Source organism: Pelobates fuscus, chromosome 11 (genome assembly GCF_036172605.1).
Source record: "Pelobates fuscus isolate aPelFus1 chromosome 11, aPelFus1.pri, whole genome shotgun sequence".
NCBI lineage: Eukaryota > Metazoa > Chordata > Amphibia > Anura > Pelobatidae > Pelobates > Pelobates fuscus.
The window spans coordinates 3,141,825-3,380,604 of NC_086327.1; the positions used below are offsets into that span (position 1 = coordinate 3,141,825).

Genomic DNA, 238,780 nt, shown 5'->3' on the forward strand with positions numbered 1-238,780 from the left:
CATTGTCTCCAGGATAGAGGACTCTTGTGAAACTGGTTTGGGCCGGAAAGCCATGCTGGCAGTGGGTTTTATTAATACTTTTGCTAACTTTTGAACCCCTCGTCTGATTCGTGCCATTTTTTAATATGTTGTTCCCCTGAATGGATTGATTGTGAATATGTAATTTTTATGTGAATATGTGATATATAGTTTTAAAGTTATAGTATATTTGTAAAAACTGTATTTCTCTGCATTTGATAATTAAATTTCCCATTGTGTAAGATAATTGTATCACAGGCAGAGGGAAGGACTTTACTGTGGGTTGTAACTGTTATTTTATTGGTTATTTTATACCTCCCTGTGGGCGGTCCTGTATGTGCAAGACCGTAATAAAAACCAGGCTGTGTGTGCCAGCACAGTCAGTTCTTCTTCACCCTCAATTTGAAGTGTTGTCTCTTATTGGGGGAATCTGCTACAAGGGATTGCTATGCTCTGCATATTCCCTTGCTGTAATCACTACTAAGCTCTTGTAAGAGCTTGTTCCTGCTTCACTATCTTGGAGGAGAGGTTTACCCCCTGGAGCATTGTCGTAGGTCCAGGGTGGGCAGGAGACGGCGAGACCAACCAAACTGCGGCGGTTTGTGGGGTCTGCGGTGCTTATGGTGTCTGGTGGAGTGCTGGTAGCCCTCGGGAAGCACTAGGAGCATCCATCAATGGAGGTACTCAGTCGGGGTGCCAGGTGATCCGTTACACCCAGCATGTCAGTGTGCCCAGTATGTCAGTGTGCCAGTCAGTCAGTGTGCCCCATCAGTCAGTCAGTGTGCCCAGTATGTCAGTCAATGTGTCCAGTCAGTCAATGTGCCCAGTCAGTAAGTGTGCCATTCAGTCAGTCAGTGTGCCCAGTCAGTCAGTGTGCCCAGTCAGTCAGTGTGGGGGCAGATAAAGGTTGGGTTAGCCGTGGGACGGGCAGGGCTAGTGTTTTGTGGGGGGGAAAAAGCGGGGTTACATTAGGAGGACAGAGGCTCTCTTGAATGACCAGGAGGAAGGTAGGAGCAGTGAGGGGCAGGCGGGCGTGACCGGCAGCTCTATCGCTGGTGGAAGCGGCAGAAGACACATATACTCCTGGGAAATGCAGAGGAGCATTACAGCTCGTGCGGGCACCCCCCTTTAAAGGGCGCCGTAGGCCACTGTCTTACTTGGCCTAATGGAAGCGCTGGCCCTGAGTGTTCACCGGATCCCTCTCTCATAACATCTGACAATGCATAGTCCATCAAAACAAGCTCCAATTCACTACTCAGCTTTATACAATCATGGGCTCCTGAATGGCCACTGTTTCTCCTTTCTCTGAAATGGGTGGACTGACCTGGTTTATAAGAATAGGACTGTGCTCGATGTTACATCAGATGACAATACAGCTGGAAAAGCGTTTTTTTGGTTTCGATGAACATTTTATTGAAAGGTTGCATATTACGATAGTACTATATAAATGTATTCAACTTAAATATAGAGAGATCAAGGAGACATGTAACTTGGCCAGGATTTTACTAAGTCATCGCATTATTTAACATAGTTGCCAACATTTAAAAAACTGGGAACTGTTTTTTCACGGACCAGAACCGAAAACATGTAAATGTGTAATAGTTGCTAACTATGGCCTCGATTTCATATTGTTGGATAATAACATTTTTGGAAATATTATAAAACTGATTTTTTTTTCAATTCATATTTTTTTATGTTTTGATATTTTATGTTGAAAACGTCATTTAAAAAGTTTATCCAAAAATATTAAATTGAGGTCTATGTGTTTGAGAAAAGGAGATTTTGTGTTCAACGAGGAAAGCAATGTGTTCAGATATAGAACTACCTAGAAATCTATGCAGTCAGGAAAACAGTATTTTCTAATAATCGCAGTACGCATCATAAGACCGAATATAGGAAAAATATTGATCGAAGGGAAATCCAGACTGATGTAAAGAGTTTTTTTTTTTTATTAAGCCATTTGAAACAAAACTGTAATATAATTCAATGTGTTTCATACATGTTCTAGAACAGCAGTGATGTGTGTTGATGAGGTTATAGTCATTAATATATGTTTTTGGTTTATTGTAATATGCTAATAATGTAATATTCTCTAATAGGATGCAAATATATAAAATAATAAGACAATCATGTTTTTATATTTTAATGAGTTATTTATTTGCTATCGGCTGCAATACTAGTACGTCTTATCACAAATTGTTCTAAAAATTATGTATTATTGTCTTTAATATTCAACTCTCATCAAATTAAAAAAAAAAATATTTAAGTCAGAATGATTATTCCTATTGGGAATAATGCAATTTACTTCAATCTGGAAAATATTTATTCTAGTATTTGTTACGTGATAAATTGTCATATTGGGCGAAATGTAGAGATTAATAAATTATTTCTTGTATAACATTAGGATCTCTCTCCAAAAGCAAGGAGCAAGCTATATGGAAGAATAAAATGAGACCGATTTAAATAAATGATCACTTCTATGCCATGGTCTTCTATGTTCTGGCGAACAGAACCTCGCCACGGGTTTTTGGAGGCGTCTGCTTGCCAACCTCCTGCCAAAAGACTATGGGCCAGGTCAGCGACTGTAAAGACCCCATATTTTATTTTCCCTGGTTTGTCACTTTCCATAGAACACTAGCTCACTGGCGGCCATTCGCATGGACCAAAACCGCGAAGTTTCAGGGGAACTTAGCCGCGAATGCCCTGGAACTATTTTCGGCATTAAAACTTTGCAGTTCCTTGTCGGTCCCTCAGAAGCACTTAGCCGCGATTCTATGGAACTGTTTTCGTCAGGAAGACTTTGCAGTTCCCGGTTGGTCCCCCAGCAGCACCTAGCCACGATTCTATGGAACTGTTGAGTCCGGTCAGCCAAAACTATGACTTCCAGGAAATTCCTGAACCCCTGAATCGATCTGGGTGATTTTTGGATATGCTGGTCACCTAGATCGGGCTATCAGGGGATTTCTTGTGTTTTGGTGGCATTTTGGAGTTTTGGAAAAATGTGTGTTTTTGTGTCTGGAGATAATTGAGTTAATACAGTACTGACTCAATTATCTCCCAGGCAGAGGGGAGGGTTTGTATTATTAAGTATGGGAGTGTCCTGTACTTCAATAAACCTTGTCATTGGTCTGTAACTTTGTACTGTCTGTACTTATCTTCCATCAGGTCCAAGTGGGAATACCCCTTGCATGGGGATTGTCATAAAAGGCCCCATTAAAATCAGTTCACTTCACCCTCAACACAGAGTCTCGTCTCATGATTGTAGGGATCAGCTATACGAGCTATGCCTGCTTCGGGTTACTATACCGGCTATAATCACTAGCTCTTGTAAGAGCTATACAGCTATACCTGCTGTGACGGACCGCCTGGCACCCCGACTGGGTACCTCCATCAATCGCTGCTTCCTAGTACTTGCAAGCACCATAAGCACTGTATTGGGACACCATAACCACCGTAAACCCCACGAACCGCTGCAGCTTGGTTGGGGTCTCGCGATCCTCCACCCACCCTGGACCCAAGACCAGGATCCAACTTCCAGTGGGTGAACCTCTTCTAGTCCAGAGAGCGTAGCAGGAACAGCTCTTAGCCAGTGATGTTACTCAGGTGAGTATTGTGATATAGCAATCCCCAGAGTGAATGTAGTTCTCCAATTCCCCAAACATGAGCCAAGATGGTAAACGAATCTCGAAGAAGGGGTAAACGAATCTCTCTTTAATGGAAGCCACATTGGCCTTTTATGCATGTCCCCAAGCATGGTGTACGCCCACATGGACCTTGTTGGGGATAGGGACACAAACTTACAAACTAATAATAACACATTTACAATGTAAGGCACTCCTACACATTGCATACAATTCCTCCCCTCTGCCTGGAAGATAATTGAGTCAGATACTGTATTAACCCAATTATCTCCACGCAGAAAAAACATATTTTACAAAAGCCCAAAAGTACCCCAAAAACACATAAAATCCCCACAATTATTACATTGCCTGATAACCCTGATCTGGGTTACCAACATATCCAAAAATAACCCAGATCAGAGCAGGGGTTCAGAAATTCGATGGAAGTCTTATTTTGACCGACCGCAGGCATGGTCCCATGCCCAAAAATAGTTCCACAGAATCAGGGCTTGAGATCGATCTAGTTTGGTAGTTTGAAAACGAACAAACTACCGAATGGAGTCAATAGTCTTAGCCTGGAGCTTGTTCCCTTTATCCAGACGAATGATCCCACCGAACAGTGCTCTTCTAACTTGTATAGAACCAAACACAGTCCACCGCTCTTCGGGAGTTTCTGTATCCGATTTTAGTTCCGGGAGATTTATGCCCAAACTGGAGATTCATGTTACATCAGATGACAATACACCTGGAAAAGCGTTTTTTTTTTGTTTCAATTAACATTTTATTGAAAGGTTGCATATAACGATAAAAAAATACAGCTCTCTGTCTCATTAGAGATATCTTTGCCAGAAGCTCAAGGAAGCAAGGTGAAGGGTCAGAGTAGAACCCGTCTAGGGGGGTCTGCCTTGACGTTGGCAGGAGGGCATTCCCTCCCGTGACCATTGGAGTAACTAAATGACCTCCATTTGTTTAAATATACATAGGGATTAAGGAGAGAGCACAGGTAACTTTTTCTTTGGTTTTTACTATATGTATTGGAGTTGATGTCTACTGTGGTCGTTGCTGCCGCCCAGGAGTGATGGGAGTGAGCGCAGGACTTATCTTTTAGTATTTGTATATGCTTTTACTCTTTATCCAGTCAGATAGTAACACCTGGTCTTAATGTGTAGAAAGGGTAGTTAAAGGTGAGGAGTTTGGACCTTCCTGCTGTTACAAGGCAGACAGCAGTAAGGGGAGGTAGGAGATAGGATAGAAGGTATGAAGTCCAAACTTGTAAACAACCAACACCCTCTATACTCTGAACAGAATTTAGCTTTTTATGACTATGTCTATGACTTATACACTAACATGTTTAAATCAGAGAGCATACAAATAACCATATCCCATCACTATATCAGCCACAACATTAAAAACACCTGCCATCAGGGAACATCATTGCCATGAAGGGGTGTACGTGGTCTGTAACAGACTCTAGGTAAGTGTCACGTGTAAAAGTAACATACACATGAATGTCAGGACCCAATGTTTCCTAGCAGAACCTTTCCCAGAGCATAACACTGCCTCCACCGCATCCTTCTCCCCATAGTGCGTCCTGCTGCCCTCTCTTACCCCAGGAACATAAAGCACATGCACCAAGTCATCCACGTGATCTAAAAGAAAACGTGATTCCTCGAACCAGGAAACCTTCTTCCATTGCTCAATGGTCCAGTTCTGACACTCATGTCCCCTTTGAAGGTGCTTTTAGTAGACAGGGGTCATCATGGGAACTCTGACTGATCTACGCAGCTAACTCAGCAAACTGTGATGCACTGTGAGTTCTGACACCTTTCTATCACAGCCAGCAAGTTTTTCATTAATTTGAGCTACAGTAACTCTTCGATGTGATCGGACCAGACAGGCTAGCCTTCGCTCCCCACGTATTTCAGTGAGACTTGGGCGCCCATGACCCTGGCTCTGTGTCACCGGTTGTCCTTCCCTGCACCACTTCTGGTAGGTCCTAACCACTGCATACTGGGAACACCCCACACGACTTGCTGTTTTGGAAATGATCTGTTCCAGTTCTCTAGCCATCACTATTTGGCCCTTTGTCAAAGTTGTCAAAAGGTCTTTTTAATTGCCCATTTTCCCTGCTTTCAACAGATGAAATTCAAGAACTGAAATTACTTGCTGCCTAAAATATCTCACCTATTGACAGGTACCATTGTAATGATACAATCAATGTCGTTCGCTTCACCAGTCAGTTGTGTATGTAACTTAATAAAACCATACCATAACCATAACAGATCCAAGTGATAGCCATTCTAAGCTAGGACTATTTAAAGTCAGCTGCACATCCTTACACCCATCACTCCATCCCTGAGTGGAGTAGCAGCTGCAGGCAGTAATAGAAAGTATTAATACGATCTATTCATCAAGTTACACCGATCTCTCTTACTCTCTTACTCAGCTCCTTCTGTAGTTCCACAAGTTGAGGTTGCAGTACCAACCACTAGACCACTAATTACTCTCCTAAAACCCATAACAAGGCACTACTCATTCACATGCCAATTAATAATCTCTTAGATTAGTTAATAAAATATAGGTTTCACAATTAGACACCACTACAGTTATCCTTTTGGACACCAATTTGTCTTTGCCATTCCTGGGAGGTTCTCTCTAATAAAATCTATGAATAGAGACATTAACACACAGGACCTCCACCCAGATTCCCAGGTACTATTGTTTATCCGGTTTGATACGCGAGTCAGAGTTAATTATGGAATTACCCACCCAGCCAACAATACCAGTTCAGATAGGTATTCCTAAACACTCAGCTCACCATTTAACACCTATCATCCTAAAGCAAGGAATAGAGCAGCCAATGTATTTAAAAGACGCCAGTAGGTTCATTTCAAACACAGGATTTATTTTGTACACAGGTTAGTGTGTGCACCACCAAAACTCTCACCCATGGACATCCCTTGCTAGTGGCTGCTGTGTCAGAGAACCCACTCATGGACATTACAGATAAGTGGGTGCAGTGTCAGACAACCCACTCATGGACATCACAGATAAGTGGGGGCAGCGTCAGAGAACCCACTCATGGACATCACAGATAAGTGGGGGCAGTGTCAGAGAACCCACTCATGGACATCACAGATAAGTGGGGGCAGTGTCAGAGAACCCACTCATGGACATTACAGATAAGTGGGTGCAGTGTCAGACAACCCACTCATGGACATCACAGATAAGTGGGTGCAGTGTCAGACAACCCACTCATGGACATCACAGATAAGTGGGGGCAGTGTCAGAGAACCCACTCATGGACATCACAGATAAGTGGGTGCAGTGTCAGAGAACCCACTCATGGACATCACAGAAAAGTGGGTGCAGTGTCAGACAACCCACTCATGGACATCACAGATAAGTGGGGGCAGTGTCAGAGAACCCTGCAATGGACATCACAGGCTGGTGGCTGCAGTGTCAGAGTACCCTCTCATGGACATCGCAGGTTAGTAGGTGCACCACCAAAAATCTCACTCATGGACATCCCTGGCTAGCTGGTGCAGTGTCAGAGTACCCACTCATGGACATCACAGGTTAGTAGGTACACAACCAAAAATCCCACTCACGGATATCCATTTCTAGCAGCTGCAGTGTCCGAGAATCCACTCATGAAAATCACAGATTAGTGGTTGCAGTGTCCGAGAACCCACTCATGAAAATTACTGGTTAGTGGCTGCAGTGTCCGAGAACCCACTCATGGATGGACTTTTTCACCTTTAATAGGAATATATTTAAACTTTCCCACGCTGTGTAAAATGACACAGAGCACTGTGATTGGATGGCTTGAAATCCATCCAATCACAGTGCTCTGTGTAATTTTACAAGCGTGGGAAAATTCCAAAGAACATTCCCACACTTGTAAAATGACAAAGAGCACTCTGATTGGCTTAAACCCACCAATCAGAGTGTTCTTAGCCTAATTGCAGGGCGGGGCAAGGCTTTATAAGCCTTGCCCGCCCTGCGGAGCTCAGTCTGCGCGGACCCTCCATGGGTGAAGATGGCTTATTTTTTTTGCGCTCCGGTTTTTTCTTTTTCGTCCGTTTTTTTTTTTTTGCGCTCAGGTTTTTTTCTTTTATTTTTAGTTCGACGGGTATGATGTTTTTTTATTTGGCGTTTTTTGGGGCTGAAAAATGAAGATTTTAGAAAAAAGAAGACGTCGAATGGTAAGTTTAATTTTACTTTACAGGTTAGCAATTTTATTCCCCCCTCACTATTTTTTAGGGTGAGGGGGGTAGGTAGGGGCATTTTTATTTGGGTGGGGGGTGGGTGACTAGGGGCTTGGGGACCCCTAGACACCTTGATGGGGGGGTGGGGGGGAATTGACTTGGTGCCCCCACCCACCGCGCAGGGGTGGGCGCGGGGGAGGACAGTAGGTCGCCCCCCCATTATCATTATGGCCCCCACCCGCCGCCCAGGGGTAGGGGCCGGGGGGGAAGGACAGTAGGTCCCCCCCCCTTATTACCATTATGGCCGCCATACGCCGCCCAGCGGTGGGGTCCGGGGGGGAAGACAGTAGGTTCCCCCCCCCTCATTACCATTATGGCTCCCACCCGCCGCCCAGGGGTGGGGTCCGGGGGGGTGGAGAGTAGGTCCCCCCCCTCATTACCATTATGGCCCCCACCCGCCGCCCAGGGGTGGGGGCCTGAGGGGGAGGACAGTAGGTCCCCCCCCCTCATTACCATTATGGCCCCCACCCGCCGCCCAGGAGTGGGGGCCGGGGGGGAGGACAGTAAGTCGTCCCCCCCTTATTACCATTATGGCCCCCACCCGCCGCCCAGTGGTGGGGGCCAGCGGGGGACAACAGTTGGTTTCCCCCCCCCCCTTTTTACCATTTTTTTTACAGTGAGCAGCCACAGTGGACATGCCCCTACTCGCGGTATAGCGAGTAGGGGCATTGGGGAGATTTTAATCTCCCTTATGCTATTATGGGGGTCATATTGACCCCCATAGAGTGAGGGGGGACCTGGGGGGCTTATAAAGTGGTGGGGAGCACTGCTCCCTGCCGTTTCTATCTTTACATATTACAAGGAGGGAGCTGCACGCCGGTAGCTCCCTCCTTGTAATAAACCGAACAAACAAACGAAGACTGATATTCGGTGTTTGTTTGTTCGTCTGATTTTTTCTATTCATTCATTTGTCTGTCTGATGAATGAATGAATAGGTGAAATTCCCGTTCGCATGTCCAGGTGTTTCAATGGGCATGTGCGGGAATCTCACAGTCTGTGTAGTGTGGGCAGATGACGTGTCCCACAGGGACTTCACCTACCCACACAAAGATGGTGGCGCCCTGAATATAGATCGGGGCAGAAGATAAAGAATTAAAAAGAGGTAATCTGGGGGGCTTAGGGGCATTTGGGGGTGACTAGGGGGTCAATTGGATGTAGTGGAGGCGGGAGGGGGGTTAAAAAAAAACGGGATTCGGCATGACAGTGGTAGGGGTATTAAGGGGTAGGGGCATTAATGACATGGGGTAGGGGTATTAAGGGGTAGGGGTATTAATGACATGGGGTAGGGGTATTAAGGGATGGGGCATTAATGACATGGGGTAGGGGTATTAAGGGGTAGGGGTATTAATGACATGGGGTAGGGGTATTAACACTGTGTGTAGGGGTATTAATGACATGGGGTAGGGGTATTTAGGGGTAGGGGTATTAATGACATGGGGTAGGGGTATTAAGGGGTAGGGGTATTAAGGATTAGGGGTAGGGGTATTAAGGGGTAGTGGTATTAATGACATGGGGTAGGGGTATTAACACTGTGTGTAGGGGTATTAATGACATGGGGTAGGGGTATTAAGGATTAGGGGTAGGGGTATTAAGGGGTAGGGGTATTAAGGGGTAGGGGTATTAATGACATGGGGTAGGGGTATTAAGGGGTAGGGGTATTAATGACATGGGGTAGGGGTATTAAGGGGTAGGGGTATTAATGACATGGGGTAGGGGTATTAAGGGGTAGGGGTATTAATGACATGGGGTAGGGGTATTAAGGGGTAGGGGTATTAATGACATGGGGTAGGGGTATTAAGGGGTAGGGGTATTAATGACATGGGGTAGGGGTATTAAGGGGCAGGGGCATTAATGACATGGTAAGGGGTATTAAGGGGTAGGGGTATTAATGACATGGGGTAGGGGTATTAAGGGGTAGGGGCATTAATGACATGGTAAGGGGTATTAAGGGGTAGGGGTATTAATGACATGGGGTAGGGGTATTAAGGGGTAGGGGCATTAATGACATGGGGTAGGGGTATTAAGGGGTAGGGGTATTAATGACATGGGGTAGGGGTATTAAGGGGTAGGGGTATTAATGACATGGGGTAGGGGTATTAAGGGGTAGGGGCATTAATGACATGGGGTAGGGGTATTAAGGGGTAGGGGTATTAATGACATGGGGTAGGGGTATTAAGGGGTAGGGGTATTAATGACATGGGGTAGGGGTATTAAGGGGTAGGGGCATTAATGACATGGGGTAGGGGTATTAAGGGGTAGGGGTATTAATGACATGGGGTAGGGGTATTAAGGGGTAGGGGTATTAATGACATGGGGTAGGGGTATTAAGGGGTAGGGGTATTAATGATATGGGGTAGGGGTATTAAGGGGTAGGGGTATTAATGACATGGGGTAGGGGTATTAAGGGGTAGGGGCATTAATGACATAGTAAGGGGTATTAAGGGGTAGGGGTATTAATGACATGGGGTAGGGGTATTAAGGGGTAGGGGCATTAATGACATGGTAAGGGGTATTAAGGGGTAGGGGTATTAATGACATGGGGTAGGGGTATTAAGGGGTAGGGGTATTAATGACATGGTAAGGGGTATTAAGGGGTAGGGGTATTAAGGGGTAGGGGTATTAATGACATGGGGTAGGGGTATTAAGGGGTAGGGGCATTAATGACATGGTAAGGGGTATTAAGGGGTAGGGGTATTAATGACATGGGGTAGGGGTATTAATGACATGGGGTAGGGGTATTAAGGGGTAGGGGCATTAATGACATGGTAAGGGGTATTAAGGGGTAGGGGTATTAATGACATGGGGTAGGGGTATTAATGACATGGGGTAGGGGTATTAAGGGCTATAAGTGCACCAAGTCCTTCACTTACCTTTACTGAGAGGGGCTTTCCAAGATTTCTTCAATAGCTTCAGTAGAGCGGCGACCGGTCCAAGATGGCCGCCGGATTTCTCGCCGCCCAGCACAGTGTATGCCAATAACAATGTAAGGACGTTTCTCATTGGATACTGTTCCTCCTGTACACGCCCACTCTCCTCCCATTGGTTGAATTGAGCACATACCAGCCAATCGGCGTCGAGCAGCCGGGACTGTCATGGCTGCTGGGCATTAAAACTGAATAGATGGCGAGTGTCTGGATGTGCGATGTAAGTGAGTCCTGAGTAAAGCATCCTGGGAAATGTAGTCAGACTGTGACAGCTGGAACTGCAGGGGGGAGGGGCTGCCTGGGAGTCCTGGGAGTCACACTGTGTCTGTCTGTCTGGGAGTCACACTGTGTCTGTCTGTCTGGGAGTCACACTGTGTCTGTCTGTCTGGGAGTCACACTGTGTCTGTCTGTCTGGGAGTCACACTGTGTCTGTCTGTCTGGGAGTCCTACTGTGTCTGTCTGTCTGTCTGGGAGTCCTACTGTGTCTGTCTGTCTGGGAGTCACACTGTCTGTCTGTCTGGGAGTCACACTGTCTGTCTGGGAGTCACACTGTGTCTGTCTGTCTGGGAGTCACACTGTGTCTGTCTGTCTGGGAGTCACACTGTGTCTGTCTGTCTGTCTGGGAGTCCTACTGTGTCTGTCTGTCTGTCTGGGAGTCCTACTGTGTCTGTCTGGGAGTCCTACTGTGTCTGTCTGTCTGTCTGGGAGTCACACTGTCTGTCTGTCTGGGAGTCACACTGTGTCTGTCTGTCTGGGAGTCACACTGTGTCTGTCTGTCTGGGAGTCTGTCTGGGAGTCACCCTGTGTCTGTCTGTCTGGGAGTCACCCTGTGTCTGTCTGTCTGGGAGTCACCCTGTGTCTGTCTGTCTGGGAGTCACACTGTGTCTGTCTGTCTGGGAGTCACACTGTGTCTGTCTGTCTGGGAGTCACACTGTGTCTGTCTGTCTGGGAGTCACACTGTGTCTGTCTGTTTGGGAGTCACACTGTGTCTGTCTGTCTGGGAGTCACACTGTGTCTGTCTGTCTGGGAGTCACACTGTGTCTGTCTGTCTGGGAGTCACACTGTGTCTGTCTGTCTGGGAGTCACACTGTGTCTGTCTGTCTGGGAGTCACACTGTGTCTGTCTGTCTGGGAGTCACACTGTGTCTGTCTGTCTGTCTGGGAGTCACACTGTGTCTGTCTGTCTGTCTGGGAGTCACACTGTGTCTGTCTGTCTGGGAGTCACACTGTGTCTGTCTGTCTGTCTGGGAGTCACACTGTGTCTGTCTGTCTGGGAGTCACACTGTGTCTGTCTGTCTGGGAGTCACACTGTCTGTCTGTCTGGGAGTCACACTGTCTGTCTGTCTGGGAGTCACACTGTCTGTCTGTCTGTCTGGGAGTCACACTGTCTGTCTGGGTGTCACACTGTGTCTGTCTGTCTGGGAGTCACACTGTCTGTCTGGGAGTCACACTGTGTCTGTCTGTCCGGGAGTCACACTGTCTGTCTGTCTGGGAGTCACACTGTGTCTGTCTGTCTGGGAGTCACACTGTGTCTGTCTGTCTGGGAGTCACACTGTGTCTGTCTGTCTGGGAGTCACACTGTGTCTGTCTGTCTGGGAGTCACCCTGTGTCTGTCTGTCTGGGAGTCACCCTGTGTCTGTCTGTCTGGGAGTCACCCTGTGTCTGTCTGGGAGTCACCCTGTGTCTGTCTGTCTGGGAGTCACCCTGTGTCTGTCTGTCTGGGAGTCACCCTGTGTCTGTCTGTCTGGGAGTCACCCTGTGTCTGTCTGTCTGGGAGTCACACTGTGTCTGTCTGTCTGGGAGTCACACTGTGTCTGTCTGTCTGGGAGTCACACTGTGTCTGTCTGTCTGGGAGTCACACTGTGTCTGTCTGTCTGGGAGTCACACTGTCTGTCTGTCTGTCTGGGAGTCACACTGTCTGTCTGTCTGGGAGTCACACTGTCTGTCTGGGTGTCACACTGTGTCTGTCTGTCTGGGTGTCACACTGTGTCTGTCTGTCTGGGTGTCACACTGTGTCTGTCTGTCTGGGAGTCACACTGTCTGTCTGTCTGTCTGTCTGGGAGTCACACTGTCTGTCTGTCTGGGAGTCACACTGTGTCTGTCTGTCTGGGAGTCACACTGTGTCTGTCTGTCTGGGAGTCACACTGTGTCTGTCTGTCTGGGAGTCACACTGTGTCTGTCTGTCTGGGAGTCACACTGTGTCTGTCTGTCTGGGAGTCACACTGTGTCTGTCTGTCTGGGAATCACACTGTGTCTGTCTGTCTGGGAGTCACACTGTGTCTGTCTGTCTGGGAGTCACACTGTGTCTGTCTGTCTGTCTGGGAGTCACCCTGTGTCTGTCTGTCTGGGAGTCACACTGTGTCTGTCTGTCTGTCTGGGAGTCACCCTGTGTCTGTCTGTCTGGGAGTCACACTGTGTCTGTCTGTCTGTCTGGGAGTCACACTGTGTCTGTCTGTCTGGGAGTCACACTGTGTCTGTCTGTCTGGGAGTCACACTGTGTCTGTCTGTCTGGGAGTCACACTGTGTCTGTCTGTCTGGGAGTCACACTGTGTCTGTCTGTCTGTCTGGGAGTCACCCTGTGTCTGTCTGTCTGGGAATCACACTGTGTCTGTCTGTCTGGGAGTCACACTGTGTCTGTCTGTCTGGGAGTCACACTGTGTCTGTCTGTCTGGGAGTCACACTGTGTCTGTCTGTCTGGGAGTCACACTGTGTCTGTCTGTCTGGGAGTCACACTGTGTCTGTCTGTCTGGGAGTCACACTGTATCTGTCTGTCTGGGAGTCACACTGTGTCTGTCTGTCTGGGAGTCACACTGTGTCTGTCTGTCTGGGAGTCACACTGTGTCTGTCTGTCTGTGAGTCACACTGTGTCTGTCTGTCTGGGAGTCACACTGTGTCTGTCTGTCTGGGAGTCACACTGTGTCTGTCTGTCTGGGAGTCACACTGTGTCTGTCTGTCTGGGAGTCACACTGTGTCTGTCTGTCTGTCTGGGAGTCACACTGTGTCTGTCTGTCTGGGAGTCACACTGTGTCTGTCTGTCTGGGAGTCACACTGTGTCTGTCTGTCTGTCTGGGAGTCACACTGTGTCTGTCTGTCTGTCTGGGAGTCACACTGTGTCTGTCTGTCTGTCTGGGAGTCACACTGTGTCTGTCTGTCTGTCTGGGAGTCACACTGTGTCTGTCTGTCTGTCTGGGAGTCACACTGTGTCTGTCTGTCTGGGAGTCACACTGTGTCTGTCTGTCTGTCTGGGAGTCACACTGTGTCTGTCTGTCTGGGAGTCACACTGTGTCTGTCTGTCTGGGAGTCACACTGTGTCTGTCTGTCTGGGAGTCACACTGTGTCTGTCTGTCTGTCTGGGAGTCACACTGTGTCTGTCTGTCTGGGAGTCACACTGTGTCTGTCTGTCTGTCTGGGAGTCACACTGTGTCTGTCTGTCTGGGAATCACACTGTGTCTGTCTGTCTGTCTGGGAATCACATCACACTGTGTCTGTCTGTCTGGGAGTCACACTGTGTCTGTCTGGGAGTCACATCACACTGTGTCTGTCTGTCTGGGAGTCACACTGTGTCTGTCTGTCTGTCTGGGAATCACACTGTGTCTGTCTGGGAGTCACACTGTGTCTGTCTGTCTTTCTGGGAGTCACACTGTGTCTGTCTGTCTGGGAGTCACACTGTGTCTGTCTGTCTGTCTGGGAGTCACACTGTGTCTGTCTGTCTGGGAGTCACACTGTGTCTGTCTGTCTGGGAGTCACACTGTGTCTGTCTGTCTGGGAGTCACACTGTCTGTCTGTCTGGGAGTCACACTGTCTGTCTGTCTGTCTGGGAGTCACACTGTCTGTCTGGGAGTCACACTGTGTCTGTCTGTCTGGGAGTCACACTGTGTCTGTCTGTCTGGGAGTCACACTGTCTGTCTGTCTGTCTGGGAGTCACACTGTCTGTCTGTCTGTCTGGGAGTCACACTGTCTGTCTGGGAGTCACACTGTCTGTCTGGGTGTCACACTGTGTCTGTCTGTCTGGGAGTCACACTGTGTCTGTCTGGGAGTCACACTGTCTGTCTGGGAGTCACACTGTGTCTGTCTGGGAGTCACACTGTCTGTCTGTCTGGGAGTCACACTGTCTGTCTGTCTGGGAGTCACACTGTCTGTCTGTCTGGGAGTCACCCTGTGTCTGTCTGTCTGGGAGTCACCCTGTGTCTGTCTGTCTGGGAGTCACCCTGTGTCTGTCTGTCTGGGAGTCACCCTGTGTCTGTCTGTCTGGGAGTCACACTGTGTCTGTCTGTCTGGGAGTCACACTGTGTCTGTCTGTCTGGGAGTCACACTGTGTCTGTCTGTCTGGGAGTCACACTGTGTCTGTCTGTCTGGGAGTCACACTGTGTCTGTCTGTCTGGGAGTCACACTGAGTCTGTCTGTCTGGGAGTCACACTGTGTCTGTCTGTTTGGGAGTCACACTGTGTCTGTCTGTCTGGGAGTCACACTGTGTCTGTCTGTCTGGGAGTCACACTGTGTCTGTCTGTCTGTCTGGGAGTCACACTGTGTCTGTCTGTCTGTCTGTCTGGGAGTCACACTGTGTCTGTCTGTCTGGGAGTCACACTGTGTCTGTCTGTCTGTCTGGGAGTCACACTGTGTCTGTCTGTCTGTCTGGGAGTCACACTGTGTCTGTCTGTCTGGGAGTCACACTGTGTCTGTCTGTCTGTCTGGGAGTCACACTGTCTGTCTGTCTGGGAGTCACACTGTCTGTCTGGGTGTCACACTGTGTCTGTCTGTCTGGGAGTCACACTGTCTGTCTGGGAGTCACACTGTGTCTGTCTGTCTGGGAGTCACACTGTCTGTCTGGGAGTCACACTGTGTCTGTCTGTCCGGGAGTCACACTGTCTGTCTGTCTGGGAGTCACACTGTGTCTGTCTGTCTGGGAGTCACACTGTGTCTGTCTGTCTGGGAGTCACACTGTGTCTGTCTGTCTGGGAGTCACACTGTGTCTGTCTGTCTGGGAGTCACCCTGTGTCTGTCTGTCTGGGAGTCACCCTGTGTCTGTCTGTCTGGGAGTCACCCTGTGTCTGTCTGTCTGGGAGTCACCCTGTGTCTGTCTGTCTGGGAGTCACCCTGTGTCTGTCTGTCTGGGAGTCACCCTGTGTCTGTCTGTCTGGGAGTCACCCTGTGTCTGTCTGTCTGGGAGTCACCCTGTGTCTGTCTGTCTGGGAGTCACACTGTGTCTGTCTGTCTGGGAGTCACACTGTGTCTGTCTGTCTGGGAGTCACACTGTGTCTGTCTGTCTGGGAGTCACACTGTCTGTCTGTCTGTCTGGGAGTCACACTGTCTGTCTGTCTGTCTGGGAGTCACACTGTCTGTCTGGGTGTCACACTGTGTCTGTCTGTCTGGGAGTCACACTGTGTCTGTCTGTCTGGGAGTCACACTGTGTCTGTCTGTCTGGGAGTCACACTGTGTCTGTCTGTCTGGGAGTCACACTGTGTCTGTCTGTCTGGGAGTCACCCTGTGTCTGTCTGTCTGGGAGTCACACTGTGTCTGTCTGTCTGGGAGTCACACTGTGTCTGTCTGTCTGGGAGTCACACTGTGTCTGTCTGTCTGGGAGTCACACTGTGTCTGTCTGTCTGGGAGTCACACTGTGTCTGTCTGTCTGGGAGTCACACTGTGTCTGTCTGTCTGGGAGTCACACTGTGTCTGTCTGTCTGGGAGTCACACTGTGTCTGTCTGGGAGTCACACTGTGTCTGTCTGTCTGGGAGTCACCCTGTGTCTGTCTATCTGGGAGTCACCCTGTGTCTGTCTGTCTGGGAGTCACACTGTGTCTGTCTGTCTGGGAGTCACACTGTGTCTGTCTGTCTGGGAGTCACACTGTCTGTCTGTCTGTCTGGGAGTCACACTGTCTGTCTGTCTGTCTGGGAGTCACCCTGTGTCTGTCTGTCTGGGAGTCACACTGTGTCTGTCTTTCTGGGAGTCACACTGTGTCTGTCTGTCTGGGAGTCACACTGTGTCTGTCTGTCTGGGAGTCACACTGTCTGTCTGGGAGTCACACTGTCTGTCTGGGAGTCACACTGTCTGTCTGGGAGTCACACTGTCTGTCTGTCTGTCTGGGAGTCACACTGTGTCTGTCTGGGAGTCACACTGTGTCTGTCTGTCTGGGAGTCACACTGTCTGTCTGTCTGTCTGGGAGTCACTCTGTCTGTCTGTCTGTCTGGGAGTCACACTGTGTCTGTCTGTCTGGGAGTCACACTGTGTCTGTCTGTTTGGGAGTCACACTGTGTCTGTCTGTCTGGGAGTCACACTGTGTCTGTCTGTCTGGGAGTCACACTGTGTCTGTCTGTCTGGGAGTCACACTGTGTCTGTCTGTCTGGGAGTCACACTGTGTCTGTCTGTCTGTCTGGGAGTCACACTGTCTGTCTGTCTGGGAGTCACTCTGTCTGTCTGGGAGTCACTCTGTCTGTCTGTCTGGGAGTCACACTGTCTGTCTGGGAGTCACACTGTCTGTCTGGGAGTCACACTGTGTCTGTCTGTCTGTCTGGGAGTTGTGTCTGTCTGTCTGGGAGTCACACTGTGTCTGGGAGTCACACTGTGTCTGTCTGTCTGGGAGTCACACTGTGTCTGTCTGTCTGGGAGTCACACTGTGTCTGTCTGTCTGGGAGTCACACTGTCTGTCTGTCTGGGAGTCACACTGTCTGTCTGTCTGGGAGTCACACTGTCTGTCTGTCTGGGAGTCACTCTGTCTGTCTGTCTGGGAGTCACTCTGTCTGTCTGTCTGGGAGTCACTCTGTCTGTCTGTCTGGGAGTCACACTGTCTGTCTGGGAGTCACACTGTGTCTGTCTGTCTGTCTGGGAGTTGTGTCTGTCTGTCTGGGAGTCACACTGTGTCTGTCGGTCTGTCTGTCTGGGAGTTGTGTCTGTCTGTCTGGGAGTTGTGTCTGTCTGTCTCGGAGTCACACTGTCTGTCTGTCTCGGAGTCACACTGTCTGTCTGTCTGGGAGTCACACTGTCTGTCTGTCTGTCTGGGAGTCACACTGTGTCTGTCTGTCTGGGAGTCACACTGTGTCTGTCTGTCTGGGAGTCCCACTGTGTCTGTCTGTCTGGGAGTCCCACTGTGTCTGTCTGTCTGTCTGGGAGTCCCACTGTGTCTGTCTGTCTGTCTGGGAGTCCCACTGTGTCTGTCTGTCTGTCTGTCTGTCTGGGAGTCCCACTGTGTCTGTCTGTCTGGGAGTCCCACTGTGTCTGTCTGTCTGGGAGTCACTCTGTCTGTCTGGGAGTCACTCTGTCTGTCTGGGAGTCACACTGTGTCTGTCTGTCTGGGAGTCACACTGTGTCTGTCTGTCTGGGAGTCACACTGTGTCTGTCTGTCTGTCTGGGAGTCACACTGTGTCTGTCTGTCTGTCTGGGAGTCACACTGTGTCTGTCTGTCTGTCTGGGAGTCACACTGTGTCTGTCTGTCTGTCTGGGAGTCCCACTGTGTCTGTCTGTCTGTCTGGGAGTCCCACTGTGTCTGTCTGGGAGTCCCACTGTGTCTGTCTGGGAGTCCCACTGTGTCTGTCTGGGAGTCCCACTGTGTCTGTCTGTCTGTCTGGGAGTCCCACTGTGTCTGTCTGTCTGTCTGGGAGTCCCACTGTGTCTGTCTGTCTGTCTGGGAGTCCCACTGTGTCTGTCTGTCTGTCTGGGAGTCCCACTGTGTCTGTCTGTCTGTCTGGGAGTCCCACTGTGTCTGTCTGTCTGTCTGGGAGTCCCACTGTGTCTGTCTGGGAGTCCCACTGTGTCTGTCTGGGAGTCCCACTGTGTCTGTCTGGGAGTCCCACTGTGTCTGTCTGGGAGTCCCACTGTGTCTGTCTGTCTGGGAGTCCCACTGTGTCTGTCTGTCTGGGAGTCCCACTGTGTCTGTCTGTCTGGGAGTCCCACTGTGTCTGTCTGTCTGGGAGTCCCACTATCTGTCTGTCTGGGAGTCCCACTATCTGTCTGTCTGTCTGGGAGTCACACTGTCTGTCTGTCTGGGAGTCACACTGTCTGTCTGTCTGGGAGTCACACTGTCTGTCTGTCTGTCTGGGAGTCACACTGTCTGTCTGTCTGTCTGGGAGTCCCACTGTGTCTGTCTGTCTGGGAGTCACACTGTCTGTCTGTCTGGGAGTCACACTGTCTGTCTGTCTGGGAGTCACACTGTCTGTCTGTCTGGGAGTCACACTGTCTGTCTGTCTGTCTGGGAGTCACACTGTCTGTCTGTCTGTCTGGGAGTCACACTGTCTGTCTGTCTGTCTGGGAGTCACACTGTCTGTCTGTCTGGGAGTCACGCTCTGTCTGTCTGTCAGTCACGCTCTGTCTGTCTGGGAGTCACGCTCTGTCTGTCAGTCACACTCTGTCTGGGGAGTCACACTGTGTCTGTCTGTCTGGGGAGTCACACTGTGTCTGTCTGTCTGGGGAGTCACATTGTGTCTGTCTGTCTGGGGAGTCACACTGTGTCTGTCTGTCTGGGGAGTCACGCTCGCTCTGTCTGTCTGGGGAGTCACGCTCGCTCTGTCTGTCTGGCAGTCACGTCACGCTCTGTCTGTCTGTCTGGCAGTCACGCTCTGTAGCGGAGAGCTGGTCTTTCACAGGTTATCTCCACTAATGATCCCAGTGAGGCTCAGGAACAAGTTATAAAATACTATATAACAATAGTCACAGCAAGTAAAGTAATCCACGAATATCCCAATACGGATCCCAATGACTGGACGACACACAGCATCAGGAGCAGAACTGACTTTTAATCCACACTTCCTCCTTATAAAGCATTCTCCCATGCAAGGGAGGGATTCACATTAATCCGTACAGTATCCAATACTGTAACAGTTACCTCCCACACATCTCCTCCCCTCAGTATGACACTTAATCCCATTATACATACTGCAGTTTTACCTGATTTCTAGATGTACCCCAAAACAGCCATATAGAATTATATAATGGGTACCCCCTGGTAGCCCTGATCTGGGTGACTAACGTATTCAAAATTCACCCAGATCGTACCAGGGGTTCGGGAGTTAGGTGGAAGAGGCAATTTGACCGACCACACGCGAGGTATCTCTGTTCGGGAGATAAAATACATAGAAATACTTGCCATCCAAAGTTAAATCTGTATTCATATTAATTCCCTTTTTCGGGATATTTATTTTACCGGACGAGGGGCTGGTTGGCCCCTCCGTTCGCGAGTTACGGAGCACTGGAGGTCTCAAGCACCGCTGAGATTTTCTTGCGTAAGATGGCCGCCACCCAGATATATACAAAATAACGATTGCTTGGTCAATTAGTTTGTGGTTACAGAGTGTGAAAGGTTAACCCCTTAAGGACCAAACTTCTGGAATAAAAGGGAATCATGACGTGTCACACACGTCATGTGTCCTTAAGGGGTTATAGGACCACTCTAGTGCCAGGAAAACATACTCGTTTTCCTGGCACTAAAGTGCCCTGAGGGTGCCCCCACCCTCAGGGACCCCCTCCCGCCCGGCTCTGGAAAGGGGAAAAGGGTTAAAACTTACCTTTTTCCAGCGCTGGGCGGGGAGCTCTCCGCCTCCTCTCCGCCCCGTCGGCTGAATGCGCACGCGCGGCAAGAGCTGCGCGCGCATTCAGCCGGTCGCATAGGAAAGCATTTACAATGCTTTCCTATGGACGCTTACGTGCTCTCACTGTGATTTTCACAGTGAGAATCACGCAAGCGCCTCTAGCGGCTGTCAATGAGACAGCCACTAGAGGATTAGGGGGAAGGCTTAACCCATTTATAAACATATCAGTTTCTCTGAAACTGCTATGTTTATAAAAAAAATGGGTTAACCCTAGCTGCACCTGACACCCAGACCACCTCATTAAGCTGAAGTGGTCTGTGTGCCTAGAGTGGTCCTTTAACGAGGTACACACTTCTCTCTGGGGTAGTCTGATGGTTCGGTAGTTTTTATTCGTATGTAACATGGAATGAAAACTACCGAACAATCAGACGAATGGTACATACAATACAGCTATACATGGGAATAGTTACTCAAAATGCATTTTTAAAACTAACTTTGAGGACAGCCCAATGCATCTGCTACACACTCTGTCTGTCTGTCTGAGAGTCACACCCTGTCTCTTTCTGTCTGGGAGTCACACATAGAAAAATAGAATGTGACGGTAGATAAGAACCATTCGGCCCATCTAGTCTGCCCAATTTTCTAAATACTTTCATTAGTCCCTAGCCTTATCTTATAGCTAGGATAGCCTTATGCCTATCCTACGCATGCTTAAACTCCTTTACTGTGTTAACCTCTACCACTCCAGCTGGAAGGTCATTCCATGCATCCACTACCCTCTCAGTAAAGTAATACTTCCGGATATTATTTTTAAACCTTTGCCCCTCTAATTTAAGACTATGTCCTCTTGTTGTGGTAGTTTTTCTTCTTTTAAATATAGTCTCCTCCTTTACTGTGTTGATTCCCTTTATCTATTTAAATGTTTCTATCATATACCCCCTGTCTCGTCTTTCCTCCAAGCTATACATGTTAAGATCCTTTAACCTTTCCTGGTAAGTTTTATCCTGCAATCCATGAACCAGTTTAGTAGCCCTTCTCTGAACTCTCTCTAAGGTATCAATATCCTTCTGAAGATAGGGTCTCCAGTACTGCGTACAATACTCCAAGTGAGGTCTCACCAGTGTTCTGTACAATGGCATGAGCACTTCCCTCTTTCTACTGCTAATACCTCTCCCTATACAACCAGGCATTCTGCTAGCATTTCCTGCTGCTCTATTACATTGTCTGCCTGCCTTTAAGTCATCAGAAATAATCACCCTAAACCCCTTTCCTCAGATGTCTGTCTGGGAGTCGCGCGCTGTCTGTCTGGGAGTCGCGCGCTGTCTGTCTGGGAGTCGCGCGCTGTCTGTCTGGGAGTCGCGCGCTGTCTGTCTGGGAGTCGCACGCTGTCTGTCTGTGTGACAGTTGCATAAGTTCTGGTGTTTGTGGAATAAAATGCCGTACCAATAACGTACCCCCTGTGAATGAATGTAATTCTATCGGTAATATCATTCTTATTGTAGGTTTTAATACGCTAGTAGTTTGAATCTATCTTTTCTGTTCTGATAAAATATTGTCTCTTTCTTTCTTATATGTTCTCTTTTTGCAATGTAGATTGAAGAATACATGGATGAAGACTTCATTAAAAAAGCCTTTGCTAAGGTTGGAGAAAATGTTCTCAGTGTCCAAATCATTCGCGATAGAGTAACCGGGTAAGAACACAAATAAAACTGGCCCTAGAGAAATATCAGAATGTGTGGTTATTTGTTGCAACGCTTTGAGTCACACCTGCTCATGATTCCCAGGAAACTCGCTGGCTATTGTTTTGTCGAATTTCCTGACAAAGATTCGGCAGAGAAATGTATACAGAGAATCCATGGGAAACCCATTCCAGGATCTGGATATGTGAGTATGGAGAGTCTGTAACAATGACGCTGAGTGCTCCCACTCTTTGTATTAACGCACGCTGTGATTGGCATTGAAAATATACAACTATTTGAATTTTAAAGCTTTATCTGCTGCTGGATAATTTCTAAACAAAGAATTATTAGTTCCTGAATTGCCACATGCTTTCTGTCTGTCCCAGATCGGATGGCAGTGACCGCTTGTGATTGCAAGAACTGTGTATAAAAAAAAATAAAAATCACAGCTAGTGTAGCATTTCTTCCAGTGAAAGTGGCTGTTCAAATGAATAATGCTGCAGACTTGCCCACGTCACATCCGTGCTACGGTCACGTGCATTTGCAAGCTGTCATCGGACAGGCGTACTTTCCATAGTTCTGTACACGTCTAGTTAAAGAGACACTATAGTCCCCTGAACAACTAAAGCTTATTGTATTTGTTCTAGTGAGAATACAATGTATCTGTCAGTTTGATGCTGATTGTCCAGGGCTGTTTGACTTGTGCTGGTTCTGCCCATGATCTGCCTCCTTGACAGTCTCAGCCAATCCTTTGGGATAGCATCGTGATTGGCTCAGACCACCACTTCTTATGATGTCAGCCAAACAGGCAGATCAGGTGCAGAGTCAGCACCTGCAGGCTTGAATACAAGTAAGGTGGGGGCTAGATGGTGGTTTTAACACTTTAGGGTCAGAAATGCATGTTTGTGTTCCTGACCCTATAGTGTTCCTTTATTTCCACCACTAAGGGCTGTATTCCAGACAGCAACTGGAGGGCCTGTTGATGCACTAACCAAGTAAAATTCATCAACGTGACGTGGGTGCTTATTGGAAAGCAATGAATAAAATATGGGGAAGCATCAGATCTCCAAGCACCATAACTAGCTTTTGTCACTTTCAAAGAAGAGCTATGTTCCTGTACATTGTGTACATACGTGAAGTACTAATTATTGTAAACCTGTGCCCGTATCCTTCAGCCTGTGAGAACATTTAATTCTCCTGACAATCTGCTCGTTCACCCCAAGTCCTAAGGTCACAAATATTAGCATGTTTTTTGTTTTTTGTTTTGTATGTATTTATTTTTGTCTTGCTTTTGTTTTTGTCTTCTATAGTCCAAGCGATTCAAACTGAAACCTGCACTCCGTGAAAAGCCTCCGATTCCCAGGTTAATAGTATGACATTGTTTCAATATGCCACTCCCCCATTGGGTCAGACTTCCTTTGACATCTATACAGGAAATGCATTTTAAAAATGAAATTTTTAGACTTCTGTTTTGAGCCATTAACCTCTAATTTCATCACTGACTTAACTAAATATCGGATTAAAGAGGCACTGTCATGCCGAACTAACCTTTCTTTAATTGATTGCTCTTCTCTCCCTCTGTCAGGATCTGTTCTTCATTTCTTCCTGTCTGCTCTAGTTTTCTTTAAAACATAAGACGAAGTAGGGACTACTTGTCTTATGGAGGTTTCCAAGCCTGACCATCTCTGAACAGCGGAGGAGCAAAGTGTGCTTCATTTCCGATGGTCAGAGAAATTTTCCCATAATTCTCACCTTTCCTACGTGTTCCCGTGAAGCCTTCTTTCACTTTTCTCGAACGTTCTATCATTTAGACAGAACGCTGGCAAAACTACCGAATTGCATCCTAACAGAATGAGAACAGTTTCTCCACTCGTGTTAGTACGCATTTCGGGACTTTGTTCGGATCTGAATTTCATTCGAATGAATGAAACTCCGATCCTATTTGGGCTTGCAGCCGCTTAGTAGATAACTCCCTAATTCCCACAGTATTAGAGTATTAGGCTGAAAGACCTAAATTGGTCTTTCAGCCAAATTTATTTTGTCTTTTTGGGGGCTGAAAAATGTTGTTTAGGGACCCCTAGTCACCTGGGGGGGGGGGGTATATTTTTATTTAGTGCCCCTACCCGCCGCTCAGGAGTGGGGGCCGGGGGGAGAGGACAATGGGTCCCCCCCCTCTTAGTGGTATTTAGGGGACCTATTGTCCTCTCCCACCGGTCAGCGGGAGCGGTATTTAGGGCCCCCACCCGCCGTTCAGGAGTGAGGGCTGGGGGGGGGGGAGGACTATAGGTGAAAATATTCTCTTTTGCATTTGGGACATTGTCATAATCTGGAAAGGTTCTTGTAGCGGAGCGCTAGTCCTAGCCGGGACTCTCCTCCGCTGGCTACTCCAACAGTTACTCGGGAACTAGCAGAATACTTCAGGAATACAGGCATAGGTATAAAATAATCCACGAATCTCCATCCCCCTTCCTAATCACTGGACGACACTCCGTATTAGGAGCAGAACTCAGACATCCCCTGATAGCCCCGATATGGGGGAGCAACATAGTGAAAAATCACCCAGATCGGTTCAGGGGTTCGGCAATTCCATGGGAAGTCTTAGTTTCATCAACCGCACACGAGGTGTATGCCTAAAATAGTTTCATGCAACTGGGCTGTGAAGTCGGTCTACTTTTGAGAGTCTGAATTACACAAAATTGCTTATAAAGATGGTGTGTGCCTTGGTTCGTTGAAATCATCTCGTTCGTGTGGTTCTTTTCACCGAATGCCGCTCTGTTCCCCTGAGTTTACACAAACTTACACGAGGATGGAAGTCTCAGCGGTGTTTGCGCCTTCGAGTGTCCGATTTGGGTTCCAGACACTTGACGACCAAACCCTTCTGCTGCAGTTCGTATTCCAAGATGGCCGCCGCCACATGTTCGCATTTACGAACGGCAGCCACCCAGGGGATCACCCAGTGGGTTTGTGGTTAAGAAAGTGAGAACAGGGTTAGGAAGGTCAATTGGTGCCACGCTCCTCTCATGGGTGGCCTGGTTGTGCGGTACTTAGTTCGTTTGTCGAACTATATCGGGATAATACTGAACAACCAGACGAAAAGACAAAATGTAATAATGTTTTACTTGTTTCCCCAAGTAACGAGCAGCAGTAACCCAGGAAAATACAGGCACACAAGGGGTATGGACAGCCCCTAATACAAAGAGGGGTACTGTGGCAAAGCCCATTCCGCTTCACTTACCGAACTAAACATTTATTTTTTTATTATTCTTTTGTAGTACACACATTGGATTACAAAACTCAGAGAAAGTGTAACCTGGATGTGAAAAATGCAAAAGATAAAAATGACACGAACTTTGTGATTAAAATAACCAGAATAGGTTCAATATACCCCATTTAAAATTGGCGGAGTTGGCCATTTTTTGAAAATGGTAATATGCTGTTATGGGGTAACTTTTCATTCATGGAGTGCTAAAACCTTCCCAAAATGTGACCTAGGCTAACACCAAAAAGTCATATATTAGTTTGAGACCCAGTCCAGTTCCATTATTTGGCCCTGTAAACCTGTACGTGGGGCATTGCTGTACTTCTTGGACAGGAGTCTGAACACAAATTGGGAGATTTTATTGAAAGTATTTCTGTGTGTTGCAATTACTCTCCGAGCTCGGATCTGTGTTTTGTGGTGAAGCAGCAAACCTGTGTACCTGGGTCTGAGTTCCAAGTAGAAAATACTTCACAACAGGCACCAAACCCAGTGCAACCCAGAGCGCTCTTACACCCTCCCAAAGTAGTGGAACCGTTTAGGAAAGATTTGACAACCTTCTGGCTTCCGTTGGCATTCCTGCACTTAGTTCTGCACTGCAGTGCCAGCTGAACACTCTCAGCCAATGAGTGCAGCCTTGTGCCGGCCTCCTTAGCGCTGTGGCAGGAACGTCCAGCAGACTTAAGGTATGTTCGCAAACCGTTTTCAAGAGGTTTGACTACATACACTAGGAGTGTGCTAGGGCGCTGCTTTCACTATGACCATGACGGGCTGATATTAAGATATGTAACAGGGTTGATGTTCCAGGAGGGATAAGCCAAATGGAAAATGATTTAGGTAAACTAGAAAAATGGAGTTGGGCAACTAACATTTAATGTGGATAAGGGCAAGATAATGCATCTTGGACTTAAACACCTAAGGGCAGAGTACAAAATATTTGATAGAGTCCTAACCTCAACATCTGAGGAAAGGGATTTAGGGTGATTATTTCTGATGACTTAAAGGTAGGCAGACAATGTAATAGAGCAGCAGGAAATGCTAGCAGAATGCTTGGTTGTATAGGGAGAGGTATTAGCGGTAGAAAGAGGGAAGTGCTCATGCCATTGTACAGAACACTGGTGAGACCTCACTTGGAGTATTGTACGCAGTATTGGAGACCGTATCTTCAGAAACATATTGATACCTTAGAGAGAGTTCAGAGAAGGGCTACTAAACTGGTTCATGCATTGCAGAATAAAACTTACAAGGAAAGGTTAAAGGACCACTCTAGGCACCCAGACCACTTCAGCTTAATGAGGTGGTCTGGGTGCCAGGTCCTTCTAGGGTTAACCCATTTTTTCATAAACATAGCAGTTTCAGAGAAACTGCTATGTTTATGAATGGGTTAAGCCTTCCCCCTATGTCCTCTAGTGGCTGTCTCATTGACAGCCGCTAGAGGCGCTTGCGTGCTTCTCACTGTGATTTTCACAGTGAGAGCACGCCAGCGTCCATAGGAAAGCATTATGAATGCTTTCCTATGTGACCGGCTGAATGCGCGCGCAGCTCTTGCCGCGCGTGCGCATTCAGCCGACGGGGAGGAGAAGAGGAGGATCGGAGGAGGAGAGCAGAAGGAGATCTCTCCGCCCAGCGCTGGAAAAAGGTAAGTTTTTACCCCTTTCCCCTTTCCAGAGCCGGGCGGGAGGGGGTCCCTGAGGGTGGGGGCACCCTCAGGGCACTCTAGTGCCAGGAAAACGAGTATGCTTTCCTGGCACTAGAGTGGTCCTTTAAAGGATCTTAACTCCTCAAGGATCGCGGATGTATTAGGTACGTCCGACAAAAACTGTCCTTAACCCCTTAAGGACACATGACATGTGTGACATGTCATGATTCCCTTTTATTCCAGAAGTTTGGTCCTTAAGGGGTTAAAGAGACACTATAGTCACCAGAACAACTACAGCTTAATGTAGTTGTTCTGGTGAGTATAATAGCTCATTTCAGGCATTTTCATTCAAACACTGCCTTTTCAGAGAAAAGGCAGTGTTTACATTGCCCCTAGGGACACCTCCAAGTGGCCACTCCTCAGATGACCACTGGAGGTGCTTCCTGGCTCACCGCTGCACAGTAGGCAGCAGTGCCGTTTAGCGTCTCCACGCTCTACATGGGGATGTTGAATTTTACTCATAGAGATGCATTGATTCAATGCATCAATTTGAGGAGGTGCTAACTGGCCAAAATAGCGTTTAGGCCCCTCCCCTTGCGGATTTTTAGCTAATTAGCATTGGATTGGCAAAAAAAAGCAATTTTGATGTCACCAAGGGGGCAGGGCCAGCGCAGGCTTAATTTGTAAGGGGGGGCAAGCCACCTAAATGGTGGGTTTTGCATTATAGGGTCAGGAATACATGTTTGTGTTACGGACCCCATAGTGTTCCTTTTAAGAACTGCGGCCGTACCTAGTAAGTCCGCAGTATTCCTTAGTACTTATCCGATCGCCACCATTTCCCTGCCAGCGATCAGTTTTGCTCCCGGTCTGGGGACCCCCCCCCCCCTTGGCAAATTTGACCGTGGGCCATGTGATTAATTTGAAAGAGCGCATGGCCACAGTAGGCGTCCATAGTGCTGCCTGCAGAGGGACTGCCCTGAACTGACAGGCCGTCTCCCTGCATCTGTAAAATAAAAAAAGTGTATATATATTGGTAAATATAAAAATGTGTGTTTGTGTGTGTGAAAAAGACCCAGCCATAAATATAGCAATATCTTACTGTATTAAACCCAGAAGCTGTAGATCCGCATGCTGTTTGACTCAGAAAAACATCATCAGAAGTGGTAGCCTGATCTAATCACAGTGTTTTCCCATAGGATTGGCTGAGACTGACAAAGAGGCAGATCAGGGGCAGAGCCAGCATGATTCAAACACAGCCCTGGTCAATCAGCATCTCCTCATAGAGATACATTGAATCAATGAATCTCTATGAGGAAAGTTCAGTGTCCGCATGCAGAGGGAGGAGATACTGAATGTTTGGATGCATTTTAGGCAGCCATGACCCAGGAAGGATCTCTAACAGCCATCGGAGGAGTGGCCAGTGAAGTTATCACTAGGCTGTAATGTAAACACTGCATTCTCTCTGAAAAGACAGTGTTTACAGCAAAAAGCCTGAAGGGAATGATTCTACTCACCAGAACAAATTCAATAAGCTGTAGGTGTTCTGGTGACTATAATGTCCCTTTAAACATGCAGTATGACCCCAACATACCGGTATTGAATTGACAGGTCTAATGAGTAACAGAATACTCCAACGTAATGACAACCAGAAGCGCTAACAACGGAATTTATGCAAATGATCCCTACGTCAACAAAAATGTTAAACGTGAACTAAGTACATCTACTAAAGCAGGAAAACCTACTTAACCCCTTAAGGACCAAACTTCTGGAATAAAAGGGAATCATGACATGTCAGACATGTCATGTGTCCTTAAGGGGTTAAAAACCAGGGATTAGATGTTCTCACTAGTGCTGTTTAGTAAGTTTCCTGAATTGTGGGGGGTGGGGGCTAGATGGTGTTTTTTACACTATAGGGTCAGGAATACATATTTTTGTCGTACACTTTGCACAAAACTCTCGCTGTACAGGTCACATGAGTATAGAAAATATGAATTCACGTGTTGGCACAAGAATAGAAAATGTTTACCGGTATTTCTTTGGTATAACTGTGCAGCCAGAGATGTCACTAATTTTGTACCAAAGTGGCTTCTGATACATGCTGGGTTTTAATGGGTTTGAAGCCAGCAATTTGAAAAATAAAAGTTGTTGTTTTTTTTGTGTGTGTCGTACGTAAGGTTCTGACCTAAATATAATGTATTTTCTTTGTAGCGGCGATGACATTACACAGAAATTAGTAAATGATTATATTCAAGCTGTTACATACTACAGCCAGCAGTATCACCAGAGGACGCCAAGCACAAAGAGCGTGGGAGAGAGCCCCCAGATATACGGGTACACACGGAGCGCACCGGAGGTACTCACACACCAGACAGGACAGATCTCATTTATTTATACATGTTATATACAGCTCTTGTTCAGCAGTCGGCAATGCATTGTGTGAGCTTTATTTTCTTGTCCTTTTCTTTTCAGGTTTATGATGAAACGGGAGAGAATCGAGTAGAAGGTATGGATCAAATGTTACTCCTTGATAGTAATAGCTGTGTGTTTCACAAAATAAATGGCTGAATCGATCACATACCAGAAGACCAATTCCTTATAAATATGTGCGTTGAGAGGCAGCGTTATACTGCATGTACGTGGCTACCAAGTGAATACATCTAATCCTGTGGTGCTGTGAATGCAGATTCCTGCATTGTGAGAAGTACCATAGCATCTGATTTGGACAATAGTTAGCTGTCAATGAATGCTTCAGCTTGTCCTTAAAGGCCATTCCAGCTCATTGCAGTGCCCCTCTCGTCTTAAGCCTGCAAGTAAAAACACTACTGTTTTAGAGAGTACATTCTTCACATTGCAGGATAAGACTGCCCCTACTGGCAGAGGGCAATAGAGTGTTCGCAATACAGCTTGGTGTAGTGTTTCTTTTTTAATTTACCCGTTTAAACTCTGAATAACTATATATGTGCCCACAGATCCTATGCTGACACTGGATGTGAACGAAGCCAACCAGCAATTCATGGCACAGAGCGAGGAAGTGTATGACGCGTTGATGGACTGTCACTGGCAACCTTTAGATACGTTAATGTCGAATATCCCATTGCAATAATGCACTGGCCCTGGGTCTGACCTTCATGATTTTAGGACTATCTAATGGGATGAACTGAAAGGGTCCGAGACCACCGTTTTCTTTAATATGGGAAGTTGGAGAATCACCTGCGTGGATGCCATTGGGGAAAAACACATTCACAGGACAAAAACTACAGAGACGAAATCATACACTGCTCTATCTTGTACCTCACTAAAAATCTATTGCTAGGTCGGGGAAAATGTCATCTGTGTGACCTCTAATTCCACATCGCTATCCCTGTTGTTAAAGATAGCTAACGTCCACTAAGCGGCCTACTATCAGTGATATCATGACGTTTAGCTGTTAAAGAGTTCTATTTGGGGTGTTATTATTGCAGTTATTTAAAGATTAACCTCGTCTGTGTGGAGCATTTTGTGCAAGGTACAATAGCTTAGACATTGAATCCTTGTCTGGCAAATCTCCATTAGATTGCATAAAATCCATAGTAAGACAGCAGTCAGGTGCGTCCTTGGCATGACAGATATGCAACGGAGAGTAATAATAAAAAAATCCACATCGACTGCTACATTTGCTTGTCGAATTGAGTCCTAGATGTTTTGGCTGTTGTATTGTAATTCAGGTGAAAAGAGCAAAACATTACATGCACAGTATTTGTAAAAGTATGTAAAAAAAATAATAAATTAGGGGCTTTGTCTTTAAAGTGGAACTGTCATTTCTCTGGAAGTGTCAGTCCCTCATTCCCCAAACACAATAAAGTGTGGGCGTGTGTGGGTGCGTGTGTGGGTGGGTGCGTGTGTGTGGGCGTGTGTGTGTGGGCGTGCGTGCGTGCGTGTAAAAATTAAATTGAACATTTCTTTGCAGCAGGTTAGTGTCACCACCCCATTGTAACGTGGACACTCTGCATTGGCAGAGAAATGCACGCACTGCTTCCATACTGTCAAAACAGGGGTTCACATATTTTACATGGAATGCCGTGGCTGTGCCAGGATGGCCTGCATACAGTTCAAAAGTTTTTTTTTTTTTTTTAGGATGTTGAGCAAATATCTCATATTAAAAATGTTTTACCAAAGATATTCCAGAAAGTGTGATGTCACAGAGAAGAAGCGCCTGGGCATGGTTGAATAAAAGACGCTCTGGTACTCCTTGCAAGCGCCTCTTATTTAATTTGTTGATCAGGTGCGAACAGTCAGCTGTGACCTTGCACTGGATATACAATATGTCAAATCACCCTCATTCCGTCTTTAAACGTTTATCAAACAAATCAACAAGCTTTTATTAGAAATGGCACTAAAAATTCCTACACTGCAATGCAGGATCAGCCCTATCCTTTAACACTCGGGGAGGAGGGGGTATCTGTCCTATATTATAGCACAACAAGCAGGGGGAGATCTGTCTATTCTTAACACGTAAATTGTCCATGCTTATACAGCACCTGACCACTAGGAGGGGACATAGGTAAGGTGAGCTATACAGGATCTGACCACTAAGGGAGATGGTAATGGGAGCTATACACGATCTGACCACTAGTGGGAGATGGTAATGTGAGCTATACAGGATCTGACCACTAGGGGAGATGGTAATGGGAGCTATACGGGATCTGACCGCTAGGGGAGATGGTAATGGGAGCTATACGGGATCTGACCACTAGGGGAGATGGGTAATGGGAGCTATACACGATCTGACCACTAGGGGAGATGCTAATGGGAGCTATACGGGATCTGACCGCTAGGGGAGATGGTAATGGGAGCTATACAGGATCTGACCACTAGGGGAGATGGGTAATGGGAGCTATACACGATCTGACCACTAGGGGGAGACGGTACGGTGAGCTATACATGATCTGACCACTAGGGGGAGATGGTAATGGGAGCTATACACGATCTGACCACTAGGGGGAGATGGTAATGGGAGCTATACGGGATCTGACCGCTAGGGGAGATGGGTAATGGGAGCTATACACGATCTGACCACTAGTGGGAGATGGTAATGGGAGCTATACGGGATCTGACCGCTAGGGGGAGATGGTAATGGGAGCTATACGGGATCTGACCACTAAGGGAGATGGTAATGGGAGCTATACAGGATCTGACCACTAGGGGAGATGGTAATGGGAGCTATACGGGATCTGACCGCTAGGGGAGATGGTAATGGGAGCTATACAGGATCTGACCACTAGGGGAGATGGGTAATGGGAGCTATACACGATCTGACCACTAGGGGGAGATGGTAATGTGAGCTATACATGATCTGACCACTAGGGGGAGATGGTAATGTGAGCTATACATGATCTGACCACTAGGGGGAGATGGGTAATGGGAGCTATACACGATCTGACCACTAGGGGGAGATAGTAATGTGAGCTATACATGATCTGACCACTAGGGGGAGATGGTAATGTGAGCTATACATGATCTGACCACTAGGGGGAGATGGTAATGTGAGCTATACATGATCTGACCACTAGGGGGAGATGGTAATGGGAGCTATACACGATCTGACCACTAGTGGGAGATGGTAATGTGAGCTATACATGATCTGACCACTAGGGGGAGATGGTAATGGGAGCTATACGGGATCTGACCGCTAGGGGGAGATGGGTAATGGGAGCTATACACGATCTGACCACTAGGGGGAGATAGTAATGTGAGCTATACATGATCTGACCACTAGGGGGAGATGGTAATGTGAGCTATACGGGATCTGACCACTAGGGGGAGATGGTAATGGGAGCTATACACGATCTGACCACTAGGGGGAGATGGTAATGGGAGCTATACGGGATCTGACCGCTAGGGGGAGATGGGTAATGGGAGCTATACACGATCTGACCACTAGGGGGAGATGGTAATGTGAGCTATACATGATCTGACCACTAGGGGGAGATGGTAATGGGAGCTATACGGGATCTGACCGCTAGGGGGAGATGGGTAATGGGAGCTATACATGATCTGACCACTAGGGGGAGATGGTAATGTGAGCTATACATGATCTGACCACTAGGGGGAGATGGTAATGTGAGCTATACATGATCTGACCACTACGGGGATATGGGTAATGGGAGCTATACACGATCTGACCACTAGGGGGAGATGGTAATGGGAGCTATACAGGATCTGACCACTAGGGGGAGATGGTAATGGGAGCTATACACGATCTGACCACTAGGGGGAGATGGTAATGTGAGCTATACACGATCTGACCACTACGGGGATATGGGTAATGGGAGCTATACATGATCTGACCACTAGGGGGAGATAGTAATGTGAGCTATACATGATCTGACCACTAGGGGGAGATGGTAATGTGAGCTATACACGATCTGACCACTAGGGGGAGATGGTAATGTGAGCTATACATGATCTGACCACTAGGGGGAGATGGGTAATGGGAGCTATACACGATCTGACCACTAGTGGGAGATGGTAATGTGAGCTATACATGATCTAACCACTAGGGGGAGATGGGTAATGGGAGCTATACATGATCTGACCACTAGGGGGAGATGGTAATGTGAGCTATACATGATCTGACCGCTAGGGGGAGATGGTAATGTGAGCTATACATGATCTGACCACTAGGGGGAGATGGTAATGGGAGCTATACGGGATCTGACCGCTAGGGGGAGATGGTAATGTGAGCTATACATGATCTGACCACTAGGGGGAGATGGTAATGTGAGCTATACATGATCTGACCACTAGGGGGAGATGGGTAATGGGAGCTATACACGATCTGACAACTAGGGGGAGATGGTAATGTGAGCTATACATGATCTGACCACTAGGGGGAGATGGGTAATGGGAGCTATACATGATCTGACCACTAGGGGGAGATGGTAATGTGAGCTATACACGATCTGACCACTAGGGGGAGATGGTAATGTGAGCTATACATGATCTGACCACTAGGGGGAGATGGGTAATGGGAGCTATACACGATCTGACCACTAGTGGGAGATGGTAATGTGAGCTATACATGATCTAACCACTAGGGGGAGATGGGTAATGGGAGCTATACATGATCTGACCACTAGGGGGAGATGGGTAATGGGAGCTATACACGATCTGACCACTAGGGGGAGATGGGTAATGGGAGCTATACACGATCTGACCACTAGGGGGAGATGGGTAATGTGAGCTATACACGATCTGACCACTAGTGGGAGATGGTAATGTGAGCTATACATGATCTGACCACTAGGGGGAGATGGGTAATGGGAGCTATACGGGATCTGACCGCTAGGGGGAGATGGTAATGTGAGCTATACATGATCTGACCACTAGGGGGAGATGGTAATGTGAGCTATACATGATCTGACCACTAGGGGGAGATGGTAATGTGAGCTATACATGATCTGACCACTAGGGGGAGATGGTAATGGGAGCTATACATGATCTGACCACTAGGGGGAGATGGTAATGTGAGCTATACAGGATCTGACCGCTAGGGGGAGATGGTAATGTGAGCTATACATGATCTGACCACTAGGGGGAGATGGTAATGGGAGCTATACGGGATCTGACCGCTAGGGGGAGATGGTAATGTGAGCTATACATGATCTGACCACTAGGGGGAGATGGTAATGTGAGCTATACATGATCTGACCACTAGGGGGAGATGGGTAATGGGAGCTATACACGATCTGACCACTAGGGGGAGATGGTAATGTGAGCTATACATGATCTGACCACTAGGGGGAGATGGGTAATGGGAGCTATACATGATCTGACCACTAGGGGGAGATGGTAATATGAGCTATACATGATCTGACCACTAGGGGGAGATGGGTAATGTGAGCTATACACGATCTGACCACTAGTGGGAGATGGTAATGTGAGCTATACATGATCTGACCACTAGGGGGAGATGGGTAATGGGAGCTATACGGGATCTGACCGCTAGGGGGAGATGGTAATGTGAGCTATACATGATCTGACCACTAGGGGGAGATGGTAATGTGAGCTATACATGATCTGACCACTAGGGGGAGATGGTAATGTGAGCTATACATGATCTGACCACTAGGGGGAGATGGTAATGGGAGCTATACATGATCTGACCACTAGGGGGAGATGGTAATGTGAGCTATACAGGATCTAAACAGTAGGTGTCAGTATTTCCATTAAAGGAACACTATAGTCACCTGAACAACTTTAGCTTAAAGGGACACTCCAGGCACCCAGATCACTTCTGCCCATTGGAGTGGTCTGGGTGCCAACTCCCACTACTCTTAACCCTGCAAGTGTAATTATTGCAGTTTTTCATAAACTGCAATAATTACCTTGCAGGGTTAACTCCACCTCTAGTGGCTGTCTGCTAATACAGCCACTAGAGGGAACTTCCTGCTCTATGGCACAGATTATCTGTGCTAGAGCGTCGCTGGATGTCCTCACGCTGTGTGAGGACCTCCAGCGTCGCTCAAATCCCCATAGGAAAGCATTGAAATTCGTTTTCAATGCTTTCCTATGGGGAGACCTAATGCGCATGCGCCACATTGCCGCGCATGCGCATTAGGTTTCCTCGGCCGGTGGGCGGGATCAGTCTCGCCAACTGGCCAACGGAGGCAGAAGGAGGAGCGGCGCGGAGGAGGAGACAGCGATGAGGGACATCGTCGCTGCCTCAGGTAAGTGACTGAAGGGGTTTTCACCCCTTCAGTAACCGGGGATTGGGGGGTGGGTACCTCCAGTGCCAGGAAAACGGATTGTTTTCCTGGCCCTGGAGTTTCCTTTTAATGAAGCAGTTTTGGTGTATAGAACATGCCCCTGCAGCCTCACTGCTCAATCCTCTGCCATTTAGGAGTTAAATCCCTTTGTTTATGAACCCTAGTCACACCTCCCTGCATGTGACTTACACAGCCTTCCATAAACACTTCCTGTAAAGAGAGCCCTATTTAGGCTTTCTTTATTGCAAGTTCTGTTTAATTAAGATTTTCTTATCCCCTGCTATGTTAATAGCTTGCTAGACCCTGCAAGAGCCTCCTGTATGTGATTAAAGTTTAATTTAGAGATTGAGATACAATTATTTAAGGTAAATTGCATCTGTTTGAAAGTGAAACCAGTTTTTTTTTTTCATGCAAGCTCTGTCAATCATAGCCAGGGGAGGTGTGGCTAGGGCTGCATAAACAGAAACAAAGTGATTTAACTCCTAAATGGCAGTGAATTGAGCAGTGAAATTGCGGGGGAATGATATATACACTAAAACTGCTTTATTTACTGCTCTAAAACTGCTCTAGTAATTTCCCGCATGGATTATTGTAACCCTTTTCTGATTGGTCTCCCCAATAGCCGTACTGCACCCTTACAGTCCGTAATGAATGCTGCTGCTAGATTGATTTTCCTCTCTAGTCGTTTCTCTCACACCTCACCCCTCTGCCAGTCCTTACATTGGCTTCCTGTATGCTATAGGAGTCAATTCAAGGTACTAACTCACACCTATAAAGCACTGAACAACTCTAGCCCCTCTTATATCTCCTCACAGATCCATAGGTATGTCCCTTCTCGGTCTCTCCGTTCTGCCCGTGACCACCTCCTGTCCGTTGTCCGCACTCGTACGGCCAACTCGCGCTTGCAGGACTTCTCACGGGCGGCTCCCTTCCTATGGAATAGCCTGCCTACCGCCATCAGACTCTCCCCTAGTCTTGCATCTTTTAAGAAGTGCCTTAAAACCCATCTCTTTAGGAAAGCATATGGCCTCCAAGACTAACCCTTACCTCACATACCTGTCTCTTGCCCTCTCCTAAAGGGCAGCCCACCTTATTTGATTGCAAATTCCTGTCCTAATGTGTTTTACACCCCACCTCCTATAGAATGTAAGCTCGTTTGAGCAGGGTCCTCTTCAACCTATTGTTCCTGTAAGTTTATTTTTAATTGTCCTATTTATAGTTAAATCCCCCTCTCATAATATTGTAAAGCGCTACGGAATCTGTTGGCGCTATATAAATGGCAATAATAAATAATAAATAAATAATTTAGCTAAAGTAATTTAGGGGACTATCGTGTTCCTTTAAGGCAATGTGAAGGTGACGTCACTAGGTGGTTGTTAGTGACACGCCCCTCTTATTTCATTGGTTTACTGTGCACGTGACTTCATGTTTCTCGCTTCCTATTGGTGTGTTATAACGCGGTCTCCCATTGGGCGGTAGAATCCGCGGCTCTGATTGGAGGTTATGGTTTTCAGTGTCTCAAGTCATTGGGTGGTTCGGACTGTCAATCACCGTGTGGCAGCCAATGAGCAGTGAGTGAGCCGGCGCAGGGCGGAGTCTGGAAGCGGAGAGTTGGCGGAATGGCGAGTCTGTGGATGGGAGACGTGAGTAACCGCGGGGGCCGCTGGGTAACCGGGAGACAGAGAGCGCGGGGGCCGCTGGGTAACCGGGAGACAGAGAGCGCGGGGGCCGCTGGGTAACCGGGAGACAGAGAGCGCGGGGGCCGCTGGGTAACCGGGAGACAGAGAGCGCGGGGGCCGCTGGGTAACCGGGAGACAGAGAGCGCGGGGGCCGCTGGGTAACGGGGAGGGGGGGGGTGTCAGTGTGTGTCTCTCCTCCCGCCTCCCTCACACACTGAGTGCCCCCCGGGGGGGCTGTGTATACCATCACCTCCCCACTGACCGGGGGCTGTATGGGCGGGGGGGCTCCGGGAACCGGCACTCTGACAATATCCAACCCTCCCTGCTTTATAATACACATTATTATTATTATTATTATTATTATTATTATTATTATTATTATTATTATTATTATTATTATTATTATTATTATTGTTGTTATTGTTATTATTATATTATTATTGTTATTATTATTATTATTGTTATTATATTATCGATATTATTATTATTGTTATTATTATTATATTATTTTTTTATTATTATTATGAAGCCGTTTGTTTTCCAGCCTCGCTATGTTCTTTTATAAATAACATTTTTCTATCATTTTGTTAATTAGTTGGAGGAATGCATGACGGAAAACTTCATCGCTCAAGCCTTCACTTCATTGGGAGAGAATGTTCTCAGCGTAAAAATTATCCGCAATCGGGCAACTGGGTAATAATACTCTTACACTCCTACTGAGGCTGTCAATGGGGCAACTGGGTAATAATACTCTTACACTCCTACTGAGGCTGTCAATGGGGCAACTGGGTAATAATACTCTTACACTCCTACTGAGGCTGTCAATGGGGCAACTGGGTAATAATACTCTTACACTCCTACTGAGGCTGTCAATGGGGCAACTGGGTAATAATACTCTTACACTCCTACTGAGGCTGTCAATTGACTTATTTACTAAATAAAGTGTTGGCAGCAGAATCTCAAAACATAAACCAACACAGCCACCGCAAACTATGAACATTGCAAAATTCAAACTATGCACATCATTGATATTGTTAATGCACACTTATGGCTACCTAGCTGGGACACAGCTTGGGAGACCCTTTGTTTCTTTGACTAAGACCATTGGAATATAGTCTGACATCGTACCTGTATCCTACTAACACTATAACCACTACAATTGCCTGTATTGGTATGGTGCTCAAACTGGTACTTTAACATGTGACTCATCTTGCTGCAAATCATTACAACTTAATGCGTAATAAATACTTATTTACAATAAAAACTAAGAAATAGCTAGAGAACTTTGTTTCCCATCGCAGAGGTTAAAAACAATATATTCCACTCACAGGACCGTCCGTGACCAAAATAACTGGTATGGCCTCTCTGCAGAGAGATTCCGCTTCTCATGAGAATCACGCTGATCTTACCAACAGGACAGTCCGTGACCAAAATGACTGCCATGGCCTCTCTGCAGAGAGTTTCAGATTATCATGAGAATCACGCTGATCTTACCAACAGGACAGTCCGTGACCAAAATGACTGGTATGGCCTCTCTGCAGAGAGATTCAGCTTCTCACGAGAATCACGCTGATCTTACCAACAGGACAGTCCGTGACCAAAATGACTGGTATGGCCTCTCTGCAGAGAGATTCAGCTTCTCACGAGAATCACGCTGATCTTACCAACAGGACAGTCCGTGACCAAAATGACTGGTATGGCCTCTCTGCAGAGAGATTCAGCTTCTCACGAGAATCACGCTGATCTTACCAACAGGACAGTCCGTGACCAAAATGACTGGTATGGCCTCTCTGCAGAGAGATTCAGCTTCTCACGAGAATCACGCTGATCTTACCAACAGGACAGTCCGTGACCAAAATGACTGGTATGGCTTCTCATGACAATCCTTCAATCTGTAATGGCAGAGGTGAAGTGATGACTTGTTTGATGTTCTCCTAAACCATCCCTGAATCCTGGGTTAATAATGTCAATGTGTTGCCCTATTGTACAGCACTACGGAATCTGATGGTGCTATATAAATAATAATGTAATACACTGTAAATGGGCAACACTGCTGTCTTTGTCTTACTCCCCAGGCAGTTAGCCGGCTATTGCTTTGTTGAATTTCCAGACCGAAACTCGGCAGAGAAATGCCTACAGAGACTCAATGGGAAGCACGTTCCGGGAACTGCATTTGTGAGTATGGAGAGTTTTTACAGGTCTATAGAGGACATCCCGAGGGAAACAGCCCTATCAGAAACCAGTCTCTAAACAGCACGTTGCAATGAATTAAATAGCCAAGCTGTGATTATTATGGAGTTGGAGAATTTGGCATATTGCATAAATAGTTCAATTTGGATTTCATTTCACCACATTCAGTATTTATTGAATAAACCCCAGTGTATTCCCACGGTTAGTTATCATTGCTCTAAACGGGTAACTTGCTTTAATCGCTAAGTATTTTTGGAATCTGCACATCGACACAACCGTTTCTTGTTTATATCCTAAAACACTTTGTATGTGGATTAAAAGCAATGATCAGTTATCAGATCTGCATTCGGAGTAGGCTATTTTATTACTGTGTGTGTTACTTGCTTTCGCTAATTCGTGTCATTTTTCTCATGTCGCTATAATGGGAAACGACACGTACACATTGTATGACATGTTGGGATCAGCGCTGACAAACCTGCCAAGAACGATAAATCTATCCGCTACCTCCATTTTATTTCTGCAGGAAAATGGGAGTCATTGTATGCTTTGGGTCTTCTCTTGGTTTTGTGTGTGTGTGTTTTATATTCTAATTTATTACTCTGGATCAGGGGTAGTCAACCTGGTCGCTAACGCCAACTGTTGGGAGGTTTGGGATTTCAGGTGGATTTCACTTTCTTGCTAATTTTTTTTTTTATTTCTTCTTCAGGCCAAGCGATTCAAGCTAAAACACGCTCTCTATGGGAAGCCACCAGAAGTCAGGTTAGTATTTATTAGAAATGACTCCACAATATCCAATCTGTAATATCTCAGGTCTCTTAGTATGTATTAATCTATTTCTGGGAATTGCTAAATATGATCACATGACATACTGTTTTTACAGGCTATGTTTAAGGTATTGAGGGCTGGATTCTTGTGATAGACCATTGGCATGTGTAACTGTATCCAACTAAATATGCATTCATGAGAATCAAATGTTTTCTCAATCTTTATTTGTTGCATTGCAGTAAAGGTCCGGTAGAACAAGTAATCTCAAACAAGTAAGTATTGCTTTGCTCGGTTATTGCCGCTGGATGCATTGGGGTCAAAATGAGCACAGACTGTTAGGAGATATATGTGTGGCTCTGGGAGGTCTATGCGACATCTGTCTTTAAATTGCAATTAACATATCACTAGATCCATTTTCTCAAAATAAAAATCTTTGACTTTTTGTGTTGGGTTATTGATTTTGTTAATTTACCCAACTTGTTTTCTTCCCTCCGTCCTGCAGGGGATTTATGTGTATTATTCTAGACTATGTAGGCAGCCTTTGGTACTCCAGATGTTGTGGACTACATCTCCCATAATGCTCTCAAAGTCATGATGCTGGCAAAGCATCATCGGAGATGGAGTGCTGAAGGTTACCTGGAGTGCTGAAGGTTACCTGGAGTGCTGAAGGTTACCTGGAGTGCTGAAGGTTACCTACCTCTGTTGTGGTTGGTATGGCTTGTCCACCTGTAAATGTGAGCTGGTGGTATGTTCCAGTTAGAATCGTTATGGAATTTGCTGGCGCTATATAAATAATAATTGCCACCATGCCTAAGGTATAGACTAACATACCGCCTGTCTCGGAGATTGCTACATTTTAATGTGTGTAAATTAAAACATTATACTTTTCAGGATTATCACATTTTCATTTCTTTTCTTTGATCCTTTAAGCAATAACATTACCCAGCAACAAGTGAGTGATTATGTCCAGGCGTTTAATTACTACAGCCAGCAATTTCAGCAACTGTTATCAAACTCGAAGACTGGTGGATACGGCTACCATCCATACGGGTACACACAGAACTCGTGGCAGGTAAAGTCGGCCATAGCTTGTTAATCTTATTGAGCTCACTGTACACGGCAAATAGGTGTGCACTCAGGATTATACATTAGATGTTTACAAACTGCCACCAGACACAGTTCCATGTGGAGCAGGAATGTGGTATATCTTGGTCATTACCATAAGTGCGGTCATACTCAGGTTTTTTTTTTTTTTTTTTTCCTTTAGGGATATGATGAAATGGGAGAAGATACAGCAGAAGGTATGGTACATTGTGATCTTTATGGTCTGTAACTATGTTCCTATGCAATAGTTGTGTTAAAGCAATACAATAATGGTAATCTTTCAATAAACACTGAGAATTCCTAGTACAATCTCCATGGTGTGTGTGACTTGGATGAATCTAGTGTAATTCTAGGAGCGTGCTCTGAGCTTTCCCTCTGTCTGCAGATACCGTGCCCAGACAAGATCTGCGAGAAGCTGACCAGCAGTTTATGGAGCAGAGTGAGGAATTGTACGACGCTCTAATGGACTGTCACTGGCAACCCCTGGACACACTGACATCTAAAATCCCATCAGATGACCCATGAGGGACAGTGAAAGTTGGCCTTTTCAACCTCTAGGACCGGAAACTCAGAAACCCAATTATCTGCTTTCATCCGTAAATCCAGCGCTGACCAAGACACTCATCGAAATGTTACCGAGGAAATAATTCTCCCTAAATCGCTCCATTGGGTGTTTTCACTGTGTATTATTGGCCAGAGAGCAGTCGGTGTGACGTCTACATTACTTTCTTTAATTCTTTTAAATTTCTTTGTATTAAAGTGGAGAAAAGATACTAGGCCTCTGGCTGGCTTAAAAAAATTTTTTAATGCACTTCGGAGGTTGCGATGTCATAGTACTCCATTGCGCAAAGGTCACCTTTGAAGCATTGTTTGGTGTCATGGGGAAAAAAGCTGAAGGTCCATTTGTAACTGTAAGAGACTGAATAACCTCATAGAAACTCTGTTCACAATGTATATTATGGGACGAAATCAAGCCTTCTGCTGTATAAACTGTAAAAGTCCCTCCTGAAGCTGAGTGCCTTTATGATAAATTTTATTTTTGAGAATTCTCAAGTGAAAAGATTAATGTGTTGAATCTGACTGTTTAGAAATGTGCACGTAAGGTGTTTAGATTTATGTTAATTTCAAATGGGGTGTTTGCCTACTCTGGCTGTTATGTATTTAAGAATGGTTTGTTTGGGGGTTTTGTAAATAAATTTACAGCGTGTTCTAAACTTTTTATTTTTTTAGTCTTTTCCATTAGCCCACCCTTCTATTGATCTTGGTCATAACTCTAAAGTAATTCCCGGTGCCTGCAATGCACACTGGCTTCTTCCTTAACTACATGTGAAACTCTGTTTACAGCCTGGACAAATCTGTACATTTCTAGATCCTCCACACTCTCTCCTATTATGAGGTTAAACCAGGGGAATAATATACAGGTTTATAGTAATATAGAGGTTATAATATGCATTGTCCGAGCAGGAATGGAGTCAGATTTCAGTATTCACACAAGGCATCCATACACACAGTAAAGGACCCCAGTCTTCCTACATAGGATCTTTCCAACATATTCTTTAGAATGTGATGATGCCAGGAGGGGGTACTCTAGTGTGTGTGTGTGTGTGTGTGTGTGTATGTGTATATATATATATATATATATATATATATATATATATATATGTATATATGTGTGTGTGTGTATATATATATATAGTGATCCTGCTCGAAAATTCAGACCTAAAAGGGAAATAAACCCAAGCAGATCATTCAGGTGACTCCATCTCCAGACTTCTCCATCAGAAGTTCCCAGGGATACTGAAAATCTTCTTTGTGCAGACCTTTAATACCATTTATCTGGAGACATATGGAACAAACGATCACATAGAATGTGACATCTTTTAGAAGATTCTTAGAGTAAAGTTGGATATTTTTGTTGGATCCCTGACCATTTTCTTTTGAATAACCCTTCTAGAATGATACTATTACCAGTTTGCCATCAATCCATTTTACAGATCAGCTATTTGTATCTGTAAGAATGCTGTTCTGTGGATGTGTGCATGAAAAGCTGTGCACTATCTCTGCAAGCTTCCTATGTTTATCTTTAATTATAGAGGTTTCAGCACGGTGACTGGCTGTCATAATAATGACAAGCTAAATTGCAGTTGTACTGAATAATCACTAACCCACCCACCCACTTTGTGCTAAACTTGCAGTTTATTCTACAGTATTAACCAATTCACTGCTTTTAGAAATGTACATCATGTAGAATTAATTATTTAAATGGTAATCCCAGTAACTACTTAAGCACCTACTGTTGTTGGTATGATCATATAATGAAATCCGAAATATGTCCTGGGTATAACACACACAGCCTACGGTCCTGCACATTATATGGGATCTTTATATACAGGATAAAACTACACGAGGGGTTATAATGGCCTCGTTCGGCATGCGAACACGTGGCGATGTCCCTCTTGCCGCACAAAAGATCAACAGTGTTTGGTCGTCGAGTGTCTGGAACCCAAATCGGATACTCGACTATGCGAACTCCGCTGAGACCTCCAGACTTCCAGCAGTTCGTATAGAAACTACCAAACGGCCCACCGTTCGGTAAAAATAATCTTAATTAAATAAAACGAATAAGGGGATTTATCCGAACCCAAGCCATATACCCCGGTATTTTCGTGCATTTCACCCTCAGAAAGTAGACCGACTGCAAGGCCAAAAACGTGTGGATCTAATTTCGGCTACTCACTCCTGTGCGGTCGGTCATACGAACATACCCCTATAACTCCCGAACCCCTGATCCGATCTGGATGATTTTTTAGTATGTTGCTCATCCAGATCAGGGCTATCAGGGGATGTAAGGGTGTATCTTCAGTATTGGGGTACATCCAGAAAACGGGGAGAAATGTGTCCTGCATACTGTGATTGTGTGTCATACTGAGGGGAGGAAATGTGTGGGTGGTAACTCATGTATGATTGGTGTACGGTATAATTATTGTGGGTGTCTCCCTTACATGGGAGAATTGCTTAAAAGCTAAAGTGTGTGAATAAACCTGCAGTTCTGTTCCTGATGCTGTGTGTCGTCCAGTCATTGGGAAACGTAATGGGATACGTTGGGATTACTTTACTAACCGTGGATATTATTCTCTTGGGTTTTATTACTTGTTTCTGAGCCTCACTTGGATTACCAGCGGAGATAGTCTGTGAGAGACCAGCAATCTGCTACACCCTCCCCTGTCAACAGGAGTAGTCCCAGAAGATTGGAAGTTATCAAATGTTGTGCCCATTCAGAAGAAAGGTAGTAGGGAGGAGTCGGGCGACTATAGGCCAGTAAGTATATTCAGTAGTGGGGAAAGTAATGGAAACCATGTTAAAGTATCGGATTGTTGAACATCTAAAACACATGGATTTCAAGATCAGAGACAACCTGTGTAGCAAATTGTATTGGGCTGTCCCGAGTTGTTATGATTACGATGTTAATTTTAGCTTTATTTCCTTTGTATCCATGTATTGTATGCAGCATTCGGCTGGTTGTTCGGTAAAAACCCTCCGTTCGACATACGAACAACCAGACCTCCCCAGAGTGAAGTGTACCTCTCATTTACCTCCAGCATTCATGTTCCAAATTAGACGAAAGTTATGTGTTCCCTGGGTGGCCGCCATTCGGCATACGAACACGTGGCGGCGGCAGTAGAAAGAACCCCACGAACAAGGGGATTCATACGAATCCAACCCCAGTCTATGCAACCTGGTACTTTCGTATGTTTTATCCCTCGAACAGAGGCCGACCGCAAGGCCAGAATATGTGGAACTGATTTCGGCTACTACATCCTGGGCTGTCGGTCATACGAATACATCCATATAACTCCCGAACCCCTGGTCCGATCTGGGTGATTTTTGAGTATGTTGCTCACCCAGATCAGGGCTACCAGGGGATGTAATGTTTAGAGGTGTATCTCTGGTATTAGGGGTACATCCAGAAAACGGGGAAAAATGTGTCCTGTATAATACAGAGATTATAATAATACAGAGATTATAATAATATAAAGGTTATAATAATCTAGAGGTTATAATAATATAGAGGTTATAATAATACAGAGGTTATAATAATATAAAGGTTATAATAATACAGAGATTATAATAATATAGAGATTATAATAATACAGAGGTTATAATAATAATACAGAGATTATAATAATACAGCGTTTATAATAATACAGAGGTTATAATAATATAGAGGTTATAATAATACAGAGGTTATAATAATATAGAGGTTATAATAATATAGAGGTTATAATAATACAGAGGTTATAATAATATAGAGGTTATAATAATACAGAGATTATAATAATATAGAGATTATAATAATACAGAGGTTATAATAATAATACAGAGATTATAATAATACAGAGATTATAATAATACAGAGATTATAATAATATAGAGGTTATAATAATATAGAGGTTATAATAATACAGAGGTTATAATAATATAGAGGCTATAATAATACAGAGATTATAATAATACAGAGATTATAATAATATAGAGGTTATAATAATATAGAGGTTATAATAATACAGAGGTTATAATAATATAGAGGCTATAATAATACAGAGATTATAATAATACAGAGGTTATAATAATACAGAGGTTATAATAATATAGAGGTTATAATAATACAGAGATTATAATAATATAGAGGTTATAATAATATAGAGGTTATAATAATACAGAGATTATAATAATACAGAGGTTATAATAATACAGAGGTTATAATAATACAGAGGTTATAATAATAATGTAATTACTCCCATGATGCTCTGAGCGGTGAGGGCAAACTTCGGGCGGAAGTTCCCTGGTGTCACATTGTGCGCCGGTACAGTGACGTCACCGGAAGCGCCGGAAGTGAGAACGGAGATTCGGCGGTGACACAGGAAAACGGAGCAAAATGGAGGAGCTGGGAATTATCGCAGAGAAAAGCAGCGGCCAGGTACTGAGTGCGCCCTCACACTCACCGTGGGGAGCCTCACTCACTGAGTGTACTGACAGCACCGAATACCGACCGTATAGCGGGAATAGCACCGAATACCGACCGTATAGCGGGAATAGCGCCGAATACCGACCGTATAGCGGGAATAGCACCGAATACCGACCGTATAGCGGGAATAGCACCGAATACCGACCGTATAGCGGGAATAGCACCGAATACCGACCGTATAGCGGGAATAGCGCCGAATACCGACCGTATAGCGGGAATAGCACCGAATACCGACCGTATAGCGAGCATAGCGCCGAATACCGACCGTATAGTGAGCATAGCGCCGAATACCGACCGTATAGCGAGCATAGCGCCGAATACCGACCGTATAGCGAGCATAGCGCCGAATACCGACCGTATAGCGAGCATAGCACCGAATACCGACCGTATAGCGAGCATAGCGCCGAATACCGACCGTATAGCGAGCATAGCGCCGAATACCGACCGTATAGCGAGCATAGCGCCGAATACCGACCGTATAGCGAGCATAGCACCGAATACCGACCGTATAGTGAGCATAGCACCGAATACCGACCGTATAGCGAGCATAGCACCGAATACCGACCGTATAGCGAGCATAGCACCGAATACCGACCGTATAGCGAGCATAGCACCGAATACCGACCGTATAGCGAGCATAGCACCGAATACCGACCGTATAGCGAGCATAGCACCGAATACCGACCGTATAGCGAGCATAGCACCGAATACCGACCGTATAGCGGGAATAGCACCGAATACCGACCGTATAGCGGGAATAGCACCGAATACCGACCGTATAGCGGGAATAGCACCGAATACCGACCGTATAGCGGGAATAGCACCGAATACCGACCGTATAGCGGGAATAGCACCGAGTACCGACCGTATAGCGAGCATAGCACCGAATACCGACCGTATAGCGGGAATAGCACCGAATACCGACCGTATAGCGAGCATAGCACCGAATACCGACCGTATAGCGAGCATAGCACCGAATACCGACCGTATAGCGAGCATAGCACCGAATACCGACCGTATAGCGAGCATAGCACCGAATACCGACCGTATAGCGGGAATAGCACCGAATACCGACCGTATAGCGGGAATAGCACCGAATACCGACCGTATAGCGGGAATAGCACCGAATACCGACCGTATAGCGGGAATAGCACCGAGTACCGACCGTATAGCGAGCATAGCACCGAATACCGACCGTATAGCGAGCATAGCACCGAATATCGACCGTATAGCGAGCATAGCACCGAATACCGACCGTATAGCGGGAATAGCACCGAATACCGACCGTATAGCGGGAATAGCACCGAATACCGACCGTATAGCGGGAATAGCACCGAATACCGACCGTATAGCGAGCATAGCACCGAATACCGACCGTATAGCGGGAATAGCACCGAATACCGACCGTATAGCGAGCATAGCGCCGAGTACCGACCGTATAGCGAGCATAGCACCGAATACCGACCGTATAGCGAGCATAGCACCGAATACCGACCGTATAGCGGGAATAGCACCGAATACCGACCGTATAGCGAGCATAGCGCCGAATACCGACCGTATAGCGAGCATAGCGCCGAATACCGACCGTATAGCGAGCATAGCGCCGAGTACCGACCGTATAGCGGGAATAGCACCGAATACCGACCGTATAGCGGGAATAGCACCGAATACCGACCGTATAGCGGGAATAGCACCGAATACCGACCGTATAGTGAGCATAGCACCGAATACCGACCGTATAGTGAGCATAGCACCGAATACCGACCGTATAGTGAGCATAGCACCGAGTACCGACCGTATAGCGAGCATAGCACCGAATACCGAGCGTGTAGCCAGCATAGCGCCGAATACCGAGCGTATAGCGAGCATAGCGCCGAATACCGAGCGTATAGCGAGCATAGCTCCGAGTACCGACCGTATAGCGAGCATAGCTCCGAGTACCGACCGTATAGCGAGCATAGCACCGAAAACCGACCGTATAGCGCCGAGTACCGACCGTATAGCAAGCATAGCGCCGAGTGCCGACCGTATGTCGCCGAGTGCCGACCGTATGTCGCCGAGTGCCGACCGTATGTCGCCGAGTGCCGACCGTATGTCGCCGAGTGCCGACCGTATGTCGCCGAGTGCCGACCGTATGTCGCCGAGTGCCGACCGTATGTCGCCGAGTGCCGACCGTATGTCGCCGAGTACCGACCGTATGTCGCGAGCATGGCGCCGAGTACCGACCGTGTAGCGAGCATGGCGCCGAGTACCGACCGTGTAGCGAGCATGGCGCCGAGTACCGACCGTGTAGCATCGTATAACACCGAATAACCATATAGCGAGCATAGCGCCGAGTGCCCACCGCGTAGCGAGCATATCGCCGACTGCGTAGCGAGCATAGCGCCGAGTACCAGCCGGATATCGCATATCGACGAGCACATAGCACTAACCGTATGCCATATCATATCTTCAAGCTGTGGGTAAAAAACAGGATATTTAATTGTTTATAGCCTCTAAACACGTTTTAAAACATTGTCTATTTTATTGACAGCTCAAATCTGACTCTGTTTTATAGGATGATGCTCCATCTCTGGTGCCTTCCCGCCCGGTGACATCCCTCTCTTTCCTAGGCCCAGAGCCAGAGGATTTGGAGGATTTATACAGTCGTTACAAGGTTAGTACATTCCATACAGTCTGCACGAACGTTGATAGTGTAGCTGAAGTGAGAATGTTTTAAATATCCAATAAATAGCAGATTTGTTTAAAGAACAATCTTAAGAACGGTAACCAATCTAGCTTGCTGTAGTGGTTATGTTTCCAGAAGTGCCCTAGCATCGACCCAGGGACATTTCCCAAACTGTACAGTTTGACAATTTACCTGGGTCTGTCACCTGTAGAAGAAGCTGCACGTCTCTCCATGAGCTAAGCATGTCCAGATACAGGACCTTCAATCAGTGGAGAGCCACCTTGCTTAACAGACCCAATCCGTTTTATGTGCAATGATTATCTGGGTCAGCGGATGCACTGCAGGGCTCAGTTAAGCTGTCAGACTGTTCTAAAACAATTACTCTGGGAGGGCAGCAGGGCAATCCTGGTTCCTTAACCGCTACAGTGTGCTTTAGTGCTTATGGTGCTTGGAGTGTGCATTAAATTTGTTTAATATTTAATGTTTGCTATAATTCCATTTTATAATTCAGACATGTAGAGCAGTTAATGGAAGGTACACTATTTCTGTTTAGATGCGATTTACAAATCGTTTCTATCCTGATATAGACTTTATAGATATTGGTAAAATATATTCCAGTCAATGACACATGCTTAGAGGAATGAAACAATGGCACGCACCTCCGTGATGGTCTGTTTGTATTCTCTGTCGTAGAAACTGCAGCAGGAACTGGAGTTTCTTGAAGTTCAGGAAGAATATATTAAGGATGAACAAAAGAACTTGAAGAAGGAATTCCTGCATGCCCAGGAGGAAGTGAAACGGATTCAGAGCATCCCACTAGTCATTGGCCAGTTCCTGGAAGCTGTGGATCAGAACACCGCTATTGTGGGCTCCACTACAGGTAATGTCCTTGATCTCTGTATTCTGTCTCGCCTTCTCGTTATTGCCCACTTATAATAATCATTTCATCTCTCACATTTTTCTGATGTTATTTTTATTAGTTTTAAATGAAGTAAATTATACAATTTATCATTTGCGCGCTCACTGTGTTAAACCATTGTTTTCATCCTCGTCAGGATCGAATTACTACGTCCGAATACTGAGCACCATTGACCGGGAGTTGCTGAAGCCAAATGCCTCGGTGGCTCTTCACAAACACAGCAATGCCTTGGTGGATGTTCTCCCTCCCGAAGCTGACAGCAGCATTATGATGCTCACTTCAGGTAAGTAGCTGTCAGCCTCCATATATGTCTTTAATGCCGGCATTTCTGTTTAATTGTCTGCATCTTCCAGCAATCCTGAGCCACTGACAAGAAAATGGCCACGCTGATAAAATACAAATATGGCGTCTGTGTAAAGGGGCACTATATAGAATTGTATAAATTGGCACTTCATGCCAAGAGTTGTGACCTATTATGCGGCATTTGGTGCCACAGATGTAACAGAATTTTTTTAGTTTTATTAAATCACTTATACGTCAATACAAGACCTGTGAGTGCGCCCCTTACTTTGTTTTTCATATATACTGAACGCGAGTAGCACCCAGGCAAGGTGTATAATTTTTGATAGTGCAAGGAGAGTGCCAAGCTGCTATATTTATATATATATATATATATATATATATATATATATATATATATATATATATATATATATATATAGTGTTCAAGTAGAGATTTCCCATACTCATATGCATGTATGCTTATATATATATTTCTGTGCATTTATATTTGTGTATATGAGTTCATGTGCATGTATGTATATGTGTTTATGTATATGTACATGTGTTTATGTGTTCACATATACACATTTGTGTGTGTGCATGTATAAAGTGTACCATCCTCTGCACTGTCTGCTTGTTTGTTTTTCTTTTCCCTCTCTCCCCCCTCACTCTGCTCTTCAGAAAGATATTTATGACCCTCTACAAAGATGGTGTCTATTTTCTATCAAACCTGTGTCTTATCTGCACTCATGTCGCTTTAACCCCTGTATCACAACTCAACTTTGAATTCTATGTGTCGTCTTGCTCAGAAATGCTTCAGACTTGAGAAAGGGAGGTTATCCCGAAAGCTTGTCATTAAAAAATTCTGTTAGTCCAATAAAAAAGGTATTACAAGATACAAATGTTATCTGTTTTTTACACACTTATATATATATATATATATGTGTATATATATGTATGTATATGTATATGTTCCAAACCCCCCCCCCCCACACACATTTTAACATTACAAAAGGGGTTTGTTGATTGTATGAAAGGACAGGCTTACAACCTGAGTTACTCTTTGAAGCTGGGGACTCCGACAGAGCTATTCGGTAAGGTGTGAGAAGTCACACCTAAGTGCTCTGGAAGCCTGGTTTACCTCTTAGATAGGATGTCCTTTGACTTGTTAATGCTCATCAGCTTTCATGAACAAACAACCCCTTGTGTTTCAATATCATGTCCTGAATGGGACAAGCACCATCTTCCAATCCAGCCCAAACATGATTTGCGAACAAGGGGACCCCACAACCAATACATTGCCTCTTAGGGAGATCCTGACTTGAGGATCGTAAATAATGCGGACAAGCAAGTGGGCATGGTACTTGGTGATGGCGGTCTGTCACAACACCTATTCCCCTGGAACTGTTTTGGGCTAGCGCCTAGTGTCTGGCCAGATGAAACGTTACCCCGGTGGCATTCCAGTTTCACCAAACCTTTCTCAGTGATCTTTGAATATGTTATACATCAGATCGGTGCTATCCGGGGATATAACTTTTGTGGGGTTCCTAGTTATTTTGGGGGTACTGTGTATTTTGTATGGATTTTCTGTACCTGAGAGATAATTGCATTATGTTTTTTCCCACACAATTATCTCTCAGGCACAGAGGATCCTGGGATTGAAACCCCTGTGTTATTGTATTGGAGACCCTATGTAGGGGTCTGGGAATAAAAGCTGTGTGGTCGAAAATAAATCAGTTGACTCCCAGGACTATGTTTTGTCTGGTTACTGGGGGAATGGATGTCTGCTTATTTTAATGGTTCCAGAGTGGTTGAGTGAAGGAATTAGCAGAGGTAACCAGCCGGGTTACCCGTGGTCCGCTACAATTACGTTTCTATCCAGTATCTGTTATAGCGCCCATTGTAGCAATTACATTTCTGTCCCAGATCTGTTATGTAGCTTTTTTGTCCCAGCCTTCATATTAAGAATGTATTTCTTTTCAGACCAGAAGCCAGATGTGCTTTATTCTGATATTGGAGGAATGGATATCCAGAAGCAGGAAGTGAGAGAAGCAGTAGAGCTGCCACTGACTCACTTTGAGCTTTACAAACAGGTGAGAAGATTGGTAATTCAGCCTCAGAGATCAATGTCAACTTACTGGACCTTTATTCCCTTATTGAGAAGTAAGAATGAAGAGTTTTATTATTGGTGACCAAACAAGTGAAAATACTCTAAAGAAACAGAAGAGCAATATCCAAGAACTGTAGAAGCCGTTTAATAGTTTGGCACACCTCTCTGTACCCTCCTTATTTTATTTTGCCTCTGGGGCACATCAGTTACCACAGTGATTGCTAATTATGTAGGTTGTATGTTAATGTCTCAATTTTCTTCAGATCGGCATTGATCCACCCCGGGGCGTGTTGATGTATGGACCCCCAGGATGTGGAAAGACAATGTTGGCCAAAGCTGTGGCACATCATACCACAGGTAAGTCTAGACCTGCAGGTCGAACACAGTTTGTTTTTGTTCCTTAGAGGTTTTACCTGATCTGTTGAATCAATCATGCCCTTTGTGGCAAAGTATTGGCTGTTTTTAGCAAGTTATGATTGTATTTGACATAAAGTATCCACTGTGATATCTTAGTGTTTTTCTTTATAACTCCTTCCCAACGTTTCCATTTTCTCACAGCTGCGTTTATCCGTGTGGTGGGCTCTGAGTTTGTCCAGAAATACCTTGGCGAAGGACCGCGCATGGTCAGGGATGTTTTCCGGCTTGCCAAAGAGAATGCTCCCGCCATCATCTTTATAGATGAAATAGATGCTATAGCAACCAAAAGATTTGACGCTCAAACAGGGGGTGAGTATTTTGATCATATCCTGACAAATTATATCTTCTGTTTAGGAGATGTGGCATGGTGGAGGGAGCCAGGCGCTGTACACTGAGTAAGTGGGCCAGCACACTCAGTCTTCACTTCAGCTACTTCAACTCTTGGGAGCCTTGCCTGACTCTCGCAGAGCGTTGCCATGGTAACCTCTGTCCACACTCTACCGGCCGCTCGGCTTGTAAGAGCAGTCCAGGACATCTAGGCCCATGCATGACAGCCATCATGGTGGTCGTGCCCTGATGGTGGCCCTGCTGGGAAAGGACACTTTTACAGTGTATTGTAAAACTGACAATTGTATTAGTCATGTTTAAAAGTAAGGTGGGGCTGTCTCTTACCTTGGTGCTATTTCTCGGCTGCCTTTGAAGGAAGTTTTATTATAAATCTTATGTCTTTTGTCCTTCCAGCCGACCGTGAGGTTCAAAGAATCCTGCTGGAGCTTCTTAACCAGATGGATGGTTTCGACCAGAATGTCAATGTGAAGGTAAGTCTGACTTCCATAATATGTACTGTCCTGTGAGAGCACAAACCTTTCAGTGATTTGTAACTCTTCATTATGGATGCCTTTTAAATTGCTCCTGGAGAAGGAGAGAATTAAAAAAAAATAATAATAATAATTCTATAAACTTTAAGTAAAAAGTGACAGGAATATCGCAAAACTAACACACACAGGCTGTGTTAATGTATTAAATATAGTGCTTTTATTATATAGTTTCTAGGGCATTAATAATAAGCTGAGAAACCATTCAATGGAATGTAGCCTCTGGGGAACAAAATAAATAAACCTTTATCTGCAGAGAAAGAGGCCGTTTGGGATTAGAGGAGCTAGATTTTAACACATTTCCATCGGCCTTAGGAAGAGTATACAAAAAACAGGTTGTGCCTAATATTAAAAATATATATAAATGTCACAACAGAATACCAGACTGTCACCTGAACTACCCTTTCTTCAGGGAACTTTTCTACCACAAGGATTTATTGGGAACTATTCGACAGTTAAGACATTTATATACAAATATTTGCAACCTGTTTTTGTAAACCTTTTGAAATTGTTTGATTTGGGACCTAGGATTGCCCAAGTACCTGTGTTTGCTGCCCCTGAGTTAGTGTCAATGTAAACACTGCTATTCTCTGCAAAGCCCACAGAGACAGGCTATAGACTCCAGAACCACTACATTAAGCTTGATTCTGCTGGTGACTATAGTGTCACTTTAAAGCTCAATCGTTTGTGAAATGAATAGGAAACAAAGACTGGATTGCATATTTTGTTATAAAATCCAAATAACAGGAAAGCTATTGGGCTGTTTACAATATTGCCTTTGGTTTTTGATGATATTTAATCTGTCCACTTCTATCCACTACTTATGTACTTGGCAAATAATTTCCTACCAATAATAATTAGTAACTATTAATCCTGTGTCTCTATCGACTGCAGTATCTGGAGGTTAGGACAAGCCACCATTCCCAAAATGTATAAAACGATGTCTAGTTTAAGTCGTATTCCAAACCCACCTTAGAAAAGGTAGAATATTTCAACACAGAAAACTAAAAACAAAATGGTTTCAAACTTGGGATCCAATATCATCCAGACACACAGAGAATTGACCCTGGAAATGACGACTTGGCACATGCACAGATTCCCTACTCTGCCACCTTTTTCATTGTGTAAGCCTTTAGCTTAATGAAGCAGTTTTGGTGTATAGAACATGCCCCTGCAGCCTCACTGCTCAATCCTCTGCCATTTAGGAGTTAAAGCCCTTTGTTTATGAACCCTAGTCACACCTCCCTGCATGTGACTTGCACAGCCTTCCATAAACACTTCCTGTAGTGAAATCTAATGTTTTAAACTTAATTTGTTGCACATTCTGTTTAATTTAGAATGTCTTATTTCCTGCCCTGTTAATTGCTAGACCTTGTAGAAGCCTCCTGTATGTAATTAAAGTTCAATTTACAGAGCAGGAGATACAAATGTATGATTTGATTGAAAATGAAACCATTTTGTTTTCATGCAGGCTGTGTCAGTCACAGCCAGGGAAGGTGTGGCTATGGTTACATAAACAGAAACAAAAGTGCTTTAACTCCTAAATGGCAGAGGATTAAGCAGTGAGACTGCAGGGGCGTGATCAACACTGCTTCATTAAGAGACAGTTGTTTTGGTGACTTTAGTGTTCCTTCAACCATCTTTTCCACCCTGCCCTTCCCTTCGCCAAACAGGACAAGCTCGAAGCCTGTGTGTCTACACACCCACTTGCAGTAATGTTTATTTGTAACTTTGCTTGGCTTTACATTAATCTTTTACTTTCCTGGTTACATTTACTTAATGTGCATTGCTCATTGACAATAGCAAAGTTAAATCATTAATGCTTTCAGACTGCTTCTGCTGCCCTTCCATTTCAGTTCTTCTATATGTGAGCAACTTTCCTTTAAAGGAAAACTATAGGGTCGGAAACACAAACTGTATTCCTGACCATATAGATTTAAAAATACCAAAAGGCGTGAAGAGAATGATTCTACTCACCAGAACAAATACAATTAGCTGTAGTTCTTATGGTGACTATAGTGTACCTTTAATTATTTGTCTGCTTTCGTTTCGCCAGGTTATCATGGCCACGAACAGGGCAGACACTTTGGATCCAGCTCTTCTACGTCCTGGCCGTCTGGATAGGAAAATCGAATTCCCTGTGCCAGATCGCAGGCAGAAACGCCTCATCTTTTCCACCATTACCAGCAAGATGAACCTGTCCGAGGAAGTGGATCTGGAAGACTGTATCCTGTTATTGATTGTGTTTGAGATCAACTTCCTGCCCAAGGAGTGGCTTTATTACTGGTTCCCATAACATACTATATTAGCTGCAGTGGCGTACGTACCGCGGTCGCAGGGGTCGCAGCTGCGACCGAGCCCGGCCGCCCTGCGGCCCCCAGCGACCGGGTAGCAGCTGCCACGCTTTGCGGCTGTGGCCCGTGTGGCAAACCACCGGGGCCGCATGTCAAGGGGTCCATCGGGTGGCTCATGCTGTCAGGGCCACCTGATGGACATGGATTTTAAGGGGGCCCGGTCTGCGCTGAGCGCTTTAAGTGCTCAACCAGGCCCCCTGTGATGAGATCATCACACGCTGGGAGGAAGTGACCGCACGTCACTCCTCCCAGCATACTGAGAGCCCGCGCGGGAGGAAACAGAAAGGAGGAGGGAGTCAGAGTGGGAACTCTGACTCCCATCAGGCTGAGCCACCACTGCACCCACACATGGTAGGACACATTTTGTGTATTTGTGTCTCTGTATGTCTGTCTGTTTCTGTATGTGTCTGTGTATGTCTGTATCTGTGTGTGTATCTGTGCCTGTGTGTGTGTGTGTGTGTCTGTGTATCCATATGTATGTTTGTGTCTCTCTCTGTGTGTGTGTGTGTGTGTGTGTGTAAGTATGTATGTCTGTGTCTTTGTCTCTGTGTGTGTGTGTGTGTTTTGTATCTGTATGTATATGTATGTTTGTGTCTGTGTCTCTGTATGTGTGTATGATTGTGTGTCTGTTTCTGTATGTGTGTGTCTGTGTCTCTGTATGTATGTGTCTGCGTGTGTGTCTCTGTATGTATGTGTCTGCGTGTGTGTCTCTGTATGTATGTGTCTGCGTGTGTGTCTCTGTATGTATGTGTCTGCGTGTGTGTCTCTGTATGTATGTGTCTGTCGAGGGTGTGTGTATGTGTTGGGGGGGAGGGGCCCACAGTCGGGGGGAGAGGTTCACGGTAGGGAGGGGGGGGGGGCACGGATCAGTTTCGCACCGGGGCCCCATGGAGTGTGTGTACGCCACTGATTAGCCGCCCTGTCGTGATCATTTATTAGATCGAATCTTTGTAATCGGAGTATACGGCCTTCACATGCTGTAAGGTTGAACCATTGGCATTCAGTATAGAGATTTAAACCTCCCATCGTTCTCTTACAGGGTTTTATACTGTCACTCTCCTGTGTTTTAAGATTTCGGCTTTCTCTTTAAACAGGCACTGTCATCGTCTGGAGATCTTGTATAATTTGCAAATACCCCCAACAGTGATATCGCTGCTCGGGGAAAGGTGATTTTTACTTACCTGAACCTGTCCCTAGTGGGCGCCTACATTTCTTCTTTGTTCCTATGCCCTAGGAACCAATGTCACTCCTGTACTCTCGCACATGTGAAAGAGTAAAGCATCTAGGTCTGTTTGAGACCACGGGATCTTCCACAGACAGAGACAATTCCTTGCAGCCGTCACTGGCGATGGCTGGGAGATTGACACTTCTAGGAAATGCACAGAGAGTACTTTGTCTCAGTGAAATTTCAACACATTCTGAGTAATTGATCAAGCTTCTCTCTTTATGACATACTTGTTTTAGAGGAGGAGGTGACTGTGCCTCTGCATGCTGGAATTAATGGGTGAAACTGACCTGTTAATGGCAAATAGCTGGGGTGCAGGAGGCTGGCTCATCTCTCCTTGTGCAGTAACTCTGGGAAGCAGGTGTTTGGTTTGTACAGCACTAGAGTGAGGTCTATTGAATAAACGAGGATCTGACAAGGTTAGAAAATGTAAGTCAATCTCTTGCAGGAAAATTCTCTACATTTGACTCCTTAATCCATGGTACAGATGTGGCTCGTCCTGATAAGATATCTGGAGCAGATATTAATTCCATCTGCCAAGAGGTTTGTGTTTTTTTACATCAATATATATATTTTGTTGCAAAGCACGAATACCAGTTTTATTGTGGTTTTGACTTTTAACATCCCTCCCATTCTTTTGAAATTCTTAGGCGCCTATTCAGTAAATATTGTATTGTAGATATTTAAAACTGGATCTGCAGAGTTGTGGGTGAAAATCATCCCATTCTTCAACTTACTACAGAATTGTCTTGTCATTGACCAAACCCTCTGGTCTTGGGTACCTGTATATTATATTCTGTTGTGGGGTTGATGTTTTTATTCCCTTGGTGACTGGCCTACATGTTTTCTATGTATTAGTATATGTTCATGTCCGTTGTATCATTTCCAAATACTGGGGAGATTTATTAAAGTAAACACAGGTGCAATTCTGGTGCGAAGTGCTAAATAAGAAGCCATCACCATGGCAACCAGTAGAATGTCTCAAAATCTCCCATTGTGTTGGAATGTGTTTCCTTATCCTTCTTGGTAAATCCATGCTTGTCCTTGGCAGAAGATAATGTTTTAGTTGAGAACCTGTCACATATAACTTGTGTAATGGCATTAAAGCATAATTTAAACGGCCCATGCATTTCATTGTCTGTAACATACCTAATGGTGTAACTTTTTACTGATGTGTGTGTGGCTCTGGGCTTTGCAAATTAAGATTTAAGACTATATTCCTCTGTCTTTATCTCCTTGCAGGCTGGCATGCTCGCTGTGCGAGAAAACCGATACATTGTGCTTGCCAAGGACTTCGAGAAAGCGTATAAAACGGTGATCAAGAAAGATGAACAAGAACATGAATTTTACAAATAGTGTTTCTGAAGCATAGACCCGCACAGGGCGCTCTGGACCCATCTCCCCATTCCTCGCTGCTGCAGTCTGATTTCTTGCTTTCGTGGAATGTTAAATAAAAATTGTCTTGTTGATTTCTGTCCCGTTCTTGATCTTTAGAATATAAAGTAGATTTCTCACCTCTAGTCTTAGCTTGAAAGAAGATATTTGCTGTCTTTGACTCCAGGCACACATTCTGTTTTATCCTGGCCTCTTCCCAGCACTAATTGGCTCACTTTGTGACTTTTAGAATGGATTCTAAGTGTTCAAAGGTTTACTCCAACCAAAACTCAGTGTTTTGATAAATGTTTGGGTTAGAGTAACCACTGCAGGGGGGTGCTATGCGATCCTTGGTCATCTGTCGCCAACTGTGTATGTACATATATGCACTCATGTTCCGGGCCAGCTAATGACAATACCGGAGGTGCAGTTGCACCTCTAGCAGCAATGTGCTCAATCTCTGTATGTGCATCTTTCCAAACTGAAACCTACAGTCCAAGCAATATGAAAACCTCAATTCATTGTACTTGCAGTGATACTTCTATTAAACATTGCTCAAATTCTAAAATGTACACCTCCATAAAATTCAGATTTGTAAATCAGTCAAATGCATTTGAATATGGATTGGTGCAGAAAAATAATATTTAGTTAAAGGACCACTATAGGCACCCAGACCACTTCAGCTCAATGAAGTGGTCTGGGTGCCAGGTCTATCTAGTTTTAACCCTGCAGCGAAAAACAGCAATTCCAGAGAAACTGCTATGTGTACACTGCAGGGTTAATCCACCCTATAGTGGTGGTCAGGCCACTTCTGTTATTCTCAGTGAGAAAATTGCATTGAACTCACACAGCCCGAGTTCAGATCCCATAGGAAAGCATTGAGTAATGCTTTCCTATGGGCGGTTCGAACGTGCATTCAGCTCCACTCGGGAGCTGATGTTGGCAGGGACAGGAGAGGTCACCAAAGATGATGGAGCCCGGCACTGGAGGAAGGTAAGTGGCCCAGCGGGAGGGGACACACCTAATAACCACATAGTGTTTTTGTTTTTTTAAGGACAAATGCACGGTCCTTGCAAATCAATAAACCCAATGTTAAGATGAAGCTAGACATGTGCTCCTTTTTATTTCCCTTCATCAGAGATAATGGAGGGTGCTTGTAACCTCTCATCCTCTGAAAATCGAAGGGGAGATGAACACAAGTGAGTTGAAGCTTCCTCTTCAATGAGTGGCAGTGGTCTGGGTGCCTACAGTGTCCTGTTAAGGTAACGTGTGTTCCTCCTGTGTACCGACTGCTCAGTCCTTTTCTCACGGATAATAATTTGGTGGCTGCAGTTTCAGGTTTGGTGGGCTATTTGTGTATTGTCAGAAGATGTGCTTGAAATATTAAACTTTGACAGCTCTAACTGATGATTACATTATTTTCCTGAAAGTGTGGGAGGCATTTTTCACAAACAAATATAAAAGCTATTTTTGCACTACTGGTTTTCAAAAAGAAATTCCTTTAATGTACATGGCACGTCCTATCCGTTTAACCCCTGCACTGCTGAATTAATGGGCTCGTATGCCGTTTTGGTATAGAGAGTACAAAGGACATTGTTTAATAACCTCTGTGTTTCCTGCACTTTCACTCTCACTGTCCAATGCTTATTGTAAAGGTCATGGTGCATTGAGCTCCCTCTCTCTCCTGTTCTGTATTTTTATTTATTTTTAATAGATCTTGTTGTTTGTAAAAATTGCTCCAGCTGCACCTTTACCATCGATGGTCATCGTCTTGCCAATCTTACTAACCCTTGAGAAGATATCTGCCACCATCCGGCTTCCCAATATAAAGATAAATATAATACTGGAGTGTCGATATTATGTGGTTCGCATCTTCCACAAGAAATGTGGATAAAACAGGGAGAAACCACATAGAATCAAAATAGAAAACCTAATAAATAGTTTACCTCCAAACACCAAATAAATCATATAGAAAACACAAGAGCCACCGGTGCAACGATTTTATAGGATCATTCACAATTCAGGATCCTCATCTTGATCCACTGGGAGTATAGCAATGCCCGTATTACTGACTCTTTATTCTCACATTGCTTGAAAGCAGACTCTATTAAGTAGGAGTTAGAAAACCAGGAGTTAAAACAAACCAGGGGTTTAAACTAACAAGGTAATTGTTTTATTGTTCTGTATCTGGGGAAGTGAGTGTTGGCAAGATTGGTGGTTTGACTCAATGCACATCCTGCTGCATGCAGTGGCGGATCCAGAACTAAATCTCGGGAGGGGCACTGGTGGTGGGCTAGAGCGGGGTGAAAAGGGCTGCAGCGGAGGAATAGGGGACCCTTGTTTAGGGGATAGGAGGCTGTACACATATGCGGCCACACACAGTGATATGGAAACACAATAACACACTGGCACATACACACAGAGAAAAACATATACCTTCACACACATACACTGGCACACCCACAGATACAAACCTATACCTACACATTCACACACAGATACCTACACACACAGATACACATACCTACACATATACACACACTAGCACACAAATACACACACATACCTGCATATACACGCACTGGCACATAGATACACACATACCTACACATGCACACACACACACACACACATCCCTAAATATACCCAAAATGACACACATACCTTCACATACACACACACAGATACAATGCAATAGAATATACAGACAAAACTCCAGGTACTGAAGATATATTTATTGGAGTATAGAACACCTTAAAAGTGCAAACATGCAACGTTTCGGCCCTAGAGGGCCTTAATCATGTTTAAATCCGTTTAGGGCTGAAAAGTTGCACTTTGTGGTGTTCTACCCTTCAATAAATACACCTTCAGTACCCGGAGTGTTGCCTGTATATTCTATTACCTTGTATTGTTGGACGGATTAGCAGTGTCTTTCTAATGCAGAACACCTCTGAGGCTGTGGGCCAGAGTGAAAAGCGGAACCTGAGTGCAGTGGTACACACAGATACACACTAACACACAGACATACTCACTGACACTCACTGATACAGATACACACAGACACTCACACATACACACTGACACACTGACACTCACTGATACAGATACACACAGACACTCACAGATACACACAGACACTCACAGATACACACACATACACACTGACACTCACAGATACACACTGACACTCACAGATACACACACATACACACTGACACACTGACACTCACTGATACAGATACACACAGACACTCACACATACACACTGACACTCACAGATACAGATACACACTGACACTCACAGATACACACACATACACACTGACACTCACTGATACAGATACACACAGACATACACACTGACACTCACTGATACACATACACACTGACACTCACAGATACAGATACACACAGACACTCACAGATACACACACATACACACTGACACTCACTGATACAGATACACACAGACACACACACATACACACTGACACTCACTGATACACATACACACTGACACTCACAGATACAGATACACACAGACACTCACAGATACACACACATACACACTGACACTCACAGAAAATGGAGATAGGACTGAAAGGAGATGGGCTTTAGCGCTGTATAAGGGGGTTGGAAACAGGGGGAGGAGCAAGCTCAGAACAGAGAAGCTATGTAATATTGATAATTCACAAAAAGTACAAGTGACTCATGATATTAACCCCTTAAGGACCAAACTTCTGGAATAAAAGGGAATCATGACATGTCACACATGTCATGTGTCCTTAAGGGGTTAAATGTATGCTTACTAATGCAAGGAGCCTAAATAACAAAATGGGGGAACTAGAGGCAACAGCATACGCTAAGCAATATGACATAATAGGCATAACTGAAACATGGTGGGATATGTGGCCACGCCCAGGAAGTAGTTAGCTCGAGACGCTAACGGCAATGGCGGAGGTCTAACAATGCAGCAGGAGCATGAAGCTGACAGAGAGAGAGCTGAAAACCAGGAATTTGTGGAAGATTGATACCGAGCTTTCATGTCAAGCTACAAAGATAATGCAAAGGTAAAGCAACAACTTGGACGAAGCAGACAGTAACGGAGGAGCTACTCAGGACGGACGGACAGACGGACGGACCACGTGGTGAAACATTTCGCCGTGCATTTAAGCAAAGAGCCCTCGACAGAGAGAGCTGAAGAAAGTGGCTCTGCAAGATTCCCCCAGAGAGAACCCTGGAAGACAACACCTAGCATCTGTACCGAGGACGCCAGGGACCCCGGAGGGTTCAGCTTGAGAAGTTGTTCGACTTGGTCGGCCCCAGAAGCATCCTGTGTCGGAAATATTTGTGTGTGAGATCTTTCTGTATACCGGGGGAGAAGGGGAATTAGTCAGCAATGCTAAAAGCTTTTATAAATAACCCCCAGGAGCTATAAATACTGGGTTTGCTAAGTCTTGGCAGCCCTTCAAGGTTTTGGGTGCTAAAAAGTGAGGCCCTTTACTGACATAAGCGGGACATTTAAACTAATGGAATTTTTGCATAAGGAATGTAATAGACTCTCAAAATACAGAAATGGGAGATTTCTCAACGTAGACTCCGAACAAATACACGTTGCATTGGTCTGGGTATAATACACCTCTAAGATAAGAGGTTGACAAGTTTTATGCAAAGTGTATATTCTCTATAATCAGGAATAATCCCCAGAAATTAAAGGGGGGCATAAAATAAGGGCGGGGGGAATCCTGTAATAACTGCATGAGTTACATTGGTCAGAAAGTAAAATCACAATCTTCAGGCTATCAAGGCTTTATAATGGGGACTTGGCAGCAGTTAATGGACGGTATATTGGTTACTGTCTAGTGTTGGTACAGAAGAAGGAAAATCTTAAGAAAGAAGAGATAGAAAGAAAGAAAAGGAGGAAAGAGGGAAAAAGGAAGAAAAGGGAAAGGAAAGGAAGAAAGACAGAGGGGAAAAAACAAAAAATACCTTTTTCTTTCTTCTGTTTTTTTTATTTTTTATTTTTTTTACTTATTTTGTATCACCAAGTTGTTATTTACACACTCGATTGGGGGTATATCTCTTCAGAGCAGCACGGGATGCAAACTACTTGTTGAAACCTAGGGGAGTAAAATGAGACTATTGTGAAAACGTACAGATTGATCCTAATATAAACCTTATTTATAAATGGTGTAAAAGGGGGGGGGGGGGAAGAAAATGTTGGAATGGTAACAGTTTAGATAGAGGGAAGCAAGTAGTGAGGGTAATTTATTCATTAAAAAAGATTGCTAGACATATCTCTCTAATTGAAGTCTGTTGGGATTTAACACAAAGTCAATTTGCTTCGACATCTTTAGGGGATTGATTGCTTACTTTTTATGTAAAATAGTCTCCCTAAAAAGTACAACGTAGACGTTACGTAGAGTTCAACATAAAATAGATAGTCTGAAAAATTGGTATTTTTGTCTGAATAATAATTGATCGATCGTTGCTTTGGTTTGAATGCTAGATCAGCGTTTGTTGTAAAAAGCTTTGGACTTGATTTAGCTCAGAATCAATTGTAACTCCCAGACCATTTGTCCCAGCGATCTAATGGGGGATAGAAGAGGGATTAAAATGAGAAATAAAAAAATCAAGTTACGAAAATTAAATGCAAGGAAAACAAGAAGGAAAATATAAAAACCTCAGGTAACTTCTTCTCCCCGGTAAATAAATCCAAAATATTGGATGATTCGGAGTTAACCCTCGAGACACAATTTTTTTTGTATCATTCTGATATTCCAACAATGTCAGGAGAATCATCTATAGCGGATGAGACCGCTGAGACAGCTTACTATTTCCACAATGAAGGATGTAATGATAGAGTGTTTGAAAGACTTTAAGATCTCAATTGTTGTAGAGATTGCGAAAAACTCCAAGGATATAAATATACTGTCGGAAAAATTTGCAGCAATGGGAGGTCAACAAGATATATTGTTCAAACAACAAAATGAAGTCCAAATGGAAGCTCAGAGGACAAGAGAGGAGATTATTTACCTTAAACAAAAGTATAACCGATTGGGAAATTTTTCTAGACAAAACAATATTCGAATAAGAAGAATCCCAGAGGCAGTGGGATACTCAGAGTTCACTAAGTATCTTACTAACTTTTTGAGTTCACTAGTGGAACCTTATTTTGATAAAGATCAAATGACAGATAAAATTCACAGATTACCTCTGTCTCGGAAAGCTCCTAAAGATTTATCTCGAGACGTGATTGTTAAATTACACTTTTATACATATAAACAAAAAATAGCACATAAATCCTTTGACCTTAAAATCTTCGCGACTCCATATGATCAACTAAAGATTTTTCTAGATCTACCATCAGAGATTATTATGGAATGAAAAGAATTCAAATCTTTAGCAAACATACTTAGAGACAACAATATTACATATAGATGGGGATTCCCCACCAAGTTAAATATCAAATATGGATCGGTGATTAGAGCAATTAATTCTCCTCAAGAAAGAAACTGATTTCTAAAGGACATAAATCTACTAGAAAATATTAAGACATAATGTAGTTTCTCCAATAATTGGAGGGAGGAAACATAATTTGGAAGGATTTACAGGGAGACAAGAAGGAAATACAAGGGATTACACGCAGATAAATTAAGAGAACTGTTATATTCAGAGGAAGCCCAAATTATTATTATTTCAAGTGCACTTGGAGAAGCGTGAATTAGACACCAGACGTGTGTTGGTTATCAAAATAAACCCATGTCGTTTTATTCGTCAGTTGTGTTTTTTACATTAAAAAGTAAGTGCTTACGTGTAAATACTCATAGGACAGAAGTAGGAAGGGAGTGAAAGGGTAAAAGGAGTACAGATAAGACATAGGGATGAACGTCATGTACATATAACAAATAAGTTCAGAGAAAGAGAAGGAACAGACTGATTGAGAAGAGACAGCTCAGGTGGGGCTATCTGCTCCCGGAGCTAGACTTAAGTGTCGTTTTAAGCATTAAGCATTTCCTGAGTCCAAGTTAGCCAATTTTAATATAGGATATCATTATATGACACCTATAAGCTTGAACCTTGGAATCAAAGTAAATTCTATCACAGAACGCGGGCGAATTAAGCACATATTTAAGCGAATGAAATCACTTTAGTGTCATAACACTTATAATATTCATAACATTTAAGGTACACAATTTTTATAATTTATGAAAATAAAAAAAAAGGTAGAGAAAGGAAAGTAAAACTTTTTTTAAAAAAAGGAAAGGTTTGCACACTTTTGGTCAGCAAATTAGAAATTGCTGAATTTTACAAGCAGAAGATAATATACAAATATATATAGGAACAGAGAAAGAGTAGTGGGGGCACATTGCACTTTAGTAATGTTTAGAGTTGGCTGGTTAAATATACTGATAATAACCAACCTATATAAACATTTTTAGGTGGTTAAGTTCACAATGATTATAATATATGTGGACTATAGGGTTAGCAGGAGCTTATTAATATTATTACACAGTTTTATACTTCGTTATTATCTCCCAACAAGGTTCCTTTATGGGAATATTTCATAGGGCTTTTCACGGTGCCCAACGTTCATTTCTAACACGTCTAGGAAATAAAAGTGCACTGTTGTCTATAAGATGCTAATAAAAACAGATGACTCCGATTGTTAAATAGAGAAGTTGAAAATAGAATTATAAAATAGATATTATGTAGACATCCGCCAGGGTCTCGGACTCAATTTAGTTTTACTTCTCTTAGCTCACTCACCGTTGATCTCAGTGGCAGGGGGGTGTGAGTTTGTAAATCCCTATTTAATAATTTCATCTAAAAGGGTTTTAATCTTCTTAATGTATGTTTGTAGTTGTTTGGTTTGTCTTGTAAGTTTAGATGTTCCGAGACTCGAGGTGGAGAGGGCTGGGACGATGGGGGAAAGCAATCTTCAGGAGGATAGATGGTCTATCTTCCCATGACATTAAAATGTATTAGCCAAAATGTCCAGGGCTTAAATTCAATGGACAAAAGGAGTATTGTATTTAAGTATCTGTTTAAAGAAAAAGCAGATGTTATTTGCATTCAAGAAACCCTTTGGCAGACAGGTAAAATTCCAAAATATTGGAACAAACGCAATACAAATGGTTAAGATGCCACTTATGCAAAAAATAAAATAAGGAGTATCAATAATTTTTAATAAAAGATTACAACTGAAAGAGGAGCTCTTCATAAGAGATAAGGAACGCCGTTATTCATTATGGACAGGTTTGATCAACTCTCTAACGTTTACGATTTTTAAATATCTATGCTACAAATAAGGGTCAAATAAATGTATTAGTCATACCTTGAAATTAATGAAAACATTATTCACCGGGTTGTCTAATTGTTTGTGGAGATTTTAATTTACAGGTAGACCCAAGTATGGATAGGAAATCCCTGGTGGAATCTAACCCCGACCCTCATTTGGGGCAAAATGCTAAAAACTTTTACAAGTTATTGGTAAAATACAGACTTTATTATTCTTATTATAATCACCATTTATATAGCGCCAACAGATTCCGTAGCGCTTTACAATATTATGAGAGGGGTATTTAACTATAAATAGGACAATCACAAGAAAACTTACAGGAACAATAGGTTGAAGAGGACCCTGCTCAAACGAGCTTACAGTCTATAGGATGTGGGGTATAAAACTATAAAAATATCAATCAAATAAGGTGCGAGTGAAGCAGAGCTGGAGGAGAGAGTGCTGCCCTTTAGGAGAGAGCATGAGACAGGTATGTGAGGTAGAGGTTACTCTGGGAGGCCATAAGCTTTCCTAAAGAGATGGGTTTCAAAGCACTTCTTAAATGATTACAAAAACAAAGAGTGGAATAGCGCTAAGTCGAAGGACAAGGATGCAGCACACCTAAATGGGTAAATCTCTCCTAAAAAAAACAAAAAGAACAAACAACAATACAAAACTGTGGGGTGTGCCAGGGGGTACGGGATGACGTGACACTAAAAACAACTGAAGTAAAACAGATAATACGTGGTCAGTAAGATAGTATAAAATCAGTACTAAGTAAAAGCAAACAGGCCAACACAGTCCAGAATAAGGTATATGGGTGAGTCTATAAGAGTTTGATTATATCTCCAGGTGAGTATGTTTTTCCAAATAATTGAGATCCAGGTACATAAAAGAGAAGAAAAGAGATCCAATAGTGCAATATGTTCCAAACGTGTAAAGGTTAGAGTAAAATAAAATCCAATTGGCCTACTCACATGGAATAGAGCTTAAATGCAGCTCCAGTGTGAAGCGCTTGTAGTGGCATTATTCCCCCACTTCAGGGTTATGATGGGAAGTATAGACCAAAATGTTTATTTACCGGAGCAGATATTCCGCTCAGTATAATCAGCGTGGGTTGCAGAGACGGTTTCCTTCTCCTTTGTTTGATTTACTAATAGAAGAAGGCTGTAAATATCTAAGTGATCCATATGTAAATAATACATTTGTACAATTTGACTATCTACAGAGAAAATACAAGCTCTCAACTAGCTTTTGGCTGGACGATAATAGTTTCAGGACTAGATTTCTAACCTCTAGGTTTCATTTGAAAGAAGCGAGACAGTTGACAGCATGTGAAAAGTTAATCTGTTAAAAAAATAAATTACATCTGATTGGCGGACACCTGGATGTTTGGGTTCGCCGAGTTCGGCCGAACTTTGTCAAAATGTTTGAGTTCGGGCTCGAACTTTACTCGAACTTGACCCCGAACCCAAACCCGTTGAAGTCAATGGGGCACTTTTGGGCACTAAAATGCCTCTAAAAAAAGTCCTGGAAAGGGCTAGAGTGCTGCAAAAGGAAGTAAAATGGGGTAAGAGTAGGACAAGTGCCTTGCAAACAAATGTGGATAGGGAAATCACTTAAAATAACATAAAATAAGCAGCCGCTTAGTAGATAACTCCCTAATTCCCACGGTATTAGAGAGCTATCTACCAAAAGGCTGAAAGACCTAAATTGGTCTTCCAGCCACATTTATTAGTACTAAGTAAAGATTACTTAGTATTAGTAAATTCAGCCCCTACTCACTATACCGCAAGTAGGGGCGTGTCTAGTAAACAGTGAGCAGCCATTGGCTGCTCACTGTAAAAAAAAAGTAAAAAAATAAAAACCTATTGGCCCTAAAGTAAAATAAGGGGGGACACCTATTGTCTTCCCCCCGGCCCCCATCCCTGATCGGTGGGTGGGGGCCCTAAATAACAATGAGGGGGGACCTACTGTCCTCCCCCCGGCCCCCACTCCTGCGCGGCGGGTGGGGGCCCTACATAACAATGAGGGGGGGACACCTACTGTTCTCGTGGGGGCCCTACATAACAATGAGGAGGGGGGACCTACTGTCCTCCCCCCCTGGCCCATCCCCGTCATTCTTATTTAGGGCCCCCACCCACCGTATGGTAGCCCAGGAATGAACATTACTCCCACTGGCCAAAATTGGCGTTCAAATTAGTTTTTTGCATTTTTCACACACAAACAAATATTAACACTAACTTTGGCCAGTGTTTGTGACCAAGTGGCTACTAAAAAAGACTGAACATACCCCATTTGCAATAACTTGGGTTGTCTACTTTTGCAAATGGTATGCCATCATGGGGGTAATTTTCATTCCTGGGCTACCATATGGTCTCAAAGGCAACGTAACCAAGCTGGCGAATTTAAATGTGAAAAAACAAAAAAATTTAACATGCTATATATGACCCTGGAACTTCCAAAAACACCATAAAACATGTACAAAGGGGGTACTGTGTTACACGTGAGACATCGCTGAATACAAATATGTGTATTTTATTGCAGTAAAAGCAAACAGTATTATGACATTCACAGTTAGAATGTCACGTAGAACTAAAATAATTTTTTAAATTCTTATTTTCTCCCATTTTTTTATATTTAATTCACATTATGTTTCATACCTAAATATTTGATGTTAAATGAAAGCCCTGTTTCCCCTGAATAAAATTATATATAGTAAGTGTGGGTGCACATAATATGAAAGAGGCGAATTACGCCTGAACAAATATGTAGCGCAAATTCCAGTTGTGAGCAAGATATTACTTTGCTGCAGAGGGATTTAGATAGACTGGGGGGCTGGGCACTCAAATGGCAGATGAAATTTAATGTTAAAAAATGCAAAGTTATGCACTTCGGCGTAAAGAATGCACAAGCAACGTATACCCTTAATGGAAGCGAATTAGGGATAACAACACATGAAAAGGACTTGGGAATTGTTATAGACAACAAACTATGCAACAATGTGCAATGTCAATCATCAGTGGCCAAGGCCAGTAAGGTATTGTCATGCATGAAAAAGGGCATTCATTCTCGGGACGAGAATATCATTTTGCCTCTTTATAAATCACTGGTAAGACCACACATTGAATATGCTGTGAAATTTTGGGCACCTGTTCTAAAGAAGGATATTATGGCACTAGAAAAAGTGCAGAGGCGGGATACAAAATTAATAAAAGGAATGGAACATATCAGCTATGAAGAAAGGTTAACAAATTTAAACCTATTTAGTTTAGAAAAACGTCGCCTGAGAGGGGATATGATAACATTATACAAATATATTCGGGGCCAATACAAACCATTGTGTGGAAATCTATTCACAAACCGGACTTTACATAGGACACGAGGTCATGCGTTTAAACTGGAAGAAAGAAGATTTCGTCTAAGGCAAAGCAAAGGTTTTTTCACTGTAAGAACAACAAGGGTGTGGAATTCTCTGCCTGAAGAAGTGGTTTTATCAGAGTCCATACAGTTGTTCAAACAGCTACTAGATGCATACTTGCAAAAACAGAATATTCAAGGATATAATCTTTCAATGTAGGGTAATAACTGCTTGATCCAAGGATAAATCTGACTGCCATTCTGGGGCCAAGAAGGAATTTTCTTCCCTAGTTTTGGAAGTGCTTCAGTTCAAACTGTTTTTTTTTGCCTTCTTTTGGATCCACAGCAAAAAACAAAGTGAGGAAGGCTGAACTTGATGGACCCAAGTCTCTTTTCAGCTATGTAACTATGTAACTATGTAATTCCAGGTCTATGATCTAGATCCATATTCAAGAGTGAAGAACCTACACCTACATAGACCCTTTCTATGGGTGAATTTTTCCACACAAGCTTTGTCTTTCCCCTTGGTCTAGCATATTACACCATGTTTAGTTTTTTTTTCTAGGTATCCTCGGTTCTTATATCTTCTGCTGGTTGTATTTTAGTTTTTTGTTTTTTTCATACTTTCAAGGTGCCACTTTTTGTGTGATTAGAATTCCTACACTTTGTATGTGTGACAAACTCCCCCTTTTAAGGGAGTTTGCCATGAGTTTTTGGAGGGGCCTGCTTGCCCGCCTCCTGCCCTGTGACTATGGCCCCTGGATGTATTGCCCTTTAAAAGCACTATTTGGGCATATTGGATTTGAAAAGGCTGTTTCTGCCCCTTTAAACTCTACTGGAAAGGTTTTGCACTTTCGAAGTTGCACTTCGGAAACAGCCGAAGTGCCGAAGTAGTCGAAGTTGCCGCCATTCAACATACGAACACGTGGCGGCGGCCATTTTGTTTACTCGAACGCCATTCAGCAGTGTTTGGTCGTCGAGTTCATGGAACTCAAATCGGAAACTTGATGCCACGAACACTACTGGACTTTACCTTCTCTGAACTTCAACTCTTTGACTAGAGTCGAACACCATTCGACAATTCAAACGGCACTTTAACATTGACGGTTTGCACGAACTTTTGCAGTTCGTCTATTTGAACTGCATTTAATATGAGAAATAGACCGGCCGCACAGCCCAATTCTCTGGAACTGTTTTGGGCATGAAAATGTGCGTGCGGTCGGTCAAATGTGACTTCCATGGAACTTTTGAACCCTTGCTCCGATCTGGGTGATTTTTGGATATGTTGTTCACTTAGATCAGGGTTATCCAGGGCTATAACATTTATGGGGATATGTTGTATTGTGGTACTTTTTGGGGTTTGTATAAATGTAAAAGCTTGCTGACTGTATGTGGGAGTGTTTCGGGGGTTAATAATTGTTTCTATTGGCTTTTGTAACTTTGTGTCCTGTGTTCCACAAGGTCCACGTGGGCGGTAACCTTGAGGGGAAAAACTGTATAAAAGAAGCAGCTGTATCATTAAACCCTTCACCCTCAATTTAGAGTCCTGTCTCTTATTGGGGGAAACAGCTACAAGGGATTGCTATTCTCTTCATACACCTTGGATAATCACTAAGCTCTTTTAAGAGCTTGTTCCTGCTTCACTCTCTGGGGAAAGAGAGGTTCACCCACTGGAACCTGGAGCCTTGTCGTAGGTCCAGGGTGGGTAGGAGACGGCGAGACCCCAACCAAGCTGTGGCGGTTCGTGGGGTCTGCAGTGCTTATGGTGTCAAGTGGAGTGTTTGGAGCCCTTTGGGAAGAACTAGGAGCATCCTTCAACGGAGGTACCCAGTAGGGGTGCCAGGTGATCCGTTACAGTATGTTTTATAGAACAGGGAGAGCCCAGTACTGGTCATGCCCGGGGTAGGGTTTCCTTACACGTAATCCAGTACTTGTATACTATGACAGCCATCAAGTATAATGACCATGCCCAGGGAATTAATGCCCCCATTTGTTTTAAAACTTTATCTTTAGATTTATGTTAATTTCTGTCCTATTTAACTACAGATACAGACTCTGGAGCTGTGCCTGTCTGGGCTATTTTGTAACCTCTGTGAGTTACCTACTAAATTCGGCTGCTTCCATTGTACACGATTCCTGGCAGCTGGGACACTGAATTCATCGCTAATTAAACCAGCGAGAAGATAAATGACTAATCTGCCACTAATCAGATGGTTAGCAGAAATTCAACACCGCTTCTATTGTCTATTTCTAAATACAATTCATTTTTTTTTCCAATGAGGAACCCGATCTTTCTATGCACATAAAACACACCTTGCTGATTGGGCAAATCTTGCTTGGGTACATGGGGAACAAATGATACACGTCATTTAACCACTAAACCCATTAGAACGTTAGACTTTATTAATGTGAAATTAGTTAAAAGGTTTTGCAGCCCAATTATTACAAAAAGAGACTGCGTCACAGAAACGCATTCATAACAGCATCTGAAACACAAAAATGAGCTCCTAAGGTGTCCTTCAGCCTAAACTGTCAGAATACTTTCTACATCGGCCAGACTTCTCTGAGAATAAATTGCAAGGCGTCCACTAGCCCTTCTTTTTAGAAGTAATCATAAAACAGAGCACTGGCGTGTTTGACACAGGGTGATTGCCATGTAATACAGCAAGGAAAGGGAAAGTTAGAAATCCACAAATGGTTAAAAACATGATAAAAGATAGAATATTAGAAATTCCACTTTTAACGTATCATTATTGATATGCGGTGTCTGCAGGACAAACGACTCATTGTCTGCAAATTATTTCTTATGTCATCACAGTTCAAACTCCCAAACGAGATACACCTAACGAATGTACGCACGAACAGTTTTGTATTGGTTTTTCATGTAGTTTATACTCCCGAAAGAGACCGACCGCACAGCCTGATTTCATGGAACCTTTTTGGGCAGGCGCCTCATGTGCGGTCGGTCTAAACTATACCCCGGTGGCGTTTCGGCTGCGTTTGTGGGATCTGAGCGCTTTTCAGATATGTTGGGCACTCAGATCCAGGCTATCCGAGGATATAGGACTTAAGGGGGTACCTTCTGGGGAAATGTATGTTTTGGGGTGATTCATATTGTACATGTCCTGGACCTGAGAGATAATGTAATTATGTTGTGTACTTTGTCTCAGTCTACTCTCAGGTCCAGTGGGGAATGCCCCTGGAATGTGTAATAGGAAACCCCTTGCATGGGGATTCTCATAAAATGTCGTGTGTGGCTCCATTAAAAGGAATTATATCCCCAGAGCTGAGTATCGTCCAGTTGCTGGGAAAGAGGTTGGAAATTCCTTGAGTATTTTCCTGTGTTTGGCTGTTCCCTTGGAGTATTCTACTTGTTCCTGAGTGTATGTTGGAGAAACCAGCGGAGGAGAGTCCTTGCTAGGACCAAGGCTCCACTACATTATTATTGATAGACCGCCAACAAATTCCGCAGTCCTGTACAATGGATGCAGCGCTAGCTGTGCTTATTTCCAAAAATCCTCTATTAGCTCCAATTCAGTACCAGATTGCAGATCAGCAGACGGATTGTATCTCAGCTGGACACTCTGTCCAGGTAATAAATATAAAGAGATTTTTGTGATGTCAATTAACCCCCATATTGATCATCTCATTACTTCTGAGCTGATGAATCCGTTCCAACCTACAGACACCCATCCTCCTGTTACTCTACCAGTAAAGGATATGAAGCTGTGCTACAGTGGATAGGACAATGTCCAAAGCTTTTATTTTACAACTCGCCTGCTTCATCATTTAACAACCTGCGACTCGGGGGAAACTGCAACACTGCTTGAATTCCAAGACTGCATACAACCAGTCTCCATGCAGACAGCGCCCCCCCTCAGTCAGGTACCGCTACTTCACCACACTGGCCAGGAATATTGCTAAACTGTGACAAAACAAACCATAGCATAGCAATCCCCAGTCTGATATAGCAGTTCCCTCCAATAACGAGACAAGGCTACGCATTGAGGGTCAAGTAGAACTCTGGTTTAATGGCACACACTCTGCTTTTATGCAATTCTCCCCTGCAAGGGAGACGCCCACATACAATTAAACATTACCCAATCATACAATGGTTACCTCCCACAGATTCCCTCCCCTTAGCCTGAGAGGTAACCCAATTATAACATACAGTTTAAACATAAATTTTTATACTTTTCTATAATCCAAAACTATGCATCCGATATTAATAAAAAACACATATTAATAATCAGCATACTTTACTTACACACATATCCAAAATTCAGCTAATTCCATCCAGGGGTTAAAGAGTTACCTCGAAGTCCTTTATGACCGACCGCAAGCACATTTCCCTGCCCAAAACAGTTCCACAGATTCAGGCTGTGCGGTCGGTCTATTTCTGCCCTGAAAAGTTACAAAGTCCCGTCCGAAGGCGCCGTTCGAATCGTCGAACTCACTTCGACTTTTGTCGAAGTGTCGAAGTGAAACCGGGGTTGTTTCCGTGGTGTTATATTGTCTACCAGAGGTCTGTTTCACACCCAGAAATGACAAAGTCCCTTAGTCTCCAGCCGCAGTGTCGAAGGGTAGGGGAAGGTACAGCTCACCGCGTTCGACTGGATTAAAATGGCCGTCGCCACGTGTTCGACTGTAATGGCGGCCACTTCGACGGCTTCGGCACTTCGACTGTATTCGAAGTGCCAGTTTAAAAGTTGGAACACTGCTCCCAAGTATTTAAAGGGCCAGGAACAGCATACAAACATCCATTGGGCCCAAATACAAGTCTCAAAGGGCAATACCTTCCAGGGCCATAGTCGCAGGGCAGGAGGCTAGCAATAAGTCCTCTCCAATGCCCAGTGGCAAATGGCAGTTTGTCACAACATCATCAAAGCTATGCCACGTCATACTGACTTTTAATGAACTTTTCCTTTTTCATTTATGAACTGCATTACCCTTACAATGAATTAACCTATACATTAGTAGTCATTAGAAATGATATATATACATAATGACCAATGCTGGACAGACGCTCACTGACCGACTTTGAAGGTGACATATACTGAGAGATTACCTGTAATCAGGAGGGTATGTTATACTAATACTTTATATTTATTGCAAGCATGTATTCATTTAATTCTATATACTCTGCTTCATGATATATATTAATGGATTGTTACGTTTTTAAAACCGTATTCATTTATATTCAATAAACTATTTTATAAAGTCAAAAGGTTATTGTTTCCAACTCCCTATTTTCATTGAATTCTCAATTATTTATATATTTTAAATAGAGAAACTCGTACCGACTATATCGTATTTTAGTTACGATATCTGTATGGTTAGCCCTGCTAAATTCTATGTATTAAGACGTTATAGTGGTAAATAGGGATACTCGCGGTTACAGAGTGATAAGTTAAAAACCCCTTAACTTACTCTGGTTGCAGTTTAGCTGTGCCGGTGGCGTGTGCAGCCCTGACCATCCCATGTGCCAGCGTTCACCGCCCTTCCTTTCTTTATTTCATTAACAAAGTAACCACACAGTAAATCATGAAAACTTAATTTGCTTAGCCCACACTCTTCGTTTGTACCATTCCACTCTGAGGAATGAATAACACTCAACAACAGGTGATGGCACTCCTACAAAATGGCAAAAAGACAAAGTCTGAGACAGGACAAACAGTTCATGGACATTAGCTAAAGCCTTTGGAGTTTTCTTTCCTTGGACATGGTTTGATATATTCCTGATCACGATGGCGTTCGACACTGTAGCGGACTGGACCCTGCACCAGAGTCTGCCCCAGTTTCCTGGAGGGACTGCTTGCTCGCCTCCTGCCCAGTGATTATGGCCCCTGGGAGACATTGCCCTTTAAGGGACTGAGTTGGGGCTTATGGACTGCTATTATACTGTACTGACCCTTTAAAAACTGTATTTGGGCATAATGGATTGTATAATACTGTTCCTAGCCCTTTAAATACTTTGGGGAAAGATTGGCACTTTTTATATGGCACTTCGGAAGCAGCCGAAGTGCCGAAGTTGTCGAAGTTCCGAAGTTACCGAAGTTGTTGAAGTCGTCGAAGTGACCGGCATCGGACAAAGGACCACGTGGCGGCGGCCATTTTAACATCGAACACCGCCGACCCTTACCATCACCTCCACTTCGACACTTCGACTAAAGTCGAAGTACAGGCAACACTTCGAACGGGACTTAGCCGTTTTTATGCAGGAAACTGACCGCCCGCACAGCCCAAATCCATGGAACTGTTTTGGGCAAGAAAATGTGCTTGCGGTCGGTCATAAAAGACCATCAGGACTGAGTTCCAGCACATAGAGCGTTTACCAGCAGAGAACAGCATTCGCACAGGACCTTTTGTGTATTTGCCGAGTGGAGCCGTTTACAGAGCACGTCCCCTGGAGATCCTTATCGGGATGCACACAGAAAAGCCCGCCGTCCTCACCGGCAGCAGGATTTCTGAAGCTCATCGGCCGAAGTCAATCCACATCAATCCCAGCCAAATCCAAGGGTTTCTGCACTTTTCTGAGCCTCATTAGACTGGTAACCATTGCATGAACTGTTCCTGAATTATATTATTATATATTTTTATATTTTTACCAATAAACTGGTTTATGTTATTTACATCCAGTTTGTACCATTGCTTTCTATATCTAGTGATACATTTCTTGTGCCACCCTAGCATCCAGTTCCTCATACTGTATTGCTACTATAATTTTAAACATTTGAACCACATCTTTGAAATATACAAAGTATAATATTTGGAGCAGATATCAACTACCCTATGCTATATCAGGGATAGAGATATCTGCACTGCACATATCATCGGCTGCGTTATCCACCATTTACCTATTTTTATCTATCTATTTTAATTTTTATTTTCATTTTTTGATTTTTATATATATTTATTTATATTTATTATTTTTATTCTTATTCTTGTTTTTATTTTATTTTATTTATTTTTCTTATTTTTTGTGCTTTTATTCACCATATTATCTTTTTCTTCATCTTTTTTCTCCCTATTTTTTCATCTCTTTTTTTTCTGTGACTTATTGGACTCTTCCTTTGTTCTCTCTATTTTATTTTCTTTCTTGCTAATAGACCTGCCACGCAAATTTTGTGAGTTTTAAAGGCACAGCACACATTTCTTATATCTTAAAGGCACAGTACACATTTATATACCCGCAATCTCTATACTTGTACCGTTTACCATACTCAGCCAACATCATAGGTTAGCTCCTGGTTTCTGCATACTGTAGCAGAGTGTTCCATTTATGTATAGGTTTTAGTGAATCCCTATTTTTCCAGTTTTTGAGCGACCTACTGCTAGTCGGACTCCCTCTCCCCTGGGCATTACATTAGGTATACCAGCACTGTTTATTTACATAAAAGAACTTCCGTCTAACTTTTGATATACTGGAGGGATTTGTATGATTTTTGAGAATGTTTATGTTTAAAGTATGCTGAGTCTGAATATGTTATTTTTTATGGAGATTGGATGTATGGTTTTAGAGTTATGAAAGTTGGGTAGAAATGTTTTAACTGTATGTGTAGTTGAGTTTCCTCTCAGGATAAGGGGAGGGAATATGATGGATGTAACTGTGATATGATTGGTTATTTTATCCCTCCCTGTAGGCGGTCCTGTATTTGGAACAACTGTAATAAAAACCAGGCTGGGTGTCCCAGCACCAGAGTTCCTGTTTTAACCCTCAAAGTGAAGTGTCGTCTCATTCTTGGGGGAGGATTTATTGCATGCTGGTTCCTATTCAACTGTCTACAGCATTCAGAGGTTTGAGAGAATTTATATGCTTCTCGGATTCGGTGATTGTGGTGTCTGCCAGAGAGCTTGGAGTCCTCAGGAAGCGCTAGGAGCATCCTTTAAGGGAGGTACCCAGTCGGGGTGCCAGGCGATCCGTTACACACACTTACTTACGACTCGGCTTATCTCACTCAATCTATTTCCTGTGATTTTCTTCAAACATTTTTCCTGTATTTTATTCTCTCAAATTCCTTGGTGTCATTTTTTTTTTCTATGCGGTTCCCCAGTCCACCTTGCTTGTGGACGTCAATGATATGCCGGTTGTAAAAAGATTGGGCTTGGCGGACTGAATCAGAAGCTTAGAAAGAGGAGACACATTGTATGGGATGGGTGGAGAGACTGGTCTATAACACAAGCTCTGTGTCTCCATTGTGAACATCACACAATTGTTTTATTTTACTGGGTGAAAGTCTAACCCAAATACCTACACTGCAACCTACCTTCCCAGACTTGGAGGCTATTCCTCCACCAGCCCTCTACATTCAGCAATGGTGGCTCAAGATTTTGGGAGATGTTGCATTTTTTGGATTATTCCAGACAACTAACCGATGTTACACTATTAAATTCTTACATTCTCCCGGAAAAATGAGAAATATGAACATTCAAAAAATGAGTTCTGTGTTTATTATATTTCAAATTTTAATTAATCCGTAATTGGAAATGGGCAATTTGCGATTAAATCCATACGCCATTATTCTCATTTTTAAAAGAATACTAAGTTAGGCGCTGTTCTGCAGATATATCCCTAATTTGAACCCTAAAGTACCCACATAACGATTTAGGGAGTTATCTGCTAAACTGCTGAAAGAGCAAAAATAAGAAAAGCCCTTTTTATAACATTTTCTCTTTCAGTTTCTTAGTAGATAAGTCCCTAATTTGCTATCGATCTGAAAACAATTAGATCCAATATAGTTTGAGAATAGAATGATGACTTGAGTCCAAGTTATATCTAGGAGCCAGGCTGGAAAATGTGTGCGAAACTCACTGTTTAGTAAATAAACCCCCAATAAATGTGACCCAGCTCCGAAGCTGTTAGAGAGTGATGGGAGTTGCAGTCCATGAACCTGATACTTTGTATTCTGGTACACTGCCTGCATCCCCTGTCCGGTAACCTTGGTAATAGAACGCTGGGAGCTGATTGGATACAGTTACAGAGACAGGTGGATAACATGTAATCATACAGGAACAAAGTAGAGAAAGGGTGGGGGCTCAGGGGGTTAGAGGTGTAATATGGGGGTGGGGGTTATATTGGGGTCCCCTGAAAAGCTGTCAATTAATTGTGGCATTTACATGGAGAGAGATACAAGGACACATTACAGAGAGAAAGTAGCTGTGAAGATTCCATAGAAAGTGTGTGTGTGTGTGTGTGGGGGGGGGGGGGGGGGGGGGGAAGGGGGGACTGACAAGAGGGAGAGGAACATGGAAAGGGGGGAGGGAGAGGGCTCAGAGTGAGAGGGGAAACAAACTCTGCAAGATGGAGAGAGACAGGTTAGGTACATTACACAGTGAGAGAGAGACAGACACAGTGAGAGAGAGACAGTGAGAGAGAGACAGACACAGTGAGAGAGAGACAGTGAGAGAGAGACAGACACAGTGAGAGAGAGACAGTGAGAGAGGAGAGACAGACACAGTGAGACAGACACAGTGAGAGAGAGACAGACACAGTGAGAGAGAGACAGACACAGTGAGAGAGAGACAGTGAGAGAGAGACAGACACAGTGAGAGAGAGACAGACACAGTGAGAGAGAGACAGTGAGAGAGGAGAGACAGACACAGTGAGAGAGAGACAGACGCAGTGAGAGAGAGACAGTGAGAGAGGAGAGACAGACACAGTGAGAGAGAGACAGACACAGTGAGAGAGAGAGAGACAGACACAGTGAGAGAGAGAGAGAGGAGAGACAGACAGTGAGAGAGGAGAGAGACAGACAGTGAGAGAGAGGAGAGAGAGAGGTTAGGTACATTCACACAGTGAGAGAGAGAAAGACAGACACAGTGAGAGAGAGAGGAGAGACAGACAGTGAGAGAGAGAGAGGGGAGGGAGACAGAGAGAAAGAAGTAAGAGAGAGGGTGAGAGTGAAAGAGAGGGAAGAGAAGGAGAGAGGAAGAGAGTCAGTACAGCGTGAGAGACTAAAAAGGTGGAGGGGGAGGGGTGAAGCCCCCTGTATGAGACCAGGGACTGTCCTGGTTTTAAACCCTTAGATCATCACCCAAACTTCGCCCCAGGTGACTGTTAGCTGTTTATCACTGCTATTCCAAGTGCAATGGACAGCTCTGTAACAACAGGGAGAGTCTCAGAACGTGTTTTATTTCCTATACCTGGGCCCCCAAGAAAATCCCTGTGAGGGCCACCATTTGGGTTCCTGTTAAACAGAAGAATGGACAGAAGGGGGTGAGGGAGCATCCTGGACAGGGGCGAAGAAGGGGACAGGAGTTGAGCCCTCTACCTGTGGGTGAGAAGAAGGGGACAGGAGCTGAGCCCTCTACCTGTCGGCGAGAAGGGGCAGGAGCTGAGCCCTCTACCTGTGGGTGAGAAGGGGCAGGAGCTGAGCCCTCTACCTGTGGGTGAGAAGAAGGGGACAGGAGCTGAGCCCTCTACCTGTGAGTGAGAAGGGGCAGGAGCTGAGCCCTCTACCTGTGGGCGGGAAGAAGGGGACAGGAGCTGAGCCCTCTACCTGTGGGAGAGAAGAAGGGGACAGGAGCTGAGCCCTCTACCTGTCGGCGGGAAGAAGGGGACAGGAGCTGAGCCCTCTACCTGTGGGTGAGAAGGGACAGGAGCTGAACCCTCTACCTGTGGGTGAGAAGGGACAGGAGCTGAACCCTCTACCTGTGGGCGAGAAGGGACAGGAGCTGAGCCTTCTATCTGTGGGTGAGAAGAAGGGGACAGGAGCTGAGCCCTCTACCTGTGGGTGAGAAGAAGGGGACAGGAGCTGAACCCTCTACCTGTGGGCGAGAAGGGACAGGAGCTGAACCCTCTACCTGTGGGCGAGAAGGGACACGAGCTGAGCCTTCTATCTGTGGGTGAGAAGGGGCAGGAGCTGAGCCCTCTACCTGTGGGTGAGAAGAAGGGGACAGGAGCTGAGCCCTCTACCTGTGGGCGAGAAGGGGCAGGAGCTGAGCCCTCTACCTGTGGGTGAGAAGAGACAGGAGCTGAGCCCTCTACCTGTGGGTGAGAAGGGACAGGAGCTGAGCCTTCTATCTGTGGGTGAGAAGAAGGGGACAGGAGCTGAGCCCTCTACCTGTGGGTGAGAAGGGACAGGAGCTGAACCCTCTACCTGTGGGCGAGAAGGGACAGGAGCTGAGCCGTCTACTTGGTGGTGAGAAGGGACAGGAGTTGAGCCCTCTACCTGTGAATGAGAAGGGGGCAGGAGTTGAGCCCTCTACCTGTGGATGAGAAGGGGGCAGGAGCTGAGCCCTCTACCTGTGGGTGAGAAGGGGGCAGGAGCTGAGCCGTCTACCTGTGGGTGAGAAGAAGTGGACACAGGACTGACTGCAGTTGGCACAGGTGAGAGTCACTATAACAGTTTATGGGAATTGCATTTACATTTAGTCTGCTTTTTAGAATTGGATGTGATATAACAGGATTATATGTAATTATTTAAAATTCGTGGGGCACGGCTGGTCTGTCTGATACCAAGCATCAATATTTAGCAGCAACAATAACAATTCTAGCTGTATTTCTTTAAAACGTAGGGATCTACATTAAAATACTGCTGTTTGGACTTTGAGTACCCTGATGGCACCCAGTGTGAGTCTTATTCAAACGCTGTCTAATGGACACAAGTGGAGGTGGTTAGGGAGAGGGTTGAAGTGGAGATGACGTGGAGAGGGTTGTAGAGATGACGTGGAGAGGGCTGCGGAGATGACGTGGAGAGGGTTTCAGAGATGACATGGAGAGGGTTGCTGAGATGATGTGGAGAGGGTTGCGGAGATGACGTGGCGAGGGTTGCAGAGATGACGTGGAGAGGGTTGCTGAGATGACGTGGAGAGGGTTGCGGAGATGACGTGGAGAGGGTTGCTGAGATGATGTGGAGAGGGTTGCGGAGATGACGTGGAGAGGGTTGCGGAGATGACGTGGAGAGGGTTGCGGAGATGACGTGGAGAGGGTTGCTGAGATGATGTGGAGAGGGTTGTGGAGATGACGTGGAGAGGGTTGCGGAGATGACGTGGAGAGGGTTGCGGAGATGACGTGGAGAGGGTTGCAGAGATGACGTGGAGAGGGTTGCGGAGATGATGTGGAGAGGGTTGCGGAGATGATGTGGAGAGGGTTGCGGAGATGACGTGGCGATGGTTGCAGAGATGACGTGGAGAGGGTTGCTGAGATGACGTAGAGAGGGTTGCAGAGATGACGTGGAGAGGGTTGCGGAGATGACGTGGAGAGGGTTGCTGAGATGATGTGGAGAGGGTTGCGGAGATGACGTGGAGAGGGTTGCGGAGATGACGTGGAGAGGGTTGCGGAGATGATGTGGAGAGGGTTGTGGAGATGATGTGGAGAGGGTTGCGGAGATGACGTGGAGAGGGCTGCGGAGATGAAATTGTGTTTGATAATATAATGATATTTATCTAAAGTAACATTTTCATCCTCAGTTTAAATTCTCATTTAATGGTTGGATTCAGTGCTTTGTTTCCCCAACTCATCCAATGGCCGTCTATCTCTTCATTAGACAGCCACCATGATATCGCATATATCCTTTCCCCATTGGTGAGCAGGGCATGTAAAGTTATGCCCTGTGACATTAAAAATTCTTACCATTCCTAAATATTGCTGGACAGCACTTTTCTTGCACCGTTTATCAGCATGAAGAAATGGTATGCACCCAGTAAGGCATCGTGCAGCCTTAAACAGGCGCAGTATGTCCTCAACTCCCTCACTCACCAAGTGCCCAGACACACACTCAATATTCTCTAAAGGGTTTAGAGTGAGTCCCCTTTTAGGGTTGCTGCCTTTTCTGTTGATCAGCGCTGAACCATTTTTTGTATTCTATACACTCAATAAAGCCAGGAATATTGGGAAAATGCGTTAGAGAAAAAGGCAGTATATGTGCCACTGTTACTACTGCCTGGCACTCACTACTAAGTGGTAGCTCATGGGTTAACCAGCGCGGTCTGTATCCCAGCTCAGGGGTTAACGATCACAGTCCGTATCCCAGCTCAGGGGTTAACGATCGCACTCCGTATCCCGGCTCAGGGGTTAACCAGCACAGTCCATATGCCAGCTCAGGGGTTAACGATCGCAGTCCGTATCCCGGCTCAGGGGTTAACAAGCTCAGTCCGTATCCCAGCTCAGAGGTTAACGATCGCAGTCCGTATCCCAGCTCAGGGGTTAACGATCGCAGTCCGTATCCCCGCTTAGGGGTAAACCAGCGCAGTCCGTATCCCGGCTCAGGGGTTAACCAGCGCAGTCTGTATCCCAGCTCAGGGGTTAACGAGCGCAGCCCGTATCCCAGCTCAGGGGTTAACGAGCGCAGCCCGTATCCCAGCTCAGGGGTTAACGATCGCAGTCCGTATCCCAGCTCAGGGGTTAATGATCACAGTCCGTATCCCAGCTCAGGGGTTAACGAGCGCAGTCCGTATCCCAGCTCAGGGATTAACGAGCGCAGTCCGTATCCCAGCTCAGGGGTTAACAATCACAGTCCGTATCCCAGCTCAGGGGTTAACGAGCGCAGCCCGTATCCCAGCTCAGGGGTTAACGAGCGCAGTCCGTATCCCAGCTCAGGGATTAACGAGCGCAGTCCGTATCCCAGCTCAGGGGTTAACAATCACAGTCCGTATCCCAGCTCAGGGGTTAACGAGCGCAGCCCGTATCCCAGCTCAGGGGTTAACGATCGCAGTCCGTATCCCAGCACAGGGATTAACGATCACAGTCCGTATCCCAGCTCAGGGGTTAACGAGCGCAGTCCGTATCCCAGCTCAGGGGCTAATGATCGCAGTCCGTATTCCAGCTCAGGGGTTAACGATCACAGACGGTATCCCAGCTCAGGGGTTAACGATCGCAGTCCGTATCCCAGCTCAGGGGTTAATGAGCGCAGTCCGTATCCCAGCTCAGGGGTTAATGATCACAGTCCGTATCCCAGCTCAGGGGTTAACGAGCGCAGTCCGTATCCCGGCTCAGGGGTTAATGATCACAGTCCGTATCCCAGCTCAGGGGTTAACGATCGCACTCCGTATCCCGGCTCAGGGGTTAACCAGCACAGTCCATATGCCAGCTCAGGGGTTAACGATCGCAGTCCGTATCCCGGCTCAGGGGTTAACAAGCTCAGTCCGTATCCCAGCTCAGAGGTTAACGATCGCAGTCCGTATCCCAGCTCAGGGTTTAACGATCGCAGTCCGTATCCCCGCTCAGGGGTAAACCAGCGCAGTCCGTATCCCGGCTCAGGGGTTAACCAGCGCAGTCTGTATCCCAGCTCAGGGGTTAACGATCGCAGTCCGTATCCCAGCTCAGGGGTTAATGATCACAGTCCGTATCCCAGCTCAGGGGTTAACGAGCGCAGTCCGTATCCCAGCTCAGGGATTAACGAGCGCAGTCCGTATCCCAGCTCAGGGGTTAACAATCACAGTCCGTATCCCAGCTCAGGGGTTAACGAGCGCAGCCCGTATCCCAGCTCAGGGGTTAACGATCGCAGTCCGTATCCCAGCACAGGGATTAACGATCACAGTCCGTATCCCAGCTCAGGGGTTAACGAGCGCAGTCCGTATCCCAGCTCAGGGGTTAATGATCACAGTCCGTATCCCAGCTCAGGGGTTAACGAGCGCAGTCCGTATCCCAGCTCAAGGGTTAACGATCGCAGTCCGTATCCCAGCACAGGGGTTAACGATCACAGTCCGGATCCCAGCTCAGGGGTTAACGATCGCAGTCCGTATCCCAGCTCAGGGGCTAATGATCGCAGTCCGTATTCCAGCTCAGGGGTTAACGATCACAGACGGTATCCCAGCTCAGGGGTTAACGATCGCAGTCCGTATCCCAGCTCAGGGGTTAATGAGCGCAGTCCGTATCCCAGCTCAGGGGTTAATGATCACAGTCCGTATCCCAGCTCAGGGGTTAACGAGCGCAGTCCGTATCCCAGCTCAGGGGTTAATGATCACAGTCCGTATCCCAGCTCAGGGGTTAACGAGCGCAGTCCATATCCCAGCTCAGGGGTTAACGAGCGCAGCCCGTATCCCAGCTCAGGGGTTAACGATCGCAGTCCGTATCCCAGCTCAGGGGTTAATGAGCGCAGTCCGTATCCCAGCTCAGGGGTTAATGATCACAGTCCGTATCCCAGCTCAGGGGTTAATGAGCGCAGTCCGCATCCCAGCTCAGGGGTTAATGATCACAGTCCGTATCCCAGCTCAGGGGTTAACGATCGCAGTCCGTATCCCAGCTCAGGGGCTAATGATCGCAGTCTGTATCCCAGCTCAGGGGTTAACGATCACAGTCCGTATCCCAGCTCAGGGGTTAACGATCGCAGTCCGTATCCCAGCTCAGGGGTTAATGAGCACAGTCCGTATCCCAGCTCAGGGGTTAATGAGCACAGTCCGTATCCCAGCTCAGGGGTTAACGAGCGCAGTCCGTATCCCAGCTCAGGGGTTAACGAGCGCAGTCCATATCCCAGCTCAGGGGATAACGAGTGCAGTCCGTATCCCAGCTCAGGGGTTAACGAGCGCTGTCCGTATCCCAGCTCAGGGGTTAACGAGCGCAGTCCGTATCCCAGCTCAGGGATTAACGAGCGCAGTCCGTATCCCAGCTCAGGGGTTAACGAGCGCAGTCCGTATCCCAGCTCAGGGGTTAACGAGCGCAGTCCATATCCCAGTTCAGGGGTTAATGAGCGCAGTCCGTATCCCAGTTCAGGGGTTAACGAGCGCAGTCCGTATCCCAGCTCAGGGGTTAACGAGCGCAGTCCGTATCCCAACTCAGGGGTTAATGAGCACAGTCCGTATCCCAGCTCAGGGGTTAACGAGCGCAGTCCGTATCCCAACTCAGGGGTTAACGAGCGCAGTCCGTATCCCAGCTCAGGGGTTAATGAGCACAGTCCATATCCCAGCTCAGGGGTTAACGAGCGCAGTCCGTATCCCAGCTCACGGGTTAACGAGCGCAGTCCGTATCCCAGATCAGGGGTTAACGAGCGCAGTCCATATCCCAGTTCAGGGGTTAATGAGCGCAGTCCGTATCCCAGTTCAGGGGTTAATGAGCGCAGTCCATATCCCAGCTCAGGGGTTAATGATCACAGTCCGTATCCCAGCTCAGGGGTTAATGAGCGCAGTCCGCATCCCAGCTCAGGGGTTAATGATCACAGTCCGTATCCCAGCTCAGGGGTTAACGAGCGCAGTCCGTATCCCAGATCAGGGGTTAACGAGCGCAGTCCATATCCCAGTTCAGGGGTTAATGAGCGCAGTCCATATCCTATCTCAGGGGTTCACTGTGTTGTATGCAGGAATTGAAGGAAGTCTGATTAAGATGATCTAATTTAGCTTTTAGAGGAATACATCTTTAAAAATGGCCATTGCAGCGTATTATTTATTATTCCATTCTATATAAGAACACTTGTTCAGTGGGTTTAAGAGAACAATCCCCAGAGAGGCAGATTGAACGCCGGTTAATCTATGATTTAATGTGTTTAAATGTCTGTAAGCCGCTTGTCCTGTTATAAGACACTTTCTCCCTCTCTCAGCCCTTTAAGCGTCTTATCGCGCAGGTACTCTGATCAGAGTGTCACCCAGTTACAGCTCGAGTCAATACTAAGATAACATTAACCCCTTCACTACCCAGCACATTTTGTTTGCCAGTTTATTCCTGTAACAAGGAAAGCATAGGTAGCACGTAAACATATCATATAACGGAGAATCTCTGTATAGATTGCTTTCCAGACATTTACACAATTTGTATTTTTCATTTATTTGTTCATCTTTTATAAAAATATTTGGTAAATGAAAAGTTTTATCCAATATACATTGTCCTTGATTTTGCTATATTTTACACAAGGTTAGTATAAAAGCAAAATTGCAATATTTCTCACATACGGTAGATGTGACGTTAATGGTTAAATAACTCGCTGGTAGCTATTGGTAAGGACTAGTGATGTCCCGAACTGTCCGTCGGCGAACAATAGCGTGTTCGTGTTGGGCGAACATATTCGATTTCCGGTCCGCCCCCTATTCGTCATCATTGAGTAAACTTTGGCCCGGAACCTCACAGTCAGCAGACACATTCTAGCCAATCAGCAGCAGACCCTCCCTCCCAGGATGTGTCTGCTGACTGTGAGGTTCCGGGTCAAAGTTTACTCAATGATGACGAATAGGGGGCGGACCGGAAATCGAATATGTTCGCCCAACGCGAACACGCTATTGTTCGCCGGCGGACAGTTCACGAACAGTTCGGCGAATCACTAGTAAGGACCATGAAGTCATTACTAGCAATAGAGCTTACTGAAATGGCAACAGAATCAGGGCTGTATCGTTTGTCTTGAACGGCACTTTCCAGAAAGGCGGCAAGAAAAAGTGTACCAATAAGCATCTGTGACGCCCCTCTCAAGGCCACAACTCTGACGGCCAATGGTTGTGCTTTTTCTGTGGGTGGTGCTGCAGTCAGGGCAGACATCAGGGGGCTACACTTGGGTGGCCCAGCAGGCCTGGACCCGACATTCCCAATGTACACATATACATAGCAATTATCGCTATTTCCTGATCAATTATGGCAGCATTTACTCATGGGTTAGGTCTTCCCCTCACAACAGAAAGGGCAGGAAATAAAACTCTGAAAGTGGTATAAATAGATCCTCCCCTTTCCCATCAGGCAGTCTTTGTAAGTAGTTTCACAACTCACATAGTATATGGATGGTAATGTAATGCAACACAAACTGGTAGTAGAACACATTTCTCTGCCAGGAGTGACTGGCCACTCATTTAATGTCTGTAGCTGTGATGAAAATATCAGTTACCCCCTCTTTCTAAACAGTAAAGGAAGTTTCAGTGGACCATACCATTCCTACAGTTAAGGAGGGGGGAGGAGTGAATGGTCTCTCCCATTTTACTGTCAGCATTACATTAGCACTCTGGGGATAAAGATTGCTATAACATTTTTTTTTTATTTATTTTCTTTATTTTTGGTCACTCAGCATGTTATAAAGAAATACATCAAGTGGGCTGTTGCCCTTGGAGTTCGCATACAGTGGTACAGACATAGTTATCAGTTTGTGCGCATCAGCATGCAGAGTGATTTTTGTTTTTCTAAAAAGTTAGTCAACAGGTATAATACAATGAGGTATGCCCAACTGGGCACATTAGTAAGGTACATTGAAGAAATGGTATGCGAAACATTCCATCCATGTGCAGGATTTTCGCTTGTTTGGGGGCAGTAGTGCTGCAATCATGCGTCTGATGAAGTGGGGTATGTCAGTGGTGCCCACCATGTGAGGGATGCCCCTGATTTTGAGGTTGTACCTCCTTCTCTGCTCCTCCAGTGCGTCCACCCGATCCTTGACATTGAGCTGCTGGTGTTGCAGGTCAGCCATCTGTTGTTCTATCACCGTCAGCCTAGCATCTTGAGTGCTAGCAGAGGCCTCGAGTTGTGTGATCTTTGCAGTAGCCCCTTCAATGGCGCCCTTATAGTGTGCCATGTCTGCTCCAATATCTTTACGCAATGTGGCCAACATACTTTTCAGCAAGTCGGCTGTGACCGGGTCTCCCGTCCCCGGGGGTTTGCGTTTAGGCTCTGCCGGTAGGCTGCATGTTGTCCCCTCTCCCAGGGGGATGGATGCTTCCTCCGACGAGTAAGAAGAGATTTCCTCCTCCAGCACCATCTTGGCCCACGCAGCCTGTTGTGAGTGCCTCAGAAGCTCACCGATGTCTTTAGTATTAGGGCCCTTGTCGGCTCGGGATTTCTTAGATTTGCGGCCCATTCTCTACTCCATGGTGAGGTGTGGGGTCTGGTGCAGTTCTCTCCCCTCAATTCCACCTTATTCTCGGTAATTTGCTCGATTTTAGCCGATTTGGACACAGAGCTCAGGGCCGTGCGTCCGCTCTGCTCACCAGTTGGCTCCGCCCCCTCGCTATAACAGTTTTAAATACCTTATTTTAGAAATATATGATTTAACTGTATTTACTGTATGAGGGTGTCGACATGCAGACATTTTTACATTCTATGGTTTGTTTGCAAACCAAATGATAACAAATATGTTTATACACAAATCTGGGAGTGAAGGATTTAACCCCTTCTAGAAGGACATATAAATAGCTTATCATTAACATGTTCCCTGCCACAGCCATCTGCACCTGGGTGTTACTTGGAATACAGACTTACACTGTGAAAAGATGGGGCTAGTGACCTCCAACCTGTATGAGAAATCAGTCACATCAGCACCATTATGTTATATATATCAAGCTATAAGACCTTACCCTCTCAATCAGGGCCGCCATCAGAAATTTTGGGGCATCTAACACTGCTCAAGGTCTGCCTCCAAGCCTGCCTCCAAGCCTGCCCCCAAATCCCGCCCCAGGGCCTGCCCCCAAATCCCACCCCGGGGCCTGCCCCCAAATCCCACCCCGGGGCCTGCCTCCAAATCCCACCCCGGGGCCTGCCTCCAAATCCCACCCCGGGGCCTGCCTCCAAATCCCACCCCGGGGCCTGCCTCCAAATCCCACCCCGGGGCCTGCCTCCAAGTCCCACCCCGGGGCCTGCCCCCAAATCCCGCCCCAGGGCCTGCCCCCAAATCCCACCCCGGGGCCTGCCCCCAAATCCCACCCCGGGGCCTGCCTCCAAATCCCACCCCGGGGCCTGCCTCCAAATCCCACCCCGGGGCCTGCCTCCAAATCCCACCCCGGGGCCTGCCTCCAAATCCCACCCCGGGGCCTGCCTCCAAATCCCACCCCGGGGCCTGCCTCCAAATCCCACCCCGGGGCCTGCCTCCAAGCCTGCCTCCAAATCCCGCCCACAGGAATACATACACATAGACACAAACTCACACACTATATATGTATATATATATATATACACACAATAGAAATAAAAATGATCCCAAGGCACACCAAGGCTTGCACATAAAAAAGCGTTTATTCATGTATTGAAAAAATACATCAATAAGTTTTGACAGAAAGAAAGTGCATAGAGTAGTGCATATCAAATCTATAATACCAATACCACAATAATAATAAAGTGCTAAAGGCAAACACCCATTAAAAATGTATACTGACCAAGAGCAGGAGAAATGAAAACCCAGACGTTTCGGCTCTGAAGCCTTCCTCATACACACATACACACATACATACTGACATACACACACACACACACACACATACATACATACTGATATACACACACACACATACATACTGACATACATACACACACACACACACACACACACATACATACTGATATACACACACACACATACATACATACTGATATACACACACACACACACACATACATACATACTGATATACACACACACACATACATACTGATATACACACACACACACATACATACTGACATACATACACACACACACACACACACACACACATACATACTGATATACACACACATACATATATACTGATATACACATACATACATATATACTGATATACACATACATACATACATACATACATACTGATATACACACACACACATACATACTGATATACACACACACACACATACATACTGATATACACACACACGCACATACATACTGATATACACACACACACACACACATACATACTGATATACACATACATACATATATACTGATATACACACACACACATACATACTGATATACACACACACACACATACATATATACTGATATACACATACATACATATATACTGATATACACATACATACATACATACATACTGATATACACACACACACACATATATACTGATATACACATACATACATATATACTGATATACACATACATACATATATACTGATATACACACACACACACACATACATACTGATATACACACACACACATACATACTGATATACACACACACACATACATACTGATATACACACACACACATACATACTGATATACACACACACATACATACTGATATACACACACATACATACATACTGATATACACACACACATACATACTGATATACACATACATACATACATACTGATATACACACACACACATACATACTGATATACACACACACATACATACTGATATACACACACACACACACACACACATACATACTGATATACACACACACACACATACATACTGATATACACACACACACACATACATACTGATATACACACACACACACATACTGATATACACACACACACACACACATACATACTGATATACACACACACATACATACTGATATACACACACACACACACATACATACTGATATACACACACACACATACATACTGATATACACACACACACACACACATACATACTGATATACACACACACACATACATACTGATATACACATACATACATATATACTGATATACACACACACACACATACATACATATAAAAACACAGTGGGTCAGCGCTAAATAACCAGAGTAAAATAAGGCAGCAACCCTAAGAAGGGGATCCCTCTCAACCCTTCAAAATGACATACAAAGCAAGGGAAACAGATAGAGAAGGACTGCGCCACAGAAAAAAGTACTTAAGATCTTGTCACAGTGGTGCAAGATATATCTACATGTAAAAATAAATGCAGCTGTGGCTTCTGGGTGCTTTGTGCTTGGGGGATGTGGAAGGTCTGGGTCTCTTCAATCTCCGTATGTGGAAAGAGAAAAGACAGAGCGGCCTAATAGTGCAATATGTCTGCGATTGATGGACAACACATAGGAAATATAAATATTGCACTCACATGAAAAAGAGCTATGACCAGCTCTAGTATATATATCACATATAGTGATATAATCCTCACTTATGGGATATGGTGGTGGTGGTCTTTCACAGCAGATGATTATCTAGATACTCGGAGAAGAAGAAATAGCCACAAATAGTGCGCTCAGTAATATAGTACAATTATAATAAAATAGGCAGAATATTGCTCACAAGCGTGGAGCAGACTCACTGCTCTATGGCGACAGCGTTAGTGGTATGATCCCCACCTAGGATGTTCTTGAGAGTAGAGATGGTAGCAGTTCTTTGGATAAAAATAGATACATTTCCAGGAAAAACAAACAAAAAGCAAAACTGTTTTTGAAATAAGGAGGTAGTAGGTTGTAATAAAACCAAAATCCATTATTCAATATAAATATTTGTTAAAAAGTAATGTCCATAATGCGTTCCGCTGTGTAGGCTTTCTCAAATGGATCAAAGTCTATTGCCAAATCCTGCAATTTTCATCTCAAACACATCCGCCCCTACTTAACGCCTGATGCGACTAAGGTGCTGGTCCATTCCACTGTCCTTGAAAGAGAGGTCGGAGTCAAAGAGAACACCTAGGCAGCGAGTCTGCGTGGTGGAGCTGATGGTAGCACCGTTGACTTGGAGGGAGACAGACACAGGAGTAACAACACTTGAAGGAGGAAAGACCAGAATTTCAGTTTTGGTCAAGTTTAGTTTAAGGATGTGGGCAGCCATGCAGTGACAAATAGCAGAGAGGCAGTCAGAGACACTAGTCAAGAGGGACGGGGAGAGATCAGGTAGATTTGCGTGTCATCTGCATAGAAATGATATTGGAAGCCAAAGGAGCTAATGAGTTTACCAAAGGAGGCAGTATAGATGGAGAACAGTAGAGGACCAAGGACTGAACCTTGGGGGACACCAACAGAGAGGAGTTGGGGAGAAGAAGCAGAATCAGAGAAAAAAACACTGAAAGAGCGCTGGGAGAGGAGCACCAAGAGAGAGCAATATCTTGTAGACCGATATTGCGGAGGATGAGAAGAAGCTGTTGATGATCAACAGTGTCAAATGCCGCAGACAGGCCAATTAGGATAGAGTAGTGACCACGAGATTTTGCAGCGAGTAGATCATTGGATACTTTTGTCAGTGCATTTTCCACAGAGTGCATAGCGCAGAAACCAGACTGAAGCGGGTATAGCAGAGAGTTGGACTCGAGGAAGTCTGTCAATCTCGCATACACAATTCTTTCAAGGATCTTGGATGCAAAAGGCAGTAGCGAGATAGGACGGTAGTTGGATGGGGAGTTAGGGTCATGGTTGGGCACATAGTGTGTTTGGTAGTGTGTGTATGTCTGGGGCTGTTTGGGGTATTGCAAATGAGAGGCTGCATGTGGGGTTGTGTGCATGTATGTGGATTGTGTTTGTGTGTGGGCTGTTTGTATTATTTGTATGAGGGGAGGGTTATTCTGCAGCTCTCTGTATATCTATCAGTGTGGGTGACTTCCCTGGGTTCCAGTGAGAAACAGGCTGGTCAGGTACAGGTGAAGGGCAGGAGCTGCAATAGCCACTGTGGGCTGCTCTATTCCAGTGTGGATTCCCAGTGCTGGGAGGATGTGATCTGAGATTACTTCCTCTACGTGCTGCAATGCATAAATTGAGGATTATGCTTCACCACCTCTTCGTTGTCAGGGTTCTCACCTGTGAGACAGACGGCCAGACGTGGTCGCTCCTGGAATTCCTAACAGGGGACTTGAACCGGGGAACTTATCTATCCTAGTCCTGCTTTCTGCCTCTGAGCCACAGCAGCTTTACCAGAGACTACTGATTCCAGTCTTGTTCATCCTGGCATGGCTACTACACCGGGGGCTGCACCTTGACTTGTCTGTGTCTCACCTGACTCTGATCGATCATCAGCAGGGTATTTAAACCCAGCCTCGCCCTGTGCTCAGTGTCAAGTCTTTGATCTAGTGTTGCTGTGTCGTACCAGTGTTCCAGTTTATCTGCTTCGTTTCTTTGACCTCGGCTTGTGACTACGTTTATTCTGACCTCTGGCATCCCTTGACTTCGGCTACTCCTCATTGTTCCTGACCTCTGGCATCCTTTGACCTCGGCTATCCTGCTGGTTCTGTCCTTGCCTGTCCTGCGTATTTGGTACTGCATCCTGCACAGCCCCCGTGCACAGACCCACAGGCCAGGTGAATTCTTACCTGACCACCTCGGCCTGTGGCTATCTGCAAGGGTGAGCAACATATCTGCGCTACAGACTCCCAACTCAGGTAAGACCCTGACAAAAGACTTGACCAATATGGAGTCCGCAGAAATGTGCTCACCCTCACTCCAGCAAGTGTCCAGCCTGGCCCAGACTGTTTCGGAGTTGCAGCAGGAAATTTTTTCTCTTAAAGGCGCAGTACATCCAGCTCCGGAACCCTTTGTCATCATGCCCGACAGATTTGATGGTAACTACACGTCCTTTCAATCATTCAGGATGGATTGCGAGGTATTGTTTTCTTTAAAGCCTCGAACTTACGCCACGGATTTCATCAGGGTCAGAGCGGCTATCAACCTGTTGTCTGGACGCATCAAAGTTTGGTCTTACCAAATGTTGCAGAGGAAGAGTCCTGTCCTTGTCAGCTGGGAATCCTTTATTATTGCTATGGACTCACAGTGCAGGACCACTAAGCCCAAGCCAGCTCCACCTACTAAAAAATCGCGGAGTCTACGTTACCAAGGAACCGAGTACTATCACCACACCCCAGTGATGCCCTCTTATGATCCAGTTCCCAGGAAAACTCCAGAGGTATCCTGTGTTCCACTTGATCCTGAGGAACCTATGCAAATTGGACGTGTCCACTGCAAAGTCACACCTAGGGAGAGGGACCGAAGGAGAAGCCATGGTCTGTGTTTTTACTGTGGAGAAGGAGGACACTTCATCACGCTTTGTCCTGTTCGCCCTCCTAGACCTCCAGCTCTCCGACTGGGTAATAATATTCTTCGTCCAGTGTACACCGCATATCAGCCTAAAGAGCTACAAGGGAGCCGTTATTCCTGCCCAGGCTTGGCTTCCATGGAAAATGCTATACCTCCTGCTCCAGAGTCGTCTGCATCTACTACCAAAGTTACTTCCTGTAGTACCACCACTACTTCCTGCCCACTTGAAAAGGATTTACCTGTGTCATTGCTTCTAATGGCACTACGGTCTGTAAAAAAGACCTAGAAGTGTTCGAAAAAGCACTGCTAGCTACGAGCACTGTTCCTGCCGAAGTTGTGGAAGTTTTTGTCACCCCTACCCGGAACCTAGACAAATCGTCAGCCGTACCAGAAGCTGGTACTGGGAAATTCCGAGCTAATAAGGGATTCCATACTGAGGACTTTCACTATGGGGACTTGATGGATTCTGAGAGTGACTCTGGAGAGGCGGATTATTTCAATGGAGAACCTACTTACGCCCAGAGGTCGTTTTTAAAGGGGGGGGTACTGTCAGGGTTCTCACCTGTGAGACAGACGGCCAGACGTGGTCGCTCCTGGAATTCCTAACAGGGGACTTGAACCGGGGAACTTATCTATCCTAGTCCTGCTTTCTGCCTCTGAGCCACAGCAGCTTTACCAGAGACTACTGATTCCAGTCTTGTTCATCCTGGCATGGCTACTACACCGGGGGCTGCACCTTGACTTGTCTGTGTCTCACCTGACTCTGATCGATCATCAGCAGGGTATTTAAACCCAGCCTCGCCCTGTGCTCAGTGTCAAGTCTTTGATCTAGTGTTGCTGTGTCGTACCAGTGTTCCAGTTTATCTGCTTCGTTTCTTTGACCTCGGCTTGTGACTACGTTTATTCTGACCTCTGGCATCCCTTGACTTCGGCTACTCCTCATTGTTCCTGACCTCTGGCATCCTTTGACCTCGGCTATCCCTCGACTATCCTGCTGGTTCTGTCCTTGCCTGTCCTGCGTATTTGGTACTGCATCCTGCACAGCCCCTGTGCACAGACCCACAGGCCAGGTGAATTCTTACCTGACCACCTCGGCCTGTGGCTATCTGCAAGGGTGAGCAACATATCTGCGCTACAGACTCCCAACTCAGGTAAGACCCTGACATTCGTATTAGCAGATATCTGAAGTTTCACTGGGACTCCTGAAAGACCAGAGCCTCTTTGGCTCTAGCAACCTTGAGTGCCATGCAAGGATACACGTGCCATAGGTTGCCTACCCCTGGCCTAGGCCACCTTTATGTAGAGCAACAATTATTTTTTTCAGATCCTCAGAGAGTTCTTTGCCTTGAGGTGCCATATTAAACTTCCATTGACCAGTATGAGAGAGTTTGAGAGCGATAACACCAAATTTAACACACCTGCTCCCCATTCACACCTGAGACCTTGTAACACTAACAAGTCACATGACACCGGGAAGGGAAAATGGCTAAAAACCTAAACCTTTAGTTTTTATAGAAACATAGGTTTATTTAGAAAAGTACGGTATAAATAAAGTTGCCTAACTGACACTGGACATCCTCACGCTTGTAGGGTTTCAAAGTAAACTAAAGAGCAAATGTATTTTAAGTAGACGTGCATTTGTATATAACTAATGTTTCAGTCCAACTACCTTGACATATTAAGAAAAGTTTGGTAACGGGACTGAAATGGTGAATGTATGCTGTTACACAGCTGTAAAAAAACAAATGGCTGGGTCTTAGGTCATAAACAACAGAAACAGTTATTTCTTCGATTCGAACGGTTCCAGACGAATGCAGCATCTAAGTAGTGTCTCCCCAGCATGTAGACAGTTACCCAAACATCAGCCTAGACTAGATGAAGGGTACAACAGGAATGAAGTTTAATGGTGCCACACTGGCTTTTATGCAAGTCCCCATGCAAGGGGCACACCGATATGGACCTTGTGGGGGACTCCAACACAGAGTTAACAACCAGTAATAACACGGTTACAAAGTATGACACTCCCCTATACATCACACAATCCCTCCTCTCTGCCTGGGAAATAATTGAGTTACTGTAATAACTCATTTATCTCCAGGCAGAAAAAAACATATTTTTCAAAAAACTTTAAAAGTACCCCAAAACACATAGAATCCCCATAAATGTTATATCCCCTGATAGCCCTGATCTGGGTGACCAACATGTCCAAAAATCACCCAGATCAGTTCAGGGGTTTTGGAATTTTATGGATGTCTTAATTTGACCGACCGCACACGAGGTTCCTGCCCAGAAATAGTTCCATGAGTTTAGGTTGTGCGAAAATCTTAAAACGAACAAATGCACGAACTGCACCCCCTGGCTCATAGCAGCGATTGTTCCCCTAGTTTGTGGTAACAAAACTACCGAACAGCACTCTCCTGGCTGTTCGGGAAAAGGAAGCAGGCGTTTGTGAAGTTGACCAGTGTTCAGGAAGTCAAGTGTCCGATTTTAGTTCCAGACACTCGGCAACCAAGTCCCGCTGCCCCCTTTCGTGCGAACAAGATGGTCGCCATTTTCTCTTGCACGTGGCGATCAACTATACGAACAGCGACCACACAGGGAGAGCACTTAATTCACTGTTCTCTTTGAAGTTATTGAGCCAGGGGGTGGTCGTGTCAAAGTCCCGAAAATATAGGGTAGTTGGGTGTGGCCTATCACTAGGGTTACCATTTTGAGCATGAAAGCCATGCTTTCGGTCGGTCAAATGGGACTCTGGAACCAGATGGGGAATAAGCTCTAGTCCTTACAAGGACTAGAGCTAATTCTCCATTCGGCTCCAGGAAGGAACGGTTCCATTGCCCCAGTCAAGCCACGGCGACTGTGGGCAGAAGTGTTGCGGTTTGTCCCCTGTTCCTGCTATGCTCTCTGGACTAGGAGAGGTCTAGCCACTGGAAGCTGGGTCCAGGGTGGGTAGAGGACGGCGAGACCCCAACCAAGCTGCGGCAGTTTGTGGGGTCTACGGTGGTTATGGTGTTCCAGTATGGTTATGGTACTGGCAAGTACTAGGAAGCGACAATAGACGTAGGTACCCGGTCAGGGTGCCAGGCGGTCCGTTACAAGGGTATTACAGTTTGACAGAATACGGTGTGTTAATCTATAGTACAACGTAGCAGACTTTCTTCGGTATTTTACTGTCAATCCGAGGCGTTTTACCATTGTGACATTGCAGAATAGTCCGCTGCTGAAACATAGCTGGATTCAAGAAAGAGTAAAATGTCACAATGTTTGTCCAGCTGAACATGTAAATAAATAATCTAACGGAGATATCAGAAACACATCACGGTCAGAGGCTTCACTTCCTGTTTGAGGAAAACACTATTATATCCACTACATTCAAATCCATCTAACAAGATTATTTTACTGAGGTCAGAATTCACCATGAAAGGCACTGATCAGCTCTGTTATAGGAGCGAAATGATATCAAGTTAACCTCTGAGCTAAATTGGGAGCAATTTACTAAAAAGTATGTGATTACCCAGAATCCTTCAGCTAAACAAAGAAATGTGAGACATGATAATGGCTAAAAAATAGGGGGATTACTGAGACGCTGTGTGGGTCATCATTGCATTAGGCAGATCAATATGACCCAAAGAAGAGCATGGAGGCCAATCACATTGAATAGTGTAACATGTTATTGTGCTCTATGCAGCTGGCTTTAGAAAGGAGAAGGACGCGCTGTATCTGGCCACACGCACTGAGAATGCAGCCTTGGATTGTATGTTCTCAAACAATCCTTGACACGTCAATTTAATCCTCCTCACCCCAATGTAGGGCGTTTCAGAAAAGCGACCCACCAGATCTGTGCAGTCACAGAATATTCTGCTAGCACATGTCATGGCCATCTCAAAAACTTTCATGCCTTTCACAAAAATAGTGTTTGTATAAATTTCACATGTTCTTTGCCAACTCACTGCAGTTCACGGTTTAGCTCCATAGCAGGATAGCAAGTGTCATCACGCCGAACGATCATTTTTTATTGATAACATTTGTTATGTAACGTAATTTTAGATCTCAGATATGACCTTGGATGAAACAATACCACAAATAGCCTATTACACACTGTATACAATAAGATACAGTAACCCTTTGAAAGAGAAAACAGAAACAATATTAAGGCCTAAATAAGCAAAAACAACTTCCTGTTTCAGGCATTTAATAGAATGTATGTAGAAGCATACCTCCCAAGTGTCCCTATTTAGGAGCGACATTCCTTCTTTTGAAACCAAATCCTTATATCCCTCTACATTTCTATGAGCTTCATATTGTTGATGTGCCTGAGTGTATAACAGAGCTTCACAGCAATAATACCCCCAGTAATGTGTCTGAGTGTATAACAGAGCTCCACAGCAATAATACCCCCAGTAATGTGTCTGAGTGTATAACAGAGCTCCACAGCAATAATACTCCCAATTATGTGTCTGAGTGTATAACAGAACTCCACAGCAATAATACTACCAGTAATGTGTATAATAGAGCTCCACAGCAATACTCCTCCCAGTAATGTGTCTGAGTGTATAACAGAGCTCCACAGCAATAATACTCCCAGTAATGTGTCTGAGTGTATAACAGAGCTCCCCAGCAATAATACTCCCAGTAATGTGTCTGAGTGTATACCAGAGCTTCACAGCAATAATACCCCCAGTAATGTGACTGAGTGTATAACAGAGCTTCACAGCAATAATACTCCCAGTAATGTGTCTGAGTGTATAACAGAGCTCCACAGCAATAATACTCCCAGTAATGTGTCTGAGTGTATAACAGAGCTCCACAGCAATAATACTCCCAGTAATGTGACTGAGTGTATAACAGAACTCCACAGCAATAATACTCCCAGTAATGTGTCTGAGTGTATAACAGAGCTCCACAGCAATAATACTCCCAGTAATGTGTCTGAGTGTATAACAGAGCTCCACAGCAATAATACTCCCAGTGATGTGTCTGCGTGTATAACAGAGCTCCACAGCAATAACACTCCCAGTAATGTGACTGAGTGTATAACAGAGCTCAACAGTAATAATACTCCCAGTAATGTGTCTTTAATCTACAATAAATGTGTTTAGAAATCAGTCTGTAAATAAGATACATTGTTCTTCTTCTAAATTACATTTTAGTTGCATACATGGTTATTAGTACGTCGGTAAAGCCCGCCACCACTCACACCCCTGAAATTAAAGTATCCCTTTTCTGGAGGATGGTTTCCCTGGGGTCCAATGGCAGCCTGAAGCAGTTGGGAGTTATCTTCTGGAACTCCCCTCCTTCCTGCCTTCCTCCTTCAGCGCGGCTCTGGTGGGAGGAAGTGACGCACGGCACTCACTTCCTCCCAGTCCGCTGTTGAACAGGAAGGGGTCTGGTCGCGCTGTTTAAGCGTCACAGCACCCGACCGGGCCCCTGCTGACACATGCTCACCGGGTGGCCCTTAGTGCGCTGCGCAAATCGCGGGGCCCACGGCGCAGCTGCTCTGGGGCCCCCCAGGAGCAACTTGGCCCGGGGCAGCTGCCCCGTTTGCCCGGCGTTAAAGACGGCCCTGTGTTTACAACTCTGAGAAGTGGGGATATCTACCGCTGGGTAATGTGGAAATACTTTGTATCCAGTAGGCGGGTGTCATCGAGTAAAATATGTAAAACACAGCATAGTAATTCCTATGACACACCTTAAGTGGGTGTCAGAGAGCCATTGTAAATGTAGGGTGGCCCTCCAGTCGTTACAGAAAGCGAGAGGTTCTGACTTAATCGACGTTTAGCGACTGTTCTAGTTGCAGCTGCTGTATCTATAGTCCTGTTTTGGGGACAATACGGGCGTTCTGGATAAATAATGGAACAAGAATCAAGTTTGGTCAGATGTGACCTTTGACCTGTATCGTATAAAGATGTCTAAATGAGAAGAGAATGGGACACATCGCTGACTTATTAACCGAAATGTGCATCTTTACCTACAGTGTGGATAACGCCACATACAGGACGGCGCAGACCTGCAGCTGAGAGTGATGTAATAGGTGTATTTTTACCCATTTTATACCTATAACAAGCTTATTTCTGTAGTTTGCCGCACTTGGCACACAGGAATGTATTTCATAGATAATCTCAGACAATCATGTCGTATCTGCTCCACGTTTCCTATTTATTGCCACATTTCTCTCTGTGCTGGTGTCTAATCATGATATTAACAGCTGATAGAATCCAAACTAATAGAAACAGGTGCTTCACAGAAATTCGCAAAGCGTGACGCAACCATCCTAAACCCTAATAATAAGCCTCATCCCAAGCTTGGAAACCATGAGCTGTGCCAGCAGGGTAAGCTCTCCGGTGCCTGAAGGATGAGCCGTGCAATGCCCATCCCTCTGGCAATGAAAGGGTTTAATGTATACTGCAGGTCTCCCTGCAGAGGGACAGCTAATGGAGCAGCACTGGCTGCCTACAGCGCACACAACACATTAATAGGGAGATCACTCCTCATGCTTTGCTCGGGCTGGGGTTAACCCTTTTGGTAGCTGCACTCAACCTGTCCCAGCAAGGAAGCAGTAAAGGATTTGAATTTGCTGGATGGGACCATGAGAACATTTTGCTGTCTTAATATTTTATCAGCCCCAAGGTCAGAGTGAAAACTTCCAGCTCTGGAGGGAGAGCGAGGCCCATCAGCGGATAATTAGCAGCAATGCAGTGAAGGTGGGTAATGAGACAGGGTGACAGAGCGAGCATCAGGCATCAGCTGCCGGCTGACCTCACTTCATCACAATGCAGTCTGGAAGGGGTATGAGCTGAGTGCGAGCTCTGGGACTGCATAGGACAGCACCCCATAAATCTAGGGGTGCCTGCGGAGATGATGACAGTGTTTGCAGAGGAAGGATAAGAAATAATTGGGGGATCCCAGTATCTAATGGCACCCTTACACCATGAGCGTCAGACTTTCCTGCATTCACACACCCAAGGCGATGCTCCAGAACCTCCCTTATATCCCGTCCATAATATGTACCCGTCTTTTGTTCTCCCCAGTCCATAAATCGTGTGGGTACGCTCTTGGCCCGCCCCGTTTTATCTCCCTACTGTGCTGATTAGAGCTCCGTCACTCCCGCAGTGCTAGAAAGACCAGTTAGTAAACCCTCTTTTTGTTACAGGAAATATATTTTAGGAAAAGCTGTGGGTATAAAGCACGTTATGTCACTGTTTACTGACAAACAAAAAAATAAATCTACAATAACCGCAACAGAGGAAGTCTGGTCAGTCGTAAAACTCTGAGCGACTTTGAAGAGTTAATTGAAGTGTACGGGGTGACGGGAGTCCGGGTGAGTGGATTACAAGTCCTCCAGTTTATTTACTGGTCCTAAAACACAGCCACAATATAAACCAGGAAATCAATACATTTAAGGACATTTTTAACAGGGAAACTTTTTTTTTGTAAGTAAAGTGCTTTAAAAAAAATGAAATTCCAATTGTGTGTATATTACTTGTTGCTTGGTTATTTCCCATGTGATGTGTTTGCTTGGATGCGATTAACATTTGCAATTTGAGTTTGAATTTGTGACAAACTGTTTTTTTCATGAATACACTTTATGTTGTAATAAATGTGTAAATTGTACCTTTTGCACTCACTAGCCCCTCTGTTGACCTTACTAGAACTTGTATTAAAAATGGCTCAGAATAAGAACACTGTCCAGAAAACGTTGAAACTGATGCAATTGCGGTTTAGTAATTTGTTTTGAAATGTCGTTTTGATTGTGCAGGAAATGTCACCTCTTCTTAAAGATTTCAACATCCCCCATCGTCTCCTTGTCAGCAAGTGGGTGGGTTCAGAATCAGCAGACTTAGGGGGTAGAGACATAACTAGAAACTAGGGCTAAAATTGCCCTGGGTTCCCCCCCATGTGTCTCATCATTCCCAGCTCCTCCATGTGTCTCATTTCTCTCCTGCCCATCCACGTGTCTCATCCCCCACAGCTCCTACAGTGAGGGGAAAAAAGTACATGATTCCCTGCTGATTTTGAACTTTTTCCCACTGACAAAAAAATGATCAGTCTATAATTTTAATGGTAGGTGTATTTCAAGAGTGAGAGACAGAATAACAAAAAAAAAAAAAAAAAAAAATCCAGAAAAACGCACGTCAAAAAAGTTATAAAATGATTTGCATGTCAATGAGTGAAATAAGTATTTGACCTCATCGACGTAGTACTTGGTGGCAAAACCCTTGTTGGAAATCAGAGGTCAGATGTTTCTTGTAGTTGTTGTAGTTGGCCACCAGGTCTGCACAAATACTTTTTTTCCTCACTGTACATGTGTTCCACCCCCCCCCCAGCTCATACATGTGTTTCATTTCTCTCCCCTGGCCCCTCCATTGCTCTCATTTCCCCCTCCATTGCTCTCATTTCCCCCTCCAGCTACGCCATGTGTCTCATTTCCCCTATCCAGAAGATCCTCCATATGTCTCATTCTCTCCTCCAGCCCACCACATGTTTCAATCCTCTCCTTCCATGTGTCTCATTCTCCCCCAGTCCCTCCATGTGTCTCATCCCCCCCAGCTCCTCCATATGTCTCATTCTCTCCTCCAGCCCACCACATGTTTCAATCCTCTCCTTCCATGTGTCTCATTCTTCCCCAGCATCTCCATGTGTCTCATCCCCCCCCCCCAGCTACGCCATATGTCTCATTCTCTCCTCCAGCCCACCACATGTTTCAATCCTCTCCTTCCATGTGTCTCATTCTCCCCCAGCCCCTCCATGTGTCTCATCCCACCCCCCCCAGCTCCTCCATGTGTCTCATTTCCCCCCAGCCAACAATTTTCTTATAGGCTATAATAAGCTAATACAATAACACCAGCCCCCACACACTCTCTTACTGTAAGGGGTTAAACCATTCTTTAACAGTTTGACCCCAATAGATGCCTCCGGCACTGATCTCCAGGTCTCCATGCCACCAGACAGGGGCGTTGCTGATTTGCTGGAGCGGTCATTTGACGTTCTATGCCAATCCGTAGTGCCTCATTATTAAAAAGAGACAGTTCCTCTTTAATAATTCTATTTGCATCCAGTCATGGTTTGTTCTGTATGCCTACAATAATGCATGTGCTGTAATACACTTACATTCCTTTGGTTTTGCATTACAAATCAAACAAGATGGCTGGCCGTGAGCCAGAAAAAGATGTCTGACACTTTGCTTGGGCAGGAGATCAGTTAAATAGATGAAAATGATAGCTTAGGGGTAACATACTCTGACTGAGTGTAGGTCCCTGTGAGATTAGACTATGTACCATGCTTAGATTGCGGGCCCAGTGATATCAAACCTTGTACCATACTGTGACCGAGTGTGGGTCTCGGTGATATCGGACTATGTACCATACTTAGATTGCGGGCCCAGTGATATCAGACCATGTACCATACTCTCACTGAGTGTCGGTCTCGGTGATATCGGACTATGTACCATACTTAGATTGCGGGCACAGTGATATCAAACCTTGTACCATACTCTGACTCAGTGTGGGTCTCTGTGAGATCGGACTATGTACCATACTTAGATTGCGGGCCCAGGGATATCAAACCTTGTACCATACTCTCACTGAGTGTAGGTCCCTGTGAGATCGGACTATCTACCATACTTAGATTGCGGGCCCAGTGATATAAAACCTTGTACCATACTCTCACTGAGTGTAGGTCCCTGCGAGATTGGACTATGTACCATACTTAGATTGTGGGCCCAGTGATATCAAACCTTGTACCATACTGTGACTGAGTGTGGGTCTCGGTGATATCACATGATGTTCTATACTCTCACTGCATGTGGGTGATATACATCATGTTCTATACTCTCACTGGGTGTGGGTCTCGGTGATATCGGACTATGTACCATACTTAAATTGCGGGCCCAGTGATATCAGACCATGTACCATACTGTGACTGAGTGTGGGTCTCGGTGATATCACATCATGTTCTATACTCTCACTGAGTGTGGATCTCGGTGATATCACATCATGTTCTATACTCTCACTGAGTGTCGGTCTCGGTGATATCACATCATGTTCTATACTCTCACTGGGTATGGGTCTCGGTGATATCAGACCATGTACCATACTGTGACTGAGTGTGGGTCTCGGTGATATCACATCATGTTCTATACTCTCACTGCGTGTGGGTGATATACATCATGTTCTATACTCTCACTGAGTGTGGATCTCGGTGATATCACATCATGTTCTATACTCTCACTGGATGTGGGTCTCGGTGATATCACATCATGTTCTATACTCTCACAGAGTGTGGGTGATATCACATCATGTTCTATACTCTCACTGAGTGTGGATCTCGGTGATATCACATCATGTTCTATACTCTCACTGGATGTGGGTCTCGGTGATATCACATCATGTTCTATACTCTCACTGGGTGTGGGTGATATCACATCATGTTCTATACTCTCACTGAGTGTGGATCTCGGTGATATCACATCATGTTCTATACTCTCACTGGATGTGGGTCTCGGTGATATCACATCATGTTCTATACTCTCACTGGGTGTGGGTCTCGGTGATATCACATCATGTTCTATACTCTCACTGAGTGTGGGTCTCTGTGATATCACATCATGTTCTATGCTCTCACTGAGTGTGGGTGATATCACATCATGTTCTATACTCTCACTGAGTGTGGATCTCGGTGATATCACATCATGTTCTATACTCTCACTGGATGTGGGTCTCGGTGATATCACATCATGTTCTATACTCTCACTGGGTGTGGGTCTCGGTGATATCACATCATGTTCTATGCTCTCACTGAGTGTGGGTGATATCACATCATGTTCTATACTCTCACTGGATGTGGGTCTCGGTGATATCACATCATGTTCTATACTCTCACTGGATGTGGGTCTTGGTGAAATCACATCATGTTCTATACTCTCACTGGGTGTGGGTCTCGGTGATATCACATCATGTTCTATACTCTCACTGAGTGTGGGTCTCGGTGATATCACATCATGTTCTATACTCTCACTGAGTGTGGGTCTCGTGATATCACATCATGTTCTATACTCTCACTGAGTGTGGATCTCGGTGATATCACATCATGTTCTATACTCTCACTGAGTGTGGGTCTCGTGATATCACATCATGTTCTATACTCTCACTGAGTGTCGGTCTCGGTGATATCACATCATGTACCATACTCTCACTGGGTGTGGGTCTCGGTGATATCACATCAAGTTCAATACTCTCACTGAGTGTGGGTCTCGGTGATATTACATCATGTTCTATACTATCACTGCGTGTGGGTCTCGTGATATCACATCATGTACCGTACTCTCACTGAGAGTGGATCTCGGTGATATCACATCATGTTCTATACTCTCACTAAGTGTGGGTCTCGGTGATATCGGTCCATGTTCTATACTCTCACTAAGTGTGGGTCTCGGTGATATCACATCATGTTCTATCCTCTCACTGAGTGTCGGTCTCGGTGATATTACATCATGTTCTATACTCTCACTGAGTGTGGGTGATATACATCATGTTCTATACTCTCACTGAGTGTGGGTCTCGGTGATATCACATCATGTTCTATACTCTCACTGAGTGTGGGTCTCGGTGATATCACATCATGTTCTATACTCTCACTGAGTGTGGGTCTCGGTGATATCACATCATGTTCTATACTCTCACTGAGTGTGGGTCTCGGTGATATCACATCATGTTCTATACTCTCACTGAGTGTGGGTCTCTGTGATATCACATCATGTTCTATGCTCTCACTGAGTGTGGGTGATATCACATCATGTTCTATACTCTCACTGAATGTGGGTCTCAGTGATATCACATCATGTACCGTACTCTCACTGAGTGTGGGTCTCGGTAATATCGCATCATGTTTTATACTCTCAGTAAGTGTGGGTCTCGGTGATATCACATCATGTTCTATACTCTCACTGAGTGTGGGTCTTGGTGATATCACATCATGTTCTATACTCTCACTGAGTGTGGGTGATATACATCATGTTCTATATTCTCACTGAGTGTGGGTGATATACATCATGTTCTATACTCTCACTGGGTGTGGGTCTCGGTGATATCGGTCCATGTTCTATACTCTCACTGGTTGCAGGTCTCGGTGATATCACATCATGTTCTATACTCTCACTGAGTGTGGGTGATATACATCATGTTCTATACTCGCACTGGGTGTGGGTCTCAGTGATATCACATCATGTACCGTACTCTCACTGAGTGTGGGTCTCGGTAATATCGCATCATGTTTTATACTCTCAGTAAGTGTGGGTCTCGGTGATATCACATCATGTTCTATACTCTCACTGAGTGTGGGTGATATACATCATGTTCTATACTCTCACTGAGTGTGGGTGATATACATCATGTTCTATACTCGCACTGGGTGTGGGTCTCAGTGATATCACATCATGTACCGTACTCTCACGGAGTGTGGGTATCGGTGATATCACATCATGTTCTATACTCTCACTGAGTGTGGGTCTCAGTGATATCACATCATGTTCTATACTCTCACTGGGTGTGGGTCTCACATGTACTATACTCAGTCACAGTGTGGGTCTCGTGATATCATGTGTGAGATTGAGTGTGGGTCTCGGTGATGTAGATGATATCATGTGTGTCTGAGTGTGGGTCTCGGTGATGTAGATCCATGTTAAATCAATCCAGGATGAAGGTTAGATGGGATTATGTTCTTTAAGAAAGAGGAACAAGAAACAGTTTTTTCTTTTTTCATCAAGCAGTGGGTTTTACTGTTACGTATTTACATTATCCAAGTGACCTGTCCTCGTCCCTTTTCCTTCCAAGTAGCTGCCAGATAATTATTACCAGGAATGAGAACTACAAATCACCAGCTATGGCATGTCTTCATTTAACACCTTGTCCCAGGAAATTATCATTTATAATTTACTATGTGTTATTTCATTTACAGATATCGTGGGACTGTCTCTTCAAGGGGAAACCATCTGTTAAAATATTCTGAGAATGAGAGAGAGAGATCACCAGGAGAATGAGATAGGTCTCCGTGACCTCTGTTAGAGATACTGGATGTGAGAGAGATCACCAAGACTGAGGTCTGCTACAGATACTGGACTCAAGGGAGATCACCAATATTGAGGTCTGTTAGAGATACTGGACTCAAGGTAGATCACCAATATTGAGGTCTGTTAGAGATACTGGATCTGAGAGAGATCACCTAGACTGCTTTCTGTTAGAGATACTGGACTCGAGGGAGATCACCAAGACTGAGGTCTGTTAGAGATACTGGACTCGAGGGAGATCACCAATATTGAGGTCTCCTAAAGGTTAAATGAGCAGACACCACAATAGTCTAATAGTTCTGAAAGAATGCAGACTGGGTTGCATTAGGGAAACCTTTCCCCAAAACATAAGCATTTGTTTCCCTACAGCAGTATTTGTCATTTACCACAATATTTTATATATTAAAAATGGCTTCACTGAATATATGCTGATATTTTGTGTAATTCTGCGGCAGCTCTGCAAAGCTTTATTTAAGTTCTAAATGGCTGTATTCTTCTTCTTTTCTAATTAAGATATTTAAAGGCTCTGCCTCTGAAACATTGTGTGGATTTATTACCTATGTTCTCCGGTCTGTTGGAGCAGTGCTCGGTATAATGACAGCAATGTGTTTAGACTTTCCGGATAGAACGGGGGATACGGGGATATAAGAACAGGAAGTCCTCTGCACACACAATCCTTCTTTAGTCATCATTCCCCAGTGGGCGTACAATATGGACCGATACAAAGATCATTGATTGTTTGCCCAAAGTGCAGATAATTTAGTTATTTTTGTTCTGTCTGCCAGGAATTTGCTGAATTTACAGGAGAATTACGTAAGGTAGAAGATAATAGAAGAAATCTGAAGGAGAAATAAACAACTATTTGCAAAGCGCTTACGAAACAGATCCTTTACTATTTCCGAAGAATGGAGAAAGAATTTCAATTTGTGGAAATCTATTTTCTGAATTTTATTAAGTAAATCACATCTCAGGAGGGATAAAACCTAGTATTAGAGGTACCATTTTTCCCGCTGTCTCTATTGCCATGGAAACCCTCAGACAGCTGCCATCGCTGAAACCTCTGGAGTCTTGGTCATGCTCCTCCACCCCTAGCGCCAGGCGACGGCGCCTAAAACTTAGAAAAGGTCAAAGGTCACCAGAGTTGGGGGGCAGGAGTGACGCAGAAAGTTCAGCTGTCAGAGGGAGAACATTGAAACCCCCAGCTATAGAGGTGACCCCATCTAGTGAAGACGAAGCCTGGTCCAACTGTTCTACTCCCAGCGCATCACCAAAACGACGCAGAGGCCTGCTAAGGAAGTGGCTGAGGAGGAGAGACGGGAAGAGCTGGTGAGTGTTGTGTACTAAGGCATATTAACATTGTTTATGGATGTGTTTTCACTGTTTCAATATCTGTTAGCTAGCTTTCAGTATTGCAAAAGAAGTTCTTCTGGGTCGCTTATTAAAACGGTGAGTTTAAAATGTCTGTCCTAAGGTAGAGAGGCATAATTTGCCAAGGGGATGTAGTGGCGCAATTCAGAGCTAATGGCTAGGACGGTGTGTTAGGGCTAAGGGTTAAAGGTAAGAGAGCCCAGAGATTCTCATTCATTTTATAGCAATGAAAAGCTGTAAGTGAGAATGTTTGTTCTGTTTTTGACGGTTTGTGAAACCCGGGAATATATCCCGCAGCTTCTCTCTGGAGGTCGGGCCTCCTGCAAGGTCCCTTTATATTTAGACCGGATGATAACGAGAAGGATTTGTTATGTCTGGTGGGATTACGTTTCTGGAGTTTTAATATGTACATTCTCGGGGTAAATGATATATTGTGTTACTTATTATATTTCAATGTTCCTTGAAAGTGCCGTTTGGCGAATATTTTGAAATCACTGGAAAACGTCAGGCACATTAGCTGAGTGACATTTGAGTGGATAATCACTTTGCATCTTGTGTGCACAGCGGCCTTTGATGTGTAAAAGCTCTCAGTGGGAGCCGGTTTTATTGTCTGGGATATATTTAGATTTCTCTGGCTTTTTCAGTGCTTCCAATGAAAGTGATAGTAAGTTTCCCACCCACATTATCTGCTGGTAGGGGTCCAACGTTTGGCAAGGTTTATCTGGGGAAGCTGGGAGAGGTTAGCCTTTCACTGTCAAATATGGACATCAAACACATGCGTTACCTGAGACACTGTAAAGAATAGCCAAGGTGTGGAGTCTGACCTGGATCCTGCCATACTACTTGTAGTTCCAGGAAACCTTTTGGGTCCAAATAGACAAATTTGAAAAAGTCACCAGAATGCTATATTTCCAATGCAGCTATTTTATTCAAGAATGTGAATATCCCGGCCAATACCCTACACTTCAAGACAAAGCGCACCCTTCATAATATTCTGGAAGGGCTGCCTGCCAGTGTGTGGAGTGATGTTCTGTCAATACAGGGGGGCTACTCACTAAAGGGAGAATTCAAAGTGAATTTTAGTCCATTATAGCTGAACTGGAAACATTCTCTAACTCAACAATACTTACAGGTCGACTACTTCGGCCTAAAATGTGAAATTCACGTGGAAATCTCAGTTTAGTAAATAAGCCTGTTGATCTGTTTCTTTGGGATTCCAGTCTGTGTTAAGTGTGTTGATTTTGCATTGGGAACATAAGAATCCTGCATCAAGGTAACCCTTCCAAACCCTGCCCGACTGAATGCAGAAATCCATGGACACCACGGCGCAAGTTTTATCAATAATCCCAATGAACCGAGCTATAATCATGATAATAAAGATAGATAGACGGACGGAAAAATAGAGAGATAGACAGACAGACTGATACAGAGATAGACAGATGGATAAATAGAGAGAGAGATGGAGTGATAGACAGACTGAGAACAAGAGAGATCGATAGAAAGACGGATACAGAGATAGATAGATAGATAGAGAGACGGATACATAGAGAGAAAGATAGATAGACTGATACAGAGATAGACAGATGGATAAATAGAGAGACGGATACATAGAGAGAAAGATAGATAGATAGACAGACAGAGAACAAGAGAGATCAATAGAAAGACGGTTACAGAGATAGATAGATAGATAGGCAGAGAGACGGATACATAGAGAGAAAGAGAGATAGACAGACGGATACAGAGATGGATAGAGATGGATAGATAGACAAACAGATGATTAGATGGACGGACGGACGGACAAACAGCTGGTTATTCTGGTTTTAGAAAGACTAAATGGACATCAAGGAATGTTCTAATGCCATGTATTTTGTATTGTCCGTGTCCCCTGCTAGATGCAGCTCTGTCCTGGAAACCTGCAAACTATGTTGATTTAAGGAGGATCAACCACTTGGTGTCACTGTAATCCTAATTCACAAATCCATTGCCTGAATATGGGGCTGAAACAGTTTAAACGGAAACTAGCACTTTCCTGGAATTTATACCAAAACATTGAAAATCACGTGTCCCTATACACCCTCCCAGCCCTCATGTGTCCCTATACCCCCCTCCCAGCCCGCATGTGTCCATATACACCCTCCCAGCCCTCATGTGTCCCTATACCCCCCTCCCAGCCCTCATGTGTCCATATACACCCTCCCAGCCCTCATGTGTCCCTATACCCCCCTCCCAGCCCTCATGTATCCCTATACCCCCTCCCAGCCCTCATGTGTCCCTATACCCCCCTCCCAGCCCTCACGTGTCCCTATACACCCCTCCCAGCCCTTCATGTGTCCCTATACCCCCCTCCCAGCCCTTCATGTGTCCCTATACCCCCCTCCCAGCCCTTCATGTGTCCCTATACTCCCCTCCCAGCCCTCCATGTGTCCCTATACCCCCCTCCCAGCCCTTCATGTGTCCCTATACCCCCCTCCCAGCCCTCATGTGTCCATATACACCCCTCCCAGCCCTCCATGTGTCCCTATACCCCCCTCCCAGCCCTTCATGTGTCCCTATACCCCCCTCCCAGCCCTCATGTGTCCATATACACCCCTCCCAGCCCTCATGTGTCCCTATACTCCCCTCCCAGCCCTCATATGTCCATATACACCCTCCCAGCCCTCATGTGTCCATATACCCCCCTGCCAGCCCTCATGTGTCCCTATACCCCCCTCCCAGCCCTCATGTGTCCCTATACCCCCCTCCCAGCCCTCATGTGTCCATATACACCCCTCCCAGCCCTTATGTGTCCATATACACCCCTCCCAGCCCTTATGTGTCCCTATACACCCCTCCCAGCCCTTCATGTGTCCCTATACCCCCACCCTGCCCTTTATGTGTCCTATTTCAGCTCCTTCCCCAGACCCCATGTGTCCCTATAGCACCCATATGTCCCATTATAGCCCCCTCCCCATGTGTCCCTGTAGCCCCCCAGCCCGATGTGTCCCATTATAAACCCCCCCCCCCCCCCCCACACTCTCCTTGTAGGCCTGTACCTTGCTGTAGAGTGGCCAAGTAGGCAGACCTCCCGTATCCTGAAGCAGTTCTGCGCACTCTCTGAGCACTTCCTGTCCGCATGGGTAGGGGAACAGAAGCTCCTCTACTGCAGTCTGCTTGCTTGGCCACGCTGCATTCTGTGACCGGCAGGAGGGGAGCGCGTCCCCTCCTGCCGGTTACTGTGTTATTACGCCATGCGACCCACAGGCCGGTGTGCAGTAGGTGGCCGCACACCGGCCCGATAGTATGCCGGCCCACCGGGAAATTTCCCGGTATCCCGGTGGGCCAGTTTGGCCCTGGTTACACCCCTCTTGCTTTCAATCAAACAACCGGTCCTGTTACTTCCTGGTTTGTTTGGCTTATTTGCACTGAACTCAAGAGGCAGCAATTGCCCAGAGCACCTGCCTTGCAAAGACTTCTCATTGAGCTGCATTGGGGAGTCTGTGATTGGACAACAACAGAAAGTCTGGGCGGGGTTAAAAGGGGACGGCTTGCAAAGGCTTCAGACAAGAGATCTGGTTTTATAAGCTGTTTTTAGATATACTTCTAATGAACAAATGTATATTAAATGTGTGCAGGTTTTCATTGGGGTTGTATCTATTAAAGGGTCATTTAAAAATTGTATTTGGGCAACGGAGTGTCCCTTTAACCTTGTTTCATGAGATGCCAATTTTTTTACATTTCACAAATCTAATCACAAGCTAGTTCAGACAAGGCACAGCCAGGGCACACATAGCAAATTAAGGGTAAAAATAGGAAGATTGTTTAGTTTCTCATCTGCTCTGTACAGGGGCATAACTAGAAACCACAGAGCCTTGGTGCAAGAATCTGTTAAGGGCCCCTGTCTGCTACAGATCATGATGCTTTGCCAGCTGTGGATCTGCTGTTGACCTATTCCTGCTGGGTTCTATCCGTATACAGTATCTGTGAGTGTGGGTGTGGTTTGTAAGGTGTTTACTCGTGTGAATGTTTGTGTATAATGGTGATGTTTGAATGCAGGGGGTCTGTTTGTGTACACAGTGTTGGCATTTAAATCAGGGCTGTGTAGTGTTGGTCTTTAATTGCAAGATTTCCTATGTAAGCCTTAATGTATGAATGCAGGCGTGTATTTGTATGTAATATTGGTGCTTGCAAGCATTCACAAGTACATATACATGACACACGACACACAACACACACAAATGCACATTTCCATACACAGAAACATGCATACACTGCCATACAAAGATGCTCACTGACAGATCCGGTGCAAGGATTTTTGCCGCCCTAGGCAAAAGAAAAGTTTTGTGTAAGGGATAGAAAGCAGTGTTTGTGTGTAAGGGATGTATTGTGTGAATCTGTGTTTCACAGTGTTTGTATGCATAAGGGATGCAAGGTGTGTTTCTGTGTCTGTAAGGGGTGCATTGAGTGTGTGTAAGAAATGCATTGTGTTTCAGTGTGTGTTTCTGTGTGTGTAAGGGATGCATTGTGTGTTTCTGTGTATGTGTGCAAGGGGTGCATTGTCTTTGTGTGTAAGGGTAGCATGGTGTGTTTATGTGTGTGTAGGGATGTATTGTGTGTTTCTGTGTATGGATGCATTGTGTGTGTGTAGTGTGAAATAGAGAATTTGTGTGGTAGGATAGGGGCTGAGTCCTTTGTGCTTCTCTTTCTCTCCTTCCTCAGCCTCTCTCCCCTCTTGTCTCTCCTGCCCCACTGTCCCTTAGTGACCTCCCCTGTCCCTGAGTGGCAGGGGAGAGCCCCCTTTCCCTTAGTGCTCTCCCCACCTGTCCCTTACTGCTGTATCCTGCCCCACTGTCCCTTAGAGCTCTCCCCGTCCATTATTGGTCTATGCTTTCTCATGCCCCCCCCCTTTCCTGTAGTGCTCTTTCCTCCTGTCTCTTAAAGTTCTTTCCTCCTGTCCCTTAGATCTCTCTCCTACACCCCCCCCCATCCCTTGGTGCTCTCCCCCCCGTCCCTTAGTGCTCTCTCCTCTGCCCCACTCCATTAGTGGTCTCTACTATAGTGGTCTCTACTCCCCTACCCCCCTCCCTTAGTGGTCTCTCCTCTTCTCCCCCCCTTTCCATTAATGGTCTCTCCTCTCCCCCCCACCCTTAGTGGTTGTAACAACCTCCCCTCTCCAAGTGAGTTTGCCACAAGCTCCTAGAGGAGCCTGCTTGCCAGCCTCCTGCCCACAGACTATGGGCCCTGCAGGGAAACCTGTTAAAGACTACCGAACTTGACAGACCATTCGCAGTGATTTCATGGAACTGTTTTGGGCATAGGACCATGTGCACGGTCAGTCAAAATTATAACTTCCATGAAATTCCTGAACAGATCTGAGTGATATTTTGATATGTTGGTCACCCATATAATGGCTATCAGGGGATTGTGGGGATATCATGTGTTTTAAGGTACTTTTGGGACTTTTTAGAAATTTATGTGTGACGAGAGCATTGCATTGGAGAAGCCTGGTTGCCCGCCTGCTGCCTTTGGACTATGGCCCTGGGAGATTGGGCCCTTTAAAAACCGTATTCGGCCCCAACAGAGTGCATGTCACTTATTCTGGCCCTTTAAATACAGTGGGGTCATTCGGTACTTGCCTTGTGTGAACGGTGATACCCCAGATAGCTATGCCATGGAGCCCATTAATATAATGGAGGACTATGGGAAAGACTTTAGCTCCATGGCAATTGAACTGTATGTGTATGGTCTGAGCGCCATTCAATAATATGCGCTCAGACCTAAGCTATCTGGGGATATGTTGTCTTTATTTTATGAAGTAAATGTAACATTGTGTATTTTATTGTATTTTAGCAACCATGTGCTCCATGGAGTCTGCCTCTATCCCGGGATATAATTGGATTATTTTCCCATTGTCTCCAGGAAAGAGGGCTCTGTAAAACCGGTCTGAGCCAGATAGCCATGTTCCAGCCAGGGCCCAAAAGATATTTTACTAACTTTTGAACCCCTGGTCTGATTCATGCCATATTTTAATATGTTGTTCCCCTGAATGGATTGATTGTGAATATGTAATTTTTATGTGAATGATGTATGGTTTTAGAGTTATGAAAGTTGGGCAGAAAGTATGTTTTAACTGTATGTGTAATTGAGTTTCCTCTCAGGATAAGGGGAGGGAATATGTGGGATGTAACTGATATGTGATTGTTTTTTTTATACCTCCCTGTGGGCGGTCCTGTATTTGAAAAGACTGTAATAAAAACCAGGCTGCGTGTGCCAGCACCAGAGACCACTGCTTGACCGTCAACACGGAGCCTTGTCTCGTTCTTGGGGGGATTCACTGTATGCTGTTGGAGATTGATTGCTAGGAGTGTAAGCTGATGTCTGCTTTTCCTGTTCGTCTGCTTTCAGCTATCCGTGAGGTTCCAGTTCGGAGTGCTATTTTGTATCCAGTTCGGGAGTTTGGTGTTCTGCAGTAGCTGTGCCTATGTCTCAGAAAGGGGCATATCGCCTAAACGGATTTTTACCCCTTGTCTGCAGAAACGGTCGGTTACAGTATGTTTTTTCTGTGCTTGGAGATAATTGGATTAGAATTAGTACAGTTACTGATCCAATTATCTTCCAGGCAGAGGGGAGGGATGTATGCCATGGGTGGGAGTGCCTTACATTGTAAATTTGTTATTATTGGTTTGTAAGTTTGTGTCCCTGTCCCCAACAAGGTCCATGTGGGCGTACCCCTTGCTTGGGGACTAGAATAAAAGTGCGGCACCATTAAATTATTTTCCTGCTTACACTCCAAAACTGTGTGTCGTCCTGTTATTGGAGGGAAAGAAGATTTACTCCTGTGTCTGCTGTTCCAGCTTGCAGGGGATTCAACGGATAAAGTCCTTGTAAGGACTAGAGCTCCCAGGACTGAGTGTCGTTCAGTGCCTGGGGGTTCAGTGCCTGGGGGTGTCTAGAGCTAATTCCCCATTCAGCTCCAGGAGGGAGCGGTTACAGGGCCCCAGTCCAGCCACAGCAACTGAGGGCAAGAGTGCTGAGGTTTTTCCCCTGTTCCAGCTAGGAAGTGGTCCTTGGCGGAGGTACCCAGCCGGGGTACAGGGAGCTCCACTACAGTGGTCTTTCCCCTCCCCCCACCCCCCTGCCCTTAGTGGTCTCTCCTCATCCCCCTACCTCCCATAATGGTTTCACCTCCACCCCCTCCCTTCCATAGTGGTCTCTCCTCACCCCCCACCCCCCCCAATAGTGGTCTCTCCTCCACCCCCTCTCCCTCAGTTGTCTCTCCACCACCACCCCTCCCTCACAAACACATATACACACAGATTAACTCTGAGAGATACACATGCACAGTTACATTGACTTACATACATATGTCAGCATTACTAGTTGATCCAGCACATAGAATTGTGTCACACCTAGGACTAAAGGTAACGTCTTACCGGGCCTTAGAATGGCCGGGCGTAACATACCAGAGAATAGTCAGAATACTTGCCAAGGTAAGGGACATCGAAGGAGACACAACGATGAGGGAAAGCCAAAAGTCAGGGAAGTCAAACTAAGCAAAAGTCAATAACCAGAAATAAACGCTCATAAACACACTTTTGGAAAAAAACTAAAGGAAACCACGACAGGGCAATGAGGAAAAGGCAGAAGGCATTTAAATAAGCCTCCCTCAGATCCAATTGGCTGTACCCGGCCTTTGACCCCAGAACGTGCGTGCGCGTCCTTTGCGTGACATCACACACACGCCGATGTTGTCAATACCATGGGCGGACGTGGGGTGACAAATTGGTGTGGATACATTGACGCATGGTCGCTGAACGGCACTACCACATTTGGTAGTAAGGCAATTACTGCAGATTACGCATGGTGAGGATGAATATGTTACAACATGCACTGACACACACAAACACCTACACACATGTACAGATACATACACTAACACACTTACCCTCCCTCTCAGTCCCGTGGTCTTGTAGTGAGCGTTTTAACTACCTCATGGACTGTGGTGATATGTGATGCTCTGCACCCTTCCAGGTAACCATCTATCATATCCGGTCCCTCGTGTTTCCTGCTCCTTGGGGATGCAAGACAAGCCCTTCGCCAGGCCCGGACTGGCCATCAGGCAAACCGGGAAAATGCCCAGGTGGGCCGCGATGGCCATGGGTCGAGGCCGGCAAGAAAGATCAAGAGATCTCCCCTGCCGGCCCATGCAGGGCAGAACCGGCCCCAAGATGGAGTTATGTCCCATCATGGGCCGGAGGGGAGATTCGGCAGTGAGCTGGACACCCTCCATGTGTGCCAAGCAGCTTCCTTCTCTCCCTCTCACAAGTTCCGAGATTATCAGAGCGTTGCCATGGTAATCCGCAGCAACGCTCTGAAATACCGGTGCTCGTGAGAGAGACGTGGTCTGTACCCTGCGGAGGTACAGACCAAATGACCTGCAGGCTGGACCACCAGGGATCTGTGGCGGTGTGCCCTCTCTCACTGGACCACCAGGTATCTGCATGCTCCGCCTCCCCCTGCAAGTTTATAAAAGGGAGTAAATGATTTTTTTTGTATCTTGTTTTACTTTTTTTTTGTTTAATTATTGAATTAATAATTTAAGCCCACAATGACTTGGTAGGTACACGTTAACCCTTTACAATGCATTGGTAAGTACACATTAACCCATTAAAATGCATTGGTAGGTACACGTTAACCCTTTATAATGCATTGTTAGGTACACGTTAACCCTTTATTATGAATTGGTAGGTACACGTTAACCCTTCACTGATAACACACCACACCTCCCCTATTCATGGGATATGTATGTAGTATGTGTAACACTGCTACTGCCCTGCATGATGTATGATTTATAACATATACACGGGACTGATTGATTTGTGCTGTTGAATCCCACCGGCAGGGCCCAGGGGTCTCTGTGAACCTGACCTGTTATTGTTATTGGCCTTGGGTTGTTTGAAGGTCAGGGTGTTATATACCCTGTAACCTTTACTCCTAACTATTGATATTAATGTTTGTATATATTATATTAGTATATAATACACTATATTAAAATAGTATTTATTTGTGTTTTAATATTGGTCGCTGTCTGAGCTGGTTGTTTTGTGTCCTTTTTGTGCCCTCATTCTTTTCGATATTGGCTCAGACTGTGGATATGTTGTTTATCTGCATACTGGCAGCCTGCCTGCAGCTTCTGGAATCTGTATGCCAAGTCCGTGCCAGCCTGTGTGCCCCTCACCCCTCCTCTCCTTCTATATACTATTGCACGCGAAGACACAGACGCACACATAGAGCTGCCAAGTGATTGGCCAGCTAATAGGAGTCTCAATACCTCCTTAATGGGACATACCCCGCTATGTGAGCCAAATCCTCATTTAATATATAGAAATAGGCATACTTCGATCCTTAAACCAGCAGCACCTTTACTGTCCGCTGTGGACTGCCACTTTAATATGTAACTGTGCTGTATAGGTTATGGTATACGTAGCTCCATGTTCCCCCCCCCCTCCCCCTCCCGCCCCACCCCCCTCCCCCTCTTGCCCCCCCCTCCCCCTCTTGCGCCCCCCCCCCTCCACCCCCCTCCCCCTCTTGCCCCCCCCTCCCCCTCTTGCGCCCCCCCCCCCCCCCCACTGTTCTGTACTGCTGTCTGGTGTTACAAGGGGAAACTGGGGTTTTTCGATCAAATAAAAGATCTGGGATGATGTCATGAGAACACGGAACCTCCTAAAATAAATGGCAGGTCAGCTGGAAAAGGTGTCAATGTGCCTTTCTACTTAAATAGCGGAACATTATTAAACTGACTTTGTAAGCACCATAACCACTACAGCTTGGTATTTTTGAGTGGAGTATTAAAAACGGGGGTTCTTCCTGCACCCAATGCCCAGATCCCCCCCCCTTTCCCCTTCACTAGCATGATAAAGCGTTAATCCAATCAGTGATTTGAAGTGGTCATGGTGCCTGTGTGGCGGAACTGCTGCCTGATCGTGAATCGCCCTTCTCTTACAGGTGTTTCCCCTGTATTTACGTTTATTGAATGTTCTTACCTAACATTCTAAATGAGGTATTGGGGTGGTCCTCATTTAGAATGTTAGATTAGAATGTTCACACTTTGTCAAAACTGCAAACCGCAAAATAAACAATTAATGAGTGCTTCCCTCAGTGGCCTCCATTCTACAGGCGAACGCCACCAGGGGGAGTATTCGTGAATTATTTCCCAGCTTGTCTCCCGAACGAGGACCTCCCCAGTGCCCCATTGGAACATTCACAGCAATTAATCAGAACATTCTAACTCGCAACATACGTGTAAAACCGCAAGGGAAGTAATTAATAAGTGCTCCCTTGGATGGCCGCCATTTCGCATAGACGAATGCTGCCCAGGGGGAGCATTCGTATCCTGAAAGGAGATGCTTCCCTTGCAGGGTTTCACCCAGGGATCTCACGAGCGAAGCTTGTTTGAGGAAGGTAGTGCTGTGAGGGTCCCTGGGATTGGTGTGGGCACTTCTGGGGCACTGGCTAGGATGGCGGGTTTGTCGGTGCCTGCAGGGACAAAGAGACCTCTTTTTCCGTGGGCGGGCTTTTCTGTGCCTGGGAGACAAAGGGACGGTCCCTTTTTCCCGCGCCTGGGAAGAAGACCCCTGGCAGTAAGTGTGTGAAACCCTGTGTTTCAGTGGCGGGCTCTGGGGAAAAAAGGGAACCAAGTCCCATCCGGCGCTAGGGTTCCAGGGAGGATCTTAGGATGTGTGAAATAATGAGCGCGTTCCTTCTTGTTGGTTAAATAATGAGCGCGCGCCAACAAAAAAAAAAAGAACGCGCTCATTATTTAACCAACAAGAAGGAACGCGCTCATTATTTCACCAACAAGAAGGAGTGCACTCATTATTTCACCAACAAGATGGCGTGCACTCATTATTTAACCAACAAGATGGTGCGCGCTCATTATTTAACCAACAAGAAGGAGCGCGCTCATTATTTAACCAACAAGAAGGAGTGCGCTCATTATTTAACCAACAAGAAGGAGTGCACTCATTATTTCACCAACAAGATGGCGTGCCCTCATTATTTCACCAACAAGAAGGAACGCGCTCATTATTTAACCAACAAGAAGGAGTGCACTCATTTAACCAACAAGAAGGAGTGCACTCATTTAACCAACAAGAAGGAGTGCACTCATTTAACCAACAAGAAGGAGTGCACTCATTTAACCAACAAGAAGGAGTGCACTCATTTAACCAACAAGAAGGAGTGCACTCAGAGGACAATAAACAACAGAGCTGCTTTATTGTAATCAAATGTGTAGCATCTTACAGCCAACGTTTCAGCCCAATAACCCAGCCGTCCTGTGAAAAGTCCAGTACTGGAAGCGAAACATTGAATGCTGCTGCCGGCCGAGTCTAATAAATGTTTTATTCCATGGTTCGTCAACCTGGTCCCTACCGCCCACTAGTGGGCGTTTCAGGATTCCAGGTTGATCGGGCGGGTGCGAGCCGGCGGTACCCGTGCGACTGGGTACCACCGTGACCATTTGCGGCTCCGGCCCGCGCGGTAAACCGCCGGGGCCGCCTTCCAAAGTGTCCATCGGGTGGCCCATGCTGTCAGGGCCACCCGATGGATGCGGATTGTAAGGGGGCCCGGTCAGCGCTGGGAGCTTTAACAGCGTGACCGGGCCCCCTGTGATGACATCAGAGCTGGGAGGAAGTGATTCCCCGGTCACTCCTCCCAGCTAAAACTGAGAGCCGCGCGGGAGGAACACCAGGGAGTCAGAGTGGGAACTCTGACTCCCATCCACCTGAGCCACCACTGGACCCCAGGTAAAGTCACTCTCCTGCAACTTAAGGTAGGAAACAGGAGTTTGACTTAAATATAATGTGTGTGTTTGTTTGTGTGTCTGTCTGTATGTATGTTGTGTGTGTGTGTGTGTGTGTATGTGTCTGTCTGTATGTGTCATTGTAGGTGTGTCTGCATGTGTGTGTGTCTATGTATGTCTTATGTGTGTGTCTGCATGTCTGTGTGTGTCTGTTTGTATGTGTGCCTGTCTGTGTCTTTGTGTGTGTATGTATGTGTGTCTGTCTGTATGTATGTCGTGTGTGTGTATGTGTCTGTCTGTGTATATGTGTGTCTTGTCTTTGTATGTATGTCATTGTATGTGTGTCTTGTGTGTCTGCATGTGTGTGTGTGTGTGTGTCTATGTATGTCATGTGTGTCTGCATGTGTGTGTGTCTATGTATGTCTTATGTGTGTCTGCATGTGTGTGTGCATGTCTGTTTGTATGTGTCGTGTGTGTATGTGTGTCCTGTGTGTCTGTATGTGTGTGTGTGTGTCTGTGTCTTGTATGTGTGTGTGTGCGCCTGTCTGTTATAGTGGACTATAGTAAGTGGGCTACCTAGCTCAGCCTTCCTACTGGGCATTGCTATAAGGACGGTTAAAAAATAGAAAAAAGGGGGAAAAAAAAAAGGTGGGGAGGGGAATTGAGGAGGGAGAGGAGATGAGCTGACGCACAAATGAGAAATCATATTATGCGCAAACAGAGAAGTCGTCTGAATATCACTGAAAGAGACCTTCGTTTGTTCCTTACGAAAATCGATTTTTATTAAACATAGAAATCACTCAGGTACCCAATTGAATTCTCCATCTTAAGCTCTTGGTGATGGGGACTACCATCACACTCCCCTGCAGCCCAGTTTCCATCCAACCTTTGTGTCCAGTATGTGTATGCCGCACACATAACATGAAACGTCACTCGTCCCTTTTCGAGCTCTGGGGAGAGTCCAACCCACAGCCGGTCTATGTAAAATAATAGAAGCTAAGGGATGGTCACTTATTGACCATCACTTATCCTGTGTGATTAATAGTCATACAGCTAGGGAATAAGCTAGTTATCGAATAAACCTCTTCCATACAAGACCAGATACCTGTGTGTTTTGTCCCTGGGCAGGTTTCCTCCACATTGAAAATCTTATTGTCTGAGTGTTTTTAGGCCAGATATTGATTAGATGAAGCTGGATTTTGGGTTCTGCAGCCCATTATATCCAGAATGCAGCCAGTGAGTGCCTGGAATAGCCTATATATGCTTGCTCTACCAGCAGAAGGATTTGGAACATCATTGGCATGGTAAGCTGTGACAGTCTAACTCTGTGTTCCTGTCCTTAGACAAACCTTATCACTAATTCATATTGCGTTGTGTCTCTGTGTCAGGGGTGGCCAGGGTATTGCCAGAAACAAAATCCTTTGACTTTAAGCTTTTATATAGTCAGAACGTTGACAATAACAGTCAAATTTCAGATATCTTCCCTGCCCATGGCATGTCACACCTCACCCCTTTTCCCAAACCTTATATTGGAATACTATATCCTCTGGATCAAGTCTAAAATTGAGATGCTGCCTAATAAAGCAACAACTGTACCAAACACTACATACCTTTTATAATTAAAATTCCAAAACCTCTCTGTTCACAGTTATCCTGGCTCCATTAGTGACCGTCACCTGCCCTCTGCTTGCCCCATTCCATCAGTGACCGTCACCTTCCCTCTGCTTGCCCCATTCCATCAGTGACCGTCACCTGCCCTCTGCTCGCCCCATTCCATCAGTGACCGTCACCTGCCCTCTGCTCGCCCCATTCCATCAGTGACCGTCACCTGCCCTCTGCTCGCCCCATTCCATCAGTGACCGTCACCTGCCCTCTGCTTGCCCCATTCCATCAGTGACCGTCACCTGCCCTCTGCTTGCCCCATTCCATCAGTGACCATCACCTGCCCTCTGCTTGCCCCATTCCATCAGTGACCATCACCTGCCCTCTGCTTGACCCATTCCATCAGTGACCATCACCGTCCCTCTGCTTGCCCCATTCCATCAGTGACCATCACCTGCCCTCTGCTTGCCCCATTCCATCAGTGACCGTCACCTGCCCTCTGCTCGCCCCATTCCATCAGTGACCGTCACCTGCCCTCTGCTCGCCCCATTCCATCAGTGACCGTCACCTGCCCTCTGCTCGCCCCATTCCATCAGTGATCGTCAACTACCCTCTGCTCGCTCCATTCCATTAGTGACCGCCACCGGCCCTCTACCCGCCCCATTCTATCAGTGAGCCTCACTGGCCCTCTGCTTGCCACATTCCATCAGTGACCATCACCTGCCCTCTGCTCGCCCCATTCCATCAGTGACCGTCACCTGCCATCTGCTCATTCCATTAGTGACCATCACCTACCCTCTGTTTACCCAATTACATCAGTGTGCGTCACCGGCCCTCTGCTCGCCCAGTTACCTCAGTGTCACGTATTCATCCTCACCTTGTGATGTTTGCACTGATAATTGCCTTCTTAGCGGTAATGGATGTGCCGCTCAGCGGTCCTGCGCCAGTATGCCTGACTGCTGCAACATGTTGGTGGATGCCGGCCGCTGCGGATCCATGCCTTATTGTAGCCCCATGTCTGCTCACGGTTTTGACGGCGTCAACGTGCGTGTGACTTCACGCAAAAGATGCACCTGCACGTTTTGGGGTCAAAGGCCAGCTGCAGCCAATCGGATCTGCAAGAGGGTTATTTAAATTAATTTTTCCTTGTACTCATTGCCCTGTCGTGGTTTCCCTTAGCTGGTTATCCAAGAGAGTGTTCCTGAGCATTTATTTCTGGTATTTGACTTTGGCTTCGTTTGACTTCCCTGATTTCTGGAATTCTTGACTTTTGGCTTTCCCTCATCATTGTATCTCGTTCTGTATCCCTGACCTCGGAAAGTATTCTGACAGTCTAACTCTGTGTTCCTGTCCTTAGACAAATTTTATCACCAATCCATATTGCGTTGTGTCTCGGTGTCAGGGGTGGCCAGAAAAATAAAAACAATCATTTGACTTTAAGCTTTTATATAGTCAGAAAGTTGACAATAACAGTCAAATTTCAGATATCTTTCCTGCCTATGGCATGTCACACCTCACCCCTTTTCCCAGTCCTTATATTGGAATGCTATATCCTCTGGATCAAGTCTAAAATTGAGATGCTGACTAATAAAGCAACAACTGTACCAAACACTACATACCTTTTATAATTAAAATTCCAAAACCTCTCTGTTGACAGTTATCCTGGCTCCATTAGTGACCGCCATTTGCCCTGTGCTCGCCCATTCAATCAGTGACCTTCACCTGCCCTCTGCTTGACCCATTCCATCAGTGACCGTCACCTGCCCTCTGCTTGACCCATTCCATCAGTGACCGTCACCTGCCCTCTGCTTGACCCATTCCATCAGTGACCGTCACCTGCCCTCTGCTCGACCCATTCCATCAGTGACCGTCACCTGCCCTCTGCTCGACCCATTCCATCAGTGACTGTCACCTGCCCTCTGCTCGACCCATTCCATCAGTGACCGTCACCTGCCCTCTGCTCGCCCCATTCCATCAGTGACCGTCACCTGCCCTCTGCTCGCCCCATTCCATCAGTGACCATCACCTGTTCCCTGCTCGCCCCATTCCATCAGTGAGCCTCACTGGCCCTCTGCTCGCCCCATTCCATCAGTGAGCCTCACTGACCCTCTGCTCGCCCCATTCCATCAGTGAGCCTCACTGGCCCTCTGCTCGCCCCATTCCATCAGTGAGCCTCACTGGCCCTCTGCTCGCCCCATTCCATCAGTGAGCCTCACTGGCCCTCTGCTCGCCCCATTCCATCAGTGAGCCTCACTGGCCCTCTGCTCGCCCCATTCCATCAGTGAGCCTCACTGGCCCTCTGCTCGCCCCATTCCATCAGTGAGCCTCACTGGCCCTCTGCTCGCCCCATTCCATCAGTGAGCCTCACTGGCCCTCTGCTCGCCCCATTCCATCAGTGAGCCTCACTGGCCCTCTGCTCGCCCCATTCCATCAGTGAGCCTCACTGGCCCTCTGCTCGCCCCATTCCATCAGTGACCGTCACTGGCCCTCTGCTCGCCCCATTCCATCAGTGACCGTCACTGGCCCTCTGCTCGCCCCATTCCATCAGTGACCGTCACTGGCCCTCTGCTCGCCCCATTCCATCAGTGACCGTCACTGGCCCTCTGCTCGCCCCATTCCATCAGTGACCGTCACTGGCCCTCTGCTCGCCCCATTCCATCAGTGACCGTCACTGGCCCTCTGCTCGCCCCATTCCATCAGTGACCGTCACTGGCCCTCTGCTCGCCCCATTCCATCAGTGACCATCACCTTTCCTCTTCTTGCCCCATTCCATCAGTGACCGTCACCTGCCCACTCCATTCCATCAGTGACCGTCACCTGCCCTCTGCTCGCCCAATTACATCAGTGACCGTCACCTGCCCTCTGCTCGCCCCATTCCATCAGTGACCGTCACTGGCCCTCTGCTCGCCCCATTCCATCAGTGACCGTCACTGGCCCTCTGCTCGCCCCATTCCATCAGTGACCGTCACTGGCCCTCTGCTCGCCCCATTCCATCAGTGACCGTCACTGGCCCTCTGCTCGCCCCATTCCATCAGTGACCGTCACTGGCCCTCTGCTCGCCCCATTCCATCAGTGACCGTCACTGGCCCTCTGCTCGCCCCATTCCATCAGTGACAGTCACCTTTCCTCTTCTTGCCCCATTCCATCAGTGACCGTCACCTGCCCACTCCATTCCATCAGTGACCGTCACCTGCCCTCTGCTCGCCCAATTACATCAGTGACCGTCACCTGCCCTCTGCTCGCCCAATTACATCAGTGTGCGTCACCGGCCCTCTGCTCGTGCAATTGCCTCAGTGTCACGTATTCATCATCACCTTGTGATGTTTGCACTGAAAATTGCCTTCTTAGCGGTAATGGAGGTGCCGCTCAGCGGTCCTGCGTCAGTATGCCTGACTGAAGCAACATGTTGGTGGATGCATGCCATATTGTAGCCCCATGTTCGCTCACGGTTTTGACGGTGTCAACGTGCATGTGACGTCACGCAAAAGATGCACCTGCACGTTTTGGGGTCAAAGGCCAGTTACGGCCAATCAGATCTGCAAGAGGGTTATTTAAATTAATTTCTCCTTGTACTCATTGCCTTGTCGTGGTTTCCCTTAGCTGGTTATCCGAGAGAGTGTTCCTGATTGTAGTATTTCTGGTATTTGACTTTCCTGATTTCTGGTATCCTTGGCTTTCCCTCATCGTTGTATCTCGTTCTGTATCCCGGACCTCGGCAAGTATTGTGACTATTCTTGGATATGTTAAGTCCGGCCATTCTAAGGTCCTTTTATACATTATCCTTAGTCTTAGGTGTGATATTGTTCTGCGTGCTGGATCAACTAGTAATCCTGACACTCAGTGACCTTCACCTTCCCTGTGCTCTCCACATTACATCAGTAACCATCACCTGACCTTTGTTCCTTCCATCAGTGACCGTCACCTGCCCTCTGCTCATCCCATTCCATCAGTGACCGTCACCTGCCCTCTGCTCATCCCATTCCATCAGTGACCGTCACCTGCCCTCTGCTCATCCCATTCCATCAGTGACCGTCACCTGCCCTCTGCTCATCCCATTACATCAGTGACCTTCACCTGCCCTCAGCTTGTCCCATTCCATCATTGAGCATCACCTGCTCTCTGCTCGCCCAATTCCATCAATGACCCTACATCTGCCCTCTGCTCGCCCCATTCCATCAGTGACCCTACATCTGCCCTCTCCTCGCCCCATTCCATCAGTGAGCATTACCTGCCCTCTGCTTGTCCCATTCCATCAATGACCCTACACCTGCCCGCTGCTCTTTCCATTCCATCAACAACCTTCACCTGCACTCTGCTCTCCCTATTCTATCAGTTACCATCACCTACCCTCTGCTAGTCCTATTCCATCAATAACCGTCACGTACCCTCTTCTTGCCCCATGCCATCAGAGACCATCATCTGCCCTGTGCACTTCTCATCCCATCAGTGACTGTCACCTAACCTCTGCTCGCCCTACTATTATGGGAACTTTCTGAGTAAATAACCTTTGTAGCGGACCCCGGATAATCGGACCGGTTATCTCCGCTAATCTCTTCCTTCAGCCGCTCAGGATCCACTCAGAATAATACGAGACCCATTTCCCCCCAGTAACTGGACGAGACACAGCTCTGGGAGAACAACACAATTTTATTTCCACACATGGCATTATGCATAGCCCCATGCATGGGGTCTTCAACACACACAAACAGGGATTGTATCCCATGATCCTCTATACTTAAGGGGTCGCTGTTCATTTGTCTCCCAAATATGGAAAGCACACCATTCAGGCGAGGGGTATGTTGCCAGTGCAAACGTTGCGGTTTCACACTTATGTTGTAAGTGCGAACGTTCTAATTAATTGGTGGGAGCGTTCTAATGGGGCACTGGGGTCGTCCGCCTTTCGGGAGACAAATGGTTTCCGTTCGTAGGAACACTCCCGAACAGGAAAATAGGGTATAGTACACCAGGGGAAAGTATACGAATAGGCAATGGTTCTGCTACACCCTCCATGCAGCAGCTTGCATTTCAACGTATTACTGTGCGGCTGTCTCACACGTCATCTATACGTTGTATATCTCTGGATACATTGCACTTCCTCTTGTACTCCCTTGGGTCGAGGTTGCCAAAGGTAGATCTCCAGCATATTCAAAACTATAGTTTCCATGATGCTTTGCCACACCTACCCTAGATGGTCAATAGGGCCCTCCTCTCTTCGTACACTTTATAGGAACACTGTAGCCACAATAATGATTCCATCTAATTTAAGTGGTTATAGTACGGATGCAAACAAAAGAGGATGCAGCTGTAGATCTACAACATAAAAACCAAATAATAGTGTAACACTGTTGAATAAATATAAATGCGCTATAATGAGTAACACTCACAAGATAGATGAAAAAAATATTGCCCAACTCGGCCAATCTAACCTTTAGTTTACAGTTTGGATCTAAAATGAGTTGAGTTAATAACTCTGTAGGTCTCTCAGGGGTACTCACTAAACTCTGACTAGTTTGAGATTTATGGGGAAGTGACGCCAGGATAGCAGTTCTGGAAATACGAGGGGAAGACATTTTTCTATTTAGATATTTTAGTATAAAATTTTCACTTTGCAGTCTAGTGGATTACTCTCTCTGTATCTTTAATTCTCTGTCTCTCACAATCTCACTCAGTTCCTCTGATTCCCTGACTCTCTCATTCTGTCTCTCTCTGTAATTCTCTCGCTCTCTCTCTCTCTTTCTCTGTCTCGCTCAGTCTCTCACCGTCTCTCTCGCTCAGTCTCTCTCTCTGTATCTATCAGTATTTCACTGTCTCTCTCTGTCTCACTTAGTCTCTCTGTCAGTCTCTCTCTGTCTCTCTCCTCTCTGCTCTCTGTGGTGTGAAAGAAATTATCCTGTTTTAGACCTGGCACAGGCACCGGATGGATTCTGCTTGGGGGAGGGGGGGGGGGGGGGGGGGAGAAACTAGTGGAGCATATGCAGCTGGTAATATCCCTCCATATAGGGTAGCGCAGTCTCTCTTTATGTGTCCGGCGGCCTCCCATATATTGGGTCATACCATGGAGAAGCACTGGGCATTTCCGGTTTCTGTTGTGAAAGACTTTCCATCTGAGTCATGATTGAGGTCTCTCTGTTGCATTGTACATCACTATGGATCATGCAGGCTCTCCATTAATGACAGTAATAACAGTATTTCTCCATTCCTGAGGTCTTCCTCCTTTCCATAAAGCCCGTCATGGTGGTTAATTAATGAAAGCAGGCCATAGGTTGTACAGAGGGCAATATTCATTGAAGAGAGGTAAAGAACTTCTGGGGTCTCTAGGATTTGGTCACTTTAACGAATGACATTATATTAGGTTACCAGCATCTTTGTTTACAAAGATTCAGTGAGCGTTAAAGTGTTACACCAAGCGCCAGCAGCACTTTATTGATTTGAAGTGGTTATGGTGCCTAAAGTCTGTGTGTGCCGTGTTTTGCTACAAAACGCTCAGATGTAGAGGTTAACCAGAAGCCAACAAGAGTTCAGAATGGCTGATATGAATTCTGTGCAAATTTGGTATCCGTCATCGGCACCCACAGCATGCCAATAAAAGTCAGCCAACAGTGGCATTAAGGAATGACCATGTCACCCATATCATACTTTCAGCCCTACCTTCCTGGTATCACTCCTCCTCCAGTGAGGGAGACACACGATGTATCCCATATCATCCTCTCAGCCCGACCTTCCTGGTGAGAACGTGTACCGTACGTTTTAGCAGTTCTTTATTTTTTGGGTTGGTACCAGTTGTGACGGATCACCTGGAACCCGACTGGGCACCTCCGTCAACAGATGCTTCCTAGCTGACACCGAGGACCACAAGTACCGCACTGGACACCACAACTGCCGTAGCTTAACTGGAATCTTGCCGTCTTCCTTCCACCCTGGACCAACCTCTGACATCCAGGACTGAGTGGGAGAGACCTCTCCTACTCCAGAGAGCATAGCAGGAACAGCTCTTAGAAGAGCTAGTGATTATACTCATGGGGGTATAGTGATTATAGCAATCCCCAGAGTGTATGTAGTTCTCCAATCCCCCAAAAATGAGCCTAAACTTCATGAAGGGTAGAACAAGTCTGTTTAATGGAAGCCAAAGCTGGCCTTTTATGCAAATTTCCCAACAAAGGTGAACCTTTTCAGGCACAGGGACACAAAGTGTACAAGCCAATAAAAACAATGTGACAATGAATGACACTACCACGTCCAGTAAACAATCTCTCCCCTCTGCCTGTGATATAATTAAGGCAGATAATGCATGAACTTTATTATCCCCAGGCAGAAAAAAACCCCACATTTTTACAAAGTGCCAAAAGTACCCCAAAACACAACATATCCCCATAAATGTTACCTAGCTCTGATCTGGGTGAACAACATATCCAAAAATCACCCAGATCAGATAAGGGGTTCAGAAGTTTTATGGAAGTCATTTTTTCCTAGGCACAGGCATGGTCCCATGCCCAAACAGTTCCATAGAATCGCGGCTAAGTGCCGCTGGAGGACCAACTGGGAACCACGAGGTTTTCATGCCGAAAATAGTTCCAGGGCATTCGCGGCCAAGTCCCCTGAAGTCCATTCGAACAAGATGGCCGCCACCACGTGTTCGAATGTCGAATGGCAGCCACTTTGGCTGTTCGGGAGTTCGAAGAACCATTGTTTAAAGTCCCAATAGCCATAAATAGGGTCTCTCAACCACATGTCACAGGGTAAAAGGCTGGCAAGTAGTCCCCTCCAAAGTTGTTTTCGTCACACCAGTATAGGAAGGATTGGAAAGGTTTTTGGTGGAATTACCCTTTAATATGCATAGAACGGACTCCCTGCAGAAAATCCAACTGTTGCACCACATCCCTCCAGTATTTCAAACAGGCAAATCACACCACAACTAGCCATGAAATGTCAATCCTCCTCATTTCCAGGTACAGTAAGACAATCACTTTGTAAATGATTTGCAAGGATTAGCTCAGTTCATGGTTGGACTGGCGCAGATTAATGCAGCTCTTTATATTTCTTATAATCTAAAGCAGTTTTATGGAGCATTGTGGATAACGAGTGCCCATAGAGGTCAATTAACTAACCAAGCAACTAGAGGTGAAAATACACAAAAAAAAAAAAAAGAAAAAAACCACGTACACAGTCATTAACATGGTGCAAACACCGCTTCATGCCCTGGTTCACCTACTGAACAAAGTCATGAAAGTGGTGAGGGTACAGTTAGTTATACTGGGTGGGTTTATATTAGAGGGACACTCCAGGCTCCCACACACGTTAGATGCACTGTGTAGGTTAGGTTACAGTTAGTTATACTGGGTGGGTTTATATTATTAAAGGGACACTCCAGGCACCCACACACGTTAGATGCACTGTGTAGGTTAGGTTACAGTTAGTTATACTGGGTGGGTTTATATTATTAAAGGGACACTCCAGGCTCCCACACACGTTAGGAGCACTGTGTAGGTTAGGTTACAGTTAGTTATACTGGGTGGGTTTATATTATTAAAGGGATACTCCAGGCTCCCACACACGTTAGATGCACTGTGTAGGTTAGGTTACAGTTAGTTATACTGGGTGGGTTTATATTATTAAAGGGACACTCCAGGCTCCCACACACGTTAGGTGCACTGTGTAGGTTAGGTTACAGTTAGTTATACTGGGTGGGTTTATATTATTAAAGGGACACTCCAGGCTCCCACACACGTTAGATGCACTGTGTAGGTTAGGTTACAGGTAGTTATACTGGGTGGGTTTATATTATTAAAGGGACACTCTAGGCTCCCTCACACGTTCGGTGCACTGTGTAGGTTAGGTTACAGTTAGTTATACTGGGTGGGTTTATATTATTAAAGGGACACTCCAGGCTCCCACACACGTTAGATGCACTGTGTAGGTTAGGTTACAGTTATACTGGGTGGGTTTATATTATTAAAGGGACACTCCAGGCTCCCACACACGTTAGATGCACTGTGTAGGTTAGGTTACAGTTAGTTATACTGGGTGGGTTTATATTATTAAAGGGACACTCCAGGCTCCCACACACGTTAGATGCACTGTGTAGGTTAGGTTACAGTTAGTTATACTGGGTGGGTTTATATTATTAAAGGGACACTCCAGGCTCCCACACACGTTAGATGCACTGTGTAGGTTAGGTTACAGTTAGTTATAGTGGGTGGGTTTATATTATTAAAGGGACACTCCAGGCTCCCACACACGTTAGGTGCACTGTGTAGGTTAGGTTACAGTTAGTTATACTGGGTGGGTTTATATTATTAAAGGGACACTCCAGGCTCCCACACACGTTAGGTGCATTGTGTAGGTTAGGTTACAGTTATACTGAGTGGGTTTATATTATTAAAGGAACACGCCAGGCTCCCACACATGTTAGGAGCACTGTGTAGGTTAGGTTACAGTTATACTGGGTGGGTTTATATTATTAAAGTGAAACTCCAGGCTCCCACACACTCACGCTAGGTGCACTATGTAGGTTAGGTTACAGTTAGTTATACTGGGTGGGTTTATATTATTAAAGGGATACTCCAGGCTCCCACACACGTTAGATGCACATTGTAGGTTAGGTTACAGTTATACTGGGTGGGTTTATATTATTAAAGGGAACTCCAGGCTCCCACACACGTTAGGTGCATTGTGTAGGTTAGGTTACAGTTATACTGAGTGGGTTTATATTATTAAAGGAACACGCCAGGCTCCCACATACGTTAGATGCACTGTGTAGGTTAGGTTACAGTTAGTTATACTGGGTGGGTTTATATTATTAAAGGGACACTCCAGGCTCCCACACACGTTAGATGCAATGTGTAGGTTAGGTTACAGTTAGTTATACTGGGTGGGTTTATATTATTAAAGGAACACGCCAGGCTCCCACATACGTTAGATGCACTGTGTAGGTTAGGTTACAGTTAGTTATACTGGGTGGGTTTATATTATTAAATAGACACTCCAGGCTCCCACACACGTTAGATGCACTGTGTAGGTGTAACGGCTTACCTTGGTTGGGAGTCTGTACTGCAGATATATGCTCACCCTTGCAATTAAACACAGGCCAAGGTGGTCAGGTAAGAACTCACCTGACCTGTGAGGCTGTGCAGGTTAATGCTCCAAGTCGCAGTACAGAAACGGATAAACCAGGAGAATAGTCGTGGGTAAGCCAGAGGTCAGTGGGTGCCAGAAATCAGAATAAGCGAGTAGAGAGCCGAGGTCAGAGGATGCCAGAAGTCAGGGTACAACGAAATAACAATCCAAGGTCAGGAGAACACTGGAACACGAAACAGCAATACTTGAACCAGAGTCAATGAACTGACACTGCCCTCAGGGAGAGGCAGTGTCTTATACCTGGCTAATTGGTGATCAGCCACAGGTGTGCTGAGAATGTTGGAGCAGCCACAGAATAACGTCCAGCCCCTAGTGCTGGATACAAGACAAGATTATACTTCAAGCAATTTCTAGAGCTGTATAGTGGCTCAGAGGCAAGAGAGGAGGTCCAGGATTGCAGAGTACCCAGGTTCAAGTCCCTCATCGGGCACTTTTGGGGCGACCTCGTCTGGATGTCGCGGTGAGAACTGTGACGTTAGGTTAGGTTACAGTTAGTTATACTGGGTGGGTTTATATTATTAAAGGGACACTCCAGGCTCCCACACACGTTAGATGCACTGTGTAGGTTAGGTTACAGTTAGTTATACTGGGTGGGTTTATATTATTAAAGGGACACTCCAGGCTCCCACACACGTTAGATGCACTGTGTAGGTTAGGTTACAGTTAGTTATACTGGGTGGGTTTATATTATTAAAGGGACACTCCAGGCTCCCACACACGTTAGATGCACTGTGTAGGTTAGGTTACAGTTAGTTATACTGGGTGGGTTTATATTATTAAAGGGACACTCCAGGCTCCCACACACATTAGATGCACTGTGTAAGTTAGGTTACAGTTAGTTATACTGGGTGGGTTTATATTATTAAAGGGACACTCCAGGCACCCACACACGTTAGGTGCACTGTGTAGGTTAGGTTACAGTTAGTTATACTGGGTGGGTTTATATTATTAAAGGGACACTCCAGGCACCCACACACGTTAGGTGCACTGTGTAGGTTAGGTTACAGTTAGTTATACTGGGTGGGTTTATATTATTAAAGGGACACTCCAGGCACCCACACACGTTAGGTGCACTGTGTAGGTTAGGTTACAGTTAGTTATACTGGGTGGGTTTATATTATTAAAGGGACACTCCAGGCACCCACACACGTTAGGTGCACTGTGTAGGTTAGGTTACAGTTAGTTATACTGGGTGGGTTTATATTATTAAAGGGACACTCCAGGCTCCCACACACGTTAGGTGCACTGTGTAGGTTAGGTTACAGTTAGTTATACTGGGTAGGTTTATATTATTAAAGGGACACTCCAGGCTCCCACACACATTAGATGCACTGTGTAGGTTAGGTTACAATTAGTTATACTGGGAGGGTTTATATTATTAAAGGGACACTCCAGGCTCCCACACACGTTAGATGCACTGTGTAGGTTAGGTTACAGTTATACTGGGTGGGTTTATATTATTAAAGGGACACCCCAAGCTCCCACACACGTTAGGTGCACTGTGTAGGTTAGGTTACAGTTAGTTATACTGGGTGGGTTTATATTATTAAAGGGACACTCCAGGCTCCCACACACACGTTAGATGCACTGTGTAGGTTAGGTTACAGTTATACTGGGTGGGTTTATATTATTAAAGGGACACTCCAGGCTCCCACACACGTTAGATGCACTGTGTAGGTTAGGTTATAGTTAGTTATACTGGGTGGGTTTATATTATTAAAGGGATACTCCAGGCTCCCACACACGTTAGATGCACTGTGTAGGTTAGGTTACAGTTAGTTATACTGGGTGGGTTTATATTATTAAAGGGACACTCCAGGCTCCCACACACGTTAGGTGCACTGTGTAGGTTAGGTTACAGTTAGTTATACTGGGTGGGTTTATATTAGAGGGACACTCCAGGCTCCCACACACATTAGATGCACTGTGTAGGTTAGGTTACAGTTATACTGGGTGGGTTTATATTATTAAAGGGATACTCCAGGCTCCCACACACGTTAGATGCACTGTGTAGGTTAGGTTACAGTTATACTGGGTGGGTTTATATTATTAAAGGGACACTCCAGGCTCCCACACACGTTAGATGCACTGTGTAGGTTAGGTTACAGTTAGTTATACTGGGTGGGTTTATATTATTAAAGGGACAATCCAGGCTCCCACACACGTTAGGTGCACTGTGTAGGTTAGGTTACAGTTAGTTATACTGGGTGGGTGTATATTAGAGGGACACTCCAGGCTCCCACACACATTAGATGCACTGTGTAGGTTAGGTTACAGTTATACTGGGTGGGTTTATATTATTAAAGGGATACTCCAGGTTCCCACACACGTTAGATGCACTGTGTAGGTTAGGTTACAGTTAGTTATACTGGGTGGGTTTATATTATTAAAGGGATACTCCAGGCTCCCACACACGTTAGATGCACTGTGTAGGTTAGGTTACAGTTAGTTATACTGAGTGGGTTTATATTATTAAAGGGACACTCCAGGCTCCCACACACGTTAGATGCACTGTGTAGGTTAGGTTACAGTTAGTTATACTGGGTGGGTTTATATTATTAAAGGGACACTCCAGGCTCCCACACACGTTAGATGCACTGTGTAGGTTAGGTTACAGTTAGTTATACTGGGTGGGTTTATATTATTAAAGGGACACTCCAGGCTCCCACACACGTTAGATGCACTGTGTAGGTTAGGTTACAGTTAGTTATACTGGGTGGGTTTATATTATTAAAGGGACACTCCAGGCTCCCACACACGTTAGATGCACTGTGTAGGTTAGGTTACAGTTAGTTATACTGGGTGGGTTTATATTATTAAAGGGACACTCCAGGCTCCCACACACATTAGATGCACTGTGTAAGTTAGGTTACAGTTAGTTATACTGGGTGGGTTTATATTATTAAAGGGACACTCCAGGCACCCACACACGTTAGGTGCACTGTGTAGGTTAGGTTACAGTTAGTTATACTGGGTGGGTTTATATTATTAAAGGGACACTCCAGGCACCCACACACGTTAGGTGCACTGTGTAGGTTAGGTTACAGTTAGTTATACTGGGTGGGTTTATATTATTAAAGGGACACTCCAGGCTCCCACACACGTTAGGTGCACTGTGTAGGTTAGGTTACAGTTAGTTATACTGGGTAGGTTTATATTATTAAAGGGACACTCCAGGCTCCCACACACATTAGATGCACTGTGTAGGTTAGGTTACAATTAGTTATACTGGGAGGGTTTATATTATTAAAGAGACACTCCAGGCTCCCACACACGTTAGATGCACTGTGTAGGTTAGGTTACAGTTATAGTGGGTGGGTTTATATTATTAAAGGGACACTCCAGGCTCCCACACACGTTAGATGCACTGTGTAGGTTAGGTTACAGTTAGTTATACTGGGTGGGTTTATATTATTAAAGGGACACTCCAGGCTCCCACACACATTAGATGCACTGTGTAAGTTAGGTTACAGTTAGTTATACTGGGTGGGTTTATATTATTAAAGGGACACTCCAGGCTCCCACACACGTTAGGTGCACTGTGTAGGTTAGGTTACAGTTAGTTATACTGGGTGGGTTTATATTATTAAAGGGACACTCCAGGCACCCACACACGTTAGGTGCACTGTGTAGGTTAGGTTACAGTTAGTTATACTGGGTGGGTTTATATTATTAAAGGGACACTCCAGGCACCCACACACGTTAGGTGCACTGTGTAGGTTAGGTTACAGTTAGTTATACTGGGTGGGTTTATATTATTAAAGGGACACTCCAGGCTCCCACACACGTTAGGTGCACTGTGTAGGTTAGGTTACAGTTAGTTATACTGGGTGGGTTTATATTATTAAAGGGACACTCCAGGCTCCCACACACGTTAGGTGCACTGTGTAGGTTAGGTTACAGTTAGTTATACTGGGTGGGTTTATATTATTAAAGGGACACTCCAGGCACCCACACATGTTAGGAGCACTGTGTAGGTTAGGTTACAGTTATACTGGGTGGGTTTATATTATTAAAGGGAACTCCAGGCTCCCACACACGTTAGGTGCATTGTGTAGGTTAGGTTACAGTTATACTGAGTGGGTTTATATTATTAAAGGAACACGCCAGGCTCCCACATACGTTAGATGCACTGTGTAGGTTAGGTTACAGTTAGTTATACTGGGTGGGTTTATATTATTAAAGGGACACTCCAGGCTCCCACACACGTTAGATGCACTGTGTAGGTGTAACGGCTTACCTTGGTTGGGAGTCTGTACTGCAGATATATGCTCACCCTTGCAATTAAACACAGGCCAAGGTGGTCAGGTAAGAACTCACCTGACCTGTGAGGCTGTGCAGGTTAATGCTCCAAGTCGCAGTACAGAAACGGATAAACCAGGAGAATAGTCGTGGGTAAGCCAGAGGTCAGTGGGTGCCAGAAATCAGAATAAGCGAGTAGAGAGCCGAGGTCAGAGGATGCCAGAAGTCAGGGTACAACGAAATAACAATCCAAGGTCAGGAGAACACTGGAACACGAAACAGCAATACTTGAACCAGAGTCAATGAACTGACACTACCCTCAGGGAGAGGCAGTGTCTTATACCTGGCTAATTGGTGATCAGCCACAGGTGTGCTGAGAATGTTGGAGCAGCCACAGAATAACGTCCAGCCCCTAGTGCTGGATACAAGACAAGATTATACTTCAAGCAATTTCTAGAGCTGTATAGTGGCTCAGAGGCAAGAGAGGAGGTCCAGGATTGCAGAGTACCCAGATTCAAGTCCCTCATCGGGCACTTTTGGGGCGACCTCGTCTGGATGTCGCGGTGAGAACTGTGACGTTAGGTTAGGTTAGGTTACAGTTAGTTATACTGGGAGGGTTTATATTATTAAAGGGACACTCCAGGCTCCCACACACGTTAGATGCACTGTGTAGGTTAGGTTACAGTTAGTTATACTGGGTGGGTTTATATTATTAAAGGGACACTCCAGGCTCCCACACACGTTAGATGCACTGTGTAGGTTAGGTTACAGTTAGTTATACTGGGTGGGTTTATATTATTAAAGGGACACTCCAGGCACCCACACACGTTAGGTGCACTGTGTAGGTTAGGTTACAGTTAGTTATACTGGGTGGGTTTATATTATTAAAGGGACACTCCAGGCACCCACACACGTTAGGTGCACTGTGTAGGTTAGGTTACAGTTAGTTATACTGGGTGGGTTTATATTATTAAAGGGACACTCCAGGCTCCCACACACGTTAGGTGCACTGTGTAGGTTAGGTTACAGTTAGTTATACTGGGTAGGTTTATATTATTAAAGGGATACCCCAGGCTCCCACACGTTAGATGCACTGTGTAGGTTATGTTACAGTTAGTTATACTGGGTGGGTTTATATTATTAAAGGGACACTCCAGGCTCCCACACACATTAGATGCACTGTGTAGGTTAGGTTACAATTAGTTATACTGGGAGGGTTTATATTATTAAAGAGACACTCCAGGCTCCCACACACGTTAGATGCACTGTGTAGGTTAGGTTACAGTTATACTGGGTGGGTTTATATTATTAAAGGGACACTCCAGGCTCCCACACACGTTAGATGCACTGTGTAGGTTAGGTTACAGTTAGTTATACTGGGTGGGTTTATATTATTAAAGGGGCACTCCAGGCTCCCACACACGTTAGATGCACTGTGTAGGTTAGGTTAGGTTACAGTTAGTTATACTGGGTGGGTTTATATTATTAAAGGGACACTCCAGGCTCCCACACACGTTAGATGCACTGTGTAGGTTAGGTTACAGTTAGTTATAGTGGGTGGGTTTATATTATTAAAGGGACACTCCAGGCTCCCACACACGTTAGGTGCACTGTGTAGGTTAGGTTACAGTTAGTTATACTGGGTGGGTTTATATTATTAAAGGGACACTCCAGGCACCCACACACGTTAGGTGCACTGTGTAGGTTAGGTTACAGTTAGTTATACTGGGTGGGTTTATATTATTAAAGGGACACTCCAGGCACCCACACACGTTAGGTGCACTGTGTAGGTTAGGTTACAGTTAGTTATACTGGGTGGGTTTATATTATTAAAGGGACACTCCAGGCTCCCACACACGTTAGGTGCACTGTGTAGGTTAGGTTACAGTTAGTTATACTGGGTAGGTTTATATTATTAAAGGGATACCCCAGGCTCCCACACGTTAGATGCACTGTGTAGGTTAGGTTACAATTAGTTATACTGGGAGGGTTTATATTATTAAAGGGACACTCCAGGCTCCCACACACGTTAGATGCACTGTGTAGGTTAGGTTACAGTTATACTGGGTGGGTTTATATTATTAAAGGGATACTCCAGGTTCCCACACACGTTAGATGCACTGTGTAGGTTAGGTTACAGTTAGTTATACTGGGTGGGTTTATATTATTAAAGGGACACCCCAAGCTCCCACACACGTTAGGTGCACTGTGTAGGTTAGGTTACAGTTAGTTATACTGGGTGGGTTTATATTATTAAAGGGACACTCCAGGCTCCCACACACGTTAGATGCACTGTGTAGGTTAGGTTACAGTTATACTGGGTGGGTTTATATTATTAAAGGGACACTCCAGGCTCCCACACACGTTAGATGCACTGTGTAGGTTAGGTTATAGTTAGTTATACTGGGTGGGTTTATATTATTAAAGGGATACTCCAGGCTCCCACACACGTTAGATGCACTGTGTAGGTTAGGTTACAGTTAGTTATACTGGGTGGGTTTATATTATTAAAGGGATACTCCAGGCTCCCACACACGTTAGATGCACTGTGTAGGTTAGGTTACAGTTAGTTATACTGGGTGGGTTTATATTATTAAAGGGATACTCCAGGCTCCCACACACGTTAGATGCACTGTGTAGGTTAGGTTACAGTTAGTTATACTGAGTGGGTTTATATTATTAAAGGGACACTCCAGGCTCCCACACACATTAGATGCACTGTGTAGGTTAGGTTACAGTTATACTGGGTGGGTTTATATTATTAAAGGGATACTCCAGGCTCCCACACACATTAGATGCACTGTGTAGGTTAGGTTACAGTTATACTGGGTGGGTTTATATTATTAAAGGGATACTCCAGGCTCCCACACACGTTAGATGCACTGTGTAGGTTAGGTTACAGTTAGTTATACTGGGTGGGTTTATATTATTAAAGGGACACTCCAGGCTCCCACACACATTAGATGCACTGTGTAGGTTAGGTTACAGTTATACTGGGTGGGTTTATATTATTAAAGGGATACTCCAGGTTCCCACACACGTTAGATGCACTGTGTAGGTTAGGTTACAGTTAGTTATACTGGGTGGGTTTATATTATTAAAGGGATACTCCAGGCTCCCACACACGTTAGATGCACTGTGTAGGTTAGGTTACAGTTAGTTATACTGAGTGGGTTTATATTATTAAAGGGACACTCCAGGCTCCCACACACGTTAGGTGCACTGTGTAGGTTAGGTTACAGTTAGTTATACTGGGTGGGTTTATATTATTAAAGGGACACTCCAGGCACCCACACACACGTTAGGTGCATTGTGTAGGTTAGGTTACAGTTATACTGAGTGGGTTTATATTATTAAAGGAACACGCCAGGCTCCCACATACGTTAGATGCACTGTGTAGGTTAGGTTACAGTTAGTTATACTGGGTGGGTTTATATTATTAAAGGGACACTCCAGGCTCCCACACACGTTAGATGCACTGTGTAGGTGTAACGGCTTACCTTGGTTGGGAGTCTGTACTGCAGATATATGCTCACCCTTGCAATTAAACACAGGCCAAGGTGGTCAGGTAAGAACTCACCTGACCTGTGAGGCTGTGCAGGTTAATGCTCCAAGTCGCAGTACAGAAACGGATAAACCAGGAGAATAGTCGTGGGTAAGCCAGAGGTCAGTGGGTGCCAGAAATCAGAATAAGCGAGTAGAGAGCCGAGGTCAGAGGATGCCAGAAGTCAGGGTACAACGAAATAACAATCCAAGGTCAGGAGAACACTGGAACACGAAACAGCAATACTTGAACCAGAGTCAATGAACTGACACTACCCTCAGGGAGAGGCAGTGTCTTATACCTGGCTAATTGGTGATCAGCCACAGGTGTGCTGAGAATGTTGGAGCAGCCACAGAATAACGTCCAGCCCCTAGTGCTGGATACAAGACAAGATTATACTTCAAGCAATTTCTAGAGCTGTATAGTGGCTCAGAGGCAAGAGAGGAGGTCCAGGATTGCAGAGTACCCAGATTCAAGTCCCTCATCGGGCACTTTTGGGGCGACCTCGTCTGGATGTCGCGGTGAGAACTGTGACGTTAGGTTAGGTTAGGTTACAGTTAGTTATACTGGGAGGGTTTATATTATTAAAGGGACACTCCAGGCTCCCACACACGTTAGATGCACTGTGTAGGTTAGGTTACAGTTAGTTATACTGGGTGGGTTTATATTATTAAAGGGACACTCCAGGCTCCCACACACGTTAGATGCACTGTGTAGGTTAGGTTACAGTTAGTTATACTGGGTGGGTTTATATTATTAAAGGGACACTCCAGGCACCCACACACGTTAGGTGCACTGTGTAGGTTAGGTTACAGTTAGTTATACTGGGTGGGTTTATATTATTAAAGGGACACTCCAGGCACCCACACACGTTAGGTGCACTGTGTAGGTTAGGTTACAGTTAGTTATACTGGGTGGGTTTATATTATTAAAGGGACACTCCAGGCTCCCACACACATTAGATGCACTGTGTAAGTTAGGTTACAGTTAGTTATACTGGGTGGGTTTATATTATTAAAGGGACACTCCAGGCACCCACACACGTTAGGTGCACTGTGTAGGTTAGGTTACAGTTAGTTATACTGGGTGGGTTTATATTATTAAAGGGACACTCCAGGCACCCACACACGTTAGGTGCACTGTGTAGGTTAGGTTACAGTTAGTTATACTGGGTGGGTTTATATTATTAAAGGGACACTCCAGGCTCCCACACACGTTAGGTGCACTGTGTAGGTTAGGTTACAGTTAGTTATACTGGGTAGGTTTATATTATTAAAGGGATACCCCAGGCTCCCACACGTTAGATGCACTGTGTAGGTTATGTTACAGTTAGTTATACTGGGTGGGTTTATATTATTAAAGGGACACTCCAGGCTCCCACACACATTAGATGCACTGTGTAGGTTAGGTTACAATTAGTTATACTGGGAGGGTTTATATTATTAAAGAGACACTCCAGGCTCCCACACACGTTAGATGCACTGTGTAGGTTAGGTTACAGTTATACTGGGTGGGTTTATATTATTAAAGGGACACTCCAGGCTCCCACACACGTTAGATGCACTGTGTAGGTTAGGTTACAGTTAGTTATACTGGGTGGGTTTATATTATTAAAGGGGCACTCCAGGCTCCCACACACGTTAGATGCACTGTGTAGGTTAGGTTAGGTTACAGTTAGTTATACTGGGTGGGTTTATATTATTAAAGGGACACTCCAGGCTCCCACACACGTTAGATGCACTGTGTAGGTTAGGTTACAGTTAGTTATAGTGGGTGGGTTTATATTATTAAAGGGACACTCCAGGCTCCCACACACGTTAGGTGCACTGTGTAGGTTAGGTTACAGTTAGTTATACTGGGTGGGTTTATATTATTAAAGGGACACTCCAGGCTCCCACACACGTTAGATGCACTGTGTAGGTTAGGTTACAGTTAGTTATACTGGGTGGGTTTATATTATTAAAGGGACACTCCAGGCTCCCACACACATTAGATGCACTGTGTAAGTTAGGTTACAGTTAGTTATACTGGGTGGGTTTATATTATTAAAGGGACACTCCAGGCTCCCACACACGTTAGGTGCACTGTGTAGGTTAGGTTACAGTTAGTTATACTGGGTGGGTTTATATTATTAAAGGGACACTCCAGGCACCCACACACGTTAGGTGCACTGTGTAGGTTAGGTTACAGTTAGTTATACTGGGTGGGTTTATATTATTAAAGGGACACTCCAGGCACCCACACACGTTAGGTGCACTGTGTAGGTTAGGTTACAGTTAGTTATACTGGGTGGGTTTATATTATTAAAGGGACACTCCAGGCTCCCACACACGTTAGGTGCACTGTGTAGGTTAGGTTACAGTTAGTTATACTGGGTAGGTTTATATTATTAAAGGGATACCCCAGGCTCCCACACGTTAGATGCACTGTGTAGGTTATGTTACAGTTAGTTATACTGGGTGGGTTTATATTATTAAAGGGACACTCCAGGCTCCCACACACGTTAGATGCACTGTGTAGGTTAGAAAGAAATGAGTTTGATTCCCAGCAAGGGGAAAAGACTTCATGTGTGTCCGGGGGCGACCAGACCAGGGGGTAACCCTTACACAATTGTTTGAAAAATAGAGAAGCAGACCTGGAGGTTCAGAAAAAATTGGGCGCCCCCTAGTGGAGATCCATACATATATACAGAGGGTAAAGCGTAACCTTTAATGAATGCTGTATAAAAAGGTATAGTAACCTATAATAGGATCGCAAATGAGCGATAAAAAAGAAAAAAAGTAAAACAAATATATAGGAGGTTATAGTAGAGAGAACACGTTGGATGGGGTGAAGTGTCCTTAAAATAAGTTCCCTGGAGGACACTTCAATTGTTCCCCCAACGTGTAAAAATAGCTCTCAAGTGCACTGGTAACTCGATGCAGTTATACTATATAGCACCCTCCAGGCAGTACCCAAAAATCAAACCCAACAAACCGGGATCAATGAGGGTGCATACTCAGGAGAGAACTGTGGCAATAGGAGATAACAAAACAAGGTATGTATACTAATGTGATAACACACTGTCCAGGATATATACAATGTAGCTGAGACAGCGATCTGGTGATTGGAGCCTAGCCTCCAGTGGCCAGGGGAACAGAACTGTGGGAGAGAGAGAATCAACTGTGCTTAACAGAGTTCCCCACCCCAAACCCCGTACGTCCCTTCCCTCTTGCTGCCTCTGAGGTGACTATCTCACGATCCAGATTGCTAGTATCACTCGTGGTATCAACCTTAATTGCTAACTAAATCTTTGCCGAGAGCAATGGCACCGGATAACCTCCCTGCCTGCCTGACACGTGTTTCGGCGCCGCTATCTGCGCCTTCTTCGGAGGCTTAACCTCAGTGATCCCGGTCTGTTGGGTTCGATTTTTGGGTATTGACTGGAGGGTGCTATATAGTACAACTGCATCGAGTTACCAGTGCACTTGAGAGCTATTTTTACACGTTGGGGGAACAATTGAAGTGTCCTCCAGGGAACTTATTTTAAGGACACTTCACCCCATCCAACGTGTTCTCTCTACTATAACCTCCTATATATTTGTTTTACTTTTTTTCTTTTTTATCGCTCATTTGCGATCCTATTATAGGTTACTATACCTTTTTATACAGCATTCATTAAAGGTTACGCTTTACCCTCTGTATATATGTATGGATCTCCACTAGGGGGCGCCCAATTTTTTCTGACCCTCCAGGTCTGCTTCTCTACTGTGTAGGTTAGGTTACAGTTAGTTATACTGGGTGGGTTTATATTATTAAAGGGACATTCCAGGCTCCCACACACGTTAGGTGCACTGTGTAGGTTAGGTTACAGTTAGTTATACTGGGTGGGTTTATATTATTAAAGGGACACTCCAGGCTCCCACACACGTTAGATGCACTGTGTAGGTTAGGTTACAGTTAGTTATACTGGGTGGGTTTATATTAATAAAGGGACACTCCAGGCTCCCACACACGTTAGATGCACTGTGTAGGTTAGGTTACAGTTAGTTATACTGGGTGGGTTTATATTAATAAAGGGACACTCCAGGCTCCCACACACGTTAGATGCACTGTGTAGGTTAGGTTACAGTTAGTTATACTGGGTGGGTTTATATTATTAAAGGGACACTCCAGCCTCCCACACACGTTAGGTGCACTGTGTAGGTTAGGTTACAGTTAGTTATACTGGGTGGGTTTATATTATTAAAGAGACACTCCAGCCTCCCACACACGTTAGATGCACTGTGTAGGTTAGGTTACAGTTAGTTATACTGGGTGGGTTTATATTATTAAAGGGACACTCCAGGCTCCCACACACGTTAGATGCACTGTGTAGGTTAGGTTACAGTTAGTTATACTGGGTGGGTTTATATTATTAAAGAGACACTCCAGGCTCCCACACACGTTAGGTGCACTGTGTAGGTTAGGTTACAGTTAGTTATACTGGGTGGGTTTATATTATTAAAGGGACACTCCAGGCTCCCACACACGTTAGATGCACTGTGTAGGTTAGGTTACAGTTATACTGGGTGGGTTTATATTATTAAAGGGACACTCCAGGCTCCCACACATGTTAGATGCACTGTGTAGGTTAGGTTACAGTTATACTGGGTGGGTTTATATTATTGAAGGGACACTCCAGGCTCCCACACACGTTAGATGCACTGTGTAGGTTAGGTTACAGTTATACTGGGTGGGTTTATATTATTAAAGGGACACTCCAGGCTCCCACACACGTTAGATGCACTGTGTAGGTTAGGTTATAGTTAGTTATAGGCTCTTGGGTTTATATTATTAAAGGGACACAAATTTGTTTTCCTGACACTATAGTGATCCTTTAATATTGTAATTCACAGTAGAAGAATCATTAAGTGTTAATTACCCCCCTCCTTCCCCCGGATTATTCCCTTGGTTGGGTTATTTTTTTAATAAATCTGGAATTTTACATCCCTTCCTCTCCACTATTTCCAGTTGGTAGTGGTTGCTGCAGTGCAGTCAGGCCTCGGGTCCTTGCTTGCGGCAGTTTGCGAAGCTATCTGCTGGTGGAGCTCTCGCACACTGTTTTTGTATGATGCTTTTTCTCCTTGTAGAGGGAGATGGGAGGAGAAGGAGGGGATGAACTGCAGTGAGGTGGTGGGGGAGAGGGCCTGGTGTCGAATTTCTGAATCCATGATGCTGAGGGAGACAGACAGAAAGGCAAAGAAAGAGACAGAGTGAAATCCAGAGAGCCAGACGCTCAGGAAGGCTGAGGGAGAGACAGACAGACGGACGGACAGACACACAAAGAACACGAGACAAAGACCCAACACAGAATGAACAATGAGGACGACACACAGCCTTGTGCACGATTAGACCCAGGCAAATGTGCAGGCTCGGGGAAGTAGACAGACAGACAGACAGACACAGACGAGACTGTCAGAGAGCAAGGGACTCAGAATGGGGGAGTGTTGCTACAGACAGTGACAGGAAAGGAGGGGAGATTCAAGCACACACATACATACACAGACAGACACACTCACAGAGACAGACACACACTGCTTTATGCATGCACTCATAGATATACACTAGTGCATTCACTCATTTACAAACCCAAACACACACTGACTCACTCACTCATTTCAGGACAAGCTTCTGTGTGATGCCCATCTAGGTACACACACACACACTGCCAGACACCTCGATAGATACACACACACACACTGTGTGACACCTCGATAGACACACACTGCCAGCGACACAAAGTGTGACACCTCCATAGATACACACACACTGCCAAGGACACACTGTGTGACACCTCCATAGATACACACACTGTGTGACACCTCCATAGATACACACACTGTGTGACACCGCCATAGATACACACACTGCCAGGAACACAAAGTGTGACATCTTGATACACTCACTTCCAGGGCCACTTGCCATGACACCACAATAAATAAACACACTGCCCGGGCCACACGGCGTGACACCAGAATTAATACACACACTGCCAGGGCCAAACACCGTGACACCTCGATAGAGACACACACTGCCCGGGCCACTCACCGTGACACCTCAATAGACACACACACTGCCAGGGCCACTAGCAGTGACACCCCGATAGACACACACTGCCAGGGCCACTAGCAGTGACACCCCGATAGACACACACTGCCAGGGCCACTAGCAGTGACACCCCGATAGACACACACTGCCAGGGCCACTAGCAGTGACACCCCGATAGACACACACACACTGCCTGGACCACTAGCCGTGACCTCAGTAGACACACACACTGCCAGGGCCACATGGCTTTATAGATAGGCACACATAGAAAGAGGCACACACTGGAGTTCCACAGCTTGCACAAGTCTTCCGACGGAGGAGGGAGAACTAACATGAAGACAATGTTACCGGCTGCAGCTGCACCACCACAGCTGTTGGTGTGAAAACTGAATTGTGGAAGGGCCACGTGGATTCCCTGACCCCCCCGCCGCACTATGATTGAGTGAGTCTAAACACACCTCTCTTCTGCTTGTTACTGATTCCTTCTGACTTACTTGCTAGGGGACCTGGGCGAGTGCGGGACCCCGGCCTGTCACTGTTTGGAGGCCTGCTATTTAGATGTTAAGGACTAGATGGGTGCGTGCTTGTAGGGTGATGATTTAATGGACAGGTTTGGGGGTCCAGGTATCAATGGTGGCACCTGGGATTAGATTGCAGGCTTACATGGTATAATATGTTGGAGCTGTGTGTGGTTTTCCCTGGTGTCATGTTCAACACGATAAGAACCGGCCTGGAGGAACCTCTGAGTAGTCTGTGATTCTGTTCAAATCCAGCTTTTGTATTGTTACCAATTTGCCATAATGCAATAACCTGGTATCGTCCGAACCCCCTGGGGAACCCTAAAATCAGATCAGGGCCTCATTTAGTGGAATACACAGGAAAGAGGGTCTTGCTATCCTCCAATATTATCTGCTGGTAATCAGTATGGAGCAGTACCCCAAAAATGAACGTTTGCATTTCCATCTGCAGTAGTTTTTCTAACGATTATGAAAAAAAATGTAAAGGGAGCAAAAATAGTAAAATGTTTGAACTATATGTAAATTTGTAATACTAGTTATATTGCCACTGTCATTGTTTACATCTGTGTCGAGGGAGCCCCAAATCTCTCATATTTACAAACCACCCAAAACCGTAAAGCAGCGAGAATCTCAGAATATCACGTTCTGGCAGAGCTTGCCCAAGCAGGACAGAATCTGTCATGGTGGAAGGAAGCGAGCGATGCAGACAGAAAGGCCCCAAGAACAGGAAAACAGACAAACAGAAACGGTAAACGCTTTCCTGTGATACAGAATGCTACCGTCTCAGATCAAGAAAGGACATGCAGCAAACCCAAGCAGCTTATTAGTGGTTTTCGTTTGACATGACGCAGAGTCTGTGTGTAAATCATGTTCATACATGTGGTCGGTCGATATCCATGACAGCTGTGGGACCAGTGCTGCACTTTATTATTATTATTTATAAAGCACCAACACGTTCTGCAGCGCTGTACACTAGGAAAACAAAACGTAACAGAATGTCCTTACAGGTTAAAGCCTGTCATTGTTTCTAGGAAGCCTGAAAGAGAGTAAAGAGAAACTGTGGCTTCCCAGGATTTGTAATATTCTGTTTCCCCATCCCTATATTTAAATGATTTGTATCTGTAACGTTAAAAATAAGATGAAATATAGAAATCTGCACCTCTTTATCCTGCAACCGGGCGCCTCCATCTTAGCTTCCTGTCAATCATTGTTATAAGCTCCGCCCATTGCACCTGGCAGTCCGCATAGAGAGAGCAGACAGAGAGGAGGAGAAATGAAATAATGTTTCTTTTTTCCTTATTTGCATGGCATGCCCTGACTGTGCCTTGTCTGACCTGCATGTTGATGTCAATTGCCGAACGTTTAGTTGTTGTCTAACACAAGTTATAGGTGATTTTCAGCATTTTTTAAAAAGTGACTTTTCCCCAGAATGTAATTAAAATGCGATTCTCAGTGTTGTGAATAAACCCAGGGAGGAATATGGGACATTGATGGGTTAGTTTAGGTCCTGGCAGGGAATTCTGGGAAATGTGTGAAGGTGACGGCTCGTTATTCCGTGGTCTTGCAGAACGTGGATACAAACGTGCGTTGCTTCATGTAATGCGTCACATAGTTTGCTGAGTGTCGGATTCACTAATAGCAGATTCCTGTCTTCATGGCAAATCCGCGAGGATATTATTTGCACTGAGTATTGTTTGTTTTGAATGGTATATGATGAGAAATAAGCCTTTGTTTAATTTAGAAACATCTGTGTATTTTTGTAGCGAGATCTGTATACAGCGCTCTGCTCTCAGGCAGAGAAATTCCAGCAGTAACCACACAGCTGCCGGACTCAAACTCCCAGCAGGAGGTGGCTGAGTGGAATGGGGTTGGTAGTCCAGCACAGGGCCGTAGCAGTACGTTATCCATTTCAGCATTAGAGGCCATCTTCACTAACCCAGTTGGTGTGTTTCCCTGAGTGTTGTTTATAACATACCCATAATCCTGCAGTGTACACGTTGGTTGAGTTGGGCGCTCACTCCAGCCTTTTGACTTGTGAAGATGCAAACCTTGTGCTTGGTGTTCCCTTATAAATAATATTAAGGTCCCTATTACTGTATCACTGAAGATGATGTATTGACAGTTACCATTTTATTCCCAAATCAGTGAGTACAGTAAGGTAATCACGTACCATGTTATAGGCTAGCACTGCTTACAGCTTTATCGTGTGCATTCCTTTTCACCGACATCAAGCCACTCACAGGCACTCTGTCCGTCCAGGCCCATTACTCAGAGCAGACACGGCTTACAAGGCATTTTAATACGTTAAAACGTCGCTGTTTACTGTGTGTCCATCTGAACCGCTGCTGGTCTAATAACCTGCTTAATGCTCTGCTAAACTAGCAGATTAACACAAAGCAGAAATGAAAGGTTCCATAGCAGGACGGGCCGTAAGTCCTTCCACCTGATTCTTGCCATAAGCAAGTTGGCGAGTTCCATTACTCTGGGTAAAGTCTGTCTACAAAACTTAATATTTAATACATAGTCACGCACAGGTTTAAAGGACGATTAGACAGGAGTTTTGCGTCCTCTCCTACTTAATTAATGAGTAATTCTGCGGGGATAAATCTTGGAAGTCAGTGAGCTGCTGGGATAAGTGATTCGCACTCACTGCGTCACACGACTCTCGCAGGTAATAATATATTATTTTCGTTCACCTCAGCTTGGACTGAAACCCTCTAACAGACGTTATAGTAACTGCGCAGTAGGCAAATACGTCTTGTTTTCACGGTCTGCCATTGACTTTACAAAATGCTGCAGTGTAGGAGCCAGCGCTGCCTGTTTTAGGATTCATTGATCGTCGGCCGGTGGGGGTTTCACACTCTTTAGAACATGCTGTTTGCTTACTGCCTTTTGTTATTCATGAAATGCTTTCTCAGCTGAATAGATCTGTCCCGGAATAAGCCGAGTAACTGGACAATGCTGAGAATGTCCGTCCTCTTATATGAACCGTTCCCAAGAGAACAGGAGTGAATGGATCCCCCAAACCTGCAGAGACGTCCTCTGTCCTCTGTCTGAATGTTGTGTTTTTACATATAAATCTGCTACATGTTCTGCAGTGTTGTATGATGGGTAAAACAAGCCTAACATTTAGAATGTTTCATTAATCAATAACCGTGAAAGTGACCCCCAGTTTAATAGATATTAATACACACGATACAGGCTTTATAGAATTGAACTGAATAGAAGTGGATGCCATTTACTATAGTATGTATTGTAACACCACTTAGTAGCTCGCTAAAAAGGGAACCATAATCTTTTTGGTGAAAGTAGCAGATATCCCGAACGATGATGGAGATAATCAGGGATCATACACGATGTCATTTAAAGTACGAGATATGGGACCTGATGTTCAGATAAAAATTATCTGTAAGAGATCCTTGATTTGTTTCCCTGCTACTCGCTAGAAATGCTGATTGCATTCGATAACGAATTGTGCAAAAAGGAAACAAACTACATTCGTGCCGTTTTTAAAGCTGGATGCCTTACGCGACATACGAAGCTGGCTTTAATGTATATAATTACACTTCGAGTGTGTCCTGCCTGGCAGCGCATGCAGCTCGGGGATAATGGCATTCATCATATCCTGCTTCATATCGGGGGACAAAGAGGACCCCCGGTTTACACGATGAGTTACCTTCTGGTCAATCCGTCCAGGACATTTATTTACAGATTCAATTTCACTGCTTTTGACTGACCGAACCGATGTGATATCATTAATGGCGTACCATAGATGAACTAAATCGAAGTCGAAACTCATTTATGGCACGCTGCATTGTGGGAGATGTAGTCCCAGTACAACAAGTGACATGTAGGTCAGAGTCCAGCCATCACTACCTTACGCTTATAGAGACATTTTATTTTCTATAGAAAAACATCTTCATTGCAAAAACAAAACAGTTCATTCTGACATGTGAAGTAGCGCAGTACATCCATCATGCAGCACAATATACAGTAATAGCACTCAGACTGTATAGAGAACAGAATACATGACTGCACGCACATATCAATTGTCACGTTAGACGTCATTAAACCAGCAGTCCTGGCTGGTCTATGGGAGAGTTAGGGGCCATTCATTTCTTATTAAACTGGATTTATTTGGTTTAAGGGCCTGTTCATTTCTGCCTTTCAGACCATCATTATATGGAGCTCGTCACTAATCAGAGGCTTTAATGAAGTAAACATAGAAACATAGACTGTGACGGCAGATAAGAACCATTCGGCCCATCTAGTCTGCCCAATTTTCTAAATACTTTCATTAGTCCCTGGCCTTATCTTGTAGTTAGGATAGCCTTATGCCTATCCCACGCATGCTTAAACTCCTTTACTGTGTTAACCTCTACCACTTCAGCTGGAAGGCTATTCCATGCACCCACTACCCTCTCAGTAAAGTAATACTTCCTGATATTATTTTTAAACCTCTGCCCCTCTAATTTAAGACTATGTCCTCTTGTTGTGGTAGTTTTTCTTCTTTTAAATATAGTGTAAAGGATAGAAAGCACTTTTTACAAGAAAAATGAACAGTTTTCATATTTGTCGTCCATTTCTGGTAAAATCTCTCTGGATTAACAGCTGAATTCTTATCATCTTTATAACCAGGCAGATTAGTTATTGATTTAACAAAGTATCTCCTGTGGCTGCTAATTGGCTTCCTCGCTGTTTTGGATGGATACATTTTTTGTTGTTTTTGTGATTTAATGTATCCAGTAACTGTTTTTGAATAATTACCCAGATACTTCCAGCATTGAGAGGAGGAACACCTGTCTGTCCCTCTAATATCAGTCATATTGGAATTGAAGGAATATTGTTTGTAGCAATAATAGGCTTTCACCAGTTTCCAAGTACATCGTGCTCTAGGTTTGACTATTACCCAATTCAATGGCACCATATAATTGACTTTAAAAGCGTGAGGGACCGATTAATCAATGATAATCTGTTACCACAAAGGATCCATTAACCTCTGAGTTATCTCTCCAGCATCAATCTGGCAAAATCAGGCAGAGTTGAATGTCTAGCTCCTCAGCTGACGCTGACATTACGGCACACAGAATGGAGCACAGGATTTCCTTTGTAAATCAATGACTTAGACAAGACACATCTGTACGGATGGAGCCGGTAGAACCCATTGGGGCGTATTGATCTGAATGTTGGCTCTGAAGCAGAGTTAAAGCATTAAAACACGGCCGCTCTGTGTGCAGTCCCAGTCAGTCAGGAATCGCTAAATCACTGCCCAGCAACTCGTTTACTTATCCAGGAAGCATTGAAGTCACAGTTTATACCAAGGACCCCGCCCCTTGCGCCCAAGGACCCCGCCCCTTGCGCCCAAGGACCCCGCCATGCCAGCCACTCCATGCCTTCTCTCTCTGTCAGTTTGTAGAGGACTCAGTCTAGTATACACATTTATTTATATGGTTCTGCACCATGGCAAGCAGAAGTGAATTGCTTAGTAATGTGCGGCGCCATATTGAAGACATAATGATTTGATTTTCTGGCACTTTATTCAAATCTAAACCATTCCCAATTTACCTCCCATTGCAGAGAGCAGTGTTATATTGGGAATGTGGGAACAGATTTACATCATTGGAGTTTGTCTGAGATTAATGTTAATAATTGGCACTAGATGTTCTCAGTGTACGGTAACTAAATAGCTGACAGTAACGAGGGAAGAGACAAACTATATTAAAAAACATTCATCTCATTTATAGAAAACGGACGCAGATATGCAGAAAATGCCATCGCTATTTTTACTATCTGGATTAAAACACTGGTTTACTAAGAACTCTTTACTAGAGGCTATAATTTCCAATCTAATCCAAGTTAAGGATGCAAAATGCAATGCAGATGCCATACAGTGTAGTGTTAGTGGTTTTGGTTGGTGTATTTTGCCCCCCCCCCACCCCCGTCCTGTCTGTCTGGCATACAGTGTAGTGTTAGTGGTTTTGGTTGGTGTATTTTGCCCCCCCCCCCCCCGTCCTGTCTGTCTGGCATACAGTGTAGTGTTAGTGGTTTTGGTTGGTGTATTTTGCCCCCCCCCCCGTCCTGTCTGTCTGGCATACAGTGTAGTGTTAGTGGTTTTGGTTGGTGTATTTTGCCCCCTCCTCCCCCCATCCTGCCTGTCTGCCATACAGTGTAGTGTTAGTGGTTTTGGTTGGTGTATTTTGCCCCCCCCCCGTCCTGTCTGTCTGGCATACAGTGTAGTGTTAGTGGTTTTGGTTGGTGTATTTTGCCCCCTCCTCCCCCCACTCCCCCCATCCTGCCTGTCTGCCATACAGTGTAGTGTTAGTGGTTTTGGTTGGTGTATTTTGCCCCCTCCTCCCCCCACTCCCCCCATCCTGCCTGTCTGCCATACAGTGTAGTGTTAGTGGTTTTGGTTGGTGTATTTTGCCCCCTCCTCCCCCCACTCCCCCCATCCTGCCTGTCTGCCATACAGTGTAGTGTTAGTGGTTTTGGTTGGTGTATTTTGCCCCCTCCCCCCCTCGTCCTGCCTGTCTGCCTTACAGTGTAGTGTTAATAGTTTTGGTTGGTGTATTTTGCCCCCCCCCCCGTCCTGCCTGTCTGCCTTACAGTGTAGTGTTAATAGTTTTGGTTGGTGTATTTTGCCCCCCCCCTCCCCCCCGTCCTGCCTGTCTGCCATACAGTGTAGTGTTAGTGGTTTAGGTTGGTGTATTTTGCCCCCTCCCCCCCTCGTCCTGCCTGTCTGCCTTACAGTGTAGTGTTAATAGTTTTGGTTGGTGTATTTTGCCCCCCCCCCCCCCCCCCGTCCTGCCTGTCTGCCTTACAGTGTAGTGTTAGTGGTTTGGATTGGTGTATTTTGCCCCCTCCTCCCCCCTCCCCCCCTCGTCCTGCCTGTCTGGCATACAGTGTAGTGGTTTTGGTTGGTGTATTTTGCCCCCTCCTCCCCCCTCCCCCCCCCATCCAGCCTGTCTGGCATACAGTGTAGTGTTAATAGTTTTGGTTGGTGTATTTTGCCCCCTCCTCCCCCCTCCCCCCCCCATCCAGCCTGTCTGGCATACAGTGTAGTGTTAATAGTTTTGGTTGGTGTATTTTGCCCCCTCCTCCCCCCCCCCCCCCATCCAGCCTGTCTGGCATACAGTGTAGTGTTAATAGTTTTGGTTGGTGTATTTTGCCTCCCCTCCCCCCCCCCCCCCCCCCCGTCCAGCCTGTCTCCTGGTTGTGTGTTATAGGATGGAGTCCAAATGTCACCTGTCCCAGGGTTTACGCAGTGTTAGACCAGCATGGCTGACTTGGTCTGTACAGGAAGGGACATCCTAGACTGTAACTTGGGAATTTCTAAAAAAAAAAAAAAAAAAAAAAAGATCAATTTAAAGTACGGAAGTGGGAAGTCCATTTGCGTAAAACAAGCCCCCCTGTTTCCCCCTCTTGGTGGCACGTTGAGTGGTTTCAGAGCCAGGGCAGCCAGGCTTCCTTTTAGAATGTGAAAGTGTTAACACGCTGAGCACAGCCCTCACTGTGTAGGTGTGAATTGACTTTCTGTAAATGGCCCACCTCTCTCCCTGAGAACATGTAACCCATTCCTGATTGTGTACAATTATACGGATTACTGCAGAGCGTTAGCAGCATACAACGCGCTGCCTGCTACTGACGGGACTATTCGTGCTGGCTGACAGTTATAGGATCTTTAACCCCTTAAGGACCAAACTTCTGGAATAAAAAAGGGAATCATGACATGTCACACATGTCATGTGTCCTTAAGGGGTTAAAGCCCTAATTGAGAGAAAAACATATACCAGGGTGACTAAAGGTAACTGTCTCAGATGTGGAACTACAACTACCATGATGCTTTGCCAGCCCTAAAATAAAATAACCAAAGACTCAGAATAAAGACTATTTGATGTGTGCTATAATACCCTTCGTGTTATGGAAGGCTGTGATACGCTGTGAATAAAGAAATAAAGTGTGTCGCGTGTCACGGGCCCCATGGGTGTATCTGTGCAATATCCGTAAAGCCCCCTTTAAATACCGATTACCAGTGAGTTCCATACTGTGGTATAATATATAATATGTATTATTGTATATACTGCGTCCACCTTCGTGTTATATTACATTATCACATGATCACTCACAATGTGTTACAATGTTTAATCATTACAGCCCTTCCCCAGTCTGTGTGAGCCACAGGGTGAAAAACCAGCGTGGTCACCCCACATTCCTTGTCATTGTCACCTCCGCGCTGTCAGCCTCGCTCTGAGCATCGAATATTCCGCCTCTGCACTGATTTATGGAGATTTCAGCAAGGGAATAGGAAATAGAATCAAATATAATATAGAACAAACTGGCATCACACACGTACCTGCACCACAAATTCAGAGTCTAATTTCAGAGCCTAAGGCACAAAGGGATTAATTGAATCTGCTCAAGGTCGTGCAATGTTAATGGAAGTGGCCGAGGCACATTCTAACGCCCGGTTGTTCTAATATAAGATACACCCAATAATGCTCTTTCTTTATAGTGTATGACAATAAAGAGGAATCGTAATAATCTGATTGTAAACCAGATTCAGGATACATTTATAATATAATATACAGGATAGCCCCAACATAATTAATGATCATATCCTTTGTATGTCCTGCCCGGCCAATTAATGTATTCACAGACATAACCTGCCATCAGCTGAATGAAAAAGACCTACCTGTGCTTAATTACCTAAATAAATAGTGCAGCTGACGTCTTCCCTTACCCATTGTACGACCCGTGGACGAGCAGTGGATGTAGCTCGGGAGTTGTAGATCGTGAAGAACCGACTGCTAATGTCAGTACCATATACCAGGAATGATGCTGGGCACACAAGCCAAGTCCATCACAAAGCTTAGTCTGTAAAGTGAATGAAGAGTTTAAGAGAGGGTACACATCCCATGTAGCATGGGAACACGGCACACGGATGATCAGAAAGAGCCTGTGTTTATATGAAGTGACTTTACGAGCCCCAATAATTCATGTTTTGGTATGCTGGTGTAAAGCGAGGCAGAGCTGTAGGTTACGGAATTATTGTCGAAGGAAGTAGCCTCGTATTATTCAAATAATTTGGGATTATCGTACCAGACTGGGCTGTGTTTTCATCGTTCGTTATGAATTGAAACTCTGGGCCCAACAGAAGAAAATAAACACAGTTTATTGGCCGTGCTCCATAAGAGCAATGAATATACATATACTGTATAGTGCTGGGGCGAGTGGGGGTCCCCAGGACAAATTGTACTCCCTGTTTAAGGATCTGCAGGTCCCTTGGCATGAGTTTGGGTTAACGTCTTATAACCATCATAATCTCTGCATACATATAGTGCCAACATTGAGTAACTCGTATATTCCTTTTTGAATGAGTGATTTTTTAGTATAATGTACCATAGATGTTTTTTTCCTGTGCTGTGCGGCGCATGCCTAGAAAATATGTCTGTATTCAGCTTCCCTCAGTTTAAAACGGTTTTCCATATTGATTTTGGCACCTGATCCAGACGTCCTTGGATTATACGAGACACTATGTAGCAGAGCAGCCTGTTACTTGGTGGAAGCATTGCCAGCGGTTGGTAATACCTCGAGGAGATGGGAACATGTTTTATGGAGAAATTTTATAGTAAAGTGAAACATTATGATGTTTAATGAAATTCGAAATGTGCTCCTCAGATTCCAGACATTTTATATATCTATACGGTATATATAGCAGGGGCAGCGCTTGATTTTTCACCGTCCAGGTGTTTGGACCACTCACTTATTTTGTGAAATAGTTTAAGCCGTTAGCAGCAGAATAACCCAGCTTTCTAAAACGATACGTATGACATCAGGCGGACGCACCATTAATGATATTTCTGTCATTGCAACGGAAGTGACACTCGAAACCCAAGAGCATTAATAATACCTGGCTGGACGAAGGTCCAGAAATGGTCTCAGTCACCTGATTAGGCCAGAACTGCAGAGGGACTAAATTACTAAAAACATTTGTCACCACCTGTATTGATCAGATTCAGAGTCTTATAAAAAGGTATTATCAAATATATTGATTAACCCCCACCCATGGGTCAGATTCAGACCACCTCCACCCATGGGTCAGATTCAGACCACCTCCACCCATGGGTCAGATTCAGACCACCTCCACCCATGGGTCAGATTCAGACCACCCCCACCCATGGGTCAGATTCAGACCACCCCCACCCATGGGTCAGATTCAGACCACCCCCACCCATGGGTCAGATTCAGACCACCCCCACCCATGGGTCAGATTCGGAACCCCCCACCCATGGGTCAGATTCAGACCACCTCCACCCATGGGTCAGATTCGGAACCCCCCACCCATGGGTCAGATTCAGAAACCCCCCACCCATGGGTCAGATTCGGAACCCCCCACCCATGGGTCAGATTCAGACCACCTCCACCCATGGGTCAGATTCGGAACCCCCCACCCATGGGTCAGATTCAGAAACCCCCCACCCATGGGTCAGATTCGGAACCCCCCACCCATGGGTCAGATTCAGACCACCCCCACCCATGGGTCAGATTCAGACCACCTCCACCCATGGGTCAGATTCAGACCACCCCCACCCATGGGTCAGATTCAGAAACCCCCCACCCATGGGTCAGATTCAGAAACCCCCCACCCATGGGTCAGATACCCCTCCCTTCCCCCACAGACTAGTTTCAGTTCCCTATAGGAGGAATTGTTTACCCCCCCCCTTTTAGTTTCAATTCCCTATTATCCGGTTTATTGATTAGCCCCCCCCCCCCCCCCCCCCCCGGCTCCGCATTTCCAACGTTTTCCTTCCATCACTTTCCATGGGAGAGATTTCTCCTAACCATCTTTTGTAAATATGCTTTATATGATAGAACGAGTTTACAGCTACACACAACAGTTATCATTGCTAGTACTTTCATTAATTTGAGGGCTGACAAGGGGGCAATTAACCCTCAGGCCGCTAGCACACCAGAGCCACATTGTTCTATTTATTAAAAGCAGCAGGGCAGGTGTATGTTAGCACTGTGCTACATATGGTAGGTATTTTACAGAGCTTTTACTAGCATGGCACTGTGTCGGTTTGTGCTGGGACTGGTAGCCATTCCTTGCTGGCATTGGGTAGGTTTGTGCTGGGACTGGTAGCCATTACTTGCCGGCACTGGGTAGGCTTGTGCTGGGGCTGGGAGCCATTATTTGTTGGCACTGGGTAGGTTTGTGCTGGGACTGTTAGCCATTACTTGCTGGCACTGGGTAGGTTTGTGCTGGGACTGGTAGCCATTATTTGTTGGCACTGGGTAGGTTTGTGCTGGGACCGGTAGCCATTACTTGCCGGCACTGGGTAGGTTTGTGCAGGGACTGGTAGCCATTATTTGTTGGCACTGGGTAGGTTTGTGCAGGGACTGGTAGCCATTATTTGTTGGCACTGGGTAGGTTTGTGCTGGGACTGGTAGCCATTATTTGCTGGCACTGTGTAGGTTTGTGCAGGGACTGGTAGCCATTACTTGCTGGCACTGGGTAGGTTTGTGCAGGGACTGGTAGCCATTCTTTGCCAGCACTGGGTAGTTTTGTGCAGGGACTGGTAGCCATTACTTGCTGGTACTGTGTCAGTTTGTGCAGGGACCGGTAGCCATTACTTGCCGGCACTGGGTAGGTTTGTGCAGGGACTGGAAGCCATTACTTGGTAGGTTTATGCAGGGACTGGTAGCCATTCTTTGCCAGCACTGGGTAGTTTTGTGCAGGGACTGGTAGCCATTACTTGCTGGTACTGTGTGTCAGTTTGTGCAGGGACTGGTAGCCATTACTTGCTGGTACTGTGTCAGTTTGTGCAGGGACTGGTAGCCATTACTTGGTAGGTTTGTGCAGGGACTGGTAGCCATTATTTGCCAGCACTGGGTAGTTTTGTGCAAGGACTGGAAGCCATTACTTGCCGGCACTGGGTAGCTGGGGGTATTATTGCTGTGGAGCTCTGTTATACACTCAGACACACCAACAATATGGAGCATCTAGAAAGAGGGACATTAGGATAGAGGGTAATGGTCATAGTGATTTGGGCCCAAAATAGGGACTGCCCCTCCTAAATAGGGACACTTGGGAGGTATGTGTTGCGTTCCTGGAGTAATGGAAGCACTGTGGCAATTTTATAGCCAGGAGTGGTACAACGGATCACATGGCCACATACAATTGTGCTTTCGTCGACTGCAGATAAAGTTTGGAGATATATATTGCTGAATATATAATACTGAATAATTATCTCCCCTCCTCCATGCACTTGTTGGAATGATCACAATTCCCATAAATCCACCAAAGGTTGGGTGTGAAGTGTAGATAAGAGCGTGAATCTCATATCAACGCGTCTGCTCGCTACGAGCCAAAATCGATTTCCTTCCCTGATTGGATGGATCAGGTTAAATCCCGGCAGGAGTCTTTTTTGCAGCTTTTTAGAAATTCTGCCAAGAGGGATGATACAATGATTCTCGTTGTGCACTTTCCATGCTGTTTTTTTCCGAAGTCCTTTTACGTCCAATTTCTGGTTTGTGTCATTTACAGTCTGCCATATATACTTCAAGTGACAGAATGATTCTTAAACCATGTATATGTTCTGTGTCCTTTGTTCCCTGAGTCTGCCTCTTACAAACTCATATCCCTCAGAATTTGACCCTGTTCTGGGGGTTCCATAAACTCCGCCCCCCCGAGTACACATAGTGCATGGAGCGACCAGGGGTAGATGTTGTAGAAGGAATGATAGGCAGCTGCATATAGGGTTCAATCTGCTGCTGCTCCTAATGTAGCACTATGTGTGTGCATTATGTGTGTGTTCAGAAATATATATATAACTACAAAGGGTGCTGTACTCACTGTGTGATCCAATTAATGCCCGGTGCTTAATCGGCAGAAATATAAGCAAGAGAAATGAACCGCACTCCAAGGACTTCTTCAGTAAAATTTAACTTTTAATGCTCCAAGTAAAAAAGTTTCAACGTTTCAGTCTAGAGATTCTAGACTTTCATCAGGACAAGGTTAGCACACACACAAACTACCTATATATACCCACACCATAAAATCACAATCAATAGACTTACCCCACCTGGGTCTGGACCTCCCATCCCGAGCGACCCGGTTCGTTTTCGCGCCGAAAATGTCGGTTGCGGGGTTGTAACAAGACTCATTTATGAAAGTGAAACGAATTGCTTTAGGGGTTTGGAGTGTCCCTTGAACTTTTCTCTTCTCCTCGCTGCACAATATAATTCAGATTTTATTAATGTGCGCTTTACTCCGCGGCCCCAGCATGCAGCTTGCCATGGAGGAGGGAGTTGTGTTTTTGTATACATATTATTGTGCAGGAAGGTGGCTATTTCACTCCTGCATGTTTATGATGTTTAGCAGACATGTAGTGTGTGATGTAAATCGGTCCACGTAGATTAGAAAAAATTAAATCTTCTATTCACTTTAATATAGACGTGTTCGCACCATGTCTCAAACTGTAACTATCGCCCACTCGTTATGCCCCATTCTCCAATCAAGCCTTGTGCTTCATAGAACTTGTTTCACGATATAGAAAGCTGTATGTATCAAAACACCATTAGATCCGTTATCACCAGCCTAGAAAGCTCCAAGACAAACATCATTGAGAGCCAAAATAGCATTCCTCCTGCTGACATTTTATACCAGAAATCAGTCATAAGGAACATGCTGAAACAATGCTGAACACGTCAGCAAAGCCGCTTTCTATATTCTGAATTTCTAAACGTTGGTGTATAGGTTCTGTGAGATAAAGAGATAAAACCACGAGTTTGTCATTCGTCTTTTAAATACAATGTCAAACTTGTGTCATCATTTCATCACAGCTCGTATCGCGCAATTCAGATTAATGATAACTGTATTACGGGAAGTGTTGGTTTATGGGTTAGGGGTTATGATGATAACTTTCTGACCTATTGATTGCGATTTGTGGAACACCAACCAAGTTAATTATTTAAATAAACAAATCTAGAAACATATTTATTGAACCTTAACCCCTTAAGGACCAAACTTCTGGAATAAAATGGAATCATGACGTGTCACACACGTCATGTGTCCTTAAGGGGTTAAACATTTATTAGTGATAATTGATGTGGAGCACTTTGAGCACCCTGCCCACTACAGTAAGTTTTATTGCTGGGGAGCTCTGTGATATACTCATACACCCTGCCCACTACAGTAAGTTTTATTGCTGGGGAGCTCTGTGATATACTCATACACCCTGCCCACTACAGTAAGTTTTATTGCTGGGGAGCTCTGTGATATACTCATACACCCTGCCCACTACAGTAAGTTTGATTGCTGGGGAGCTCTGTGATATACTCATACACCCTGCCCACTGCAGTACGTTTTATTGCTGTGGAGCTCTGTGATATACTCATACACTCTGCCCGTTACTGTGAGTTATATTGCTGGGTAACTCTGTGATATACTCATACACACTGCCCATTACTGTGAGTTGTATTGCTGGGGAGCTCTGTGATACCCTCATACACACTGCCCATTACAGTAAGTTTTATTGCTGTGGAGCTCTGTGATATACTCATACACCCTGCCCACTACAGTAAGTTTTATTGCTGGGGAGCTCTGTGATATACTCATACACTCTGCCCATTACTGCGAATTGTATTACTGGGGAGCTCTGTGATATACTCATACACACTGCCCATTACAGTAAGTTTTATTGCTGTGGAGCTCTGTGATATAGTCATACACTCTGCCCATTACTGTGAGTTGTATTGCTGGGGAGCTCTGTGATACCCTCATACACACTGCCCATTAATGTGAGTTGTATTGCTGGGGAGCTCTGTGATACACTCATACACACTGCCCATTACTCTGCGTTTTATTGCTGGGGAGCTCTGTGATACACACTAAACATGAGCTGTTTTAATTTAATTTCAAGCTGGTTCAGGCTTTATACATGGTTTGAATGAAGTTAAAAAACCTCGTGAGCAAGGAGTTAATAGTTTGAATTGAGGTGTTACTCTAACTGGAAATAACAGGGTTCCCACAGAACTAAAACTAAAATAAAAGGTTTAGATATAATCTAATAGTATTCCAGGAGTAATGGAGGGAATATACCTAATAAAATTGGTTATGGTGACAATCTCTTATAAATCAATGTTGGATAATCAACAGTATTTATATACTTTTAAAAATACAAAATACAAATATTGCACTGTATAGCAAAGTATAGGAATAATATTTCAGAAAATGAATAAGAACATTTCGAGTTTTAAAACTTCAGTGAAAAAGAGTTCCTTAAAGTCCACAATATATTTGCAACTTAGTATAATCTGTTTGGATGCGATTTGTAAAAAGAAATCCTGTGAGATGTTAGCTAGTGGCATTTCTCCCAGTTACTGAGTTAGCTGGGGTATATCTGCTAAACAAGCAATATTGCTGTAGTACTTCTTCCAATGATGGACAATATGTTTCTATGCAATAAATAATTAGCTTTAAGATCACATAAAAGATCCCAAGTATTATAGAAGACTCCACCTCCACTCCACAACTGTATTGGTACTCCTCCATTCAATGCTTTCCTCTGGGGTTTTAGCGGACACTTGATGTCCTCATACAAAGCGTGAGGACCTCCAGTGTCATTTAGCAGGCGTAAAGTCTGTTAAGGACCCGGAAGGGCCTCAAGTGGCTGTCTGTTAGACAGCTACTATAGGTGGAGTTATCCCTGCAAGGTAATTATTGCAGTTTATCAATAACTGCAGTAATTACAATGGTAGGGTTAAAGGGACAGGGACACTGCACCCAGATCACTTCAATGAGCTGAATTTGGTCTGGGTGCCTATAGTGTCCCTTTAAGCTAAAGTTGTTTTGGTGCCTCTAGTGTCTCTATAAGTAAAACAACTCTTCTGTTATTTGTTGAGTGTGATAAGAACCCATCTTGATCTATGTCATGGTCTGAACGAGATGTCAGCCAGCTGTCCATAGTTTGACCTCCAGCCTCTTATAAACCAATTGGCTCTGGTTTCCGAGGTTGTTGGTTTAATTGGGTCCAGTCTACCCTTCTGATTATATCACAGATCTTCAAATTAATCAGTTGGATTATACTAATTGAGAGAACAATGTGTCAATTCATTTATTTGAATCCCAGCCAGACAGAATGGGGAGGGATCATCAGTAAACACGTCCAGTGCAGCTATTGTTTTCGGCAAAGAGTCTCATTCCACTAGTTGTCCCATTCACGGTGAACATCCTGTCCTTGGCTCCATTTTTCTTTGCATAAGAAGTTCACTCATGACCAAAATATCTAGGTTATTGAGTTCCCTGGATTATCTCAACACTTTCAGGATTATTCACTGAACGCTGGATTTTGTCCAGATGGAAAAAGCTGGTGAAAATGGCCAAATTCCATGTACATGTGTGACAGTCGGGGAGCAAGTCTACGTATCTGAGTGACAGTCGATGCCTATGTATCTGACTGACAGTTGAGGAGCAGGTCTATCTATCCGAGTGACAGTCAAGGCCCATGTATCTGAGTGATAGTCGGGGGGGGGCTTGGTTCTATGTATCTGTGTGACAGTCGGGGAGCAAGTCTACGTATCTGAGTGACAGTTGTGGAGCAGGTCTATGTATCTGAGTGACAGTCAAGGCCTATATATCTGAGTGACAGTCAAGGCCTATGTATCTGAGTGACAGTCAAGGCCTATGTATCTGAGTGACAGTCAAGGCCTATGTATCTGAGTGACAGTCAAGGCCTATGTATCTGTGTGACAGTCACGGTCTATGTATCTGTGTGACAGTCGGGGAGCAGGGCTATATCTGAGTGATAGTCGGGGGGAGCTTGGTTCTATGTTTCTGAGTGACAGTCGAGGAGTGATAGTCAAGGTCTATGTATCTGTGTGACAGTCGGGGAGCAGGTCTATGTATCTGTGTGACAGTCTGGGAGCAGGTCTATGTATCTGAGTGATAGTCGGGGGGGGCGGCTTGGTTCTATAGATCTGAGTGACAGTCTGGAAGTGATAGTCGAGGTCTATGTATCTGAATGATAGTTGGAGGGGGGGGGCTTGGTTCTATGTATCTGAGTGACAGTCTGGGAGTGATAGTCGAGGTCTATGTATCTGAGTGATAGTTGGAGGGGGGCTTGGTTCTATGTATCTGAGTGACAGTCAGGGGTAGATATAGATGTATGTACATGTAATACTTATCTCTGCATTGGGGGGAGGATTGAGCCTGCTAATCTCCATGTGACAGGTGGGATATTTGTGTCCATTGTTTCGTCAGCTGTCTATGATATATGTGGGGGTGAGAATTGTCTCCACTTCTGTAGTTGTGTAATCATTGCACTTTCTAAGATAATAGATATTTTGTTATTTTTGCTGTTTAGAAATTACTGAGTAAAAAATCTGGAATAACTAAGGGGTGTATTCACAAAACACAGAAATGGAGTGAAATAAAATGCAAAATTGAAGCTAAACTACTGATTCTCTGATTTATTGCAGAAGTTTGCCTTATCGTTATATTTTGCAGATTGCAAACTTTCCCCGAGTGTCTCAAAAAAACCCCATCACAACGTTTTGGCCTCTCGCTTGATGTACAATAACAACGGCAGACACCGATTAACCCTTTATTCCCGGCTCACCTATCTGTACTCCCCATGTTTCTTTGTTAGTTTGTCGATCCAGGGGTCAGTGGACACGTGAGCGTTGCAGCAATGTGTCCTGTGCCTGGCGTTTTTTGTTTTCATTTATTAATCAATAAAAGTGATTTACTTGGAAACCTGAACATAGAAAGTAGAGAGATTGAGAGCCAGTGATCTAAAACTGGATCATTTATATACTGATTAGCCACAAGAATAAACCCACTGACAGGTGAAGTGAATAACATGGATTATATCGTTACAATGACACCTGTCAGGGGATGCGATATATTAGGCAGCAAGTGAACAGCCAGTTCTAGAATTCCATATGTTGGGAGCAGGAAAAATGGGCATGCGAAAAGATCTGAGTGACTTTGACAAGAACCAAATAGTGATGGCTAGACTCTGGGTCAGAGCATCTCTAAAACGGAAAGTCTTGCTGGATATTCCTAGTATTCAGTAGTTCGTACTTACCAAACCAGCGTCAGAGTCATGGGCGCCCAAGGCTTATTGATGGATGTGGGGTGCGAAGGGCCGATCACACAGAAGAGCTACTGTAGTTCAAATTGCTGAGAAACGACATGCTGTACGTGATGGAAAGGTATCAGAACACACAGTGCGTATGGGGTTTAGTGCGTATGGGGCTGCGTAGCCGATAACTGGTCAGAGAGTCCATGAGGACCCCTGTCCACCACCGGAAATGCCTTCAATGGGGATGTGAGTGTCAAAACTGGGCAATGGAGCAATTCAACAAGGTTGTGGTCTGATGAACAAATAGAATAATCGCCCTAAAGGCGACAAAAGAGGAGAATCCCCGTTTTTAACAATTGTTTTAATTGTATTGAGAAATAAAGACCCTGCGCTTCTTAATATACTAAATAAAGCCCTGAGATAAAAAAATCATCTTATTAATTCATGAATCAATAATTAAATTAAAAATACAAAGAAGAGGAAAATGCTATTTATATTGATAAAGTTCCTTTTATTATTAGCTTAATGTGAGGAGCATATCCTGGTTGATGAATCGTCTTAGATCCTAGGGTAAGAGATGGCAGCAGAGTGCACTATTTGAAGAAGGCAGGACGGTGGATGCAGTGCTATGTTCTAGGCAATGTTCGGTTGGGAAACCTTGGATCTTGGCATTCACGTGAATGATAATTTGTTACGTACCACCTACCTGCCAGGTCCATTTAGGGTTAACCCTTCCTGCTGTGTACATAGCAGTTTCAGAGAAACTGCTATGTTTACATATGGGTTAAAAAAGCCACTAGTGGTTGTCTCATTGACAGTCGCTAGAGGCGCTTCCGTGGTTCTCACTGTGATTTTCACAGTGAGAAGACGCTAGCGTCCATAGGAAAGCATTGAGAATGCTTTCCTATGGACTGAGTGCGCACGTGGCTCTTGCCGTGCATGCGCATTCAGCCGATGACGTCCGAAGGAGGAGGAGAGTCCCCAGCGCCGAGTTTGTTTTCCTGGCACTATAGTGGTCCTTTATGTAGAAAATCATGCTTTATTTACGAAGCCTCGCTCTGTGCTGGTCACTATAGGACTGACTGTTTGGCATCTGTCAGTGCAATCCACCAGAGGCAGTGTGAACCTCGATAGAGCAGACCAGCTGCCATCTGTCACACTTGTCCCCTCGCTGCAATCTGTCTAAGCTCTGGAGGAGCAATGAGGGGGACAGAGACAGCTGCTCCCAAACACCTGCTGCAATTACAAACCCTGGGACAGTGAGGGTTAATGCTCTAAAGGAAGGAGACAGTGAAAGTGTCGAGAGATCTCTATATACAGACTCAGATGACCACAGACTGGTAAGTTCCCGCTGTTTGATCTTTCCAATAATATTATTGTTATTTATGAAGCGCCAACAAATTCGGCAGCGCTGTACAATATTTCCTACATTGCAGGCTATTCTATAGATTAGTAAATATACTTTGTGTAACAATACCAGATTTGCTTCTCTAATCATTTTAGCAGTGTACCCCAAACTCTGTCTAACATTGCTCCTACCAGACTAATATCCGAGTATGGAACATTGGTGAGTGTCAATTAACGGACGATGAAAGTGTCGATTATGGTGCTTTTGGCGAGATGCCAGATTTTACAGAAGTTGTGTGTATAATCCAGGTATTTTGATTTTTCATTCTCCCCTTTCTAATGGGTTCTATCTTTTATATACAATGCCCTTAGCTCTATGGGTGGATTTGGGTGAGTACCAAAGGATGGACATCTGGTAGAAGAAAATGGTGTCACCTATTAATTACTATGTATTGGAATAACCAACAATGGCCACTTCATGGTTCTCTAACATTAGAACACATAGTATATATGATAAATCTGCGGTTTGCTTACATTATGCTAGAATTTCTGACACAGTTGTTGATTAAGGATTCTGGGCCTGGTTAGAACCGAGACAGATTATTTTTTTCTCCACAATAATATTTGGGGTAAAACCCACAAAGCAAGAAAGAACAAAAAAAGAATGAGAAGCAATGTGTTCGTAGCGAGATAAAAATATAAATGGTGAAAGCACTCTATTAAAAATAGCACGTTAACCTTATTGCACACTTGGGTATATAGGCACTTTAACCACTCCTGTAAATATAAAATAAGGAGAACCGCAGCATAGGGTAATAACGTAGCAACTCAGTGTAACTTAAAATAATAATTGGTTACACTCACATAGTCATGAGCCACTTAATAAAAGCTGGCTCAGACTAAAGGTGAATGCACGTGGTGGTCAGATTCCAAGCTGTCCCCCTTCTGTGGTCCTTCAGGTTGCTGTTGCTTTAAAGTACTCCAGGATGCAAGGAATCAGGCAAAAAATTATTGGACACACTAAAAAGTAGCTTATAAAACCAAATACAATAAAATATATATCTATAAAGTCCACGTGTGCATGGATTGAACCTTACACGTTTCGGCAAAGCCTTTATCAAAAGTCCATCCTTCACCTTCCTTCTTGACTATTTAAATATTTTCTGAGTTGGCGCCTTTTCCAGTCTGTCACAACGTCATCATACCCCCATTCCGGCTTAGCACCCTGCTCTTAACTCTTTAACCTTATTCTTTTCCTCTTTTCACCAATGTGTTCGTAGCGCTGACCCACTGAAAGGACGCAGTTAACCATAGGTTAATATATTAAAACATAGTATTACAGATTCAGGATAACTATAGTAATTGTTTCTATTGTTAGATATGTGTTTTTCTACTTAAAACACCTGACAAGATGAAAAAAATATAATTAATAGGCAGGCTGTCTTGGGCAATTAATGTTTATCACCCCTTGTAGCTCATTCGCTGGGAGCAGTGAACCCCACATCTCCTGGGAGCAGCGAACCCCACATCTCCTGGGAGCAGCGAGCCTCACATATCGTGGGAGCAGTGGACCCAACATACCCTAGGTGCAGTGAATTCCACATACCCTGGGAGCAGCGAACCCCACATCTCCTGGGAGCAGCAAACCTCACATATCGTGGGAGCAGTGGACCCAACATACCCTAGGTGCAGTGAATTCCACATACCCTGGGAGCAGCGAACCCCACATCTCCTGGGAGCAGAGAACTTCACATACCCTGGGAGCAGAGAACTTCACATACCCTGGGAGCAGAGAACTTCACATACCCTGGGAGCAGAGAACTTCACATACCCTGGGAGCAGAGAACTTCACATACCCTGGGAGCAGAGAACCCCACATACCCTGGGAGCAGCGAACCTCACATACCCTGGGAGCAGCGAACCCCACATACCCTGGGAGCAGCGAACCCCACATACCCTGGGAGCAGCGAACCCCACATACCCTGGGAGCAGCGAACCCCACATACCCTGGGAGCAGCGAACCCCACATACCCTGGGAGCAGCGAACCCCACATACCCTGGGAGCAGCGAACCTCACATACCCTGGGAGCAGCGAACCTCACATACCCTGGGAGCAGCGAACCTCACATACCCTGGGAGCAGCGAACCCCACATACCCTGGGAGCAGAGAACTTCACATACCCTGGGAGCAGAGAACTTCACATACCCTGGGAGCAGCGAACCCCACATACCCTGGGAGCAGCGAACCCCACATACCCTGGGGGCAGCGAACCCACTGTAGCGGAGCGCTAGTCTTAGCAGGGACTTTTCTCCGCTGGTTTCTCCAAGATGAACTCAGGAACAAAGAAGATGATTCAAAGGAACTGCTAAATACAGTAAGGCAAGACAAGAAACTCCCAACACCTCCCCAGTAACTGGATGACACCCAGTTTTGGGGGAATAACTGAAGTTTAATGGTAGCACACTGCCTTTTATGTGATTTTCCCCACAAGGTTGCCGCCCAGGTTGAACAAGCTAATGAAACAGTGTTATACATAGAGACACTACCATACAGTATGTGCAAGCCCTCCGATCTGCCTGGTAGATAATGTAATAACTCAATTATCTTAAGGCAGAAAACCCACATATTTTACAAGATTTCAGAAGTACCCCCAAAACATGACATATCCCCACAAATGGCACATCCCTGGATAGCTCGGATCTGGGTGAACAACATATCCCAAAATCACCCATATCAGAGCAGGGGTTCACAAATTCCTTGGAAGTTACTTTCGACTGACCACATGCATGATTTCATACCCAAAAGAGTTCAAGAGAATTAGCCTGTGCTACTGGTCTATCTTATCAGTCAAATAATGGGTAAATTGCCGAACGGATCCATTCGTGCATGGTGTTATTGTACGTATCTGGTTCGGTAGATTATTTCTACCGAACAGCGCTCCGTTCATCTACTCCGTTTATGTATTATGTGAACTTAGGTCGAGGTGGAAGTCCCAGCGGTGTTCGCGCCGCCGAGTGTACGATTTTAGTTCCATGCACTCGACGACCAAACACCGCTGCCTTTGTTCGTGTCCCAAGATGGCCGCCGGCACGTGTTCGTCTATACGAACGGCGACAACCCAGCCGACCGCTTAGAACGTTCATGTGATTGCGGTTTATGGAGGTGTGAACTGGGTTAATGAGCGGCACACTCCATAGCTGGGTGGTCTACCGTTTGGTAGTTTGTTCGGTTGATGAATAAAACCGTGGGATGCTGTGGAGCTCTGTTATAACAATATGGAGATCCTGGAAAAGAGGGACAGAAGGGATTTGGGCCCAAATAGGGACTGCCCCTGACATGGAGTGCACATGGTAGGTATGTATCCTCCAGCTGCAGTAATATGTATATAAAATTCTGTAATTTGTGTATATATAGCTCTGTACGTGAGTATATAGAGCTGGATGTGTATTTTTAGATGAGGAAATGGCTGTGAGAGTGGTGTTTCCCCATTGCCTGCACAGGATATGTTAATTAACAGCAGAGCTAATTAATGTGCAGAGCTTCCATTCAATATACTGCCCTGACTGCTCACAGTCTGCATGCAGCACACAGAGGAGCCTAAGGTAGGTGTACTGCTCTGCAACACTAGATATACTGCTCTGCAACACTAGATATACTGCTCTGCAACACTAGATATACTGCTCTGTAACACTAGATATACTGCTCTGCAACACTAGATATACTGCTCTGCAACACTAGATATACTGCTCTGTAACACTAGATATACTGCTCTGTAACACTAGATATACTGCTCTGTATCACTAGATATACTGCTCTGTATCACTAGATATACTGCTCTGCAACACTAGATATACTGCTCTGTATCACTAGATATACTGCTCTGCAACACTAGATATACTGCTCTGTATCACTAGATATACTGCTCTGTATCACTAGATATACTGCTCTGTATCACTAGATATACTGCTCTGCAACACTAGATATACTGCTCTGCAACACTAGATATACTGCTCTGTATCACTAGATATACTGCTCTGCATCACTAGATATACTGCTCTGCAACACTAGATATACTGCTCTGCAACACTAGATATACTGCTCTGCAACACTAGATATACTGCTCTGCAACACTAAATATACTGCTCTGTAACACTAGACATACCGCTCTGTATCACTAGACATACTGCTCTGTATCACTAGATACTGCGATGCTCTGTACTCGCTGCTCTGCGGTTGGTGCGATGCTCTGTGCTCGCTGCTCTGCGGTTGGTGCGATGCTCTGTACTTGCTGCTCTGCGGTCGGTGCGATGCTCTGTACTTGCTGCTCTGCGGTCGGTTCGATGCTCTGTACTTGCTGCTCTGCGGTCGGTGCGATGCTCTGTACTTGCCGCTCTGCGGTCGGTGCGATGCTCTGTACTTGCCGCTCTGCGGTCGGTGCGATGCTCTGTACTTGCTGCTCTGCGGTCGGTGCGATGCTCTGTACTTGCTGCTCTGCGGTCGGTGCGATGCTCTGTACTTGCTGCTCTGCGGTCGGTTCGATGCTCTGTACTTGCTGCTCTGCGGTCGGTGCGATGCTCTGTACTTGCCGCTCTGCGGTCGGTGCGATGCTCTGTACTTGCCGCTCTGCGGTTGGTGCGATGCTCTGTACTTGCCGCTCTGCGGTCGGTGCGATGCTCTGTACTTGCCGCTCTGCGGTCGGTGCGATGCTCTGTACTTGCCGCTCTGCGGTCGGTGCGATGCTCTGTACTTGCCGCTCTGCGGTCGGTGCGATGCTCTGTACTTGCCGCTCTGCGGTCGGTGCGATGCTCTGTACTTGCCGCTCTGCGGTCGGTGCGATGCTCTGTACTTGCCGCTCTGCGGTCGGTGCGATGCTCTGTACTTGCTGCTCTGCGGTCGGTGCGATGCTCTGTACTTGCTGCTCTGCGGTCGGTGCGATGCTCTGTACTTGCTGCTCTGCGGTCGGTGCGATGCTCTGTACTTGCTGCTCTGCGGTCGGTGCGATGCTCTGTACTTGCTGCTCTGCGGTCGGTGCGATGCTCTGTACTTGCCGCTCTGCGGTCGGTGCGATGCTCTGTACTTGCCGCTCTGCGGTCGGTGCGATGCTCTGTACTTGCCGCTCTGCGGTCGGTGCGATGCTCTGTACTCGCTGCTCTGCGGTTGGTGCGATGCTCTGTACTCGCTGCTCTGCGGTCGGTGCGATGCTCTGTACTTGCCGCTCTGCAGTTCATTTTACAAACATTGTCGCGTATGAAAGACAAAACTGACTTTCTTATATTTTTGTCACAGAATGAATTATTCAGTAAATAAATGTCTGTGAATGCTGCGCCCTCATAGTGTTGAGATAATCGCTGTGTTAAAGGGACACTCCAGGCACCCAGACCACTTCTGCCCATTGGAGTGGGCTGAGTGCCAGCTCCTACCACCCTTAACTCTTCTATCAGACAGCCACTAGAGGGACTTCCGTCAGGGCCGTTTGAAGGAATTTGGGGGCCCCAAGCAAAACGGACATGGAGGCCCCCCCTCCCTCTGTGTGCAAGGGGTGCATTGTGTGTGTGTGTGTGATGGATGTCAATATCTCCCCCTACCCCCTCTCCAATTTCCTTCTTCTCCCCCTCCCTCTCATTGCCATCTCCCCCTCCAATTTCCTTCTTCTCCCCCCCTCCAATTTCCTTCTTCTCCTCCTCCCTCTCATTTCCTTCCTTCTCCCCCCTCCAATTTCCTTCCTCCCCCCTCCAATTTCCTTCCTCCCACCTCCAATTTCCTTCCTCCCACCTCCAATTTCCTTCCTCTCCCCCCTCCAATTTCCTTCCTCCCTTACCCCCTCAAGTTTCCTTCCTCCCTCCCCCCTCAAGTTTCCTTCCTCCCTCCCCCCTCAAATTTCCTTCCTCCCTCCCCCCTCAAATTTCCTTCCTCTCCCCCCCCCTCAAATTTCCTTCCTCTCCCCCCCCCTCAAATTTCCTTCCTCTCCCCCTCCCTCAAATTTCCTCCCTTCCTCTCCCCCCTCCCTCTCCCCCTCCCTCAAATGTCCTCCCTTCCTCTCCCCCCTCAAATTCCTTCCTCTCCCCCCTCAAATTCCTACCTCTCCCTCCCCTCCCTCAAATTTCCTTCCTCTCCCCCCTTCGAATGTCCTCCCTTCCTCTCCCCCCCAAAAATTTACTCCCTCTCCCCCCCACTCCCTCAAATTTCCTCCCTCTCCCCCCCACTCCCTCAAATTTCCTCCCTCCCTCTCCCCCCCACTCCCTCAAATTTCCTCCCTCCCTCTCCCCCCCACCCACTCAAATTTCCTCCCTCTCCCCCCACCCACTCAAATTTCCTCCCTCTCCCCCCACCCACTCAAATTTTCTCCCTCCCCCCACCCACTCAAATTTTCTCCCTCCCCCCCCACCCACTCAAATGTCCTCCCTTGCCCCCCCACCCACTCATATTTTCTCCCTCCCTCCCCCCCACCCACTCAAATGTCCTCCCTCGCCCCCCTACCCACTCAAATGTCCTCCCTTCGCCCCTCCACCCACTCAAATTTCCTCCCTCTCCCCCCCACCCACTCAAATTTCCTCCCTCTCCCCCCCACCCACTCAAATTTTCTCCCTCCCCCCACCCACTCAAATTTTCTCCCTCCCCCCACCCACTCAAATTTTCTCCCTCCCCCCCACCCACTCAAATTTTCTCCCTCCCCCCACCCACCCACTCAAATTTCCCCCCACCCACCCACTCAAATTTTCTCCCTCCCCCCCACTCAAATTTTCTCCCTCTCCCCCCTCCCCCCTCCAATTTCCTCCCTCCCTCTCCCCCACTCACTGAAATGTCCTCCCCCAACTGGCTGTCCCTGACACCCGGCGGGCGCGCGAGGGAGCACTCTCCCTGGCTGAGTGCTTCCTCTTCAGCTCCCTCGCGCGCCGCGTACTGATGCCGGAGCCGGAAGATGACGTCATCTTCCAGCTCCGGCATCAGTACGGTGCGCGAGGGAGCTGAAGAGGAAGCACTCAGAGGAGAGTGCTCCCTCGCGCGCCCGCCGGGTGTCAGCAGGGCCAGCCTCTGGGGGCCCTGAGGTGACCGGCTGCTGGGCCCCCCAGAAGAAGAGGCTGGCCCAGTGCCAGTGGGTACATACCGGGCCCCCTGCGACCCGGTATGTACCCACTGAATGTGGGGCCCGGACGACCTGAGCAGTCCGGGCCCCCCAGGACCGCATGCCCCTGCCGGCTCTGCATGGGGCCCCGGGCCAGCTTGGGGCCCCAAGCAGTTGCTTGTTTTGCCTGTCGGGTAGCGACGGGCCTGACTTCCGTGTTCTTAAAATTGAGTAATACTTTCCTATGGGGAGGTCTAATCTGCGTGCACAGCCATTGTGTGTTAGGTCTCCCCCGCCGACGTCAGCTGAGCAGAGTTGGCGGAGGCTGACCCAGCGCCGAGGGACATTGGCGCTGGACTCCGGTATCACTGTAGGGGTTTTAACCCCTTAAGCAACATGTTTTCCTGGCACTTTAATATTTCTATTCATTCTGGAAGGGCTCACCAACGCTTTATATATTTTACCAAACTCTTTGTTTAAAGCCACAAATCTAGGATTCTTTCAGAGTTTGTTGTGCTAATGAACCCTGTAATAAACTGACCTACATTCCCCTTTTTTAAAGGAACACTACAGGGTCCAGAACACAAACCTGTTTTAAATCTAACACAAACATTGATTCCTGACCCTATAGTTGTACCCCCTAAATATAGTAAAATCTTACCTTGATTCCAGTCTGCTGGTGCTGCCTCTGCCCCTGATCTGCCTGCTTGGCTGACATAATCAGAAGTGTTGTTCTGAGCCAATCACAATGCTTTCCAAAGGAAAGCATTGGATTGGCTGAGATTGCAAAGGCGGTGGGGGCAGGGGGTGGAGCCAAATGCCACCCTAGCCAACCATCATCTACTTATAAAGATACAGTGAATCAATGCATCTCTATGAGGAAAGTTCAGTGTCTCCATGCAGAGGGTGGAGACACTGAATGGCAGTCACACTGTGCAGCACTGCCCCAGGAAGAACCTTTAGCATCCATCTGAGGAGTGACCAGTGGAGGTAACCCTTGGCTGTAATTTAAACACTGCATTTTTTGTTGTTGAAACAAACCGTATTTACTGCAAAAAACCTGAAGTGAATGATACTACTCACCAGAACAAATGCATTAAAGGACTATAGTGCCAGTGAAACCCCAGGGGTGCAGAAGTGGTTAAAAACCCTGTGTGTGTCACCGTATGCTCCACCCTGGGCTTCATGTGTGTCACTGTCTGCTCCGACATGGACCACTGTGTGTCACTGTGTAATGTCTGTCAAAGCTCCCATTATGAAGAGAACCATATCTGAATTATAGGGAACTCCCTGTAAATCCAACAAAAGGGCTGGCTTTTTCCTGTAGTGGTAGTAGTTTTATATTTTGTCGTCTTCCTTCGGTAATGTAACTTTTACGGTGTTGTCACGGTGTGTTTTCACTGTTTGCTGATACCTGGGGATTTCATTGGGGTTTACTTTTTTTTAAACCATCTCTTTTTTTTTAAAATGTCTGTGTGTTGGAGAGGATTCTCTCGTCGTCTTCTTGGTAAAACATATTTCTATAGTACATAACCCAACTGTCGAAAATGCTGCGTGCTCAGAAAGATACGTTCAGCCCACATTGAAATGAATTTCCTGTAAACCGGAATTGGTTATTCCTGGCAAGCTGGGGTCATGGGATTACCCTCCGAGGCCAGAACAGGAAATGTGCAACATGGTAAAATAAAATAAAATCGTGTGTGTGTTTAACAGAGTATACACATGTGTACACAGTCACACACACACACAGTATATTATCAAGGTATATTTTATTTAACAGGAAAACAACTTGTGATTTCTTTTACTGTCAGTGTCTCTGACCACTTACTGCTCTGCATCTTAATCACGTTGAGTTAATTGCTCGACCCCATCAAAGGGATGGACCACTTACAGCTGCACGCCTGTCAACATGCTATGCTGTATGTGCAGGGGAACTTCCAAAAAGGACTGTAGATATATCTCTAGGTAGGTGTGATGTCAGTAGGACTGTAGCTGTATCGCTAGGTAGGTGTGATGTCAGTAGGACTGTAGCTGTATCGCTAGGTAGGTGTGATGTCAGTAGGACTGTAGTTGTATCGCTAGGTAGGTGGGATGTCAGTAGGACTGTAGCTGTATCGCGAGGTAGGTGTGATGTCAGTAGGACTGTAGCTGTATCGCTAGGTAGGTGTGATGTCAGTAGGACTGTAGCTGTATCGCTAGGTAGGTGTGATGTCAGTAGGACTGTAGCTGTATCGCTAGGTAGGTGGGATGTCAGTAGGACTGTAGCTGTATCGCTAGGTAGGTGGGATGTCAGTAGGACTGTAGCTGTATCTCTAGGTAGGTGGGATGTCAGTAGGACTGTAGCTGTATCGCTAGGTAGGTGGGATGTCAGTAGGACTGTAGCTATATCGCTAGGTAGGTGGGATGTCAGTAGGACTGTAGCTGTATCGCTAGGTAGGTGGGATGTGAGTAGGACTGTAGCTGTATCGCTAGGTAGGTGTGATGTCAGTAGGACTGTAGCTGTATCGCTAGGTAGGTGTGATGTCAGTAGGACTGTAGCTGTATCTCTAGGTAGGTGGGATGTCAGTAGGACTGTAGCTGTATCTCTAGGTAGGTGGGATGTGAGTAGGACTGCAGCTGTATCGCTAGGTAGGTGTGATGTCAGTAGGACTGTAGCTGTATCTCTAGGTAGGTGTGATGTCAGTAGAACTGTAGCTGTATCACTAGGTAGGTGTGATGTCAGTAGGACTGTAGCTGTATCGCTAGGTAGGTGTGATGTCAGTAGGACTGTAGCTGTATCGCTAGGTAGGTGTGATGTCAGCAGGACTGTAGCTGTATCGCTAGGTAGGTGTGATGTCAGTAGGACTGTAGCTGTATCGCTAGGTAGGTGTGATGTCAGTAGGACTGTAGCTGTATCGCTAGGTAGGTGTGATGTCAGTAGGACTGTAGCTGTATCGCTAGGTAGGTGTGATGTCAGTAGGACTGTAGCTGTATCGCTAGGTAGGTGTGATGTCAGTAGGACTGTAGCTGTATCGCTAGGTAGGTGTGATGTCAGTAGGACTGTAGCTGTATCGCTAGGTAGGTGTGATGTCAGTAGGACTGTAGCTGTATCGCTAGGTAGGTGTGATGTCAGTAGGACTGTAGCTGTATCGCTAGGTAGGTGTGATGTCAGTAGGACTGTAGCTGTATCGCTAGGTAGGTGTGATGTCAGTAGGACTGTAGTTTGGTGAGTAGCTTTGTTTATCTCTGGGGGTTTTCACACATGGGCCTGATTGCATTAACCTGTAGATCTTCCCACTTTACCAGTGTGTATCGCATTGTGTGGAAATCTATTCACAAACCGGACTTTACATAGGACACGAGGTCATGCGTTTAGACTAGAAGAAAGAAGATTTCGTCTAAGGCAAAGGAAAGGTTTTTTTTACTGTAAGAACAATCAGGATGTGGAATTCTCTGCCTGAAGAAGTGGTTTTATCCATACAGATGTTCAAACAGCAACTAGATGCATACTTGAAAAAACAGAATATTCAAGGATATAATCTTTCAATGTAGGGTAATAACTGCTTGATCCAAGGATAAATCTGACTGCCATTCTGGGGTCAAGAAGGAATTTTTTCCTAGCTTGTTGCAAAATTGGAAGCGCTTCAAACTGTTTTTTGCCTTCTTTTGGATCAACAGCAAAAAACAAATGTGAGGATGGCTGAACTTGATGGATGCAAGTCTCTCTTCAGCTATGTAACTATGTAACTATGTAATTATGTGACTATGTAACTATGTAATTATGTGACTATGTAATTATGTGACTATGTAACTATGTAACTATGTAACTATGTAACTATGTAACTATGTAACTGTGTAACTGTGTAACTGTGTAACTATGTAACTATGTGACTATGTAACTATGTGACTATGTAACTATGTAACTGTGTAACTATGTGACTATGTGACTATGTAACTATGTAACTATGTGACTATGTAACTATGTGACTATGTAACTATGTAACTATGTAATTATGTGACTATGTAACTATGTGACTATGTAACTATGTAACTATGTAATTATGTGACTATGTAACTATGTAACTATGTAACTATGTAACTATGTAACTATGTGACTATGTAACTATGTAACTATGTAACTATGTAATTATGTGACTATGTAACTATGTGACTATGTAACTATGTAACTATGTGACTATGTGACTATGTAACTATGTAACTATGTAACTATGTGACTATGTAACTATGTGACTATGTAATTATGTGACTATGTAACTATGTAACTATGTAACTATGTAACTATGTAACTATGTAATTATGTGACTATGTAACTATGTAACTATGTAACTGTGTAACTATGTGACTATGTAACTATGTAACTATGTAACTATGTGACTATGTAACTGTGTAACTGTGTAACTATGTAACTATGTAACTATGTAATTATGTGACTATGTAACTATGTAACTATGTAACTATGTAACTGTGTAACTGTGTAACTATGTAACTATGTAACTATGTAACTGTGTAACTGTGTAACTATGTAACTGTGTACTAATGGTGTCTCCCTCTCTCTCCGCAGTACGGGAAGTATTACCCCACGGAGCACACCCAGTAACTCCCCTGCAGTGCGGAGGCGTCTGGCCAGCAGCGATGTAGACAATATGGTGGAGAAGTGCTCGGAAAACCCCGCAGAGCGGTCCCCAAGTTCACTAACTCCCTCTTCATCGCCTCCTGGGGCCCTTCCTATAAATCAATGCATTGCTCAGCTCCCTATACAAACCAACTCGCAGCCAGGAACCCCCATCACTTCGCAGCTCAGTGGCCGAGGATTTATACGGAACAGCAAGGTGAGAATGCAGACTCCACACACTGCGCTACACAGAAACAGAACTTATTGTGTATACCTGGATATTACTCGCACACAACTTAGGGAACTTTGTAAACAACAAACAATTAAAGGGACCCTCTAAGCACCAAAACAACTTTACCTCAATGAAGCGGTTTTGGTGCATATATCATGCCCCTGCAGTCTGACTGCTCAATTATCATATTGGAGGTAAATCTTTGTTCATACAGCCCTAGCCACACCTCCGTGCATGTGGTGCACACAGCCTCAATGACAGAAATCAGTTTCTTTTTCAATCAGATCTGACAGCACCATTTTTTATTTTCTTTTTAATAGGAATTGTTACCTTCTGCTCTGTTAAATGAACTTGTATAATACACAGGAGGCTGCTATTAACAGAACAGGACATAACACATTCTAAAATTAAACAGAATTTACAATAATGGAAGCATAAACATTAGATGACTCTTTACAGGAAGTGTTTAGGAAGGCTGTGTAAGTCACATGCAGGGAGGTGCGGCTAGGGCTGAATAAACAAAGTGATTTAACTCCTAAATGGCAGAGAATTAAGCAGTAAGACTGAAGGAGCATGGTCTATACACCATAACTACTACATTAACCTAAAATTGTTTTGGTGACAATAGTATCCCTTTAACTCTTTACATATTCTAACAAAGACTGTTTGAAGTGGACTCATCAGCTTTGGTAGTTTACAGGGGAACTGTTTCTTCCCAGGACTTTTAATATCATGATTACTCGTCCCTATAGTTAACAAATATGTATTTGTGAGGTAGTAAAATTAAAGGTGGCCTACTAAAAAAAAAAACAAAAAAAAACATAAAAATCACAGTTTAGTAGATATACTCACAATTAGAACATGCCTGAACTTAAGCATTTTTTTTCATTAGGGTAATTTCTAAAACCACTTGCAGAGGCTGTAGTTCTCTTGTCTCTCAGTTCTCATTTCAAACTCCAGACTTTCTGTGGCTGTCCAATCACAGACTTCCCAATGCAGCTCAATGAGAAGTCTTTACAAGGCAGGTGCTCTGGGTAATGTCTGCCTCTAGAGTTTATCTTCACTGAGCTAAACAAACCAGGAAGTAACAGGACTGGTTACTGATTGACTGACTGCCTGGGGGTGTCACAAGGTTTATTTATACAAGTGTAATTTTTTTGTAAAATGGGGGGGAAAAAAGGACACATTCTTTACATATGCTTTTCAGCAAGCTAAGCTGCTTTAGGGGACTGGAGTGTCCCTTTTAGATAAAGAACTCCACATCTATTCATCCTGTAACTGGGTGCTTCCATCTTAGCTCCCTATCGATCACTATTATAAGCTCTGTCCTTTAATTAATCTCACCTTTTAGGATGGAAAGTTCTCATCGTGTCTGCAAGCAGGAATTATAACTACATAACAAAACCAGTTGAGATTCTCCGATACTGTTGGTGTAGACCACAGTTCCTGTCCTCAATGAATCCTAAAACAAACAAAACTGGTTCATTTATTAGAATCCATTTAAAAAGATTTGTTCTAGATGGAACAATTAGCTTTCAAACCAATTTAAAGACAAATTCATGGAATGCAGATGTCTTCTCTTCCTGCTTGTGGAGAGATGTCTACTAATATTATAATTGTCCTATCCCTGTCTGTGAATCTGCCCAATTCCCTACAGAATCTGCCCATTCACAGCCACGTGTGATAACTCCCTGTGTGTCAGGATGTTTGTTTGAAGTAGTTCTCTGTAACCTGCTCTCTGGGTGGAGGGTAACCTTATAACAGTTATGTCTTCTGAGTGACGTCATGCCATTGAGAGCCGTGTGTTCCTCCACCAGTTTCTGACTATGTTTTATTCTATTCCAGAAGATGCAGAGCTGGTACAGTGTAAGTACCTGTAAACCCTGTCTACATCCTCTTCGCTTCCACACTGTCTCCTTTCTTTTAAACATTTCTCAGCATTCTGTATTCTCATGTCCCGGTTCTGGTGGGAGGGTGGTGGAACACCATGTTTGTTATGGGTAGAGACCAAGAGGTTAACTGTCAGTAGAGATGTTAATATGAAGATAACCAGTTTGACAGACAGAATGAGGTCCGGGGGTTTCCTATTTGGTTTTATCACAGGTTATGCATTTTAGGAAGGATTAACTGAGCAGAGAAGGCAAGATTAAGACATACTAGAAATCTAATGGACAAAATAAGAACAGACATCCAGGGCAAGAACATCTGAGGGCGGCCGCGGACCTGGTCAGGGATGCTGGGTTGGGACTGAATGCAAGAATACTCCAGAATAGTATGCTAAGGTTTCTCCAGGCCAAGTGTTCTATCAGGGTTCAGCATTCTATCCCATCTGCCCCATTTGTGAATATGGTATTTTCTCATTTCCTTTGTCTCCCTCAGATGCTGAGCCCCACTTACAAGCAGCGTAATGAGGACTTCCGAAAAATCTTCAAGAAGCTACCAGATTCTGAGCGTCTGATTGTGGGTGAGTGGAGGGTAGTGTTGCATTGTATTATCTAATATGTCTTTGGTTGAATTAACGTGTGTGTGTGTGTGTACACTCACCCTGATCCCTCTGCCCTGTGCCTTCTCAGATTACTCCTGTGCGTTGCAGAAAGACATTCTACTGCAAGGAAGACTCTACTTATCTGAAAACTGGATCTGTTTCTATAGCAACATCTTCCGCTGGGAGACCACAGTAAGTGCAATGCTTTGTGGTCTCCGTGGTTTATATGGCTGACTTTAGTTTCTTTTCCAGTGAAGCGTGGTATGTTTCAGTGGAGGCTATTTAAAAGGAGACTGTAGCGATCCCCCCGATAGTGTGAAGGGTTTTCGCTGCTACGAGAGATGTCCTTTCTCCCCTGTAGTGAGAGGGAAGCAGTAGAGCAGAGCAGGAACAGCTCTTAGAAGAGCTAGTGATTACAATGCTCAAAAGAGCTATCCCAAGAGCAGGGACTATCGCTGGCATCGCTTTTCCCTACCAGCACGAGACGAGGCTCTGTGTTGAGGGTAAATCAGGAACTGAAGGTTTAATGGGGCACACTGGCTTTTTATACAATTTTCCCAACAAGGTTGCCTCCCAGGTGGACTTTGTGGGGCACAGGGACACAAGATCGACAAGCCAATAAAAACAGTTTTACATTCAGTCACTCCCATACAGTGTACACAAACCCTCCCCTCTGATTAGGAGATAATTGAGTTAATTACTGTATCAACTCAATTATCTCCAAACGAAAAATACAAATATTTTACACATTTTTGGAAATACCCAAAAAACATCAGAGACCCCCATAAAATATACATTTTCTTATAGCCCCGATCTGGGGGAACAACATACTAAAAAATCACCCAGATTGGTTCATGAGTTCAAAAGTTAGATGGAGGTCACATTTCTGCCCGGCCGCCCACTCGGCTAATGCCCAGAATAGTTCCATAAGTTCAGCTGGGTCGGCCGGTCTATTTCAGGGGTAGGGAACACATTAAAATAAAGAAAGAACCATTTGTGTCTATGATTCTCCAGTGTCTCTTGTTCGTGTGCTTCAATGTACCGAAAGCCGCTGCGTTTGTATGAAAAGGAAATGAATTGCTGGAAGTCTGGAAGTCTTGCCCGAAAACAGTTCCATACCATAAGATGGCCGCTGCCACGTGTTCGTGCATACGAACAATGACCACCCAGCCGTTTGTCACTTAAACTGCGGTTAACCACATCTTCTGGGAGGTTAACAGGCTGCACACTCCACATGCGCGTGGTCCGGCTGTTCGGTAATTAGTTTGGTTATTCGAACAAAATCATACTGTGCATAGAGGAAGTTAAATTCACCGAACAAACCAACAAACTCATAATGAGAATTATAAAATCCAGGGACAGAGAGGTCTGTCACAGAGAATATAAAATAAATTGACTTTACATTCAGGATCTGCTGCTTCCTAGAAAAATGGCCAATCGTGATTCTTCCTACAAGGAAACATGTATTCGGTTTTTGTGCATTGTTTTCCCTGTCACCATGGTTTGGCCTGTTCTTGAAATATTGCTGGGATGGAACAGGAGGATTGTGAGGATTGCAGTTAGCAGTTTGAGGATCAGGATGCTTTTTCCTGGGCTTTAATCTCAATCTTGAATTTTCTACTGTCAATTTGTATTGTACGTTCGTTGGTGTATTGGTAACTGATTAATTAATAATTGACGCAATGGGATTCCATTTCTGCAACCACAAGATTTGTTACGCTGTTTTAACCTCAGGCCCTTCGTGTTGTGCTACATATTGACATCAGGCCCTACTTATTGACATCATGCGTTACATATTGTGTTATGTATTGACATCAGGCGCTATGTGTTGTGCTACATATTGACATCAGGCGCTATGTGTTGACATCAGGCATTACGTATTGCGTATTGTGCTACATATTGATATCAGGCATTACGTATTGACATCAGGTGCTACATATTGTGTTACGTGTTGACATCAGGCGTTACATATTGTGTTATGTATTGACATCAGACGCTACGTATTGACATCAGAGGCTATGTGTTGACATCAAGCACTACATATTGTGTTACGTATTGACATCAGGCGCTACGTTCGTGCTACAAATTGATATCAGGCGCTACGTATTGACATCAGGCGTTTCATATTGTGTTACTTATTGACCTCAGACGCTACGTATTGACATCCGGCGTTACATATTGTGTTACGTATTGACATCAGGTGCTACGTATTGACATCAGACGCTACGTTCGTGCTACAAATTGACATCAAACGCTACGTGTTGACATCAGGTGCTACGTTCGTGCTACAAATTGACATCAGGCGCTATGTGTTGACATCAGGCGCTACGTATTGTGCTACATATTGACATCGGGCGTTACGTATTGACATCAGGTGCTACGTATTGTGCTACATATTGCCATCAGGCGCTACGTATTGACATCAGAGGCTATGTGTTGACATCAAGCACTACATATTGTGCTACGTATTGACATCAGGCGCTACCTATTGACATCAGGCGCTCCGTGTTGACATCAGGCGCTACGTTCGTGCTACAAATTGACATCAGGCGCTTCGTGTTGACATCAGGCGCTACGTTCGTGCTACAAATTGACATCAGGCGTTACGTATTGACATCGCTTTGTAACAGAGTGCAGTTCAGGGTTTTATTTTGGAAAGATGTTACACCCTTCACTATATAATCTATGTCTATAAAAGCTAGATTCTATTCTTTTAAAATGTCTCCATCTTATCCCGTTTTACGAAGGGTCTTGTATACTGTACATGTGAATTGGTCTCATTACTTGTCAGGAGACTGGTTACAGACCGCTGGGGACATAAAGTGCGATAGGTCATAATGTGTGCCGGCGATAAATGGTCTGCACCCTTTAAGGATTGAGACTTGGGCAGGATTCCACTCAGTGTCTGAAATTCTGATCTGTTTTATTAGATCACCATCCAGCTAAAAGATATCCGCTGCATTAAGAAGGAGAAGACGGCAAAACTTATTCCCAATGCTATCCAAGTGTGTACGGAGAACGAGAAGGTGAGAAGGTCCTGTGTGTGTTATCCGCTAGGCAATCCACTAGGCAATAAGAGACACCATGTGCTTCAACCTGGGGGAACTTAGTAATAGAAGCATGACGTTGAGTAAAACTGGGAATTTTTTTATTTACATATTTTTTATTTGTATTCTTTGTGACCAAAATGTATAGTGGTCTATCTGTACATTGTCCCCTTCTGATAATGACTGTTCTCTTTACTGAAACTCTCACTGGGCTGAGGAGGGCAGCAAAGGCAGGTTTCTAACCCACTGACCTCTGCAGCACTTCTAGGAACATCTTCCCGTAATGCACATAATTCCATTGTGTCATGGGCCCTCACGTCACCTCTTGGCACGACATAATGAAAGGAAAGATCGTTTGCATTATGTGCCAGAATCCAAAAATAAGTTTTTTAAAAATTATTAAAATAGCTGACTTTTATTTAGCTCTTCGACATCCACAGAAGTGCGGTCACATAAACCATGGGTTAACAATTTATGTCATTGAATTCCCACGTCACTGATTGTGAATCAGCCACTAATTTGATTCAAGCAATGCTTTGTTCCCATAGATAGTTTTAGTAGTTCAGTGAAATCGCAATGATTGTAGTTCCTGTGCTATGAATATATACCAATCTGTGCAAATCCGTGCCATGCTAGGGAAGCCAAGCATTTACTGCTTGTGGGAAAATCTTCCATTGCCCATGGTTATGGTCCAGACTCCTGGATACCTGCCCAGGTCGCTGGCATACATCCCACAGCCTGATTATCACTAGTGCCATGTTACTGAGCTTGTTAGAAAGAGCTGCCCACACCGAGCTGCCTACCAACCATCGCCTGATACCCATATCATGTGCCCACCCAGTAAAGGGTCCTTATCTCCAGTATAACTGGTAGACCAGGCGCTCAGTGGCATGTTCTAAGCCAGCCTCACTCTCACTATCAGCGAAGGTGACAGTATTGGCCGGTGTTATCACAAAACGGTATAACCTTTACTCTGTAACTATCAGGACAATGTAATCAGTAAAATGGAGAGTTCAGTTTCTCATTAACCCATTATCAGTCTGTCCTCGCACACAATCAGTGTTTAGTTACCTCCAGCAAGCAGTAAGCTGGATTGTCATATCTGGCTCAGTCTTGTAGAGTTTGTATTTGTTTCTCGGGTCTCTGTAGTGTGTGAGTTCTGTGGATTCCAGTATATCCGTTTTTCTCTCTGTTTTGTCACCTGTCCATGGCGGTCAGTGTGTAAGTATTTGTGTTTCTATCTTCCATTATATTGTGTGTGACTGTGATTATAATGTGTTTATACAGTGTGTGTGTGACTGTGATTATAGTGTGTCTATATATTGTGATTATAGTTTGTGTGTTAATAATAATCTCAAGATATAGTGTGTGTGTGTGTGTGTGATTATAGTGTGTGTGATTGGTTATAGTGTGTGTGTGTGATTGATTATAGTGTGTGTGTGTGTGTGATTGGTTATAGTGTGTGTGTGTGTGTGTGTGTGATTGATTATTTCTGTCCCTTTCTAGGGTATTTGCCAATTTACTGCCTTTATGATGTGTACCAAACCCCGTTTTTTGCCTGTAGTCCGTGTAGAATATTTCATGTTGCTTTTCCTGTTATATAAACTGATTGTATTGCTGAGGGCAATGTACTAGGTGGATTGCTGTGTATCTGTTATTTTCATATCACTTGTTCAGATCCAGAGCCGATATCTGCCGGATGAACTTTATCACCGTGTCTTTCTATGGTTTATGTCAAATCCTCTCACGTTCTCTCCTTAGCACTTCTTCACGTCCTTTGGCGCCAGGGATCGCTCGTTCCTGCTGATCTTTCGTCTCTGGCAGAACGCTCTGCTAGACAAGGTAAGGAAGCCCATTATCGCCAGGAGGACCCCTATATGTCCTGATCAGGAGCCAGCCCCTTTAATGAGAACCTGGGTGGGCCGAGGACCCCATAACTAAAGAGTTACTTCAATCCTCTGCTTTATAAAGAGTGTGTTCTGGGCTGCACAGGACAAAATAAACACTGCCTTGTAGGCAAATGGTTCCTTCTGTGATCCTGGGACACATCGTGTTAGATCTGCATTTACATTTCAAACACAATCATTTTAACACAACAAAAGGAAGGTGTTCTATGGGAAGCAGACCCCTTGTTTTCTGCATTCAGTATCCTTATTTTACTGTAGGGGGCGATGGAGGAGGAAAACACCAGTTTCCTCAAGTGTTCCTTTAATATTTTTATATGGATTTAAAACATTTCTGTTATTCCCAGACTGCTATGTGGCATCCCTTGACCATGTCCTTAGTGGCCGCCCTGCCCATGTGATCCAGCATGATGGGAGTGCCCCTTGGATTGTGTAGGCTGGCTGGCTGGCTGGCAGTATTGGGAGCTATCTGCCAGACATTCCCAGTGTATGCTGTGTAAGCGAACAAATCTGGCTGCCATCTCCCCCTGTTTACACGCACGCTGATCTGGTTAATAATTAATAGTGAGTCCCTGTTAATAACAGCACATTCCCAGCTCTGAGGAAGTGTCAGCTTTTCTGGCTCACAGAATGTCATTCATTCTGACACGCAGCAAGTTTAATTTTTATTCCCTAGATCTTGTTAACCGTGCATTGTCTGCGGGATTGTGTCAAGAATATATTTTACTGCAGGCATTGTTCTGATCCCTTCCCACAATCCCCTGTGCCTTGCAGGGAGGGTTACCCTACGGCTGGGGGGAAGAAGGGGGGGGGGGGGGGGGAAGGGAAATGTATTGTCTGTAACCCCTTCCTCTCCAGGCATTTTAATATATTGCTTGACGTAACGTGACATGCTTTGACCTTCTAACCAAAATTATCCACGTTTAATATCGTTACTTTTCAGTATATGTCCATTGTAGGATCAATAAACGTTTTCCTCCTAAAAAAAATAATATATCTGGAATTCTATTTCAGGGTCTGTGAGAACCCCTGTGGAAAAACCTAATGTAATTATTCAAATCTGCATCAACCTATCCATTCAGTGTATTGAATGGTGGTTAGATGACAGCCCCCCCCTATTTTAACACTGTCATTGCTGAGGAGGGCTGAGCTTTGTACGCCCCCCTCTGCACATTCCAGGAGTGATCAATCCCAAACACAGCAGAAAGTGAGCAGAGATTACTCACTCTCCGGGGAGCCAGGATGATCACCTACCCCACAGAATGCACATCAATAAATATTAGGTGATACATATTAATTCCCCCCACTCCAGTTACAAATGTCACACTTTTAGAGAATTGAGCCTCAGATATTGTGGGGTGTTGTCGCCACCTAGTGGGGAAACTAAGACACTACATTTTTGTGTATGTTTTTCCCACTTCCCCCCTCCCCCCCAAAAAATAGAAAAAATAACTGTATTGGAATAAATACGTTATAGATCATCTTCTCCTGGTTTCCATTTCTGTTATTACTCTGCTTATTATAGATCTAGTTCGCCAGGTTAAAAAGCAACTTGACAGCGTCATATTTTATTTAAGGATCTCTGCTCATTTAGTTTGTTAATTTTTCATGTGACCGGCAGACGCTGTCTCCCAGAGAGCTGTGGCACATTGTACATCAGTGCTATGGGACTGAGCTTGGACTGACCAGCGAGGATGAAGATTATGTATCCCCACGGGACCTGCTGAATGGATTGGGGTGAGTCTCCAAGATGGCACTTGGTCTGCGTCAGTCTAATTCATAGTCCTGTACCTGCCCTACTTGTGTTTCATGTACCTGTATATAAAAGGACAGAATGTCTGACATTCTCAGTTTTACAGCCCCTGTCCTTGTGTGTCCATTATGCAGATAGAGAGACCCAGTGTTAGACCATGTCTTGGTGTTAAGTCATAACAAGGAAAATCAACTAAACTGGCAAAACCTGTCTCATTGATTTATTTTCTCCTTGAGGTTTCTATGGATGTGACATCATTGATTCGCCCTTCGTCGCTTGCGCGCACACAATAACCATGTCCTCTTTACAAACACAGCATCTTGGCCATGTCTCTCGTGGTCAGATGGAGTCTGTACCCAGAGTCCTACAATAAATTAAATTCAAATTCCCACAAGCCACTGCTACTGAATGTCACAAGGCAAATTTATCATTAGAATCCTAGTTACCATTTATTATCTATATAATCTAGTATTCTGTGATCCCTGAGAATTGTGAGTTAAATTTACAAATATGATGTCTGTTACCAGACTGGAAGAATGTGTCATTTATGTACCGTTCTAGTCCCCTGGTCACGTCTCTGTTTAATAACTTTGTCCAATATTACAAGTAAACGGTTTGACCAGAAAGGAACCCATATTCTAAATGTGAAATCATTACTTCTACCTGTTTATACAGGAGTTGTGTTTATATTAAGGTGCATGGTGATGTTTGCGTTTTATTCATTGTAAGTTAGAATTCTCCACAATATACTCTGTGTGCATTTATTACTGTTTTGCGCAGTGCTGAATGAAGTTAGGTAAAGCCGCCTCTTGCTTCTCTTCTGTAGTGTGAGTGAGGAATTTCCTGAGTGTCCAGATCTGAGTGACACTATATCCCGCTGTGAACCCAAACTTGGAACCAGTCCGTCTCTGCCAGCCGCAGACTCTATTACCTCACTTGCCAGCTGTGACGGAATGTTAACGGTAAGCTCCATATTCTGCATGTAGTACATCCCAGCCCTAGACTGTGCCCTGTGCCAGGTTGTGCCATGGATTACATCCTGTGCCAGGGGTTGCGCCCTGTGCTAGGCTATGTCATGGGTTGTGTTCCCTGCAGCAGGATCTGGCAAGGGGTTGTGTGCCTTTGCCATGGGTTATGTGCCCCCGTACCAGGCTGTGCCATGGGTTATGTGCACTGAACTGTTTGTGTCCTGTGTACACAGTTGTTAAACAATGTGATGATTGAATGTTGAGTGGGCATTGCGTGCGCTCCTGGTTTCACACCTGCTGTACTGATTGAGTGGAATAGTCACAATGATGTGCTATTTATGACTTGTTTTAGCCCACAGAAGACCTTGCTGGACAGTCGGATGCCATGTCGGACTCCCAGCTGGATGGCTCCTCCAGTCAAACAGTGACTCCGCTTTCAGAGATGACTGGCACTGGACTGCTGGACTCAATGCCTGCTCTTGACCTCCTACCAAGTGAGGATCTGCCCACGGATCCCAGCAACAACTCCAGTCCCAGCTCTACGCAGGATGAAGGTGAGTCACACAGCATGGAGGATGACTTGTCTGTATCAACCGTATCTTCATACTTCAGGATAGATTATTTAGGGAAATAATATGAAAAATGCGGAAGAAGATTGTGGGGTTTTATTGCCGTCTACACAAATATAGAACATTGTTATTCTAATAAAGGTATCAAACTGTGTGTGTGTGTATACTGTATACACACAATGTATAATTCTTTTTTCATGTCCGTTATATTTATCGTTATTTGAAACGAAGTGCTTACTAACCCGTCTTGCATGTGTTCTGCCATCTCTCAGGGAATGTCGGTGTAACGGATCACCTGGCACCCCGACTTGGTACCTCCGTTAAAAGATGCTCCTAGCGCTTCCAGAGGACTCCAAGCACTCTGGCAGACACCATAATCACCGAATCCAAGAAACCTTTAAATTCTCCCAAGCATATGAATGCTGTAGACCATTGAATAGGAACCATACGAATAGGCTTGTACCCCTAGCAGTCAACTGGAACAGCATACAATAAATCCTTCCCCCAATAATGAGACGACACATCACTTTGAGGTTAAAACAGGAACTCTGGACTGTCTCATCCAGCCTGGCTTTTATTACACTAATCCACATACAGGCCACACCCAGGGGGAGGCATAAAATAACCAATCACATACATGGTTCAGCCCACACATCCCCTCCCCTCAGATAACATTAAACTCAATTATCCGGTACACTTTTTCAGCCAAGTTCTGGATGTACCCCAAAACCCGGGGGTACACCTTTAAATCCAGCATCACTGGATAGCCCTTATTCAGGGGGACAACATATCCAAAATTCAAGTAATTCGGATGAATGGTTCGTGAGATATGGGGTTCCAAAGATTTGACCGACCGCATGGGTAAAGTATCCGAAAACAGTTCCATGCATTTTGGCCCTGCGGTCGGTCACAAACAAGGGAATGAAAACAGGCGAATTGCCTGTGTTATAGAGCCTGGAGAGGGTTTTGAATGAATTCCCTTGTTTATGGGGCTCTTTCTACCGAACGGCGGGTCATTCGGTAGTTTCCATACGAATTTCTGGAAGTATGGAGGTCTCAGCGGTGTTTGCCTAGTCAAGTGTCCGATTTTAGTTCCAGACACTCGACGGCAAAACACCGCTGTTCGGTAGTTTAAGATGGCCGCCGCCACGTGTTTGTTTCCTGAATGGCGGCCACCCAGAGGACACAGAACACATTACATGATTGCCAATTACCCGTTTGCAACATTGTTGCAAACGGTAATTGGAGGCACACTCATTCCTGGGTGGTCTGGTTGTTCGGTAGTTTCACTCAATATACTGAATGGAGTGATTCTACCGAACAATCAGAATGCTGCATACAAATCACCCAGGATAAACTTAACACATCTATAAATACATATATAATATTACAGGCAGTACACTTGAATATGCTTCACAGTCTTAAAGGGACAGTAGTCCCAAAAGTCCCAATATGTCCATAGATGCTGTTAAAAGGGCCAGTAGCAGCAATATACAGTACAATATGCCCCAAATAACCCAGGGGCCATAGTCAGTAGGTAGGAGGCTAGCAAACAGGCTTCTCCAGGGCCCAGTGGCGAGGTTGGTTTCGCCACATTTCTCCCCTTTTCCAAACATACTAACAGGGTACCTGACCTCTTGCCGGTCAGTGCCCTTGTTAGTCCAGCAGCCCACCCACAAAACAGAAACAGCAGTACAGTCCACCCACAATGAATGGTTACTACACCTGAGTAATGGAAAAACTTGTCCAGGTCCAGGTGCCTCACCCCGGCTGTGTGGGGGACTGGTAGGCTGTTTTGGTGGGTTGCTGAGTGGGCAGAGACCAGCGGTACTCTGCCCTGGTGCCAGCACTACTACAGGAGTAGTCTGGTTGGAGCCTGGTTGCTGGAGACCGACTGTCTCCCCTTTAGCTGCGCAGCTCTGCTGCTGGAGACCGACTGTCTCCCCTTGAGTTACACCGCTCTGCTGCTGGAGACCGACTGTCTCCCCTTGAGTTACACAGCTCTGCTGCTGGAGACCGACTGTCTCCCCTTTAGTTACACAGCTCTGCTGCTGGAGACAGACTGTCTCCCCTTTGGCTAAACAGCCCTGTTGTGGGGGGGCAGGACCGACCGTCCCTACCCCCTGTGCTGGAAGTGCAGAGACCACGGTCCCATCTGCACAGGTGTGGGGCTTACAGTCTCCCCCTGGTACATTAAGCTGCCGCTGGGGAGAGGTGGTAACCAGCTCCTCTCCCATTAGAACACTCTGCCCATTGATGATCCGCCGCTGGGGAGAGGTGGTAACAATCTCCTCTCCCATTAGAACACTCTGCCCATTGATGATCTGCCGCTGGGGAGAGGAGGTAACAATCTCCTCTCCCATGCCTACTTTCAGTCTTTGTGGAGGGAGACCGACTGTCTCTCCTCCCAATTCAGTGTCCTGCTGCTGGGGAACGGAGACTGGGCTCTCTATTCCCAAAAAATCACGCTGCTGCTGGGGGGTAGGACCAACTACCTCTGCCCCCTGCAACTCAGCCTGCCGCTGGGGAGGGAGGACGCTGCTCTCCTCTCCCTGCACTTCACACTGCCTTCCCGGCATATCACTCTGCTGCTGGGGGGTAGGACCAACTACCTCTGTCCCCTGTAACTCAGCCTGCCACTGGGGAATGGAGACTGGGCTCCCAATTCCCTGCAATTCACACTGCCGCTGGGGAATGGAGACTGGGCTCCCAATTCCCAACAAATCACACTGCCGCTGGGGAGGGAGGACGGCCCCTTCAGCTCCCTGTAACTTGGGCGCAGAGACCACGGTCCCATCTGCGCTGGTGAGGGGTTTACTGTCTCCCCTTGGTGGGTTAGGTTGTCGGTGGGGAGAGGGGGTAACAAACTCCTCTCCCTTACACACCTTCAACCGCTGGGGAGAGGGGATAACAGGCTCCTCTCCCTGCACCGTAGACTGCCGCTGGGGAGCAAGAACGGCACTTTCAGCTCCCTGTAACGCACACTGCCGCTGGGGATCTGGGCCGACTGCCCAGCATCCCTGTAGGGCCGGTAGAGAGACCGCAGTCCCATCTCCACCTGCCATCTGTGGGTCTTCCCAGGACCAATCCGTGAGGCCCCGCAACATTTGTGAGTAAGGGCCCGGTGGAGAGACCTTGGTCCCATCTCTACCTGCCTGTTGTGGTTCCTCACAGGACCAGTCTATGAGGACCCCCACTTCGGGTTCCTCCCGCCGCCTCAGGGAAAGACGGCTAACCTCCTCGGATGCAGCCTCTACTCGGCTGCTGTACCGCTCCTGCTGCTGAGCATACTTCCTCTCTTTTGCCAACCGGAATTCTCGGTCCAGCCTTGTGTTTCGCTCAGCCATGACCTGGTTCCAGATCACCCGGCGTGTCTCCATGGGTATATCATCCCCATACTCGGCCACTCGCTGCCTCACCTCGGCCAGCCAATCATCTCCAGAGCCAGAACCTTCCATACTTGTCTGCTCCCAGGGGCGCTGCACGACTGCTAGCGTTGCCCTCAATTTGTAATCCAAACGAACTGTGTCTCCGAGCTGCTTTACCTCGCACTAGGACGCCATCCCACCGCTGCCACCAATGTAACGGATCACCTGGCACCCCGACTTGGTACCTCCGTTAAAAGATGCTCCTAGCGCTTCCAGAGGACTCCAAGCACTCTGGCAGACACCATAATCACCGAATCCAAGAAACCTTTAAATTCTCCCAAGCATATGAATGCTGTAGACCATTGAATAGGAACCATACGAATAGGCTTGTACCCCTAGCAGTCAACTGGAACAGCATACAATAAATCCTTCCCCCAATAATGAGACGACACATCACTTTGAGGTTAAAACAGGAACTCTGGACTGTCTCATCCAGCCTGGCTTTTATTACACTAATCCACATACAGGCCACACCCAGGGGGAGGCATAAAATAACCAATCACATACATGGTTCAGCCCACACATCCCCTCCCCTCAGATAACATTAAACTCAATTATCCGGTACACTTTTTCAGCCAAGTTCTGGATGTACCCCAAAACCCGGGGGTACACCTTTAAATCCAGCATCACTGGATAGCCCTTATTCAGGGGGACAACATATCCAAAATTCAAGTAATTCGGATGAATGGTTCGTGAGATATGGGGTTCCAAAGATTTGACCGACCGCATGGGTAAAGTATCCGAAAACAGTTCCATGCATTTTGGCCCTGCGGTCGGTCACAAACAAGGGAATGAAAACAGGCGAATTGCCTGTGTTATAGAGCCTGGAGAGGGTTTTGAATGAATTCCCTTGTTTATGGGGCTCTTTCTACCGAACGGCGGGTCATTCGGTAGTTTCCATACGAATTTCTGGAAGTATGGAGGTCTCAGCGGTGTTTGCCTAGTCAAGTGTCCGATTTTAGTTCCAGACACTCGACGGCAAAACACCGCTGTTCGGTAGTTTAAGATGGCCGCCGCCACGTGTTTGTTTCCTGAATGGCGGCCACCCAGAGGACACAGAACACATTACATGATTGCCAATTACCCGTTTGCAACATTGTTGCAAACGGTAATTGGAGGCACACTCATTCCTGGGTGGTCTGGTTGTTCGGTAGTTTCACTCAATATACTGAATGGAGTGATTCTACCGAACAATCAGAATGCTGCATACAAATCACCCAGGATAAACTTAACACATCTATAAATACATATATAATATTACAGGCAGTACACTTGAATATGCTTCACAGTCTTAAAGGGACAGTAGTCCCAAAAGTCCCAATATGTCCATAGATGCTGTTAAAAGGGCCAGTAGCAGCAATATACAGTACAATATGCCCCAAATAACCCAGGGGCCATAGTCAGTAGGTAGGAGGCTAGCAAACAGGCTTCTCCAGGGCCCAGTGGCGAGGTTGGTTTCGCCACAGTCGGCTGATGGCATTTTGGGAGCAGATTCTCTGCGTTGTTTGATTAATGTCACATTGTATTATTGTATCACTCATAATATCTGGCAGTGATAACGAGAGCTGCTTACCGGGAGCGAGTGTTCCCTGTCAGCATCTCCAGCACTGAGCTCCGGATCGGCTGCAGATGGGGCTGTGTGAGATGTCACAGGATAAATGCCAGACACATCGCCCTAAAGTGAAAATCTAGCTTTATCATTTTATTTATCAGGCACAGACCATGAGTTTGTACCCACACTGAATGTATTTTCCTGTGTTCCCCGTTTGACATGTCATATTTCTCCTGTTCCGCACAGATATCAACTGTGTTTCTAAAGATGTAATTTCATCAGATCTCAATGGCAGACTTCATATCAATACTGTGTATCACATCAGCGCAGAGCGTCTGCAGAATGCCTTGACCTCTGACAGCCACTTCATGAGCGAGTTTATGGACCTGCGGAAATTCACAGGTCAGTCTCCTAACGTTCTCTTTTAAGGGGAGCTCCCAGCTTTGTTACTGTTAAATATCTGCTTTTAAATGTCATCTTCTCTCTCTCTTTCGGTGGAAATGTAAGTGTCCATAAGTGGAAGTAATATTCCAGTATTCACCAGATATATCGCAGAGGACGTCCTAATATATCTGTAGCGATAATATCATGTGTTTTTACATCCTTGTTCACTATGACCTTTACTATACATCACTTTGTATAGTCACCGAGATATCTATTTTTCTGGCAGATGTCATTGTGAACTCTTGGATAAGAGACAGCGGGGGCAAGCAGTCTCGTGTCATTAACTATACGATACCCATCAACAACCCACTGGGACCCAAGTCAGCGCCAGCTGTGGAAACTCAGGTGAGACCAACAATCTGATAGAGCTTTAGTTTGCAGTAGATGTTGTGCCATGCGATAGACACTGTGCTCTTAGTGGGGATATAAAAACCAAAGAAAAAGTTACCTGCGCTCTTTCCTAAATCCGTATGTATATTTAAACAAATGGAGGTCATTTAGTTGCTCCAATGGCCATTGGAGGGAATGCCCGCCTGCTGCCCTACGTGGGTCCTACTCTGACCCTTCACCCTGCTTCCTTGAGCTTCTGGCAAAGATATCTCTAATGAGTATTATATATTTTTTATATACACCCCTATACTTATTAACCCTTAATAGGGAACACATGGGACGGGGTGTGACAATCTGTGTATTTTTGTTACATTACCATGAAGTAATGTGATTTATTTTTTAATACAGAGAATTGGGGTCTGTTGATGTCTATCTAATATGGAAATGTTGATGGTTTGTTGGCTGATTATAGACATTTTGGTTGGTTTGTTGATTTCTTCTCCCTTTGCTGACTATGCCCTTATTCCCTGTCTCTTTCCCTGTCTGAATGTTATTTTGTGTTCTCCCAACAGACCTTGTATACTCTCAAGGGCATTGGGTGTGTTCTGGATACCCAGGTTATCACTCAGGGCATACCATACCAGGATTATTTTTACACCGCTCACCGGTACTGCATCACCAGCGTGGCAAAGAACAAGTCTCGTCTCAGGTAACGCTCTGTACAGCTCGCTTGGTTCTTCAGCATCTGTTGTGCTTGTGGAAGGGGGAACAGACACAGTAGTGCCGGTTTTCATCTTCCATGGCCTGTCCTTCCACGTTACACAAAATTACAGTTACTGTGCACACTCAGAGAGAATGTTCTGTTTTACCAAGGCTCGACGATTGCATAATCGATGCCAACACACTCCAAAGGTCCAATGCACTCGCTCACTGCTCCCTTCACAAAAATACAATTGTTGTTAAATTCTTTGGAATTCTAAAGTGTTCTTACTGGGTTCCATTTTATGTTTGTCTGTTTATCTCCATGTTTTCCCTGATGGTCTTTCTATCTCATCAATGGCTCTGCTTGTCTCCTTGTAGGGTCTCCTCTGAGATTTGCTACAGGAAGCAGCCTTGGAGTCTGGTACGAAGCATCATTGAGAAGAACTCGTGGAGTGGGATGGAAGAGCATTTTAGTCAGCTGGGTACGTCCTGATCTAGAAAGATTCATAGACACATAAAATGTGAAGGTTTTTGTTCCCCAAACGTTAAACCATTGTGTAACCCTTTGTGGTAATCACAAGGACTGCATGTAAAGGTTGGTTCTTTGCTCCAAATCAAACCAGTTCTCCTGTGCTCACACGGCTTGTCAGTTTTGCAGCTAATAAACAAATACTCACATTTTATCAACGTGATAATGTTACGTACTTTATATACAAAGAATGTGGTGCCAAGCACAGCAGTAAACATGATTTGGGAAAACCAGCAATAAAGAACTTGTCTGCTTTCCTTATTCAGATGATTCGGACATCTATGAGACCTGCTCCTCTGCCTGTCCAGTAATACAGACTTTGGACAAATGGAAAGTGATGGCAGTTTAGTGGCTAATTGAATGGCCTAGAAATTATGTGTGTGTGTGTATAGAGTGGTTATATAATAGGATCTGACCTTAGCTGTTAATAAAGCTTCACACATAACCATGGTGTGACGGGTCCCCTGTGCCCCGACGAGCACACCCGTTCGTGCAGCTTCTTCCCACAGCCAAACCACGGATGTCAGCCCACTAACGAAGGCTCAGTCAGCTAACACCTCTCCCCCAAGAACAGCAGACACACACAGCTCGAGGGTAGAACAGGAACTAATGTTTATTAAACACACCCAGGTATTTGTATGCAAGTAAACTCATTAGTAAACATACACAGGTTTGGAACAGCAACCAATCAAACAGGGCCTAAACAAACAGCCAATCACACTAAGCCCATTAATAACCTATAGGACATATTATCACAGAACACCTACTTTGCATACACAGGAAAACATTATGCATTAGGTAAAGGGATTAAACACACTGTTAACAATAGGTAACTAAGCTCCCTGAGCCACAAAGGGGAAAGTCCCAACCCCCACCCATGTGGTCACACAGTCTCTGGTTTGGCGCCATCTTGTCTCTCCATGTTGAGGCTAGGTTTAAGTCTGTCCGGTCTAAATGGCCGCTCCTCACGAGAGCCCACCCAAACAAAGGAGCCCTTGATGCCCAAGTGACGGCGTACCAGCGTTGGGATTCAGTCAATCATTGGAGCTACGTCTACAGTGGAATCAGTCGATCAATGAATTTGGTGTATCAATGGAGATACGTCTACAGTGGGATATAGTCTGTCAATGAATTCAGTCTATCAATGGAGATACGTCTACAGTGGGATATAGTCTGTCAATGAATTCAGTCTATCAATAGAAATACGTCAACCATGGGATTCAGTGAATCAATGGAGATGCGTCTACAGTGGGATTTAGTCTGTTGATGGAGATATGTCTCCTATTAGGATGAAGGGATTCTGTCTGTCGATGGAGATTAGGAAAGGAAAGGTTTTAAAGTATTTTAAAATGTTGAGTTATTCTAGAAACCTTCATTTATTTTGCGATTTCAACCATTGCAGTTCTCTCAATGATATTTTCCTGTTTGTGCTTATTTATCATACTATAGCTGAGGCTGTGGTGAAGTTAGAGCAATGCTGTGTTGAAGAACTTGGTGGCAGAGAGAAACCAGCCCTGCGGCGCCGGAAACGAACCCTAAGCTGGAAGACCCATCACAGCGATCCCCTCAGCTCTGCCTCTCCGCCACTGGAGATTGAAAGAGGAACCCGGAACCCCAGAGCCTCTGGTACGTGGGCAACTGTTGAACTAGAAAAATAATTGAGAATTGTATTTAATGCATTTCAGTTGTGGATTTAATGCGTGTGTATGTGTATATATATATATATATATATATATATATATGTGTGTGTGTGTGTTTATTTTGGAATGTTCTATAAGCAAGCTGTTAGAGCGCTTGTGCAGTTGGACATCAATGCTTGTGCGTAGTTTCAGAGCAAGAGAAGCAAATCATGTGACAATGCAGGTGCATTATGTTCTGCAGTCTGATGAAAATGATTTTGTGGCCATGAGGTTCCCCTGATCTGTTTCAGTGGGCCAGTTACCCACTTTTACTTATTTATTTTGCAGGCAGTGTGTCCTCTCAGATGTCCCACCTCTCAGACAGAGGACCGACGCAGAGCATTCCCACCGCTCTGTTTGTCATCAGTATTGTGTGAGTATCGAAACCCTCGTCTGACGTGTATTACTGAGCCACCGCAGTGACCTGGAGCCTCCGCTCCCTCTGAAACATTTTGCAGTAGTGCGTTAGGCCTTGATAGTCAACATGTCACTCTGCCAGTAAGATGCTGCTTTGGGTACACATCCTCATATTATATCAAATATATATTGTACATTAAAGGATCACTATAGGGTCAGGAACACAAACATGTATTCCTGACCGTATAGTGTTAAAACCACCATCTAGCCCCCCTGGGCCCCTAATGCCTCCCTAAATATAGTAAATCTTACTGTATTGAAGCCTGAAGCTTCTGGCTCTGCCCTGTCTGCCTCAGAAAAACAAGCAGTCTACTGACATCATCAGAAGTGGTAGCCTGATCCAATCACAGTGCTTCCCACTAGGATTGGCTGAGACTGACAAAGAGGCAGATATGGGGCAGAGCCAGCATGATTCAAACACAGCCCTGGCCAATCAGCATCTCCTCATAGAGATACATTGAATCAATGCATCTCTATGAGGAAAGTTCAGTGTCTGCATGCAGAGGGAGGAGATACTGAATGTTTGGATGCATTTTAGGCAGCCATGACCCAGGAAGGATCTCTAACAGCCATCTGAGGAGTGGCCAGTGAAGTTATCACTAGGCTGTAATGTAAACACTGCATTTTCTCTGAAAAGCAAAAAGCCTGAAGGGAATGATTCTACTCACCAGAACAAATTCAATAAGCTGTAGTTGTTCTGGTGACTATAGTGTCCCTTTAAACGCAGCTGGTTTGTACTTCTCGCCTGCAAAGACCGTTTATCAATGTCTGACTCTGCAAATATGTCACAGGAAACGTTTTACATTTAAAGAAACATTGAACCTCGGAATGTGTCTGTTCTGTATGTGCAGTTAAGTGTAATAAAAATCTGAAATGCCCAATACAATATGAAATAGGTCTAATAAAATCATATACTGGTATTTGATAATCTCACATGTATATCTGGATGTGTATATTTCTACTTGTAATGTATTTTGCTGGAGTCTGTGTGCCTAATGAGTGTAAGTGCACACAGGGTTAAAGATGTTCGAAGTGGTTATGGTAAAGGGGATTAAGGTTAACCCCTTAAAGACACATGACGGAAATATTCCGGCATGATTCCCTTTTATTGCAGAAGTTGTGTCATTAAGGGGTTAAAGTAGGGACATATTACATCGGGTATTAAGTGTTAAAATGATTAACTGCTTGAGAGGGGTTATAGTTGTGGTATTTTTTATATGTTTAGAATTCTTCCATTTAGGGTTAGAGTTGAGTTAAGGTTAGTGTTAGTGTTTATAAGAAATTAAAACTAGGATTGAGGTTAAAAGTGAAAGGTTTTTTTCAGGTGTAGGCTTTGAGTGTTCAAAATCAGTAAAGGATTGGTTCTGATGTTGGGCGGGGTAAATTTAGGGGAAAATGGTATTTGGGGTATGTGGAGTTTGACGAGTTATTTGCAAAGTACTCACCCTCATGTGTTTTCTGTAGACCAGTCAAACACGTATGATTGATAGCAGAGCTGCAGGAGCTGTTATACAGTGTGTATCACTCAGTGCTGTCCTATGATATACAGTGTGTATCACTCAGTGCTGTCCTATGATATACAGTGTGTATCGCTCAGTGCTGTCCTATGATATACAGTGTGTGTCACTCAGTGCTGTCCTATGATATACAGTGTGTATCACTCAGTGCTGTCCTATGATATACAGTGTGTATCACTCAGTGCTGTCCTATGATATACAGCGTGTGTAACTCAGTGCTGTTAGATGATATACAGTGTGTATCACTCAGTGCTGCCCTATGATATACAGTGTGTATCACTCAGTGCTGTCCTATGATATACAGTGTGTATCACTCAGTGCTGTCCTATGATATACAGTGTGTATCACTCAGTGCTGTCCTATGATATACAGTGTGTATCACTCAGTGCTGTCCTATGATATACAGTGTGTATCGCTCAGTGCTGTCCTATGATATACAGTGTGTATCGCTCAGTGCTGTCCTATGATATACAGTGTGTATCACTCAGTGCGGTCCTATGATATACAGTGTGTATCACTCAGTGCTGTCCTATGGTATACAATGTGTATCGCTCAGTGCTGTCCTATGATATACAGTGTGTATCACTCAGTGCTGTCCTATGATATACAGTGTGTATCACTCAGTGCTGTCCTATGATATACAGTGTGTGTCGCTCAGTGCTGTCCTATGATATACAGTGTGTATCACTCAGTGCTGTCCTATGATATACAGTGTGTATCACTCAGTGCTGTCCTATGATATACAGTGTGTATCGCTCAGTGCTGTCCTATGATATACAGTGTGTATCACTCAGTGCTGCCCTATGATATACAGTGTGTATCGCTCAGTGCTGTCCTATGATATACAGTGTGTGTCACTCAGTGCTGTCCTATGATATACAGTGTGTCACTCAGTGCTGTCCTATGATATACAGTGTGTATCGCTCAGTGCTGTCCTATGATATACAGTGTGTGTCACTCAGTGCTGTCCTATGATATACAGTGTGTATCGCTCAGTGCTGTCCTATGATATACAGTGTGTGTCACTCAGTGCTGACCTATGATATACAGTGTGTCTCACTCAGTGCTGTCCTATGATATACAGTGTGTATCACTCAGTGCTGTCCTATGATATACAGTGTGTCACTCAGTGCTGTCCTATGATATACAGTGTGTATCACTCAGTGCTGTCCTATGATATACAGTGTGTATCACTCAGAGCTGTCCTATGATATACAGTGTGTATCACTCAGTGCTGTCCTATGATATACAGTGTGTATCACTCAGTGCTGTCCTATGATATACAGTGTGTATCACTCAGTGCTGTCCTATGATATACAGTGTGTATCACTCAGTGCTGTCCTATGATATACAGTGTGTATCACTCAGTGCTGTCCTATGATATACAGCGTGTATCACTCAGTGCTGTCCTATGATATACAGTGTGTATCGCTCAGTGCTGTCCTATGATATACAGTGTGTATCACTCAGTGCTGTCCTATGATATACAGTGTGTGTCACTCAGTGCTGTCCTATGATATACAGTGTGTATCACTCAGTGCTGTCCTATGATATACAGTGTGTGTCACTCAGTGCTGTCCTATGATATACAGTGTGTATCTCTCAGTGCTGTCCTATGATATACAGTGTGTATCACTCAGTGCTGTCCTATGATATACAGCGTGTATCACTCAGTGCTGTCCTATGATATACAGTGTGTATCACTCAGTGCTGTCCTATGATATACAGTGTGTATCACTCAGTGCTGTCCTATGATATACAGTGTGTGTCACTCAGTGCTGTCCTATGATATACAGTGTGTGTCACTCAGTGCTGTCCTATGATATACAGTGTGTATCACTCAGTGCTGTCCTATGATATACAGTGTGTATCACTCAGTGCTGTCCTATGATATACAGTGTGTATCTCTCAGTGCTGTCCTATGATATACAGTGTGTATCACTCAGTGCTGTCCTATGATATACAGCGTGTATCACTCAGTGCTGTCCTATGATATACAGTGTATCACTCAGTGCTGTCCTATGATATACAGTGTATATCACTCAGTGCTGTCCTATGATATACAGCGTGTATCACTCAGTGCTGTCCTATGATATACAGTGTGTATCACTCAGTGCTGTCCTATGATATACAGTGTGTATCACTCAGTGCTGTCCTATGATATACAGTGTGTATCACTCAGTGCTGTCCTATGATATACAGTGTGTATCACTCAGTGCTGTCCTATGATATACAGTGTGTGTCACTCAGTGCTGTCCTATGATATACAGTGTGTATCACTGAGTGCTGTCCTATGATATACAGTGTGTATCACTCAGTGCTGTCCTATGATATACAGTGTGTGTCACTCAGTACTGTCCTGTGATATACAGTGTGTGTCACTCAGTGCTGTCCTATGATATACAGTGTGTATCACTCAGTGCTGTTCTATGATATACAGTGTGTATCGCTCAGTGCTGCCCTATGATATACAGCGTGTATCACTCAGTGCTGTCCTATGATATACAGCGTGTATCACTCAGTGCTGCCCTATGATATACAGTGTGTGTCACTCAGTGCTGTCCTATGATATACAGTGTGTATCACTCAGTGCTGTCCTATGATATACAGTGTGTATCACTCAGTGCTGTCCTATGATATACAGTGTGTGTCACTCAGTGCTGTCCTATGATATACAGTGTGTATCACTCAGTGCTGTCCTATGATATACAGTGTGTGTCACTCAGTGCTGTCCTATGATATACAGTGTGTATCACTCAGTGCTGTCCTATGATATACAGTGTGTATCACTCAGTGCTGTCCTATGATATACAGTGTGTATCACTCAGTGCTGTCCTATGATATACAGTGTGTGTCACTCAGTGCTGTCCTATGATATACAGTGTGTATCACTCAGTGCTGTCCTATGATATACAGTGTGTGTCACTCAGTGCTGTCCTATGATATACAGTGTGTATCACTCAGTGCTGTCCTATGATATACAGTGTGTATCACTCAGTGCTGTCCTATGATATACAGCGTGTATCACTCAGTGCTGTCCTATGATATACAGCGTGTATCACTCAGTGCTGTCCTATGGTATACAGTGTGTGTCACTCAGTGCTGCCCTATGATATACAGTGTGTATCGCTCAGTGCTGTCCTATGATATACAGTGTGTATCACTCAGTGCTGTCCTATGATATACAGTGTGTATCACTCAGTGCTGCCCTATGATATACAGTGTGTATCACTCAGTGCTGTCCTATGATATACAGTGTGTATCACTTAGTGCTGTCCTATGATATACAGTGTGTATCTCTCAGTGCTGTCCTATGATATACAGTGTGTCACTCAGTGCTGTCCTATGATATACAGTGTATCGCTCAGTGCTGCCCTATGATATACAGTGTGTGTCACTCAGTGCGGTCCTATGATATACAGTGTGTGTCACTCAGTGCTGTCCTATGATATACAGTGTGTATCACTCAGTGCTGTCCTATGATATACAGTGTATCACTCAGTGCTGTCCTATGATATACAGTGTGTATCACTCAGTGCGGTCCTATGATATACAGTGTGTATCACTCAGTGCTGCCCTATGATATACAGTGTGTATCACTCAGTGCTGCCCTATGATATACAGTGTGTATCACTCAGTGCTGTCCTATGATATACAGTGTGTATCACTCAGTGCTGTCCTATGATATACAGTGTGTGTCACTCAGTGCTGTCCTATGATATACAGTGTGTATCACTCAGTGCTGTCCTATGATATACAGTGTATCACTCAGTGCTGTCCTATGATATACAGTGTGTATCACTCAGTGCGGTCCTATGATATACAGTGTGTATCACTCAGTGCTGCCCTATGATATACAGTGTGTATCACTCAGTGCTGTCCTATGATATACAGTGTGTATCACTCAGTGCTGTCCTATGATATACAGTGTGTATCACTCAGTGCTGTCCTATGATATACAGTGTGTATCACTCAGTGCTGTCCTATGATATACAGTGTGTATCACTCAGTGCTGCCCTATGATATACAGTGTGTATCACTCAGTGCTGTCCTATGATATACAGTGTGTGTCACTCAGTGCTGTCCTATGATATACAGTGTGTATCACTCAGTGCGGTCCTATGATATACAGTGTGTATCACTCAGTGCTGTCCTATGATATACAGTGTGTCACTCAGTGCTGTCCTATGATATACAGTGTGTATCACTCAGTGCTGTCCTATGATATACAGTGTGTATCGCTCAGTGCTGTCCTATGATATACAGTGTGTCACTCAGTGCTGTCCTATGATATACAGTGTGTATCACTCAGTGCTGTCCTATGATATACAGTGTATCACTCAGTGCTGTCCTATGATATACAGTGTGTATCACTCAGTGCTGTCCTATGATATACAGTGTGTATCACTCAGTGCTGTCCTATGATATACAGTGTGTGTCACTCAGTGCTGTCCTATGATATACAGTGTGTATCACTCAGTGCTGTCCTATGATATACAGTGTGTATCACTCAGTGCTGTCCTATGATATACAGTGTGTATCACTCAGAGCTGCCCTATGATATACAGTGTGTATCGCTCAGTGCTGTCCTATGATATACAGTGTGTGTCACTCAGTGCTGTCCTATGATATACAGCGTATCACTCAGTGCTGTCCTATGATATACAGTGTGTATCGCTCAGTGCTGTCCTATGATATACAGTGTGTATCGCTCAGTGCTGTCCTATGATATACAGCGTGTATCGCTCAGTGCTGTCCTATGATATACAGTGTGTATCGCTCAGTGCTGTCCTATGATATACAGTGTGTGTCACTCAGTGCTGTCCTATGATATACAGTGTATCACTCAGTGCTGTCCTATGATATACAGTGTGTATCTCTCAGTTCTGTCCTATGATATACAGTGTGTGTCACTCAGTTCTGTCCTATGATATACAGTGTGTATCACTCAGTGCTGTCCTATGATATACAGTGTGTATCACTCAGTGCTGTCCTATGATATACAGTGTGTATCACTCAGTGCTGTCCTATGATATACAGTGTATCACTCAGTGCTGCCCTATGATATACAGCGTATCACTCAGTGCTGTCCTATGATATACAGCGTGTATCGCTCAGTGCTGTCCTATGATATACAGTGTGTATCACTCAGTGCTGTCCTATGATATACAGTGTGTATCACTCAGTGCTGTCCTATGATATACAGTGTATCACTCAGTGCTGCCCTATGATATACAGCGTATCACTCAGTGCTGTCCTATGATATACAGTGTGTATCGCTCAGTGCTGTCCTATGATATACAGTGTGTATCGCTCAGTGCTGTCCTATGATATACAGCGTGTATCGCTCAGTGCTGTCCTATGATATACAGTGTGTATCGCTCAGTGCTGTCCTATGATATACAGTGTGTATCGCTCAGTGCTGTCCTATGATATACAGTGTGTATCGCTCAGTGCTGTCCTATGATATACAGTGTGTCTCGCTCGGTGCTGTCCTATGATATACAGTGTGTATCGCTCAGTGCTGTCCTATGATATACAGTGTGTATCGCTCAGTGCTGTCCTATGATATACAGCGTGTATCGCTCAGTGCTGTCCTATGATATACAGTGTGTATCGCTCAGTGCTGTCCTATGATATACAGTGTGTGTCACTCAGTGCTGTCCTATGATATACAGTGTATCACTCAGTGCTGTCCTATGATATACAGTGTGTGTCACTCAGTGCTGTCCTATGATATACAGTGTATATCACTCAGTGCTGTCCTATGATATACAGTGTGTCTCGCTCGGTGCTGTCCTATGATATACAGTGTGTATCGCTCAGTGCTGTCCTATGATATACAGTGTGTATCACTCAGTGCTGTCCTATGATATACAGTGTGTATCACTCAGTGCTGTCCTATGATATACAGTGTGTATCGCTCAGTGCTGTCCTATGATATACAGCGTGTATCGCTCAGTGCTGTCCTATGATATACAGCGTGTATCACTCAGTGCTGTCCTATGATATACAGTGTGTATCACTCAGTGCTGTCCTATGATATACAGTATGTGTCACTCAGTGCTGTCCTATGATATACAGTGTGTGTCACTCAGTGCTGTCCTATGATATACAGTGTGTGTCACTCAGTGCTGTCCTATGATATACAGTGTGTGTCACTCAGTGCTGTCCTATGATATACAGTGTGTATCACTCAGTGCTGTCCTATGATATACAGTGTGTATCGCTCAGTGCTGTCCTATGATATACAGTGTGTATCGCTCAGTGCTGTCCTATGATATACAGTGTGTGTCACTCAGTGCTGTCCTATGATATACAGTGTGTATCGCTCAGTGCTGTCCTATGATATACAGCGTGTATCACTCAGTGCTGTCCTATGATATACAGTGTGTATCACTCAGTGCTGTCCTATGATATACAGTGTGTCACTCAGTGCTGTCCTATGATATACAGTGTGTATCACTCAGTGCTGTCCTATGATATACAGTGTGTATCGCTCAGTGCTGTCCTATGATATACAGTGTGTCACTCAGTGCTGTCCTATGATATACAGTGTGTCACTCAGTGCTGTCCTATGATATACAGTGTGTATCACTCAGTGCTGTCCTATGATATACAGTGTATCACTCAGTGCTGTCCTATGATATACAGTGTGTATCACTCAGTGCTGTCCTATGATATACAGTGTGTATCGCTCAGTGCTGTCCTATGATATACAGCGTGTATCACTCAGTGCTGCCCTATGATATACAGTGTGTATCGCTCAGTGCTGTCCTATGATATACAGTGTGTATCGCTCAGTGCTGTCCTATGATATACAGTGTGTATCACTCAGTGCGGTCCTATGATATACAGTGTGTATCACTCAGTGCTGTCCTATGATATACAGTGTGTATCGCTCAGTGCTGTCCTATGATATACAGTGTGTGTCACTCAGTGCTGTCCTATGATATACAGTGTGTATCACTCAGTGCTGTCCTATGATATACAGTGTATCACTCAGTGCTGTCCTATGATATACAGTGTGTATCACTCAGTGCTGTCCTATGATATACAGTGTGTATCGCTCAGTGCTGTCCTATGATATACAGCGTGTATCACTCAGTGCTGCCCTATGATATACAGTGTGTATCGCTCAGTGCTGTCCTATGATATACAGTGTGTATCGCTCAGTGCTGTCCTATGATATACAGTGTGTATCACTCAGTGCGGTCCTATGATATACAGCGTGTATCACTCAGTGCTGCCCTATGATATACAGTGTGTATCGCTCAGTGCTGTCCTATGATATACAGTGTGTATCGCTCAGTGCTGTCCTATGATATACAGTGTGTATCACTCAGTGCTGTCCTATGATATACAGTGTGTATCACTCAGTGCTGTCCTATGATATACAGTGTGTATCACTCAGTGCTGTCCTATGATATACAGTGTATCACTCAGTGCTGTCCTATGATATACAGTGTGTATCACTCAGTGCTGTCCTATGATATACAGTGTGTATCGCTCAGTGCTGTCCTATGATATACAGCGTGTATCACTCAGTGCTGCCCTATGATATACAGTGTGTATCGCTCAGTGCTGTCCTATGATATACAGTGTGTATCGCTCAGTGCTGTCCTATGATATACAGTGTGTATCACTCAGTGCGGTCCTATGATATACAGTGTGTATCACTCAGTGCTGTCCTATGATATACAGTGTGTATCGCTCAGTGCTGTCCTATGATATACAGCGTGTATCACTCAGTGCTGTCCTATGATATACAGCGTGTATCACTCAGTGCTGCCCTATGATATACAGTGTGTATCACTCAGTGCTATCCTATGATATACAGTGTGTATCACTCAGTGCTGTCCTATGATATACAGTGTGTATCGCTCAGTGCTGTCCTATGATATACAGTGTGTATCGCTCAGTGCTGTCCTATGACATACAGTGTGTATCACTCAGTGCTGTCCTATGATATACAGTGTGTATCACTCAGTGCTGTCCTATGATATACAGTGTGTGTCACTCAGTTCTGTCCTATGATATACAGTGTGTATCACTCAGTGCTGTCCTATGATATACAGTGTGTATCGCTCAGTGCTGTCCTATGATATACAGTGTGTATCACTCAGTGCTGTCCTATGATATACAGTGTGTGTCACTCAGTGCTGTCCTATGATATACAGTGTGTATCACTCAGTGCTGTCCTATGATATACAGTGTGTATCACTCAGTGCTGTCCTATGATATACAGTGTGTATCACTCAGTGCTGTCCTATGATATACAGTGTGTATCGCTCAGTGCTGTCCTATGATATACAGTGTGTATCGCTCAGTGCTGTCCTATGATATACAGTGTGTATCGCTCAGTGCTGCCCTATGATATACAGCGTGTATCACTCAGTTCTATCCTTTGGTATACAGCGTGTATCAGTCAGTTCTATCCTTTGGTATACAGCGTGTATCACTCAGTTCTATCCTTTGGTATACAGTGTGTATCACTCAGTGCTGTCCTATGATATACAGTGTGTATCACTCAGTGCTGTCCTATGATATACAGTGTGTGTCACTCAGTTCTGTCCTATGATATACAGTGTGTATCACTCAGTGCTGTCCTATGATATACAGTGTGTATCGCTCAGTGCTGTCCTATGATATACAGTGTGTATCACTCAGTGCTGTCCTATGATATACAGCGTGTATCACTCAGTGCTGTCCTATGATATACAGTGTGTGTCACTCAGTGCTGTCCTATGATATACAGTGTGTGTCACTCAGTGCTGTCCTATGATATACAGTGTGTATCACTCAGTGCTGTCCTATGATATACAGCGTGTATCACTCAGTGCTGTCCTATGATATACAGTGTGTATCACTCAGTGCTGTCCTATGATATACAGTGTGTATCGCTCAGTGCTGTCCTGTGATATACAGTGTGTGTCACTCAGTGCTGTCCTATGATATACAGTGTGTATCACTCAGTGCTGTCCTATGATATACAGTGTGTATCGCTCAGTGCTGTCCTATGATATACAGTGTGTATCGCTCAGTGCTGTCCTATGATATACAGTGTAGATCACTCAGTGCTGTCCTATGATATACAGTGTGTATCTCTCAGTTCTGTCCTATGATATACAGTGTGTATCACTCAGTGCTGTCCTATGATATACAGTGTGTATCACTCAGTGCTGTCCTATGATATACAGCGTGTATCACTCAGTGCTGTCCTATGATATACAGTGTGTATCACTCAGTGCTGTCCTATGATATACAGTGTGTATCGCTCAGTGCTGTCCTATGACATACAGTGTGTATCACTCAGTGCTGTCCTATGATATACAGTGTGTATCACTCAGTGCTGTCCTATGATATACAGTGTGTGTCACTCAGTTCTGTCCTATGATATACAGTGTGTATCACTCAGTGCTGTCCTATGATATACAGTGTGTATCGCTCAGTGCTGTCCTATGATATACAGTGTGTATCACTCAGTGCTGTCCTATGATATACAGTGTGTATCACTCAGTGCTGTCCTATGATATACAGTGTGTATCACTCAGTGCTGTCCTATGATATACAGTGTGTATCACTCAGTGCTGTCCTATGATATACAGTGTGTATCACTCAGTGCTGTCCTATGATATACAGTGTGTATCGCTCAGTGCTGTCCTATGATATACAGTGTGTATCGCTCAGTGCTGTCCTATGATATACAGTGTGTATCGCTCAGTGCTGCCCTATGATATACAGCGTGTATCACTCAGTTCTATCCTTTGGTATACAGCGTGTATCAGTCAGTTCTATCCTTTGGTATACAGCGTGTATCACTCAGTTCTATCCTTTGGTATACAGTGTGTATCACTCAGTGCTGTCCTATGATATACAGTGTGTATCACTCAGTGCTGTCCTATGATATACAGTGTGTGTCACTCAGTTCTGTCCTATGATATACAGTGTGTATCACTCAGTGCTGTCCTATGATATACAGTGTGTATCGCTCAGTGCTGTCCTATGATATACAGTGTGTATCACTCAGTGCTGTCCTATGATATACAGCGTGTATCACTCAGTGCTGTCCTATGATATACAGTGTGTGTCACTCAGTGCTGTCCTATGATATACAGTGTGTATCACTCAGTGCTGTCCTATGATATACAGCGTGTATCACTCAGTGCTGTCCTATGATATACAGTGTGTATCACTCAGTGCTGTCCTATGATATACAGTGTGTATCGCTCAGTGCTGTCCTATGATATACAGTGTGTATCGCTCAGTGCTGTCCTATGATATACAGTGTAGATCACTCAGTGCTGTCCTATGATATACAGTGTGTATCACTCAGTGCTGTCCTATGATATACAGTGTGTGTCACTCAGTGCTGTCCTATGATATACAGTGTGTATCACTCAGTGCTGTCCTATGATATACAGCGTGTATCACTCAGTGCTGCCCTATGATATACAGTGTGTGTCACTCAGTGCTGTCCTATGATATACAGTGTGTATCACTCAGTGCTGTCCTATGATATACAGTGTGTATCACTCAGTGCTGTCCTATGATATACAGTGTGTCACTCAGTGCTGTCCTATGATATACAGCGTGTATCGCTCAGTGCTGTCCTATGATATACAGTGTGTATCACTCAGTGCTGTCCTATGATATACAGTGTGTCACTCAGTGCTGTCCTATGATATACAGTGTGTATCACTCAGTGCTGTCCTATGATATACAGTGTGTATCACTCAGTGCTGTCCTATGATATACAGTGTGTGTCACTCAGTGCTGTCCTATGATATACGGCGTGTATCACTCAGTGCTGTCCTATGATATACAGTGTGTATCACTCAGTGCTGTCCTATGATATACAGTGTGTATCACTCAGTGCTGTCCTATGATATACAGTGTGTGTCACTCAGTGCTGTCCTATGATATACAGTGTGTATCACTCAGTGCTGTCCTATGATATACAGTGTGTATCACTCAGTGCTGTCCTATGATATACAGTGTGTCACTCAGTGCTGTCCTATGATATACAGCGTGTATCGCTCAGTGCTGTCCTATGATATACAGTGTGTATCACTCAGTGCTGTCCTATGATATACAGTGTGTATCACTCAGTGCTGTCCTATGATATACAGTGTGTGTCACTCAGTGCTGTCCTATGATATACGGCGTGTATCACTCAGTGCTGTCCTATGATATACAGTGTGTATCACTCAGTGCTGTCCTATGATATACAGTGTGTATCACTCAGTGCTGTCCTATGATATACAGTGTGTGTCACTCAGTGCTGTCCTATGATATACGGCGTGTATCACTCAGTGCTGTCCTATGATATACAGTGTGTATCACTCAGTGCTGTCCTATGATATACAGTGTGTATCGCTCAGTGCTGTCCTATGATATACAGTGTGTATCACTCAGTGCTGTCCTATGATATACAGTGTGTATCACTGAGTGCTGTCCTATGATATACAGTGTGTATCACTCGGTGCTGTCCTATGATATACAGTGTGTATCACTCAGTGCTGTCCTATGATATACAGTGTGTATCACTCAGTGCTGTCCTATGATATGCAGTGTGTATCACTCAGTGCTGTCCTATGATATACAGTGTGTATCACTCAGTGCTGTCCTATGATATACAGTGTGTATCACTCAGTGCTGTCCTATGATATGCAGTGTGTATCACTCAGTGCTGTCCTATGATATACAGTGTGTATCACTCAGTGCTGTCCTATGATATACAGTGTGTATCACTCAGTGCTGTCCTATGATATACAGTGTGTATCACTCAGTGCTGTCCTATGATATACAGTGTGTGTCACTCAGTGCTGTCCTATGATATACAGTGTGTATCACTCAGTGCTGTCCTATGATATACAGTGTGTATCACTCAGTGCTGTCCTATGATATACAGTGTGTATCGCTCAGTGCTGTCCTATGATATACAGTGTGTGTCACTCAGTGCTGTCCTATGATATACAGCGTGTATCGCTCAGTGCTGTCCTATGATATACAGTGTGTATCACTCAGTGCTGTCCTATGATATACAGTGTGTCACTCAGTGCTGTCCTATGATATACAGTGTGTATCACTCAGTGCTGTCCTATGATATACAGTGTGTATCACTCAGTGCTGTCCTATGATATACAGTGTGTGTCACTCAGTGCTGTCCTATGATATACAGTGTGTATCACTCAGTGCTGTCCTATGATATACAGTGTGTGTCACTCTGTGCTGTCCTATGATATACAGTGTGTATCACTCAGTGCTGTCCTATGATATACAGTGTGTATCACTCTGTGCTGCCCTATGATATACAGCGTGTATCACTCAGTGCTGTCCTATGATATACAGTGTGTGTCACTCAGTGCTGTCCTATGATATACAGTGTGTATCACTCAGTGCTGTCCTATGATATACAGTGTGTATCACTCTGTGCTGCCCTATGATATACAGCGTGTATCACTCAGTGCTGTCCTATGATATACAGTGTGTGTCACTCAGTGCTGTCCTATGATATACAGTGTGTGTCACTCAGTGCTGTCCTATGATATACAGCGTGTATCACTCAGTGCTGTCCTATGATATACAGTGTGTATCGCTCAGTGCTGCCCTATGATATACAGTGTGTATCACTCAGTGCTGTCCTATGATATACAGTGTGTATCACTCAGTGCTGTCCTATGATATACAGTGTGTATCGCTCAGTGCTGTCCTATGATATACAGTGTGTATCACTCAGTGCTGGCCTATGATATACAGTGTGTATCACTCAGTGCTGTCCTATGATATACAGTGTGTATCACTCAGTGCTGTCCTATGATATACAGTGTGTATCGCTCAGTGCTGCCCTATGATATACAGTGTGTATCACTCAGTGCTGGCCTATGATATACAGTGTGTATCACTCAGTGCTGTCCTATGATATACAGTGTGTATCACTCAGTGCTGTCCTATGATATACAGTGTGTATCGCTCAGTGCTGCCCTATGATATACAGTGTGTATCACTCAGTGCTGTCCTATGATATACAGTGTGTATCACTCAGTGCTGTCCTATGATATACAGTGTGTATCACTCAGTGCTGTCCTATGATATACAGTGTGTGTCACTCAGTGCTGTCCTATGATATACAGTGTGTATCACTCAGTGCTGTCCTATGATATACAGTGTGTATCACTCAGTGCTGTCCTATGATATACAATGTGTTTCACTCAGTGCTGTCCTATGATATACAGTGTGTATCACTCAGTGCTGTCCTATGATATACAGTGTGTGTCACTCAGTGCTGTCCTATGATATACAGTGTGTATCACTCAGTGCTGTCCTATGATATACAGTGTGTATCACTCAGTGCTGTCCTATGATATACAGCGTGTATCACTCAGTGCTGTCCTATGATATACAGTGTGTATCACTCAGTGCTGTCCTATGATATACAGCGTGTGTCACTCAGTGCTGTCCTATGATATACAGTGTGTGTCACTCAGTGCTGTCCTATGATATACAGTGTGTGTCACTCAGTGCTGTCCTATGATATACAGTGTGTATCACTCAGTGCTGTCCTATGATATACAGTGTGTCACTCAGTGCTGTCCTATGATATACAGTGTGTATAACTCAGTGCTGCCCTATGATATACAGTGTATCGCTCAGTGCTATCCTATGATATACAGTGTGTATCACTCAGTGCTGCCCTATGATATACAGTGTGTATCACTCAGTGCTGTCCTATGATATACAGTGTGTATCACTCAGTGCTGTCCTATGAAATACAGGGTGTATCACTCAGTGCTGTCCTATGATATACAGTGTGTATCACTCAGTGCTGTCCTATGATATACACTGTGTATCGCTCAGTGCTGTCCTATGATATACGGCGTGTATCACTCAGTGCTGTCCTATGATATACAGTGTGTCACTCAGTGCTGTCCTATGATATACAGTGTGTATCACTCAGTGCTGTCCTATGATATACAGTGTGTATCACTCAGTGCTGTCCTATGATATACAGTGTGTCACTCAGTGCTGTCCTATGATATACAGTGTGTATCACTCAGTGCTGTCCTATGATATACAGTGTGTGTCACTCAGTGCTGTCCTATGATATACAGTGTGTATCACTCAGTGCTGTCCTATGATATACAGTGTGTGTCACTCAGTGCTGTCCTATGATATACAGTGTATCACTCAGTGCTGTCCTATGATATACAGTGTGTATCACTCAGTGCTGCCCTATGATATACAGTGTGTATCACTCAGTGCTGTCCTATGATATACAGTGTGTATCACTCAGTGCTGCCCTATGATATACAGTGTGTATCACTCAGTGCTGTCCTATGATATACAGTGTGTATCACTCAGTGCTGCCCTATGATATACAGTGTGTATCACTCAGTGCTGTCCTATGATATACAGTGTGTATCACTCAGTGCTGTCCTATGATATACAGTGTGTATCACTCAGTGCTGTCCTATGATATACAGTGTGTATCACTCAGTGCTGTCCTATGATATACAGTGTGTATCACTCAGTGCTGTCCTATGATATACAGTGTGTATCACTCAGTGCTGCCCTATGATATACAGTGTGTATCACTCAGTGCTGTCCTATGATATACAGTGTGTCACTCAGTGCTGTCCTATGATATACAGCGTATCACTCAGTGCTGTCCTATGATATACAGTGTGTATCACTCAGTGCTGCCCTATGATATACAGTGTGTATCACTCAGTGCTATCCTATGATATACAGTGTGTATCACTCAGTGCTGTCCTATGATATACAGTGTGTATCACTCAGTGCTGTCCTATGATATACAGTGTGTATCACTCAGTGCTGCCCTATGATATACAGTGTGTATCACTCAGTGCTGTCCTATGATATACAGTGTGTATCACTCAGTGCTGTCCTATGATATACAGTGTGTATCACTCAGTGCTGTCCTATGATATACAGTGTGTATCACTCAGTTCTATCCTTTGGTATACAGCGTGTATCAGTCAGTGCTGTCCTATGATATACAATGTGTATCACTCAGTGCTGCCCTATGATATACAGTGTGTGTCACTCAGTGCTGTTCTATGATATACAGTGTGTCACTCAGTTCTATCCTTTGGTATACAGTGTGTATCAGTCAGTGCTGTTCTATGATATACAGTGTGTCACTCAGTTCTATCCTTTGGTATACAGTGTGTCACTCAGTGCTGTTCTATGATATACAGTGTGTATCACTCAGTTCTATCCTTTGGTATACAGTGTGTATCACTCAGTTCTATCCTTTGGTATACAGCGTGTATCAGTCAGTGCTGTTCTATGATTAGTAGCTTTCATATAGCTGACGATTCCGATTAGTTGCTGTCATGTAACACGTCCCCCTTTTTTCACAGTTTGCTGGTTCTTGTGGTTCTGAACATGATGCTTTTCTACCGTCTCTGGTCTCTGGAACACACGGCACGCACATTCCAAACCTGGCAGAACTATGCTGTATCACAAGGGTAATATAGCTGTGTTTTCCCAACTTCTGTAGATGTCCTTCACCTCTCTCCATCCTGTTGTGGACCAGGCGTTAATACTGGGGCTCTTCTATTTTTTGAGTACTCTGTGCAGAATTTAAGATGTTCAATCTTCCAATCGTGTAGTGATTGAGTGCTATATTGTATCTGTGTTGCTCATTGAGTCAGTCTCTGGACTCTGCTAAATATAACACTCCCAGATCGTTGGCTACATATTGCTGATCCATTCCTTTAATACTTAGAGGGCAATATGTGCTTTAGTTGTATAATTGCTCTCAATCAGTTTTTCAGACAAAATCTACCTGTGTTGATTTGGCGCTGAGTGAAACAGCTCTTTATGTCCGTTACATTATTGACATTCCCTTGGTTAAAGTCAATGTGCTACGAACGTTAGATCATTGCACAGTAGACATATTCACACTGATCAGTACAATAGAATGATATCAAGGCCATTTCACAGTGTGTGTGTTTTAAATCTGAGCGGTACATTCCTAATACGAGATACAAAGCATTTCACTCAAACCTGGTTCTTCACAAGCACGATGGTTTTCCTATCTGTCCATCGGATCTTTTAGATTTTTCTCTTATTTGTCTTTATCTAATTTATTTATTGTCGTACTTTAAAAGGGACTGTATGATCCTGGATCCCAAATTGTATTAAAACACAAAGCGTTAATCCAGGACTCACTATTCCTGAGAATAATTGGGTATTTCTGCTTCCTGTGTTTCTTCTTCCGTACACACACCACTTCCCCAGAGTTACTGGCGCCCCATCCCATATCTTACTGCTTCTCAAGTCTCACTATTTACCCTCTTCTCCTAGGAGATTCCCTCAGAGCTCCGCAGACTGGGCAGAGATCCTTGAGCTCCAGAAACGTTTTCACAGTGCCGAAGTCCAGAAATGGAAACAGACGCTACGGGCGTCCGTACAGCTGCTGGACGAGGTCAGTACCTGCTCTGTAAGATCTAAAGCCCTGTGTGCATTCCATACCATCCTTTGTTCAGTGAATGAGGAGTTCAAAGACTGGTCACTCTTGATGCAAGTTTGGAGCCTGGCTCTCTGTGACTATTTTGTGGCCTAGGCAAGACCAGCTAATTTCACCTCTTCTCCAAAAAACAAAACAAAAGCGGCTAATTTCATTTTTAAAAACAGATTTATAGAAAAAAAATTTAAAAGCATAAAACGTTAAACTACTTTATCCCCCCAGACCCTCTCTGTGCATGTCTTTTTCCCTCCAGCCCCTCTGTGCGTGTCTTTGTCCTCCAGCCCCTCTGTGCGTGTCTTTGTCCTCCAGCCCCTCTGTGCGTGTCTTTGTCCTCCAGCCCCTCTGTGCGTGTCTTTATCCTCCAGCCCCTCTGTGCGTGTCTTTGTCCTCCAGCCCCTCTGTGCGTGTCTTTGTCCTCCAGCCCCTCTGTGCGTGTCCTTGTCCTCCAGCCCCTCTGTGCGTGTCTTTGTCCTCCTGCCCCTCTGTGCGTGTCTTTGTCCTCCTGCCCCTCTGTGTGTGTCTTTGTCCTCCAGCCCCTCTGTGCGTGTCTTTGTCCTCCAGCCCCTCTGTCTTTGTCCTCCAGCCCTTCTCTGCATGTCTTTGTCCTCCAGCCCCTCTCTGCGTGTCTTTGTCCTCTAGCCCCTCTCTGCATGTCTTTGTCCTTCCCCCCCCGGCCCCTCTGTGCATGTTTTTGTCGTTTCCCCCCCAGCCCCTCTGTGCGTGTGTTTGTCCCCCCCAGCCCCTCTGTGCGTGTGTTTGTCTCCCCAACCTCTCTGTGCATGTGTTCCCCCCACCAGCCTCCTGTGCTTATCTTTTTCCCCCCCAACCTCTGTGCGTGTCTTTGTCCCCCCCAACCTCTGTGCGTGTCTTTGTTCCCCCCACCAGCCACTCTGTGCGTATCTTTGTCCCCCCCAACCTCTGTGCGTATCTTTGTTCCCCCCACCAGCCTCCTGTGCGTATCTTTGTCCCCCCCAACCTCTGTGCATGTCTCTGCCCCCGCAGCCCCTTTCTGTGCATGTCTTTGTACCTTCACTTAGCATGTCCAAATGGACCATGGTCTGACAGGAAGCTGTTTATTGCTCTCAGTGAGCTCATTCTGTCATACATGCAGTAGCGTAACCGATGCAGCTGCCAAGTTTGCCTAGTGGTGGTGCCAGCCCTGGAGCATATTGAGCTGCAGGGGATAATAGCTTCCTATTGACTGTGCTGGGTAGATCTCCAGCTTGGGTAATTAATGCCAGTCCTTTATCTGGTGATTCAGGTGACAGAGTAGAGATCGTTCCACCACTGGCTTCCTTTATAATATTGTGTGTGTTCTCCATGTTGGAGCTATATGAAGGATGATGAGAAATGGGAATATATTTTTACTTCCCTGAATGACCTTAAAATGTGTCTGAACTTGGTAAATAAAAACCACTGCTGTGATATAAAAAGGTCACTGAACTGCTAGCAAGGAGGTCTGGCTGAGGTCTGCCCCGGCCATGAGCGGGAGGTCACCAGAGAGACTGAATAAATAACTTTTTTTTTTTTCTCCTATATTTCTGATTTTAGATGCGAATGTCACTTCAAAGATTGCAACAAGGTGTCCTGGCGAATGACCCCACCCTGGACTCTCAGGAGGAGGACGCTCTATCGTGACAGACACTGTCTAATAATCAATCCATTAGGACATTCCATAAAAATGCAGTTCCAGCGCAGGTGTAGACACGTCACAGGGATCCCGTTCAGGAAACGGATGCCCTCCCAGATGTGAGTGCAGCTGTCTACAAGCTGGGAACGAACATCCCCTGGGGATGTGAATCGATGGGATACATGTCATGTTGGCTTTCGAGTGCTGCTTACTGAATACTACAGACATATAGTGAACAAGAGACCTCCCAGAGAGAGTCTTGTTGGCACAGACTTCAATGATATGTGTGCTGGAAGTGAAGGTCCCCAAAGGATGCAGCGTGTCCTGGAAACTGGTCGCCTCCTGCATTTGAAGGCCTTTTTAGTAGCAGAGGGTTGGTCAGCGTGGCATCACTTCCTAGTGTTTTATTTTCTAAGTTCTGTAATGAGCAGATGGCAAACTTCTATCTTGTGAATGTCCTGAGCCATAAATGTGGGACTTTAAAGGTACCGTCAACGTGGAGCATCGAAACTGTATCTTGGAACATGCGCACAGTCTATTGGTTCTCTGGGTTTAGCTACCATGGAGTGTCTTTATGGTACATGCATTCTGAACCCATGTCAGATCTGTAATTATGGAGCTATGTGGTTACCTGGATCACTTAGATCACCATGTGAATTTTAAATCCCATAATGCTGTGCCAGGTTTAATGCCCCCCTGATCGCGTGCCGGTCAACTTAAAAATGTAGAGGAAAGATGTGTCCTGTGAGCTTTTTATATGGCTCACTCACTGCTCTGAGTAGTAATTTAACCAGGTTTGTCATTACATTCTAATGTGCTGATGAAATGAGCAGCCACCATTAAAACCGTGGACGACCCTGGTATAGAAATATAAATATCAGGTTGGTCACAATAGAGAAGGCCTGTGGGTATTCGTGGCACTGGGTTGTCCTCCGTGATCACATTCCTGATAACATTACTCTCTTTCACTGTCAGCTCTCCCTGCCGCAAACTCACTGAATGACCCCCCCATGCAAATTCGCTGCAGAGAGACCGTCTGTTTTATTCCTCGAGCACTTCATTTTTAGATTGGTCTTTTCTTCTCTGCCACCATTTTTGTTTTCCATTGATTGAATGTGCAATAGCTTTAGTCAATTGCAAAGCATTTGTTTTTAAGCAAATGATCTTCTCCTGCAGAATTTCAGTTTTATTTATTATTTTATATTAATTAGATTATCTTCTCATTTTTTATTTTTAGTGATTAGATTTAGTTTTTTGTCCGAGTTACGAGAGATAATTCGTTCCTCAACAAAAAAACATGTTGTTTTTTTAATTATTATTATTAATCCTTAGTACAATCCAGTGTTGCCTATCCTCCGAATGTACAGCATGGAGCAGGAAGCCCTGACTCTCCAGCAATATGCAGACCACAATCCCATCATCCCCAGAGCACTGTAGATGATGGGACGTGTAGTCCAGCTGAGACCATTGGGTTTTAGATTTGCTGTTCACACTTTTCCGTTAATTTATTATTCACTTGATAATTTTAGATGCTATATTAATTTATTGTAGTGGTTACAGAGTATTAACCTTGTGGCTCCAGCCTACATTGCATTTCACAGCCAGAATCCTCCGGTTTGTGCTAATATTGTGCAATCGCTGTCCCTCACTTGGAAGAATGGGCTGGTCCCAATGAATTTAATTTAAGTGCTTATTGTACTGTAACTTGTGGAACTTTGTTCAGTCACTGTAAAATCCTAGGACAAAATGGCTGCTCTTTGTGCCACAGAGTGACATTGGAAACTTCATTTTGGTCTTTCTGCCAAGAGGCAGACTGTACGAGTCGCTTCTATTTTATCTTGAATATATTTTTCCTTTGACAGGCTGATAATCCTAGATGGCGGCTGTCTAGCACGCCATTTTGTTGTGCTGCTCCAGGCAAGTAATAGAGGATGCCCAGGCCTGCCTTTTGTCAATGACCTTTTAGGATCAGGTGATCAGGATTCTTTGCTTAATTCTTTTTAAAAGAGTAAATCTCTAAGGGCAGTTGTGTTTTTAGCGCCTCCCGCAGTAATGAGCATTAATCATATCCGGTTAAACTGGGCACATGCTCACTAGCCCAGGGCTATCTAACACCATTTCACTCCAGTGAAATTCCATGATCCGCTGCCAAACGTTGGCTGGTAGAGGGTCGTGGGATTTCACTGAAAGCTGGAGGTTTCCTATGAACTGTAATGTTTTTTATTATTTCCCTCTTTAGTATTTCACACAGAGGCAGGCTGGGTGTAAACATGGCCAGTGGGGCAGTTTTTATTAGAATCTAGATTGCTAAATCTGTAGTATCTGGGTCAGAACCACACAGGACATTGTGTACAAAGCTAGTCAGACCCAGTGCAGATATGTAACACTTTATTTCATTACTTTCTATTTTGTTGCCCCCGGGAGAACTCGACCCATGTGTTTCTGTGTGGCATTAATATCCAGTACTTTTAACGTTGGCATTGGGATGGGTAAAGGGAACGTTTGGCCAAATTACAACTCCCGTGTGTGTGTGTGTGTGTGTGTGTGTGTGTGTGTGTGTTTGGGAGGGTGGAGCATATTTATGTAATTTGTGTTCGAGGAAGTAAGTGGTTTTGTTGTCTCCATCCCTCCATGAGATTTTTGCAAATAGGAAGTGATGGCGTTCAAATAAAAATGCCCCCCCTTCCTTAGCTTTCTGAATTTAAAGACTCCGTTTCCAGTCTTTGGAGTTGGTTTAAGGAACAGACACGGCTTTTATTACAGAAGACACACGTTCAGTTTTTCCTGCGAACTATAAATGGCTGAGATCTCTGTTCCTACACACACTGTATTAAGTTATTTTGCACAAATCAATGTACTGTCACTTTAAAGGTGTTAGTTTGAGTAAATTGAAAAGGGTGTGTCTGTACGGTGGGAGGGGTTGGGGCAATACCAAGATATAATGTTCCATGATTTGCATAAACGAATTGTCTCTGGTGTTTGCAGATACACTGCAGGTCTCTCTGGCAAGAAATGGGTTAATAAAAGCCCTGCTCCATCATGACAGTCCGGGACACCATCTTTCATGAACGAAACTGCTGAGCTGATGGATTCAGCGTTAACGAATAATAAAAATTAGAAAAAGGCTTTCTCATAATACGTTATAATTTTTGGGATGGAAATCCGACTGCCATCTTGGAGTATGAATTTAAGCACAGTGTGAAACTGACCGGTGACCGGATCCCTTTCATGCCAAGTTTATATAAAATCGTTATTTCCTTTAATCTGTGAAACCTGCTGCATATGAGTTAAATTTTTTATTTATTTTTACTGTCTGCTGTTTTTTGGAGCAAGAAGAAGAAAAGGGAGAGGCCTGCAGTGTATTGTGTCCATCACTGGGTTACATTCACAGCTGTAGGGAACCCTTGGTGCATCGGAACGAAGTGAGGGTCTGTCACCAAGAATGGGTGACACCACTCGGGTCTACAGGACTAAATTAGGTCGCTAAATCTCTCGGGGCGCTCGATGATCGCCGCGAGATTCCGTTACAGAAGCTGGCTTCTGTTTTTATGAACAGTCACCAGCAGACCTTTCCTTAGGCCTGAACATGTCGCAGTGGAGTTATCTCCTCTAGCAGAGTATTACAGGAGGGGAGATGAGAACCACAGTCGCCTGGGTGAGGACTGTGTGCCCCGGGTGAGAGCCTAACTAGGCCTTGTCGTCCTCCTCCTCCGCAGTGGCTAATTTATGCTTGCTGCAATACGTACTTTTACCTCTGGCTGCAGAGGGATTTAGATAGACTTGACGAGATTGTGTGAATGTGTGTCGATCGCTAATATTTATTAAAATCATTGGAAACCATGAACTGTGTGTCCTGAGCGTTTGATTTCTCATTGCTATGCACTGTGTGGGGAGCAGTGGACCATGCGACCTAGTAATGGGCTGTATATTCAACCTTTCCCGGTATATCTCACTGTAGATCCATAATGCGTTACTGGCTGCACACAGACTCGATAATGGAATTCCTCTAAAACAACAGAACTGCCAGAAATTCTCCAACCCGGCTTCATCACAGCATTGTTTATGTAATAACTGTCAGCTGTTAAGAATTCACCAAAAAGTTGCAAATTTTAGGCAAGAATTAGTCCAGCTACCTTTTTTTTTGTTGCAATCTTGGTGTAAAATGTGCAGCTTCCTGGTGACTTCCAACAATTCATCATTATTTCCTAAAGTTAATTAATCTAAATTGTGGCAATTAAAAAAAAAAAAAAAAAAAAAAGCAAAATGTAAACATAGAGCAGGTTTTGACTAATAACATTGGCTTTGTAAGTGAATCATTCCCACTTTTGTGAATCCAATGATTCTTAACCATTGCCCCTGTCATTTCTCCACAATCATTTTATTAGTAAATCTCTCTCTCTCACACAGTTCTATAAAGCAAATGGATGTAGATTTTACTCTTAGTGTTTATTATAGCACCTACAAAGCAATCCGTCCTCTTTGATTCTTGTCACTCTGTAATGTTACACACCGGCCGCAGGCAGCCCTACTACTCACGGCTAACATTTAACCCCAACCGAGTGACCCAGCAAATATTGTGCAATATGCAGGAGCAGTGTGAGCATTGTAAAAGACAGATCATCCATAGATTATTACGCCACTGGCCCCCGGCACAGAAGAAATGACGAAGTTCTGGTAGCACTTTATTGGATGTGGTTATATAGTAATTGTCTCTGTCACTCACACACGCACATCCCTACATGCAAGTAAGCACACAGATACAGATCCATGTGCATGCAGAGGGGACACTAGGGGAGGCTAGAGGAAGCCATGTCCCCTCACCTTAATGCCGTTCGCCCCGAAGTGAAAAACGGTCCTGGCTGACGAAACTGCAGCTGTATCCACTGCATCCATATTTTGGTGTCACTACAGGGGGGATTACTCCTGATCTCCCCGTGTGCCCCCCAAACTTGGAAGAAGCTAGCGCTTCTGTCAGGCCAATTAGGCTGTGGCCTGGGGGCGCACTTTAAGAAGAGGAACCCACTGCAACAGGAGTCCAGGATCGCATCCACGGTTACACTGCCGATCTTCCAGACCTCCCGTCCAGCATTTAGGTACACGCCAGGACAGTGCAAGGTGCGGCATTCAAGCACCTCTGCCCTGTACGATCTAAGGAAAGCATTGGCAGCAGTACCTCTGAGTCCTGAGAGCAGGTAACACTTTCAATGCCCCCAGTATGTGAGGAACGAGAGAGGGCTGCTTGCTGTGTGTGTGTATTTAGCAGGGTGTGTATGTATTCACAAGTCTGTGTTTGAGTATTTAACAGTCTGTGTGTGTATGTAGTAGTCTGTGTGTACTCAACAGTCTGTTTGTTTGTGTATATTTAGCACCGTGTGTATATTCAGCAGTCTGTGTGTGTGTGTGTGTGTGTGTGTATTTAGCCGTATGTTTATGTATTTAACACTCTGTGTGTATGCATGCATGTATGTGTCTATTCAGCAGTCTCTCTGTGTGTATTCAGCAGCCTGTGTATGTGTGTATTTAGCAGTGTGGGTGTGTGTGAATTGGTGCATGTACTAGTAATTTGTTGGCAGTTTGTGTTAATGTGTGTTTGTATATATTAAGTAGTTCCAGTGTGTATGTGTTAGGCAGTGTGTGTGTATTGTATGTGTTAGGCAGTTTGTGTGTGAATTGGTGCATGTACTAGTAAGTGTGTGTGTCTATGTATGTAGTAGCCAGTGTGTTTGTATGTTGGCAGTTTGTGTGAATGTGTGTTTGTATATATTAAAGGGACACTATAGTCACCCAGACCACTTCAGCTCAATGAAGTGGTCTGGGTGCCAGGTCCCTCAGGGTTTAACCCTTCGGATGTAAACACAGCAGTTTCAGAGAAACTGCTGTGTTTACATAGCAGAGTTAATCCAACCTCTAGTGGCTGTTTTCCTGACAGCCGCTAGAGGCGCTACTGTGACACTCGATCCTAAAATCGCATTCAGCGTGCAGAACGTCCATAGGAAAGCATTGGGAAATGCTTTCCTATGGACTGTTAGAATGTGCACGCGACTCTTGATGCGCATGCGCATTCCGCTCCACTTGGGAGCGGACGTCGGAGGGGGAGGAGAGGTCACCAGCGCCGAGGGAGCCCGGCACTGGATTATGTTAAGTGGCTGAAGGGGTTTTAACACTACAGTGATCCTTTTAAGTAGTTTCAGTTTGTATGTGTTAGGCAGTGTGTGCGTATTGTTTGTGTGTGTGTGCGCGTATGTTTGTAGTAGACAGTGTCTGTGAATGTTTTGTGACAAAAGTACTCCTTTCCTTTGGTACCTTGTCTTGGGATTAGGGTGTTACACACAGTCTTTTCAGGCTTCAGAGACACTTTACATGCTGGATAAGGTAAAATGACTTGCTCTTTTTATTGTGGTTTCAAAATTCAACAATGTGCAGTAAGGTATAACACATATATTTTTCATATTGCTGCCTAAGTTGTTGTTTATAACAATTCCCAAATCCTTCTCGTGTGTGGTTATCCCTAGTTCACTACCATTTAGGATATACCGTATATACCGTATATTTTTTGTGCTGAAAAACCCCAACTCGGCTTATACTCGAGTCAATAGTCTGTATTATGGCAATTTGCATTGCCATAATACAGACTGGGGGGAGAGGGGGGCTGGCAGAGCTGTACTTACCTCTCCTGCAGCTCCTGTCAGCTCTCTCCTCCTCCGCGCCGTCCGTTCAGCACCTCGGTCAGCTCCCAGTGTAAGTCTTGCGAGAGCCGCGGGGTCATAGTGCGGCTCTCGCGAGACTTACACTGGGAGCTGACAGAGGGAGCTGACCGGACGGCGCGGAGGAGGAGAGAGCTGACAGGAGCTGCAGGAGAGGTAAGTACAGCTCTGCCAGCCCCCCTCTCCCCCCCACTGAACTACCAATGCCACTGGACCACCAGGGAAGGAGCCCCCCTCCCTGCCATGTATCAAGCAGGGAGGGGGGACGAAAAAAATATATAATAAAAAAAAAAAAAAGTAATAATAATTAAATAATAATACCAAAAAAAATAATAATATAAAAAATTAAATAAAAAATAATTAATCATATTAAATGCCCACCCCACCAACACATACACAAACACACACTGCATCACACACACTCACACTTCATTCATATACACACACTGCACTCACACACACTGCACTCACACACACTGCACTCATACACACACTGCACTCACACACACTCACACTTCATTCATATACACACACTGCACTCACACACACTGCATTCATACACACACTGCACTCACACACTGCACTCACACACACTCACACTTCATTCATATACACACACTGCACTCACACACACTGCATTCATACACACACTGCACTCACACACACTGCACTCACACAAACTGCACTCACACACTGCATTCATACACACTGTACTCATACACACACACTGGAAATAAATATTCAATTAATATATACGCACACACACTGCACTCATACACACACACACTGCACTCACGCACTGCACTCATACGCGCACTGCACTCATACGCGCACTGCACTCATACGCACACTGCACTCATACACGCACTGCACTCATACGCACACTGCACTCATACGCACACTGCACTCATACGCACACACTACACTCATTATATACACACACTGTAAATAAATATTCAATTAATATAATGTTTTTAGGATCTAATTTTATTTAGAAATGTACCAGTAGCTGCTGCATTTCCCACCCTAGTCTTATACTCGAGTCAATAAGTTTTCCCAGTTTTTTGGGGTAAAATTAGGGGCCTCGGCTTATATTCGGGTTGGCTTATACTCGAGTATATACGGTAAGTTGCTTGTGCATTCTTGACCCCAAAGTGCATAACTTTGCGTTTCTCTACGTTAAATTTCATCTGCCATTTTAGTGCCCAATCCCCCAATATATCCAAAATCCCTCTGCAGCAAAGCAATATCCTGCTCACATTTTATTACTTTACAAAGTTTTGTGTCATCTGCAAACACTGAAATATGGCTTTCAATGCCTATTTCAAGATCATTTATAAATATGTTAAATAGAAGCGGTCTCAAAACAGAACCCTGAGGGACACCACTTACCACTTTTGTCCAGCTTGAAAATTTACCATTAATGACAACTCTATCCTTAAGCCAATGTTCTACCCAAGAACAAGAATATCAATCTAGACCAATTTTCTTTTAGTTTGAAACAAACCCCTTGTGTGGGACTGTATCAAATGCTTGGGAAACTCCAAATAGCTCACCTCCACTGCAACACCCTGATCTATACTTCTACTTACTTCTTCGTAGAATGCAATTAGGTTAGTTTGACATGACCTATGTTTCATAAAACCATGCCGATTATTGCAAGTAAGGTATTCCCAATGAATTCCTGAATATTATCCCTTAATAGCTGTTACGGTTACCCTCAGTCTAGCTGAGAGCTGGACCGCTTAGTTAGTCTGGATTCCTATTGCTGAAGAGAGAAGAAGCTGCTTTCCTTAGTATTCCATACTGTCCTGAAAATGTAGAATAATCCCACTAGCTATAGTACAGCTAGGATACCCTTCTGCCCACAAAACGAGTCAAGGCTGCGATTTGAAGGTCAAACAAGAACTGAGGATTGGGATGCCCAGCCTTCTTTTTATTGTAGTTACAAACAAAAAGAACACACCCAGGGGGAGGCATAAAATCACCAATCACACATATGGTACAACCCACACATCCCCTCCCCTCAGATAAACCGTTAACCCAATTATGCTGTACATGTTTTTAGCCAAGTTCTGGATGTACCCCCAAAACAGGGGGTACACCTTTAAATGCCCTTGTTCAGGGGAGCAACATATACGAAAATCAGCCTATTCGGATGAATGGTTCGGGAGCTATGGGGTTTCAAAGTTTTGACCGACGGCACAGACTTTCTGGACGAAAATAGTTCCACAAGTTTTGGCCTTGCGGTCGGTCTCCGTTCGTACGTTAAAACTCCACGAAATCCTTGCCATCCACAGTTATCCCGGGGTTCGCTATACTCCCCATGTAAAGGGTAATCTTTCTACCGAACGGTGGGTCGTTCGGTAGGTCCAGCACGAAGTTACGTTATCCTGGAGGTCTCAGCGGTGTTCGCCTGTTTGCGTCTCCGTTTTTAGTTCCAGACGATTGCTGGCAAACACCGCTGTTCGCACGTAAGATGGCCGCGAACACGTGCAAAGTCCCGAAATGGCGGCCACCTATACTTCACACAAAGGATTCGTGCTGAAACATGCGAACGGCTGCAAAATAGGGCTGGAAGGTAAAATAGCACTTAACTGCACACAGCTCTCCATCCATTCAGTACCTCTCCTAGGAAATCCAGGATGGTCCCGCCGCTGCCACCAAGTTACGGTTACCCTCAGTCTAGCTGAGAGCTGGACCGCTTAGTTAGTCTGGATTCCTATTGCTGAAGAGAGAAGAAGCTGCTTTCCTTAGTATTCCATATGAGTACTGAAAATGTAGAATAATCCCACTAGCTATAGTACAGCTAGGATACCCTTCTGCCCACAAAACGAGTAAAGGCTGCGATTTGAAGGTCAAACAAGAACTGAGGACTGGGATGCCCAGCCTTCTTTTTATTGTAGTTACATACAAAAAGAACACACCCAGGGGGAGGCATAAAATCACCAATCACACATATGGTACAACCCACACATCCCCTCCCCTCAGATAAACCGTTAACCCAATTATGCTGTACATGCTTTTAGTTCTGGATGTACCCCTTGTTCAGGGGAGCAACATATACGAAAATCAGCCCATTCAGATGAATGGTTCGGGAGCAATGGGGTTCCAAAGTTTTGACCGACGGCACAGACTTTCTGGCCGAAAATAGTTCCACAAGTTTTGGCCTGGCTAGTCTCCGTTCGTACGTTAAAACTGCACGAAACCCTTGCCATCCACAGTTATCCCGGGGTTCGCTATACTCCCCATGTAAAGGGTAATCTTTCTACCAAACGGCGGGCCGTTCGGTAGGTCCAGCACGAAGTTACGTTATCCTGGAGGTCTCAGCGGTGTTCGCCTGTTTGCGTCTCCGTTTTTAGTTCCAGACGATTGCTGGCAAACACCGCTGTTCGCACGTAAGATGGCCGCGAACACGTGCAAAGTCCCGAAATGGCGGCCACCTATACTTAACACAAAGGATTCGTGCTGAACCATGCGAACGGCTGAAAAATAGGGCTGGAAGGTAAAATAGCACTTAACTGCACACAGGGTAAATAATGGTTTTGTAACAATAGCCCTTCAAATACTTTCCCAGTCACAGAAGTTAAGCTCACAGGTCTATAAATTCCAGGCAAGGATTTTGAACCCTTTTTAGATATAGGAACAACATCTGCCTTCCTCCAATCCTCCGGTACAATACCTGAAACAAAAGAATCTTGAAAAATTAAATACAGAGCTTCACTTATTTCCCCACTTAGCACCTTAAGTACTCGTGGGTGAATACCGTCAGGCCCCGGAATTTTCTTTAACTGCTTTAACCTTGTCTTGAGTCATCCAATCACAAGTTTTTTGCAGACATAAAGGGACCTATATGTCCCATCAGCACCTTGTGGGCAAGTGTCTGCTCTGCCAATAGGCTGCTGAGCTGGCGCCGAGGGATCCCTCTGCCCTGCCTGCATGGCTTCCTCACGCACAATGTACTGATACCGGAAGGTGGGATATGATATCAGTCCAGTGTCAGCATGGAGATTCAGGAAGCTGTGCATTTAGTGAATAACAAAATCACAGTTGTTATAGTACATAACAAATCCCTTGAACTTTATACAATTTGGTTATACTGGTGCAACCGCTACAAACTTCTCCTGCCATCGTCTGAATTTCTCTTTTTGAAACGCTGATGTTTGTTGCTGTTGCTGCAAATGAGATTTCCACCACAAGTGCTCTTTGGATAACTCCCTTAATACCATTTTTACTCTGATTTGTAAACTATAGTAGACACTTGCCTCCTCAGAATGTATATTTATTTAGTGCTTTACTTGTATGATTTAGTGGTGGAAGTTATTAGAGCCCCCCCCCCCCCCCGGTTTCACTGCGGTATCTTACGTTCCCCTTCCCTATATATTATTATTCCTAGAGTCGCCACTGTGTGCAAGTAGAGATGTCCCGAATAGTTCCTGGCGAACATACTTGTTCGCCACGGTGGGCGAACATATGCGATGTTCGGTCCGCCCCGTATTCGTCATCATTGAGTAAACTTTGACCCTGTACCTCACAGTCAGCAGACATATTCCAGCCGATCAGCAGCAGACCCTCCCTCCCAGACCCTCCCACCTCCTGGACAGCATCCATTTTAGATTCATTCGGAAGCTGCATTCTTTTTTTTTTATTTTTTATTCTTTTTTTTTGAAGTGCAGTGAACATACACGTAGTGACAATGACATATGGTGCAATGCAAAACGTTGGAATACAGACTTAGAGTTATGAAACAAAATGTCAAGAGGAACTGCACATTTTTTTTTTTTTTTTTTTTTTTTTTTAATTCTTTATTTTTGTAGTGCATATAGATATAACAACGCGTATGTGGTGCCCCAACGGCAATCCAATTACGCTTTAACGACAATAATTACAATGGGGTACATGGTAACTTTTGCACAATTTATAATAATAAGTGAGGTCAGTTCTATAAAATATAAACACGTTTGTTTCTACTAATAATCAACGATTCAAAGTTGAGTAGGAATCTAAACACGTTAGGTATGGCGAGTAGTGTGCTAAGTGTACTAAGTGAGTGTCATGAGAGCAGGCCACAATTTAAGGGCGACAATTTAAGCACATAGCTGCAGAGTAAGCATAAATATAACAGGAACAATAACGGCGTAACGCATGTGATTGGGATTGAACATTCCCCCTTACACTGTGCAGGCTTGGGTGTATTAGGCAACTGTTTAGTATACCACCCCTGGTTGTATCAGGACATGTCAGAGACACCCCAAATCCCCAGTCATTAATGCAAGTGGGGCGTCTGCTTCGAGATACGGTATATGTATAAACCTATAGTATAGATAAGGAAGAGGGAGTGAGGTACTATTACGACAGGCTAATCTGGTATGGTCATAAATGGCATATCACTTTGCTAAATATTTATAATAAGTATAAACGCGTAGTGCTTATTGGCTTATAGTCATCATAGGCTTATCTTGTGAAGTTCTCCGGTTAGGTGAGTCTCTGTTTAGGAGGCTGCAGGGTGACAAATACAGCGTCCGTTGAGGCAGAGGATTTGGGTGTGAGCCCCAGGAGTCCCGCCTGAGTGCTTGCTGTCAACCTATGCCCTGCTTTGGGAATGACGGTAGGGGTACTTGGCAGTCCTGTTGGGGCATAGGTTGTCGCTGGTTTCGGTGGCTGCAGATCATCGTTTATTGAAGGTAAAAGTCCCAGCCTGCAAGTATGTGGGGCCTGTGCGCCAATCTTCCTCCCCGTCTGCAACTCGCAGTGTGGGGATGATTCTCCTGTGGTGTGGTCGTTTCAGCCGATGCCCCGTTTATGCAGTGGTGTTGCGTCCGGTGAGCATGTCTGACTGGGAGCCGCTTTGATCATCAGCGTGTGGTGCAGGTCGGTCTCGTGGGTGGGTGTACGGCTCGGTTCCATTTTCTCTGCGGACTCTTGTGTGGGTTCTCCACATATCTTCTGGAGTGTGGTGGGGCTGTTAAGGGGTAGCCCCCGATGGGGGCTAGGGCTGCTCACCGTTTGTCTGGTTCTGTGGTGTTTAGGTGGGCTTCGAGTCGTCCGTCGCCTTCTTCCCGCCAATTTAGCTTTGCCGATACCGCGGACGGGGGCCGCGGGTCTCTTCCCGGCCTCTTCTCTGCATGCTGCTGGTGGAGTCACCACTGCTGCGACCCCCTGTTGGTATACTTTAGCCCAAAAGGCGGCGAACAGGCAATCCAGCCTTTCTTCCAGAGGGGGCAGTGGAACGCTGTTCGGAGGGTTGCTCTTGGTGCCCGCCATGATTGCTGGGTCAGTTCTCGCTGTGTGGGGCAGTCGTCGCTGTAATTTTGCTCAGGTGTGTATCTCAAGCTGTGGTTGCCGGGATAACCCTCACCGGCAGGGGGGGGGAGGAAGTGTGCCGGGGAGACCTCCAGGTGAGTGGCTGCGGTCAGCTTAGGGATCGGCCGCCTCCCTCGCTGTGTCCGAGTAGGCCTCTGGTAGGCCTCAGGTCTATCCCCGGTTAGGAGCCTCTGAATTTGGTCGGGATGCTTGGTGCTTCGCTCTGCAGTTTAGGGCTTCCTTCTCCAGGTTGATTAATCATCTTTTGCCGGGTTACTGCCCTGATTTTAGCTGATTTCACGCTTTTTTGCCTGGAGCTTGTTTCATGTGCGACCGTTCAGCATGGCCGCTTAGCCCCGCCCCCCGGAACTGCACATTTTTAAAATGTAAAACAATCATGCTAGGTAAACTTGTCTTGATATAAGGGAAAAGCATGGCATAGGGAAATCGTCAGACATGTTGAGTGTTCGTAAGTTTGAATACACATGCTTGAACTGAAGAGGGGTAAGGGGATTAACACCATCAGTTATAGATCAACATGTGTGAATCAGAATATCAAAACTAGAAATAAATAGACTAAATAACCTCTTAGTGAGTGCTGTTAAATGCTAGACAACTGACTACACCTCATAACAAGGGCATTTTAGATTCTCAGCAGCAGAGATGTTTTAGCCAATTCCTCTGACATGCTTCAGAGAGTGGTCGTCTCTACTCGCATCCATGTGCCGCTTAGTAGTGCTTCCACCGCCTGCCGGGTGCACCAGAGGATCGCTCAGACCACGAGGGTCAGCAGGTCGGCGCATCAGCACCCTTGCTCCCCGAGCCCAGTCCACTGTGGAAGAAGATGCCTGGTCGCCCCCCAGCCCTCCAGCTTCAGTATAAGTAACCTGTGAGGTTCTGGGATCGGTCCTGTTCAGTCGTGGGCGGATGGTTGGCGTGCCATCCCCCCTGGCTCTCTGTTCCGAAGGAGAGCACAATGCTGGGGCACCTCTGGAGATCTCTTCCATCCTAGGTGAGGTGAGTAGCAAAGCCCTCTGCCGTGATTCAATCCGATTCCAGAAGGCTGCACAGAGAGCATCAAAGGCTGCATGGAACTTAGCTTCCCAGTGTGGGCTTGATTGCTCTGTCGGAGTGGCGGCCATCTTAGCTGTGACAGGATGGCTCATTTTTGTCAGGGTGAGTAGTGGCCATTTAGCCTTGTGGGTTACTTTAGGAGGACCGACCAAGCATCTTTTTCCATCTCCTGGTTCCTAAAATCGATGCCATATACACGTCCCCTGATAGGGGACGTAACAGGGATTAAACTGATAGGAATAGTACTACTTAACACACCACTCCTATCTGGTGGCACATTAAATTGCACGCTCAGTGCCCCAAATTTGAAGTAGGAGGACCGACCAAGCATCTTTTTCCATCTCCCGGTTCCTAAAATCGATGCCTTATATACACGTCCCCTGATAGGGGACGTAACAGGGATTAAACTGAAAGGAATAGTACTACTTAACACACCTTATAATAACGCAGAGAGAGGCAACGCAGAGAGAGGAGTCTGAAGAAGAGGAGTCAGAGGAGGAAGGTTGCTTTGAGGAGGTGGAAGACCAAACACAGCAGGCGTCCCAGGGGGCTTGTTGTCACCTTTCGGGGACCCTTGGTGTTGTACGTGGCTGGGTGGAGGAAGATACCTTCAATGACAGTAATAATTATATTGGGGAGGGTTGTCCGTACCCGTGGAGCAGGGCTGCAAAAAAAAATCTAAATCCATTACTGTGGCAAGTGACAGATTGATCATGTTTAGTAGTTCACTTCCGGGGGGTGCTAACAGAGAGGACTGTGGGGATTGTAGTGTGGGGTGCGTGCTCCCTATTAAGGATTGCCCGGCACCCCCAATGCACTATGAAGCCACGATGATTGTCTGCCCATCCCTGTGTTTTTGGCCACCGGAACGAAGGACAGTTGAGAAGGGCCGGTCCCTCTCCGAGGGCGAGGTGAAGGAGTTAATGGTTTTACATTCTCCTTTTGCCTTTTTCTGCTGATTCAGGAAGCACCAGCTCAGCACCTTTGCATTATTAATGAGATTTACGTTTTTTCACTTAACCCACACTATTCTTGTCAGCGCTGCCTGTACAGAGGCACGTTACAGAGCTCCACGTTGAAGCACTTACTAAGTGTCCACGTTTCATCCAGTGACACTTTTAAAGGACGCAGGGGTTTTAACATTTACTGTCAGTCTGAAATCTACTCATCCCTCTTCCTGTAGCGACCCATGCCATTAAGAACTAATGCACAGTACAGGAAAAGTGCTGACCAACAATTGGTGTGATTTATATACTGCCAGAGTGATAAGCAGTAATTAAACAAGATCTTATCTAAAACCTCTATGGTTAATTAAAAAGGAACTCTTTGTACAACACAAGAATTAACTAAAAGTTAGTTATGGGCACTGCTTTTTTCTTTAGTAAATATGTTTCTTATTTATTTTCATCCTCTGCCCAGCGTTCATGTCACAGCCTGGCATATTATGCAGATTACTTTGGTGCCACAGCTCCATAGAAGCAGTGCATCATGGGAAAATGCGGTTTCATATTTACTGCCGCTGCACACTTCACGAAAGTAACAGTTTCAGTAGTGTTTGTGGTGCGAGAAGTGACCGTCAGAATCAGCAATTCACAGCCCTAGTACTGGGTAATATTCTTCATATCTTTAAAAAATCTGTCTTTAAAACTGGTGTTCATGTATGGCGTGTTCAATGACTACATTTACATGTATGGCGTGTTCAATGACTACATTTACATGTATGGCGTGTTCAATGACTACATTTTCTCAGCTGGTGAGTGGTCACATATCACATACCGACCCTGAACGCCATATCATTACACAGTGTGTGAGCTGATGGCCACACACAAAGACCACATAATGTAACCTGGTGGCTGTAACCAGGGCCGGACTGGGAGAAAAATTCGGCCCGGGCATTTTTTTATCAGAGCGGCCCACTAAGGGGGCGGGGCAGAGAGGGTGTGTTTTGTCATCACCAATGACAAACATGCCCCCTCTCACAGTGAGCATGTTGGTTCAATGCTCTTCCAGGGCAGACCATGCGCAGAGCTCTGCTGAAGAGCTCTAGCATGAGAAAAAATGCCCTGTATTTGTTCTGCACAGCGCAAGCAAATTTAATAACATGCTTGCACTGTGTTTCCTTGCAATTTGTCTCTGGTGTCTCTATAAATGGATACCAGGAGACAAAAATGCCTTGAAAGAGTATTGTGCATGTGTTTGGAGTCTGCTTGTGGTATTGCGTGTGTGTAGAGTGAGCTGATTGTGGTGTGGTATTGTGTAATAAGGTTGGTTTTAGTCATGTTGTGTTTGTGGTGTTATGTGATGCATATGTGGCTAGGGGCTGTAGAGAATGTATGTAAAGGGGATGTAGCAAGTGTGTGCATACAGGCTATAGTGTGTGTGTGTGTGTATAGGTGATGTAGTGTTTGTAGAAAGTGTGTGTTTAGGGGTGTAGTATGTGTTTGCTTACAAGGAATCTAGTGTGTGTATAGGGGATCCAGAGTGTGTGTGTTAAGAGTGTAGTGTGTGTGTGTGTGTGTGTGTATGTGTATATATATATATATATATATATATATATATTGGGAAGTATTGTGTATGTGTGTGGTGCAGTGTGTTTGGGGGTTCTGTGTGTATGTAAGGGGTGAAGTATGTGTGTGTGATGTATGCTGTGTGTGAGGGGTGCTGTGTGTGAGAGTGCTGTGTGTGATGTGTGTGAGAGTGATGTGTGTGAGAGTGCTGTGTATGCTGTGTCTGAGTGCTGTGTGTGATGTGTGTGAGAGTGCTGTGTGTGAGAGTGCTGTGTATGATGTGTGTGAGAGTGCTGAGTGTGATGTGTGTGAGAGTGCTGTGTATGATGTGTGTGAGAGTGCTGAGTGTGATGTGTGTGAGAGTGCTGTGTATGATGTGTGTGGGAGTGCTGTGTGTGAGAGTGCTGAGTGTGACAGTGCTGAGTGGGATGTGTGTGACTGCTGTGTGTGAGAGTGCTGTGTATGATGTGTGTAAGAGTGCTGTGTGTGAGAGTGCTGAGTGTGATGGGTGTGAGAGTGCTGTGTATGATGTGTGTGAGAGTGCTGTGTATGATGTGTGTGAGAGTGCTGAGTGTGAGAGTGCTGAGTGGGATGTGTGTGAGAGTGCTGTGTATGTGTGTGAGAGTGCTGTGTATGATGTGTGTGAGAGTGCTGTGTGTGAGAGTGCTGAGTGTGATGTGTGTGAGAGTGCTGTGTGTGAGAGTGCGATGTGTGTGAGAGTGCTGTGTATGATGTGTGTGAGAGTGCTGTGTATGATGTGTGTGAGAGTGCTTTGTATGATGTGTGTGAGAGTGCTGAGTGTGATGGGTGTGAGAGTGCTGAATGTGATGGGTGTGAGAGTGATGGGTGTGAGAGTGCTGTGTGTGATGGGTGTGAGAGTGCTGAGTGTGATGGGTGTGAGAGTGATGGGTGTGAGAGTGCTGCCATGGCAACGCTCCGGATCTCGCGAGAGGAACCCGGCGGAGCTGCAAGTTAGAGCTCCGCCAGGTCCTCTCTCCAGGCAGGCTGGCTCCCTCCCTCTCTCCCCGCTGGCGGCCTCATTTGACAGCATGTGGGCCGGTGAGGGAGATCTTTGATCTCCCACTGGCCCGCCATGGAATGCAGCAGGGCCGGCGCTAGGATAGTGCCGGCCCTGCATAGACCGGCAGGGGAGATCCTGTGACCTCCCCTGCCGGCCTCGGCCCATGGCCACCGCGGCCCACCGGGTGTGCCCGATGGCCAGTCCGGGCCTGGCTGTAACACTGAGCCCTCAGTCTGTGGGTTCCAGGTGCTAAAACTTGGCCCATTGTCCCAAATCTGGATGAGAACTCCCCTGAGCCAAGCCACCATATTTATCTCCAAGACATGGGCGGCACAAGATCAGTCGACTAACGTGTTTTCCGAGGGCTGTTGATAACTGGCAGAGATTTTGAATTTATTTAAAGTAACGTGTAATTATTAAATCGTATCTTAATGGGGACACAAAGAAGTTAATTGGATTATGGTAATCAATTACAGCTCAGAGAATGACATGACAGTTAATTACTTGGTTAAATATTAATTAAAGAAATCCTACATTTTGATCCCATAATTCACACCGGTTAGGTGTAACACAAATTCTGGATTTCCTTAGAAACCCTTTTAGCAGCAAAACAAAACCACATTAGGATTTCTCTTGTTTTCAGGGAGATTTGTGGGAATCAGAAGATAATGACGGACAAGAGGGGGAATTGGGTCCCATAGAGAGGAACTGTTTGTGTGAAATCTGCTCATCCCCTCTTCCTGTAGCGACACGTGCCATTAACAGAGACGTTGGTCACAGCTATCAGGGAGAGACCGTAAAATGTTTTACTGGACACTAATAACATCTAATGCACAGTGCAGGAAAAGTGCTGACCAAGAATTTCTAGGATTTATATTCTGCCTGAGTCCTGAGCATTCACGGAGAAGATAGGGGCAGTTGGGAGGTATGCGTTAAAGTGACAGTGCTTCATGTGACCCTGACTTTGTAAAAGTATTAGATGCATGGAAGGGACCCCCAGGTGCAGATAAATCAAAATATGTCTGATTTTAAAACATGATTTATCGTCTATAAACGGTGCAACATCCCTGTACTTGCAGGAAGTGCCCCACTTGCACTGCCCGTTGTAATGGAGCCAACAAAACCCTTTTTTATGAGAGGCCAATGCGGGGGACTGATCCCCACGCCGGCCACGTGCTGAAAGGGGGACGCCCTCTGAGCCATCATCAGCTTCATCCACAGAGGGAGATCCATCTGATCCCACCGCATCCCTGGATTAGCTGCCAACCACTGGTGGAACTGCTCGTCATATTTCCACCACGCCATCCCCCCATTCGTACGGTAAGCTCCCTAGATCCCATCCAGATAGCAGAACAAAGAGTAGCAAGTCCCCGGAGACTTCTCGCCAATCACACTGGTCAGTATATAAAACGCCCTCAGCCAGTTCCCGAACGACTTAGGGATCTTACGATACCTACTCAATTTCTCCTCCTCTTCTTTTTTGGCGTCCTTCTTAACCTCCTCCTTGAGGTCAATATATTCCTCCAAAGGGTGGAGCGTGAAAACTTCCACGAACTTGCCCTTCCAGATCCTTTTCTTCATGTCCTGTTTGAGGTGCACACCCAGGCGCGCCACATCTGCTACGCACCCTGCCAACTCTGCCCTCTCACTTGCCGGTTCCGCTATTACTGCCACGGAAGATTACCCCTCTGCTGCGACACCCTGCAGTGCAGTGCTTGCTCCGCCCCCGTGTGAACCCCTGCCTCCGGAGCCCAAACCTGCCCTGCGGCCGACCTATGTGTACCCCCCTGTCCCAAAGCCTCAATTAGGTGTTGTATGGATTGTAACAAAGCAAGTGAAGATGCAGTAGGGTTTGACTCACCAACCAAGCCCTCCGCAGGCAATGGCCTCGGGGGTGCTCATGAGGTCCCACCGGACTGGAATGACCCAGTCCCAGCAACCGCGGGACCTGGCTCAATCGTTGCGGCCATCTTGACCTGCCGCCTCCAGGCCAGCTCCGAGCTGCTCCCGCAGCCACGCCGCCCCTGTGTCCCGTGCTACCTCCTGGATCCCGGCCATCAGATCATCCAGAGACTGCTCAGCCATCATGAAAAAGAAAAAACAAACTTACCAGGCCCAAGCAATGCAAAAACACCAGCTCAGCCTGGTAAGTGCATTAGCAATGGGGATTTCTAAAATGGGCAACATTTATATCAGCCAACCCCTAAACCTACCCAATCACCATCAGGCTCCCCCTAAGCCCGCCTCAAGCCCTGTCAAGGCCCACTCTGCTAAGCTGCACTTTTCTCCTTGGGACTACATTTGTGAAATAAAATGTTAAAAAATATTTAGAAAAACAAAAAAAGGACAAACTCTCCCTGTATCATGGGTGGAGATGGACAGCCTGTTCAAATTGAAGGAAAAGGATGAATTTTTGCGGCACTAATTGGATTCAGAAGATTTTATTTTGCAGACAGCTTTTTTTCCTGCTTTTGTATAGAATAGACGTCTATACAAAGAGATTTGCCACGCGTTGCCACGCCTTGGAGTTTAATGTGCGGGAGTTCAACCTTTTCAGTTCAATTTCCGAAGGAACCATAGAATTATTGAGCCCAACTATTCCTCAGCTATCTGTCTGAGTAGGGGACCACCGGGGAGATGGGATGTCTGGATAGCATTTACAGGCAGTAAATCCTGGGTTATTGTAACAGTCCTGATATAGTGTCTGATAATAGAGACAGTGGAGAATCTCTGGAGCTGTGAGTCTGTCTCACAGTGGAAGGCCTACCTGCTGACCAATGGAAGAAGGAGCGCCCACTCAAACCTGGTTGGTCGGCACGAATGAGCGCTGATTAGTCAGAGCAGGAGCACCCGTTTAAACAGGGTTTCGCGCCCTTTCTTCTGATTGGGCAACGAAACCCCTCTCGTCCTTGGGCGCTGATTGGCGCGAATAGGTTTCACACCTTACAGTGGATTGGTGCCATCGGGTTTAGCGTCCTATCTTCTGATTGGGCCGCCAAACCCCTCTCCTCCCCGAGCACCAATTGGTGCAGCCGAGTTTTGTTCCCTTTCTTCGGATTAGGCAGCGAAACTCCTCCCTCTCCCTAACGCTGATTTGGTTTGCGCCCTTTCAGCTGATTGGTTTTTGCTTGGTGTAGGCGCGAAGTT

General features: G+C 45.2%; 3 protein-coding genes across 5 annotated transcripts; all 3 read left to right on the forward strand.

The window, feature by feature from the left end:
• The first annotated feature begins 10,967 nt into the window (after positions 1-10,967).
• TRNAU1AP (tRNA selenocysteine 1 associated protein 1) lies at positions 10,968-42,626 on the forward strand. Its single transcript, XM_063436541.1, has 16 exons — positions 10,968-11,053; positions 21,942-22,039; positions 22,133-22,232; positions 23,338-23,390; positions 29,131-29,275; positions 29,392-29,425; positions 29,892-30,018; positions 30,384-30,427; positions 37,239-37,312; positions 37,944-38,041; positions 39,424-39,523; positions 40,245-40,297; positions 40,543-40,575; positions 41,234-41,375; positions 41,571-41,604; positions 41,793-42,626. Exons 1-16 carry the CDS (start codon positions 11,030-11,032, stop codon positions 41,930-41,932), a joined length of 1,299 nt encoding a protein of 432 aa, XP_063292611.1. The 5' UTR covers positions 10,968-11,029; the 3' UTR covers positions 41,933-42,626.
• A 3,641-nt stretch (positions 42,627-46,267) lies between these two features.
• PSMC4 (proteasome 26S subunit, ATPase 4) lies at positions 46,268-58,752 on the forward strand. Its single transcript, XM_063436714.1, has 11 exons — positions 46,268-46,385; positions 48,991-49,089; positions 49,795-49,981; positions 50,157-50,303; positions 52,286-52,395; positions 52,676-52,769; positions 52,971-53,138; positions 53,571-53,647; positions 55,761-55,929; positions 57,771-57,826; positions 58,526-58,752. The coding sequence occupies exons 1-11, from the start codon at positions 46,344-46,346 to the stop codon at positions 58,637-58,639; spliced, it is 1,263 nt and encodes a 420-aa protein (XP_063292784.1). The 5' UTR covers positions 46,268-46,343; the 3' UTR covers positions 58,640-58,752.
• A 22,858-nt stretch (positions 58,753-81,610) lies between these two features.
• Positions 81,611-219,889, forward strand: GRAMD1A (GRAM domain containing 1A). Of its 3 annotated transcripts, none has more exons than XM_063436393.1 (20): positions 102,123-102,230; positions 107,864-109,298; positions 178,287-178,554; positions 180,415-180,435; positions 180,949-181,033; positions 181,143-181,246; positions 183,985-184,080; positions 185,863-185,943; positions 187,627-187,742; positions 188,585-188,720; positions 189,079-189,280; positions 194,522-194,677; positions 194,946-195,064; positions 195,622-195,758; positions 196,130-196,233; positions 197,730-197,906; positions 198,248-198,332; positions 215,283-215,390; positions 216,232-216,352; positions 217,946-219,889. In XM_063436393.1, the coding sequence occupies exons 2-20, from the start codon at positions 108,997-108,999 to the stop codon at positions 218,030-218,032; spliced, it is 2,505 nt and encodes an 834-aa protein (XP_063292463.1). In that variant the 5' UTR covers positions 102,123-102,230; positions 107,864-108,996; the 3' UTR covers positions 218,033-219,889. The 3 variants fall into 3 exon arrangements, with proteins under 3 accessions (XP_063292465.1, XP_063292463.1, XP_063292464.1); XM_063436394.1 differs by lacking the exons at positions 102,123-102,230; positions 107,864-109,298 and adding exons at positions 145,760-146,753; positions 146,916-147,152; XM_063436395.1 differs by lacking the exons at positions 102,123-102,230; positions 107,864-109,298 and adding an exon at positions 81,611-81,627.
• The last annotated feature ends 18,891 nt before the right edge of the window (positions 219,890-238,780 follow it).

Bases quoted from the DNA above. Each gene is read 5' to 3' on its own strand.
- PSMC4 (XM_063436714.1), top strand. From the start codon at position 46,344: ATGGAGGAGCTGGGAATTATCGCAGAGAAAAGCAGCGGCCAG. The intron at 46,386-48,990 runs GTACTGAGTGCG...TCTGTTTTATAG, and splicing joins CAGAGAAAAGCAGCGGCCAG to GATGATGCTCCATCTCTGGT. The intron at 52,396-52,675 runs GTGAGAAGATTG...AATTTTCTTCAG, and splicing joins ACTTTGAGCTTTACAAACAG to ATCGGCATTGATCCACCCCG.
- GRAMD1A (XM_063436393.1), top strand. From the start codon at position 108,997: ATGGAAACCCTCAGACAGCTGCCATCGCTGAAACCTCTGGAGTCTTGG. The intron at 188,721-189,078 runs GTAAGCTCCATA...GACTTGTTTTAG, and splicing joins GCTGTGACGGAATGTTAACG to CCCACAGAAGACCTTGCTGG. The intron at 215,391-216,231 runs GTAATATAGCTG...CTCTTCTCCTAG, and splicing joins AACTATGCTGTATCACAAGG to GAGATTCCCTCAGAGCTCCG.
- TRNAU1AP (XM_063436541.1), top strand. From the start codon at position 11,030: ATGGCGAGTGTCTGGATGTGCGAT. The intron at 22,233-23,337 runs GTGAGTATGGAG...TGTCTTCTATAG, and splicing joins CCATTCCAGGATCTGGATAT to TCCAAGCGATTCAAACTGAA. The intron at 23,391-29,130 runs GTTAATAGTATG...TTTTCTTTGTAG, and splicing joins GAAAAGCCTCCGATTCCCAG to CGGCGATGACATTACACAGA.